This window comes from Lycorma delicatula, chromosome 7 (genome assembly GCF_047948215.1).
Source record: "Lycorma delicatula isolate Av1 chromosome 7, ASM4794821v1, whole genome shotgun sequence".
Taxonomy (NCBI): Eukaryota; Metazoa; Arthropoda; class Insecta; order Hemiptera; family Fulgoridae; genus Lycorma; species Lycorma delicatula.
Window position 1 is genome coordinate 128004312 of NC_134461.1, and position 288358 is coordinate 128292669.

Genomic DNA, 288358 nt, shown 5'->3' on the forward strand with positions numbered 1-288358 from the left:
TTTAATAATGGCTCATTCATAAAGTTTGTTCAACCCAAAACGGATGGTAAGCTTACACTTTTATGTTATTACAGGGTTCTTAACAAGGAGATAGTTTGCTGAAACTATACTAGACAAGGCCAAAGGATGACGATTCACATATATCATGTGAATCGTCATCCCTTCATCTGTGTCAGTAGTTTTGCAGCAATACAGATGCCATCTTCACAATTGCAACCTATACTTATTGTGGGACATTATTTAATAATGTGGTATTAATCTGAATGCCAAAACTTTTTTATGGCTAATTTTCCTGATAATACAGTACCAAATCGATCGATTATTTTTCGTTTAGATTTCATGAAACAGAAGATGTAATCATAAATATAGTGTCATTGGTCAGTGTTAGATGTTTATAATTTGTACAACCTTCAACAGTCATTTTTAAACTACATAAAAGTCACTCGGGAAACTGTCTTGATAGACTGGGCTTTCGATAGGGGCTGTAACTAGCCTACAAAAAAAAAATAAATAAAAATTAAATTATACCCGTATTACTATCGAGTAACTGCAAAAGTTTAGAGAATCTGATTTTAAGAAACAACTTTTGTTTTTGGTTGAAATGTTTCACTTGAAGTGGTGTGCATGCTTGGATGTGTTTTATCTAGATGAAGTATGAGTTCATATTCTAATTACACTAACACCAAAAACAATGTATTGAGTACATGGAGTTCTCAGAATTTATTGTGAAAGACCACTGAATTCTCAAAATGTTGGTATTTGTTGAGTGGTTTTGTAGAAGGGTGATTTCCCCCCCAAAAAAAATATTAACTGCAGAATGTTTTCAGAAATTTTTTTGACTAATTACAACAAGATTTGTATGGCTATTCCCATTTCATTAATTTGATTGACCTTATTTGCTAATTCAATTATGGAGTTGTTATATGAATGTTTCAGTGACTGTGTAATTTCCCATGGATAATGGCCTCCATAGTCCATGGTCATCTCCCCACCAATTTTTATTTTTGGGGTCATTGGAAGCTAATATTTCCAAGGATAACCTGTAAACTTTAGAAGTGCGAGAGAAAATATTGAATTAATATTGTAAATTTTAGTAATTGTCAAGAAAGAATTTGCAGAGTTTATAACAGAAATATGAAACAGCAATAATAAAACAATACTATTCTTTAATTTATTGTATAATTTACAATGACTTAATTCAAAAAATACATATAAACAAATACTTAAAAGTACGAGTATATATGATAGGTGGAGTAAAACGCATTAATAAAAATTATACACAATAAATATATTAACATAACTTAATCATAGAGAAACCTCTGGTAGTGCGGAAATCATTAAACTGAATTTACTTGCTACTCCTTTTCTTTATATGGATTTTTCTACCGGCAAAATATTTACATCGATTTTATTTTTCTGAGATAAACATAAAATTAACAAAATTAGTTGATGTTACACATATGCAGATGTAAAAAAAAATCAAAGTTTCTGACATTTATTGTGCTATACTTAATCATTTACATATAAAATTAATTAGCAAAAATTATTTATCTAAAGGCTGACACTATTCCAATCATTAAGTGCAACATTTTCACTTTTATAAATTAAAAAAAAAAATTTAACTTTTACTAAAATGTTCTAACATGATACAAAGCTACACTATTACTAATGATAAAATGTTTTATATTATTACAAAAGTTATTAAAATAAACTAATTCATGATAACTTTTTAAAAAATAGACATGTAAACTAACTAAATAAATAAATACAATAAAATTTAATTATTTCATAAATTTTAAATAATATGACTATTTATCAGGTAAATTACTCTAAAAACAATTGCTTCAGCCTCAGTTAAAAACAATTAACTGCTAAAATATGCGAGATAAAAACCAAAAGTTGTTCATTGTACTCATAGTAACAGTGAAAAATTATGTAATTTCTAAAATTTCCATACAAACAATATATGAAAAAAGTATTTGACAAAATAGTCTTTGTTTCCACTCCTTAAATTAAACTAAATTTTTGTCACTAACAGCCAAATGAGAGAGTAAAAAAAAAATCAACTCAATTTACAATTTTTAAAATTTTTACAAGTACTAAAAATTACATTAAAAAAGAAAATAACAATACAACAACCTCACAAACAGGCATAATTTAATTTAATAAAAAATTAAATTAGAACATTACATTTTCTAATTCTGTTATGAAAAAACCTTTCTTTTGAGTACTTTTATGAATCCAATAAGTAAAGTAAAAGTATAATTTTAATCTTCAGAAACAGCACTGAAAGTAATTCTTTTAATTTAAGTGAAATTATATCAATAACACAAAACAAATATTTGCATTTTTGTAATATTTACCAACTATTTTGTAATACTATTCACATTTATGCATTTCTATAATTCAAATTGAATAATATTTAATTTCAAACTAATTAATATATGCTTTAAATTGATTAACTGAAAAAGACTATAATATAAATTAAAAGTGCAAATAAATTTTATTGTGTATCTTATATTCTAAAAGATAATTCAGATTATTCTGGTCATCTAATCTTAATATTTTTCTGAAAAAAAAGATGGTATTATAAACATACAGGTACCAACCAATCATCTAGAAAAAAATTACTGATAAAAAAAAATGTTGTGTATAATCTAATTAATTATCAATTACTCCTAAACTAATGAATATAAAATAAAAAAAAAAGTTTCTATTAGTTCAATATATTTTATTCTTCCATTTTATTTAACAATTTTTTTTTATCATCGTAGAATAATTCACAGCATTATTAATCACTACCACCTGAAACAGAAAAAAAATTGTTAGTAAATTTAAACTGATGAGTTCATTGACAAATAATGTATTAATGTTTATAGGTTCTTTCATTGATGTAAACATATTTTACATCAACACCATGAGGTAGCCATGTTTACAGATATAACATATGCGGTTGTAATGGGGTAATTCCTCCTCTAAAGAGTTTTCTTGAAGACAATGCTATTGACATGGCTGTCATATCAACTTATCTTTGTAATGGGGCTGAATGTGTTAAAAGTTTTGACTAGAATATAAAATGTTACTGGAATCTCTTGTCTTATCTCAACAATTACACAGTGTGGCTGGATAAATTTTAAAGGCTTATGAAGTTAACCTGAACCGGCTTAGTTCATATGAGGGTCAGTTGAAGGTAAATTGGGATTTTATAGTTGCGACTAGCATACAATCTTGAGTGGGCTAGCATGGAGGGAGGCTGATGATGGAGATTTAGTGAGGGAATGTATGCACCAAACCTGACTTGGCATTTGAGTCGCTTCAGAACAAGAGGGTCCATCATTGTCGATTGTGCACTGTTTTACTGTTCCACACAAGTAAGGGCATCAAACCCTCTGAAATTCTGATTAGACTGCATGTGCAGTTTGAAGATATGATGTTTACATGGACCAGATTCTACAACTGAACTAGCACATTTAAGGGAGAGTATATAAGCTATAGAAAATGAGGAACACAATTGGTATTCAAGGACAAGTGTGATGGATGACAACATTCCATCAATCAGTGATCTTATTGATCGGCACCTTATGGATGACAAAATTTCTTTGGAAATGGGTATCAGTCAAGGAAGTGCATCTTCCATTATCACAAAGCACCTTGTGTACCTCGTAGTCCGAATGAGGAAGAGGGTTCCAAGACTTTTGAAAAATCAGAACAAATCTCCTGAACTGATTTTCAAAATAATTTTTTCTCCAAAAAATTCTTGGGGTGAAGAAGAAAATAATTTTTTGCAATGAATAGTCACATAGGTCCATCACTACAGTCCTGAATTGAAAAAGGTGAAGGAGTGGAGAGGGTTGCACTGTAAAGGCAAAAATGCACTATTAGCTGCAAAAGTCCTTGCAACTGTCTTTTGGGACTGGAAAGGTATATTGCTCGTAGATTTTTCTTTACTTCGCACTGTGAATGTTGTGTTGCAATGCAAGCTCTTGGAAAAAGTGAGAGCCGTGTACAGGAACAAAAGTCACTGTCAGCATATCAGTGATGTGATCAGTCTTCATGTCAACACTACTTAGGACAAACTGAATGAAATTTACTAGACTGCATAGAAAAGTAATAAATATTTTGTAATCTTATTGTACGATAATAAATGTAAAAAAGAAAGGTCTACTTTTTACTGAACTTCATATTTAGGTAATGAGTATCAAAAACTGATAATACTAGCCGATTATCTAAAATTCTGAATCTTCCTGGGCAGTAATAAATTAGTGCCAGGACCTCTTTTCTTTAAAACGTTCATACATCTCTTACAGTGATAATGACGATAAAATTACAACAGCTATTATTAGTAAAAATATTACAGGTAAACTGCTGGTTGTTAGAAAATCTGAGCAGGAAAGCATGTATATAGCATCTTTAGCTAACAAAGTTAGCGGTATATACTTTGATATAAGCTAGTAGATGGAAACTTTAAGTACAGTCTCTAAATTTGATATCTGTTACAGATATTTATCAGTTATTAATTATGTGGTCATTCTTATGAGTATCTATTTGTAAGTAAAAAAGAGAAAAAATAATTTCAAGACAAACAAATTAAAAAAAAATAAATTGTTCCTACAATAATGTTGACCCAATTAAAAATAATCATGCTTTCCTACTTATTTATGGATTTGTATATCACACATACAGAAAAGTTTTATTTCACTTATACGGTCCCTCAGCAATATCAAACTCGCCATAAAGAGCTGTTCACTATACTTATATACAGAATGTCATGTATAAAAAAATTCCTTGTATATAGTAACAAAATAAATAATTAAGTAAAACCAAATTCACAGTAAATTTGATTAAAATATATTTTAAATTAATTGAACTTCTATATGATAAGTAAATCTAAGAAAGTAGATTTAAAAGTACAAATTTAATGACATTTAATTTAAAGGCTGATAACTCTTCGGCAGGCAGTCTTCATATGCTACAAAATTTTTTCTCCAAATTCCCACGTACAAGCTTCAAAAGATTCTGTGGTGAATTAATTCATCATATTAAAAAAAAAAAATATAAATTCTCAAGTTGTAGTAATCATTTCCAAACACAAGTTAGAATAAATTAGGCACATTAATTGCAGTATTCAATGAAAATATCTTAGTTTTCCATTTGTTTTATTATTTTCTGTTCCACTCATTTTATTTTTTTGTTGATTTGCTGTATTTCAATATACCAATAAGCTATCTGTATAAGTAGCAGAAGCTCTTATTCATATTATGAGGTGTGGCTATTAAATAACGAGACTAATGCTGTAATAAAATATTTTATTTTAAATTTATACATATTTAGTTATTATCCCTTTCAATATACACCCCTCCCCTCTATCCCTACAATGCTGCATGTGAATTTTCCATTGTCTGAAACAGTGCTGGAAGTCTTCTTATGAGAGCTCTTTCAGATGGTTGCTGCTTCATCTTTCACAGCTTCAACGGTCTGAAATCTTGTTCCATTTAATGCAAATTTGACCTTGGGAAACAGAAAAAATAACATGCTGCCAGGTCAGGCAAATAAGGTGGATGGTCTAACACTGGGGGTCTTATACTTGGCTAGAAACATCTTGACAGACAATTCAGTGTGAGCCGGTGCATTGTCCTGATGAAGAACCCATGACTTGTTCTTCCACAATTCAGGGTGCTTTTTCTTACTTTTTCACGGAGTTTAGCAAGGACAAGGTAATAATGTTGATTAATATTTTGAACTTCAGGAACCCAGTGAAAGTACACAATCCCATGAATATAAAAAAAAAATCATCATTGCTTTGAATTTTGATCATTATCTTCAACATCTTCACGTCCATCTTGGGAATGCTTAAACTACTCAAACACATGATAAAAATTCATTCTATGCTACATTTGAGTATGAAAAAATTGTCTACTTTGCATGCATTCATATTTAAAGTTATTATAAATGAATTCCCAGAGCATGTTGGAATTATATCATTAATATTGTTTTTACTATTTCCTGCGTGCATTCTACTGGAATTTGTAAAAATTATAATCGAATAAAGAATTTTCAATTTGCCTGTGCACAGTGTAGATGTGGTACATTATAAAATTGATTTTTTTTTCTGTTGATTACTTTTATTTCCATGCACATTTCTAATTACAGTGGGGGTTCTATACTTTATTTTTCATCAGTAATATGTTGGTTATACTGATTTTAAATATTTCAAGACTAAAAACAAAGTCAAGACTATTTGCATTTATAAAAATGTTTTTATACAAACAAGAAAAATTATAGATAAGAAAAAAAATGTTAGAAATTAAAAAAAAACTTGATTAATATAAAAGGAGATAAATGTGATTTTATATATTTATTTGAATACTGCAAAAAAAATCAGCTTTATGAATCCATACGCATATTAAATTGTGTGGGATTGAAAATTTTAACAAAATGTTTAATGTTATCTTTGTAATACTACAATAATTTAATTATATTGTTACGTATTTAAGTTCGACAAGAATATTGAGAGATAAAGCGTGATACTATTTATTACTCCTTAAATAACTTATACAAAATAGCAATTCAAATTGAATACAAAATTAATTTAATTGCAATTAAATATTAAATATAGAAATACAATTCTGATTTATACTAAAAACTTTATAATAACAAATATAAATTAATACTGAAGTAACAGTAGGATACCAATCGAAAAATCAACAATTCACTTAATGCAAGAATAATTCACTTTTACTGTTTACAAAAGAACTATCCTATACTTTATAAATGAATAGAAATAATGTCACTTTTTCTCGTGTTCACAAATACCCTCTGAACAGCTCCTTTTTTTCAACCACTTTCCAAATGGAATACTTGTAATGCACTCTTCATTCATTTGTTACCAAACACTTACTCTAGATGCTCCCGTACACTGAACTGAATTTGAACTTGTCTTCCATTGGTCCCCGGCAGTATTTATATCTCCTGACTTGCAGTACCAGAACCCAACCTGCCCTTTTAATTGTTCAAGAGTAATAATTTCCATTAAATATATATAGTATAAACTGCTTACCAATATATATATATATATATATATATTATTTGTTTCTGTCAAACGCTTTCAGCTATTCTTTTGTTTTTTGTCATATTGGTTTTCTGAATTTTTGGTAATGCTTTTAATATAGGGGCTCCAGTGTTAGTGAAGTCAAAATTTTGTTTAGTGCAATTGTCTTTGAAAATATATTAAAATTTTTTAATCATTAGAGCAGTTTTCTTTTTTTAATTTTATTTGTAGGATATTTTACTCTAAAAGTAAAAGATCTTGATTTTAATTTTTTACCTTAACAATATGCCTATACATCTACTTATAATTTTTTTTTTTATTTCACCTACATACCAATTAAGTAAGTTTTTATCAAATACATTAAAAGAATATACTGAAATAGAAAACATAAAAGACATGTATTGGTATAAATAAGACCATAAATATAATTTACACTACTTTATCTGAATTGAAACTACAAATCAATTTGATATATTAAATAATTGATTTATTAAAATTATGCCTTAATATAATAATTTTAATTTCAATAATAACTTTTACCAACAGGAGAAAGGGCTTGGCATGGGACCACCACTTTCAGCATTTCCGGAAGACATTTTTATGAATAATTTTGAAAGTACAATTTTACTGTCAATAATTAATAAACATTAAATCATACTATATAAAAGATATGTGGATGACATTTTAACCATATTTAATCAAAAAACTAATAATGAAGAAAATATAATTAATAGTTAATGAAATCAACTAATTGGATGAAAACATTAATTTCATTATGAATCAAGAAATTAAAAATAGAATCGATTATTTCGATATAACATACTAATAAAAATTTCAATAATAATAAATTGGAATAAATATATATAGGAAACCAACCCAATAAGATATCATAATACACTGTAATTATTTTCATTCATGGAACCAGAAAATAACCACTTTAAGTCATTAATTTACAGAGCAATTAAATATCTCCAACATAATACTATAAAATTAGATAACAAATTAAATGATATTAAATAGACTGCCATATCAAATGGATAAAATGATAATTTATTATATAAATTATACTTCAAATTAAAAAAATAAATTATATACAAGGGAAAAAATAAAATTAAAGCATAACTCAGGAAATGATTATGTAAAAATGGAATATAATGTAAACTAAAGAAAATTTAATAAAATATATAAATCATTTAATTTAAAAACAGCATATACAACTAATAATAGAATCATAAATTATATTAATAATAGAGTTCCAACTGAATCCTAATAAATGGTAATAAATATAATTTGGACAGACAGGGCATATACAGTTCAAAATATGAAGATTGTGAATTATGATATATTGGTATGACCAACAGATCATTTTTAATTAGAACTAAAGAACATATTAATTGTGTAAAAAGAAATATAAAGACCGTTCACATTTTGCTTAACATAATTTGGAAAATAAACATAATTACGATCCAAATAAATTTATGGGTTACTCTAATGATTATTATAAAACTTTTAATCTAAAAAAATTCCATATATACAATAATCATAACAAATTAAATGCAATGATGATATTTTATGTAAGCAAATAATAAACAATAATAATAAAGATGGCTAAACTGATCTGACAATCTACATAGTTCATAACAATTGTGATACTATTACAATATGGATGTAAGTCAAAGTAGTTACTTTGACTTAAGACTAACTTTTACAAAATGACGATAAATTGTTATGTATATGATTTAAATACGTAAGTTTTATACTTTTATATATTTCAGTTCATAAATTATAATCCCTCCAGAAGATGGCAGAATAGCCGAAAGCGCTTGAGAAAAACGAATAATATATTAGTAAGCAGTTTATATTATATATAATAATTGTATTTACTAACGGTACCAATGTTAGAAAACCTTAATAATTTCCATTGTCCGCACCTTCTATGCTCTTTTATAAGTCATTTTCTACAAAGAATTCCTTTGTCGTTTCTTCTAGATTCTTCTTTCTGGAAGTTTGTCATCACATTATAATAAACATTAAAATGAAATGAAGATAAAGAGTATTACAAGATTAAATTAATTAATAAACATTAACATTCTTGATTGAAATCAAGAGGCACCTACTTCTCAGAGCAGCAAAATTAGAATGAACTTCAATTAATTAAACTACAGTCTAACATATCGAACTACATTTTTTAATATTATATGTTGTGTAATAACTACAGTACATAGTAAAACTTACCACCACTTCCTGAACCTTCTCCATCACTTCCAGACACAGATTTTCTTGTTTCAGGTGATGGAGACCTTAAAAGTAAATCAACAAATTACAAATCACTATTTTGTACAGTATGGAACAGTAATATCTGCTGATTTAATGAACCGTAACTATACATTACAGGTAACTTAATTTGTATTTTTGAACAGTTTTTGTTTATTAAATATTAAAAAAATTTATTTGTTTGCAGTTCCATGATTGAAGGCAAAAAAATTATATCAAAATTTCTTTACTGCACAATATAACATATATATATATATATATAAAATACATGAACATACATATATTCCAGGTGTTGGTCAAACTTAAGCGACTGATTCAGGAAATCAAAATAAAAAAAAAAGTTTATGTGGTTAAATGTTCTACTTCCTCTTTCACAATTTTCTTTTTTCAATTAAAAAATTTATATCTTAAGAATGAACTGAGACGTTTTAATGAAATTCGGTATTCATGTGTACCCAACAATATCTACAAAATAAAGAAGTTAAAACATTTTATCAACAAAATTACAAAATTGTTGTTTTAATCATTAAAGCTGTGTAAATAAAAGTTTTATCAACTTATATTAAATAAAATGTTACGCCTTTTATTGTAAACAAACTAACACCTTATTTGTTCAAATCAATTGAAAAACAGTTGAGATACGGCTGAAGTTGTTCAAGCAGATCATCACAAAAATGATGTAGTTTGACAATTTTATGACTTTATTTTTAATTCAAATAATGAAAGAATAAAATACCTCAAATGATTAATAAGATATAAATTTTAGCAGGAAATGGCAGAAAGAAGGAAAAGCAAGTGAGATATGGCATTTCATACATGACACGAGCGTTTTTATTTATTTGTTTTGATATCCTGAATCAGTCCCTTAAGTTTGGCCAACAATACCTGGTATAACCGTTATAATATATCTAAAACATCAATATGCCTTATTTTTAATTCATATAAAATTCAACAGAAAAAAGCTCCCTAAAACAATTAGTTGAGATGAAAGTAATAAAAAAACAATTATTTTATATAACACAAGAAATCACACATTTATATAAATTTTCTCACCACTGTACCAAAACCATCTACACTATATTATAAAAATGCTTTACTGCTAGAACTTCTCCTTTATCTCTGCTTTCAAATCTACGCAATGTAGCCTTATCTCTTACATTCACTGAGAAGTGATTAAAAAGTACCTAGATTAAATAATAAACAACTGCTTCAAAGAATCTTGTTCTGTGTCCTTTAAATACCAAAATTAATAATTAAATTGTTATTTCATCAAACCGTTAATTATTACTGAAGAGGGACCAAAAATAGTATTTCTTGTCAGTAAGGGATTTAAATTTATTGTTACTTATTTCGAACATTTGGATGTTATCTATAATGTATATTTATCATCTGTAATATGAATAGCTTATCAAATTTTTATTTATTATATTTATATGCTTGTTCAAAATGCATTCTCATTTATCCCTACATAACTTTTTTTACAATTTTGCTTGTCACATTCTATTTTATAAACTCCTGTTTTGTTATAAATATTGTTAATTAATTTCTATTAACTATTTTATCTAATTTTTTATAGTTTGATTTAAACGCAATTTTATACTTAAATGCTTTTTTTTTAAATTTATGTTTCATTATAACAGTTTAATAAGATATAAATTATTTTTTTCATTAATATTATAAATTTATTTATTATTTTTAAACTGATGTTTTTAAATTAATTTATTAATACCATTTATATTATAACCATTTTTAGATGGAATGTGTTTTATAAGATTGTTTATTTAACTGAATATTATATTTTATATAGTTCATTACTATTAAATCATACTATGTTACTGATCTTGGTGGTACGGACGCATTGATTTGCTATTGGTAATATTTTTTTGAATATTTATTGATCTTAAATTAATTTTTATCATTTTTATGCTGATATCTAAAATGTGGAATGTATTATTTGTTTCCGTTCTATAGTATGTTCAAGAATTATATGAATACTATTAAGTTTTTCAGAATTATAGCATGCTTTAAATTAATTTGTTTAATGTAAAAAACCATGTCGCCAACTTATCTATAATCCACAAATCTGTTTTATGGTTGTTTGTAATAATGGTAACTATTATGCATTGTAAAATAATTTTTATTTCTGCAATGTTTTAATAATAATGTTACTTCATTAACTATTGATTTATTCATATTATTCTTAATGAGCATTTTTTACATTATGATTCATGATTGAACATTTTTCATTATGATGACATCTTGTAATAGGATTTATTTCTAACCGTTTTAATTTTTCTGCTAAATCTATGTTGAAATATATTTTTAAATTTCTAAAAGTCAACAGAAATGGGAGCTGAATGAAAAATAAAATTATGAAATTAAATTGGTTTGCTAAAAAATAAATTTTCTGTAACACTGAACTTACAGTAAAAAAAAAAAAAAAAAAATACATTTAAAAGTATCAAAAACTTAACTATACATATAAATTTAAATCTTATGAATATAAAACCATTTGTAACATCTATTTTTAAGTTCTTCCAGAAGGAAAGTGTAAATGATAGTAGGATTACATCATTTTGCCTGATTTTTACAGTTAATATTTATAACATCTACCCTGGTGGTAATCTTATTCAAATAAATCGGTAGTGTACTATTATATTACGAGGTTTGAACTGAAGTGACAAAAGGAGAAAAGCATTGGAATTGCAGTTATTGAAAAGTTGCTCAAAATCGAGTGGTTGGAAATAGTTGTGGATAAGAAAATTCTTAAGACAGGAAAGATGTCAGAGAGATAAAAAGTCTGATTAACAAAATGTGAATAGAATAGATCTAGTCAAGTTATGTACTGAATAGACAGCAGAGGGAACCATGAGTACGACAAGAAAAAGAACCTTAATTAGATTCAGATAAAAGTTTCTGTTTTGGTTGAAAACAGCTAAAAATGTTTTTATTTCTATACCTGACAGGAAAACATACTTTGGAGTAAAAACTACCATATACTGACAGCATATTGTAAAATCAACATAAATTGCTATAACTACCCATCTATCCTTATTCTAATCAATAAAAATTGGAATTTTTTCAAAATAAAATTACTTACCTGCTAACAGATCTAGAGCGACTACCAGATCGACTTCTACAAACAACAAAAGAAACAGAGAAATTAAGACTTCAGTCATAATATAAAAAAAAAAAACCTATTAAATTAGTTAGTCAATACAAGTCTCATACTATACTATATTATTATTATAAGCTTACAAGAATTCAATTTAAAAAAAACTGACTGCATAACAATACAAGAAGACATAAGAACTACAAAGGTGAAATGTCCAGCTACAGACGAATTTTTATTTATAATAAAAATATCTTGACAAGGTAAAAAATCTGTTACATTTAAAACATGGTAATGTATAGTCTAATATAGTTGAATTTTTATATTGTTCTGGTTTCTAATCAATGGCTACAAAGATACTTAAAAAAAAATTTCTGATATTGATGAAGTTAGTAGTGTGGGGGGGTTTAATAAATTATCATAAACAAATTACAGAAAATACTATAAATCTCTTCATGCTCAAAGATATACTATCTTTTTTAGGTGAGCTATGTTTCAAAAGTAACGGATGATGGCTAATAAAAGTGAATGGCAACAATGAATCATACTGTGGTTGCATACTAATTTCAACTGTTTCATTACGTAGCTGTTGGCTATCTTGTCGGCAGTTTGCTTTTGTTTGCCTTACTATGACAGTTGTAACAATAAAATTGCTGACTGTGAAATCTAGAATATGATTCAATTTTGCAATATGTAAAATCATAGGACTATTAAATTCATTATGAATTGGGTGAAATTTAAAGGTTTACAGTATGAGAGATCAGGCAAAGGGGTCAAGAGTTTAATATAGGCTGTACACAAATTCAAGATGAAGAGAGGAGTGGAAAGCCTAGTGTTCAAAATTAAGACTTCATCAAACAAGTGAATGCATTATCTTGAGAAAACTGACAGCGAACTATTAATGCACTCGGAAAAGGCTTTCCATACATTTTATTTAAGTACTTAGAACTGTTACTGCAAAACTAGACAATTGCAGAGTACGTGCAAGGTGGATCTAAAATATGTTGCTGACAAAAATCAAAGGATGGCGATGGCATCTACATGTGCATTGTTGGACCACTACGAGAGAAATAATAAACGGGGGAGAAAATAAACTTTTCCCTATATCATAACTGGAGATGAAATGTGAATGTTTGTGTATATGTCGATGTAGAATCCAAACACAATCCGTGCAATGAAGATGAAAGTTCACAAAGCTAAAAAGTTGGGCAAACCCAGTCAGCTTGGAAAATCATGGCGACTGTTTTCTGGGACAAAATAGTGCCTATTGACAGATTTTAAGGAGCCAGGAACAACAAACACAGAAGAGGTGTTCTGTGAAATACTTTCAAAACTAAGGCATACAATTCAGAATCGGTGATGTAGGATGCTGTCATTGGGAAAATCATTTTCATTCATGATAATGCAAGCTCATACACTGCTGCTGACTGATACTGTCACGAAGATTCCTCAGATCAAAATCGTAAAATTAAACACATCCATGTACAAATAAATAACATGTAATTTATTCTCCTCGTTTTCTAAAAATTATCTACTGGCCCTTATTTTTTAAACACACAATAGAAATTTTTTGATAGCGTTTTGAACATCACTCCATCATGTTAATAAACCTGAAAGTAAAGGGTGATTCAAAGAAACGGGAAATTAAAAAAATTAAATAACGTTAATGAAAAATTTTTTTTAGAAAATGAATTTTATTTCATGTAATTGTACAAATGTTGCCATTTTAGGATACATACATTTTAGTTTATTTTTTAAAGATGACATCTTGCAGGTGACCTCCGTAAACACTCACGAAATCTCTTTGTTAAATTGTTCATGGTTTGACGTAACATCTCAACTGGAATTTCCGCAATCGCTTCTCGGATCTTTGCCTTCAGTTCTTCCGTTGTAGCAGGTCTACTGTGGAACACTTTGCTTTTAAGGTGACCCCACAAAACGTAATCGCAAGCTGAGACATCAGGCGATCTGGGAGGCCATCTAATGTCACCATTTCGTGAAATGACACGTTGTCCAAACAATCGGCATACAGCTGCCGTCGATATTCGTGCAGTATGTGACGTTGCTCTGTCTTGTTGAAAACAGGCTGTGTTAAGAATCGGTGGAAATCTCTTTTGTTGTTCCACAACAAAGGTTTCAAGCACGGCTACGTAACGAGCAGACGTCACTGTAATCGCAAGACCGTTGTCATCCTCAAAAAAATAAGGGCCTATAACACCGTAAGATGACATAGCACACCACACGGTCACTTTCTGGCTGTGCAACGTGACGCTGGTGTAGCTGCGTAGGATTTTCTTGTGCCCGGTATCTGAAATTTTGCTCGTTAACAAATCCACCGAGGTGGAAATGCGCTTCGTCTGACATCCACAGTTCGTGAACAAACTCTTCGTTATTATTTATCTTCTGAAGTATTACATTACAGAATTGTGCTCGCACAACTGCATCGTTCGGTTTCAGTTCTTGGACGATCTAAAACTTGTATGGATGGTATTGCAAGTCCTTCACTAACATTCTTTGAACACTTGAACTATGCGATTGTAAAGATGCTGAGAGATGACGGATTGACCGATGTGGACTTCGTGTGACAGAATCTTGTAAAGCTTGAACATTCTGTGGTGTATGGACGGTTCGCTCACGGCCTGGAGGTTTCTTTTTCATTGCCGAACCAGTTTCCTCAAAATTAGATATCCATGTTTTAATTGCATGTGCTGATGGAACACGGTCGTGCCGTCCCAGATTAAAATGACGGCAAAATTCTCTACGCGCTCCCTCCACACTGTCATTGTTTTTGTAAAACGCTTTGATAGAAAATGCACGTTGCACACCACTCCAAGGATCCATGACAACTAAATGGCAGGTTAGGTTAGAGAGGCTGGTGCCACTTATCAAGTGGTACCAATAGCCCACAGCTACCAACACAACTTTCAAAAGTTCCCGTTTCTTTGAATCACTCTGTACTTAATTTTTTAATGATAAAATACAACATTATTATAACGATGATGTAAATATAATATAATTTTAATCAAAGTGGTGGTCATTCTAAAGTGATTAGTGTTGCTGATCATAAATAATAAAAATTAAATTTAAAGAGAAATTATTGGATTTTAAGGAGATATTCAAAGGTTTGTAAAAGTGAAAAAAGTCTGATTATTATGACTGAATATATACCTGTGTATGGTGCTAATATTACATAGGAACTTTAGTACATATGTAATTTTATTTATTGTGCATCAGCTTTGGTACATTATATTTCACAGAATATTTACTTGGGTATTCTAGATACTTTCCTAAATAAACATACAAGTATTCTCGTAGTATACATTATTATCTGAACAGGAAAAAAACCTTTTCAGCAAAGTTTATAAGTAACAGTCAATGTTAATTTAATTAAAAATTTATTTAGGCTGACCTGCTTCTTGATCTAGAGGCTGAACGAGATTTTGGAGATCCACTTCTTGATCTAGACCCACTTTTAGATCTGTGTAAATGGAATTAAATACATGATTAGTTACAATTTATTCTATCTTAGGGTAATTTATAAATCATAAATATATCATACTAAGCTTAAAATTTTTATATTTAATACATGAACACTCTTTCAATATATTTATAATGCATCAATATGAGTTTTGAAAAAAAAATAGTCACAGCTCACTGATCATGCATACACTTAAAAAAAAAAAAACACTGGTGATTAAGAAAACAAACAAATTTTAGCAACAAGTAAACAGAAATAATTGAACAAATCTAAATGAATATAACTCTGAAATCAAAAGAAAAAAAACTGCAGCAATGTTTTGAGTGCTTATTTCAAATTCAGGGAAACCAACAAACATTTTCTTGAATAAAACTAAAAAATTATTGTACAATTTTTATAATAAATTATATATATTAATAGTGGACATATTCATCCATAATAATTTCAAAATTTACAAAACTAACATTTTTGACAAATTCAAATTTATAAAAACAATTTATTTAAATGCAATTATAAAATTAAATACCAACTGAAAATGCAGGATCCTGCGAAAATCAACTCTGAATTAATATGGTAAGTTTAACTTATCTATTTACTGTGTTTTGTTGGTTTAAATTTCATTTATTATATATATAGAGAAATGAGTTTTTGTAGCATAAAAAACCAAGTCTGCCTGAGATCTGAACTGAGAGCTTTATTGGTGGAATACTACCACTCTGCTAATGATATAAATAACAATGAAATTTAATTACGACCACTATTTACAGTTCAGATTACTTTCAACGTGTTGGCAAAATATTGCTACAATTGAGCAGCTAACAAATATTTCTGTATCCATCTTCATTGGGCCACACGGCAAACGGTCTAACAAAATATATTCATTTCCTTCCAGTAAACATACTCCTGACTTTCAGAATTTGACAAGGTGCTATTTCTGAGTATATTCCCTAAAATCAAGCATCATTAGTCACTTTAAATCACTTTGCAATTATATCTCTTGCTACAAGCATTTAGGTTTATGATTTTGTGTTGATTTATTCATATTTCTGTTTTCAATTTAACTTCTGAAACAATAAATAGTCATAGTAATTACAATAACTTTCGGCACATAATATGGCACAGGCAATCGCTTAAATTTATTTCTATTTATTTATTTACTCAACAGCAAATATATTACTGAAAAATAAATATTTAATACTTCAGATAAAAATAGAAGTAAACATTTTCTTGAGGTAAATCAATCACAAGTTTTTTTATAGTCGTTTAATTTATTTGTTTAATTAAACTATAATCTGATAACTTTGGTGTGCATCAACAACCTGTCTTATAGTTTAATTTTTTGTTGCTCTACATGATCCCAAAGAGAATCTATAACTGACAATTAATTCTTAATTTGATAATTCTTAGAGTTTAACAGTAATGAACTGATTAGTCATAATAAAAAAAAAAACTTTGTTATATAAAACTGTTTTTGAAAGGGTGGCTGTCCATTAAGAATGTGATTGGCTCATATTCTTACAATCAACTAGAACCATGGAGTCGGTTAATGGAACTTACCAATTACTTTAAATTAACTAACCTTCTAATTAGTTTAAAAATTAATAATTACATGTTAAAAAAAGGATTATAGATATTTCCAGTAATTTTATAATTTGACGGATTTCTTAAAAAAAAATGTTATATATCCTATAGCACAACAAATTTTTTCAAAATTAATATAATTCTCTAATCAAAAATTACTCTTAGTAAAATGTTTTCACTATCTGCATCACCAGAAACACTAATAAATATTTAATTTTTATTATTTAAAAAAGAAGAGTTAACAGGTTAAAAATGTAGACAATTACAAAAGATAAAAATGTATCTGTATCGTACAATTTAATTTTCTGTACCTAACAACCAATAGCAAGTTTAAGAAAAATTATCTAAAAAATATCACCTTGAGCCACTACGAGAACGAGAACCACTTTTAGAACGTGAACGACTTTTTGATCTACTACGAGATCTAGAACCACTCCTTGATCGTGAACCGCTACCAGACCTGGAACCACTTCTTGAACGACTACGAGAACGATCACTACCACTTGAAGTAATACGTCGTTTTCCTTTACCTTGATCTTCACTTCCGCTCTCACCACTGAAAATATAAAATAGAACATTTAAAAAAAAGATCACAATTAGCAGTTATTACATTCTTTTTGTTTAAAAACAGTGAAATATGATTTATCATAATTTTATCATAATATAAGTTCACAGGAAAATTTACAGTTTTACACTGTTATCTAACAATAAAAGTAAATCATTACCTTCAAGTTATCCCTACATGGTCACCACTGCTATAAAAGAGAACAACAAACTTTTTCAGTGAAACAAGCGGCAAGTTTAATTTCATAAAGCAAGGAGAGTTATGCCTCACCATTTAAAAATCATTTTCTAATTAAATAAAAATAAAATATTATCCTAATAAAGATAAATACTGCAATTATATTATTTACATTATTATATATTTATATTATATTTTATTTATCAACTAAAGAAAAAAAAAGATTTCCATTTTTCATGTAATTTTTTTTATCTACAGGTAATATAAGGGAAGTTTTTTTAAAAATATAATTCTGTTAAAGAGAGGGAAATATTTATCTTAATTTTATTATTATTATTATTAGTATATTATAACTAATATTAATATAACATAAAACATTAAGAAATTTTATTGGTTGCTCTGGAATCTGATTTTAAATCTGTAGTGAGATTTGAAACTATAGATGAAACACTATTTTATTGTAGAAAAAAAATGTTTTTATAATTTTATTTTAGATTAAATGATATTATAATTACTAATAATAATAAAACTTTTTAATGTAAGTTGTGATAAAAAATCAAGACTGAAAATTATCTAAGCTTTGAAAGTCAACTTTTGGTGGAAGAAATAAAAAACAGAACTCCATGGTGAATTCTGTTTATTACTTTATTTAGATGGTACTAAACATTATTAATTTTTCAAGTGGATATAATGTGGTTTAACTGGAAAAAAAAAAATTAAATATACATACTTTTATATTAATAATATACTTTACCAAAAGAATTTAAAATTTACATACCCACTAGCAATTTTCAATTTATCACTGTCACTATCTGATTCACTAGTTGAAATAGTTGCTTTAGAAACAATACGCATCTTTTGTTTAGCAGATAACCCATCATCCACAGCCTTCTGTCTCCCTTTCTTTGGTTTAGGCTCCTGAAAAAATTCCAGTACTTCTTAAAATATCATATCAGAGGTTGACAAATTATGAAATATTTATAAATATATAAAATAATATTACACAAAGGCAATTCAATAACAGGTAATTTGATAAATAATTATGAAGTTAAGTAACTGAATACAGTAAGTTACAGCAGTTTCTCTTTACTGTAACTGTGTGCTATGTAATATAAGTACTAGTCTTGAGTTTTAAAGATTTATAGGCGTGAAGGGACAACACATACTACACAAGATTAACAAAGAATAGTAAAACTTTTCTTAACATTTACCCCTATAAAAAACACTCTCTTAACTTGTTCAGTAGCAGGTATTAAATGAAGCAGAACCTTTGCTGGAGCAGGTTTTTTTTAAAAAGAAAACTAAAATTGTTCACTTACTTTTAGTTTTACGATCTCTACTCTTCTTCTGGCAAAGCTTTTTATTCCAAATTTAATAGTTTTAAAAATAAAGCAGCTTTAAAAATAATCTTTTCTCAAAATAAAACTATTTTTAAACCATATGGTCCTTCATAGTTTGTTAAATAAAACAGAGGTTTGCCATTTTAAATTAATACAGTTATTACTTCATTTTGAATTAACTATAAATATGACTGACATCTTTCTTAGCTGAAACTTAGGTCATTAAAATTTTGATCTAATAGCATTTTTTATATACATATCTGTTTTTTCTCTTTATTTTGTTTGTGAACATAATGTACCCACTGTATCAGGATTTTTCTTTTTCAGTGTTGTGGGTAAAACTAAAAAAAGGTGTAATTCCATAACGCACTGAAGGACTTCCCCCTTTGATTTTTTGCTACATCAAATCTAACCTAATGATTTCTTATTTTCAATCCTCCATAGCAGTGATTCTCAACCTTTTTAAGCTTCATGAACACAAAAAAAATATATATATATAATTAATATTTTACAACACTCCAACCCCAACTCAATAAAACCTAGTTAAAACTATTTTGCTGCGTTGATCACGATGGGTATGAACGTGCATGTATAAAGTGTACAACATGGCAATTTACAGTTTCCAACTTGATGTGCACGTGCTCCTTGTAATTTGGTTTATTTGAATAATATTCACTGTGAGAGCGTCATGTTTGACGCTCTCATGCTTACGCGCTCACAAAAGCAATTCTAGCGCTCAGCTTAATAGTAGAAGGAAGATTAAAGAAAAACATACATGGCATTTATAGACTTAGAAAAGGCATTTGATAAAGTAGACTGGAATAAAATGTTTAGCATTTTAAAAAACTTAGGATTCAAGTATAAAAATAGAAGAACAATTGCTAACGTTTACAGGAACCAAACTGCAACAGTAATAATCAAAGAACATATGAAAGAAGCTGTAATAAAAAAGGGAATCTGACAAGGATGTTCCCTATCCCCATTACGTTTTAATCTTTACATGGAACTAGCAGTTAATGATAAAGAACAATTTAGGTTCGGAGTAAGAGTACAAGGTGAAAAGATAAAGATGCTACGATTTGCTGATGATATAGTAATTCTAGCCGAGAGTAAAAAGGATTTAGAAGAAACAATGAACGGCATAGATGAAGTCCTACGCAAGAACTATCGCATGAAAATAAACAAGAACAAAACAAAAGTAATGAAATGTAGTAGAAATAACAAAGATGGACCACTGAATGTGAAAATAGGAGGACAAAAGATTATGGAGGTAGAAGAATTTTGTTATTTGGGAGGTAGAATTACTAAAGATGGACGAAGCAGGAGCGATATAAAATGCTGAATAGCACAAGCTATTCTTAACTATCAGTTAATGATGTTAAAGAATAACTTAAGATCTGACATAAAAGTGCAAGGTGAAAGATAAAGATGCTGAGATTTGCTGATAATAATAATTCTACCTAACAGTAAAAAAGATTTACAAGAAACAATGAATGGCACGGATGAAGTCCTATGCAAGAACTGAAATGTAGTAAAAATAATGTAGATGGACCACTGATTATAAAAATAGGAAGAGAAAAGATTATGGAGGTAGAAGAATTTTGTTATTTGGGAAGTAGAATTACTAAAGATGGACAAAGCAAAAGCGATATAGAATGCCAAATGGCAGAGCCAAAAGAAATATAATTTGCTTATATCAAAAATTAATTTAAATATCAGGAAACCATTTTTGAAAGAGTATGTTTGGAGCGTAGCTTTATATGGAAGTACCTGAGAAGAAAAGATCAGTAACTTTTGAAATGTGGTGCTACAGCACCACAGAATGTTAAAAATCAGATGGGTGGATAAACTGAGAAATGAAGAGGTGCTGCGGCAAATTGATGAAGCAAGAATGAAGCATTTGGAGAAATATAGTAAGAAGAAGAGACAGACTTATAAGCCACAAATTAAGGTATCCTGGAATAGTTGCTTTGATATTGGAGGGACAGGTACATGTAAAAATTGTACAGGCAGGCAACACATGAAGGAAATTTAAAGAAAAACAAACCAACATAGATGGAATCTATAGACTTCGAAAAGGCATTTGATAATGTACACTAGAATAAAAAGTTCAGCATTTTAAAAATTTAGGATTCAAGTATAAAGATAGAAGAACTATTGCTAACATTTACAGGAACCAAAATGCAACAGTAATAATCGAAGAACATAAGAAAGAAGCTGTAATATAACAGGGAGTCCAACAAGGGTGTTCCCTATCCCCGTTACTTTTTAATCTTTACATAGAACTAGCAGTGATGTTAAAGAATAACTTAGATCTGACGTACAAGTACAAGGTGAAAAGATAAAGAATGCTATGATTTGCTGATTATATAGTAATTTTAGCTGAGAGTAAAAGAGATTTGGAAGAAACAATGAATGGGATGGATGAAGTCCTATGCAAGAACAACCGCATGAAAATAAACAAAAACAAAATGAAAGTAATGAAATATAGTAGTAATAATGTAGATGGAACACTGAATATAAAAATAGGGACAGAAAAGATTATGGAGGTAGAAGAATTTTGTTATTTAGAAAGTAGAATTACTAAAGATGGACGAAGCAAGAGTGATATAAAATGCTGAATAGCACAGGCGAAACGAGCCTTCAGTCAGAAATATAATTTGTTTACATCAAAAATGAATTTAAACGTCAGGAAAACATTTTTGAAAGTATATGTTTGGAGTGTAGCTTTATATGAAACTGAAACTTGGATTGGAGTACTTGAGAAGAAAAGATCAGAAATCTTTGAAATGTGGTGCTACAGCAGCATGTTAAAAATCAGATGGGTGGATTAAGTGAGAAATGATGAGGTATTGTGGTAAATTGATGTAGAAAGAAGCATTTGGAGAAATATAGTAAGAAGAAGAGACAGACTTATAGGCCACAAATTAAGGTATCCTGGAATAGTTGCTTTGATATTGGAGGGACAGGTACATGTAAAAATTGTACAGGCAGGCAACATTTGGAATATATAAACAAACTGTTAGGGATGTAGGATGTAGGGGGTATACCAAAATGAAATGACTGGCATTACATAGGGAATCTTGGAGAGCTGCATCAAACCTGTCAAACAAAAAAAAAATGTTAGATTTTATTGTTACTGAAACTAATAGTTTTGCTAACCAATAAGTAAAGAAGCCAGAAAAAAGTTATTTAAATGGGCTGATACTAGTGCGAATGAAGTGAGAAAATTTTTTGCACTTCTTAGATTGATGGGTATAGATCATTTGCCACATACATGCATGTACTAGTCGAATGATATGTTTACGAATGCTTTCATAAAAAGAATGATGTCCAGAGACAGATTTACTGCAATTTAAACCACTGGCATTTAGTGAGTATCTGTGGTAAACATGTTAAAGCACTGATAAAAATACACCTGAAGCACCTTACTTCATAGCATTAAGAGTAGCTAAGATGCTCAAACCCATACAATCACAAAAATCCTCACACTGCCTCCTGCAATTGATATGGTTAGAGTTTTAAAAAGCATGGAAGAAGCAAAAAATTGAAAAAAATTCCACTTTCTAACAACTCGGTTTGAAATATTTACTAATACACAAAAAAAAAAAATAATACACTAAAATAAAAAAAAATATTTCAAGCAGAGTCATTATTTAATTGCAGATTAGAGAATAAAAGGTTATAAGCAGATCTCTTGTACAAAGAGAAATAACATAATTTTACTATTATTTATTTCAGATTGTGTTCAAGAAAGCAGCAAAATTTAAAAACAAATATACTCAGGATACCCTTAAACATGGTATAGAGCAAAATTAGTATGTATGGGAATGCCATTGAAGGATTACGAAGCAATTTTCTGAAGAAAATTTTGTTTCTCTGTTAAGCAAATGTGCTTTCTTCCATACGCCAAACAGTATATAAAAAAAATGTATTTAATTTTTAACTAAACAGATACACATATTATTTTTACAGTACAGATTCGATCAAGTTCATATACCAAACAATTATGCCTATTCAATTAGTAAAATACCCAGTTGGCAATGACAATAATAAATTTATTTAAATTTTTACACATCTGTTTCAATTTTTTCAATGCAGATAGTCTCAAATATGTTTTGGATGTGTAAAACCATTATATGGTAATGCATAGTACATTCTTGAGGCCCTACACACTGCTGAGAGAACATAGTGACTTTTTTAATTACAAAATGGACAAATTCATGTGATTAGTACACGTCTCTTTTCAAGTTCTTTCAGAAAATCACAAGATTTCACCAAAATTCATTTATAAACAACATTTACTGGGTAGCTGAAGTAACTGTAAATGCTAAAGAAGCTTAATCTATTTTACAATAAAGTTTTTACCATAAAAATTAAGTTTCTATAAAATGATGTCTTTGTTCAAGCTAATGTGATTTTTAGTGATAAAAAAGTGATTTTTATGAAGACTGAGAATACTGATACACTAATTAATTCTTATTGTACTTAGCAGAAATCTATCTACATCGTATTGATAGCAATTTTATAACTGGTATAACAACTGTGTATCAAATACTTCTTTGGATTATTATTATTTGTTATACAATTTTCTTGGGATTCTATACAGCTAGATGAGAAAAATGAAAATAATGAAATACTGACATTCACAATGGAGAGGTAGTGTCTCAAACTTTCATACAGAAGTTCAAAGATTCAAATACCGATCAGGCGTGGCATTTTTTGTGCACTAGAAAAATTTTTAATCTATATTCCCTCATGTAAGCTTTAAGTTTACGGTAAATTAATCATTTACAAAAACATAAATGATTTTTTGTGTCAAGAAAAGCTTACTAACGATGTTTGAGTAATCCTAAAATTTTATAAACTGTTCCTGGTTAAATTAATTCAATTCCACAGATATTTAAGTTTGTTAAATTTTTAAGTAAGATGAGTTCCTACTTAACCGATTTTTTGCCAGTGGTGCGTAAACGCACTTTTCTAAAATAATTTTTTTTATAAATTTCTAAATAATTTTCTTCACTTTTTACAATTTGGCCTTACTTTGTTAAGTTCTTTGATCACCCTCACATAAGTTATAATTGATTACATTTTTATTTTTTAAGTTTAGCTGTATTCAAACTTACTGTAATTTAACATTCCGTGTAACTGCTTCATTTTATAATATATTTGGATAGCAGAGTGGTTGTTATAAATAATATTATTATTTTAATTATATCTCTAGGTTTTGTTTTTTATTGTCAATTGATAAAAATAACTTGTTTTTAAAATCATTATAAATAACAGTCGTTAAAGATAATGGTGCGATGACGCACCTTTGGTATAATGAGTAATGACTCATGAGCTAAGCGTACATCAAAATAGGTTATGTTGGAATATTCTCACAGTCTTGTGTTGCATTGTTTTGCTTATACATCGTTGTAGTTTTGTTTAGTCCAACATTTTATTGAATTGATACAGCGTTTCCTTTTGTTATTAAAAATTGATTACGTATTCGGTATTAATTTTATAATTCACAGAAATTTACTCAAGAAATATCTCAAACAATATTACATCGTCTTTTAGTATAGTGTTTATTTACTATGTACATGCATTAGTTTTACAAGAGTCGAGTTGATTTTATTATAATTTAAGTATTTTTTAAAATGTGGAATTTTGAAAAACCGCTGACACTTGACGAACTGCAGTCCATTTTAGATGAAGATGAAGATAACAATATATCGCAAGCAACTGCTATTGATGCTACTTTACTTATATTCCACCTAAAGTTGATGAACTTACAGATGAAGAAGATTTTGATGACAATTTGCTAATCGAGACCCCTTCTACAGCAACAACTGATATAGCAGGTACGTTTGAGTTTCATGTACATTCAGAAAAAGACATTGATGCTGAAATATCAAATTGCAAGGATAAACCAAAAAAATCTAAAACTAAACCCAAAACAAACATTCCAAAATGGGAAAAAATTGAACCAATTTATAAAGAATTGCCAATTTCAGTAGAACATAGACAAATAGAAATTTTAGAAAATAAACTGGCAGGAAAATCACCCCTTGAAATATTTTTCCTTTATTTTGATAATGATTTGGTGAATATGATTTTAGAGTTCAGTATAAAATATGCACATGACAACAATCGGCATGATTTTTCTTTAAATAGTGCGTTACTAAAAAGATTTATTGCAATTTCGATATTGACTGGTTATCATACGCTACCTCAAACAGAAATGTATTGGAGTAAGGATGAAGATAAGGTTGTTGAAATAGTCAGAAATTCAATGAGCCGTAACACCTTTAGAGCAATAAAAAGGAACCTGCTCCTTTCCAATAACAAATTGCTTGACAAGAACGATGAATTTGCAAAAATTCGGCCATTTTTTGATGAAATAAACAAACGTAATTTACAATTTGGCGTTTTTTCTCATAATTTATCTATTGATGAAGAAATGGTGCCATATTTTAGTAGGCATTCAGCAAAAATGTTTATAAGGGGAAAACCAATCAGATTTGGATTCAAGCTTTGGTGTTTATGTAGTTCTGATGGGTATTTGTACCAATTATACCATACGAAGGTGCTAAAAAAGAAAAACCTGAATATGGTCTGGGGGACACAAGTAGTACTCGATCTGTTAAATGTTGTATCCCATCCAAACGAGCATAGAATTTATTTTGACATACGATTTAATTTTTTTTCGACATACGATCTATTTAAATTACTCAATGAAAAAGGATATTTCGCTACCGGCACTGTCAGAGAAAATAGGCTTCCTAATTGCCCACTAAAGAGTTCAAAAGTATTGCAGAAGATGGATAGAGGTACATTCGATTTTGCATTTGATAAAAAAACTAGTTTTGCAGTAGCTAGATGGAATGATAATGCAGTGGTGACAGTTGCCAGTAATCACAATGGAATTTACCCATTAGCAAATACAAAAAGATATAGCAGAAAAGAAAGAAAAGATATAACTATTAGTCAGCCATTAATGGTAGCACAATACACAAAATTCATGGGTGGCGTGGATTCTCATGACAATGGCATTGGAAACTATAGAATAAAAGTGCGTGGAAAAAAGTGGTGGTGGCCATTGTTTACTAATGCTTTCGATTCTGTTATAGTAAATTCGTGGAAACTATATCGGCTTGTAAACCATGATAAAATCAGTCAAATTGAATTTAGGTCGTACCTTGTATTATTGTTGATCAAAAGTGAGGAAATAAAAATACCACAGTGCATCGCTAAAATTCGGGGAGATAATGCTCCTTCTCCATCATTGGTAACCAAAGGTCGGCCTTCAAAAAATAGTTTGCCGGAAAATATTCGTTGGACAAAGTAGGGCATGTTATTTCCGAACATGCAAACAAAGCTAGAAGACGATGTAAGCTGTGCGAAAACCACACAATATTTTTGTGTATAAAATGTAAAGTCCACCTGCACTCAAAATGTTTCAAAGAATTTCATTCACCACAAAGAAAATAAATCCACAATAAACTAAAAACAATTTAATGTAGTTTATTCATAGTTGTTTTTTTCTAGCTTTACAAATAGTTTGGTTTCTTTTTACGTTTTTACAAAGTTACATTTTATATTATGCTTTTGGTAAACGAACCATTTTATTACTAAGCCATTACTGAATTTTTTGTTGATATGAAAATATTTCTAGCTTTATATACTTACAAATAGATGAAATAAAGTTATTAATAAAAAAAAAAGTAGTGTTTATTTAATTCTGGCAATTAATGGGTTAAATCTGGAGATAAAATTGAGGTAGATAATTACAGACTCAATTTAGTTTCTTCAAAATTATTTTAAAAATAGTACAAGACAGGTTGTTGAAGTTCCTACATTATAATTAAACAATTTTTTTAATGATACTTTTGTTTGTCACAGTCTGTAGATTGTATTATTACCTATTTATATAGCTCAGCTGCATACTAGCTGATTTCAATTAAGATTACAGGGCTTTTCTTGACATAAAATAAATAAGTGATGCTGTTAATTGTGGATTTTTTAAATAAGATTTTTTATAAGCTTTAAAAATCTTATAGCATTTTTAAATTAAATAAAAAAAATAATACTGACCCCGATAGATCTGCGTCCTCTTTTCTTTTTTGGTCGATCACTTCCAGAATCAGAATCACCTCCTTCTGCTTGTTTCTCTCTGCGCTTTCTGGCTCCCCCACCACCAATTCTCTTTCTTTTCTTTTCTCCAGGTTCACTAAACACATAAAAATAAAATTCCACTTTGACCATAATTTCTATACTTGTTTACTGTTATGTTTGTGAATCTGCAGATGAGATGGTTATTCCTTATTGCTTTTGTTTGCAAATCTAGTGTATTTCCATTTCCATTGAGAGTAATGGCCAACAAATGCTTGAATATGTTGTTATAATATACCATTCAGAGCCAATGTTGTTAAAGAAGAGTCATTTGCACAAATATTGTATAAAATTTTTCTTAGTTTGTACTTTAATTACAATCTACAAATTGAGCTGTTTTTTTAATCATTACTAACTGTGAAATTAAATTTAATTACTTTTTATTAATCATTGCAATATACATTATATATATTGTAACAAAAAAAATTCACGAAATATTTGTGGATTTATTCCTGATAGATGCATTTTCCACATCTTTTGTACAGAGAAAGTACATATTTTGTAATATTTACTTATATTTTAAATGTTCAAAATTTATTTTGAAAGAGATTTCACTGTTGTTAAAACAGTGAAATATCAATAATAATAGTAATTCAGAAATATATTACTGATAAAGTAAATATCTGATGGCTCATATAATATTTGTAAATTAATGATAAAATCTGTTACCTGTGTACAACAAAATAGTGTATAATCTATATAATTATAGACAAGCATAAATATAAATGATGGAGGCTTTTGAAATATGGACAAGAAGGAGATTAAATAAACAAAATGAAAAATGAAGAAATAGTACAAAATTAGAAGCTTAATATGTTGCAAGTTGGTATTTCTTTGGTGAAAAACTTAATTTTAATGATAAAATGGCCATATGCTGATCAACAACTGCATTCATGAGGAATGATTTCTGATACCAATCAGCATCTGCAATCCACTGCAAACAACCTTTTTTGCAGTAAATATATACAATTTTTTTTTATATTTAAAAAATACATTATTCAATTTTTGGGTTAATACAATAAAATAAGTATAACGGTAACATACAATCTAAAAATAAAATTGCTGTTATAAAAAAATTATTAGGTACCAAGAAAAAAACTAAAAGCTAAAATAACACTTCATTTACTTAGTAAAGTAATAATAAAATGTAATCTAAAATTAAAATAATTTTGAAAAAATTACAAAAGTACCATTCAGAAAGAAATAAAAAAAAAAAAACAAAATATTTAAAACTATTAAAATTTCATTTCGATAGTAGAAGTCAGTTCACAATAAATTCCAATACTTAGTCAATTAAACTTTTGTGAAAGTTATTAAAACCTTGAGTTAGACACAAAGCTGGGTGATCTGACTCATTAAACAAAAAATGTCACATCTTTCCATCATTTCTGCTTGGTGTACCTGTAAACATTGTTGTAGTTCTTGCTTTTGTCATTCCGCCACAGCAAGTTTTCTTTGGTTCATGTTTAAGTTGTGTCACAGTGGAGTTATACTAATTTTTTATTAAAATGACGGGAGTATCAGGAATTTTATTACGGATACATGAAAATTATGTAATGAGACATTTGAATTTTGATTAATTTTTTGTTACGGGCAACAGCTGCTTATAAGTGAAAGATGGTAAATATGATCTGCCAACTTGTTACATTTATTATTTTCCTCTCTGTAGGATAATAAGCCATCCGTATCAGAATGGTCAATTCCACCATAGTTTTGTTGTATTTAATAACTAGCTCAGATTTCAACAGCATGTCATTTTTGCAACTGGTAGTTTCAACTAAGTCTGCTGCAAATTTTGAGCTGATCATCATCAGCTGTAATGACGCCATCTGAAAATGCATATATCCATTTACAAGTTCAACAATTGATCTTTATTTAGTTTGGATTTGATGATGAGAGGGATTTTCTTTGCAATTACTTCAAAATGTACCAGTGGAGTGTCATACCTTCTACAAGTTATTGGATAAGATTCACACTATGATAATAGTTATCCATGAAAAGAAAATAAGCAACCCCTATCTAACTTTCCTTTCACTAATTTAAGGACTACTTTTTTATGATCTTCTCCATGAACATCTGGATTAAAGGATCCAGTGTGCAGTAAAACTCATAAAATAAATTTTGCTGGTTCAGTTAACATGTACAGTTCTATGTTATATTTATGTCATTTCCCTTTTATGCATTCAAGAAAAATTTATCTGCCTTTCTACAGCATCATGGATTTGTTTATTTATAAACGCTTGTCATTGTATAAATAATGTTTTTGTGCAATGCATCAGGCAATTAGTAGTTGAGTAAGTCAGTTGTCAAGAGGATTTTCTAGATTGCTGAATGATGATCGTAAAGCTTTGATTCTTTGAAATCTATATTTACAACAGAGAAAAGAATAGCACCAACACAAACTTTTTTTGTATGGAAAAGCTTTTCTTTGTATTGCAAATTTTATGAAAATATTTTAGTCTTAAAAAAAAAAAAAACTAAAATACAAAAATAAATTACTATATTATTATTATTATTACTCAATTTTAATGTTATTTATTATGTATTACTAAAATTTAATCTCTGGACTGAATTTCTAAACTTATTTAGGAGTAATTTTTATTTTTTCAAAAAGAAAAGGTTTATTTTATTTATACAAATGGTTAAATAAAAAAAAAAAAAAACAAATCCATATTTTGAGTAAAATAGTACTATAATCAAACATATTATTATTCAAATAATATATTATTCTTAACAGTACGTTAAAAATGATGCTACTGTTAACTATTCAGAATGAGGAATATCATTTTGAAAAAATGTTAAAATGATAAATAAAAATGATAAGACAACTGGCTATCAGTTGGAATAAAATAACCACAACTTCAGCCATCACAGTGTTTGAAATACACAAACATTTGGGCTATCTGTTCTAAGCTTAAAACCACTTAAAAATGACTCTCAAACATAGATTAGTTTCACTAATTATTTTTTTTTTTTAAATTTCCAATTACAAATACTTATTATAAATCACATGTCACTATAAAAAAATTCATTAAAAATTTCCAAAAATATTAGAATCCAATATAACAAATTACCTTTTCCGTTTCTTTGTTTGTTGTTGTGAAGGACTGCCACCTCCACCTCCTGCGTCACTACCAGAATCGGAGATGTACTGTTCTGGTTTTCTTCCTCTACCTTTAGATTTCTTTTCACTAGGCATATCACCGAAGACAAGGGCACCTTTAGTCTTTTCTTTATATTCTTGACGTTTCAGCAACATTTGTTCCAGTTCTATCTTACGTTTTTCTTCTAGCATTCTCTGAAATTTTTTTTTATTAAAGTTGTAAAATACACATTAAGCAAACCCTGATAATATTTTATAATTATATATCAAAAAACCTCGCTTTTTTATTTTATTAAGATAAAATATAACAGAATAAAAGATAGTTTTCTTTTTTTTGTATATATAAAAAAACTTTTTTAAATATCTTATAATGCAGCACACACTTTAAAACAAGACCTATATGATGACTATAGCACACACTATAATGAGACTATATGAGTCTATAATATAGACGCACTAGCCATGAAGTGTGGTAGATCAGAAGGTGTTGTGTTCGGTTTCTAAGGTGGAGTTCAATATATCAAGTTCTTACTTATTGCTCTAGGTTATAAGTATTTGATTTGATAACATTCATCATGGCTTTGAAAAGACATTCAGATGTAACATGAATGGGATAAAACTAGATATACCTACAGTAGCATGATTTTAATCAATTTAAAGTAAAACGTAAAAGTTAAATCCAAGTATTAATACTAAATTTCATACCTTATTACATGGAGAACAATCACCCTTTGTTCTCTAGTTCAATATATGTTCATTTATACATCCATTGTGTAATCTAAATTTGTGGCAAATACACATTCTTCTTGAGATTAATTCCTACTCGCTCTTAAAATTTTTTTTCAATAATCAAATGAGGATAATCATATCAAATGAGAATAAGTACATCTTTGATTCATACATCAATAAGTTTTCACATATTATTCCCAAAGATAAATTTTATTTTAATAATTTAGTTTTTCTTAAATCTTTAATGTTTTTATTGGGGATAAGAATTCTTATGGTTTGTGTAAAACCAATAAGTTTTCTTCGTCATTACTGCTCTAATTTAATTGTTTCTGATGGTCAGCCTTATTACCCTCCAATATCTGGAAGAAGTATTCACTGAATTTATTTCCCTAAATTGTTAATTATTTCAGTTTAATTTTTTTTTTTTTTTTAATACTTCTGTACATTTCATAATTTTGTTTTTGATTATACTTATATTCCATCAACTGTTCTTCATGCTTTATGTATGGATTCCAAAAAACATTTCCTATGAAAAATAATTTGATTAATACTATTCAATTTTTTTAATTCATTTTTACAACTAGCTTTTATTTTTCCAACAAATATGTTTTAGAAGCTCATTATGGTATAATTTTGACAATTCAAATTTTTATGAAAATTTAGGATAATCAGCTTTGTTGTGATAGATTGGGAAACGTATGGAAATTTTTACTCTACTGTCACAGTACAGATTAAGAACAAAACAAACAAACCATTATAACACAAGATTTGAAATATACGAATTTCTTATTTAATTAATTATGGTTCACACACTTTTGCCTAGTTATTTATATGAAAGTAATCTCATGATAAATCTAGTAAGTTTTGGTTACTTTGTAATTACAATTATTGTTTTCAAGTGAGTAGAGAGATGATCATTGTGATGGACGATTATTCAGTATTCACTCATTGTAGTGTGATTACTTTTAATCAAAGATATAAAATAAATCATTGGTACCGTACTCTTTTTTTTAATAAATTAATAATGGTGTATATAATTATAATTACAGTGAACTTTTTTTTTGAGGTAATGGTTAATAATAAATATTTCACATCCAGCAGTTTATTTACCAAGAAAAGGAAAATTATGTATTTACTACTTCTCAGCAGAAAGGGCACGCTAATTTATTGTTTTAAAAGATTATATAGTCTTTCTTTATGACTGTTAAAGAGATGTAAAGAGTATCATTTGTTTCATCTAAGCGATATCACTGGTTATTCATTATAAGAGGTACGAGTCACAGTTGTTTTCTCTTGGAGTAATAATGTCCAGCATTCAACCGGTCGTTGGTAAAGAGAGTGAAGACAATTACTCTCCGAACACCATTTTGGTGGACGGCATGTTGACGTGAAACATTTTCAGCGTGGTGAAAACAGCATTGAGAAACCACTTCATTCCTCACTTTTCCTAGAAAGCCTAGTACAGGGTTTGAACAAAAAAAAATGGCTAATGCAGGTTTCGAGAATGATTTGTATCTTACGTTATGTTGCCTAAAATCTTTTTGGTACCTATCAGGTAGTTATTTACTGTGTGGTTTCAGGTACTGATGGGCACATATTATTAAAAATAGTCAAATGCAGCATATTACATAAATGTAAGTAAGAATATATCTAACTGGATGGGTATAGGTCGAGATGTTCGGCAAGGATGCTGTCTCTCACCAACGCAGATAAACATTTATATTGAAGATATGATACAGAATATATTAGAAGGAAGATAGGCACAAGTGTAAGAGGGTGAAAAATAAGATTGAAGGTACTTATTTTTAGGATAATTCATGGATAGCCTTGGAGGAAGGAATGAAAATAAATACAGGAAAAACTAAAATAATGGAAGAACACAACAAAGAGGATTTCATTAAATCTTCTGTTTCTCCTTACCACTTAAGGAGAAAGTGAAAGAAGAATAGAAAAAGTAAAAAATTACAGATATTTGGGAACTGTAGTGACAGAGATCTGGAAGAAAGCAGTGGAAATAAAATGGATAGCGATGGCAAAGGAAGTCAAAGTAAAGTGAAATGGCAAAGGAAGAACAGATCTTCTTAAGACAGATTTTTATCTGTCTCTCCTAAGAGGAAATTACTATGTAATAAAAGTCTGGACTACATGTTTCGAGGGACTACACGTCCAAGGGTGTGGAATCTTGATGACTACATTGGAAGGACCACTAAAAGGTGAAAGGAAGCCAAAGATAAAATTAATAGAGGAAGTGAAGTTTGGAAACTAATGAGGATTAATGAGAAGGCTTGGGATATCAATAAATGGCTCTCCATTTATGCCACTGCTCTCTAGCAGTGGCATAAGGGACCTGCTGCCAGGCAGAATACCAGATGATGATGATGATATACTATTAGATAAATAATATTTTTATAGTTCCTGTAGGAGGTAACTGAAAAAAAAGTACAAATTCAATAGGACTAATAATATTACCTGTTCCTCCATTTGTCGTAATCGGAAAGCTTCACGTTCTTCTTCTTGTTTACGCCGCAGTTGCTTTTCTTCTTCATCAAGACGTCTAGCTCGAGCTACGTGATACTGCGCTTGTGATAATAAATCTTGACACTGTCTCGCTTCTAGTGCAGCTAAAGTCATATCATACCGCATTCCATCACCATGCTCAGCTAAATAATTGAAATACCTAAATAAAGAATAAACAATTAGAGATAAATAGAAGTTAACAAAAGATAAAGCGATCGGTTCTTAAAATTTACTGCAGATTTTAATCAAAGTTTACATTTAAACAAATTACTTTTATGATTTATAATACGATGCAGATATAATTACACCGATTTGATTATGAATTTTTATCTTACTGTTAAATATCCAGTAACTGCTGCACCCACTTTCGAACCATTCTACCATTTATAAACTTTTTCACCGTAAAAATTATTAACATTCTGATGACTATCAGCTGATTTGACATCATTCATGTTTAAAATTCATATAACTGCCATAATTCCACAAATGGCAGAATTTTCGATCTACTTGAAAATTTGAAATCACTGGATTTGTAATGGCATCTATTGAAAGTGAACAAATGAGAGAATGTGGCATATGATCAGAACTGTAATTGCAGCACTACAGCGGTGGTGAAGGAAATGGAATTTACTTTCCGGATATATCTCCTAAATAATTTACTAATAATATAATGTGTACAGTAGTTTTCATTAAGATGCATTTTTAAAATTATTCTTTAAATTTATTACAATTCTTTTATAAATTTCTTATTTCCCTACACTGCTCTGCATTTATAACACATAATAATTAATTTAGTTTTTAAAATTTAGTATATTTAATTTAGTTTTAATAAAAATAGTTTATTACTTTTGAGATAAACCGAGCTCATGTACAGCTTGAAGTACAGTTTCAAGAGTAGATTTTTCATCCTTAAGGATTTGAGTAGCAAGTCTTTGTAGAACTAAAGCAATATTATATAAAATAACTGTATCCTGTGGAGCCACTCTTCTCGCCTGTAAAACAATGAAATAAATGTTTAATTATTCAAATACATCGGTACATGAGTAATTTAATTGAATGCTTTACTAGAAATAATTAATTATTAATATTAACACTTACCTTTAGTAATATTATTTTTGATTCCTTTAATTTTCCAGCTTTAAAATAGGCTCGTGCTAAATATAATAAAACTTCTACATGGTGATATCTATAAAACTTCCTCAAGCAATTTTCATACTGAAAATAAAAATAAATCGATAATTATTTAACTACAAATTCATATAAAAAAAATTATAAAATGCATACTATGCATACTATAAAATGAAACTTCATTTAAAATCCTATAAAAACCAATATTACTGGTAAGCTTTTGCTTAAATGAGACATCAGCTCTTTATAATATAATGCACTGCCTAGAAACACTAATAAAAATATTACCAGCAGTTTTATCTATTACACACAGCCACACAAAATAAATTTATCATGTAAAGGACCCATGTTCAAAACAAACAACATAAAAAATGTAAAATGAAGATGTAAGAAGGACCTGAGAAGAAACAATAAACAAGGGGCCAGTAGAGACCTGAATAGAAAACAGAAGTAAAACCTACTACTTATTGGAGCAAAACTAACCGGTTAGCTGCTTGCAGAATACAACCCACAACCAACCTATCAACTATACATATTTTCATGTACAAATGCCTTAAAGGTTCTTGAACTTAAACTTGTGATACAGTGCTGCATAATAACTGTACTTGAGAAGAATAAAATGTACTATCACAGGCAGTACTAATCACAAATGGTAGAAATGAAAGAATTATCACAAAAAAATCTGTGTATTCTGAACGGCCTGTAAAAACTAACTACATGCAAACTTCTTTGCAGTTTATGACTCATTCATTCATTGACTGGATTTTTTAAATGACCAGAAATCCAACAGAAGATGACACAAATATTACCTACTATGTATTCTACAAATCCTGTAGGATTCTACAAATACATAATTCTGTAGGATTTGTAGAATACATAGCACAGATTTATCAGTTTATTACTCGAGTAGTCATACCTTAAAAGCTTTTCCTTATAATATTTAAGTATTCTACTTCATTTTAATTGTTATTAATTTTCATTTTTCTTAGTTAGCAAATGCATGATTATTCCTTATTATGTGTTCAACGACATTACACAAGTTAATTGTTTTTGTTCATTCACATACATTCATCACTATCTGACTTTAAATGAAATTTACCTTCCCTACAGTTTTATTAATTATATTTTATTTTGGTTAAATTTTATCTTAAGATGCCTTACTGACTGAATAGTTTGGTGTCTTACTAATAAATAAATTTTAAAGTTTGTTTGCTACTCAATAACACAAAAAATACTGAACTGATTTCAATGAATCTTTTCTCAAATTCTTTATTTTTTTTTATAGAGAATTATAAAGGCTACAAAAAACTCAATATATATTAATTTTTTAAGAAATTATGCAGTTTCAAAAAAATGTAATTTATTAAATGTGTAAATTTTTCATTCGGTGAGTACTAATGCACCGATTTTGAAGAATTTTCTTTTATTTACTTTATTTTTATAGGCTACATTGTTTGCCAATTTGAAATATTTTGTCACTGGATTTACATGGTGTTATATTTTTCCTTCAGAATCTTTTTTAAGAAAATCATTGTTTTATTATTATAATTATTAAAATAATAAATTCAAGTGTAAGTTTACAGAATTTTATGAAACAAAATGTACATTTTGTTATATAATCATTTTATTGAATGTAAGGATTAATCAATGTGGAGTGTAGAAGAATAAAGTTAGAGGATAAGATGGTAGAAGAAAAGGCCAAGATTATTATGTACAAAGTATGTTGATTATGTTTACGTGTCTGGTATGTTATATATCAACAATAACAAATTGTGCAAAGAGATGGAAGATGAAAGAAATGGATTGGAACAGGGTTCAGGTTCAGGAAAAATATTCCCAAGAGCAGTAAAAAGGAATACAGAAGGAGGAAAATAAGAAACAAATATAACAAATCACCTTTTAACAGCAGTAGGCAGTTTAAAGAGAAATTTGAGAGAACGACAGTTAAATGGATACGGATAAGTCATTCCTTTCGCTTGTGGCTGCCTAGATTACCAAATTTATTCTCTTTGATTTTTATCTTTGGAGTTACTTAAAAGAAAAAATTTAAAGAAATAACACTCTCACGTTTGAATAACTCAAACAGAACATCAAAGATGAAATATCCCTTATTAGTGGAAGAGCCATTAAAAGATAGCAATCAACTTTAAGAACATGTTTGCTCTGTACTATGTAGACAAGTCAAGTCTTTTCTTTAGCTGAACATTTTCAGGATTTATTGATATACGGTAAAATACTTTTATTATAATTTAAAAGAAGCCAGTATTACTTTAATATTTTGATAAAAATGTTTCTTAGTACTATTGGCTTCCAGTAAAAAAAAAGTATGCTTACATTTTTCCAACATCATACTACTGTATTATAAATTATAATAAAAATATTACATCAAAAACAAAAAAATAGAATTCAAAAGTTTTAATATAATAATAATAATAATGTATAAGATGGGTCAGGAAAAGTTTATTCAACTTTAAATGCAAAAGTAAAACAAGGTCTTTTAAATTTCAAATGGAATGTATCAAACCAAACATGTTCCTACCATTTTGATCAGTCACCTTTTGCAATTTCTGAGGTAAAATCATAATTCTGTCGCTATAGAACTTTTGTATTTTCTGGAAGTGATTTTCATAGGCCTCTTTTAAATCAATTTTATATTGTTCTGTGCTGTCCAACGGTGCAAGGTCAGACACCATCAAAACTTCCCAGCCAAGCTCTTTCAAATTTCAACGGGTCACCGAAGATGTGCGGGGCTATAATGGAAGAAAACACTTTTCCTACTTGTTATGTGTGATCGCTTTATTTCAACCGCTTGGCATAATCTTTCCAGTTATTGACAGTAGAGGTTAGAATCAATCATTTGACCATGGCAGCAGCTTGTAGGAAACAATCCCTTTCCGATCCCACACACAGCATCACTATTTTTGGTACCAATCTTGGCTTTTCCACAGTATGTGGAACTTCACCTCGTTTCAACCTTTCTGTACATTACTGTTATACGTGAACCATTTTTCATTGTCCGTAATGAGCTGTTTCAAAAACGGTTTGCTTTCATTCCACTTTAGTAATGATTTGCAGATGGAAATTCAGTCCGTTAAATTTTTCATTGTTAAATCATATGGCAATCAAACATCAAATTTTTTTCCACATAACTTTCTTCAAACGGTTTAAAATTGTCTTGCGTTCTTTGTTTAGTTGTTACTGATATCATTATGGCTAATGTGCCATTCTTACTCTGTTTTTCCATGATTTTATCAACTTTTTCAATCATTAGCTGACCAGAGCTATGTACATCATTGACATCAAAATTTCTAGACTGAGCCTTGTGTCTAACGAACTGGTATGATATCATGTCCATATACATCACAAATTTTTTTTTAGAAGCCTGAATAGCATTCTTCCCATTTTTTGTAATAAAAATTAAAAATATATCATATTTCTTCTTTATTTTCAAGATGCAATAACTTTTAAATAAATAAACTAATATAATTATAACTTTTCTAAAAAATACTCAGTGATATGTCGCCTTTCAGAAGAACACAAGTACTGCCAGATTTGATCAATATAACCAGAGTTATGTGATTTTAAAGTCATCAATTGGGAGAAGGGAGAATATTCTCCCCAATCCCAATATATATATATATACCTTCACACACATAAAAGATATTTACAAAAACATATATATTAAAACATTAATTATTACATACCATCTGTATTGCACTAACAAACTGTTTCTGTTCAACATATATATGAGCAATATTTAACCAAACATCACAGAAATCAGCTGTTGCTTCTCTAACTTGAGCAAATATATCTCTAGCTTCATTTACACATCCTTTATGCGCCAACACAGCTCCTACATCAAAGAAAAACTTCATAAATTTCTTAAAATATCAATATTTTCAAGAACTTTCATGTTTTTCTTGTCTTTATTTTTGTTAATCTGAAATATTTCAATAACCATTATCTATATTTTATATCTAGTATTAAAGGAAGTTTATTATATATTAATCTATTTCAGTAATTTTTTTTTGTTAAGAAAAAAATCTGGAAAAATCCAACTGAAAAATTAAACTAATCAACAATTTAATAGTTCATTGATTCTTAGGAACAATTACACTTATCTGCGCCATCACATTCTGAACCTTAGTAGTGAAATTTTGTGAGTCTGAAAAATCATTATGTAATCTTCATCAAAAATACTAAATCATAGATGATTTTATTCTCTTGAATATTATTATTAATAAAACACTATTGAAAAAATGATTCAACATAAGTACTAATATAAATAAGAAAACAGAATGCATCATTTTTCTACGACATACAAAATGAACAGCAATCCAATTCCAAAAAATAAATGGGATCACATTTACACAAAATAGTAAAATACTGCTGTCCTACAGTTGATGAATAACACGGTCAAATTATGTTCTACGCTGAAAGAAAAAATAAATAAACCATGCAATTGTGCACTCTGTAAATTTAGCAATGGCTAACACCACTACTGTATAAGCTCTATTTAACGGGACAAAATTTTAAAGTGATTACCAATTTATTGATAAATAAACTGATGACCACTAATTCTACTTTTAAAAAGGATAAATTTTAATAAGCATTCATATTTTTTTACTGTGACATCCTAAATAGTATAAAATTACAACTCACTCAAATATCACACGGCAGATCGTGTGTTGTCTATAAAGAAATACAATGTTGAAATTAAATTACTATAAATAAATTGGCAACATTTTCTTTGACATATATTCAAGTTAAGACTCGTATTAAATTTTAGATTCAGGATAAGACTGTAAACTTACCCTGATTTATCTCAAATCAGAGATAGTATCTAATTGATCGACCTCCTTGTATGAATGTCACAGGGATTAGGCCAAACAATGCTGTGGTTGCATCAGGCTGGCACCTTCTAGCTGCTCACTGCTGAGGTGATTTACTCGGTAAAGTTTATGGTAAACTTACTTGTATAAGTTTTTGAGGTATCCTACTCATCATAAGTGATAAAATTCCTTTTTTAAAAACCTTGCATCAAAAAATGTTTTCAGTCATCTGTCATTCAGATGACTGAACTTTATATTAATACATTATGTGACCTCTTCTAATATTTAATTTTACGTACTTAATTTTATTCTAACATTTTACATCATTATTTTATGATAATATTTGTTTTAAAATATTTCAAAAGTTTTTTTGTTGTTGATAAACCGTGACCTTTTGGAATAAAATTTAATTAATAGAAATTTTAATTAAGTAAACGAAGATTTAACGAATAAATTACAAAAGGCTTTTAGAACCTTAATGATCAATTTGCTTTATAGAAATTTACTTATGTTTAATTTTATTGGTTTATAATTATAATAATATGATGAAAAAATCAGCGATGCTCAAAATAGTAAATTACCTGTGACAAAATATGAGTCAACATATTATTTTGATTACTTTCCCTTCTTTCTATCTGGAACAGTATTTCAGTTCAGAGAAAGCTGAGGGGGTAAAATACATTATAAGCAGGAAACAAGTAATGGTTTTTTATCCAGAATCCATCTTCTCTTCCTTCAATACGGTGATATAATAATCAAAAACTTGATACCTTAAAGCAAATAATCAGATTTAATTTAAACCGATATCAGTCATTCAGAAAACATTTTTTTTTCTATTTCCAGTTGTTCATCTATCAATCAGAAAGCTTTTTACAATCATCAGAACAGATAGAACCAGATGAGTAATTATAAACTTAAAACATAAAAATTATTCTGCATACAAACCTATTCTAATTAAAGTCAAGTAGTTAGAAACTGTCTTCTGTTTGAATCTTAATGTTAATATACACCTGTGATAAGGACATAAGTTAGAGTAATAAACAGAAAATCTTTGAAGTCTTATCATAATGATAACTATTAATAAACAAACAACTATCGACTAACCGATTCCGTTAGTAGCCCAGATGTTCCTAGGATCATTTCTCAATACTTTATTATACATAGCTAATGCTCTATCTTGATGCACTTTTTCTCTACTTTTATCTTTCGTGGGCTGATGTAGTGTCTGAAGCCATACATTACCTAATGCTATTTGAGAATAAGCATCATTCGATGTAGCTGGATTCTGTAAAAAAACGATATGCCACAGTTTTAAAAACTATAAAGAACATACTACTACAAGAAATTAAAAATGTTAAAATTCCTTCTTTAAATTGTTATAACTGTTTTATTAAGAAAGCTTAATAATAAAATATCACAAAAGAATCATAAAGCCAAAACTGAATAAAATGTTGCATATTAAAAAATTAATTTTATCCACCTCATTTAAGTCTAAAAATAAAAACTCCACAAGAAAGATAATATTACTGTTTAAATATATTGTCTAATGTGTTGCAATAAATAACTAAATCAATAAACACATCGCATTAAAAGCAAGCTCAATGTAAATGTAAATAATTTACATAAAAAGCATTTTTCAAATCCATGGATCCAATATCGGTTATTAATATAATATCCCTGGCAACAAATTACTGTCACCATAATTATGTTAAAACTAATAGTTGTCAAGTTCAACTGAATTAAAACTGTTATAAATAAGCCAGCTATCAAGATAGGGGTGACAATTTAAATAATTTGTTATTTTCAAAATTTACTTGTTCAATTAAAAGCTTGCATTTATGTTTATATATAACTGTTCTTTTTCTCAAATATTCCAGTTTATTATTATTTGTTTCTAATACTTTTACATTTTTCTATATTTGTTATTGTATGTTTGTATAATGAGGAGATCCATCAACATCTGAAAAATTCTTTCTTTCACTACTTTGCTGCCTATTACTATAGCAGAGCTATTAGCTGTAGAAGGTAAAGCATGGTAATTGATCCAATTTGAGCATCTGAGATTTTTACTGGATCTTTATGTTTTGACACCTATAATACCCAAAAAACCGAATAAAAATTTTCTGGATCTTCATATATACATGTGTGTGCTTGGGGTGTTGGCCTCTAAATCACTTTTTATCTCCAGAACTACTTGACCGATTTTGACCAAACTTGGTCAGATTACTTCTATATATGGGGCATTGTTGCCAATAAATTTTCAACTTAAAAGGTTAAGGGGGTGAGGCTGTACAGCAAGGTCACCATCAGTATCTCGAGATTTCACCTAATTAAGGTCTTATTTTTCTTAGGCACATTTGTTAACAATTAAAAAATAATATTTCCAAAAAATCTTTTTTTGCAAAATTGCATTCCCACCCCAAAAAATTCTCTAAGTAAACTAGTGACTAAGTGGGTACAGTGTGTCATTAGTACCCCCTCTCACCACAAGTAGTGATAGTGTAGCACTGATGTCCAGCTGCTGTAGTTTCCAGCACCAGCCATGTTGTAACGTCACAGATGAGCGGTAGAATTAAATAAATGAATATTTAAAGTGTAAAAAAGTACTTAAAAGTGAATGCTAGTACTGTCACACCTGCACGAATGAAATACTGTACGTGTGCTCACTTTAGTTAGAATCAGTGAATTAAATAAACAAAAAATATTATATTTAAATAAAATGATAAATATTTTAAATTAAGCTGTGTATGAATATGTATATAAGTCATGTAGCAGAAAAAAGTTGCGTGGTGGGAAAGTCCTACAAATATGTTAGATTTTTGTTTGTTTTGTTTGCTCTTAAGTGTTTTAAATATCTCTGTAAAAATACAACCTATTAAATTTAATAAATCTATACATATATATCTTTATAATTATTACAATTAATTTTATTATGTCACTACATTAAAAAATTTATCTTGCATTGGAATTTTAATAAGATTTAAAATATTTTTATTTAAAAATGTATCCCTGCATTTTCATGTAACAAAGATGGAGGCGCCTTCCTTGGTAAAATATTCCAGAGGTAAACTAGTCCCCTGTTCAGATCTTCGGGTAGGGACTACTAAGGAAGGGGTCACCAGAAAATTAAAAAAATAACATTCTCAACTCAGAGCAAGGAATGTTATAAATCTATTAAAGGTTGGTAGGTTAGAAAATTTAAAGAAGGGAAATAGATAGATTAAATGTAGATGAATGTAGAAACTGGTGTTATAGAGGAAGAAGAGAAGTCAAAGAGGATGAAAAAGGAGATACAATACTGAGATCTGAATTTAAGAGAGCAATAAAAGATTTGAATGGCAGAATGGCTCCTGGGATAGACTGGATACCTGCAGAATTACTGTGCAGTGCAGGGGAAGAAGCAATAGATAGATTATACAAACTGGAGTGTAATATTTACAAAAAAGGGGAAGTTCCATCGGACTTCACAAAAAAAGTGTTATTATCATGGTACCAAAGAAAGCAGGAGTAGATAAATGTGAAGAATACAGAACAATTAGCTTAACTACTCATGCATCGAAAATATTAACTAGAATTCTGAACAGAAGAATTGAGAGGAAAGTGGAAGAAGTGTTAGGAGAAGACCAACCAGGTTTCAGGAAAAGTATAGGGGCAAGGAAGTAATTTTAGCGCTCAGATTAATAGTGAAGGAAATTTAAAGAAAAACAAACCAACATAGATGGAATTTATAGACTTCGAAAAGGCATTTGATAATGTACACTAGAATAAAAAGTTCAGCATTTTAAAAATTTAGGATTCAAGTATAAAGATAGAAGAACTATTGCTAACATTTACAGGAACCAAAATGCAACAGTAATAATCGAAGAACATAAGAAAGAAGCTGTAATACAACAGGGAGTCCAACAAGGGTGTTCCCTATCCCCGTTACCTTTTAATCTTTACATAGAACTAGCAGTGATGTTAAAGAATAACTTATATCTGACGTACAAGTACAAGGTGAAAAGATAAAGAATGCTATGATTTGCTGATTATATAGTAATTTTAGCTGAGAGTAAAAGAGATTTGGAAGAAACAATGAATGGGATGGATGAAGTCCTATGCAAGAACAACCGCAAGAAAATAAACAAAAACAAAATGAAAGTAATGAAATATAGTAGAAATAATGTAGATGGAACACTGAATATAAAAATAGGGACAGAAAAGATTATGGAGGTAGAAGAATTTTGTTATTTAGAAAGTAGAATTACTAAAGATGGACGAAGCAAGAGTGATATAAAATGCTGAATAGCACAGGCGAAACGAGCCTTCAGTCAGAAATATAATTTGTTTACAGCAAAAATGAATTTAAACGTCAGGAAAACATTTTTGAAAGTATATGTTTGGAGTGTAGCTTTATATGAAACTGAAACTTGGATTGGAGTACTTGAGAAGAAAAGATCAGAAATCTTTGAAATGTGGTGCTACAGCAGCATGTTAAAAATCAGATGGGTGGATTAAGTGAGAAATGATGAGGTATTGCGGTAAATTGATGTAGAAAGAAGCATTCGGAAAAATATAGTTAAAAGAAGAGACTTATACGCCATATATTAAGGCATCCTGGAATAGTCGCTTTGATATTGGATGGACAGGTAGATGGGAAAAATTGTGCAGGCAGGCAATGTTTGGAATATGTAAAACAAATTGTTATGGATGTAAGATGAAGGGGGTATACCGAAATGAAATGACTGGCATTAGATACGAAGAATCTTGGAGAGCTGCATTAAACCAGTCAAATGATTGGAGACAAAAAAAAAATAAGCACAGTAATAGATAACTTTGAAAAAGTATATTAGTAATGTCTGTATTACATATAATCCATTTTTCCATATTTCTGATCAATGTTATTAATAATTTTTTTTTTTAGTCTCTGGGAACACTATTAGGTATTGCTTCAGATAAAAAGATGAAATGTCAGTTTTGAAGTGTGTCAAAATGGCATGCTTGACTGGGATTCGAACCTGAGTCTTTTAGATGAAAGATCAAGACGCTACCACTTGTGCCACAGAGGCCAGTGATCAATGTTTTAACATGATTATAGATAAAGTATTGTGGAATGAATTTAATCAACCTACATGATGTGTATAAAATTTGTCTTCTGCAGATATTTAAATTTATGTTGGGTAATTCAAAATCACCATTCAATGGTCACAGGTTATATTTTTTTTCACAAGGGGTAAATAATGTCTTATTATTATTATTATTAATGTATAATAACAAACTTTTAATGTCGAGTTGCCTGATCATTAAAACTTTAAATTCCATAAAAAATGATGCAATTTATTTTTGAAAGACTTTCTGGTTACACCAAAACGTTTTTCAATTAAATCATATTAAGCTCTATTTGTATCTTTATGATAAAATAATTCCTTTTTATTGAAAGACAATAACCAAAATTATGAATTCTTTCTTTTTTATATTTTTAAATAAAAATATTTATTTCTAATTTTATGATACATAGTAAAAAAAAAAAAGAAGACTATTTTGTATGAATGTGTAACCAAAAATGTTCAATTAGCTAGCTTCTACTTGACTGATTATATTTTTGAAGTCAAGATGCTCAACAAAATAAAACAATAACCAAAATTTTTAATAATACTATATCATCATAATTTCAAAAAATATGTTTTCAAATCTTTGAAAATTTGGTTTTCATGCATCAGGAGAGGGACCATCACAAAATGGGACTTTTTGAAATTACATCTGAAAGCTTTTTTAATGTTAAAAATTTCACTAAAATTGGCTTTAAATAAATTAAAATGTTAATAAAAATAACTGGGGACTCCCCATCAGGGGAGGGGTATTAAGTTATTTTAATGACTTTGTTGTTTTATAAAATACGTTTTGAGCATTAAAAATTTATAATAGCGAAAACATTATTTTTCTATTTTGGGGACCTGATACTCAAGGGGAGGTGTTTGGGGAAAATTAATTTTTAATAAAATTATCCCTAAGGGGTGATAGTAAATTTAAAAATAAATTTTTAAAACTATTTAAAAAATACAAAGATAATGCAGCCATAATTATAAATAAACAAAGTTCTAATTTTCTAGGAAAGGAGTGAATTTATTATAATTTTTTAATTTATTAGAATTTTTTATAATCTTTTTTTTCCAAAAATTACTAAAGAGTATGAGCTATCAAAAAATTAATCTTTTGTATCTGGGAGCATTGGGATAAAAGATTTATTTGTAAATTATTTAATTCCTTTCTTTTTTCTTTTTCTGTTTAGGCTCTGGAACCATGTAAGGTATTACTTCAGAGGATATGTATGAATATTAATGAAGTGTGTAGTCTTGTGCAGTCTCAGGTTGACCATTTCTGAGACATGTGGTTAACTGAAACCCAACCACCAAAGAACACCGGTATCCATGATCTAGTAATAAAATCTGTAAAAAAGTAACTGCCTTTACTAGGATTTGAACTTTAGAACTCTCCCCTTTGAAATCAGCTTGTTTGTGATGACAAGTTCACCACAAGACCAAACCGGTGAATTATTTAATTTATTAAAAATGTATTTTTTTGTTTAAAAAAGTCTCCTTAAGGCACGAAAATTAAAATTTTTTAGATCTTTTTACTGATCTATATACTTTCCTGTTACAGCTATAGGTACTATAACACAGAGTTATTTTTTAGTCCTGTTACCCAATTTTAAATGTAATTTAAGAAAGGGAAATTAGGTGGAATAAAAAAATGTATTTGTTACGTACAAAAGAGATTTAATAAAAAGCTATTACTTACATAATTGTTAAAGAATATGCTCAAAATGCCCACCCCTTGCGGTTATACACGCACAGACTCTTTTCAGCATATTACCCTTTTCAAGAGTTGCATTGGAAATATTTGTGATTAAGTCTGTAATATTGACTAAGTTCATCAATAGTGAGAGGATTGTTTTTGAAGGCCTCAGACTTAATATAGCCCCAGGAGATGGGAGGTCTGGGGACCTTGGAGGCCATAAGCCCTTGCTTACTATTCGATCATCAAAGAACTCTTACAGAAAACCCATGGTTTCTCCGAGACGTGTGGCATGTAGCGCCATCTTGCTGAAACCAGCAATACCGTTCTTGAGGTTCAGGAGGGACACAAATTGGTGCACAATATTCCTGTATACTTCACCATTTACTGTCTGTTCGAAGAATATGGGTTCGACTATACAATGATGAGATATCGCACACCACACACCAATTTTTTCAGGATGCAAAGATTTGTCTTGTAAAGCATTAGGATTTTCAACCGCCCAAATTAAACAGTTTTGACTGTTCACATAACCATCGAGATGGATCTAAGCTTCATCACTAAAGAACACTGTGTTTAAAAATTAGATTCCATTATCGTTTGCGAGAGACCTAAACCAACGGCAATATTGCAATCGCTTGTTTGAATTTGGAGGCTAAAGCTCTTGGACTAATCGTATGTGATACGGATACAATTTCAATTTTTTAGCAGCTTTCTGAACACTCGAATATGACAAACCAACTTGCGTGGAAAGTTTTCGTAAACATTTCCATGGAAAATTGAGGAATCTTGTTTTCACATTCTCTAAAACGTCATCTATCAAGCGAGTTGGTCGACCACTACGTTTTCTGTCGCAAACACTACCTGTCTCTCAAAATCGGTTTGCTAGCCTAGAAATTGACATTTTTTGTGGCGGAGGAACACTTAACAAATTTAATTTGAAATGATTCTTTTACACTCGCGTATGATTTCGTAGCAAAATATTGTTCAAGAATGAAAACTCGTTATTCTATGGTAAAAGACACTCTATTCGTTAACACGACCGGAAACGGCACAAAAGTTTACAGCTCAAGGAGAATCAACTCACACTGTCGTATCTATACCGGTTGAGTAGCGCTACCAACTTCATGTCACGAAACAAAATTATCCTTTCTTAGAAAAAAATTATCACACATTAACAATTGGGTAACAGGACTAAAAAATCACCTGTAGTATATATTGCTATAGCCGGGAAAATAATATTAATCATCTGTCAACTTACTTAAACAATATTAATAAGAAAATTTCCTATCAAATTACTGAACATAGTTAAATTAACAAAATCCAATCTTTTAATTGAAGTAAAACATGCTTCATAAATTTTAAATAACTACCTTAAGAATTCTTTCAAATTTTTTCTGGCCCGGTTGCCATTCCATTTTTGCCAAATGTAAGTTTCCTAACAAAGACCATGCGTCAGGATGTTCGTTATCGATTCTTAAAGCTTCTTTGAACCAATCAGAAGCTTCGTAAATTTGACCTTTATCTCTTGCCATACAACCTAATCTTAGATAACCTGAAAAGAAGAAAACCGAATTAAAATCAATTGAAACATTTTCAAAATAACTTATATGCTAAGTACGTGTCCATTTCTGATAAAAAGTTATTGCAAACAGTTACACAAAGGGTAACTGCAATCAATATACTTGAACTTTGGCCATCTATGGGAAATGATTTATAAAACATGGGTTTGCATTTTGATACTCCATCTCTAGTTAACGTCTTTCTATTACCGAAAGAATCTTTCAGCGATTCTTACCATTAGGTTACAAGAAAATACAGCTTACTTAGAACAGGATTATATTGCATCCAGATTATAATTTACTAGTATATTATTTTTCCAAGGTTTCTTATTCCTCTTAAAAACCTATATTCTTTTGTTTTGTTTCATTACAATAACTAATTTTTTTTTCATTTCTCCCCTTTCGGCTACAATACTGGATTTAAGTATCTGAAATAATCTTAGGTAATATGTTTCAAACAAATAAATGTAGAAAGTTCCAAAAAATAAATTTCATATTTTTTTATAATTTATTTATCTATATGATTATTTACAATAAATTTTATATATATTTCTTTAGAAAAATCTCAACTATCCCAATTTTGAGATTCCTCAATGAAAACTGATTTACTGATACAATGGTTATTAACTAAATGCAAGAGGTAAGACATCTTTATATTTTGATGTAATGTGTATCTCTGATTGTATTCACTGCTTCATTATATTTACCATTCACATTTGTTCAATTTTTATTTTCTCCCTTCAACATTAGGATTTCTTGGTTTGTTTTTTTTTAATTTAGTTTATTCTTAATTTTATGAATATGTCTTACGTTCTTGTAACAAAAATCAAAGATGATTTTATGATTTAAAATGTTTAAATATTTTTTTTATTTACTTTATTTTCCTAATGTGTCCTTTGCAATCTGTTGAATTTTTTTTTCTTAAAAAAAAAAGGTTTTTTTTGAGGGTGCAAAATGGTTTTATGTTATCATCGCTTGAAACAAACATATATAACAAATAAAACTAAAAACGTAAAAATTAAAGCTAGATCAAAACTGAAGTATTAATACAATTAAAACTTAAAACTAATAATACAGATAAAATATCATTAAAAAACTTAACACTAATACCACAGTCAGAATCTTAAAAATACAAAAAATTTATTTAAAAAGAAACACAAAAATAAAAACAACAAATTATGTAAAATTTACATAAACGTAAATAAAATTTAACAAAGTCTGAGAAGGGTGTAGAGTCTCTTCTCAGGTTAGAGAAAAAAAAACTAATATAAAAACTGTAACAATTAAAAGAAAAAACTACATTAAAAACCTCTTCCTAGTACAAAATATATACACAACAGCATTAACTTTTATGTATAAAAATAATACAATGTAAAAATAGAAACTGATCTAAAACTTCATTATCATTGCCCAGGATTCGACAAATGTTTCTGGGTAATTTAAATTCAAAATGCAAGGTAAAGAATTTAAAATGCAATCCAGAAGGACGTGGTGGACAATTAAATGGCAGTTGCATCTTACACATAATGGTGTGTTTTGTGCTGACATTAGATACCCGTGAGAGACTCTAGTAAGTCCTAACTACAATCAGCAGAGGACCACTTTCTCTTGATGAATTTTTCTACAAGAAGAGTTCCATAGCAACACAATATCTTTGATGTGCCAGAGTTTATTATCCACTGTAGTAATCCAGTTGCCTTGCCACTTTGCCCGAAGGGTGAGTTTTACACAACTAACGAAATCATATGCAGTAATATGAGTGAAGAAGGAAGGTTGACTACATGCATCTAAGCAGCAGAATCTGCATATTCATTACCCGGAATTCCCATGTGGCTAGGGATCCAGCAGAAACTCACTTGTGTTGTGATTGTTTAATTCAGTAATTGTGTTATGGATATAGAGGACAATAGGATGTCTAGAATACAAATCTCCTAAAGCTTGGAGTGGACTACACAAGTTGCTACAAATAAGGATATGACTACTTTGGGTTGATGATATTCAGAGCCTTATTGATAGCATATAGTTCAGCAGTAAAGACACTTTTAATACTAGGTAGTCCAAACATAGAGGTTTGTTCATTAACAAGTGCACATCAACAGAATTGGTTCATCTCTGTATACTGCTGTATCTGGGTTGATCTTGGAGAGAATATGGTGAAACATTTGCTGAAAGATGATAGGCTAAAATTGGTGTTGCTAAGGACTTGCAGCATATCTAGAAGTATGGAACATTTTATTTTTAATTTTTTTATGTGTTTGACCCATGTAAGATGGCTACCAAAAAATAAACCTAAAAACTTAACATTGGGAGAGATGGCAATTAAGTTTCCATTGAAGAAGACTCGTGGAAGAAAAGGGGCCTGCAAGTGAGAAAAGACTATACATTTTGTTTTCTCAGGTGAAAAGGTGAAGCCGGTAATCTTGGACCAAGCTTCAAGGCAAGATATAAGTCTGTCCAACTAGTGAACAATAAACAACCCTACCATGGCCCAATGATATAAGGATGAAAGTATGACATGTAAATGAGGTGTAGTCTTGTAAAAACTCATCCCTGAGATGTTTGGTTAATTGAACCCCAACCACCAAAGTTCACTGTCTAGTATTCAAATCCATATAAAAGTAATTAACTTTTACTAGGATTTAAACCTCAGAACCTTCTACTTTGAAAATCATCTGTTAAAATTGATTTGCAACAATGGTTTGAGTTCACCACTAGATTAGCCTGGTGGGCTATTTAAATAGGATACTGATTACTTTAATGAACAATTCAATTCCATACAGATAGAAAATTTACCAAGATCTAAAAAGATCTTCATTCTTTCATATTCAAAAAGATCTAAACTCATTCTGATTTAGTCAAATTTATCAGATAATACATTTTTTTCAAATTCAACTTATGTGGGAAATAATATTGTGTAAGAATTAAGGAATTAGGAGATTCATTAATATATGAATACTGTTAGAAGCAATTTTACTATTGTTTATTTGAACTATTATATTTTTCAATTGTTCAGTTTATTTTTATTTACTATTGTATATGCAACAATGAAAAAGATTGTATTTTATTTTCAGAATGATAGGGATTTTCTCTATTTTTTTGCAGCATGTATAATGTACCTCTGATAGAGATCTGGCTGCATTCTGCGGTTAATGATTGTGAATTATTTGGTGATAATTTAAGATCTATAATAAACCACATTCTAAATTTGGTACAGTGTGAGTTTAAGTAAGTATCTGAAGTGTGTAGCAAACTATGAACATTCGTGAATAAAGTTGAATAAAGGCGTTTTTCTGCCAATTCTACAATCTGGTTATATACCACATGATTTTTATTATGATAACACTTTGCAGAGTTCATAACAGTGATGTATTCAAAAGTTACTTTGTGAGATGGAGTACACACACCACTATTGAGTAAATGTTTTATCCTAACAAATGGCTTTGCAAAGCCATTTAGCCAAAATGCTAAATTTAAATGAAAATGAAATTTATCATGGTAGAAGTTTTGCAAAACTTCTACCATGTACAATACCTTGTTATATATGTATGCCTGACTTACGATGAGGTTCAATTATGCTGTGTTTGTTGTGCCAGAGTTAGATTTTTTAAAAGCTTTACATATTCAGTATTCAGTTTAATTTTTTCATCTGTCATGACCTAAGACTGTTAGACTGTTTCCTAATTATTTTCCAAGCCCTCTGTTCTATTTCAAATCCTCTAAATAATGATACATTAGTCATCCATTACACAAAATAAATCTTTTTCTTTATCTTTTTCACAACATGGCCAACATCTATTATGAAAAAAAAAAAAAATAAGTCTAGACGAATTGATGCTACTTTAGCGAGGTAGAATAATAGTCTGTCAATACATTAGCAACAGAAAAAATAAGTATGGAATAAAAATTTACACGCTAACGCAACCAGATGGGTTCTCCAATTTCTTGTGGGTCTAAGATCTTTATGCCAAGGGAGGCTAGGAAGATATGAATAAAATTGTCCTTAAGAATAAAGTTGTCCTAATAGATTAGCAGGTGTTGGCTATTCCATCTACTTAAAACAACTTTTATAATAGTGTCCATGTCACAAAATATCTGGATATCAATACATGAACTTAATGTATAATATGAAAAGAAAGTTCCCAATTTCATAAATAAAAGGATACAAAGAAGTGAAGCTGCTCAACAGTTTGTTAATAAAGATGGATACCTTAATATCCATTGTTAATAAAGATACCTTAAAATGGAACGACAAAAATAATAACATTGCAATTTGATGGTACCTACAAGAAGTAAATGTCAAACAAAAAACAGTAAAATGCTATACATTAAAAGATGCAGTGGACAACAATAACATGATGGAGAAAGAAAATTGATCAGCTTTTAGCACACATTATCTTTGTGAGAGGAAAATACTTTGTCGGTACATAAAATTAGGTGTTCACTTTTTCCATATTATCTAGGCCATTTATAAATTAAACTGGTAGGGAATTACAAACAAACCGGTTTCCATAACACATGCATAATAGTCAACTACAAAGCTTAAATAACATCACACACAGTCAGTTACTATTTCATTCTATACCGCTCGAGTATCATGGGGTGAAATATGGAGGCAATTGTTGTAGCTCCTGCCAACTGCAAGGTACATATTGTCATTTGGTTTTTGCAAGCAGAAGGAACATCTATAGCGAAGATCTATTTTCGATGCCAGAAGTTAACAGTAGTAATGTAATGATTGATGGTTCTGAGAGAATGATGCAGGAAGTTCAGGGTAAACTAATGTACACGACAAGGAAAAAAGAAGGCAACAGTCCACGGATAATTTAACTTATAAAAAAAAACAGTCATTCATGATAAATGCCACTTTAAATTTACTGAAATAAGTGAAAATTGTTCTTAATTTTCAAGGTCCACTCTTTATAGAATTGTTACAGACAGACTTCGCATAATAAACAACATACAGATGGCCACAAAATGAAAAGAATGGAAGTGGCATTGATTTTTCTTTAGCAATACAAGAATAAAGGAAGTAAATTTCTTAAAATTCAAATCCAAGAAATTCACTTTAGGTTACGTGTTATTACATGGATTCATTTCATCAATAATTAGACAAAAGAATGGCCTAAACAGTGAATGCATACACACTTTTTGAACAAGCCTAAAAATCAAACAAAAAAATGATCAAAAAAAAATCAACTGTGTTTTTGGGACCATAAAGAAATTTTGTTAGAAGAGTTTATGAAGCTGTAGGACGAGAATGCAGGGGAAGAACAGTTTGGATTCAGAAAAACAAAAAGAACAAAGGAAAGAATAGGGCTGATCAGAATGATTGGAGAGAAATGTTTTGAAAGAGGAAGAGGATTGAGCTTGTGTTTATAGATATGGGAAAGGCATTCGACAGAGTACAGTGGGAAAAATTATTTGAGATTTTGAAAGAAAAGAGTTGATTGGAAGGATAGAGGACTGATCAGAGAATTGTATAAGAAGTAAAATGCAGCTGTGAAAATAAATGAGAATTCCAAAAATGGGTTAGAATTAGGCACAACAGTGATGCAAGGCTGCTTTTTATTACAAACGCTGTTCTTATTTGTGTAAAATTTATAGTTTTGAAGTTTTTGAATTGGTTATGATTTTTAATAAAAAATTAATCTTATTTTATTAGTTTAGTTATATTCATTAAATATGTAGCCCATAAATGTTTATCATAATCATCATTAATTTTTAAGTAAGGGTATTTTTAAAAAAAATTATTGTTCTCTTTTATATAATACATTTTTTTAATTGGCATTTAAATTCAACGATTATACTATTTTTTTTAGTTTTTTACTTACCATAAGATTTATAAAATAAAATCACTTTATTTGCCAAGAGCATGTTAAAATATGAGCTGTCTAGAGATTTGAAATAAATTTAATATTTACTCAGTTTTGATTTTTAAACTTTGTAAATAGAAAGTATTTGTAATTGTACACAGTACTCTTTCTGTTGCCGTAATATAAAATTGCAATTACTAAAAATATTTTGGTTAGCGATTGAATTTTTAACTTTTTAAAAAATCATTAAAAAAAACTAAAAAAAAGAATGATTGTCATTGAAGTGTTTGATTTGGAGCAAATTCTTCTACAATTTAGCCAACTATACATGGGTCAAATCACTTCCAGAGGCTGATTAAACTATAGCGGTGTGGTCAACCTTTCATCACTTTCGTAACTTCCAAAATAATTCCCCGACAACAAGTCATTAACTACAAAATTTTAGAAGTTTTTTTATTGATAGATTAAAAAATATTATTTCTATTTCTGAACTAACTTTTCTGATCTGGCCCCACAATCGAAGTGTTAAGATGTTATCTAGGTATAATAAATACATTACTGGAAAAATTTTATTCTCTTAAAATTTCAAAAAAAGATTATTGTTTTTTTATAATTTAAGTAATTTTATTTTATTTTCTGTTTCTTCTTTTATAATAACGTATTAGAATCTTTTATAATAATGTATTCGATTACAGAGGTTAAACTTTGACCTGGTTTGGGTGAGGGATTATTTTCTTCTTTTCCAGATAGTCATCATCCATCACTCAATATTATTTTTAATATGTCTTGCTTTAAAAACAGTGACTAAAACAGTACGTATTTGTTACGGATGAATAATAGGCATTACAATTAATCTATTTTGTTTCCTGAGAGAATTTGAACGAGATAAGCTTTACACTTATAATAAGATAGTCACTTCATAATGCAGTTCATTTTTTTCAGCTAGTGTGCTACTGTTTGGATACAAGTATTTGTTAACATAAAGTGTCCCTATATTCCAAGTTTCCAAGTCTGTTTACTTTGAATACTATTAGAAATCTTGAGGAAAAAATTTAAATAACTAAAACTAAAAAGAGGAAATATTTACAGATATGTGACAGGTGTAGTGCTTTACAGGGTACTTTAATTCTTTCCTTTAAAGGTAAATGGAAATGTTAAAGGAATTATTTGACATTTTTAGACTTATGTTAAGAGTATATGTTTTATAAGTACTTCAGGACTCTTTTCTTGGAAAAATATATATTATGAATATCATGAAATACTTAGTTGTTTTAGTTGTATTTTTCTAATTGTTTTAGGGAGTAGGTCATATATGATTTTGAAAAAGTCTATCAGATTTCCTGGCAGCTGTGAATATCCAGAACATTAATCGTGTCAGTGAAGATTACGCTCACTGTAATATTAGGAAATTAAAACCATTTTCATTTGATCTTTTCTTTCTTTTTCCTGTTTAGCCTCCGGTAACTATCGTTTAGATAATTCTTCAGAGGATGAATGAGGATGATATGTATGAGTGTAAATGAAGTGTAGTCTTGTACATTCTCAGTTCGACCATTCCTGAGATGTGTGGTTAATTGAAACCCAACCACTAAAGAACACCGGTATCCACAATCTAGTATTCAAATCCGTGTAAAAATAACTGGCTTTACTAGGACTTGAACGCTGGAACACTCGACGTCCAAATCAGCTGATTTAGGAAGACGCATTCACCACTAGACAAACCCGGTGGGTTTAATTTGATCTGGATATGATTCATTTAATCAGCATATATTCGCTTTAAAATGTATATATTTTAAGAGAAATATAAAATTGTTATGGTATTCAAAAATTACATTTGAAATATAATTTCCATATAGTCTCTTATAAGTACTAGTTCTTGAAAAAAATTTTGTATTTGAAGTATTGTATTCATATTATAGGGTTAGCCAGCATGGATTCTAGCCCAGAGGATTGATAAGTTATAACTTATCTAATGCAATTCACCAAAGTCATTATAAAAACCTATAATTAATACAGCATTCCATAAGGTATCATCATATTCCGCTTGATAAATTATTTCAAACTGGATTTAATAAGAAACTAGTAAAATATGTTTTTAGATATAACTTCAAAATAGATGTCATTTTGCCCCATTCTTAATAATTTTCCTTCATTTATTACAGTGCTTCACATGTGCCACAAAATTTCTTACTTGGACTTGCTTATTTTTCGTGCTTACTGATTATTTGTTTCGTCTCAAATACATTCATATTTTAATTTTTACTGAAGTTAAAATATAGAAGTCAATTTGAAAAGAAATCATGATGCTTGGTATCAACAGGAATTAGTTTTAACAGATTAAAATTTAATATCAATAAATGTAATGTATAAGCTGCTTTATGTATAGAAATTTGTTTTGGAACAATAAAAAGTATACATTAAGTTTAACAATTAAACTGATAGAGTTATTAATGTAACAAATTGGATAATGTATTTTGGATGATAAAATGATAAAAAGTTTAACAATATCGATGCATCTAAGATACTTATTTTATTCTAGAATTGAGGCAGTTCATGTATGAAATCACTACTCTAGGATTCTTATATTAAAAAATTAAATTCTTAGATACTTATATTACAATAAAATCAAATTTCTAAAAGAACAGACAGACTGAATTAAAAAACTGCAATAAAAATTAGAAAATGATTCTCATTTAATTTTTCTTTTAATTTTAGCCTTTTCAAATTGGTATCAAAAACAAATAATTAACATCAACTTACTAATTATTCTATTAATAATATTGTTTTACACTTACTTTTATTTCAAATCAGGATAAACCCATAAAAAAAAGAAGCTGAATGAGAGTAGAACCATTATCAAAAAGTGCAAAGGTAAGAAACCCATGTCTTTATAAAAATAAGAAAAGGAATATATAGGAAAGTGACATAAAGAGAGTGCTTTTAAAAGTATGACTAGAATTATGTAATTTTCTTAAATTTTCACATGAAGATATATTGAATATTAAAATTACACAGGTATCTCATAAAGAATTTCAGGACATGTTCCACAAGTAAAAATAAAGAAAAAGTTCATAACATAGATGAAGATTCACTTTGTTCTAAGTTGTAACTTGTGAAAAGTAACACATTCATTTTTGTTTTGAAGGGTAAAGTATAAGCCACACTGAAATTTTGGAACTTAAATTATGGGATAATATGATTGTTTCATATTCTCCTAATTCTTGTCAAGAAGTTAAGAATTATTTGAATACAAGATTTATGAACAACTGAACTGGGTGAGGGGATCAATTATTAATTGACTTCTACGGTTTCTTGACATATGAAATTGTTAGCAATTGAACAATGCATAACTAGAAAAGAAATATTTAAATCTAGTGAATATTGTTTAATCAGTGAAGGAGGGCATTTTGAACAATTACTGTAAGAGTCTATAATATGTTATTTATTTTTAAAAAAAGATTTTGTTTTTAGAAGTTTTAAATGAAATGATTCTCATTTTGGTATAAAATTGTAATGTACTATTTTTTGGACAGTTTAATTTTTTTATAAGTCAAATTTCTTAAACTTTTGTTCATGGTCAGTTGACATTACTTATAAATTTTCTACAGATTATTACAAAATTTTATTTGTTTACTGGCAATTTAAGAGAATTAATGTTATGGCGAACCATCCATAATGATGCTGATGATGGGCTTAATGTCAGAAATGACACAAAATCGCCAAGAGTGGCTTAAAAGTATCAGGAGGGGTGACCCTAAACAGAGAACAAGCCAGGGGATTGACTGAATGTACACATCAAACAAAAACATTGTTTTGTGACATCAATACTAGAGATACAATTCTCGGGCCTATTATTATATTCAATTTTTCAGATAAAAAAACCATATTATCATCACAATTAATACTTTTTTATTTAAAAAAATTACTTTTATTAAAGACCACCTACGTCCTTTATAAAATCAAACAATCATGTTCAGTCAGGCAGGAATAAGGTTTGAATATTCAATTCAAACAAATATGCATACTTACATATGGGTGTAATTACAGTGAACATTGACTGAGGAATTTTTCTATTCAGGGTAAACATATTGCAACTCACAACAGTAAAAAGGGGGTGGAAAATATCTTTACTTTTTCCCCATATACAATTAACTGTACCATTAAGACAAGTATTTTCTGTTGCTTTCAACAAGTTTTATTTGAATAAATAATTCTATAATATTGCTGAAAAATACTTAAATAATATGCAAAGAGAGCAACACAAAATGAATGACCATATATACTAATAAGATTATTTTAAATCTTGTCACAAACATTTTATCATATTACAAATTCATAAATATCAAGAAAAATATAAGTTTTTTCATGAATAAAGATCACAATCGTTTTAGGTTTATAATGTAATTTTATAAGTGTAAGAAATTTACTTATATATATTTACTCTTAAGAATGAATATTTATTTTTAACATAATCAAGAAATCCACTATGATATTATTTTCTGACAAATTATCACATTCATACAATACTTACAGTCAACATAATTAGGATGTTCTTTTAAAATATCTTTGTACAATTTTTCAGCTCGATCAAACTGACAGAGGGCTTCATTTAATCTAGCTAAATTATAAGTAGTGGTTACTGTAATTGAATTATAATACTGAGAATCGTGTTCAGCTTCTACTTTAGCCCTAGCTAGGGATTCCTCAAAATTTTCTTTCGCTTCTTCTAAATTATTTAATCTAAAAAAAAGAAACAAAAATAAAAATTGTTCATATTTAAATAGTGTTTTGCACCATTAAATCAAAGTAACTTACTAAAAGTAATGGAATTTAACGAAGTAAAGAAAATCATTGAAATTAATATTTTTAATATAAAAACTTATTAGAGGCTGTACAATATGTTCATCCTGACCCTGTAGGGAAAGACACCCCACCATGTGACAGTTGCAGTCATCGTGCCACCCCCTCCAAACCTAGCCCTTGAGTTTTACCAGAGGTCATCTTCAAAACCTCGGCAAATGGCATCTCTCAACCTTGTTCTTGCCTCAGTCATGATGCCACCGATGCCAATGCCGCATGTGATATTCCCATCAGTGTACTACTATCCCTAAAAAACAACAAAACTAAAAACAACATATCTTATGTTAGTCTCAAACAAGACTGAGTAAACAAAATAAGGAAAGGAATTGAAATCCACTACCTACCTGAAAGTAAAAGAAGCGAATTCAACATACAATTACAATAAAACAAACTAACAACAAAACTTAGCAACTACAATTCACCTAACTTCTTAGCAACATAATGTTGTTGCCACTCTGATGCGATCAAGTCTATCGGTTTCATGCCTGCAATCATCGAGATTACCTCCAGTGAAATCGTACAGTAGCCACCTGCTACTGTTAAAAGTATAAGGCGTTGAGCCCTCAACAGTATGTCCCGATAGCTTTTAAAGTCTATCTGCCCAAAAGGCGCCGCATATAACATAATTGCATCGAAGATGCTCTTTTACAGGATACTCATGTTCTTACAATTAAGACCCTTGACCACATGCTGAATACCAAAGAAGGCACATCAGGACTTCTCCGCAATGTATGGAAGGTGCTTCTTGAATTGCATTTTCTAACGGAGAAACACCCTGAGGTACTTTTGAGCTCTGGATAGCTACAATTCTCAGACATACTTTTTTAAAGATACATGTGCTCAAAAATTAGTCTGTCCAAAATTTTTCAAAAATTACCACCATATTACCATTTTTATATTTATACAAAGAAGCGTAAAGTCAGTTTCATCTGAATGTAGATTTAAACTGCATGAAGGATAATTGTGGTTTTGCAGTAAGTAGCTATCAGCTTATGTAATAATTGTTCAATTGCTTTTGCATTGGCATTGAAAATTATAGTATTCAAATACAAAAAACAAAACACGTTTCTACACTTTAGTGTTAGAGGGAAAATAATAGAATACTGCTACTGTTACTGCTTATGAAGAATTTTATGTGAATTTTCTAATACTTTATTATTTACCCCTGGACATTTATGTTCTGAAAATCTTGGAGGCGGGAGATATTCCTTGATCAGATAGGTTTACAAATAACAAATTTTACTTCATAAAACAGACCACATGCTGAAAAATATTAAAAAAAGAGGTCTCAAACAATGATCAAAAAGGCTGCTTTTAAGCTGGAAATAACTAGATTATAAATGATTCTAAAGGTATTGAAGTCTAAGTGTTATCAGCAAAGATTACTTCATACTCTTTGCAAAGTAGATGATTTTGACAAAAAGGGTGAAATTTGCGATTAATTTATTATTCATTATGAAGCAGATCCTTTATATCTTTCTAGCTGTGATATGGTCTGATGAAGTACATTTCAAACTGAATGGCCCAGTAAACAGTCACAGTTGTGGTTTATTGATGAATTAAAACTTCTCACATAATTCTGGAGAAGCAAACTTAATGTACTTTAAGTTTATGTTTGATATGGGATTATAAAAAAAAGGTAGTATTGAGGACCTTATTTCTTAAACAAAACTATCACTATGATTCATATTTTGATATATTTTTGACGACTACCAAACTTAGCTAAAAGGAACATAATAATAGATAGTTTGATCCAGTTTTAACTGGATGAGTCGCCACCAAGTACATGTAAATTGATGCCTTGTGATTTAATGTTCTGGGAACTGACAAAGACACTCCAAAATTACCTGACCACCTCATGCTGTGACTGAAAACTGAGTTGATTTTATAACTTTAAACAAAAATTTTATCAGAAAAAATGTGAAAAAAGTGATTAAATATACAGGCAGAAGGAAGACTGAAAATTTTTTTCTGATTTACAAGTAAATGTCATAACTGATTAATTGAAAAACCGTTTTTTGTTGACTAGTCTCTTATTTGACTTTTAGCTCACCTTGATGTAACATAATATATATATATATATATATATATATATATATATATATATACTGTTTCTTAGAATAACTGTCCCATCTAAATTTTTGTTTTATGGTTAGAATAATTTTTTTATTACATTGCCGCTGGATTACTTAATGTATTTACAAGTTACTACTTCTAAATCATTAATCTATAACCTTAACTGTACTCATAAAATAATCCTTTATTCCTTAGTATGGAGGTATACAAGAATTACTGTTAATTTTTTGATTTACAGTAGTTTAGATTTACATTCACAACAGTAGGTATTTAGAAGTACCTACAATTGTACAGATGAGTAATTCAGTGTACAAATTAATAAAAAAATTTTTATTACACTTTTGATTGCAATAAAATTCATATTCATGAATGTAGCACATTGAATTAAGACAGGTATATTTAAAAACAGAACTGAAACATATAGGGATCATCTGAAAAGGAACTATCGATATAATTTTCTTGATCCTCAAATGTTTTTTTTGTTGACATTAGATAAATCTCTATTTTAAATATAAACTTTTAAACAATCTGCTAACAAAGTTATGGAATGTAGAAATTTTACACCATCACAAAAACATGAAACTCTTTATACATAATTTGTATTATTATTTTCTATAAGTTTTCTTTAAAAAAATTGAAACATTCAAGATTAACACAAAGGCTTAATATGGTATAACCAAATTTTTTATATAAAGTGGTTCATACAATATTTCTTCAAAGATTGTGACAAACACTACTGTACTGTAGTCGATCCACTACTTGCAAAGCTTAAAACCAACATCTGTTAATTTATACATAAAACTCCAAGTAAATAAAATATCTATACAAAAGGAAAAATAATATATAAGGATGTTTTTACCTATAATGTAAAGCACCAACATTATTTAATATTTCTGGTGGAATTTCAGCATTAACTTTGTCTTTTAATATTTTAGTCGCAGTGCCATATGCAGCAAGTGCTGCATTTAAATCTGACTGTTCTAATATCTGAGCTAACTCTATCCAAGCTTCAACATCATCTGGGAGTTGTTCTGTTACCTATACAATCAGTAACAATGAATTTTTTCTTAATTTTATAATAAATAATATTAATATTATGTTAATGAAGAGATGATTATGCGATAAGATAAATATATAATCAATTATATAGTCACATAAAAATGTAAAAAGCAAATAATAACAGGCAGATACTGTTAGGTTATGTGTTCAAGTCTATCTGTAATCTAATACGGTACAATAGTTTATATTGATGGCAGCGCTTCCAAAATGACTGTTTTCAAATTTAATGTTAACAAATTAATTTATGTTACTGCTTGGTAAACATTGATTTATAATATAAAATTCTTCCTTTATGATTCCTGCTTTCAGATTGTGTAGATTAAAATTCAGACCACAGTCTTTCTTTGATACATTGAATGCTGCACCTGTCGAATTCTCCTCTGAAAGTGAGGATGCTAATCTGCATCAATTATATAATTTATTTCAGTAGATTTTTCACTGAGATCCAGCCAGTTCAGATCTGTTTTTTTTCTTCTATGCAATGGCTCAAAAGTTTTTCCTGCTGAGTAGTAAAGGTTGTTCTTGAATAACTTGTTCAGTAAGATTTTTGTAATTCTTTGGAGGTTAACTTTTGAATTCTTTTTCTTATTAGGTTTTTAATGATTACCAAAAAATAGATTTTAATAATAGATTTTAGTAATTCCTGGGACTTCATTTCTAAGACAGATATCAACATAATGGAGTATTTTAAATATGCTTGATTATAGCATTATTATTATTATTATTCAAAATGTGGTTTTCTGTTTTTTTTTTTTGACAAAAAAAAAATTTGTACAATCCAAAAATTAATTTTCATGTTCTAGTAAAATATAAACAATTAACATTTATAACATTAAAATTTAACAATAGTTCAATTTATTTGTGTGTTTTAGTTTTAAAAGACTAAAATATTTTCATAAAAGTTATATATCAAATTCACGAGTCCCCAAGACAAGCTCTTCCATATAAAAATGTTCTATGTTAGTGCTATCCTTTCTCTGTTGTAAATATAAAATTCAAACAATTTAAATTTTAAAATCACTGTCACCATTCCAAAATAAAATTCAACCAATACTTATGCATTTCACAAAATCACGAACAGCGTTTGCACACCGAGAAGTGCTTATGTACAAACAAATTCATGATGCTGTAGACGGACAAAATGGCATTTCTTTTTTACATTCAAATGTAGAGACAAATATGTAGAGAAAAGTATATGTTAACTGGACTGGCAGAATTTGTTTTATGTGTCCTACAGTACACTGGACCCTCTAATTCAAATGTTTGTGGACACGGTCACAATAAAGTAGTCCTTCAGTTAGTGAAAAGGGTTATTTTCTTTTTATGAATAACTACTGTAAGAGTTTGAACTATCCAACAACTTGTCTACAGAAGTTACACCACTGGAACACTTAGAACTAAATGCAAAGGAAATCACTCATCTGTTATTAAATTCAAACTAAATAGACCTTAACTCTTATCAGAGGATGGTTTACATTATGTATTTTTCAAATGCAATTATAACAGGGATGTATTGATGATCAACTCCAAATTTTCAGCAGACATAGTCAAAACTACCAATTGTAAACATGATTCATTCTTGAAACGGGAGGCGGCAGTTGTTAAATATGTAATGAAACTATAGATGAAATCGACCATTTTGTTCAGGATGGCTTATATCTCGTAGAAAGGAAAACAATAAAATGGTATATAAAGTTGGTAAGCTATATTTTTCATTTTTCATTTATAAAAAAATTATCTGCTATAACAAAAATTTTATCCAAACTCAAAAGTTTCATAATATGACTTCTGTCTATAAATAATAAAATTCCTGATTCTCCTATCACTTTAACCAGAAGATAGTAGAACTTTCATGCATGAACTAAAAATACTCGATACAGTAGAAGGGCAATAATGAAGACTATTACGACATTATCAGAGGTGTACCAAGCAGAAAAAAAGAAAGGATATGATATTCTATTATCAGGGAAGTCCAGATCAACCAGCTTTGTGACAAATTCCTTGTTTTGTTTTAATAACTCTCATAAGGTTTAAGTGGCTAGATATCACAATTTATTGTGGGCTTACATTTTACTATCAAAATTAAACTTTGTTGTTTTTTATTATTTTTTTTTTTAATCTTTTCTAAATAATTAATATTCAAAATTATTGAATATAAAGTTCTAATAATGAAAATAAAATATAAACCTGAAGACAATTATACAAATCAGAACATAATTAAAAATGATAAACTACTCTAGTATAAAGCGTACAAAATTTTTCCATTATATCAGAAATCAATAATGTAAGAATATTTATTTTTCATTGTAAAAGGCAATTCTTATAAAACATAGTAATATTATAGAAATATTTAATTGTTTTAACCTAAATCTTTGTTAATACAAATATTTACAATATGTTTTATAACAAAATAACAACAAAAAGACTATTTAATAGAACAAACTGAAACTCTCTGATAATAAAGTCAGTGCCCCTGACAGAAAATATCAGCTGCTAAAAAAAAATTTTCATTAATACAAACTCTCTTATTTATTTCAAAATGTCAGATATGCTAAAATATATAATGTGGAAGAACAGTGTGCTTCTAAAGGTTTAAAACCAGCCAAAATTCATTCTGGGGTATTAAAACAGTGTTACTGTTAACTAATTGTAATAAATTGAATGATTTACACTACGCAGAACAAGTGTCACTGATTTTTATCATAGCGAAAGACTGGTAGAACTTTTGGCTGAGACTTTACAAAAAAGCGTTCGCAGGTTATGTGAATTTTTATTTTATTATTTAGACTGGCTTATTATGTAAAGATTTACATGTATTTTTTTAACTATTTTGATTTATTATACAATCCTTTGCGAAATATTGTAAGGGAAATTTAGTTTCATCTGCAAACATAGGTAATAAGTGAGAACCAGATGGTTCTATGAGCACAGTCATAGTTGGTTCGCCATTGTTGTTGTTAGCAAAACAGTGAGGATATGTTTGAGTAGTACATACGTGTCACAAGTACGTTGTGTTACCATTAGTGAAAAATTCAATCGTGGTTAGACAGTGATCTTTCTGAGTTTTTCATATTATAATAGTTTTTTTTTGTCTTCAGTTATTTGACTGGTTTGATGCAGCTCTCCAAGATTCCCTATCTAGTGCTAGTCATTTCATTTCAGTATACCCTCTACATCCTACATCCCTAACAATTTGTTTTACATATTCCAAACGTGGCCTGCCTACACAATTTTTCCCTTCTACCTGTCCTAATATTAAAGCGACTATTCCAGGATGCCTTAGTATGTGGCCTATAAGTCTGTCTCTTCTTTTAACTATATTTTTCCAAATGCTTCTTTCTTCATCTATTTGCCGCAATACCTCTTCATTTGTCACTTTATCCACCCATCTGATTTTTAACATTCTCCTATAGCACCACATTTCAAAAGCTTCTAATCTTTTCTTCTCAGATACTCCGATCGTCCAAGGTTCACTTCCATATAAAGCGACACTCCAAACATATACTTTCAAAAATCTTTTCCTGACATTTAAATTAATTTTTGATGTAAACAAATTATATTTCTTACTGAAGGCTCGTTTAGTTTGTGCTATTCGGCATTTTATATCGCTCTTGCTTCGTCCATCTTCAGTAATTCTACCTCCCAAATAACAAAATTCTTCTACCTCCATAATCTTTTCTCCTCCTATTTTCACATTCAGTGGTCCATCTTTGTTATTTCTACTACATTTCATTACTTTTGTTTTGTTCTTGTTTATTTTCACGCGATAGTTCTTGCGTAGGACTTCATCTATGCCGTTCATTGTTTCTTCTAAATCCTTTTTACTCTCGGCTAGAATTACTATATCATCAGCAAATCGTAGCATCTTTATCTTTTCACCTTGTACTGTTACTCCGAATCTAAATTGTTCTTTAACATCATTAACTGCTAGTTCCATGTAAAGATTAAAAAGTAACGGCGATAGGGAACATCCTTGTCGGACTCCCTTTCTTATTAGGGATTCTTTCTTATGTTCTTCAATTGTTATTGTTGCTGTTTGGTTCCTGTACATGTTAGCAATTGTTCTTCTATCTGTGTATTTGAACCCTAATTTTTTTAAAATGCTGAACATTTTATTCCAGTCTACGTTATCGAAAGCCTTTTCTAGGTCTATTCAATGCCTGCCTGTCTATTCAACGCCAAGTATGTTGGTTTGTTTTTCTTTAATCTTCCTTCTACTATTAATCTGAGGCCTAAAATTGCTTCCCTTGTCCCTATACTTTTCCTGAAACCAAATTGGTCTTCTCCTAACACTTCTTCCACTCTCCTCTCAATTCTTCTGTATAAAATTCTAGTTAAGATTTTTGATGCATGACTAGTTAAACTAATTGTTCTGTATTCTTCACATTTATCTGCCCCTGCTTTCTTTGGTATCATAACTATAACACTTTTTTTGAAGTCTGATGGAAATTCCCCATTTTCATAAATATTACACACCAGTTTGTATAATCTATCAGTCGCTTCCTCACCTGCACTGCGCAGTAATTCTACAGGTATTCCGTCTATTCCAGGAGCCTTTCTGCCATTTCAATCTTTTAATGCTCTCTTAAATTCAGATCTCAGGTATTGTTTCTCCCATTTCATCCTCCTCAACTTCCTCTTCTTCCTCTATAAAACCATTTTCTAATTCATTTCCTCCGTATAACTCTTCAATATATTCCACCCATCTATCGACTTTACCTTTCGTATTATATATTGGTGTACCATCTTTGTTTAACACATTATTAGATTTTAATTTATGTACCCCAAAATTTTCCTTAACTTTCCTGTATGCTCCGTCTATTTTACCAATGTTTATTTCTCTTTCCACTTCTGAACACTTTTCTTTAATCCACTCTTCTTTCGCCAGTTTGCACTTCCTGTTTATAGCATTTCTTAATTGCCGATAGTTCCTTTTACTTTCTTCATCACTAGCATTCTTATATTTTCTACGTTCATCCATCAGCTGCAATATATCGTCTGAAACCCAAGGTTTTCTACCAGTTCTCTTTATTCCGCTTAAATTTGCTTCTGCTGATTTAAGAATTTCCTTTTTAACATTCTCCCATTCTTCTTCTACATTTTCTACCTTATCTTTTTTACTCAGACCTCTTGCGATGTCCTCCTCAAAAATCTTCTTTACCTCCTCTTCCTCAAGCTTCTCTAAATTCCACCATCTGACACCTTTTCTTCAGGTTTTTAAACCCCAATCTACATTTCATTATCACCAAATTATGGTCGCTATCAATGTCTGCTCCAGGGTAAGTTTTGCAGTCAACGAGTTGATTTCTAATTCTAAATCTTTGCTTAACCATGATATAATCTATCTGATACCTTGCAGTATCGCCTGGCTTTTTCCAAGTGTATATTCTTCTATTATGATTTTTAAATTGGGTGTTGGCAATTACTAAATTATACTTCGTGCAAAACTCTATAAGTCGGTCCCCTATTTCATTCCTTTTGCCCAGGCCGTATTCACCCACTATATTTCCTTCCTTGCCTTTTCCAATACTTGCATTCCAATCTCCAACTATTATTAAATTTTCATCTTCTTTTACGTGTTTAATTGCTTCATCAATCTCTTCGTATACACACTCTACCTCTAACTCATCATCATAATGGGCGCTTGTAGGCATATAGACGTTAACAATCGTTGTCGGTTTAGGTTTTGATTTTATCCTTATTACAATGATTCTATCGCTATGCGTCTTGAAATACTCCACTCTCCTCCCTATCTTCTTTTTCATCACGAAACCTACTCCTGCCTGCCCATTATTTGACGCTTAGTTAATTACTCTAAAATTAACTGACCAAAAGTCGCCTACCTCTTCCCACCGAACCTCACTAATTCCTACTATATCCACCTTCATCCTACCCATTTCCCTTTTTAAATTTTCTAGCCTACCAACCTTTTTCAAGCTTCTAACATTCCACGCTCCAACTCGTAGAATGTTATTTTTTAGTTTTCTGGTGACCCCTTCCTTAGTAGTCCCCACCTGGAGATCCGAATGGGGGACTATTTTACCTCCGGAATATTTTACCAAGGAAGCCGCCTCCATTATTATTGTGTGAAAATGCAGAGAGCCACATTTTCTTGGAAAAAAAAAACAGCTGTAGTTTTCCATTGCTTTCAGCTGCGCAGTACTCAGAAGACTGAGTGATGTTGATATGGCCGTTTCAGTCATTGTGACTCACACCCCTAACAACTACTGAAAGAGCTGCTGCCCTCTTTCAGGAATCATACCTTAGTCTGGCTCTCAACAGATACCTCTCCGATATGGTTGCACCTTCGGTCCAGCTACTCTGTATCCCTGAGCAGTCAAGCCCCCTCACCAACGGCAAGGTCTCATGATTCATAGAGGGGGCTATTATATTATAATAGTAGTGATGAAAAATATATTCCCATCTCCCAAAAAAACAAAAGTAAATGTGAAAATGTGGCATTAAACAGGCGATTGTTTGAAGATGACAGTTCAAGTTCTGAAGGCAAAACATTTAAAAATGTTACTACTGTTTCACTATCTTCTGATGCAGTGTCTCAATTCTTTAACTAATAGCACTGATCATAATCAAGCTACCATCTCACAAGTTGTTAGTTTGGTTCCCTACAGTGAATCTGAATCGGAAAATGGCAATGAATCTGAGCATATAACACCTATGAAGAAGAGAAATCCTAGAAAAGACAGAGAAACCCCAATAAATGGAAGAAAAATATTAGAAAAGAAAGTTGACAAAGCAGTAAAGAGAATATATGAGTATATATACTTGTAATATACTTAGTATATACAAGAATATACTCATAAGTACTTAGGTAAAATCATACCTGGAAAAAAATTAAAACATGGAAATCGTGGGTGTAAATTAATTTGTTTTGAAAAAATCAGCAAAGATGATAGGGAATGTTTAATGATGAGTTTTTACACAATTTCTGAAAATGAAAAAAAAACCATTATTCTAAAAAAAATATGACTTGGACAACATCCTTAAGAGTAAAATATAAAGAAACCCCAAAAAGAAAATTTCATTTTACTATTTTTTTAATTTGAATGAAGAAAAAATTACAGTTTGTAAGCCATTTTTTTAGAAATTCTTTTAGTTAGTCAAAAAAACCATTTATAATGTTCACTTTAACAAAGACAAAAGAAGTGGAATTCCTGAAAGTGATGAAAGGGATAAGCCAAGAGACAGAATATCTGTTACAACAAAGAATTTTGTAAGACAACACACACAGTCCTTTGCTAAAGTTGAATCTCATTACTGTAGATCCAAAGCAAAAAAAAAAAAAAAAAAAATAAAAAAAAATACCTTGCTCCACAGTTAAATGTTAACAAAGAATGAGTATAATTGTGTAAACAAAACAATCTTGAACCTGTAAAAACTTTACTATATAGATCAGTTTTTAATAATGAATATAATCTGGATTTCTTAGTTCCTACATCAGATTGCTGCGATTTATGTGAAGAATATAGAATGGCTAAGAAGGAAATCAGAGCATATGATGAACTTATTTTGAAGTGTGGAAATCACTTGTCAAAAAAAAAATTCATGTGAGAAGAGAGACAAAAGGATCGCAAGAGCAATGAAATGGTTATTCACTTTGACTTAGAAAACGTAATTGCCCTTTCTCATGCTAACGTCAATTGTTTTTTCTACAAGAGAAAGATAATGCGTACAACATGACTGGAGATTGTTCTAGAGATAAGAAAGATTTTGTGCCATTTGGCGTGAAGGTTTATGTGGATATTCAGAAAATGACATTGCAAGCATAGTTGTCAAAATATTGTCGACCATAAGCTCAGCACACTCTGAAGTTATGGACTATATTTTATGGAGCAACAGCTGTGTACCTCAAATCAGGAACTCTATTATTACTTCCCTGTATGAATTAAAGCAGGGCTTCTTAAACTTTTTTATATAGCGACCCCCTTCAAGCTTAGGAAATTTTAAACGACCCCCTCCTCCATATAATGAAATATATATTAACCGTAGATGTAGATGTAATATCGCACTATTTTACAATGTAAATAAAATAAGGATTAAAGAATACGTACCCATTCATTTCACATATATATAATTGGAAACGTTGACGGGATATCGGTCGTAATAAAACACAATAAATAGAATGACATAAAACTATATATATATTTATTCAATAGAAAAAATAAACTTTTGTAACAATTTTTTTATAAGAAAACATAAAACTATATCTATATATTCAATAGAAAAAATAAACTTTTGTAACAATTTTTTTAATAAAAACATATTATTAACATCAAACAATATTAATGTGACGGATGTGATTGTTTATTTTTACACAAATAATTAAATCTAGGCTCAATTTGAGTTAGTGCAGATCGTAATAAATTTTCAACGTTTATTAAAGTTGAACGGTATTTTGATTTTATGTAAGTTAATGTGGAAAAGGCTGATTCACATAAATATGTTGTACAAAATGGCAGTAATTTGTTCATTGCCATTTCCGATAGTAGGGGATATTCTGATTTGATTTCTATCCAAAATTCATGCACAGGCACTTGAGAAAATCTAAGTCGCAAGGTAGTATCACTTGTTAATTCGGCAAATTCTTCTTGTGCTTTTAAGTTTAAAAAATTAATTTCTTCCATTTCAATTGAAAATGGATTGCAAATCCATTGTTGTGTATCGATATCATTGGGAAAATACCTATGCATGTAAACTTCCATATCCTTCAAATGATTAACTATAATTTTTGTTATAGGAGTATCTTTTTTTGAAATATTGTTACTAATTATATACTCGTCAGTAAATGGAAACATTTCGAGCGATCCACTTTCCACTCTGTTCTTCCATATAAGAATTTTTTTAACAAAGGCCTCAAGTTTATTTTTTAACATAAACATATTAACGCAGACTCCCTGCATTGATAAATTCATATCATTGATTTTATCAAAAATATCTGCCTAATAGCATAGCTTGAGAAGCCATAAATTATCTTGAAAATAATCGGCCAAATTAGAATTTTGCTCTGTTAGAAATATAAGAACTTCATCTTTTAAAGTTAATAATCGTTTCAAACTTCGACCTTTTGATAGCCACCTAACTTCAGCATGTAACAATAAACTTGTATAATCCGAATCCATATCAATGCACAAATTTTTAAACAATCGACTATTAAGTGCTCGACTTTTAATAAAGTTAATGATTTTGACTGCATCAAAAAACACAGTGTTTAATTCTGGTGCAATTTTTTTAACAACAAGTGCCTCTCGGTGAATCATACAATGTGTAAATGTAATATGATCATTTCCAGCTTTAACAAATGCTGTAAAACCAAGATCTTGTCCGGTCATTGCTGCAGCACCGTCCGTGCACACATCAACACAATTTTTCCAATTTAATCCTTCTTTTTCAAAAAACTCATTTAATTTTTTATATATATCTTTTCCACGAGTATGACCTTCCAGAGGACGACAAAACAGTATATCTTCATGAATGCTTCCCTCATAAATATATCTTACAAAAAGTAACAACTGTGCCATTTTTGAAATGTCTGTCGACTCATCCAGTTGTATTGCAAACTTTGAGCTGTCTTTAAGCCTCATAAGAAGCTGTTGAAATTGATCATTGCTAATGTCTGAAATTCTTTTGGACACAGTGTCATTTGATAATGGAATTTTACTAATTTCAGCAGCATACTGTTTTCCATGAACAATTTCAGACATTCTTATAGCTGCAGGTAGTAAAAGTTGCTCTCCAATAGTAAAAGGCTTTTTCGTTTTTGCTATCAAATACGAAACTTCATACGATGCCAATAGATATTTATCATTCAAAGTAACATACTTCTCCAAAGTGTTCTTTTCTTTATTTGATGTTTGCAAAAGACGCTCAAAATATTCTATTGGCTTTTTTGATAACGTTGCATGTTTAGTATTCAAATGTCGTTGCAGTTTTGACGGTTTCATGCTTTCTGCAGCCAAAACTTCTTTGCAAATTAAGCACACTGGTTGTTCTTCATTGTTGTGAGAAGAGCATGTGAAGCCATACTGCAAATATGATTCGTCATATTTTCTTTTTTTTGTTTTGCTAGAAGTCGGATTTGAAGCACTGCAACTTGGTTGTGACGGCGTGGCAGACTTATTAGTTGGAATTTTAATTAGCCATTTATCCATGATGGTTAAATAATAATAAATAATTAAACAAAATGTAGTTGAACTTTAACGTAATAATTAAAAACACCAACTGAAAATTACACAGTAAATACACACATGTCACTACGAAGACAAAGCTGAGTCCAAACTGAAGTACAAACAGAAAAATAACTACACTCGAATCTTTACCAGTGCAATGACAACAAATTACGATCAGATCAACCCCGACGCATGGCGTGTTGAAAGTGTGCAGCGCACAAAGGCACCGTATCACAAAGACGCCGAAAAAGAAGCTTTCATTTAATTTTTTTTATTATTCTTTTATAAAAATAATATGCCGATTCGCCTAGCCTAGCTTGATTATGCTTCCGTATTGTATGTGTAAGCTGTAAGGCGACGCGGCGTTTGGGTACTTATAATCACTAAGTTATCTTGCAAACACTGACGCCGGCGGCCAGACATCAATGTCGAACGTTCAGTTGAAAATCGAGGAGCGCGTTGTATTTATTATTTTAAATGCTACTTCTATATTTTCATTTATAGGCCCTACATAACAGTTTTGCATTGCCACTTTTTTCAAAAAATAGTTATAATAAAACTACAATAGTATTTTGTATGATTTTTATTTGTATTTATATTTGTACGTAGTGTGTATACTAATTTTAAAATTTTATTTATAATGATTGAAAAGTATCAGATCTTTGCGACCCCCTTTCAGTAGTCTCGCGACCCCCCTGGGGGTCGCGACCCACAGTTTAAGAAGCCCTGAATTAAAGGAAGCATTGTGATCATGGAAAATTTTGGTTTTCAGATATCAACGGAAATATCCATTTTGGCTAGTCCAAAAATCTGGATTTTAGACTTTTTCTTTTCATTTAAAAAAAATGTGTACATGAAATTTAATAGGCATGGTGTCCACATCATATTTTTTCTTACGGCTTAACATCTTTGTCACATAACAGCCATATTAAAACTGTAACTATGAAGTTTTCAATGGCAGAACATTCCTAAATTCCAGAAGTTGATAACATTCATTCTAATACTGAAAAGGGCTTAAAGCTGTCTGAAGTTTGGTCGCCAGTATCTTTGCCCCGAGTGAGTTGTGGTTTAAATAGAAAATCTCCCTACACAGTAATTGAATTGCAGTCTACAGATTTTTATGATTTTCAAACTCCATCAAAATATTTGAACTACAGAGATTGTCTGCACACCCAAGTTGTCAGCTGAAAATATCAAGTGACAATCTCTTATCAATCGGCTTTAAAGTGAGTCAGAGAGCAGAAGGCTGGAAGAATGTTGATTTATTTAAGAAAATCAATGACCAGAAAGATAACAGATGAAAAAACCTCAAGTCAAACTTTAACCATTGGCGACACCGCCTAACTCCAGTTCACAAATTCGTTAACCAGTTCAGCGCTAGTTGTTAAAAAAAATTAAAAAATGCCATTAGCAAAAGTGCAAAATGGAAAATCAATGGTAAAATGGATGCCATCAATTGATGTCGGTTATTACAACCAAATTTTGTTTACATAACAACCTTCTGTAACCAACATTTTCACTAATGTTTAGACAAAAGGTTCTATCTGAGTGTAATTTTTGTTTAATACCATTATAAAAAATTGTTTATAATGGTAAAACCTTTTACTTTTTCAAAGTAAAAGGTTTATATTTTTATTATACTAATTTCCAAAATGATTACTTTAATGTATTGATAATACACTATCCCAGGGAAAGTTAGAGGATTTTAAATCGCTCTCCTGTAAAATTTTTAAAACTGCAGATGGAACCCTCTGGTTTTCATGTCGTGTAGTACCTAATTGAAGCTGGGGATTATGTTGAAAAGTAGTGTTAGTTCATTGAAAAAATAATTTTTTTACAGTAATCTGTATCTTTAATTATTGAACAACCCTTTATACTAATGAATTTAAATGTAGTCTATTTCAATATTAATCAAACATTTTATTCTATTTTTTAGTATTACAATCTCAAACATGCTTTATAAAAATTTTAATGAAGAAGATGAGAATGATTAAATCATAAGTAGAAAAAAATTCCATCCCCTGATGAAAAGTGTACCAGAAACCAGGAAAAAATGTTTTTGTAAATGGTTTTAAATGCTTTCTTATGTACAATTTTAGTTTTTGTTATAAGAGCTGTCAATAGGGATAACTGCATTCAAAGACATTAAGCCTAAATGTGAATCTAACAATTTTTTATGTTATTAGTTTGTAGATAAACACACACACTCATAAACAATTAACTGCTACGGTTTGCTTATAAAAATGATAGCAAACAAAAAATAATGTTGTGAATAACATCCTTTTATTTACAATTAATCAGTAAAGTAATTAATTAATAATTAATTACTTGAAAAAAAATGCAGCTTACATCTTGCTTATCAACAAAGATAGTTTTTAATTAATTATAAAACAAAAGAAAACTACAACTTCAAACGCTCTTATTTTCCCGTCTAGATAGCGCCAGAGCTCTAAAGGGAAACTATTGTAATTGGCCCAATTTGGGCATGAGTGGTTTTCACTGGATCTTCGACATTTTGGCACCTAAGAAATCCGAAAAATTGGGTGGAAATTTTCTGGATGTTAAAGTTCATATGTTCGCGCATGCGCGTGTGTTCGGTGTAGCCTCTAAATCACTAAATATCTAAAAAATTACTGGATCAATTTTGACCAAACTCAGTCAGATAATTTGTATATATGAGGCATTGATGTAATTAGATTTTCAACTTAAAAAATGAAGAGGGTGAGGCTGTAGAACAAGGTCACCCTCAGTATTTTGAGATTTCACCTAATTAAGATCACATTTTTCTTAGGCATATTTGTTAACAATTAAAAAATAATAATATTTACAGATTTTTTTTGCAAAATCATACCTCACCCCAAAAAATGCTGTAAACTACTGATATATTATGATGTCACAGGCGAGTGGTAGAATTAAACAATTGAATAATATTTGAAGTGTAAAAAATTAACTCAGTCCAGCTGGGTCTTGGAACTTGATTGCCTGGCTGATTCAGTACCTGGTGCGTTAAGCCTTGCAGCTAACTAGTCTGCTCACTGCATAAGCGAAATTTCTTCTATATAAGAACTGACCATCGCCGCTAGTACTGCTACAACCACATGAATTGAGTACAGCATGTACACATACTTTAGTTAGAATCAATGAATTAAATAAACAAAAAAATATTATATTTAAATAAATAAAAAGATATTTTAAACTAAGTTGTTGTGTGTAAGCCGTGCATCAGAAACAACAGCTATAAGACTTTAACCCACTTTGTATGAAGTCCTACAATTGTGTTGTCAGCTTTTTTTTAATCAGTCATATTAGTAAAAAAAGATAACATAATAAAACTTCAACCATCTTACAGTAAAAAAGATTAGAAAAGCTCTAAAAAAAAAAAACCTAAAAATCAAACACTTATATATAGGAAATTACAATCAATAATTAAAGATCTACAGATAAAAGAGAATTTGAAAATAAATCATATTATTACAAACACGTAGATTGATTTTTATATACTGAAAAGTAAATTCAATTGGTCAACAAGTATAGACTATTTGACAGACAATATATTCAAAGTCAAAAATTTATTTGTAACAACCCAACTAAATACACAGTGTATACAATAAAAAGTAATAATAATAAAAAATGTAATAAAATAAAAAGTATATACTACAATTTTCTTTAATTGTAAGGGTTGTCTGAAAAGCTTTGAGCCTCAACATGAATATCGCAGCACTCGTCAACAAAAGTTAAGGAATGTATTTTTGAGTATTTTATTATTGAGTATTTTTGTGAAAATGTAAAAAATTGAATATCTTGCCAACATTAATTATTTACATTTAAAATTCAATACGCCTACGCATATTAAAACCGTGTTGGACACTGTTTACGGGGGCTCTGTCCATCATTTGCCACCGTGAAGAGATGGGCAGCTAAATTTAAACATAATCATACCAGCTTGGTTGATGAGCATTATGGACGGCCAATAACTGCAACCACCAACGATATCATCGAAAAAGTTCATCAATTGGTACTGGACAACCGAAGAATTAAGGTTAGAGAGATAGCAGAGTCTATGGGCGCATCAAAAGAACGTGTTTGTCATATATTAACTGAAGAATTGGATATGTGTAAGCTACTCGCGCATTGGGTGCTGCATTTTCTCACTTTGGATCAAAAACGCATTCGAATGACATTTTCAAGGCCTTACTGGAGCAGTTTAAGCAAAACGAGACAGATCTTTTGCGTCGATTCATAACTGTAGATGAAACATGGATCCACCACTATACTACTGAGATGAAACAACAGTCAACACAGTGGACTGCAAAGGGTGAATCTGCTCTGAAAAAGGTGAAGACAGTTCTATCGGGCGGGAAGGTGATGGTGACTGTTTTTTGGGATAGTAACAGTATATCAATTATCATTTATCAGTTTATCAATTATCTTCAAAAATGTAAACCAATAACAGGACAGTACTCTTGACAAGTAATGATTGTCAAGCATCATTACTTGACAATCTAAAAACAGAAATTGCAAAAAAAGACCACATTTGAAGAAGAAGAAAGTGCTTTTCCATCAGGGCAATGTGCCTGATCACATTTCGACAGTCGCCATGGCTAAAATTCATGAATTGCACTTTGAATTAGTTGACCGCTCACCATATTCACCAGATCTGGCCCCAAGCGACTTTTTCTCGTTTCCTAACCTTAAAGTTTCACTTGGAGGAAAGAGATTTTCATCGGACGAGGAGGTTATCGCATATGTAAATGCCTATTTTGCAAGAAAGATGCCAGCTACTATTTGGAAGGGTTAAAGAGGTTAGAGCATCGCTGGAAAAAGTGTATTCACTTGAAAGGAGACTTCGTTGAAAAATAAAACTACATTCGACCGAAAAAATATGTCTTTCTATGTTAGGCTCAAAACGTTTCAGGCAACCTAGGTATTATATCATTTTACTAATTAACTTTTAATTATATAAATTTAAAATTAATTTACCTTTCTTAAATGACTCTTAGCAATATCACGTTTTGATTGACTAGAAGAACTAGCATAAAGTGAACCCAAGATTTTCATAGTTTCATAATTACCAGGTTGAGCTTTTAAAACCTTTTCAAAACACTGAGCTGCCTGAAAAAATAAAATAAATAACCATTACTTGAAAGATACACTAACGATTACATAAATGAACTAATAGATATAAAATATTCTAAAAAAAATACTGTTATTAAAATAAATACAAGTTTCCTTAGTGTTAAAATGGACTGTAGTTACTTGTTCACATAGTGTGATTATAAAACAATGAAAGTAATATTTTTTATTTAAGGGTTAGGTATTTCCCAATAATGAACAAAATAAATTCTATTACATTAATGAACAAGTACTGATGTAATTACAGCTGTTTCTTAAATAAGCTGTAGTTATTCATACCAACATATGATATAAACCGATTCAGAGAAATGAGAAATTTTGATATTTGTATTATTAGCCCTGGGCGAGTATCAGCACTGAATAACTTGTAGAAATCAGCTCTCAACTGTTAAGACTAAGTTTCATTTCCTCCTTTTTTATTTGTAAAAATAAAAATTTTCACTATTTAAATTCTCACTTTTTTTGTTACTCTTATTACATGAATTTGTCTAAGCTCTACTGTTAGTCAGTCTTCTTCCATCCTTCAAAGACTCAAAATGTGTTTATTATGAATATATAATTAATTAAAACAGTAATGTTATATATATGAATTTATTAATGAAATTTCCTCATATGTAAATTCGCTTGAGCCAATGCAACTTCCAGTAAACACATATAAATTTATTATAATCCAATTTCTAACATCAAAATTGGACTACAATACCTCAAGATTATGAAAGGAAAAGTTGTCAAATGAAAGATTTCCCACCTTTAAAGAATTTATCGAATTTCTTAATTCCAAACAACTAGAAAATATTAATGCATTCACTTAAAACACGCAAATGAAAACAGAAAACGAAACAAAAGAACAGCATCAGAACAATTCAACTAAATCTTTTAACAAACACTTTACCTTGAATCATAACAACCAATTTAAAGGAAATAATATCAGTTTTTATTCAAAATTTAAGTCTAAACAATGCTTATTTTGTAATTCAAACCATCATTTACAACAATATACAGAATTTAAAAATTTGTCTATCATTAACGTAGATTTTTTTAAGGCATATTATTTGTTGTTTTGTTTAAATAAAGGCCATTCATTAATGAGTGTTACTCAAAAAATTTATGTATGATTTGTACTAAAACAAATAATACTCGTTCATATGGACAAAATTATTATTCTAATTTAGATTGCAATAAGCCTGAACGTAATACTTATTGTTCATTTAATAATCAGTCAAACGAAAATAAACTTTTATCAACAGCCATATGTAACACCAATGATATACAGGTGTCCCATATAAAACGCAACCGAACCTTATATTGGAAGGTATTGAAATAATAAAAAGGCATGTGTAAATGTAATTTTTATTATTACCATCCATTACCTTACATTTAGAGTAAATGTTGGAAATGGCCGCCATCTTCTTGAATACAAGCTTAAATTCTTTTTACAGTGTTTCTTGCAACTTCTTTGAAAGTTTGTGGCTGGATATTTAATACAACTTGTTCAATATTGACTTTCAATTGTTCAAGTGTTCGTGGTTTGTTGCTGTAGGCTTTTTTTTAACCCCATAGAAAAAAATCTGCCACAGTCAAATCAGGAGATCTTGGTGACCACAAGCCTCAACCGATAACACGATTACCAAAGAATTCCTCAACGAAATCAGAAGTTGAACCTGCGTAGTGCGATGTCGCACCGTCATGTTGTAGCCAGCAGTATCTATCTTCCTCTTACAAAACTGCGATGAACTGAAATAAAATATCCTGATATCGTTCTGCATTAATGATGTACTCGAATCAGACCGATTATTTTCTTCTGCGATATCGCGCACCACACGCCCAACTTCTGCGGGTGTAATTGTTTTTCGTGATAAACGTGGGGATTTTCAACAATCCAAATTCTACTGTTTTGGCTGTTTACGTAGCCCAAATGAAACCGTGCTTCATCTGTGAAAAATAACGAATCCATAACATTAATTCCCTCACGCAGAAATCGACGGAACCGTTGACAATATTATAGCCGTTTTTCTTTGTTGAAAAGAAGTTGATGAACCATTTGAATGCGATAAGGTTGTAATTGTAATTGTTTGTTCGTCCGATGATCAGTTGATTTAGACAAATTAATTTCAGCAGACAAACGTCTGATCGATTTATTTGGTCTTTCGATTTATTTAATCGGTCTTTGATTTCAGTGACTGTATCTGTATTCAACACTGACGCAGATCTTTTGTGTTCCTTGTTATTAACAGTATCAGTCTCTCTAAATTTTGCAACTAACCGTAATACTGATGTTTTGTTAGGAGCTGGTTTATCTGGGTACTTATGACAAAACAAATCTTGCACTGCAATCACTGATTTCGTACTGAAGTATGACTCAACAATGAAAACACGTTCATCTAGCGAAAACACCATCTTGTCTCTAGCAATACACTGAACGTTATGATTGCATTGTTATTACTATCGGTAGTGTTCTACTGCATCGCCGTGATGTTCAGATGTTGGAAGAGTCCATTTCAGTAACGAGTAGGGGAGTAAGCTTGATTTTTGAAATTTCATGGACGAGTGATTGATGGGTTGCGTTTTATATGGTAATCACCTGTACAAGGTAATCACCATTCATGTAGAATCTTATTAGATTCTGGTAGCCAGGCAAATTTTGCACATATATATTTGCCTGAAAATTTGAAGTTAAACTTATTAAAAATGATCTCATTTCAGGCATACATAACTCATAATCACAACCTAAATACAGTGTTAGACTTATATTACACTCTCGATATAAGAACTTTTCATTCAAAGTGCAATGTGCTGTTTTATCTGATATATCAGACGGCCTTTCATCAACCACATTTGACATTTTTAATCTTAATCTTCCTTGAAATATATTTTCAAGCAGATCCCAAGTTCAACACAGTAAATAACACTGACATACTGATTGGAGCTAAATTCTATTTGAGTCTTGCCCGAGAAATTTATTAAAAATTCCAGCTATCCTATTATTCAGGAAACGAAATTAGGATATATACTTAGTGGTCCTAATAACATTAAGGGCAATAAAACTGTCACATCTTTTCTTGTTCATAACACACATAAAAATCTCTCTACTGTACTTGAGAATTTCTGGAAAATTGAAGAAATTAATACTGAAGCTTCAGTTAATGAAACCTCTAATGTGTATAACATTTTCAATCAGACACTACTCGAAATAATCAAGGCAAATTTGTTGCGTTGTTAACACGCCAAGATAAACAAACATTCAACTAGGTGGTTCTTTTGTTAATGCTAAAATAGATTATCTTTAGAAAGAAAACAGTTGGCATCAGTAATGCCAACCTTAAAAAGGACTTCTTTGCTTTCATTCAGGAATATTTAGAATTAGGTCACATGTCATTACTCAATCCCGATCTGTTAATTAACAAATGAAATCTGTGCTATTTACCCCACCATTCAGTATTCAAGCCTTTTAGTCTAACTAATAAAATTCAAGTTGTCTTTTACAGTTCAGCTGAAACCACTAATGATCTATCCCTTAATGATATTTTAAATATTAGTCAAATGAAGAGGTGTTGCGGCAAATCGATGAAGAAAGAAGCATTTGGAAAAATATGGTTAAAAGAAGAGACAGACTTACAGGCCACATATTATATTATTTCCAGGCATCCTGGAATAGTTGCTTTAATATTAGAGGGTCAGGTAGAAGGAAAAAATTGTGCAGGCAGGCAACGTTTGGAATATGTAAAACAAATTGTTAGGGATGTAGGATGTAGAGGGTATACTGAAATGAAACGACTAGCACTAGATAGGGAATCTTGGAGAGCTGCATCAAACCAGTCAAATGACTGAAGACAAAAAAAAATATTAGTCGGACTTGTAGTCCAAGATCTATTTTCCATATTGCTTAGATTCAGAATCCATAATTATGTCATTACATCTGACACAGCTAAAATGTGTTGTCAGGTATTAATAAGTTAAACTTAGGGATTTCAATTTACAATGAATTCTTTGGTGCGATTCTCCAGATCAAGAAATAAAACACTTCGTTAGGAACCATAACATATGGAACCACTTTATATTTAGCATTATATTTAGCTATTTTTTTTTTTTTTTGTCTTCAGTCAATTGACTGGTTTGATGCAGCTCTCCAAGATTCCCTATCTATTGCTAGTCGTTTCATTTCAGTATACTCTCTACATCCTACATCCCTAACAATTTGCTTTACATATTCCAAATGTGGCCTGCCTACACAATTTTTCCCTTCTACCTGTCCTTCCAATATTAAAGCGACTATTCCAGGATGCCTTAGTATGTGGCCTATAAGTCTGTCTCTTCTTTTAACTATATTTTTCCAAACGCTTCTTCCTTCATCTATTTGCCGCAATACCTCTTCATTTGTCACTTTATCCACCCATCTGATTTTTAACATTCTCCTATAGCACCGCATTTCAAAAGCTTCTAATCTTTTCTTCTCAGATACTCCGATTGTCCAAGTTTCACTTCCATATAAAGCGACACTCCAAACATACACTTTCAGAAATCTTTTCCTGACATTTAAATTAATTTTTGATGTAAACAAATTATATTTCTTACTGAAGGCTCGTTTAGCTACTATTTTTAGCTACTAGATGTCTAATTCAAATAGCTAATGAAAATGAGAATGATTCTCCACAAGCCTCTAAGACCATTCAAAACGATTTTTATGTTGATGATCTCAAAACAAATTTAGAAAACTTAAATGAAGTTATTCAATTGAAAATTTATATTTTTAAATTATTACAACAATATAATTTTCCACTAGATAAATGATTTTTAAGTAATAGTACCATTTCTTCTTCTAAACACAATTCTTCCATTTCTTCAAATCAAGAACAGAATTTATGTACTTTAGGAGTTCTTTGGAATAATTCTTCAGACACGTTACTTTTCCCATTATTCATTCTAATGATTCTAAAAAACACATTAAAAGAAATATTCTGTCCATTATAGCAAGTTGTGTTTGATTCTTTACAACTTACTGGTCCTATTGCTTTCTCACACAAACATTTTATACAATTTTTAAGGCAACTTAAAATTAATTGGGACGAAATATTACCCAACACATTACTAATACAATGGCTCGATTTATACAACCAGTTGCATTTGATTGAATCAATTAAAATAAATCGTTCCATCAAACTCAACCTTGATAGTAGAATTAATTCTATTCAAATACATGGATACTCCGATGTTACTATAAAAGGCTATGGCTGTTGCATTCACATACGAATTGAATATGCCAACCATACAACCTCTTCTAATTTACTTTATTTAAATCAAAATTAGCACCGTTAAAACAAATTACACTACCAAGACTTGAACTTTGTGGTTGTTTACTAATTAGTCATTTATTATTAAAGGTAGTTACTGCCTTAAACATACATTTTGATGAGATGATTTTATAATAGCACTACATTGGATTCATAGACAACCATCTAATTGGAAAGTATTTGTCATCAATAGAATTTCTGAGATTCAGAAAAATACTTCAAATGCAAATGGCATTATGTTAAATCCTCTGATAATCCAGCAGACATATTGTCTAGAAGTTGTACACCAAGTAAATTACTCAACATGTCACTAGTGGCATGGTCCTCAATAGCTTTCACAATCTTATTTCCACTGGCCAAAAGATAATAATATTATTTTTAATAACTATAATATGAATTCTGAATGTTTAATAGAAAAAGGGAAAATATAGTAACATCATTTGTGTTGTGTTCGATTCTACTACTTTTGTGTTCGACTACTACTACTGTTGTGTTCGATTACAAAAACCGATTTTCTTCACTACACATATAATTTGTACATTTAGTTTCTGTTTTCGATTTTTTCATAATGCTAAATTAATTAAAATGGAACGAATCACTGGTTCCCTAACTACAAAGGAATTAAATCATATTCTTAACTTTTTTATTCTACAATTGCAACACATGCACAATCAAACTATTTCCCATCATAGCGAACTTAAATCACAAATCAAATCATTTTAGTTTGTAATTAGACAAACGATCCTTAATTTTGAGGAATTATAGGCAGTTTTAACACAAATTGAAGTCTCAATTTTTGTCCTATCTTTGCTATTTCAACAGATCATAGAGATCCAGAACCTCTATCTCCAGGAAACTTTCTATAGGATGTTAACTCACCACTTCCTTGCCTGAACCCAATTACCAAGAAATTAAAATTAATCGCTTAGGACATTGGTAAATACTCTGAAAATTTATACAATCTATCTGGAGATGATGGTTTAAGGACTATTTACATTATTTACAGCAACGCAATAAATGCCGTTTTTCATCCTGTAATCTTTGTGTTGGAGATTTAGTGTTAGTTACCTATGAAAATTCTTTACCCGTGCATTGAAAACGTGGAATTTTCACCCAGGTTTATCCAGAATCTGACAACCTAGTAAGGATTGCTGATTTACATACAGTTAATGGTCCATTAAGAAGACCTGTGCATAAATTATGCCTATTACCAATCTCAAATGATTGATTTAAATAATATTTTTTATTGATTTAATTATTTTCATACTATTGTTCTTGTAATTTCATTTGAATTATATTCTTACAATATGACTGGTTTACATGCTCATAAATATTGCATTAATATTTATAACCTAATTTACATATCTGTATTAATTTAATTTTGATTTCACATCTTTATTATACATTATATGATTATGTATTGATTTATTTATTAGGTGCAACAAGACACCAGTAATAATTCATTGATCTTCAGGATTAGGTTTCCCTAGATTTATTTACTGTTTAAGATTAATGTAAATGTAATTTCAAAATATTATAGGTTAAAATATTCAATTGTATTACTATTTATTTAAGCCATATGCTGATTATTATTATTCAAATACTATTATGGGCTTTTTAATTAATTTATTATACATTTATATGAGTACTAATTATATCACAAATGAATGCAAATACCATTTCAACTAAACATAAATATTAACAATTTATTATATTATTGTTCATTTATTCATAATTAAACTTGTTTGTTATTCTGTTGAAATGCAACATCATGGATTGTATCATGTATGTAACTTATTGTAATTGCAAAAATCATATGATTCATCTTATTGTTTATTACAATGTTACAAAAAAAAAAATTATAGATTTTCAGTGAGCAGTTATGTTAAAACGCAGTTTCATTCCCTCCTTTTTTATTTGTAAAAATAAAATTTCACTTTTTTCTTACTCTTTATAAATTTTCACTCTTTCTTTTACTATTTATAAATTCTCACTTTTTTGTTATTCTTATTAAATGAATTTGGTTAATGCTTTATTGCTAGTCAGTCTTGTTCCATCCTTCAAAGACTCAAGATGTTTATTAAGAATGTATAATTAACTAACACAATATTATATATTTGAATTACAATTTTAAAGATTATAATAAAAATAATTTATATTAAACAAAATAAAGACTTTTATTTATTTGAACGAACTAGTGAATAAAATATTTAGAATAATTAAACCTAACTGAGGTATTGAACCAAGGTGGCATATTATTCAATATATATCATCCTTCATTTAGTAATTATGGATTCTTGGAATGGTCAACAATGTGCTTTTACCATTAAAGCTTTTTATAAAAACGACAGTGAAAAAGCTGCACTTAAAGAATTTTGCTGTCAGTTTAATTTAGGGTGGCACAATCGTGTATCATCAGCTCATGCAACACAAGGATATATAATTTTGAGGAGACATAAACGTATTTAACAATGAAAAAGAAACTTCCAGGGAGTGTGTGCACTATTCATATGCTGGACAATATTGAGACTGTTCAAGCTGCTGTTAGAAAAAGCCCATTATCGTTATGTAGTATCATTGTAGTTGCAAAGTTCAAGTGTTCAAAGAATACTGATGCAGTGCTTACTTTACCACAAGTTGTAGATTGCCCAGGAACTGAAACCAAACTACATCATGATTTGTTAATTTTTTTTTTTTCTTGTCTTCAGTCATTTGACTGGTTTGATGCAGCTCTCCAAGATTCCCTATCTAGTGCTAGTAGTTTCATTTCAGTATACCCTCTACATCCTACATCCCTAACAATTTGTTTTACATATTCCAAACGTGGCCTGCCTACACAATTTTTTCCTTCTACCTGTCCTTCCAATATTAAAGCGACTATTCCAGGATGCCTTAGTATGTGGCCTATAAGTCTGTCTCTTCTTTTAACTATATTTTTCCAAATGTTCCTTTCTTCATCTATTTGCCGCCGCAATACCTCTTCAATTGTCACTTTATCCAACCACCTGATTTTTAACATTCTCCTATAGCACCACATTTCAAAAGCTTCTAATCTTTTCTTCTCAGATATTCCGATTGTCCAAGTTTCACTTCCATATAACCAACATTTTTGTTTTTGGACACAAGAGAATCCAGACAGCTCTACCAGCCCCATTACACAGCAACATGGTAACAGAGTGATGTACTGTGTCATCATATGACATAGTAGGCCCTTTTTTTAAAAAAAACAAAGATGGCCTCATACTACAGTCACATAAGATTGATATGTTGCTATGCTGAAAACTTTTGTTGTACAAAAACCACAGCTACTTTCACAAATTACTGACAATGCTATTTTACCAACATCAACATCATTAATATTGATGGCTGCAGCAGGCTAATAGTTTGGCAACCGTATAATTTTGAGAAATGGTGACATTCCACACCTCCCAGGTCTCCTGATTTGTTGGTGTGCAATTTTTTCTTGTGGAATCATCTTAAAAGCAAAGTGTATAGTCTTTGACCTGCTATGATAGAAGAATTAAAAGCCATGATCCAAACAGGAATTGCTGAAATTCCTGTTGAAATGCTGTGTTAAACCATGGAGAATTTTACGACAAGACTGCCGGAATGTCTATGAGCCGGCTCTGTGTGGCACAAGTGGTGGCATCTCAGCCTTTCATCCGGAGGTCCCGGGTTCAAATCCTGGTCAAGCATGGCATTCTCACATGCACTACAAATCAATCATCTCATCCTCTGAAGCAATACCCTACAGTGGACCCAGAGGTTAAAATAAAAGAAAAAAAAAAGAATGTCTACACAGAGACAAGTTCACCTGCACAGTGTGATCTTCAAAAAATAAATTTTGTATACGTATTCATAAACTGCATCTTTTTTACTGTTTAAACATTATAAATGAATTTATTTAATATAATTTTGTCATAAGATTATTTAATTTTCAAAACTTCCCGTTTTCCCTGAATCGCCCTTAATTTGAGTTTTAAAAACAGTATCTTGAAGTCCTGGATTTTCACAGAACAATCTATGTAGATGCTTCCTTAGCAAACAACTATTTATTACGTTTCTCAACTTCCATAGGAAGCTTGGCATGAGAAGTATATTTTTCTTATGATGGAGTTTTTATGTAGGTTTTGATCCTGACATTGAGAATTTATTTTTGGGAGCAACTTATGATTCAGTCAGGTTACCTAAAATCATTACAATTTTGGTACTTAAAATACATACATTTTCATGAATGTAACAAATGTTAATCAGTTTATAAATTTTTTATTTATTTTGCTCTTTTCAATAGTCATATAGCACATGAATGAATAAGTGTGATGATAATTTCACATGTTACATGAAGGACAAATATTAAGTATGATTTATTACAGGAAAATTGTGAATCCAATTGTAAAAATATATTACATTATAGTTTAACATAAAATAATGCTTTATTTCTATTAAATATGTGTCATTTTTTGATCTTTGGATCAATTCAAAATCTAAGTTTGCTCATTCTTATAAGGTTGCACACTAATCCATTATTTGGTGAATATAAAACTAACATCTTTCTTTCATTGAGATTGTATGTTTTAGTTATTAATTACTTGTAATATTAAAGGTAGATTTAAAGGACGTAGTTATAATGATGTATTTCTTAAATGGGAGCCATCACAGAAGAAACATGCTTTAACATAGTAAAGAAAATTTTTAAGACCATTTTAGTAATTCTTAAGATTACGCCATTACACATATTCTATTTAATAGTAAAAATATGTATAGTGTACGTACATTTTCTGAATCTCCTCTGTAAATATACATCTGCCCAAGCCCAAAATGAGGTAAAACAAACATAGGTGGTGCAAACTGTGTAGCTTGGTAGTAGTACTGAAAAGCTTGATCATAATCTCCCTGAAAATAATAATAATGAATGTAATAGAGCTAGTTTTCTTTTAAACAGAAGGTAATTTACATATCCATAGGAAAAACTCACAATTCTATAACAAAATCACAAGTATTTAAAATGAACAATAAAATAAATTTTAAATTAATGAACATAAATTGAATCCATAAAATAATGAACTGATGCTATCAAATTAAGTTGCTTTTACATATAATTGATATTCTATGATATTGTCACTTCATAAAGAAAATTAAACTTCATTTTTACAACATAATAAATTTAAGCAGTTCAAGAAATGTGAATGCTCAAAAATTTAATCGAGTTATTTCAGAAAATAGAAATGTTTTTTCTTGCGCGCGCACACACACACACACGTGTTCCAGGATGCATTTGCTGAACTTCAGGAACTGATTGAGGACACTAAAATGAGCAAAAATTTCATATCGACATAAGTCCTATTTTGGTTTCCTTGTGGACACCATTTTGTGATTTTCAATAAAAAAATGTTTCCTTAGGAACACGTAAACCTATTTTAATTAAATCTGTCAAAACCAAAGACTGTCTTGTTCAGCAAAATAAAAAATTTTGAAAATGTCACTTTCAAAAATTTCAGAATGGTAGCCATCTTAATTTTTTAATCCTTAATATCTTTGTAATTATTTGTTTGATCAAATTTCTACTTATAACAAAATTTATTAAACATTTTATTTTGAACAAAATGACACCTCATTTGTAGAATTCCGTTGACAAACAATCGAGTTATAGCAGAAAATTAACTCAGCAGTACACTTTCGCACTGTAACACAAGGTGATAATGTTTATTATTATTAATTTAATAATAATATTGGACATTTAAACAAGTGCCCATGATCATGATGAGGTAGAGTGTGTATATGAAGAAACTGAAATAGCAATTAAACACATAAAAGAGGATGAAAATTTAATAATAGTTTGATATTGGAATGCAAACATTGGAAAAGGCAAGGAAGGAAATATTGTGGGTAAATACGGGCAGGACAAAAGGAATAAAAGAGGGGACTGACTCATTGAGTTTTGCATGAAATATAATTTAGTAATTACCAACACCCAGTTTAAAAATCATAACAGAAGAATATACACACGGAAAAAGCCAGGTGATACTGCAAGGTATCAGATAGATTATATCATGGTTAAGCAAAGATTTAGAAATCAACTCGTTGACTGCAAAACTTACCCTGGAGCAGACATTGATAGCGACCATAATTTGGTGATAATGAAATGTAAATTGGGGTTTAAAAACCGAAGAAAAGGTGTCAGATGAATCGGTGGAATTTAGAGAAGCTTGAGGAAGAGGAGGTAAAGAAAATTTTTGAGGAGGACATCGCAAGAGGTCTGAGTAAAAAAGAAAATGTAGAAGAAGAATGGGAGAATGTTAAAAAGGAAATTCTTAGATCAGCAGAAGCGAACTTAGGCGGAAGAAAGAGAACTGGTAGAAAACCTTGGGTTTCAGACGATATATTGCAGCTGATGGATGAACATAGAAAATATAAGAATGCTAGTGATGAAGAAAGTAAAAGGAACTATCGGCAATTAAGAAATGCTATAAACAGGAAGTGCAAACTGGCGAAAGAAGAGTGGATTAAAGAAAAGTGTTCAGAAGTGGAAAGAGAAATGAACATTGGTAAAATAGACGAAGCATATAGGAAAGTTAAGGAAAATTTTGGGGTACATAAATTAAAATCTAATAATGTGTTAAACAAAGATGGTACACCAATATATAATACGAAAGGTAAAGTCGATAGATGGGTGGAATATATTGAAGAGTTATACAGAGGTAATGAATTAGAAAATGGTGTTATAGAGGAAGAAGAGAAAGTTGAGGAGGATGAAATGGGAGAAACAATACTGAGATCTGAATTTAAGAGAGCATTAAAAGATTTAAATGGCAGAAAGGTTCCTGCGATAGACAGGATACCTGCAGAATTACTGTGCAGTGCAGGTGAGGAAGCAATAGATAGATTATACAAACTGGTGTGTAATATTTACAAAAAAGGGGAAGTTCCATCAGACTTCAAAAAGAGTGTTATTTTCATGATACCAAAGAAAGCAGGAGCAGATACATGTGAAGAATTCAGAACAATTAGCTTTACTAGTCATGCATCAAAAATCTTAACTAGAATTCTGAACAGAAGAATTGAGAGGAGGGTGAAAGAAATGTTAGATGAAGACCAATTTGGTTTCAGGAAAAGGATGGGAACAAGGAAAGATGGGAAAAAATCAGATGGGTGGATAAAGTGACGAATGAAGAGTAATTGCGGCAAATAGATGAAGAAAGAAGCATTTGGAAAAATTCCAAACTAGCAGATTCAAAGCTGCTACTGCTAGATTTGTGTATATAAGTAGATTAAATGAATGCAATTGAAAGATTCATAAAACATTTAAAAAAATTAACATTACTGAACTTCACAAAATTTAACCCTTCTCTTTTTCCCTTTACCCTTCCCACTAAGAAACTTTGCCCAGCTCAAAACACAGGTTGAAGAGCAAATCACCAACATCCTGGAGAACACATTGTGCCACACTATGAAAAATTTTCAGAATCAACTTACTGAATGTGTACGAAAAATGGACAGCACTTAAGCAAAGTAATTTTTAAAAAATAATGCATATTGAAGTTTTCTTTTTCCCAATTTCCTCTTTTATTTCTCTTTCCTCCTCCTTCCACCATTTCTTTCCTTATTTCCCTTGTCCCCTTCCTCTTTCTTCCTTTCCAATTTTTTTTTCTCCTTTCCCCTTTCCATTTCTTTTTTCCATTTTCCCTTTCTTCCCTTTTCAATTTTTCCCTCTTTCCCTTTTTCTGATTTTTCTCTTTCTCCTTGCGTATAAATCGGTCCAATAGTTTTTTAGTTTGTAGCAGAAACATATCAGAAAATTGAAATGGAATCGTAAAATATTTAGTACAGTATATGCTGATTTTAAGTCCAACAGATGTGCTGCTTTTCAAAAAAGCATGTTTTTACCTGTCACAGGTGTGACATCTTAGATATATAAATAGTAGGTATATTAAAACACGTCAAAATTTCAAAGCAATCAGTGAAGAACTTTCAAAGATTTAAGATTTTGAACAAATGAACATTTTCATTTTTATTTATATAGATGATCTTTAATACATTTAGTGAAGGAAATAAAAACAGGCAAAAAATTATCAGCTTACATTATGGTGTACAAGCATACTGCCAGATTAATTGTCTGCAATAACTCGATTGTTTATTAACAGATTTTTACAAATGAGGTATCATTTTGTTCAAAATAAAATGCAAAATAGGACTTATATTGATAACTTTTTTGCTCATTTTGGTGTCCTGAATCAGTTCCTTAAGTTTGACGAATATGTCCTGAAACATTCTCTATATTATTGTGATTAATCTTTTTATTACTATTCATATTACTCTTCTGTACTATTAAATGTAGTACATTTAATAGTAGAAATAGTTTTCCTGTTTCTCTGCGCAGAGTGGGGCAAAGAAACAGAAAATTTTGAATCTGATGTTGGCAGCTCTGTAGGTGTAATGTAACTCGAAGAAAGACGTTAAAACTGTAGAGCAGTAAAGACATTTAGTTGTGTTGGAGAGGTGGAATGATGTAGAGCGTGTGGTTGCCATAAGGGCATTTTACCAACATGGTGAGAGTGTGACAGCTGCACAGAGTGTTTCGCCGTCACTATTATATCCTGTCCCGCAGTCGAACTCCTTCTTCACACACAATTAAAACTTGGGTTCGTAACTTTCAACAGACTGGTTCGGCTTTGAAAAAAAAAAACTAGTAGGCATGTACTGTCTGTACGTATGCCAGAAAATATAGATGCCTTGAAAGCTGTAGTGGTAAGGAGTCCTTGCTGATTGGTGTGGAAAACTGCCTCCTCATCATTGAAGCTCGGATGTAGGAGCGTGTAAAGAATAGTCCATAACCTGAAATTTCATCCTTACAAAATTCAAATGTCTAAGAACTGAAACCTAATGATTGTGTACTGCATCTGCAATTTTGTGAAAAAATGTTGTCTAAAATCAATGAGAAAGCTAATTTTATTGAAAATCTTTGGATGTCAGATGAAGCCCATTTTCACTTAAGTGGATAAGTGAAAAACCAGAACTTCTGTTACCGGGCGCAAACAAACCCTACTCAGCTTCACCAGCACCTGTTACATAAGTCTTAACATACTGTATGGTATTGCGGGGTAATAGGCCTTTACTTTTTTGAAGATGAAGGGGGCTCTGCTGTCACTGTGATGTCTCAAGATTATGTTGACATGCTAGAGACATTTTTTGCTCCTAGGATCCATTCTCTTCCAAATTTTGACCTTCAGCAAACCTGGTTTCAAGAGGACGGAGCCCATCATACATTGCCTGTCAAATGTCACTGCCTGAGCAGTGAGACGTTTGTTCGGGGATCGCATAATTTCAAGGACTGAAAATATTGTCTGGCTGTCCCGGTCTCCAGACCTTTCAGTCTGTGACTTCTTTTTATGGGGACATCTGAAGAGTGTTGTGTACCAGATTATATAAAAGAAACTTTGCCCAGCTCAAAGATTTTCACAGACTGAAGAGTAAATTGCCAACATTCTGGAGAACACATTGCACCGCACTATGCAACATTTTCGCAATCAACTTACTAAATGTGTACAAAAAAAAAAAGGACAGCATTTAAGCATATTAATTTTTAAAAAGTAATGTATATTGAAGTTTCCGCTGTTGTAGAACATCCAACATCAAATGAAGATTAGTAACTTTACTTCATTTTTCTAATTACTTAAATTTTTCCATTTCTCTGCACCACCCTAGGTATATTTATAATATTTACTAAACTCTCTCTCTGTAACAAATTCAACAAGAGCACAATGTCTCTCCATTATAGTAACATTTTGTTAACAGGAGAATCATTTTAGATTTAAAAATAAGTTACACTTAGAAAAAATTTAAGTACATTTTTGTTTGTTCAACAACATAAAAATTCATGTTAACATCTCAATATTAAGTTTTAGTTTATTTTTAAAAACAATATCTTATTAACTAGCAATACAATATATGACTGTATATTTAATAAGCGAGTTCTAAAATTGGGATAAAAGTATAAATTATGCAAACTTCCTTGTAAAATATCTGCTATGTTATACAGTATTTATTTTACTAAATATTACCATTTTACAATAACGTAAAACAAACTTGTTAGAAAAATGTTTTAAATTTATTCTAAAAAATTAAATCGAGTTTCATTTTTTATAAGAAACTGAAATTAAGGAAAATTCATTCATAAACTTTACAGCCCACTGGGCTGGTCTAGTGGTTCAAAATCGGCTTTAAAAAGCCGATTTTGAAAGTCAAAAGTTTTGAGGTTCAAATCCTAGTAAAATTTGGTTGCTTTTATATGGATTTGAATACTAGACAGTAGAAACTGGTATACTTTAGTGGTTAAGGGTGCAATTAACCACACATCTCAGGAATGGTTGGCCTGAGTCTGTACAAGACTATACCTCATTTACATGTCATACATATCATCCTTGTCTCATTAGGTCACGGGGTGGTTGCTTATTGTTAATGAGTCGAACAGACTGCAACGTAAACATTAGGGAAAAAAATTTATAATTTTAAAAGGCTATGGTGTCTATGATATAATAGGTTATGAATCCCATTAAAAAATTGTTATCAGTTCCTGTAAAAGATCTGGGTATAGTAATTTCTTTTTACTTCAATCTGTTAAGAGTTGAAAAAAATAAATCAAATTGTAACAGACACCTCCTTTATCTTTCATCTCCTAAAAGGTTCAGAATGAGCAAAACACTTCTAAAAATTTATTTTAGACCAGTAATTTAAGTATATTCACAAATAAAAATAATATAATTCTAACTATTTCTCAAGGAAATTAGCACAACTTATATAAGATTATTTTGTAACTGCAATGTTACACTTTTTTAAAATGGCCATAAACTATATACAAGTACATCAATGTTAGTGTTATTAAAAGGGAAAAAAACAAATATTTTAGAACAGTAAAAGGAAAATGCATACCATTTTAACAAACTGTTACCAAATGGAAGTAAGAAATAAACCTCTGGCAACACATGTCTATATGATCACCATGAAAAGATTAACGTAAACTTAATTTTTCTAGATTACATTAATGTTAGCACAATTTGTACAAAGGTAAAACAAGTTAGCTTTTCCGGATTGAAACGATAAAGAATAGGTATAATCCAAAGTTTATGATAATAAAACAATTGAATAAGATAATAAAATATACCACTCTACTTTTACAAACCTGTACATGAAAAGCTCTTGCTAACTGGTAGCAGCTTTCAGCCCTCATCGCTTCATTTTCTGTATTATGAAAGGCGTGTAATGCTAGATGCTGTACTTTATGGTAATCCTAATAAGAATATAAAACACAATAAAGAAATGAATTAATAAAATTTATTCACAACACTGTTATTCAATGGAATGACAAATTTTTATGATGAATAAACAAAATACAGAATTAAATTATTGCTATACCATCAAGCACTGTACTTGGAATCTGACTAAATTAGAAATAAATAAATATTTATAGTAAGAGTATCATTATTTTAGAAAGGCAATATTGCTCATTAACAATAAATTAATTAGTTACAGAACTCTTTTAATTTTTTAAAGTCGTTTAATTCTAGGGATATGACAGAGAAATAATTTTACACTTGTACTTTCAGAGCAAGGAGGCAAAGAATAATAAAATACCAGCACCACATCTACATGTTCCAGTAAAATTTGGGCAACCTGTTCTTAAAAAAGAGTAAAAATTAACAATTATAAAATTAATTGATGATGAGAAATGCATACCACAGAAGCTAACAATACAAATGACTAACTATAAAAGCTGCTATGACATTGATGAAGCTAAATCGCACATATTAGAACTTCAAAACATTGCAAATAAAATTTGCCTCAAAATATCATTCAAAAAGACAGAAATTATGTCCCAAAAACCAATATAAACAGTAATAAAAATCAGAATATTAACCCAATTTAAATACCTTTTGAGAAATAATAACAACCTAAATGAGAAAACCTTGATCCAAATAAGAAACAAACTAGCCAAAGCTCAAAAATTAAACTGGTATACTTACAATAAAAAAATGGCTATCAATAAAAGCAAAAATAAGATACTACAATACAGTTATTAAACCAGAAACCACTTATGCAGCAGAAACACTCTTCCGCCTGAACAAACAATCAAAGACAGACAGACTCCAGAAAATTGAAAGAAGCATTGGAAGAACCTGCATAAATAAAAAGTACCAGAAAGTTAGGCAGTGGTGGCTCGTGCCCAATGAAGTCATATACAGAGTTAGAACCCATCACTGAGACCATGTGTAAGAGGAGACTAGGATTCTTTGGACAATCATGAGCCTGCAAGATTCAAGACTTCTGACACAGCTAGTATAGTACAATCTCGACTCAAAAAATACAAAGACAGGATGAAGATGGATCAGAGAAATAAGAGATGATCTGCAGGAAATTGGTCTTATACCAGAATACCACAGATAAGTTAAAGCTAAACAAGAAAATCAAGAACAAAAATATTCGCTTTACACTCACAAGAAAAACTCCCAACCCGAAGATTTTCAACATTAGAAAGTCCACAAAGATCGGAACGTATGAAAAAGTACTTGGAGGACCGCAAGGCTCAGACAGTCCCATTGAAGAGACTTGGATAATGGACTGAATAAAGTGATGCTATACGGTTATAAAAGATGATGATAATAATAATGATAAAAGCTGCTACACTGTAATTTTATTTAAAATTAAAAACATTCTTTCATTAAATTCATCCACACATTTATATTTACTTCTATGAAAAGACAACAAAATGTAAAAAAAAAAAAACCTATAACTATAAACACTATAAATTATAACAATAACATTTTTTACATTAATTTCATAAAAATTCTTCCTCTACTTCAGAAAGAAATGTTACACTACAAATCCATTATATCTACCAATTTCTACACTCAACTGAAAAAAAAGAAAGTTTCATTTGTCACTTTTCAAACCAATTACTGATTGAAAACTAGATTTTTATCTTTTTTTAAAAATCTTTTACTTCTATTCAGCTTTTTTATATTTTAAGAAGGATTAAGTCAAAACATTCTCATGCAGGAAAATTCTGATTGAACAATTTTCAATAAAAGAGCACAAAACAGCATTAATGGAATATAACTTAGAAGACAAATCACAAGTTTTATTTAAGTTTTTGGATTTATTAAGTTTAGAATCGTTTTTCTTTGAATATGGAGGAAATTTTCATCGATTTATAAGTTGAAATTACATAAACATTCGTTATTTTGGCAATTCAGTTTTTGTTCATTTTATAGAAAAAAAACCTGTAAACTGCTTAAAAAGGTGTTATATTTTTAGTTTTAACTTCACAATTTTATTTAGATTTTAGAAAACTCTGAAATATTTAAAAGACTGGCATAAATTTTATAACACTGGTGATTGCAAAAATATATCATCTAGAATGCATTCTTGAGAATTTACCTTTTTAAAGAAGAAATGATTGGCTAAATGATTAAGCACCATAGGATTAGTAGAATCAATGGTGTATGCTTTAGATAACATTTGTACTCCAGTACGAATATCTTCTGGTTGCTGTCTATTTAACTGCAATATCGCTAATCCAATCAATGCACCGACACACTGTGAATCTAAGTTTAGTGCACGCTGAAATGCCAACCTAAGAAAACAATTTTTTTCTAATAAAATAGAGCTCTAAAAAAGAATCACATGGTATTTAAAAAAAAATTATTCTATGAAATTAGAATGTTTATTTTTTTTTACTAAACTACTAAGAAAATATGCGAGTTTTGTTATGTGAGTTAAGTTTCTACATTGACACCAGTTCTAGTGTGGCAGACATTAAAAAGGTATTTTGTTTCTTTCCACTCTTGGTGGACTGTTACTAACGTGATCATAGTAACAGGTTCTAACAGCTTGTATAAATAGTCAAATTTTGATCCTTCAGAGAATAATCAAAGTTCTTTACATGACTCCAGAAAAAAACCAACTGTATGAGAACTGAACTTTATGATGGTTAGGAATCAGGCCTTTCTCAACCGATTCACTTAATATGAAACCTTTCATAGAGCAAATATTTGACCACTACGCTATAGTATATTTTTCATTGATCTCTATGAAAACAAAATGCTAAAGCATTTCGAGATAGATAGTAATTATGACGAGTTTCTTTATAAACAAAAATGATGAAATATTATTATAACAAAATGTACACCAAATCCTAGACATTAGCCAAATCCGCATACCGAACTGCCCTTCTAAAAACATTAGGTAATTTCTTCTAAAAACTTCTGTAATTTCAGACAAATTCACTTATCTAATTAGGTTATTAGGTCTCAAAATTTGGTCACAACTTACAAAGTAATTCTCTAAAACGCTGCCGTATCAGTTAAAAATAAATGTTAAGAAAATTTCACCACTGACTATCTGTCACGCTTAACATTTAAAGAATAAAATTTGGGAGAATCCTCTGGTTTGAGTTACGTTAGCTGATGTTTGTATGATTGTAATTATAATCTTTTCATATGATAATGTAAACTAAAATACAAGATTATAATAACAATATTAAACTTCAAACTATGACAAGTGATTTATGTCTTTGGGCTCCAAATGTAATAAGACTGTTGAATACACTCTATAATTTTACTAGATGAGATCTCCGGCAAATCTATCTTTTAAAATGATGACTCATTTCTCTAAACCCCTTGAAACCATGCAGTTGCTAACTGATATTATAGATATTTCAATTTATTTTTGTCTCAACTTAGTACAAACAGACTTACTACCAAGCAATAAAAATATATATCAGTCATTTGACTGGTTTGATGCAACTCTCCAAGATTCCCTATCTGGTGCTAGTCGTTTCATTTCGGTATACCCCCTACATCCTACATCCCTAACAATTTGTTTTACATATTCCAAATGTGGCCTGCCTACACAATCTTTTCCTTCTACCTGTCCTTCCAATATTAAAGCGACTATTCCAGGATGCCTTAATATGTGGCCTATAAGTCTGCCTCTTCGTTTAGCTATATTTTTCCAAATGCTTCTTTCTTCATCTATTTGCCGCAACACCTCTTCATTTGTCACTTTATCCACCCATCTGATTTTTTTAACATTCTCCTATAGCACCGCATTTCAAAAGCTTCTAATCTTTTCTTCTCAGATACTCCGATTGTCCAAGTTTCACTTCCATATAAAGCGACACTCCAAACATATACTTTCAAAAATCTTTTCCTGACATTTAAATTAATATTTGATGTAAACAAATTATATTTCTGACTGAAAGCTCATTTCGCCTGTGCTATTCGGCATTTTATATCGCTCCTGCTTTGTCCATCTTTAGTAATTCTACTTCCCAAATAATAAAATTCTTCCACCTCCGTAATCTTTTCTCCTCCTATTTTCACATTCAGTAGTCCATCTTTGTTATTTCTACTACACTTCATTACTTTTGTTTTGTTCTTGTTTATTTTCATGCGATAGTTATTGCATAGGACTTCATCCATGTCATTCATTGTTTCTTCTAAATCCTTTTTACTCTCAGCTAGAATTACTATATCATCAGCAAATCGTAGCATCTTTATCTTTTCACCTTGTACTGTTACTCTGAATCTAAATTGATTTTTAATATCATTAACTGCTAGTTCCATGTAAAAATTAAAAAGTACGGGGATAGGGAACATCCTTGTCGGACTCCCTTTCTTGTTAAGGCTTCTTTCTTATGTTCTTCAATTATTACTGTTGCTGTTTGGTTCCTGTAAATGTTAGCAATTGTTCTATCTCTGTATTTGAACCCTAATTTTTTAAAGATGCTGAACATTTTATTCCAGTCTACGTTATCGAATGCCTTTTCTAGGTCTATAAACGCCAAGTATGTTGGTTTGTTTTTCTTTAATCTTCCTTCTACTACTAATCTGAGGCCTAAAATTGCTTCCCCCGTCCCTAAACCCTTCCTAACACTTCTTCCACTCTCCTCTCTATTCTTCTGTATAGAATTCTAGTTAAGACCTTTGATGCATGATTAGTTAAACTAATTGTTCTGTATTCTTCACATTTATCTGCCCCTGCTTTCTTTGGTATCATTACTATAACACTTTTTTTGAAGTCTGACGGAAATTCCCCTTTTTCATAAATATTACACACCAGATTGTATAATCTATCAATCGCTTCCTTACCTGGACTGCGCAGTAATTCTACAGGTATTCCGTCTATTCCAGGAGCCTTTCTGCCATTTAAATCTTTTAATGCTCAGATCTCAGAATTTTTTCTCCCATTTCGTCCTCTTCCACTTCCTCTTCTTCCTCTATAACACCATTTTCTAATAAATTTCCTCCGTATAACTCTTCAATATATTCCACCCACCTATCGACTTTACCTTTCGTATTATAAATCGGTGTACCATCTTTGTTTAACACATTATTAGATTTTAATTTATGTACCCCAAAATTTTCCTTAACTTTCCTATATGCTCTGTCTATTTTACCAATGTTCATTTCTCTTTCTACTTCTGAACACTTTTCTTTAATCCACTCTTCTTTCGCTAGTTTGCACTTCTTGTTTATAGTATTTTTTAATTGCCGATAGTTCCTTTTACTTTCTTCATCACTAGCATTCTTATATTTTCTACGTTCATCCATCAGCTGCAATATATCGTCTAAAACCCAAGGTTTTCTACCAGTTCTCTTTATTCCGCTTAAATTTGCTTCTGCTGATTTAAGAATTTCCTTTTTAACATTCTCCCATTCTTCTTCTACATTTTCTACCTTATCTGTTTTACTCAGACCTCTTGCGATACCCTCCTCAAAAATCTTCTTTACCTCCTGTTCCGCAAGCTTCTCTAAATTCTGCCGATTCATCTGACACCTTTTCTTCAGGTTTTTAAACCCCAATCTACATTTCATTATCACCAAAATGTGATCGCTGTCAATGTCTGCTCCAGGGTAAGTTTTACCGTTTACAAAGTCAACGAGTGATTTCTAAATCTTTGCTTAACCATGATATAATCTACCTGATACCTTACAGTATTGCCTGGCCTTTTCCAAGTGTATATTCTTCTATTATGATTTTTAAATTGGGTGTTGGCAATTACTAAATTATACTTCGTGCTAAATAGACTTTAAATTCTACAAATTATATGCACTTTTTATTATGCACAAGTATATACATATTTTTACAGATTACATGTTTGCAAACAGAAAAAATGATAAGTTTTCTTATGTTTTATACAAGAAAAAAAGATGCTATAATCTAATGTAAATCTAGGAATTACATTTTCTTAAAAATCTTTATGTGTAACGTAAGTCTATTTAGGAGTGAAGCATGGATAAGAGAAAAAGCAAAAGACGAAGGAATTTGAAATAAAAAAAAATTAGCAAGGAATTTGAAAGAGAAAGAAAGGGAGCTTTGAAGTGCAGTGTTATAGGAGGATGTTGAAAAGTAAGCTACAGCAAAACTCAATTAGGGGGTCACAAAAAAAAATTTATTTACAAGTGACTACGCATATTTAAAATAAACAACACCTACAAAAGAAACTTTATCATAACTGTTCGTGTGCAACTTGTTTTATGGAAATAGTTTTATAGAATACAACTTTCTAAATTTTGACTGCTTTATTCTTGTACAAATCTAGAGTGTCATTATTGGTTAATATCAGCTGTCAAATCTTGTATTATATCATTAATCATCACATTCTTGCCTGACCCTACCTCAACAAATTAGCATAATTAAATTTACTTATCCAAATTAAATAATTTCCTTTAAACATGCAAGTTAATTAATATGAGTACAACGGGTTTTTCTCCAACATATAAGATTAACTTCAAGATGTTCTGTGAATTAATCATATGTCCCATAATCAAATAAATTAAAACTTATTATTACAATACAAACCGGGCTTTATCCTGGTTTCCAAGCTTCATAAAACAATGACCCATACCAAGGCGAACAGCAGCTGGACAATTTGGATTTGTACGTAATGCTTTCTTGTAGAATGCAAGTGCTCCTCTGTAATCTTTTTTGCTGAACGCAATACATGCTTTACCAAGAAGTGAAGGAATGTTTGCTGAAGTCTGATTTAATACAAAATTAAACTGTGCATCAGCTTGTTCCATTTTATCACCTTCCAACAGGCAAAAGTAAGCCTTTCCCAGCAAATGGTTCTAAAAATAGAAAAAAGGAAATTAATGTATTATGAATTGTAACTAGTCACTACACATAATGTATCAAAATTAATTCATTTGTAATTTACAACAGAGTTATAATAACTTCATTGTAATAAGTGTATAATAATACACTTATTCACATACCCTTATACACATTCTTTATTATTATTATATTCTAAAAATTGTAAAGATTTTTTAGAGTATAAAAAACTCTTTACCTATGATTATAAAACAGATAAATATCCCCAAAAAAACCAAATATCTAACTGGAACATTTTAAAAATTTTTGCTAAGTTAAGTATGTTAATAATGTTTGTCCTGAATTTATGTACTGTCATTGATGGGTTAATTGTTCCGTTCATCATTAAGATATGCTTGAATCATATTTTTGAACGCTTCTGAAGTCACAGTAATTACATGCCAATAGTTATTTAAAAAAAAAAAATTGGCCCTGTCTTCTGATGACAAATCACACTTATATCTTTACTATATAATAGTGATTTTCATTACTCCTAGCTTGATATGGAGAGGGGGTAAAAATATATTTTTTGGGTTAAACTAAGGGCTCATGAATAATATTTTTCCCATTTGGAGTTAAGTTGTCTCGTTTCTTCCACTCTTTGGTAACATAATGTTTATCCCTAGCTCGGCTGTCCTATTCGCAAAGGAAACACATGCACTTAGTATAGCCTAACTGCATGCCTAACATAATTGCAATAACTTTCAAATCACCACATATGTTCCAGCTATGTTTTTTATAGTTTATTTTTTCTAGAACGTCTTCATCACATAATAAGTCTCTTTCAAATTAATACCATAAGCAATTGGTACCGAAGGATATTTGTTACCGTTGTGTAGTAGAACCAATTTTAAACTATACTTGGACGAATCTATGAAAAGGTGTCAGTCCTCAGGCTTATGAACTTGTCCTAAGTGCAACATAAGCTCATCAATATTTGTACAATAAACTAAATTTTTTTCATCAATAAAGTTCTGAGAAAGTCCTTTTTCTTGGCTTCGAAAGCCCGAAATTTTTGAAGTAAATTTCAACCTTGTAGTCTTGATTTAACAGTTCAGCTTGACTTTTTGATAAATTTAAATCCCTAATCAAGTCATTTAATTCACCTTGTGATATAAGATGTGGCTTATTGGAAGATAATTCAAAATCAAAATAATTGTTGTCTCTTCTTCAATACTGTCTGATTCTTCATCGCTAAACATACATTAACAAGTGGCTCGGAACTGGAATAATTTCATTGTGGGGGTACAGGCCTGATTGCAGATTGCAATGAAGGATATTTTACAATATTTTTAGAAATTCCAGACACACTGTTAAACAAAAGTAACAATCTGTTACATGATCCTTTGATTCACGCCAAAGCATAGGTTCACCAAATGACAAAGACTTCTGCGTACCTTTCAGCCATCGTCTTAAGTATACAGAACAGTTATAGTGCATACAATATCAGCAGCCCACGTCTTATCAATTTTACACTGAAAGTATAAATTATATGCCTTTTTAATTAAAGGTGTAATGCTTTTTCTATTTGATTTTATGATAAACTCACCAAAATACATACCAAAAATTAAAATTTCTAACTATGTTGAAATATGAAAAAAAATCCTTTAATTAAAATTTAAAAATTTTTTCAAAAATGGTGGGTGATGAAAAGATTTTGAGTTCATATTCGTTTTCGGCATCAAAAAACAGATTAAAATAATGTATTGCACAAAAATTATGTTTATCAGTGCTATCTGTCCAAAGTGGGTAAAGCAAGACTGACACATATCATTGTGGATTATGGAGGAATCATATCATTGTGGATTATCTGTTTTTTGCATTCACATTTTTTTTCTGAACAAGAATACTTTTTACTCAACACTCAACGTCCAGCTTTAAAATTTCAATCCATATCTGTACAGTATGAAATTATAGAACTGGATCACAACACTCAAGTTAAATGTCACAATAAAATTTCAGACAAGTATCTAGATCATCATTTTTATACAATTATTTTACAGTAAATGCAAAAAGCACCTGATCAACACTTTATTGTATTTAAATCACATTGACTTCCTTACAAAATTACAAACAGCCTTACAAATTTAAACTTTGCAATGAATGAGTCAAAATCACCTGTTTCCACACGCCATCCTACATAACATTAATAAAAGTTTCATATCAAATTTTTTGGTGTATTTATTTAGGTACTACCATATTTTTTTGAGGCATCCAAAATGAGAATATTTAATTTTATTTTCCTAATGAATATGTTGCAATCTGTTCAACTAGTGAACCATAAGCAACGCCCCCCCCTCCAAGGCCAATGATAAGAGGATGATATGTATATGAGATGTACACTTGTATAGACTCAGGCTGACCATTCCTGATATGTTAGGTTAATTGAACCTCAACCATCAAAGTATACCGTATCCACTGTCTATAAAAAAGCAAACAACTTTTACTGAGATTTGAACTTCAGAACCTTTAACTTCAAAAGTCAGCTGTTAAACTACTGATATGTGATGATGAGTTAACTACTACATCAGGCTAAAATTAGAATAAGGCAAGATCATTTTTCTACAAGACAGATTTCCAGAATATATTTAAAAATTATGGTCGCTATTTCAATTGAAAGTTCATCCAGAAGTTTAATCGATTAAAAAAAATGAAGTTGTTCATGTATAATAAATCCCTAGAACAACAATAAATGAAATTGCATAAAATTTAATAACTGAACTTTGTTAGTCCTTTGTATATGACAATATACAATACATTTAAGAAGAAAATATTACGCAGCACAAACAGCAAACAACTAATTGGCATTATTATATACTCAAATCAAGACACTTTCTTCTATGTACTGAAATATAATGACTTAAGCAAACACCTTGCTTATTACGTTTTTATTTCTAACATTTTGTTTCAGTGTGTTATCAAGCAAAATAATCCAGTAAAAGGATCAAGCGAAAGTTCAGAATAAAAAATCAGCGACTTTGTCAATGACCATATCTTCCAATCGTACAAGACAACTGGTAAAATTATTGTTCTGTACATGCTGATTTTCAATCAATTTTGGTAGTAATAAAGAGCTCCTCAATCAATTTAATCATGCAATAAAAATATGTTCCTGAATATAATTTTTTAATGAAATTTATATGAAAATTCATATCAATTTCATTGAGAGACATTAGAATCATCCCTAGATATTTAAATTCATTAATTCTTGGGAAGACCTCTCATATGCATGAAGACTAACCCCATCATTTCAGCTCCTATCTGCCACATTTAAGTGGATATAGTTACATAATTAAAAATTGAATTTTCTTCAGTCATACTTAATGCTGATCAATACTCCATTTTTCTCATTCTCAATAATGATTTTGGCATTATTTTCAAATATATTTCTATTACTGCTCATCCAATCAAATTGTCTGCATAATTTAACATGTGGATGTTTCAATTTAAAGATAAACTTTTGCCAATGGTTCTACTTTTCTTGTAACATATTTCTAATGCAAAATTAAAAAAAAAGTAGAAAGCATGTCTCCTTGCTTTAGCCCATTATAATTATCCAAATCATCTATATCTCCACATGAACTCTACCCTTAAATCCGTTTATACAAACTTGAATCATCCTAACTTCCTGGAATACAAAATTGAATTAAATCTCATACAGCTTATCTCTTCTAATGGAATCATAAGGCTTTTTGAAATCTATATATAACAGATGAACCTCATGATTGCAATCATTATTTCTTTTCAAAAATCTGCCTAATAATGAAGATTTCATTAATCGTGGATCTATTTCTTTAAAATCCACATATTAGATTTTACATTGGATAAAATGTAATATAAATTATAAAATCAAAATTACCAAAGACAGTACATTTAAAGTAAGACACATACCAACTGTAATAATTTCAAGGTCATTACTTAATTATCAACAATTCAAATTAAAAATTACACATAAAATACAATCTGCATGTAGTGGTTTGTCACTTAACAATAAAATCTATTTTCCATACCACGGCATGACAAGATAGTTCCTATTGAAGTATTCAACAGAAATGTCATCATATCACAGAATAAGATGACAGCTGAACCAATTTAAATTAACTATCATACTGTATGTATGTATGTATATATATATATATATATATATACACTCACATAAATATTATACAGAAATTTTGGGCAATTCCAATTAGGCACTGATTAGGGATTTTTTACATATTACAAATATTCCAGAGAATATTCAGATATAAAGCTGTAACCTTATGTGATAACTTAAAAGTTCTCTATAATAAATGATCTGACTTACCTGATCGTACATGATGATTTTATCAGCAGTTGTATACAGATCATTTGCCTTCAAAAATAATTCTTTTTTCTTGTCTTTATTTTTCTCATAATTTGCAAGTTGAACATAGTAAGCTGCAAGCATATCCAGTGCTCGCATTTGATCTTTTTCAAAATCTCTATAATCAATGTTTGCATCGATTCTGGATGCCTCAAGTATTTTGATGAAATCATTGATCTTACCTTGTTTGTAATACTCAAGCTGTAATAAAAATTGAAAGAAATAAGCGATAGTTGAAATGTGTATTAATTTAAAAATTTTAAGAAAAGATGGTCTAAATTAAACAGATGATTACTATTGCAATTATAGATTTTAGGATCAGAAATGATAGTTTCCTAAACTTGAGAATATTTTAACAAGTAATGCACATGTGATTGTAATACAAATTTATGAGACACCTCTCCTGCAGTGAATACCACATGGTATTAAAATTTGTGAATAAGGATTACATGTGCTAAAGTAATGAAATTTACAAAGAGTTTATGATAATGTTTTACCAATTGTGATTGTCACAACAAATCTATGGTGTCAGGCAGGTACTTCTACTTCCTTCACCTATGGAGAGTTAAGAAAGTTATGAATTATTTTGTTTTTACAATAAGGCATTTAGAAAGGTCCAGTTTTTATTAAAGTGCATTTAATTTGTGATTTTTTATATAGTTTTTCCCTATAAATCTTAGGTGAATTATTTTAAAAAATTATTTCGAAGTTAAATTTAACCCTTTATTTGCTTTAATCCAATTATTTATTTGTACTGATTGCAGTTTCTTTTATTTTATTTTTTACACTGTTGAAATCTCATAATAATGAAATAAATTTTGCAACTATTGTAGTATTATAAATTGATGTAGGAATTTCAAATTAGGTGTGATATGAGTAAAATGAGGATACTTTTATTGAAAAACAAGGTCATCCTTTTCTGCTAAGCTATTTTTACATGTTTATTTTATTACGATTATAAAGTTTTTAAACAGAAATCTTTTCTAGTTTTTTTATGTCTAAGACATTTTGTGTTCAAGTATTATTTGTATTATGAATTCACTCGCTGTACTTTCTGATCGTTTCACAAAAACAATATATTTACCTACTTTTTTATACTTACTTATTTTTCATACTCATAACTAAATTTTCAAGTCCTAAAAAGTCCTAAATTTATTATCTTTTAAAATAAAAACAGATTCTACATTCTTATAAAATTAAAAAAAAACACTGATGACATGTTTGTTCAGGTTAACCTTAATTTTAAATGTTTTTATTAATTTCTAAAATAACTTATTTCTCGTAACCAAAAGTTTAAAAAAGCATGGAATTTATACTGTTGTAATTACAATAATGTATTTCAAAAATGTGGAATGCTTTTTCAAGTTTATATGAATTTTTAATTAAATATAATTTTTTAGAAAAAATACAGGTGACAGTATTGCAGATTATTCTAATCATTGAAAACTGATAAAAATTTTGTTCATGGCGATTCCAAAAATAGTGAATACTATTCAAAAGAAATAATTGTTTTACAAAAAAAATATTTGTTTCAACAGAAAATAATTTAGTTAAATATAAGCGAGTAAATACAAAAAATTCACCTGTTTCAAATAAATAAATATAATAAAAAGTAACTGCATTTTTTGCTTGAAAATCACATTGGTGAAAAATTTTATTTGATATTTATAAAGAGGATTTTTTTATTATAAATATAAAATAATATAAATTTACTACAAAATATTATCGCACATTCATGGCTTCATCAGGATATTGAGAAACTGACAAGTGAAAATTTTTATATAATTACATAAGAACATAAGTAAAACAAGACAGACCAATAATAATGACAATAGTAATAATAAGACAGTGATTACAAACAAAAATTTAAGTAATAATTGGATTTATTCACAGGTAGATAAATAATGAAAAGCAGAATTCAGTCCAATTGACAAAAGACATTAGCATGACCGCTAGTCTTAACACTTTAACCATTAGTCTTGTATTAATAACAATAGTACAGTGAAGAAGACAAGTATAAACTTCTTTCACTTCAAAAACCTTTGCTGTTTACAAATAAAACTACCCTAATAATTTATGAATGAAATTTAGTACATTATCTCTTTCACTTATAGTCTTACAGTAACTCAACGAACCATTTGTTGTTTTTGTATACTGGAATTACTCGTGACGGTCACCTTAATTGTGTCAAATGTACTAGTAATTCGCTCCTTCACTGTCCTCTTCGCAGAATCTTCTTGCGGACTGACATCTTGCAGAACCATATCATAGTTATTTCTCATCGACTGACGTCATAACAGCTTAGACTCATTTCACAGAACTCATTTCAACTGGTCTTCCCCGCAGTATTTACACTCCCATCTTCTTTACTTGCCGGACCAGACCCCAGCTGAGCATGAGTGGTCAACTGAGCCCTTTCGTTCCCATGCATTTCTAACCCGGTCTGGTAACTATTTTCATGAAACAACATTCAATTCAGATGTCACTAGTATTCGTAAATATCATGAAAAAAAGTTTTTGTCAAAATTCAGTCATCTGTATGGACAGTTCTTTTGTGACCTTTTGAGAATTCATAAAAAACAGTTAAGAAACACTTAAAACAAATAACATTAGAGCAAGCTCTTAAAGAACATATTTTCCCAAATTTAAATTTAGGTCCTGGAAAGTCTCTTTGTGTTAACTGTTTCAAAAGTATTTTTTCTAAGCAGAAAAAACTATATGAAAGTAAGATCAAGAGGAATACATTGCTCAACATCACAATATTGAACAACTGCATGCTACTTGTAGCATTTTGGGAGTATCACCACCATCAAAATTGGAAAAAATAAGCACGGATATCAAAGGCCATTAGCATTAAAATTTAAAATAAATAAGGTAACTGAAAAATTAAAAAAAGGAATCTTGAATTGTGTTTTGACTCAAAAAGTTTCTGAAAATGAAAATCCAGCTCAATCTTCTTCACATGAATATGATCTTATTTTAAAACTAAAAGAGAAATATGTTCTTGCTTCTAAAGAAAATAAGGTTAAAATTATAAGTACTTCACCAATCTTGGACCAGATCTAAAATAATATCAGTGTTCAATGTTTCTGAGGGTTTGGTTAGACTTACTAGAGAATTAGTTAATGAGTAAGGCATTCTACCGGAGTTAGGTAAAAGACATAAAACAGTAATTAGTAACAACACAATTCAAAAAGTTATGTTATTTTATGGAGATGACAATAACAGCAGGCTGTATCCTGGTAAAAAGGATTGTGTTAGCACGTGTGTTGATGGTGTCAAAGTGCATAAGCAAAAGGGCCTTGTTCTGATAAACTTAAATGAATCTTCTTTAAAAGTGAAAACCCTGAGGAAAAAATTGGAAGATCAAACAAAGTTCTGTGAACTGTATCCAAAATGGTGTATCTTTGTTGATGCATTCAGGACTCATAGAGTTTGTGTCTGTCCCTACCACCAGAACATCAAACTTCCCAAACTTAATGTTGATTATAAGGAATTAGTAGAGATATTTGTTTGTGAAAAGGATAATGTATGATGAATGTGTGCGCTAAATGTCCAGGTAAGCAGGCAGTGTTTGACACGCTCGACTTTTCCAAACAGTATGATGTATTGCCAGATAAATAATGTACAAACAGTGGGTTACAGCTGATGGGGCAGAAATGATTACTGTTCTTCAGATCAAAAATGAGGTTTTCAAAAAATTAGTGGAAAAATTGGAAAAGCTGAAAACTCACTATCAATATCTTCAGCTCAGTTTTTTAAGGAAGAAAAAATCAGAATTACGTGAAGAAGGTTTGGTATTGGCAGATTTTGCACAAAACTTTTCACTTCTTGTTCAAGATGAGATACAAAGCTTCCATTGGGTCAACAGCCAAGCCACAGTTGACCCTTTTGTGTTCTATTTCAAGGAAAATGAAATATGTTTGCAATATAAAAGTGTCTGTATTTTAAATTATCACTTGAAGCACGATACAGCATAATTTTATTGCTTTCAAAAAGTTTTTACAGACCATCAAGGAAGTACATCAAAACATTAAAAAACTCATCTATTTTACTGATGATGCTTCGAGTCAGTATAAACATAAAAAGAATTTTGCTAATTTGCGCAGTCACAAAAAAGACTTTGACCATGAAGCAGAATGGCACTTCTTTGGATCATCCCAAGCGAAAAATGCCTGTAATGGTGTGGGAGGAACAACAAAAACGAGATGTGACAAAGGCAAGCCTGCAAAGGCCATTAAACAGTCAGATACTAAATTTTGATGAAATGTATTCATTCATTTTGCAATCACAAGCTGAAAAACATTAGTTTTTTATATCAGATGAGATAGCTAACATTTCAGAAATTCTAAAAAACTGTTTTGACTGCTATGAAAAAGTTGTTGGTACTAGAAGCTACCAAAGTATGTTCCTGTGTCAGAAGGCATTGTAAGATGTTACTTTACTTCAGTCTTGAAGGATTATGAAGACCATTATGTGTCAAGAATTGTAGCACTTTTACTTAAGGAAAAAGACTTTACTAACTTCAGTGACAGGTCGTTCTCACACAATTTCAAGAGAATTATCATAAGAGATATCATAGCTGTTGGGTAACCACACTAAACAATAAACTTTCATTGCTACATAAACAGGCTATTTCATTGAAGAATAATTAAAATTTTGCTAAAATTCATTTTTTCTTCAGTAGTGTTTACAAAAATAAACCAATACAAATATAAAATGAATTCTTGAATAAAGATGTAGGCTACTCATTGAAATCTCAGTTAGGGTATGTTTTACAAGCATTTTTGAATCAAAATTGAATTAGGTAATGGGTATTGGTTAAGTTATCATTAAATTACACTCTATCATTAATAATTAAATAAAAAACTATTTTAAAAATATTGAAAATGTCAACTTCAACAACATAGGGACTAAATATAAAAAAAAAGTAAAATGCAAAGAAGATAAGAAACCCCCTTGGGGTACTTATTTGGAGAGTCAAAACGGTATCGCTTTTAACAGGTTTTCATGATTTTTGATAGGTTGTAACTTTTTTATTAGTGCAATACACAAAACCTTATTATGTGCCATAAACATCTACAAAATCACTGCAAGTTGTGTGAATTTCAGATTTTTATCACCTGCCCCATCAGTTATTTGAAGCCAAAATTTGAATTTTTAAAAAAAATTACTATTCAAAAATTCATAAAAAATTTTAAATAGTCAAATTTTACCCTTTTTTCATGTTCAACTTTATTGGTAATTTTCTCATAGAAAAAAGAGATAGGTAAATAAACCAGTGGATCAATCTTTTACCTTGAGAAAATATGTTTAAATGCTTTTTGTTTCATCTTTCCAGGGCCAATAGTTTCTTAGTTATGATTTTTTTCCGTAAACCCTTACCATCACAAAAATGGGGGTGTGCACGGTAACAAAAATGGCCGCCACAAATAAACTGCTTAAAAAAAATAGTTTTAAAATCCTGAGACATAAATGAAGCAAGTGGGTATGTTTCAATATTTTTTGAATTGGTCAAGTAACCAGCTTATGTTTTTTTGAAATACTTCAAATGAATTAACCCAAAAAGGTTTCTTTTGGGCCCTTTCTGGATTACTCCCGTTATTATATTTTCTACTAATTTCTTCTGAATTGGTAGAAATCCGTTACTCAGGACCATTATACCGGTCTTGTTACAATATAATAAAAAAATCCCTTTCTGTTAACCAAAATTCAGATATTACAATCATTAAATCATAATAATGCTAATATGCTGCAATAATGATGTTGACAGTCAAATAGAGGAATGGAAAAAACTGAAAAAGGAAGAATTTAGAACTTAAATGTAAAAATAACCAATATTTCTTAAGATCATGTCTACCAACAAAGAAATTAGCCAGAATTTAGAAAAAATAACTAATTCTATAAAAAACAGATTAGACTTTTTATGCAAACTTATGTAAGTAGGATAATAAATTAACAAAAAAAACTTCATTGTCTTTCTAAATTAAAAGCTTAATAACAAGTTTTAAGAAATCAAAAAAGTTCTAAAGGAATTAAATATTAAAAAAGAAATTTTGGACCAAAATACTTTCATAAATAAAATAAAATTCTTAAGTTGTCAGGAAAACCAAAAGGAAAGAGGATGAAAATTTTTCCAAAAAGTTAAAGATTAAGTTACTCAAAGAATCAAGAGTATTGGTAGAAAAGCAAACAAACTGCAAAGTGAAGTTGTTTTAGTTTTTTAACAAGATTCATAGATTAATAGACCCAACATAAAAATAAAAAATATTGTTCTGGAGGTTGTGGAAAAGTTTGACATGTTTACTTTTCAACAAAAACCAGAATATGACATATCACCACTACTTACTGCAAGATTAACCCAAATGTGAAGTTGAGCATTTTCTTGGCGAAGAATTCCAAGAACTTCATCTCCTTCTGGTAGTTGATCAAAGTCTAATTCGATGACCTATAAAAAAATAAAAAAGTATATATCAATTTTTACTACATTTATCTTCAGTGTTAGAGTACTTGTGTACCATTTTCAATGTGGAAGATTACATAGTTAAAAATTTTATGATTTTATGCACATAAGATCATATCAAAACAGATTTGAATAATTAAAAAAATAAAAAACTATATAAAAAAATGAACTTAATATGAAATGGACAGAATATATACAATATGTTAATACAAAGTATGCTAATAGATTAACATACAATATGTTAATATAATAAGAGGACTGCTGTTCAATCAATAGTCATACAGTGCTGCAAAGAAAAGATAATTACAAAAAAATCACAAAACATCACAACAATCTCCAAATCCAAATCAGATATATAAAATTAAAAATAACATCGTAAAAACATAAATAAAAACAGAAGATTACTTACTTCAACTTGGCTCTGAAAAAGGGAAGAACTGAGTAAATATAAAAGTAAGGTAAAAAACCATTGTATCTACTGTATTCCAGTAGTGGAGATTCTAAATTCTATTTCAGCTTCTAGAATTCAATATTTGTTGTTTAAAATCAATAGTAGCAATCATACAGAGTTTAAGACCAAGTAAATATAGAATTGAACTGAACAAGACAATGAAAATGTTGAATTAAAGATAAGTTCAATAAATCCCACAGATAACTAAAAACTAGGAAGTGACAGCTAAATGATGAATTCTTCGGATTGGATGAAATTCTTGCAGTCATTTTTGCTATTTGATACAAGATTGCATCATTTACTTATGAATAATGACATCACAAGCAGCTAAGTAAACAAATTACTATGGTGAAATGAGTTTCACCAACAGGTTAGGTTAACGATCTGGAAAACAAAGAACGTTTATTGTGAACGTTAAAGTCCACTATAAGGAATTCTTTCCAGACAAAACTGTAATATTTTTCAACAGACAAGTAATCGTGCATTATATCTGAAGAAAAAATAATTTGCTACATAACTAGTCAACAATGATTTACAAGAGTAGCCTAGGTCGCTAAAACGTCACATGCTGCAATTTTATTGATACAAACCAAATACTTATATAAATGTTTTCAATAGGTGAAAAAAGTATATTAGGCTTATAAACTTACCTCATCTGTATCTCGAAGAGGAATTTCAATAGAATTCGCCATGATCACTTCACATCGATACTGAAAATCCAACGATCATATGGCGCGATGAAGCGTCCTCAAGTAATGTTGTGGCAATACTGTTATGTGTATTCCACGGAATTTGGTTAGGTGTTTGTTAGTTGTTATTGATGATGGATTATGAGTTTAAAGTTAAAACTGCAAATGAGAGAGCCAAAGTAGAAGATTTGTTTGATTATGAAGGTTGTAAAGTTGGGCGAGGTACTTACGGCCACGTTTATAAAGCTAGAAGAAAAGATGGGTAGGTTAAACGTCAGCCGATAACAACCGGGTTTAACCTTATTGTATTTTAATTTTCAACATTTTTAGACCCAGAAATTTCATGTACAACTAAAAATGGAATTGATGTTTTGCTTCATTATTTATTATTTTATGGCATTAAGGACTGGATCGTTTCCGATTATTTTTATTATTTACTTTGTATCAAAAATGGGCTATGTATCTTGTAATTCATTGTTTACAGTTTGAAACAAAATCTTTATTATTTGTATTTGATTAAAATCTAAAGACGCTTATTGAAGATTTTTCGTAGTGCGTTTTAACCTCTTTTTAACTATTTTCACTTATTCAGATATTTTTGCATATTGAATCATTTTATAAATTAACTGTTGTTGATGTGTATTTATGCTAATATTGTATTTGTAAGTTATCAAATTATTAGATTAATAATATTTAATTTATTGAAGCTGGATTTATATAACATTTTTACATCTTAATATTAATTTGAGATATGAAGCAGTACCTAGGTTATTTAGTAAAAGGTTTTAAAATTTTCTTCAGTTTATAGGCATGGTATTATTATTCATTACTTAATGACAACAAGGGCATTTTAATTTATTATTTTTTAAAAATCTTCTTGAAGCGCTTCAAGAAGATTGTAATGGTAGTAAAGATGTAACTTACAGAGCTGAATACTTGTATTTCAGTGGGCTTGGAATGCTGACATGTGACAGTATATTTGGCTTAATAAAAGATGTAAACGCCTTATTTCCGAGATTGCGATCACTTTCTTTTTCAAGCCTTATATAAGATTATTCAAGAAAATTTCTGTATCATTTTAAGAGTCTTGTGTTACCCATAACCATCAGGTTGCGGCTCTTAACAGACAGATATTGTAGATGATTTGTTTAATTGGTTTGATTTTTTGCAACTTTAGGATATCTGTTTTAATTGGTATGGTTTTATGTAATAAATTTTAATTTGTAATTATCAGTAAAATTTTATTTTTCAGGTCAGACAATAGGGATTATGCCTTAAAACAAATTGAAGGGACAGGCTTATCAATGTCTGCATGTCGTGAAATAGCAGTGAGTTATTTAATACTGATTATTACCTTTAAGTAGTTAAGATGTTTGTTTAATATGCAGTTTCATCAATATTAATCACATCGGTAATTCTGAACAGTTACTTTGCTTAAATTTTTTATATACCAGTATACCATTGTAGATGTGCTTAGGATAAGGAAAACACAAGATCTAAATATCAGAAAGTTAGTTTGGGCAGGAGAGTGGCCCATGCATGGTCAAAGTCTGCTGCATTATCAGCACCCTAGTCTGTACTTTTTCAGAATCCAACAGCCACTTTTTATCAGTTACTTCTTCAAAATCAGTGGGTATTTGCCGAGAAAATACAAATATACGAGAGGTTATTTCTAAAGTAAAGACCGTTTCATCATTATAAAAAAATTTATTCTGATAACTTCATAAATATTTTTTATATCTCTTGAACTACATACCTTATAGTACTTCTCTATATAATTGCTACATTTATTAAGACATTTATGATAACAATACACGATACACCAGTTTCAGTATACCCTTGTTATATTCTTCTGCCACCAGTCCATTTAGCCAGTGATTAAAAGCATTTTTATGTTCATCGTCACCTGCAAATTGCTTACCATTCAAAAATTCTTTCAATTTCCTAAACAAATGGTAATCAGAAGGAGCTAAGTCTGGACTCTATGGTGAGTGATTGTAAATTTCCCATCAAAATGTTCTCAGTAAATCATGTATTGGACCCGCAACATGTGGACATGCATTATTGTGCAGCAGAACGACATTGTTGGTCAGCCACCCATGTTGTTGATTTTGAATGGCATGCCATAACTTAACGTAGAGTTTTGCAGTAGGCTTTTGCATTTATAGTCATTCCATATGGCAAGAAATTGATCAGCAGTTTGCCAAACCTATCCCAAAAGACTGAAGGTTGGTCTGGTTTGTGATTGAGGATGTCACCATTCATTTGATTGCAGTTTTCTCTCTGGCATGTAATACGAAATCTGTGTTTCATTACCAGTAACAATTGAATTAAGAAACTCATCACCTTTTTCTGTGTAGCACATAGAAAATTCCAAAGCAGATCCCATTTAGATTTTTTGTGATGTTTTTTTTAAGATGTGTGGGACCCAACGTGCACAAACCTTTTCTGAAGCCTAAATGGTCATGAACAATGAGACCAATAACAGCTCTTGAAACATCAGGAAAAAAAAGGGCCAGGTGGGAAGTTATTGAGTTATCTTTTCTGATTTCATCATCGGCAAGTTGCAACAAGTCCTCGGTGCTTATCGAGGGCCTCCCTGAACGTTCTTCATCATGCATATAAATTCTGTTATTTTTAAACCTTTCACACCATTTTCTGATGTTTCTTTAATTCATTACACCATTACTCTATACAGCAACCAACTGCCTATGAATTTTAGCTGGCTTAACGTTTAGATGGTTTAAAAAACATATGATTCCACAGTCGGTATTTCACAGTCGGTGGCAACATAAATTTTCCTATTCATTTTATAACATAATAACTTGCACATAATCAAAGATAGTACAACTTACAGACGACAATGCAGTGTATACATTACTAGAGTGGTCATGAACACAGGTTGGCAACCTTAGGGAGAGAAATTTCTCAGTGGTCTTTACATTAGAGATATCCTTCGTAATTAATCAGATTTAACTTTCGCTTGCTAGTCAAGGTTAGTGAGCATAAAATAAGTTTGTTTAGATTATATATATATATATATAATTATAAGCATAATGCTTATATTGAATCTCTCTCAGGTATATTTGGAAGACCATTTTGAATAAAATCGACAAGTAGAAATAAAAAAATAGGTTAGCGAGCAAAGGTTAAGTTTGGTTAGATTATATTTATAATTTCTCTGCAAATACCTCCAAATACCTACTGATTTTGAAGAAAAGATTGAAAAAAGTGGCTATAGGATTCCGAAAAAGAACCCTCTAGTCAATAAACTATTAGTTTTATGAATTATTTTGACCTATTGAGACTAATCTGTTCTGCAGAGACATCTAGATCTTATGTTTTCCTGATGCTAAGCATATCTACTATGGTATATGGTATATTAAAGTATGAACAAAATTGAAATTGATCAAGTAACCATCAAGTCATTAATAGACTAGAAAAATTAGATTTTGCATTTTAAAAGGGTTTGTCTGCTTTGATGAAATTGCTATTAACTTTAAGGCTGATTTACCATTTTATAAATTGATTTATTTTTTTTTTTTTGTCTTCAGTCATTTGACTGGTTTGATGCAGCTCTCAAAGATTCGCTATCTAGTGCTAGTCGTTTCATTTCAGTATACCCTCTACATCCTACATCCCTAACAATTTGTTTTACATATTCCAAACGTGGCCTGCCTACACAATTTTTCCCTTCTACCTGCCCTTCCAATATTAAAGCGACTATTCCAGGATGCCTTAGTATGTGGCCTATAAGTCTGTCTCTTCTTTTAACTATATTTTTCATTTTTTCATGGAAATATTTCCCAACATAATCTTTTAACCATGAATATTGATTAAAACAAACGGCTCTATGTATTTTCAACACCATACCCTGTTAAAGATAAATTTTTTTATGTTCTGTAATGTAGCACGTATTTGTGCTTATCTTCTAAAGTATGCAATAATGTTTTACATGCTACATTACTATTACGGAGAAATTACATTACATTACGGAGAAATCATACTATTGGGAATGAATTTTATCTCTGGCGCGAGTGGATAATCTTTATGCGATTCGTAAATGTTTAGGATATGCTAATTCGACTTTTAAAATATAATCCGTTTCTGCATCATGTTTCACATTGTTTAGACGGTTTAAAAAGAAATATTTAATTCCGTTTTCATTACACCGTCTGCAGAGAACGGCTCCATCATACATTTCCCATAAAGAGATCTAACATCGTAATATTTAATGAATATTATTGGTTTATTTTTATCAAAACTTTCCTCATAATTGGGATCGTTTGTCGTAGCATAACGATTGGGAATCATTGACACACTGCCGCGAATGCCTTTTCAAAAAACAAATATATATCTGGGTCTGTAACTAGTTCTAATTGCACCTTCGTAGCCTTCAGGGCGGCGAACCACGATAAATGTCCAGCAGATATATAATGACACAGATCTAAATTGTTTATTTCAATCCTTTTAATACGAAAACTCTCATATACACCAGCCAACAGCATGACATCCAATCTCATATAGAAATCGTGGTATTCACCTAGTTTTTAATTTTAAAGCGATTCCAAACATTTTGCGCGTGCATATTATCCGATTCGGAGATGTGCTGTTTCTTTAAATCATCATGAAATTTTAAATCATCGAAAACAGATGCCGATTTAATATATGTATGTAGATAAATACTTTTATGTTGAATTAACAATTGTAACATATCTATTTTTTTATTTTATTATCGCGATAATTTTTTTTATATATTTTTGAAACTGTGAATAAGTTGTTTTAAAGAATTTACATGCTATGTGACCGTCTAACAATTTACGATAACTTTGAAATAAACTTTGCACTAGTTCATTAAGGGTATAAGATAGAAATTAAAGTGAATCTATAAATCGATACGATATTTTATTCTTCAGTGTTATAGATATAAGCTTTTCACTATTGTTTGCTGAACAAGAAATTTCAAATTTATCTTTCAACGCATTTATTGTCAATACGATGTGATGTGAATCGTAACCGCTTAATTTATGAAATACTACTGGAATAAATGTTATGACTAGAATTTAAATTGCAATTTCTGTGCAGCACCAATAAATTTATCACTGCTATGAGAATGATGTCTTACACGATTCTCGTCACCGTCAAACTCATCACCACATATAACGCATTTAGTGGTTTTTGAAATCTTTCATCATCTGCGGTCATAGTTAAGGATATTGCGTCTAATAATTTCTTTGCAAAATACTGGTATTTTTCACATAAATCATCGGAGAAATCTTTCAATGACATCATTAATTTCTTGGGCTCTATAGAATGTTTTTTCAACAATATATCTGTTTTCATCTATATTATATAACAATATCCAGACGGTTTATTAGCGTCTTTTTTGTTGTATAACTAGTGGCGGGTTCAGGATTCGCGATATGATTTGGAATGGTAAACGATATGAAATCTGGATATATAAAAAAAAGAAAGATCCGCGTAAGGTTGAAGAATAATCTCTTTTCTGATACAATATTACCACGTTTACGGTTCTTTCCCTTACGGATTCATTCGTTTGGCATTCCAGTTCTCTGAACCTTTCCTTACTTAAAATCTTCAAAATGTATTTTGAATCTTTTCGCTTCCACTTCACTAGTTCAAGATCTAAACAATGTAAACAATAGGGACAGTATTCACATTTTCTACCGATAATTTTAATACCACCTAACAGTCTTTATAAACCGTTATTGGTTATTCATGTGTATTAGTGTATAATTACTTCGATTTAGTTCAGCATCAGTTAATAATAACAACCAAATCACAATTTTTCGATGATATTATTACTTGCATGTTTTCCATATACATGATTAGAATTAAATGATTCTTCATCGCGTTCGATATCATCACACAATACATTATATATTTTGATAAATGATTTTCAAATTTTTTATAAAACGAAACTCGAAAATGTCTTTTACTTCGAGGAAATAGATGGTGTGGAATACACCACAAGAAACATTTTTCATCAATTTTTGTATTTAATACAGCTTGTTTCGTTCTCAAGGCTTTCGGTAGTGGTAAATATGTACTGTTTCTTCCATGAAGTGGATCAAATTCTAATACAGAAAGATTCAATCTCAATATTTTATTCATTACCCAACCGCTTCCCATTGGAATAAACCTGTCAAAAGATTCGTTAATTTTCTCATAAACTCCTAAATATTGTTTTTTTTAAATTGGTTTGATTTTCGCAAACGTTAAGCGCGTAGCGAGTGCTACTATGTAAAGGGACTTCACAGAAATTTTAATGATTATCTACACATTTCTTCACCTCAACAACAATATAATATTTAATATTATTTCCTTCGTATTTTTCTGCCTGGGATTTTATAACATTAAATACCTTCGCTTTCATAGATATTAAAAATTCATAAATATTTTTATCGCTAACATTCCACGATTGTTTTAATAAAGAACTACCTAATGCTTGTTTTTCATTTGGAATCTCAATACACATCAACAAATCAGAAACAGAAATTTACTTTTTTAGTTTGTGTTTCAATTCAAAATACTGTTCGGTTGAATCATTAAAAGCGCTATCAATAGACGATATATTGTCAGCAATAAGTTGTATTTTTCCCCAATTTGAAGTCTGTAAAAATCACTTGGGGAAGCCTTGAAAATAATCTTTTAGAATCGTTTTTAACTGGTTCGAATTTCATGTTTTTTGCACTCCGATTAATAATGATTATTTTTATAAATTAATACGGTATTGCTGTTACATTCACTGTATATTAATTTACATATAGAAATCAAAGGTCAACGATGTATGGTTGATTGACAGCTGATGTCATGTTATAAGAGACGGGATTCCCCATGTAGTCATCAGCAGTCTAGTAAATGTTTATACATTAATAACAAACTAAAACGAATAAGGTAGGACTTAATAGAGCATCTCGAGCATATATTTTACTATGAATTTTTCAGTACTTCAACTGTTTCAACATGTAAATTTAATACGAACACACATTAGTAGTGTATACGGGTACGGCGTCAGTTTTGCCCTCCCCTCCCCTAGCGGAGGTCAAAACTGACGCCAATAGAATATTGCTGACCGCGATGTCAGTTGGATTTTCCCTTTTTCCCTGTGGGAATTTCATTTTTCCCTCAGCGGGATGTTTGAAATTCTGCAGGGTTGCCAACTTTGGTAATATGTGTTTGCTTTGAATATTATTTATAATAATTAATTCAAAGGTTGGTACCGCTGTTGATCAGCTATTGTGTACCGGTTGGTTTGAATTAAATAAATAAATAATATTTAAAGTGAAAAAAAACCAGGTCGGCTAGGGATCGAACCGAGTCACGGCGGGACGCAACTGACTGACGCCTTAAACCAATCGGCTGCAGTGGCTTTCATTCCGATTTGTTTTGTAATCTTAGATGATGGATAGTAGTAAGTCTGCAACAAAAAAAATAAAATATTAGTTTTAAAAAAAATAATGAACATATTATTGTTGCACTTCCACACCACCCAAGAGGTAGCAACCCACCGAGGGGGGTCTTATTCTTTAAGACTTTGGGGGTTGGCGTCCCCACGGGCCTAGCCTCTGTAGCTATTCTTTCCACTATACAGTGAGCTGCAGAACACATTACATTATACACATATAATACACCAAGAATACTACATAAATTACAACATACACACTTACACAATTACACAACAACATCCTGCCCTGATATTTCTTACATTGACTCTCGGTGGTGTTGCGACATCTTGCAGGGCGCAGCCGTGACCCAGGGTGGGAACAGATCGTGCCGGTGGGTGGGTGGCTCTACGTGGTGAGTCTTGAACGGTGTACTCTGGGCGCCGGGGCGGGCCCGGTTGTGCTTGGCTCTGGCTCCGGTGCGCGTGCGCTCTGCTGGAGTGGTCCGTTTTTCGCCGGTACTCGTGGGACCAAAATTTCTGATCCTATAATTAATCCCAAGATGGTTGGTGGTCCATCTGAAAAAACCACCAAATTAAGTCTTGCGAAGAGACCTCGATCAGCTTCGTCTGACGAGGATAAAAGTCCTACTGAAGAGAATTTCTTTGAATCAAAATATAAAAATATTAGATTCGTTGTTCTCAGAAATAGTCAGGAAGGTGGCTCCCTTCAAAAGGTTTCACCTTTCTTAATTAACAAAACCATAACAGATGCAAGTGGCTCCCCAAAGAATATCAGGAAATTACGCGACGGATCGATTCTGGTTGAAACATTCAACGATGAACAGAGTCGATCTATGTTACGTCTCCGTAATATGGGTGGTATAAATATAAGTGCAGAATGCCACAAAACGTTAAATACGAGCCGGGGTGTAATTTTTTGTCGAGACCTCTTAGATATAGATATCTCTGAAATAGTTGATGAGCTTTGCCACCAAGATGTTGTTGAAGTGAAACGTATAATGAAACGTCAGAACGGAACAGAAGAACCGACACCGTCTCATTCAATCTCCCTGTTCCACCAGAGAAGATTAAAGTGGGTTACCTCTCGGTTCGGATACGACCATTTATACCCAACCCACGGCGATGTTTCAGATGCCAAGGTTTTGGTCATACTACAACATCTTGTACAAAAACTGAGATCTGTGCTCGATGTGCTAAAGAAGGTCACAATCACACTAACTGCGAAGAAAGTGAAAAATGTGCAAACTGCAGTGGTCCACATACAGCCCGCTCCCGAGATTGCCCAACTTTTAAAGAAGAAAAGGCAATTCTCAAAATCTGTACGGAGCAAAAACTATCTTTTCCGGCTGCACGTAGAGAATATAAAAAGATAAATAATTCACGGAACCTGTTTAAACCAGACGTATCTTTTGCCACCGCTACATCTAAACAAATTCCTACAAATGCTAATAATCAGCAGTGCGGATCCTGCAATGAGCTTAAAAAACTTGTTCAGATGCTATCTGATCAAGTAGCTTCACTTACAGCCACTATCTCAGAGCTGACAAAAATGAATAAAAAGTCCTCCGTCGCAGCTAGTGAATCAAACAGTATGATACAAGTAGTACGGAAATAGGGGTACGGCGCCAGGAAGTGACGTCATTCCAAGATGGCGGCTGTCCGCCATCTTGGAAAATGGCGGCCAAGATGGCGTACAGGTCGGCCATCTTGGATTGTGACGTCGGTGGCGCCGTATCCCGCAGTCTTTCCGATGTGATTTTTTAGGTCGGCCTTCTTGGATTGTGACGTCGTAGCCCGCAGTCTTTCCAACCTGTTTTTTAGGACGTTACTCGAGGATGATCCTGGTCGTCGTAGATCGTGCACCGGGAGTCGGCGTAGTCTTTCCAACCTGTTTTTATAGGTCGGCCATCTTGGATTGTGAGGTCGACGTCGACGTAGCCCGCAGTCTTTCCAACCTGTAGATCGTGCACCGGGAGGCGGTGTCTGCTGCGTGTGTATTTGCGTGCGTGCGTCACCAGAGCGACGTGTAGAGAGATGTTTACCGTGCGGGATGCGGCGCTCGACTGACAAACCGTCCGGCCTATGCGTGACTCTCTTGAACAGGAAAACAGCCGCCTATCACCCCTCACATCCGCTCGACTCCGATTAAAACAGGAAAAAGCTGCTTATCTATGGTCGACACACACATCCGCTCAATTTTTTTCTTCCTTATACATATATTATCGGTTCACATACACACATTTGTGTGTGTAGGCAGTTGTAGAGAATTATAACCAACGATGTTAATGCTGTGACAGTTCAAGTGTGACTGATACGAACGGTCGATACATGACACACATACTTGCTTATCTGTAAATAAAAAAGTGGTTGCATTTCCACATCACCCAGGAGGTAGCAACTGCGGCGCATTAAGATTTTTTTTAACGAGTGATCTCTCCCCTAGAGGTCTACAAAACACTCGACTATATGTATCTTAAGAAACGTCTTCATGATACTTCTTTACAAGACCGGGATGTTATGAACAACAATTGCCGATAATGAGTAATGATAAACTTATACAAGAAAGCACATCTATGTGAAACAAAAAATCCCAAGATAACTCTCTAATTTATGTATGCGAAACCCGCCTTCTTGTGTAAGTTTATCACTACTCATCATCTGCGTTTGTCGTTTATAACATCACGCTCTTGTAAATAAGTAAAGAAATAATGTTTCGCATACATAAACGTAATATTGCAAGCATATGTCTATCGCACCACTTTCTTCTATTTTGAAAATACTTAAAAAATTTGTTAAACACTCTCCATACCATTTGTAACACAATTGATAGTGGATAAATCCAATATTATATCATGTTCACGGGCCTTGGAACCATTGCATACAGTAAACGTAAATAAATATCGTTTTAAAACAATAGTTAGTTACGATTTATTGTATAGGGGTTTAAAGTGTTTTTGTTTTGTGTATGTGTGTAATTTGTGTTGTTTGTGTACTTTGTTGTAGTCCTGAGAAGGACTTTTTTTAAGAAAAACTGTTTAAATTAAAAAAAAATTCGTTTCGATGAACGACGGTTTTCTTTATCCTCTTCTTCTTTTTGTTTACGTTTCGTATTCTTTAATAATATAAAATAAAAAGAAGCGATATGACATCCTCTCATATACCGATTGGTTTTAACGTAATCGATTTCTGAATTTTCATCCGTGTCGTACGCCACCAAGAGAGGTTGGGTATCATCACAACAGTTGTTAGAACAATCTACCTCATCGCGGGTCCTGTAGAAATGTCCTCCGTCCGTCGCTACATTAGAAGTTACTCTTATTTTTTCATTTGCAACATACACGTTTACAGCGAGTACGTTGTTTTTTCGATGTGACGTATTGAGATCGTGTAACACCTGCGCATTCAAATTCATATTTGATGAATGATTTAATTTGAACGCCTTTACGTTACCATTGTCACCGTAGAATCCGGAAAATAGCACTTCTTTACTGTCAATAAGTGCAATAGCTTTATCACCACATTCAAATTCGCAATAATATTTTCATCCACATCGGAAATCACCATTATTGAAAATTATCCTCACCAGGTTATCACTGTTTTTATCGAAATCGTCTTCAATTAAGTCGATAACATATGCGTAACTGTGTTTTCATTTAAAACACGTAGGCGTCAGACGTTGATCACCAACACGTACGCGCACATCTTCTTCTCTAACAGGAATCATGATGTTTACACCTCGAGTGTCTCCCAAAGAATAAACTACTTCACCCGGTTACACTGTATTTATATGCTACTCCCCACCACACTTACCACATCCTACTCTCTCTTCCAATCAGAATGTCACAGTCTCCCCACCCCACGACGCGGGAAAAAAATCATCTGATATCCGGACAAAATTTATAAAAATAGAACAATGTATTAAACACACTCTCCTCACCATTTGCAACATAATTTGATAGTAGATAAATCTATTATCACATCATGTCGCGGGCCTTGTAACCTGCATTCAATAAATGTAATTAAATATCGTTTTTTCTTGTTTTCTTTAAAAGAAAACATTTTTTTTAATAAAACAATAGTTAGTTACAGTTTTTATTGAATGGGGGTTTAAAGTGTTTTTTGTTTTGTGTATGTATGTGTATTTTTTGTGTTGATTGTGTAATGTGTTGTAGCCCTTAAAAGGACTATTTAGATCTTACTTGTTCACTGTCGTGTTTATTCAAACACCACGTGAAACATGCTTCCAATTTTTCCTTTGAACACCAGTTTCAACTTCATCTCAATGACGGCATTTAAATCTTCATCACTCATTGTATCGGTGAATCTTTTAGGTAAAAATACCTTAAACTTTTCATCCACATCACCTCGAATTGTGCAAACGATACTTTTCCCGTATCGTGTGTCCACCATATTTGCGGTTAGTATGTCGTACGGTTTGTCTGTTGTCATTTCGCTGACGCTCTTTGTATCCAGATTCTGGTGTACGGTCATCGTGTTTAACTGTTCAACAAACGTTTTCCTGTTACCGTCAGTCATGATGATGTTTCTATTACAAGTGCTGCTGTTAGAATGATTCTAGCACGGATACGAGTGGCTATTTATACTCCTGGTACATCCGCTTGTTAACGAATAAGTAGATATTATTTTCCTTATGATAACCACACAATCATGTTTTGACCTGCTTATCTATTGCATGCACATCCGTTCAAGTTTTTTAAAACAGGAAAAACAAGTGCTTATCTATTGTCCACACATCCGCTCAATTTTTTCCTTATAAACAGGAAAACAGAAATAAATTGTTATTTTTCCTTTAAAACAGGAAACGTCTATCATCAATCACATCCGCTCAAGGTGGCTTATCTATTGTCCACACATCCGCTCAATTTTTTCCTTATAAACAGGAAAACAGAAATAAATTCTTATTTTTTCCTTTAAAACAGGAAACGTCTATCACCAATCACATCCGCTCAAGTTTTAACAACTATTTTTTACTTATCAACCGCATGAAGATGTTTTGACATCCCAACCAACAATCACATCCGCTAGACACCGATTAAAACAAAAAAATTATTCTTTTCTATATAAAACAGGAAAATACAATCATCCGACCACACCCTACCAATTTTTATAAATAGTGAAGTTTAACTAGTACACTTCCACTACAGAAATGGATCTGTTAGCAGATGAAGAATTTGTACTATACGTAATTGAGAGCGAAACACTTGAAAACCTTTCTCCTAATATTGATGAAGTATATGATTATTTTGAATCAGTACGTAATACATATATGTTCCAAAGAAGATCTTTTTAGAAAAAAAAATAAAAAAAAAGTTATTGAATACGATAAAATATAACAATCCTTTTATCCAAAAAAATCGGTCCTTTTCAGGACCACCTTAAACACTCTCATTTACATATTACATGTCCACTACGATCACGTAATCTGCCAATCCACCAAATATATAATTATCTAATGCCGTCGACAATTCAAATACATCGTCTTCTTCTTCAATATTCGGATAAGACCAAACACAAACGACATAAAACTTTCGCGGTACCAATGCACTATATCGTTTTAAAAATTGATACGTTTGATCTTTCTTTATGGTGCTTTCATCCGAATAATAGTAAATTATTCTAGTATGCTTTAGAATAGTATTAAGAGTTGTTTGCCAGCTTAATGCTTGTAATGACTGAACACCAGTCACATATTCCCGTACTTTTCTTTCTTTGATAGACATAATAAACGCTAGAAGTGAACACTGTAAGGTCTGACAAGTGAATGAAAGTTACAATTTCCACACCACCCATGAGGTATGTAACAGCGCGTTGAGATTTTTTTTTAACGAGTGATATCTCCCCGTGAGGCCTATAAACACTCGACGTATAGTTTTACAAACTTACTTTTAAATCTTCAGTGAAGCCGTCTTCTTTCATTCCGTAATAAGTTAATTTCATCAAATGATGTCTTACAACGGTCATTTCGTCTTCGGTAAATCTATTTGTATATTTCAGTGGCTGATTTATTTCAGATTCGAAAGCAACCAAGTTCATCCGCTTCGGCGTCGTACAATATGGCGCAAATACGATACTCATATAAAGGTGTAAACACCTTTCTCATATCCAATAATACATAGTCTACTCCAACATGAAGATCAGACAACTTTTTCCACGGTATTTTCTTGAGAAAACAATCTTCATCGTTGAAAGTGTTAACAAATGATATGGCATCCATCATCACACCCGCAGGGCTGACACTCAAATGATTAGTTAACGATGGTACCGTGTAGATGTTTATATCCCCTCCACACCTCTCAGCAATTTTGCAAAGTAATCGATAGAGTTCGTTACCGTCGATAACTCTACAGGCAAACGGATTTTCCCATAACACTTCGTATTTATTTGCACGTACCATAGCGTACATTCTTTTCACGTTTTCAATAATCAAATCGCAGGAACACAAGTATTCTGGTAGTCCACGTCCGCAATAGTCGAATTTATTACAATCGATAGCATGTGTTTTATCATCACCATCACCACAGTGAACAGAGTGAGTGACAAGCATCATAAAACAATATTTACAAATATATGATGCAATAAACTTCAAATCGTTAACCGAATCGGTAAAAGTCTTCTCCATCACTAATACAAATCCGATAATTTTTTACAGAAAAACAATATCTCTTTGTAATCGTTCAAGTTACGATTGGTCTTTGCGATTCTTTCGTTAAGTTTTTTTATTTTTTTTGTCAAAAATATGTTCATATCACACTCACTCACCACAATCCAATCTATCATATCTGTCAGTTCATTTTCAATATCTTGAATGTGTGTTTTGAACGGTATTCCTAAAAGTACGGTATTTGGTAATGTCTCAGTTTCTGTAATTATTGAAATCGGAAATCGATCCGTTAATATATCCTTTAAATGCGTTAGATTTGTTATCGGACTAGTCGGTAAGAAAGTCACCATCCATGTGGACACTTCCATCGTTAAGGCTTGAATGATTGTCTACTATTTTGTGGTTTTATATTATACCTTACCCCCACCACAATCACTATAACGAATATAATGTCTACACATTCCGTATACGGTATCGATTTTTAAACTGTCTAAATATTCTTGTAATCCGTTGTAAAGTTCAGCGTAAGTAGCGTCGTAATTGAAAACCACTCTAACGGTATTGAAACGGTGTACGTCTGCGGTTATACTTGTTGCGTGTGGAAACGCAGCGGTTGTAAGTTTCATAAGATGACGCAACGTTCTTACGCGTCGATTCGGAAAAAATCTAATTGTCCACACCGATGCGGCTATATCAACATCCATCGCTAAACTGCGGATGGAATTGTACATCGGGAGGTCTATATAGTTGGTTACGTTTCCACACCACCCACGAGGTAGTAACCGTGGCGCGTTGAGATTTTATTTTACATGAGTGAAATCCCTCCCTAATAGGCCTTTTGTAAAACACTCGAATCTTTTTTGTTTTTTTATCTTTTTTTTTCAAATTTTTGCAAGTGATTCAGTGCAAGCATAAATAATATTCCTGGCATAAAACCAAGATGGAAGGCTATTACTATAATTGAGATCTCTAACCAAAGATGTTGATTCATCAACATCTTGCAGCAGACTGAGCTCTACAGCGGTTCTCGACGTGGAACATGTTCAAACGAAAGCGGCACGTTTTCCTTGATGCAGTCTTGACAACGAGTTGAGTGGCGATGCGCATCCATCCTTTCGTTACACTAACAACATTTTACACACAATTCGTTAAAGGAATAGTAATAACCGTTTTTTGCCAATTCCTCTTTGTTTTCAGCGTTTGTGTTCACAAACGAACGCAATCGATCGGCTTCCCTCACAAGATCCAACGGCTTTTTACACAACTTTAACCACTCCATGTAGAAACAACCGGAATGTAACGCACATTTTCCACTCACCTTGTGCGCGGTGTGGTACGGACAATTTACGATAAAGTTTAATTTCGGTTTCGGTGCGTTGTCCGGTATCTGACGAACATCGTTATGAAACCGACGAAAAAATTCCACTTTCTCCAGCCCTTTGGTGTATATCGTGGCAAACCTTGAACGTAACGCCTTCATGATATCGTCATTGTATACGACTTCGCCGTAATTTCTTTTGATTTTGTGAAAATTCCTCTCCAACCATCCGGCCATCCGTTTGTATTTAGATGACATCTCTGACTTTGGGTACGGTGATCGAAAATGAAGAATCATATAGCATCCATTACCGACAATAGCAAGTTCCTTAACTATAAACTCACCTCGTTTGCCGAGAAAGCCGTGATACTAGATAACTCCTTCCATGACGAACGCTCAACTGTGATTGAGGACGGAGATATGTAACCACCTATGATGTCTATGAAATTACAATGTTGGTGGGGGATATCCCTTCGTTCTCCTCCTCCTCCTTATCCGCCTTCTTTGTGTCCTTCTTCTTATTGGTCTTGGTCTTTTTGATCGTCTGTTCAGGTTTATCATAAGATTTTTTACGCGGATTTCTCTTTTTGTGGATCTTCGTTGGTTTCGATTTCACCTCCTTCTCAGTCGGTTTCGTAACATTAGGATGGTGTTCGGTATTATGTAAAGAATCGTTCATGAATAGAAACGATTGAACGTCGTCTGGCGAATAAGAACATCCTCCTTCCATGACGGATGGCCAACAACTACTGATTTGTATGCGCGCAGTCGGATTAAGCCTTTTTATACTTTCAAAGTAGAAGTGGTGGGGGTAACCCCCTCCACCTCTTCTTTATCCTCTTTTAGAGGACCATCATAGTCAGCATCATCATCATCATCATCATCATCATGTGCATGTAACGTTATGTTAGGTAACGCGTTTACCTTTGGTAACACTGTTGTCTTCGCTGAAGGTAATGATGACGTAACATTCACATTGGTTGTGTGTAACGTTACTACGTTAGGTAATGAGAATGTCGTACTAGCAACATGAACCGTTGGTAACACCCAAGGTAGTGATGCAGGGATGTTGCTAACAGTATCCGCAGACATGTTTTTTGAAGACGATGATTCGGTAGTGTTGTAAAAATTGGTCAACGCTTCCACAGACGATGAATTACACCATATTAACGGTACTGACGACGTTTGTGACGAAGAAAAAATAATTTTACATCTTATCTGTTTCATAATCGGACATGGTACCGGATAGATGTTAAATAATACTGACACAAGTAATCCGATCAATAAGCCTGTTTTAAATACTCCCAATGTTACCAACCACCACTTAAACGACCACCACCACCATCGTGATGCTGATCGTACATTATACCCACCTCTCTTTTTTTCGTCATCAAATGTAAACGTTTTCGTCATTACATAACCTTTTTCACTATTCCCGTAAGCGGAGTGTATGTGGCGATGCTATCATGTATAATGAGACAGTAGGCAGTTGTCTGGGAGGGTATATTGTTTTTGGTCTCGAAATCGATACGCACATCTACCGTTCCTGTTTTAAGCGATTCGTTCTGACGGGAACAGTCGATAACTATTAATGGTACACTGGCTTTGAAATCTGCCAAACTGTAAGCGGGACACTCGTCCTCCGATTTGTTGTAATAACCAGACCGAAAGCTGGCAAACATTTCATACATCATATTCACATCACCCTGTAGACTGTTGTACGGATAGTATTGCGAATTCAAATACAGACGAACGTTTACCAATTCGCACATATCGAAGAGCGTCAGTGATTTTGCAGCTTTATCTTTTCTGTCCGTCTGTAAACCGAATATCACGTATCTCGGTTTCTCCGTTTGCGCACACGTTTTTACCGTCCATGAATGTATGTTTGTTTGTGGTAGAGCCGGATATTCGTGGATTTGCCATGTACGAAAAGCTATCGCTAACGGTCTATCTCGGTCTACTACTTTCAACAAATCTAACCGCATCGTATCGGCAACATGAACATATGGAATTTTCCACGCTACCTTTGTCACATTCAACTTGGAATCGGGTGCTTCTTTGGAAGATATTAATGTGTTCACATCGTTGGAAGATCTAAGCAAAACCAATTCTTGTTTGACGTTCAATATTATGTGTTTGTAGTCTTCGGCGAAACCCATCAGCATACGCAGCGGTACGTAGAAGCAAAATCTTCCCGTGTGTTCTTCCAAATCGAGTTTATCCGACGCTATGAACTTCCACCCGAAGTTTTCCAAAATATTTTCTTCGCTTTTACGCAACAATAAGATGTTTTTTATCGTTGTTGTTATTCCCAACTTTTGTACGCGACACATCTCCGTTCCGTTTATCTGGTATCGTATCTCCTCGAAGAGAAACGGTATCGCGTTGTTTGTTAACCACGATTCAGTTGCCTTGTTATCACCTGCCTTAGTAGTTAGCTTCCCTTCGACCATCAAATAGCTTTTATGCGGTAACGTGTACACATCTTGTTGGTGTATCGGTATCCGGATTTCATCGTTGTTATTGTTAAGTCGACGAAGCGTACGGTAGATGAGTGTGATATTCGTACTGAATGATAGTGTTGTCGAAAGAAACACTTTCACCGACGTTTAACATATTCACTCCTTACATTACGGTTCACCAAAACTGTAAAACCAAGTTTTCGAAGAAACAACACGTTACGCGATGTTAACGCTTTGGTGTTTGCACGTCGACTGATCGGTGTGTGTGACGTTTCGCTACTACTACCACCGCTATTGTATATTAACCCCATCCGTTAGTTTTTCTTTGTAAATGCAGTCTCACTGTTACGGTTTCACCGCGGAAATTTATAAGTTTTCCGTCCTGATCGGTAAACTTTATAGCGATCTAGTCTAAGTTCTTTGTATTCACCGGTAGATATATTAAATTCTTTGGCGAATCGATTATTTTGAAACCAGGCGGTACGCTTAGCGTAAATTCGTGCAACACGTGTCCTTCTGATTCGTTCGTGTAGGAGCCTCGTATAAGATTGCATTCGACTCGTACGGTGTTCACGTTCTTAATGGCAACCGGTTTCGATGACTCGTGCCATATATCCGCCGCTAGATTTGTTTTTTCAAACCCCAACAACGGTGCCAGATCTTTTGACGTCAGATCGATCACAGCGTTGCATTTAAGTTCGCATTTTAACGTATTGTTATTCGGTCGCATAAGTAAATCTATTTGGTGTTTGTCTTTGAGTTCATCGCTATATCGTTTAGCGATATCGTCCAACTCGCACGATCCGGTCGGAAGCGTCAGTTTGGAACGACAATAATTGTGTTGTTGATTCTCTCTTCAACATTCGGAATCGAGTTATATGTGGTTAGGTTTATCAAGGCCAATTCCCATTCACCATTAGACAAATCCAATGGTGGAAAGATCGTAGCGTTTAATAACGACGTATTTCCACTTATACAGAACATGTTTACCTGTAGACTGACGAATCACGACTGAGAAATTCGAGACATAAATGTCCGCAGATAACCGTGTTTACAGTCTGCCTGCTTTTATAATTGAAATTTATAATAGCATCGGATGGATAATAACGCATCAATTCGTTAGGTGGACGAAGATTACCGAAACTATCAAAATAGTCCACCATCCGTCTACGTTTTCTATAACATACCCAGTGTGTACCATTACCGGTGCTGCGATCAAGATTAACTATCGCAGACTCGTTAGTCTTTGGTTTTTTGGGTAATGCGTCCAACATGAAGACTCCTCGAAAATCGGCTATATTTAGTTTTCTGGCGTACCATATCAGTTCTATATTCGATTGCGGTCGCATCGGTATTCTCTTTATTGGAGACGATGACAACGACGACGACGACGTCGTTGGCGTTTTTTTACCACCAATCCCCGATCCGGTCAAAGGGTAGGGTTTAAGGTATAATCCCTCTCCTGCAGTGCTTGCTTTTCTTTTCATCATTTCAACAAGACGTTTTATATTAGTTCTTTTTTATCGTCTTCTTCGTCTTGTTACTCTTCCACCGCCGAACTTTGCCTTTAACTTCATCGCGTTTGTAACCGCTAATGCGGTAGCCTTTTCTGCGATGCTCGAATCCTTAGCTTTAACTCTTTCCCAAGCGTTATCGGCTAATCTACGATCCGCAGCCGCTCTGTTTTCGTTGTCACTGTACGTAGCGTATGCGATATCGTGTTCTTTACAAGCCGCGTCCAACTTGTTTACACCAGGGTCACCTCTCTTTAGTCGTTTTTTTAAATTCGTTCCCGGCCCGCAGTACTGATAGCCCGGAATATGTAGCTCTACCGGCAATAAATCGAATCCTTTGTTTAAAACTTTACCTACAACCCTTTTGACACCTTTTAATGCCTTATCACCGATATAAGATCCTAACGCACCAGCAGCTCCTGTCGTTAGAGATGTTAACAGTCCTCCGCCTCGTTTAAGACTGGCTATTCGTTTAGATCTTCTCACCTTACCCTTTCGAACAGGAGAACGTTTTGACCTCCTCACTCTTGCCATGTCGGATAGACAATGAACCCATTTACAATGTTCCACCATCTTACATTGGTTCCGTGATCGGTGGTCTTATCATATTTTTAATAACATCCTCCTTCTTCTTCGGCGCATCTTTGTTTGAATCCGAGATCGGAGGGCGTATCATATTTTTGTACACATCTTCTTTCGTTGCATCGGTTTTTGAATCTGTGATCGGAGGGCGTATCATATTTTTGTACACATCTTCCTTCGTCGTATCTTTTTTTGAATCCAAGATCGGAGGGTGTATCATATTTTTATTCACATCCTTCTTCATCGTATCTGTTTTGAATCCGAGATCGGAGGGTGTATCATATTTTTATTCACGTCCTCCTTTGTTGTATCTGTGATTGGTAGACGAACCTCATTAGTCAGATCCTCCTTCTCCTTATCTTCAATGCGTCTTTCTAGATGTGTGTTCGGTTGGTCTTTTTGTAACTCCACTTTAACATTATCTGAAACTTGTTTTCCATTTTCGTTAGACTGTTGTTTGCTTGGCACACTGACTTTGTCTAAAAGTTGGATAAAAACGTCTCGATCAACATTATGATAATTCAGATTATTAGGAAGTTCATCCTCTACATACTCCATTATCAATCTGTAAAATCTGAACAGACATTCCACAACGTATTCTTTTGTAGTTAGATCTGATGACTCTACTGGTATTCTAGCGTTGGTAACAACACTTCCTTTGACATTTACTATTCCATCTTTCCTAAACAAACACCTATCATCGATATCTTTTTTTCACGAAACTCCTTTTGATCAACATACCACCTTGTGACAAGATCCTTTGCTCTTATCGCCTCACTAGAATTCATCAGGACGCTTCCTTTCATATCAATAATATTCTTTTCACCAAACAGGTTGTTATGTAAATATTTGAGGTTTATGGCATCGCTTTTTTCGATAGGTTCACCATCACACAAACGCTTATTTGAAAAGGAAATTTCGTCGTTGTTGTTGATTGATGGTATGTATCGATTTACCAAATCGCTTTGCTTTACGTAAATCTTCTTCGTAAAACCGAAAGTGGTAGCATCATCATCCTCTATCGGACATCCCACGTTGCACAACCTCCGTTTTCTAATATTTTAATTTCCATCGGTCGTTTTATCAAACGTTTCGATAACCCGCGTAGGTGGTGGTCTGTTACCGATCGCTCCTCCACGAAAACGTCCGAACTTGTCGATACTCATCTTTAGACTGATTAAAATAAAATGTTTCCTCTACCCTCCTTTATGTATCCACTTTCTTGCAATTCTTCTACAATGGACACGATTTCGTTATTATTACCAGTATGACCTGCACGCTTAGAGGCTACTAATAGACGAAGTCTATCGCAAATTTCGTTCGGATCGTCCCAGTACACGTAATCTGGTCTTTGTGTTTTCTTCGCCCTCATAAGCAGTCCTGAACCGGTTATAGGGCTTTCTTCCTCTTGACTACCTAGTCGTCTCGGGTGGGGAAACAACTCTTTAATAATATTATTGTACTTGAATGATCTACTGGATATTACGCGTCCAGTATTTTGGCTTTTATGCGCCTCAGTAGTTTCTAATATTTTTTATAATTATTCAAATTTCTAATAGTATAGCCTTTGGGTTCCTTAAAAAATATCAGTTGGAATAAGCCTTCGGATCCGTTATACGATTTCTTACCGATTACAATATTATTTCCTTTAAAAACAACATTGTGGTTTCCAATCGTCCATTGGTCGTTTATATTTTTTACACCATATACGTTGTCAATTTGTGTATTTTTATCCGTTACGATCAGATCCAAATAATATTTTGCACGTTCACCAGGTGATGATGGTTGTGTAGGTTTAACGAATCGATGTTTTGGTGTTTTAAAGAGTTTTCTCATAACTGTTGGTGTAGATATTCCACCCTCATCCTCTTTCTCTTCCTCCTTTATTTCCACTTCTTCTTTTATTTCATTTTTCTTTTGATTAAATGTTTCCTTAAGCTCCCGTAATGGTTCGACAATCGGTTTAAAATGGTTTTGTAGCACTTGATCAGTTTCCATTATTCCTTGCGTAATAGCGCGATGTTTTCTTTTAATCGAATCTCGTATTCTATCGATTTCCATTATCAACTTTGCAGATGACGTCGTCGATGAATCGACCTCATTCATGTTTGACATCGTAGTTACGAATGATCGGAAAACTGTTGATCACTATCCTAATTCGACCGATCTAAAGAACACTGGATGTTTTTTTACTCTGCGTAGGAAACGTACAACATCGATTAATGTAACATTCATTCTCACCGGACGGTGATTAGTATTGCACAATTCGCGGTAATATTGCGTCACACCCTGATCAATAGACGGTATCAACAGTTTTGTGTTTGCGTCTTTAAAGACGATAGCTCTTTTTACATTTCCAATCCACAGTGGAATATCCACAACCGTTGAGTGATCATGTTGTGGGACCTTTGTCAATTACCGTGTGGAAAGTCTGATCGGATGACGGTCACCTTCCGAATGTAAATGCAAAAGATAACTATTCAACAACCAAAATTCGTCCGGTTTCGCGCCTGCATATTCCACCATTTTTGCACCATCTTCGTTTTGGATTTCAAACAGTTCGCGTCGTTCGTTGTACCTGAATCCGAACACATCGGCGTATAACCGCAATGTAGGTAGCGCTTCGTTTAGAAACTCGCCGGAAAAGAGCGCCCTGTTGTTCACGATGTCGAACGGTAATCCTCCTCGTCTTATCGGTAATATTTCCGGTACTTGGTCGGTAAATTGTACTCCGTAAGCCGTGTCCACAAAACATTTTCTACTGTATGATAACGCTAAGCGGTACAACGTCTTGGACGATCTTATCGGAATGTTCGTTCAGTGATCACTATACAGCATCTCGCTCCTTCTAGACGACTACCGTATTCCAACATGTGCATGTAAACGTTTGTGTAGTCCATAGACGCATGACGGTTTCGAAGTTCCAATAAAGGCTTTTTGTACACGAGCGGAGAGGGTTTAAATCTTGAAATAAAGTTCCATCCATGTCGGACTGTTGTGTTGATTATGTTTTTATCGTGGATCACCAGTTCGATAGGCATCTCGTACTTGTCGCATTCTTCTAAAAATTTTAACCATATACGCTTATTGAATATCTTACCTTTGCTAGTAATCATCAACAAATCAAATAACGGATAGTCACGATTCATTCTTTTTACATGTCGCCAACAACGTCCGTCTTTATTTTCACAGTAATTCACTTTGCGACAAACGTAGTTGCCGCAAAACTTCTGACGGTCGCTAAAATATTTGGAACACAAGTTGTTTTGCGGTTTTTGTCTAAAATGTATCGCGTTAGCGTACGGTATACCGTCCTCGTAAGTGTGTATGCTTGCCATTGTTACCGGCTATCAACTGATCTCTTTTACAAAAAACATCGAAGCCTACTCTATACCGTCCACCGTTGATATCACTCTCCTTATCCATAACCAAAAATCCATGTCGTTTTCCCCATGCAACACCGCACAGACTTTTAGACCGATCGAATTTCATATCGGTATTTACATGATCTTGATATATGTGACGTAAGTTGAGGTCATCTTGTTTGAATATAAGAAGGAGATTTGCGTTGTCCCGCACAAGGTGCTTCCCGGCACTGGAATATGTCTGTCAAATAAAAGCTGTCGATGTTGTTGTGTCGTCCCATCGCAAAGTACTTGCGAATATTATGTTGCTTTTCGGAAGCTACATCGTCGAAAATCATTATCGAGTTCGGTTCCGCTTCGTCAGGCGCCATCACATGATCGTTTTCAGAGTTGGCAAAACAGCCGATCTTCGGAACACCGGTCATGACTTGTTCTAGAAACTTATATTTCGGTTGGTACAACGATTTCGAAAACACGTAAATATTTCTGAGCCTTAAACCGTCTGGAGAGAACAACAAGTTGAATAGAACATTTGTTTTTCCACAATTAGACGGTCCACAGATAATAGATCTAATTGTATTCGGTAGAAGAGAACCATGACGAGTCCTTTTTCCCTCTCGACACCCAGCCCCTGTATATTCGTCAAAGTTTTCAAGCGTAATATTACCAGTCTGTTGACGTTCCAACTTCATGTTTATGACTGATCGATTTACCGCACTAAATCCACCTTATGTATCCAACTGTTGTATTTTCCTTCAAACCCTTGCCACTTTACAAATAATTTATCGCCTTTTCTTCGTAAGACTTTCTCGACTAAATACACATTATTTGTAACGTTGGTTTTAGAGAGCTCTTCACCGTAAAATTTACCACTCACCACCTCACCATGGATATCAATCAGCGTGTAAGTAGACGGTCGGGTATTTTCGTGAACCTTATGTACGATAAATATTTCGTTCGACCAATTCGGTAAATATCCTTTGGCGAATGTCTTTTTAAATTTGCTTATACGCTCTCGATCGCCAACATTGAATTTCGGTAAAGTAGGCTTTCGATAGAGTACTGTGTTCAATCGTTGTAAAACAGCAGCTTGGTTTCGTTTGTTTACATCTTTCGGTTTCATTCCGATAGTCCGATGGTGGGTGTTAGTATATTTTACAATCAACTTCGGCAGTAATTCTAACCACTTGTAAGTACCTTGTTTGGTAAATTTTCTCCACATCATCGTTTTCAGTGTTCGATTAAATCGTTCGACTATCGATGCTTTTTTATCCGAATGTGTAGAATAGTGATTTATTTTGTACGAATGTAATAGTCGTTTAACCGACGGATTGTAAAACGTTCCCTAAATCGGTTTGAAAATGACGCATCTTGTGTTTATCCAGTGTGGGTTTGAGAGCCTTAGCAATCTCCGTACCGGTTTTGTTTTTAACCGGAATGGCGAATGCCAGTTTAGAAAAACAATTTATCATCGTCAATATATAACGATAACCTTTGTTCGATTTCGCATATGGTATCATCTCTACCAAATCACTTTGATATAAATCGTTTATTCCCTTTAACTCAACGCGTCTTGTGGGGTAATTTCGTCGCGCCTGACGATGGAGCTCTTTAGGTATTGACGCCTTGACGTTCATTGTTGCACTGACCGTATTTTGTGTGTTTGAGTAGGAATAGGAGAAAAAGGATCTTTATTTTTACCCGCCTCACCACTTTTGTATCCCGGCCTTGGCACCGGCCGTATCGATAAAATAGTCAAATCATTAATTGATTTACAATACTGTAAATCAGTTAATAATTTAATCTCAAGTATCGATTCGGGGGGTTTAGGGTGGTCCTGAAAACGACCGTTTTAAATTTATAGATGTGTTTTTTTTCTTAATAAAATTTACAAGAAGTTTTATGTGTTGGTTATCAAATTGTTCCCACATATTTACACATACACCACAATCTACGCATCTTACTTGTTGACCATCACCTTCATAAATAAAGCCTATTAAGGCTAGTTTTTTAGGCGTTGAATCGTTACAGTAGATAATTTACTATATAAGATAATTTGCCACTTTGGAACAAAAATCTTTTTATTGCCGATTCTTGTAATAGTGTAAAAAGTATTCAGTCTAAAAAACACATTCATTGTAAATACTAGTTGGAACAACAGTGATAAAAATTATTAAAACTGATCAAGGAAAAAATATTAAAATAATATTATTTTAAAGAACAAGGAAGAAATACTAAAATAATATTTAAAAAAAATAATATTAAGAACAAGGAAAATAATATTATTTTCCTTGTTATTGCGTTTTAATAACTGCATAAAATATATACGATTACAAAACTGCAGTTGCAATTAAAACTACGGAAATTGATAATGAGTTTAACATACAATATTCAAGTACTTTTAACGGAAACGCCTACAGACATAACAAGTTATGTATAGCATTTACATAATGTATAGCATTCACTGTTAATACTTCACTAAGTTAAGATGCAAAACATTTGAGAACTTTCTTCAGCAATAGACTCATTAATTGATGTGAGGATGAGGCTGTTAAGGAACACCGACAACGGAGAGGAGGTATACTACGCGTGTGAAGATATAAGAAATGCAGCGAACCGCATAAAGAGGAGGTGCAGTAGAATTATGAGGGAGATGGAGGAAGGAACTGTCAGCGTCTTCGCCATCGCCAACATCACCAACATCACCAACATCTCCACACACACCAGCGTCGCCACCACCACCTAGAAGACCTCCATCACCTACACCACCTCCACCAAGACGACCACATATTAGACCGCCTCCTCCAGCAATACTGACGTTGCCTTCGTCGTCGGTACCGTCGTCAGAAGCACAACCTTCGACATCATTTTGGAACCCGGATAATCTGCGATCCGTCGTAGGTTCACATGAAAGCTATACCGACAACTTAAACAGATTACCGGTCTGTTTATCAGAACCGGTATCAGTACAGGTTGAAGGATGTGATCATAGGTACTGCGACGCATGTGCAGGGATGTTAATTGTAAACGATGGAAGGTGTGCCCTCTATCGGTGTGAATTATCATCATACCGTGGAATTGAAAGGTATGTAATATTTTTTTTAAATTATGGATATTATGTATTTTTTTTTAAACATTAGGTTTTGATTGCGTAAGGTGGGGATTGAAGAGGAGGGAGGGGATGTAGTAATTAAAAACAGCATTTATAATCGAGTACCAAGTGAAAGATTTTTCAAAATGCCATCAGCATCATCTCTGGTTTACATGTCGTGGGTGGTGATACTAAAACAGTCGATAATATCACAACCCTCAAAAGAGGAGATGATACTTTTAAAACATATGTTTCATAATTCACAAGATCACCATATGCGTAATAGTTTGTGGGTTACAGTAGATAATTTCTTCGGATTATTCACCGAATATCTTCCGATAGATACCATTTTATATTTATTTTTACGTGGGGTAAATATATAGTACATTTGAGTGATGTGTGTTCATATGTGAACATTCGGTTATGTTTCAAACATAGCGTATGCTAGTTTACATTTGACCACACATCTTAGTAAAATGGATTATATTAATCACGAGTTTAAATTACAAAATAGATCTACTGTTAATATAACGGTACGCAACTGGTGGAAGGATGATTCCATCAGCGATGGGGTGGTGCTACTAGTAAGTACATTAAATTATAATTCTAGAAAAAGGTTGTTTTTTTTTCAAATAGAATCTTGGAAAATTTACGTTTTCTATTTAGGGTGTCACAATCACACCTGGTGCAGCTGTTTTGTTCAAAGAAGATTATTATCGATTATTAATAGAAATTCGGCATAACAATACTAGAGTATTAATCGAATTTATTTAAAATATTTTTTATCAAGAACCACCACAATGGAATTTAAAGTATTAATGCTCAGAAGTTTTATGAGGAGGTATGTAGGGTTTTTTTACTCAAGAAAATAATAACACATAATATAATACAATAATTTATTTTATATTACATACATAATTTTTTTAGTCATAATAATACATAATAGTTTTTTTTTAAGAAAGGCAATATATATCCGCATGATAAAAAAATTAACAATAGTCATGGTCGTGGGCTATTAGGGTTTCGTTTACGGTTCTTGGTCTACAATAGTCATGACCGTGGGCTATGAGCACTTCGTTTACCGTTCTTGGCCTCTTTTGAAGAGTGTTGTCGTCATTGTTGGGTGGGAGTTTACGTTTCTTTTTGTTTATACTGTAATGTCCGTATGGAACTGTGTTGATTTTATTTTCTAATATGTAACGTTTGTCTTCATACGGTGAAAGCGATTTCTTAGACTTGTTAATAGAAAATATATTGTGCAAAGTGCTTATGATTCCGTACGCGATTGTGTACGTAACGGAATCATTAAAAAAACTTTTTTTGTACAGATCGTGTCTAAGATCCTTTGCAATGGATACTCTAGGAATACCCTTTGTTACATTCTTCTCTTTCTTGTCGAATTCGAGAATGCTATACTCTTAGCACGAAGTCCGACAAATTCACGAATAGCTTTTCCATTCATTTCGTCTTTGAATTTACGAAGTCGTTTCTTATTGGTATTACTAAAACATGCGTGATCGCGAGGGTAATCTGAAGTATCGAACCGATCGATATCGAGAAGAATATCGTTGTAAACGTTATCGGACACGATATGATACATCAGACTATCCGTATCAGTCATTAGAAGATTTATATTATGACCGTACTTTTCCACCATGTAGTCATAGTGGAATTCGTACATGATCATTTTGCTAATGTCCAATACGGTAAATCCGATATATATCGGACGATTAAGGAATATCTCCGTTTGCTTCAGACTTACCCCAACGACATCCTTGTTATAGATGTACCAAGCCTTAACTCTCGGTTTTGCAATCACCTTATCCAATTTACGTTCGTTAATGACCAGTTGGAAGTCTATTCTGTTTCGTACGTTTTCTAAGGACTTGCCATACACCGCGTTGTTCATCAACTTAAACAAGTCCTTTTCAAAACTGTTTCGTGCTTGTGCACGCTTTTCAGTATTGAAGTCGATGTACGGTTTCAACCAAGGCTACTGGGAGAATTCCAGAACTCTGTGAATGTTTTTCACTTTCAGTCCTAGTCGAGTGTACAACTTTAGGTTTCTGTAATGTAAAACGTATTTTTGTTTGTCGTACAATGTAGTCAATAATTTCTTTACGGGACATCTCTTTATGTCCTTCAAATACGGGGACAGCATATCGTCGGTTGGTACTAATCGTTCTGGTGCAAGAGGGTAATCCTTGTGCCGATCGTGCAATTCTTGTAGATACTCAAGATCCACTTCTAAGATGTAGCCCTTTTCACCACGATCGCAAACGCTGTTAATATCGAGATTGTCAATCTCTTCAGTACTCAACCACCTAAAATTAGCGAGTGGCAAGGGCTCAACCATGTCTGTCTCGGAAAGGTTGTTGCAATCGTAATATTGAACCCAGGATGTGGGTTCGGATGGGTCATACTGATCTGGAATGTTGGGATTGTTCGCCTTGGCGTACCTGTTTGAAATCATGGCTACACCGCCTCGTGTTCCTTTTTCGACAAACAGATGCATATCTATGTCGGTCAACATTTCCGATTTTTGTCGGGTAAATTTTAACATGGCATTCCACGTGAAATGGGGGGGTGGAGTAAAAGTGACAGGGGTCCAAACTGTAATATTGCATAGACGTACTTCGGAAATTTTCAAAGACGTCTGCTAACAATAATACGTCGCTAAGAAGATAAAGATCGTGGTAATCGCCTAACGTATTGCAGTCAAACGATTCCCACGCGTGGACTTAATCATCATCCGTTATGTTCTCTCTTCTTAGCGTACTGTAGAATGCCGTCTGCGGTGGAAGTTGGGTTTCGAAAAACTTGTTTATATGGGTCATGTACTCGTACGGGTAAACGCCTTTACGGATTAAACAATCTCTTTTCTCGGGTAGCGGGTAACAGTTCGTGAGACGTTTAAATACGGTGTCTTTGTCCTGACAATCTTTTACAAGATTTTCTACAAGTTTTTTGAGGGACGACGAAAGAAATTGTAAAGAGTCCAAGAACCTCAATGGACCGACAGACAGTGACTGTAATCGCTCGGACCTGTTGGCGATACAGTTTTTTTTACATCGTCCTTATATTTTCCCAGAGCTTGAACTATATGATGACTATCGTAACCGCGGAGGTTATGAAAAAATATCGGAATATGCTCGGTGCGCATACAATTAAAATTGCACTCGTTATGACATTCACCGAGAAACCGTCCTGTGGTATGTGAGTGATGACGTACACGATCGTCGTTCAACTCACAATGACAAAGAAAACCCTCGGTAGCCCTTTGAAATGTTTCAGTGTCTTCGGGAGTCATCACCATCGGTTTTTCGGTCATCATAATTTTGTGCAATCTATCGGCGTGATCGACCAATTCATCCAACATCTTTTCAACGATATTTTCACCATCGGTTCTCGCTCGGTAGACTACAGGACCTTCACAAATCTCCCGTTCCTCGTCGACGATTACATAGGCGTAACCGGACGGAAGATGATGGGCTACCTTATCGGTAGAACTAGTGTTGGGTTTAGGGGTGGCAGTGTCCATCGGATGTACAAATGATTCAAAGTCTGCATACACCGTATACGGAACGCGTAGCGTGGACGAGTAGTCCCTGAACTTCATCACGCATTCCTTCTCTTTAGCGGGATCGGGTACTCTTATCCTTTGTGCACCGTGTCGCTTACACTCGATCAAATGTTGGTTTAGGTTTTGTGTAGCGACAAGTAGGTCTGATGAACTGAAACGGTCCAGACATTACGGACAATATTGACTGCTGCATCGACTCTTTGTTAGACCCGAAAGTAGACGAGATAGCCCGTTCATACCAGGTTGGTATTTATAAGGCAATAATGGAATTTATCTCTTGTTTCCCCTGCAAGCAGCAATAGGTGTATGCAGTGGGTACGATCGCGGTTTTCGGTAACACGCACCGGGTATACGCGATCGTTATCTTCCTCATAGCCGTAGACATTGATGCTTATTGTGGGGTTCAACACCTCGAAGCGATCAATGTCTTTTACCTTTACTGGATATGATATCCCGTTCATGGTAATTTCATGTTCAAAGCGTGCATACCAACTCTGACGATAGTGACGTCCTGGTTGGTCATGCTGGTGTGCTAGTACAGACCATAGGGAACATTTTTCATAATGCGGATTTTTTACATTAATTATTGCCTCTCTTTTTACAAGTTTTTTGGGTGTTTTTATAAATGAACTAGAGGCACCGTGCAGCGGACGGTAACGGATAATGTTTAAATCAATATAAATTTTTTTACTCATTACCCACCCGCTGCCGTTGTTGATGAATTTGGTTAATACCTCTATAATTTTCTCCACAGATTCTATCCACGATTCTTCAACAACGTCGGTGTTATCGTCCAAATTTATCACCGTTCTGGTTTTTCATGCAAGTACAAATTGGTGAATGTTGTTTCTACTCCGTCTTCGAGATGTGTCCGCTTCATCAATTCAACATTTGCTGCAATGTACCTGTAGAAACAGAATAAATTTAGTACATATTGACTACTTTAAAAAAAGATAAAAACAGTACATTTAACGTTTTTTAAATCACTATTTTATGTTGCCCTCAAAACGTCTGCCTTATTTCTTCAAACAGTTCAGGATTTTCTTCTGATACCGTAGAAGGGTTGAAAGGAGATACATCTCCTCAGAGTCAGACAGGTCCCATCGAAGACGGATGACGTTGTTATTTATTGCTTGGATAACTACCGGTGATACCATTTCTATCTTTTTTTGTAATATCGTAAACAAATTTAAATAACATATATCGTAACATTTATATATCTCATTTATTTGTATATATTTTTTTAAATTATATTATTTATGTCGAGGTATTTATGATATGAAATATCGAGGTATTTCATTGAATGTCATTTAATATTACCTTTGTCATATTACATAAAATAACTTACCTAGTTGCTTAAGGTGATGAAAAAACTACACTTAATAGTTTTTTAATTTTACAATAATACCGTGTTCATTGATCACAAATCGGTAAATGAATGAAACAATTTTGCAAAGAGAGGGAGGTATATATATTGTATCGTCCAATCGTGTCAGTCACACACACACACACACACATCCATGTGTATGTGTGTGTGGACCATAGATAAGCAGGTGATCATATAATATATGTATAAGGAAGAAACAAAATTGAGCGGATGTGTGTCGGCCATAGATAAGCAGGCTTTTTCCTGTTTTATTGTTTTAATCGGAAACCGATAAGCAAAAAAATTTAGCGGATGTGTGTGTCGACCATAGATAAGCAGGCTTTTTTTCCTCCTTTAATCGGAGACGAGCGGATGTGAGGGGTGATAGGCGGCTGTTTTCCTGTTCAAGAGAGTCACGCGTAGGCCGGACGGTTTGTCAGTCGAGCGCCGCATCCCGCCCGGTAAACATCTCTCTACACGTCGCTCCGGTGACGCACGCACGCACGCAAATACACACGCAGCAGACACCGCCTCCCGGTGCACGATCTACGATGAGAACCTCGGGCGGCGACGCATCCCGACCCCGACGCCGTCGCCTGAACGACCAGGATCATCCCCGAGGTACGTCTAAACTTTTTTTTTTCACACACCACCTCGTGCACGAGCCACAACGAAGACATCAAGTGACCGCTTCCCGGTGCACGATCTACGACGAGAACCTCTCTCTCTCTCTCCTTCGCTACACCCGCATCCTGAACGACCAGGATCATCCTCGAGGTACGTCTAAATTTTTTTTTCAGACACCACCCGGTGCACCAGCCACAACGAAGACCTCGAGCGGGATGGGCGACGCCTCCTGGTGCAACGACTACCACGGCTCGGACTACCTCGGCTCGGACGTTCCTCGAGGAACGTCCGCGTCGAGGCGACGACGACGATAAGGTTCTCGTCGTGGATACTGCACCGGGAGGCGGCGCCCGCCGCCTCCCGGTGCACTATCCACGATCTACGTCACTATGTCAGGATCTACGACCAGAACCTTGTCATCATCGCTACGACGACCAGGATCATCCTCGAGGAACGTCCTAAAAAAACAGGTTGGAAAGACCTGCGGGCTACGTCGCCATCGACCTCACAATTACAAGATAGCCGACCTATAAAAACAGGTTGGAAAGACTACGCCGACTCCCGGTGCACGATCTACGACGACCAGGATCATCTTCGAGTAACGTCCTAAAAAACAGGTTGGAAAGACTGCGGGCTACGACGTCACAATCCATGATGGCCGACCTAAAAAATCACATCGGAAAGACTGCGGGATACGGCGACACCGACGTCACAATCCAAGGTAACGGACAGCCGCCATCTTGGAATGACGTCACTTCCTGGCGCCGTACCTTTATTTCCGTACTACTGATACATACGAAAGTTCCTATTCCCAAAGTCGTACCGCCACGAATAGCGACTATCACAGCTGGCAGTAAGCCACGTAATAAGCTCCCCATAAAGGGAACCCACATACCTATCTCTTCTGGGATGTCAACTACAGCATCCCATTCAAATTAATCTCCTTCACCATCTCCTCATATACTGGAGGATATGGTTGAAGAACCACCCGACCCTAGGGCATCGGAGTTCTTTAAAATAAAAAATACAAAAAAGAAAAACCGAATCACGTACAACTAATTTTTATATAATTTCCGAAATTTATTTTTTTATTTATTTTTTACACTTATGAACATTATTCAGTGGAATGTTAGAGGTATTCGGTCCCGCATTGAAGATATTAGAGTACTAGCGCACACACATGATCCACTAATCATGTGTTTCCAAGAAACTCACCTTCTACAACATGACCGAAATTCACTTAGAGGATACTTCTGCGAGAGATACGACTGCCTAGTAGACAGTAGGGAGAGTGGTGGAGTAGCGATTTTCGTGAAGAATGGGTTATCAGCTACAAGAATTTAACTAACCACTGTCATTCCTGCTATTGCAGTAAAGGTTTCTATTCCCTTCAAATTGCATATCTGCAATCTGTATCTCTCACCGAACTCTGAGTTCAGTGCTTTAGATGTCTCAAATCTCCTCACATCGTTAATAGTAGGAAACTTCAATGCCCATCATATTTCCTGGGGCTCAACCTTCTGCTCCAGTCGAGGAAATATGATAAACAGATTGAGACAAGATTTTGACCTTTGCCTACTGAATAATGGATCACACACATTCATGTCCTTATCAACTGGTACTGTATCTAACCTTGATCTTTCCATATGCTCACCGAATGTGCTCCCTCATTTTAATTGGTCTGTTTGTGATGACTTTCACGGCAGTGATCATAGACCAATTATTATTAGTTTCGGTGTAGACTGCGAGAATAAAAGAAGGCCACGGAGATGGATTGCTGAAAAGGCAGATTGGAACGGATACCATAAAGCATTCCAATCTCGGTATGACGATGGAGCGAACATCCTCGACCAATATTGTTCTTTTACGTCCATGATACTTGAGAATGCCAACAGATATATCCCACAAACATCGGGTAATCCTAGACGTCCTTTCGTTCCATGGTGGAACGACGATTGCAAAAATGCTATTAGGAATCGACGGCAGGCACTACGTAAATTTAATCGTAGGCCTACAACAGAACATCTAAATTTATACCGCAGGGCTAGAGCGGTGTGCCGTCGAGTATTCTTGGACGCTAAGAGGAATTCATGGATGAAATACGTGAGCACTATCTCCCACACTACTTCCACGTCTACTGTATGGAAGAAAATTCGTTCAATTTTCGGATCACCGAAACACCCTATTCTTGGTCTTATTGATGAAGGAGAACTCCTTTCATCATCCTAGGAAGTGGCAAATAGTCTAGCAAAATGTCTAGCAAAATCTTTCCGCTCGGTGTCTCTCACCTCATCATATAATAACGATTTTCAACGGTACAAGATACAAATAGAAGTATTATCGTTAAACATTGGTGATTCGGTTGGTGAATTAAACACTCCATTCGTATTTAAAGAATTGTTACATGCACTTAAAAATTCACAGGACACTTCCCCTAGACCGGACAACATTCGCCTTTTCATGCTTTCACACCTTCCTAATTCGGCACTACAACAACTTTTGAATATTTTCCTCAAACCCTTGCCACTTTACAAATAATTTATCGCCTTTTCTTCGTAAGACTTTCTCGACTAAATACACATTATTTGTAACGTTGGTTTTAGAGAGCTCTTCACCGTAAAATTTATCATTCACCACCTCACTATGGATATCAATCAGCGTGTAAGTAGACGGTCGGGTATTTTCGTGAACCTTATGTACGACAAATATTTCGTTCGAACAATTCGGTAAATATCCTTTGGCGAATGTCTTTTTAAATTTGCTTATACGCACTCGATCGCCAACATTGAATTTCAGTAAAGTAGGCTTTCGATAGAGTACCGTGTTCAATCGTTGTAAAACAGCAGCTTGGTTTCGTTTGTTTACATATTTCGGTTTCATTCCGATAGTCCGATGGTGGGTGTTATTATATTTTACAATCAACTTCGGCAGTAATTCTAACCACTTGTAAGTACCTTGTTCGGTAAACTAATTTGAATATTTTCAACGGTTCATTCTCCGAACAAGTCTTCCCACCCGGCTGGTCAGAAGCATTTATTATACCAGTACTAAAACCTGGTAAAGACCAGACGAACCCCTCAAGCTATCGCCCTATTTCATTAACAAGCGTTTTGTGTAAAATAATGGAGAGAATGGTAAACTTACCATGGTACTTACATGGTACTTGGAGAAACATGGCTTTCTATCTCCAGAACAGTGTGGTTTTCGACAAGGACGATCTTCTATTGACCATTTACTGTCACTAGAAACAGCCATACAAAACGCTTTCCTAAATCGGCAGCACCTCGTCGCTATCTTCTTCGATATAAAAAAAGGCGTATGACACAGCCTGGCGACGTGGTATTCTTAACACTCTCAAAGAATGGGGAATCAAGGGCAATATGCTTGCTTTTATCCGGGGATTCTTAAATCACCGAACGGCTCGTGTTCGTGTGGATGATTCGCTCTCAGATAGTGTCATCTTGGAGAATGGAGTGCCCCAAGGTAGTGTATTAAGTGCCACCTTATTTTCTGTAGCCATAAACGATATTACCAAGTGTGCAGGCTCTTGTCTCATGCTCTCTATTTGCTGACGGCTTTGCTATCTACATTGCAAGCCGTTCAGCACCTACAGCAGAGAGACTACTGCAGAACACTATATCTCACCTTGAAGATTGGTCCAGGATTACTTGTTTCACATTTTCATCCGAAAAAACAAACTGTGTAATTTTTTCTCGGCTACGAAACCCTTCTATTCCGCAAATTTTTCTGAACGGAGAGACTATTACTATCTCTACTTACGTCAAGTTTTTAGGTTTATTTTTTGATAGCCGTCTTACTTGGGTCAAACATCTAAAAGAATTGAAAACAAAATGTTCCAAACTTCTAGATATGATGCGAGTCCTTACTAACACCAACTGGGGAGCCGATAGATCATGTATGATGCGTTTTTACTATTCCTTTGTTCGCTCCCGTTTAGATTGTGGTTGTATTGCTTACTCTTCAGCACGTCAAACCGTGCTTAAAATGCTGGATAGTGTACATCATGCTTTCCTTCGGCTTGCCACAGGCGCGTTTAGATCAAGTCCTGTCGCAAGCTTACTCGTAGACTGTATTGAACCGTCAATTTGGGATAGACGAGACCAGCTCTTATTATCTTATTTTGCTCGTCTCAGAGGACAGCCAAATCACCCGGTTCTTGAGTCAGTCTTTAGAATTCCTAATCTAGGAATGTATGAGGATCATCCACGTCGTATTGCACCTGTAGGTGTCCGTACCTGGCGTCTGCTGCAGCATATAAATGTTGACACACCGTCATTCTTTCCTATGTACCCTTGCTCATATCCTCCATGGAGAATAAACCTCAAATTTTAATTTTGACCTGACTACATACAATAAACAATCAACACATCATCTATTGTGTTTCAGCAGATGTTTCAGTGTGTTCTTTCCAAGATGAAACCAGACGCGGTTGTATACACTGATGGATCGAAACAAAACGATACAGTTGGGTGTGCTTTTGTTGTCAATGAGAGAACTTATATGTTTGGTCTCCCCGGTATTACGAGTGTGTTTACCGCTGAACTATACGCTATAAATAAGGCTCTAAACATCATTAACCCTAAATATAGAAAAATTCTTATTTGCAGTGACTCGTGTAGTGCTCTCCAAGCCTTAAAAAACTTTTATTCTAAACATCCTATCGTCATTGAAATTTATAACGCAATCGCTGAGTTGAAAAGTCGCAACACCGAATTAAGTTTTTGCTGGGTCCCTAGCCACGTAGGGATTCCAGGTAATGAACATGCACATTCCGCTGCCAAAGAAGCTTGTAACCAGCCTCCCTTCACCACCCGAGTTGCTACTTCTTATTTCATAAACTATGTAAAACAATTATTAAGAGCAAGGTGGCAAGGTGATTGGACAGCTACCATTGATAATAAACTCCGTCAGATTAAAGATTCTGTGTTACCATGGGACTCCTCAAACAGAACACCCCGGCGTGAGGAAGTAGTTCTCTGTTGATTGCGGATAGGACACACGAGAGTCACACACGAGTACCTGTTTACAAGAGGACAACCACCTCTATGCACACGATGCAACTGCCGCGTGACTGTGCACCACATACTCGTGGACTGTGTGTGTTATGCGGCATTACGTCGCAAATTTAAACTACCTAGTAACATCTGTGGTATCTTGCGTGATAAGGAGGTTTTAAACCGGGTGTTTCTGTTTTTACGTAGTATAGGGTTAATACAAAAAAATTAATTAGTACGTATTCTTTTGTAATTGTATGTATTGTCCTATGTATTGTTTTTGTTATCCGAGTAGCGAGTTTTTTACACTCCCTATCGGAATTTTTTTTCCCTTTTTTTCTATATATATATATATATATATATATATATTTATATTTTTTGTTTTTTTTTGTTTGTTTTTTAAATTCGTCTGTGATATTAGTTGTAAGACTTTAAACATAATAGTTTTAAGTTTTATTTCTTTTTAGTTTTAAGTTTTATTTCTTTTTAGTTTTAAGTTTTATTTATTTTTAATATGATAGTTTTTAACGTAGTTTTATGTTTCATGTTAGTGTTTTTGTTATTCGAGAATGGGCCTTTTACACCCATTCCGGATTTTGTTTCCTTTGATAGTAGTTTTAAGTTTTAATTTTATGTAACAATTTTAAGTACTTTTATTTATTTATTTTCCGGGCGATGATAACGTCCAACCGTTTTTCGCCCTAAAAAAAAAAGAGGTAGCAACTGCGGCGCGTTGAGATTTTTTTTTGAGTGAAATCTCTCCGATAGGCCTACTAAACACTCGTACAAAAAAAGGAAATGATTTTAAATATAAGCTAAACATTAAGTTGGATACTATAAAAATTACTCCGAACAAAAATAAAGAGAGACTTGTACTCTGTGTAAAAAAAATGGTCGCATTTCCACACCACCTAGGAGGTAGCAACCGCGGCGCATTAAGATTTTTTTAGTGATATCTCTCCCCAGTAGGCCTACAAAACACTCATCTACAAAAAAACATCTTCATGATATGCCTTTACAAGACCGCGATACGATAAACATCATACGCAGATGATAGATACCGATAAACCTGCACTACAGATGTATCTGAAAAAACCGTTAACTTTCATGTATGAATGCATGCGAAACAATTGCAAGTTTACCAGTATCCATCATCTACGTTTGATGTTTATCGCATCAGGGTCTTGTAAAGAAATACCATGAAGTAACATGAAAAAAAAATGTTTCGCATACATAAGTTGTGTAAAATATTTAAACACTCTCCTCACCATTTGCAACATAGTCCGATAGTAGATAAATCTATTACCAGATCGTGTCGCGGGCCTTGGAACCACTGCATTCAATAAACGTAACTAAATATCGTTTTCTTTAAAAGAAAACATTTAAAAAAAACAATAGTGAGTTACAGTTTTTATTGAATGGGGGTTAGAGTGTTTTTGTTTTGTGTTTGAGTTTAATTTTTGTATGTTGTTCGTGTAATGTGTTGTAGTCCTTAAAAGAACTTTTTTTAAAAAAAATCGGTTAAATTAAAAAATTCGTTTTGATGAATGACGGTTGTTTTCTTCTTCGTCGTCTTTTTCTTTGCGTTTCGTAGTCTTGTATAAAATATAATAAAGAGAAGCGATATGACGTCCTCTCATATATCGATTGGTTTTAACGTAATCGAATTCTGAATATTAATCCGTGTCGTACGCGACCATCAGCGGATTGGTATCATCATCACCACCACACCCGTCACATCGACCGGCAGAACAATCTACCTCATCGTGCGTCTTGAAGAAAAGTCCTCTGTCCGTCGCCACATTAGCGGCTACTCTTCGTTTTTCGTACGCAACAAAAATGTTTACAGCGAGTACGTTGTTTTTGCGATGCGACGTATTGAGATCTTTTAACACCGACGTGGACAACTTCATAACATTGTTTTTGCGATGCGACGTATTGAGATCTTTTAACACCGACGTGGACAACTTCATATTCGACGATTGATTTATTTGAACGCCTTTACGTTCCCATCATCACCGTAGAATCCGGAAAATAGTACCTCTTTACTATTTTACATCTTTTTATAAGCCCGATAGTTTTATCACCGCATTCAAATTCACAATAATAATTTTGTCCATATACGAAATCATCATTGAAAATTATCTTCACGGTTAAGTTATCACCGTTTTTGTCGAAATCGTGTTCAGATAAATCGACAATGTATGCAAAACTGTGTATGCAAAATTTAAAACACATAGGCGTCAGACGTTGGTTACCGACACGTACGCGTATATCTTTTTCACTAACCGGAATCATGATGATGATGTTTACACCTCGAACTCTTCTCAAAGAATAAACTAATTCGCTAGGTTACACTATATTTATAAGTTCATCCCCACCACAACAGCCACGCCCTTCTCTGTACCATTCGGACCGTCAAATTCTCCCCCCCGCACCCCTCAACGTGGGGAAAAAACCATGTGATATAAAATATCCTAACAACTGCATTTTGTATGATTTGAAACTACAATCTTTTTCAAAAAAGTCAACATCTATCTAAACCCGAATTTGTTAAACACTCTCCTTACCATTTGCAACATAATCCGATAGTAGATAAATCTATTACCAGATCATGTCGTGGGCCTTGGAACCGCTTCATCCAATAAACGTAACTAAATATCGTTTTCTTTCTTCTTTTTTTAAGGAAAACATTTTAAAAAAAACAATAGTTAGTTACAGTTTTTTTATTGAATGGGGGTTTAAAGTGTTTTTTGTTTTGTGTATATATGTGTAAGATTGTGTTGAATGTGTAATGTGTTGTAGTCCTGAAAAGGACTATTGTTTTTTTTCTAATACCTCTAAGCCTAATCGAATACTACATCGTACGCATTGCCGACTCGACCCTTAAATACGAGTGTTAGTTTCATGTCTAATATCGACTGGAACTCGCCCTCTTTAATAGTGAAGAGAACCGCTTCGGTAGGATTACATTAAACGGTTCCTCCTCGCCGCTGCCTCTTACAGTACACACAATACTCTTACCATATTTTGTGTCTACGGTCTTCAATGCTAATGACAGACGGTTTACCAACCGTCATCGCCGTCACAGTTTTAGTTTCGGTTAGACGAACGGTTTTTGTATTTAACCGTTCAACGAAAGTTTTTCTTGTCGATGCGTCGTCTGTCATGATGTATCAGTAGTCAGCGTTAGAATGATCCTTATGCTGTTTAGGAACCGCTATTTATACACAGTAGATGAAAAAAAAAAATTTTCTCCCTCCTCTTAACTAACCGCAAACGAACAAGTCTGAACCTGCTTATCAACATCCCGCATCCGGTATTCCAAGAAACAACGCAATAAATAATTATGTTTTTTTTTATCAACTACCACATCTGCTATTTTAAGAACAGATGCAATAAATAACCGTTTTTTTCCGTTAAACAGGAAACTATAAATAATCGCTAATGAACAAGTTTGAACCTGCTTATCAACATCCGGTCTTCCAAGAAACGTCGCAATAAATATGTTTTTTTTTAATCAACTAACACATCTGCTATTCCAAGAACTGATGCAATAAATAACCGTTTTTTCGTTAAACAGAAAACGAACAAGTTTGAACCTGCTTATCTACCACTTGCATTCAACTGACTCGATTTAAAAAAAATATTTTTTTTTTTAAAGAAACAATAATATTAACTGAATAAAATAGCTATTACACCAGATCATGGTTACAAACAAAAAAAATTGTTTATTGTGATTGAGTTGCTTTTCCACACCACCCAAGAGGTTTTTTGTTGAGTGAAATCTCTTCCTTATAGGCCTACAAAGCACTCTCAACTGTAAGATGTTACAAACTTACTTTTAAGTCTTCGGTCAATCCATCGTCTTTCTTTCTGTAACATGTTAATTTCATCGAATGTCGTCTTACAACACACATTTCGTCATCGGTAAATCTGTTTGTATATCTGGTCGGTAAATAGATTTGAAAGAAACCCAATTCGTTGGCAACGATGTCGTATAATAGACACAAATACGATACTCATGTAAAGATGTAAATTCCTTTCTCATATCCAATATTACGTAGTCTACACCAGTGCGAAGATCAGGCAACCCTTACCACGGTAGTTTCTTGAGAAAACAAACGTCATCGTTGAAAGCGTTAACAAACGATATGGCATCCATCTTCACACTCGCAGACTTTACTCTCAACTGATCGGTTGACGACGATGACGGTACCGTATACATTCTTTTGTCAACAATTTTACAAAATAATCGATAAAGACCGCTATCATCGATGACTGAACAAGCGAATTGATTCTTCCATAACAGTTCATATTTATTAGCGCGTACCATAGTGTACAACCTTTTTGCGTTTTCAATAATCATTTCACAGGAGCAAAAGTATTTCGGTAGTTTACGTCCGCTGTAACCAAATTTCTTACAGTCGACGGTATGTATTATTTAATCGTCACAGTGAACAGAATGGGTGACAAGCATCATAAAATTATATTTACAAATATGCGATGCAATAAATCTCAATTCGTTAACTGAATCGGTAAACGTTTTCATCGCTACTATATCGGCTCGCCACTATAGTGAATATAATGCCTACACAATCCGTCAACAGTATCGAATTTTGTCTAAATATTCCTGTAATCCGTTCTGAAGTTCAGCGTATGTGGCTGTGTAATTGAATTGCACTCTGACCGTATTGAAACGATCAACGTCCACACTTATACTTGTAGCGTGCGGAAACGCCGCAGATGTAAGTTTCGTTAAATGTCGCAACGATCTTACACGACGACGTGGAAAAATTCTAAACCGATGCGGAGATATCTATATCCATCGTTAAACTGCTAATGGAATTAAGTATTAGTTCCCTTTTAAACTCCCTGTACATACATTTACCATTGTCTTCGTCGGTTACATTTCCACACCACTCAGGAGGAGGAAGTAACCGCGGCGCGTTGACATTTTTTTTACATGAGTGAAATCTCTTCCCGATAGGCCTACTATAAAACACTCGAATATTGTTTTTTTTGTTTATGTAGTTTCTCTAGTTTCGACAACGCACCAAGTGTTGAGTCGAGTCAATCGTTTCGTTGCACCAACAACATTTGATGCGCATGTCGTCGAAACAGTAGTAATAACCGTTTTTAGCCAGTTCGTCTTTGTTTTTAGCGTCTGTATGTTCAAAAGTACGCAGACAGTCGGCTTCTCTCGCCAGATCCAACGACAATATCATATTAGAGTTCTTCAACTACTGCATGTAGAAACAACCGGTATGCAACGCACATTTCCACTCGCATGGAGGTTGTGGTACGGACAATTTACGATGTATTTATGTTTCGGTTTTGGTGCGTTTTCCGGTATTTCACGTACGTCGGAATGAAATCGACGCAAGAATTCTTTTTCCAGTCCTTTGGTGTATATCGTACCGAATTGTGAACAAAATGCCTTCATGATATCATTGCTGTATACCGCCTCACCGTAATCCCAACTAATTTTGTGAAAATTTCTCTCCAACCATCCGACCATCCGTTTGTACTTAGACGGTAACTCAGACTTTGGATACGGCGATCGAAAGTGAAGAAGCATATAGCATTCTTCTCCGACAACAGCGAGTTCTTTGATTATAAACACTCCGCGTTTGCCGAGAAAGCCGTGATTCTCGATAACTCCTTCCATAACTCACTTGCGTATGAGGACCGACGTAAGTTCTTTAGACGTTTATTAAGGTGTAATTACAATTGTGGTGGGGATACACACCCCCTCACCATAAACGCACCAAATATTTACTGCGTGCGATCGTATAAAGATTCGTATACGTCATCAAAGAAACAGTAAATACCGTGTTTGGCTAATTCATCCTTATTTAACACCAACGGTGTTATGCACGACCTTTCTTCTTGTTTTTCGTCGCTCCTCTCTGACGGTATCGTCTTCTTATTGTTATGTTTTTTCGTCCTTTTAATTTTAGTGTTTTCACCCGTCGACGATCGTTCGTATGGCTTATTACGCGGTTTTTTTTCTGTTCACCGCTGTTTTTTTGTCGGCTTCGATGATGTTTTCTTTTTTTCCTTATTAACTAATGAAGACTGATCTACCATATCGTTATGTACCGCCTCTTCACGGTAACTGCTGATCGTCTGATGAACGCGACACTCCTCCTCTCTCCATGACTGACTCTCAACTGTCGATCTGCGTCGTCTGTCTTAACCTTTTTTTTTATACCATTGTGGTATTGGAGGGGGTTACCCTCTCCACCTCTTCTTTTTCAACCTCTTTAAGAAATCTATCATAGTCAGCATCATCATGTGCATGTAACGTTGTTATGTAATGAGATTTTGGTAGCGTTTACCTTTGGTAACACTGTTGTCTTCGCTGAAGGTAGTGATGTCGTTACATTCACTATGGTTTTCTTCTTCTTCAATGTGGTTTTGTCGAGGTTTACCTTTAGTAATACTGCTGTCTTCGCTGAAGGTAACACTATTGCTTTTTCTGAAGGTGACGATGTAGCGATGTTGCTAACTACGTCAGAAGACAGGTTTTTCGAAGATGATGGTGATACGGTAGCGTTGTAAAAAATGGACAACACCTCCACGACTTTGAATTACACCATACTAACGGTATGTTAACCGGCGATTGTGTAGAAAAAGTCACTACACCGTATCGGTTTCATCGTTGTAAAAGATTCATGCGAAAAGTCACCCAGTAATAGTGTTACAATTATACCAACTGCAATACCTGTTTTAAATACACTCAATGTTATCAACCATTTCGTAAACCTTCGCCACGTTGTCAATATTTGCTTTTTACCTTCTTTTCCCCGTCCATCTCCACCACAACCGCCTAATTGATTGATTTTAAATACATCCCGCATTACATAAGTTTTTTCACTATTACAGTGAGCGGAGTGTATGTGACGATGCTATCATGTATAATGAGACAGTAGGCGGTTGTGTTGGTTGGTATATTGTGTTTGGTATCGAAATCGATACGTACATCTACGGTTCCTGTTTTAAGCGATTCGTTCTGACGGGAACAGTGGATAACTATTAACGGTACACTGGTCTTGAAATCTGCCAAACTGTAAGCGGGACACTCGTTTTCCGGTTTATTGTAATAACCGGACTGAAAGCTGGCGAACATTTCATACATCATATTTGCATCTCCCTGTAGATTGTCGTACGGATAGTACTGCAAATTCAAATACAGACGAACGTTTACCAAATCGCACATATCGAAGAGCGTCAATGATTTTGTAGCTTTGTCCTTACTGCCCATCTCTAAACCACGTATCTCTGTTTCTCCGTTTGCGTCCATGAATGTATGTTTGTTTGTGGTAGAGCCGGATATTCGTGGATTTGCTATGTACGAAAGGCTATCGCTAACGGTCTATCTCGTTCTACTACCTTCAACAATTGCAATCGCATCGTATCGGCAACGTGAACATACGGAATTTTCCACGCTAACTTGGTCACTTTCAGCTTGGAATCGGGCGCCTCTTTGGAAGACACTAATGCGTTCACATCGCTGGAAGATCTAAGCAAAACCAATTCTTGTTTGACGTTCAATATTATGTGTTTGTAGTCTTCGGCGAAACCCATCAGCATACGCAGCGGTACGTAGAAGCAAAATCTTCACGTGTTTTCTTCCAAATCGAACTTATCCGACGCTTTGAACTTCCACCCGAAATTTTCCAATATATTTTCTTCGCTTTTACGCAACGAAAGAATATTCTTTATCGTTGTCGTTATTCCTAACTTTTGTACGCGACATATCCGTGCCGTTTATCTCGTATCGTATCTTCTCGAAGAAAAACGGTATCGCGTTGTTTGTTAACCACGATTCCGTTGCCTTTTTATCGCCCGCTTTAGTTTTTAACGTCCCTTCGACCATGAAATAGCTTTTATGCGGTAACCTGTACTCATCTTGTTGGTGTATCGGTATCCGGATTTCATTGTTGTTGTTATAAGTCGACGAAGCATACGGTAGATGGGTATGATATTCGTACTGTGTGATCGTGTTGTCAAACGAAACACTTTCACCGATGTCCAACATATTCGCTCCTATCGCTGCCATTACGGTTCACCAAAACTGTAAAACCAATGTTTTGAAGAAACAACACGTTACGCGATGTTAACGCTTTGGTGTTTGCACGTCGACTGATCGGTTTGCGTGTCGTTTCGCTACTAGTACCACCGCTATTGTATATTAACCCCATTTATTGACTTTCCTTTTACTTCGTTTTCCTTTGTAAATGCAATCTTACCGTAATTGTTTCACCGCGGAAATTTATCGGTTTTCCGTCTAGATCGGTAAACTTTATAGCGATCTCGTCTAAGCTCTTGGTATTCACCGGTAGATAGATTATATTCTTCGGCGATTCGATTATTTTGAAACTAGGCGGTACGCTTAACGTGAATTCGGTTAATACGTGTCCCTTTGATCCGTTCGTCTAGGAGCCTCGTATAAGGTTGCATTTGACCCGTACCGTGATCACGTTGTTAATGGCGACCGAATTCGATGACTCGTGCAATATATTCGTCGTCAGATTAGTTTTCGTGAACACCAACAGCGGTGGTAAACTATCTGTTGAAGTCAGATCGATCGCAGCACTTCATTTAAGATCGCATTTTAACGTGTTGTTATTCGGACGCATAAGTAAATATTTTGCTTCTGTCTTTGAGGTCATCGCTCAAGCGTTTGGCGATATTATCCACTTCGTACGATCCGGTCGCTAGTGCCTACTTAATCGGTTTTTGAGGTTTCTTTGGAACAACGGTAAGTGTGTTGATTCCCTCTTCGACATTCGGAATCGAGTTTTATGTGGTTAGGTTTATCAACGCCAATTCCCAGTCGCCATCGGACAAATCCAGTTGTGGAAAGAATGTAGCGTGTAATAACGACGTATTTCCACTTATGCAGAACATGTTTACCTGTAGGCCGACGGATCACAACTGAGAAATTCAAGACATAAATGTCCACAGATAACCGTGTTTATACTCTGTGGCGTTATAATTGATATTTATAATCGAATCGAGTGGAAAATAACGCATCAATTCGTTAGGTGGACGCAAATTACCGAAACTATCGAAATAGTCCACCATCCGTCCATGTTTTCTATAACATACCTAATGTGTTCCATGACTGGTACTGCGGTCAAGATTAACTATCGCAGATTCGTTGGTCTTCGGTTGTGTGGGTAATGCGTCCAACATGAAGACTACTCGAAAATCGGCTATATTTAGTTTTCTCGCGTACCACATGAGTTCTATATTCGATAGCGGTTGCACTGGTATTCCTTTTATTGGAGACGACGACGATGTTTTTTTTTCCGCCCATCCCCGATCCGGTCAAAGGGTAGGGCTTACGATATAATCCCCGCCCTGCAGTGCCCGCTTTTCGTTTCATCATTTCAACAATTGGTTTTATATTATTCCTTTTTGACCGTGTTCTTCGTCTTCTTACTCTTCCGCCACCGAACTTTGCTTTTAAATTCATCGCGTTTGTAACCGCCAATGCCGTAGCCTTTTCCGCGATACTCGAATCCTTAGCTTTAACTCTTTCCCAAGCGCTATCGGCTAATTTTCGATCTGCTACCGCTCTTCTTTCGTTATCGCTGTACGTTGCGTATGCGATATCGTGTTCTTTACAAGCGGCGTCCAACTTGTTTACACCGGGATCGCCTCTCTTTAATCGTCTTTTTAAATTCGTTCCCGGTCCGCAGTACTGATATCCCGGAATATGTTACTCTTTCGGTAATAAATCAATCCCTTTGTTTACAACCGTACCCACCACCTTTTTGACACCTTTTAATGCTTTATCATTAAAAGGTCGACTGTTAGTTGCTAACAGTCCACCGCCTCGTTGAAGACTGGCTATTCGTTTAGATCTTCTCACCTTACCCTTTCGAACAGAAGAACGTTTTGACCTCCTCACTCTTGCCATGTCGGACAGACAATGAACTAGTTTACAACATTCCACCATCTTACATTGGATCCGTGTTCGGCAATCGTACCATATTTTTCACATCATCCTCTTTGTCATCTTTTCTGTTTTTGTATCGGAGACCGGGGGACGTATCATATTTTTATTCACATCTTCATTCTTCATTGTCTTATCAGCGATCGGAGGACGCACTATATTTTTTGTCACTCCTCGTCCTCTTTTGTATCTTTACTATTTAGATCTGTGTTTGCATAATCGCTTTGTTGATGTTTGTCAGCGGTTAATACACTCATAAGCGTTTGTTGATTTAAGTTTCTGTTAGCGTTGTCGTTAATGTTTAATAGAAATTTAATAGAAAGATACGCTTCGTGTAGAAACTCACCAGAAAAGAGCGCCTGCGTCCTGTTGTTCACGATGTCGAACGGTAATCCTCCTCGTCTTATCGGTAATGTGGGGTACTTCGTCGGTAAATTGTACTCCGTAAGCTGTCCACAAAACATTTTCTACCGTATGATAACGCTAAGCGGTACAACGTTTTGGGCGATCTGATCGGAATAATTCGTTCCGTGATCACTATACAACATCATGCTCCTTTTACACGACTACCGTATTCCAACATGTGCATGTAAACGTTTGTGTAGTCCATAGATGCATGACGGTTTCGAAGTTCCAATAAAGGCATGTTGTACACGAGCGGAGAGGGACTAAATCTTGAAATAAAGTTCCATTCACGTTGAATCGTTGTGTTGAACATGTTTTTATCGTAGATCACCAGTTCGATAGGCATCTTGTATTTGTCGCATTCTAATTTTAACCATATACGCTTATTGAAATTCTTGCCTTCGATAGTAATCATCAACAGAACAACCAACGGATAGTCACGATACATTGTGTTTACATGTCGCCAGCATCGTCGGTCTTTATTTTCACAGTAGTTCACTTTACGACAAACGTAGTTGCCGCAAAACTTCTGACGGTCGCTAAAATATTTGGAACACAAGTTGTTTTGCGGTTATTGTCTAAAACGTATCGCATTAGCGTACGGTATACCGTCCTCGTAGGTGTGTATGCTTGCCATTGTTACCGACTATCAACTGATCTCTTTTACAAAAACATCGAAGCCTACTCTATATCGTCCGCCGTTGATATCGCTCTCCTTATCCACAACTAAAAATCCATGACGTTTTTTCCATGCAACACCACACAGACTTTTAAACCGATCGAATTTCATATCGGTATTTACATGATCTCTTGATATATGTGACGTAAGTTGAGATCGTCTTGTTTGAATATAAGAAGGAGATTTGCGTTGTCCCTCACAAGACGCTTCCCGGCACTGGAATATGTCTGTGTCAAATAAAAGCTGTCGATGTTGTTGTGTCGTCCTATCGCAAAGTACTTGCGAATATTATGTTGCTTTTCGCAAGCTACATCGACGAAAATCATTATCGAGTTCGGTTTCCCTTCATCAGGCGCCATCGCATGATCGTTTTCAGAGTGGGCAGAATAGCCGATCTTCGGAACACCGGTCATGACTTGTTCTAGAAATTTATATTTCGGTTGGTACATCGATTTCGAAAACACGTAAATATTTCTGAATCTTAAACCGTCCGGAGAGAACAACAAGTTGAATAGAAGATTTGTTTTTCCGCAATTAGACGGTCTGCAGATAATACGTCTGATTGTATTCGGTAGAAGAGGACCATGACGAGTCCTTTTTCTCTCCGCTCCCAGCTCCTGTATATTCGTCGAAGTTTTCCATTGGTAATATTACCAACCTGTTGACGTTCCAACTTCATGTTTATGACTGACCGATTCACCTCACCAAATCCGCCTTATGTATCCAACTGTTGTGTTTTCCGTCGAACCCTTGCCACTTAACAAATAGCTTATCGCCTTTTCTTCGTAAGACTTTCTCGACTAAATACACATTATTTGTACCGTTTGTTTTAGTGAGCTTTTCAGCGTAAAATTTACCGCTCACCACCTCACCGTGAACATCGACCGGTCGCGTATTATCGTGTACCTTATGTACGATAAATATTTCGTTCGTCCAATTCGGTAAATATCCTTTGGCGAATGTCTTTTTAAATTTGCTTATACGCACTCGATATTGTATTTCGGTAAAGTAGTCTTTCGATAGAGTACGATATTTAATCGCTGTAAAACAGCGGCTTGGTTTCGCTTATTTACATCTCTCGGTTTCATTCCGATAGTGCGATGACTGGTGTTGTATTTTGCGATCAATTTTGGTAGTAATTCTAACCACTTGTAGGTTCCTTGTTCGGTAAATTTTCTCCACATCATCGTTTTCAGTGTTCGATTAAATCGTTCGATCATCGACGCTTTTTTATCAGAATGTGTGGAATAGTGATTTATATTGTACGAATGTAATAGTCGTTTAACCGACGGATTGTAAAACTCTTTACCCAAATCGGTTTGAAAATGACGCATCTTGTGTTTATCCAAAATAGGTTTGAGGGCTTTAGCGATCTCCGTACCGGTTTTAGTTTTAACCTGTACGGCGAATGCTAGTTTTTCTAAACAATTTATCATCGTCAATATGTATCGATAGCCTTTGTTTGATCTAGCGTACGCTCCCATTTCTACAAGGTCGGCTTGAAAAAGGTCAGAAACATTCTGACGAAACTATCCTACAAGACGTGTCTAAGTTCGACACGTCTTGTAGGATAGTTTCGTCGAGCCTGTCGGTGGAGCTCTTGAGCTATTGACGCTTTGACGTTCATCGCTATACACTCGACCAGATGTTTGTGTAGATTTCGTGCGGCTACACGTGGGTTTGATGAACTAAAGCGGTGCAAACAGTAAGTACAATATTTACTGCTACAGCGACTCTTTGTGAGACCCGAAAGGAGTTGAGGTAGTCCGTCTTTACCAGGTTTGGTATTAATTAGACAATAATGACATTTTTCTCTCGTCTCTCCTGTAAGCAGCAATAGGTGTATGCAGTTGTCACGTTCGTGATTTTCGGTAACGCGCACCGGATAGACACGATCGTTTTCCTCCTCATATCCGTAGACATTGACGCCACTGCAGCCGATTGGTTTAAGGCGTCAGTCAGTCGCGTCCCGCCGTGACTCGGTACGATCCCTAGCCGACCTGTTTATTTTTCACTTTAAATATTATTTCAAACCGACCGGTACACAACAGCTGATCAACAGCGGTACCAACCTTTGAATTAATTATTATAAATAATATTCAAAGCGAACACATATTACCAAATTTGGCAACCCTGCAGAATTTTTTAACATTCCGCTCAGGGAAAAGGGAAATTCCCACAGGGAAAAAAGAAAAACCAACATGGCCGATGCGACACTAGCGCTCCCCGCGGCAGCCGAGGGCAAAACTGACGCCGTACCCCTATTTGTACACTACTAACATTCATCATTGAAAGTAGCTGTTCTTTAATGTATTCGAATAAATCTGTGAAAAGAAACCCTCAGGTTCAAACGTCATTTGATTGTTTGTTATTTGTTATAATTTTAGAGGCACCTCAAATCCGTGTTACTATATTTTGCAGTAAATCCACTCTTTCAGCTTGTAAATTTAACTAGAAACATGTTCTAAAATACAGACCTCAGGTTCAAGCGTCAAAATTTTATGAGCGGTCAAAGGTCAACATGATGTTTGAACCTAAGGTTTTCATATTACTATAGATATGTCTTGGTTTTCTTCTTCGTTCTTTTTTTTAACATTGCGGTCATCTTCTGTAGAATAATCTTTATATAATCTTTGATAATATCTGTCCAGATAACTTAATAATGTTAGTTTTTGTAGCTACTGCAAGAAATTTACAAGAAGATTATGTCCAAACGGTCAGTGAATTTTGTAAATATAGAAGTGTTAATAATCCCATGTCTCTTAAGAAGCTCTACAATTTTGTAAAGCTTCTCAATTTTGTAGGAACTGTATCTCCTTTTCAAGAAGTTAAAGATGCTGGGTTGTTTTTGTGAAATCAGGCTGGTATCAGATGATTTTTTGCCCGTTTTTTTTTTTGTGGACTGTTTTTAAATGATTGTGGAGGCCGCTCATGGATGATCCTTTGTATGTTAACATTTTATTACAGTAATTACTACGGCACCTTATCTTTTTCAACCTTTTTGAAATAATTCCATACATCTGACATTTTGGACTAAAAAAATAAAGAAATGCAAATACTTACAAATTGATATTATTAACAGTATAAAAATTACAATAATGTCAGATGAATAAACACTGGTAGCGGGTGCCGTGAAATAATAAACATGGAAATCTGTTCTGAATTTCATCTAAATAATCTCAACACACATTTGTTTATGTAGACTCCAAAAAAACAAGTTGGTTACACACTCTGCAGTCTGATAAAGACTGGCTCACTGGGCACTGCATGCACTGATCAGACAGTGCCACAATGCACATAAATGTTTAATCAGCAATATCGCGTGCTCTTGTGCAGTCGCATTCCAATCAGGCAACATTGTTTCCTGACTTTTCTCTGGTATATACAACTTGCTGCGTAGTTTTTGCTTAAATTAAAATCATTATAGCAAATTAATATATAAGTGTTATCTATAAATTTAAAACCGGTTTTTTAATGATTGTTTTCCAATTGCATAATTTTTAAATTAAAAACCGGTCTTTAAAACTGGTTTTTAAAAACTGACAAACTCTAGTTCCAGAAGAGCAGCAATACTATGCAACATTCATAGTGGGCTGTTCATAAGAAAGTCAATTAGCAATACGCTTTTCCACTACTCAAATGTGGTTGCTAGGACTTTTCTGGCTTATAGATGTGTTTCCATCTTTAAAGAGCAAGGCTCTCCACTGCATATTGCCTTCTTTGACTCTGTTGTGATGAACGTAGGTCTCATCACAAGTGACTTATCAATGCAAAAATTTATTTCCATCTTATTGAAATCAAGCTTTGTGATGATGGAACTGCCACTTGACTGATGACTGATGACTTTTGTTGATCTCATCTACCATATGGTGTCGATTGTCTTTGTCAAAGTCGTGAATTAACCGAACATTGTTATCCATCACAATTGTTCTTAAACAAGTAACTCATATTTTCTACAGTTTCATACCCTCATTTAAATTTGTTGGCCCGGTTGTAGTTTTTGTTCTGTGACATCATATCCCCAAACTGTGCATGCAACCTAATAAAAATTTTAGGATTAAGACATCCTCATTGACATGAAACTTCAAAATCATATGTTATGATGGAAACTCTTGGGCTACCATGATATTATCGATCACAGAGATGTGAATGTTGAGTTGGCTGAAGTGTTCATTTTCTCTTACTTTTTCGCAGCAAGCAAAAAAACGATGAGGAGGAGAAAATCCTGATAATCCTCCTTCTGTGCAAGCCCACTCATGTTCATACATGAACTGTGAATACAGAAGTTTCATTTGTATTTGATTTACCTTCATAATTTATATTCTATTTTTCCTTATGATAAGCAAGCATTACGAAAGTGCTATTGTACAGGAAATCATGCCTGTCCATTTGCAGTTGAACAGAAAGATAGTTACAATTATTTTATTAAATAGCATTTCTGATGTTTCTGACTCGACTGAACGGCCCTTGTGTGTGGGTGTATGGGTGTGTGTGCATGTGTACATGTGGGTGTGTGCATGTGTGTAAGAAATAAAACCCTTTAATAAAATAATATGCATATGTGAAATAGAAAAAGTATTATCCATCATATTGGCAACCCAAACTAAGCCCATATATCATTCCTTTGTAATTTGTAAAAATTGTAGGCAGCCACATAACCTCTCACAGGTAAAAAAATAAAAACTTGTGTAGGCTTATAGTTTACGATAGAAACAGTTATTGTTTTTTTTTCTTTTAGTTATGTAATAATTTTTTTTTTTGTGTTTCAGTTATTGCGTGAACTAAAGCATCCTAATGTAATTAATTTAATTCGTGTTTTTCTTTCACATAATGATAGAAAAGTATGGTTATTATTTGACTACGCTGAGCATGATCTTTGGGTAAGCTGTTGTTTTAAATATTAATGTAGTTTTAGATGAATGGTCTGAAAATATAGTCATTAGTGGTTAATAAATTGTATTAAGGTTAATTTATTTTATTGTTTGTAACCAGTTTTGTAAAGGTGAACTTGGGTATGTAAATAATATATCAGTGTTAATTATTATTGTGTGAAGTATTAAAATAAAACTCTCTAATTGATAATTTTTGTTCTTAGACCATCCTCAGTCTTGATTTTTAATAAATATTAATTTAGTAACAATAATATTCAGTATAAAAAAAAATACTTAATAAAATTGTATTTATTATATTAGCTTGATAAATAAATAACAAATTGGACTGGATATAATGAATATAGCATTTTAAAAATGTTTTTTTAAAAAAACATACAGCTTAAATAATTTTTACAACAGACTAATTTTTGTTATTCTGTCTTAGCCAGAAAAAATAGTTTGCTCATGATCATAGAATGCGTTTTATGAAATTTCAGATTCTAGAAAATTTCATAAGGATGTCTATTATTACCATTCTACATTTGTGTTAATATTTTCCAATTTATATAAATTGTTTTGATGGTTCATCATTTTATGATTGTATTTAGATTTGTAAATAAGCAATACATTATTATTTAATACTTTATTATTTCATTTTTAATACATTATTATTTTTATTTTCATTCAAATTATTGAAAATTATAAATGATGGTATAGGACTTTTCAGAGCTAATTTCCAGCATCTTCATCAGTAGATTTACTGGAAGCATTGTTAAGATTGCCCATCTATAGGTGAAGATAGCAGGTACCATTACTCAGTGGTTCTCCAAGTGTTAGCAGCGTGGCACTGTCTTCTGTTAATTATTCCAGATTAAATTGGTTTCCATTCAGATTGCCATAACAGCATCATGAGAAGTTGTGGCAGTCAGCTACTATAAAGAGTCACCAAGGGATGGAAAGAAGTTGTAAGTAAGAACATGGGAAATGCAAGAACACTTCTGCAAGCACTGAAGTTTAAAAAAAAAATAAAAATAAACAAAAAGTTATAACGGGGATAAGATAGGAAAAAAAAGATGAGGTTAACAGGTATGATAATGAAGTTAACAGGTATGATATTGAAATAATTACTAAGGAAAAGATGTTGAAATTATTCTAAACATAGAAATAACAAAAAATGCAAGAAAAGATGATTTTTACTAATGATAAGATAATTGTTGTCAAGTTACAAATGAACCCGAAGGATTTGTTTTTAATTAAAGTGTACTTGCCATCTGTCAATGTGAAGTTGATAGTCGAAGAAATGTATCAGTTATAGAATAGGAAGGTAATAATTGCAGAGCAATAATGGAACATTAGAATGCTATTGCATGGGAAAAAAGTTATGGGAAAATATGGACTGGTCAAACAAAATGAGTACGTGTTTTGCAAGGAAAATAAAATAGTCTTAATTGCTTGGTTTAATAATCATAAGAAGGCTCTACAATTGGAAATCACCAGAAATACAAAAAAATAGATATCAAATTGACTGCAAGGTCATTAGTTGTAAAAGAAAGATACAGAGTGAAGAAAATTCAAGAACAGGAAGGATGAAGGTGAAAAACTACAGAAAACTGAATTGAATTTGTGTTAATCTTCTTAACAAACAAACAAAAGGAGAAATGGCTTGGAGGTGAATGCTGAGATATAGAAGATTTAGAAAGAAAGGGCAATATGATGTAATGTATAAAATAAATTAACCTGGGGTAAGTGGAGAAATTTATAGGCACTAAAGAAAGACAGCAAAGTTTCTCTTACATAACACTTTGCCTTTAATGCAAGAGGAAGAAATACAATTACAAGGTGGAAGGAGTACATGCAGGAACTATACTGGTGTAGAAGACAACCAAATGATTTTTCCATGGAAGACAAGTGGAAATGGAAGAGAATGAATTAAAATTTGGAATTATAAAATCAGAATATATTCAAAAGGCTGCAGGAATTGATGTACTGCTAATAGAAGCGATTAAAACCATTAATGAAGAAGGATTATAAGAGGTAGTTGTATATTGTATAATATTATCTGCAATAATGGATGTGGTTATGAAACTTTATTAAAACAAAATGATTCCGATCCTCTGAAATCATACTGCGATAATGTATAAAGATTGCAAGACAGTTAAACTTCACATTCAGCAAACATTCTTTTCTTAATTCTGAGTAGAAGACTTGAATGAAAAACAAAGCAATTGGTTACAAAAGAACAAAATGGATTCAGGAAAGGATTGAGAAAAAGGAATGCAGTAAGGTTTATAAACTGGAAGAGAAGAAGCTTAATCAGGCAATTTTGAATAAACATGATAACTGGCTGTGACATATCGTAAGAGGAAAAAATTGATTGAAACTGCTGAATGGATAGGTAGAAGGTGCAAAAAAGAGAGGCCGAAGGAGTAAAGATTATTGACTATCTAAAAGGAAATAGGAGCTATCAAGATTTATAAATTTTGGCTGGAAATACAGCAGAATGGTGACATGACATGGTGCAAAAGGTTTCCTCTCAGAGCAGATAAACTATATGATGACAGTGATATTATAAATAAATTTTGCAATCGGTTATAATTAGTGTAAATTACTACACATATTTAATTTCTATCTTTTATTAAAATAATAATAGTACAAAAATGTTGTAATTTGAAATATGTATGCTGTCTACAGAAAATCAACCATGTATATTTATTTTAATTAAATTAAAATTAAATAAATTTAAGTTAATTTATATTAAAGCTAAAATTTGCTGTTTTATTATCACAAATTGTTAGTACTTGCTTTATAATAAAAGCAGGAGTTGTGCATTGCATTTGAAAGTTTGCTGTGCGGTATGTTGTAGAATTATGTGGTTCATTCTCTTTGTTTAGGGTTAGGTTGGTTGCCCTGTGGGTTTATTGGATATTACTCATTAATAAACCAAGATGTCAGTTGTTGAGTTGTGGTTGAAAATGCTTCGTTTTGGTTTGTGGTTTTTTATTTATCGGAATCAATAGTTATGAGGAACGTGAAGGTTCTTTTGGTAGAGAAATGCATTTTGGTTATTGAACATGCCTTTCGTGAAGGTGACAAGTATTCTGATTTAGTGAAGGAAAAATTTTCTGAAAAGTTTCCAAATACTTCTGTTCCTCAGCGCAATGCAGTTTGAACTCTTATCAAATTATTTTGGGCTATAGGCTCTGTTGAAGACGCTGATCGAAGTGGAAGATTACTAAACTAACTGAAGCTGCTTGATATTTTAGATGCTAGGGCTGAAAGTCTGTCTAACTCAATGTATAAGTTAGCACAGCAGGAAGATATCGGACTTGCTACCTCACATAAAGCATAACTGAACTGAAACATAAAGAAAAGAACTAAAACTTAAGAAAAGAACTGAAACTTTTCCCCTATGAAGTAATGTGTGTGTTCAAGAACTAAAACCCAAAGATCATGCCAAAAGACTAAATTATTGTCAATGGTTTAAAGATTTTTTTTAACCAGAATTCCATAGATAGCTTTGAGATTACATTTTTTTTACAGATGAGGCATGGTTTCATCTGGGAGGGTATATTAATTTTCAAAATACACAACTATGGAAGACAACTAACCCCCATGAATTACATGAACAATCTTTACAGAAAGCGAAAATTGGAGTTTGGGTTGGTGCGATTAGAACATGCACTGTGGGTCCAATTTTTTTTGACAATGCAGTTAATAATAATCATTATTGTGCTGTTTTAAAAAACTTAATTAGTAATTTAATAGAAGTGGTAATCAATCTCAGTTGGTCCCAACAAGATGGTGTCACAGCGCACACAGCTAATAGGTCAGTGATGTTTTTACTGATGTCTTTGGTGAATAAATCATATTGGGGGTTAATGGCCTGCATGATCAGCTGAGTCCCCCAGATCACTTTCTCCAGGGGGAGCGAAACAAGTACTGTGTACTGCAACAGACCATACATGATTGACAAACTAAAAACTGCAGTACATTCCAGTTCAACAGCTTGTTAAACTGTTTAAAAACAAATTGAAAAGTGTATGGTGTTGTACTGATGTTGGAGGAGGTCATTTTCACACCATTTTATAAACTATATCAATTATTGTAATATCCATTTCTATAAAATAGAAAATAATAATAATAAGAAAGTTTTTTGTCATTATATTTTGATAATTCCAGTGCACAGCAACTTTTTCAATGTCCTGGGTTATTATTGTTACTGTTAACAGTGGCCGTATGACTTTGATTTGTTTCTTTGGTTGCAAACATGTCAGTATCTTAATTTAAAAAAAAGTAATATTGAATTGCGAGTAGTAATTGTCTTATAGCAAAAAAAAATATTTCAAAATAGTTCATTTAATGCATTTTGAAAGCAGGGTAGATATCATACTTTTTTTATAACTGATATATCTATTTTTTATTTTTATTTTACAGCATATTATTAAATTTCATAGAGCAGCGAAAGCAAATAAAAAGCCTGTTATGGTTCCAAAAGGAATGGTTAAATCTCTCCTTTATCAAATATTAGATGGTATTCATTACCTACATTCTAATTGGGTATTACATAGAGATTTGGTAAGTATTCATTTTTATTTGATCTGACTAGCCTAGCTTCTTTACTGTTTAATACCTATGTTAATAATTATAAAATAATGGTTAAGAATGCACAGGAAAATTACAATTAGATTGGTCCTTTAAAATATTAAAACCAGGATTGTTTTGATGGATACTTCCGTCAAAAAAAGACAGCAGAACTACTTTTGGGTAATATAGAAACATACTTTTTTGTTATGAAAAGGGCTGGGTTTCATGCTTTGGTAATCAATTATGAGTGAGGAAATAATGAAAGGAATTGTACTGAAAATTTTATGTACTTTGTTATGTATTTTTTTTTTAAAGTATCCTAAACAATTAAATTGAAAAATGAAAATTGTTATGTGGTTGAATATTCCGCCATAAATATTCCTTATTAATAAAATATGTAATAGTTCAATCATGTTTAACTCACCATCATAATTATCCATCAAGTTTAATTAAATTAGATCTACTTTTGTTCATGGTGGTTAAATAATTAACCCATACAAACTATAAAAGATTGACAATTGGGATTATTTTTCAATACTATTGGTCAACAGTGACTTTGTTAAAAATTAATTTTTTTATGTCTATTCTGAATATGAAGTTAAAACTTCTTCATCTGCCTCTGTTTTTATGACTGCCTTTCTTACTTTTATCAAATACTGTATGAACATCACATGCTTAGAATTTATTCAATTAAAGTGAATAAATAAATTTACTTATTACATTGTTATGGCATAATTTGTAACCATTATAAATTCTGAGCTAAATTTAAATTAAATTAAATTGACTTATTTAAATTGGTGAATTTATTTGTATTTTATTGTATTGTAAATTATTTGTTATATGGACAGGGGGTTTTTACATCGACAGATGATTTTTTTTTTTTAAAACGTAAAAATTAAATTAATAGCACGTGATTCATTAGTTTTCAAATTCCTTCTTAAAACAGAATTTTAAGAAATATGATATCATGCATGAAAAATGAGCAAACGCTTTCTAAACAAAAAGTGTTACGTTTGTGCGAGTACACATACTCACACAGACTTGGACAATTCGGAGAAATAGTGGTGGAGTTAGACCTGTCACACCATCGGAAAGCGTCAGTTATATGCGGGACTTCGTTGTGGTTAGATAAGTGTTGTGAGTATTTAAAACAAAAAAAACTGATCAAGAAATCATAGACTGATTTGTACAGAATACAGATATGAGAATTTGATATCAAAGACCACTCCATAAAGAAATTCATGGTTTTATCAGAATATCCATCGATTTTTTTTTTATAACATTAAAAAATATTATTATGGAAATTATAACATGTTAAAATGACAAATTTTGTTTAAAATTATAATAAAAATTAATTTTGGATTGGCCAATTCCTTACTATTATAAGTACTAATAAGATATTTTGTTAAATTTTGATGTATACAAGTAGTTACATAGTAGCAGCTCTACAAACTTAAGTAGACTAGTTATGGGACTTCTGAGTCAAATATGTTTATTGTCATTTTTATTTTTATAAGTAATGTGTATTATCCATATTTTTTGATGTGTACAGTTATTGTAATTTTTTTTTTTTTAAACTCAAGAGAAGTCCTAGTACATTTTTTCACAAATGCCAACATAGTAAGTTTATTTTATTTGTTTATTAAAAATTTATTCTTATAAAATTTTGTTTCTGTGTTTTATCTAAATATTATGTTTTACATGACGCTCACAAAATGGTGCCCGAACAGGAACGTGAATAATCGAAATGGACTATGTTGTAAGTAGATTTTGACAAAAGTGAGAGTAAAGAGGTTAGGTTAAACAAAACTGATGGCAATGAGATTTAAAATCTAAATGCATTTTTTTTGTGTTCTTCCATGTTTAAAGAAAATGAGAACTTATCAGACAGTGGAATACAGGATAGTGATATGAGTAGTAATAGTATTACAGGAAAATATAAGGTGGTAGATAGATATTAGGGATAGTAGAGATTAGGGTTTGCATTTAAAGAAAAATGACTATGATGATTTTAAAATGTTTTTAATCTCTATGCAACAAAACTTTGCTAGTTAAAAAATGTCAAAGGGGTTGAGAATAAAGTAAGTGAAGATTTTAAACATTTTAAGGAAGAGATGGAACTAGGTTTGCTTAACAAAATTGCTATTAAGGGAGAACAGTTGGATATAGTACCGGAATTCTATAATTCCGGTACTAATGAACATGAGGAACCACACCCAAAAACATTTTTATATCATTTACAAATAAATTTTGAAGAAAAAAAGTCAGAATGGGAGTACAGAATTGCAAATATGAGAAGATATTTTAAAGGTGAATTGGAACTTTGGTTTGAGGCGCATCATAAGGAATGGAAAGGGATTGAAGAATTTAAGGTCTCATTTTTAAAATGTTTTTGGTCAGAAGAAAAGCAGGAAGAATTAAGAGGAAGGATAATGGGGAGTAGAAAATTTATGGGGCATTATCAAGATATTCAGTTATGTTGTAAGGATGTATAATAAATCACAAATTTTAGATCCATCTATGTCAATAGTTACCTTTGTAAGAAGTATTGCAAGACAGTTACCAGAAAATTTAAGTGTAGTGTTATTAGCAGCACGACTGGAAAACTTAGATGCATTAGAGAGTTTAATTATGGAATGGCAGGAAGATCAGAAATTTAATGATAAGGTAAATGCAGAGATTTTAGACATGTTAGGTATCAAAGGTATGAGAGACAAGAAAGTTATGAGAGATGATGATAAGGACAATGATGGACAAGATATGTAGACCATAGTTTGCAGAATAATAATAGAAAGAAACAAAACAGTAATGGTAGGACATACAACAACAATTATCAAGGTGCAAGAAGAAACGATGAAGAACAACAAAATAAGGGAAATGGGGTGAGGCAGCATTATGTGAGGCCTGTGTAATGTCAGAAGTTTCAGGCCTATCAAAGAAAATAGAGAAAGTTTTTCTGTATTTCAGAAGGACAGTGAGGATCTGATTAATGAAGAAAATTTTATAGACATTGTTGGGTAAAATTAACAAAATAATTAAATGAGATAGCTCGTTTTTGCCAAAAGAAATTGGACTTTAATTATCACACAAATAAATTGCATATAGGCTAATATGAAATCTGCTATTAAACAAAGCCTGAAAACAAAAGAATTTAAAACACCTTTTTTTAAAATCATACACTTAAAAATTTAAATGAAATTACAAAATAAACTTAACTTAATTCTATACAGAATTTATACAAGGAATATCAGCTGAATCAATATATCAATTATAATAATAAATGATAAATACATAATTATACATTTTGAAAATAATCATTTTGAAAATCTTTTGCATTAAATACGAGTCTAAATACAGTTTAAATAACTTAGTTATTTAATGTATTTAGATACATTATTATTCAAACTACAAGTTGGAGTACAAAAGCAATAAATATTACTAGAACAAATCACAATATTAATGACAAAGAAGTCCAAAATCATAACTTCACTTCAGGAGTTATTTTCTTTAGATTAATTTAAGAAAAGTAATATGAATTCAGTTCATGAATAAATAAGAATTAATCTCTGCGATTAACAAATTACAATAAATTAAATAATAGAGTTAATTACAATATAAACAAATTGTAATAAGTAATCATATAAATAGAGTTCTCATTTAGTAAGCAAGCTTTCTTGAAAATATTTAAGTTTCTTAGCCATTCTCATGTTAATGACTTCTTTTTTCTAATTTGTAAAAATAATATATTACTTGAAAGAGCATAACAATAATTAACACTGATTACAAATATTAACAACAGCAATATTATGTTGTTGTTAGTTGTGTTATTAAATAATAACACAGCCGTTATCTAAGCCACCTTTTGTGACTTCACGTGAATGAAGAAATGGTTTTATAAGCCAATCTTGAAATTCAAATTCATAATGTACAATTAGTTGTGTATTTCACTAATTTTACTAAAAACATAACTGTTTAATATAATAAATGATGAATAATTTGAAATTGGCCTTAATCACACATAAATATTTGTAAAAAATGAACTCGTGAAATTAAAGTACACATATACATACAGTTTATCCTTGGCGTAATCTACAGTGTTGTATCAGAAAATACAGAGGTAACACTTTGTTAATAGAAGTTGAGCAATACGGAGCGTCACAAAATTGTAATAACCAGTTTGGAAGATCCTGATTCGATAAATTTGGCTGGTTTGTAGTAACTGAACCACTTTCAACAGAGTACAAGACGATATGCAGACGGAGTATTACTACAGTTCTGAGTGCACAAAGGTGACGAGAATAGCCAAGCTATACGAGAGAGAGAAACGTGAAAGCGAAACGCAGGCAACCACACATAGTGAAAGTCAGGTCCACTCTGCCAAAAGAAAAGGCGTGATGAGAAGAGGGGGAAACAAACTAGGCAATGGACAGAAGAATGTGTGTGTGTGTGTGTGTGTGTGTGTGTGTGTGTGTGTGTGTGTGTGTGTGTGTGTGTGTGTGTGTGTGTGTGTACAAAAGAATATAACAATGATTAATTTTATAAGCAAGCAGACCATTAAAAGAGTTATGTAAGACTGATAAAATAATAGCTGAATATGAACAAGTTGAAGAAATGACGTGATCACAGACAAAGAAAATTAGACTTCTAGAAACTTTGACAACATTAAAATTAGAGATAAAAAAAACAGTTAAGACTAGTTTGGTTAAATAGAAATTGCTTTTATGAAACGTTGCGACCACAGCAGACAAAAATAATAACAAAAACATTATTGGATTAAAACCTACTTTACGCATTGACGTAAACAGACATAATAACCAATCATTTGGAAACAGTCATAGAAATAGAAGCTAAGATAGCTAATAAAAATTATTTGTGCATGGTAGATACTGGATCAGAGGTATTGGTGATAAGTGAAGAAATTTATCAAGAAATTATTAATAAAAAAGGTATAATAAAATTAATGGAATTGCCAGTTTCCAATTTTACAATAGTGGGTGTAACAGGATCTAGAAGTAAGCGAGGTACAAAACAAATTTGAATAGAAATGAAAATAGCAAATGAAGTAGTAGTAGTAAATTTTTTGGTAATAAAAGGTGTAAATATAGAAATAATTTTAGGTTGTGATTTTTTGAAAATATATTATGTAAAGATAGATTTTGAAAAGGAATTAGTTAAGTTTTTGGTAGAAGGAAAAGATGTAACAAAGTACCAAAAGTATATATCTCAGATATAATAAATGTCCTAACTTAAAACATTACATACCAAAACAAATATTACTCAAAGATGATTGTATTCCTGTAGGCTTCCTATTTCCAACATTCTAGTAGAAATCTTTCTGAAATGCAAGAGCAAACAAATTCTTGCTAATAAGTATGCTCACTAGTGCAGGTACATTGATGTTTTTATCTTGTAGCAATAAGACAATATGATAGTATGGAAGTAATTTTTCTAAATGTATGTACGGGTAAGAAATAATGATAAAGGAAATTTTTTTGTAGACTGAAAACCTCAACAAGGTTGATGACTTGCTATCAGGTATATTTATTCACTAGGCTGCACAGTGATTCATATCCTGTGTGTTTAAGAATGCTGTTCACCAGCATATAATTCTTCTATCTAATTTCTTATCATCATCTGATTTTGTTGGTTTGAATTTATAAATTTGATGATTAGTTTCAGTGAAATTGTGCCAATTATTTCAAAGTATTAATTTTGATTTCAAAGTCTTTTGATTCAGTCCTTTCTTTCCTGGGAGAGGTAATTTTTGTAATGTAATTAATTAACTTTGTTAATCAAAATGAATGGTAGAAAATGTTAACATTTTTGTTGGCTGTAAAAGAAACTGAAAGCATTTGAGCATGCAATCAAAAATTATTAACCGAAGGTATGAAAAAAAATATTAAAAATGAAACAGTAAAATTTATTTGAATGAAAAAGTAGGGTAAATAAAAATTAATACTTTGACAGTGAAGTAAAAGATTATTGCATACAAATTGAGATTAAGAAAATAATGTACTTTTTGTACATATTTAAAAGTTAACTAGCTTAACAAGATAGTTCATCATCATCATCAATAATTTAATCATTGTATTCTGTTACATTAGTTGACTGGCTTCATGTTATAATATAACATAAAAGTCTCCTTAAGGTGGGGGCAATATGTATAACGCATTGTTTCTCAATAGGCTTTATATTCCTTGTCCCTGCATTTTTAATTACATTGATGTTGGTATTAACTTTTGCTTATGTAGCAAAAAGAAAAACAGTTAACAAGTTATAATAAAAAAAAAATTATTAACTGTGTATTACTAAATTGAAAAGTTATATTTAAGCTCTCATTTCTTTTTCCTTTTAATTATAAAGTAAACAAATATTTCTTTAAGCAATGGAAACTATACAAATAAAAAGCGTTTTCCGAACATTAGTATGTGTGTCCATCCGGACTGAGTGTACAACACAACCGCTCTCGGTCAGATTCTGGTGCCAAATGAATACTGGTCGCTACATCATAATGACCACTCCTTGCGGTATTATGATGTAGGACATTGTATGACTAGCTTGCCAAGCTCTAGCCCTTGCTAGGTAGCAGCACCCAACGGCAAAAGTGGAACGTAACACCTTTTTTTTTGTTTTTTGAGATTAACTAGCAGAGAAAGAGTTCATTCCCAGGCAAACTAGTTGAGAAGTCCATTGAATGTAAATTTTTGTTAACTATTTTTCAAAACTAAGTCCTTAAAAAAGTTTATTGTGAATACGGTGTTTATATATTTTTTTTTGTTGTAGAAACCAGCAAATATTTTGGTAATGGGTGAAGGTCCAGAAAGAGGGAGAGTTAAAATAGCTGATATGGGTTTTGCAAGACTGTTTAATGCACCGCTTAAACCATTAGCTGATTTAGATCCAGTTGTAGTAACATTTTGGTATCGTGCACCAGAGTTGTTACTTGGTGCTCGGCATTACACTAAAGCAATAGGTAAGAAAAGTATAAAAATTACAATTTAATTGTATGGGGTGGGCAGCAAGTTCCTTTACAGTGTAATAAATCCAGCTTATTTGGTCCATGGATGTCTACACACTGGAAAAACATTGAGAACATTACAAATAACGTCTTTGTTCATTTTGTGAAATTATCAAAATCATGGCAAATGTTACCGACATGGGGGAAGAAGGCTTCTGTAATGGGAAGTGTTCTTGATGCACCATGCAGTGGGAGGCCAAACACTCAAGCTGAGTCGTGTGCTGCTGTGGAGGCATCAATACAACAATCACCTATGATATCAACATGCAAACATTCAGCAGAGTTAGGCATTCCAAGATTAACAATGGAAGACCATGTGTGGGAGGACTTGAAAGTTCAGTGTTTTTGCCCAGCCAAAGTTAATGAGTTGAGTGACAGTTCATGACCTTGATCAACGTGTTTATGCATGTCATTTATTGCTTGAACGCTTTCCAAGAGCAAACGATAAAAAGAATGTCACATTCTTGAACTAGTGTGCAATTTATCAAAGCTCTCAACCAAAATATTTTCTTGGTGAGACAATCCTCACTTCTTTAAGAAAATCGAAAACCATCCACCTTCTGCTATGATTTGGGCTGAGATGACAGCTGAATAATTTTGGTTCAATTTTTTGGTTCCTGGTCCTTATTTTTTCAATGGTGCAGTTAACCAACACAGTCATCTGAGAATGATCGGCAAGTGGTTGTTTCCAAAATGGCAAAAGGGATTGCTGACATCAGTATGTTTCAGCAAGACGGAGCTCCAGTGCATTTAGCTTTGAATGTCCATAGATGCCTCAATGAAAGTTTTCCGAATTGCTGGATCAAACATGGGTCAGAAGAGTTACTGGTTCCATTGCTTTGGTCAGCAAGAAGGCCTGACCCCCCGTCACACCTGATAATGCACTCTGGGTTTTTTTTTGTAAAAGAAGAGATCTGAAAATGCAGATGTGTCAGCAATGAGCAGCTCCAAGACGCTGTTTGATCAGTATTTGAAATGATTATCCCTGATATGCTGTTGCAGATGTACAACTGGACATGGAGGTGCATACAGCTGTGATTTGAATTTGGTGAAGCCCACACAGATGTTTTAGATCCATAGAAGGTAAGCTGCACCTACCCTAATAATTTTATAACTAGTAAAAGGAATTCCTGCCCATCCTCTGTAGTCTAACTGTGACTTAAGCTTATTAATTATAGACAAATGGTTTAATATTTTTTACTAATGGATTATTTTGTTTTTAATGTTTAGATATTTGGGCTATTGGTTGCATATTTGCTGAATTGTTGACGTCTGAGCCTATTTTTCACTGTAGGCAGGAAGACATTAAAACTAGTAATCCATATCATCATGATCAGTTAGATAGGTAGTATTTTTTAAAATTATTATACTTGTATTTAATAATTTTCTTAAAATGTGTGTGCTCTTTTTTGGTATTCTATTTTACTCATCTTGGTAGTTTTAACTTTAACTCAGTTTTTTGTTATATTATTTGAATCATTAAAATAAACTTAAATTGTTGAATTTTTGTTGTCACATTATATCCATTTCATTTCATGAATTAGAAAATTTAATTTGTAAGTAATCATATTACACCATGAACTATGATTGGTGTTAAAATACACTAATAAAATATGATTAAGAAAAAAGTAATACAAAATATTTGTTATTTGTATAATCTAGTATGAAGGCTTTAAAAGTTAAAAAATTATATTCATTTATATTTAAAGTAGACTTACTCCAAGCAACAACTGTTTCTCAGAAAAATATTAAACCATGCAGTATATTGAAGTATGAAAGTCATTTAATATTATTTGTGCTTTTCTTAGGTTAAGTAATCATTGATTATTTGTCTTAAGGGTTTGGATATGGTACACCTGTTCTTGGCAAGGCAGTATACTATTTCAATCAACCTTGGATCAGAAGCATGATCTGGATTGATGGTTCTCTGTCTCTCCTCCATTTATTTGTTCTTCTTCCTTCGGTAAGTATCACAGGAGTGAGGCCAATTTGACCTCATCTCTGGAATTATGCTGACACTTTCTGGTAGGCAACAAAGTAGCTATGGAGATTAATAGAGTTGCAATCCATATGCGCCTGTGAAATTGCACAAGAACTCCATTTTCTATTTGGAGTTAAAAGCCAAACTAGTGATGAAGGTACCTACTGGTTAACCAAGCCAGTTTCCTCTTTTCCTGTTCCCAATCAGAATCAGTGTCAGTCATTTCATTTTATAAACATTTATATACAAATGACTAGAAACTGGAATAGATAGATAGAACTGGAATAGGCTTGGCTTTAATCAGTATGCAATTCACCTACTACTTTAGCTTTTTGTTCAGCCATCGGATAGGAAATTAAAACCTTGAACAATTCCAAGGCATGCAGAGTTGCTATCCCACTAAGTTCCAAAGAAGAAGAGATTGCTCTGTGGCTACAAATTTACAACACAAGAAAAACTTAAAGAGTAGACCTGAATAATTTTTGATAGTCTTATACTAATTAATTTCTATGTGTGTAAAAAGTTTTAGCAAACTAAGAATCAAAGTAAAGACTTGGTAGTTATAACCAGAATTGCTGATCATTGTATTCTGTTGTATGAATTGGCTGGCCTCGTGTTATAGTATGACATATTGTCTATTTGAGACAATATATATAATGAATTGCTTCTGAATAAATTTATATTCCTTATGTCTGTGTTTTTTATTACATAGGTGGTAAATGATTGAAAAATATCTTAAGTATGAGGCACCAGTATGTGCTGCTTTATCGTAGAGTAATAATGAATATATTAGTTAGTTCTTATGGTAAATAGATTGAAGAGTTCATTTTAAAGTTGTATATCTGCTGGATTTTGGTGAGCTTAGCATATTTATGTGCAACAATATATTCAGCCAAGTGAAGATGATACAAAAACATTTTAACTCTTTCCCTATATAATAAGCTCCCCGTAAAGGGATCCCACGTAACTATCTCCTCTGGGATGTTAACTGCAGCGTCCCATTCAAATAAATCTCCTCCACCATCACCTCATATACTGGAGGATATCGTTGAGGAACCACCTGACCCTAGGGCATCGAAGTTCTTTAAAATAAAAAATACAAAAAAGAAAAACCGAATCACGTACAACTAATTTTTATATAATTTTCGAAATTTAATTATTTAATTTTTTTATTATTTTTTTTTACACTTATGAACATTATTCAGTGGAATGTTAGAGGTATTCGGTCCCGCATTGAAGATATTAGATATTAGCGCACACACATGATCCACTAATCATGTGTTTCCAAGAGACTCACCTTCTACAACATGACCCAATTACACTCAGAGGATACTTCTGTGAGAGATGCGACTGCCTAGTAGACAGTAGGGAGAGTGGTGGAGTAGCGATTTTCATGAAGAATGGGGTGTCAGCTACAAGAATTCAACTAACCACTCTCATTCCTGCTATTGCAGTAAAGGTCTATTCCCTTCAAATTGCATATCTGCAATCTGTATCTCTCACCGAACACTTGAGTTCAGTGCTTTAGATGTCTCAAATCTCCTCACACAAATACCATCTCCATCGTTAATAGTAGGAGACTTCAATGCCCATCATATTTCCTGGGGCTCAACCTTCTGCTCCACTCGAGGAAATATGATAAACAGATTGAGACAAGACTTTGACTTTTGCCTACTGAATAATGGATCACACACATTTATGTCCTTATCAACTGGTACTGTATCTAACCTTGATCTCTCCATATGCTCACCGAATGTGCTCCCTCATTTTAATTGGTCTGTTTGTGATGACTTTCACGGCAGTGATCATAGACCAATTATTATTGGTTTCGGTGTAGACAGCGAGATTAAAAGAAGGCCACGGAGATGGATTGTTGAAAAGGCAGATTGGAACGGATACCACAAAGCATTCCAATCTCCGTATGACGATAGAGCGAACATCCTCGACCGATATTCTTCTTTTACGTCCATGATACTTGAGAATGCCAACATATGTATCCCACAATCATCGGGTAATCCTAGACGTCCTTTCGTTCCATGGTGGAACGATGATTGCAAATATGCTATTAGGAATCGACGGCAGGCACTACGCAATTTTAATCGTAGGCCTACAACAGAACATCTAAATTTATACCACAGGGCTAGAGCGGTGTGCCGTTGAGTATTCTTGGACGCTAAGAGGAATTCATGGATGAAATACGTGAGCACTATCTCACGCACTACTCCCACGTCTACTGTATGGCAGAAAAAAATTCGTGCAATTTTCGGTTCAAAGAAACAATCTATTCTCGGTCTTATTGATGAAGGAGAACTCCTTTCATCATCCTCGGAAGTGGCAAATAGTCTAGCAAAATCTTTCCGCTCGGTGTCTCTCACCTCATCATATAATAATGATTTTCAACGGTACAAGATACAAATAGAAGTAATATCGTTAAACATTGGTGATTCAGTTGGTGAATTAAACACTCCATTCGTATTTAAAGAATTGTTACATGCACTTAAAAATTCACAGGACACTTCCCCTGGACCGGACAACATTCGCCTTTCCATGCTTTCACACCTTCCTAATTCGGCACTACAACAACTTTTGAATATTTTCAACGGTTTATTCTCCGAACAAGTCTTCCCACCCGGCTGGTCAGAAGCATGTATTATACCAGTACTAAAACCTGGTAAAGACCAAACGAACCCCTCAAGCTACCGCCCTATTTCATTAACAAGCGTTTTGTGTAAAATAATGGAGAGAATAGTAAACCGCAGACTTACATGGTACTTGGAGAAACATGGCTTCCTATCTCCAGAACAGTGTGGTTTTCGACAAGGACGATCTTCTATTGACCATTTAGTGTCACTAGAAACAGCCATACAAAACGCTTTCCTAAATCGGCAGCACCTCGTCGCTATCTTCTTCGATATAAAAAAGGCGTATGACACAGCCTGGCGACGTGGTATTCTTAACACTCTCAAAGAATGGGGAATCAAGGGCAATATGCTTGCTTTTATCCGAGGATTCTTAAATCACCGAACAGCTCGTGTTCGTGTGGATGATTCGCTCTCAGATAGTGTCATCTTGGAGAATGGAGTGCCCCAAAGTAGTGTATTAAGTGCCACCTTATTTTCTGTAGCCATAAACGATATTACCAAGTGTGCAGGCTCCTGTCTCATGCTCTCTATTTGCTGACGACTTTGCTATCTACATTGCAAGCCGTTCAGCACCTACAGCAGAGAGACTACTGCAGAACACTATATCTCATCTTGAAGCTTGGTCCAGGATTACGGGTTTCACATTTTCATCCTTAAAAACAAAATGTGTAGTTTTTTCTCGGCTACGAAACCATTCTATTCCGCAAATATTTCTGAACGGAGAGACTATTACTATCTCTACTTACGCCAAGTTTTTAGGTTTATTTTTTGATAGCCGTCTTTCTTGGGTCAAACATTTAAAAGAATTGAAAACAAAATGTTCCAAACTTCTAGATATGATGCGAGTCCTTACTAACACCAACTGGGGAGCCGATAGATCATGTATGATAAGTTTTTACTATTCCTTTGTTCGCTCTCGTTTAGATTATGGTTGTGTCGCCTACTCTTCAGCTCGTCAAACCGTGCTTAAAATGCTGGATAGTGAACATCATGCTTTCCTTCGGCTTGCCACAGGCGCGTTTAGATCAAGTCCTGTCGCAAGCTTACTTGTAGACTGTGGTTAACCCTCACTTTGGGATAGACGAGACCAGCTCTTATTATCTTATTTTGCTCGTCTCAGAGGACAGCCAAATCACCCGGTTCTTGACTCGGTCTTTAGAAATCCTAATCTAGGAAAGTATAAGGACCATCCACGTCGTACTGCACCTCTGCACCTGTAGGTGTCCGTACCTGGCGTCTGCTGCAGCATATAAATGTTGACACACCGTCATTCTTTCCTATGTACCCTTGCTCATATCCTCCATGGGGAATAAACCTCATAAATTTTAATTTTGACCTTACGACATACAATAAACCATCAACACTACCTATTGTCTTCCAGCAAATGTTTCGGTGTGTTCTCTCCAAGATGAAACCAGACGCGGTTGTATACACTGATGGATCGAAACAAAACGATACAGTTGGGTGTGCATTTGTTGTCAATGAGAGAACTTATATGTTTGGTCTACCCGGTATTACGAGTGTGTTTACCGCTGAACTATACGCTATAAATAAGGCTCTGAACATCATTAACCCTAAATATAGAAAAATTCTTATTTGCAGTGACTCGTGCAGTGCTCTCCATGCCTTAAAAACTTTTATTCTAAACATCCTATCGTCATTGAAATTTATAACGCAATCGCTGAGTTGAAAAATCGCAACACCGAATTAAGTTTTTGCTGGGTCCCTAGCCACGTAGGGATTCCAGGTAATGAACATGCAGATTCCGCTGCCAAAGAAACATGTAACCAGCCTCCTTTCACCACCCGAGTTGCTACTTCTGATTTCATTAACTATCTAAAACAATTATTAAGAGCAAGGTGGCAAGGTGATTGGACGGCTACCATTGATAATAAACTCCGTCAGATTAAAGATTCTGTGTTACCATGGGACTCCTCATACAGAAAACCCCGGCGTGAGGAAGAAGTTCTCTGTCGATTGCGGATAGGACACACGAGGGTCACACACGAGTACCTGTTTACAAGAGGACAACCACCTCTATGCGCACGATGCAACTGCCGCGTGACTGTGCACCACATACTCGTGGACTGCGTATGTTATGCGGCATTATGTCGTAAATTTAAACTACCCAGTAACATCCGTGGTACCTTGTGTAATGATAAAGAGGTTTTAAACCGGATTTTTCTGTTTTTACGTATTATAGGGTTAATACAAAAAATTTAATTAGTATGTATTGTTTTGTAATTGTATGTATTGTCCTATGTATTGTTTTTGTTATCCGTGTAGTGAGCCTTTTACACTCCCTATCGGAATTTTTTAAAATTTTTTTTTATATATATATATATATATTCATATTTTTTTGTTTTTTTTGTTTGTTTTTTAAATTCGTCTGTGATATTAGTTGTATGATTTTTGTGATATTAGTTGTAAGACTTTAAACATAATAGTTTTATGTTTTATTTCTTTTTAGTTTTAAGTTTTATTTATTTTTAATATGATAGTTTTTAACGTAGTTTTAAGTTACATGTTAGTGTTTTTGTTATCCGAGAATGGGCCTTTTACACCCATTCCGGATTTTGTTTCCTGTGATAGTAGTTTTAATTTTAATAACAGTTTTAATTTAATAAGTTTTAATTTTATGTAACAATTTTAATTATTTAGTTATTTATTTTCCGGGCGATGATAACGTTCAACCGTTTTTCGCCCTAAAAAATAAAAAAATAAAATCTCTTGATCTTGCGCTGGATCTTATTGTTGCGGTGGAGGTTGATTGGTGTCCTGAATCCTTGTCATGGGTCACACTTGTCTGGTTGCTTTTAAACTTGCTTTTAAAGCAATGTCCTCGTATTGTGCTAACGTCTATGATAAATTTCAGCCCTTTTCACAACCTTCGATCAGAGAAATTGGATCACTGCTGCTCTTTGCTCATCTTCGCTGTAAACTGCTAGCAGAGTACATGTTTACACTATAGTAGCCAGAAGACAAATGATGCGATCAGATCAAATTTCATACATGTGACTGCAGTCATACCATTTCTCGTTTTTTTACTCGCCCTCATATAACTGATTTTGTGTTTTATTAAGTTTTGGGTTGAGAGTTTGTAAGTTAATATCAAATAGATCCAAGTACACAAACTTAAATGTAAGAAGTCTGTTATTCTGTTATTAACTTATTTGTAATAAGCCAAAGGAGATGGTGAATGCTGTCATCGCATTGATCAGTGCTTTGTCTCAGTGTTTGAATAAAAAATCCAAGTTTCATCTGTGGTAACAACATGATCAAACAATGCATCCCCTTCATTTTTGTAATGCCACAAAAATTAATGTGCTGCGGCAAGACATTTTTCCTTGTGTGTGTCTATTAACATCTTCAGCACCCATCCGGCCCACAGTTTTTTACAGCCCAAGCTTTCAGTCAAAACTTTACAAATTAAAGGTTATGAAACATCAAAGACAATTATAAGCGCCAGTTTTTTTGATTTTTTTTGACAACTTTTTCAATCAAATCATCTGGTATCACCTATGGCAGCTGCACTACATTCTTCATCATGAACCTTCATTTGCTTTTCTCATAATGAACGGCATCTTATTTGAATGACAATCTTTTTTTATATTCAATCATAATATTTGGTTCTTTAACGTCGCAAATTTGCCTGTAAGTCTCAGCTGTAGTATATTTTTTTTGCCATCAAAAATCAGATGTACTCCTTGTACTTCATGCTTGGTGAGATCGCTAAATTGTAGCACTCATTGTAAATGGATGAATATAAATAACGAACAACAAAATGAGCAAACTATTGTTGCTAACAGCTGATGTTTGAAATAAGTGAGCTAAGCAAGCACCATCATTTACATTGCATATATATGGGTGGCAAATTCAAAGTAAGCTAAGTAAATCGGTGAATGCAGTCCCAATTAATTAATATGTTATGCTACTATCTTGATCATAAGTAGATTTATTTTTGGGTGAGATCTTTTGATGTATCCTGCTCAAAACAGAAATATCCCCTTTGTAGATTGATCTTTCTTTCATCTACCCTTTCCTTATCTTCTTCCACGGCTAGGTATTATACTAATTTTGTCAGCAGTCACTGAAAAAAATCAGAAATGATTCTATAACATTTATGATGCCCTTTGGTTTATGATCAGAAAGCTACTTTCTTATTGGGTGTATCCAAGAACACTGTTCCTGCTGTTGGGTTAAACAGAAAGTCAGAGAACTTGTCTGGTGCAGCCAGTCCAGTTCCGCCTGTTACTTAATCCAAATCAAACTGTATGATGTTAGAGATTTTTTTTTCATTTATATTTATCATTCACTATTATTAAAATATTGTTTATGTATATGTATTTGATAAATTGATCATCAGTGTATTTATTGTTGCAGGATATTTAATGTAATGGGATTTCCTTTAGAAAAAGATTGGGAAGACATTAGAAAGATGCCAGAACATCCTACTTTACTTAAAGACTTTAAACGATCTAAGTAAGTATATATATATATATATATATATATATATAAAAAATTATAGATCTCTGGAAATGGAAAGTGTTATGCTAAAAATCACAAAGAATTTGACATTTTTAAAAATTATAATAAATATATGTGAAAGAATAAAGTTTTATCTTAATACTTGCAAATGTGAGATAACAAGCGGGAACGAGATTTGAAGTATCTGGTATCGGATAATACATTTTTCAATTTTTGGTGTTATTCACTCTTTTTGGTTTAAATTAATGCAATAATATTTTCTTATGACCATTTGTCTACTTGTATATAATGTAAAACTTAAGTTTCTGTATGTAAAAATATAATCGCATCTAAAAAGATTTTAATTTATCATTTACAAAGTCTGGATTTGATTATTGATAAACGTCTATTATTTATTCATCTTGTCATTTTCTTGCAGTTGCAAAAAATAAAAATAAAAACAAAAGTCAAGAAACTTTTTTTATGTTAAATTTTCATTTTTTATTTGTATGAATGTAGCAAAGAAAGTAAAAATTATATTGAATATTATATTGGGATCACAGTGAATAAAGTTTTGTTTTATTCTTCTGAATCTTTTTCATTCGTGATCAGTGATTTAGTGCGTCTTTAATTTCAATAAATTAGCTTTTCTGTATTTTTTAACTAGTATATAGTAATAACTGGTGTACAAAAAAGAATATCATGGTTTTAATTTATAGTCAGATCTCTAATATAAGATGTACAATGTTGATTGAAGCTAGAATCAAAGGGCAAAGAGCGGTCAGTTTTAATTGTATGCATGGCTGTAGATTGATTCCCTATCTTTCCGCTTGATAGCACCATTAACAAAGATGGGCATTTCTGTACAGAAAGCTTTCTATGTTTTGCAGTTTGCTGAATGTGTATCTGTACTTACAGTTCAGCATGGGCTCTGTAGAAAGTTTAATGATCCTCCAAGTTACTATAACATTTGACATTGGCATCGATTTTGACATTGGCACATTTGACATCGATTTGAAACCGCTGGATGTTTGTAAAGGGATGACTATGGGATGACCGATGGGGTGTGTGAAGAAAGTTTTGAACATTTCAGGGAGTCTTTTTGTCTATTTCTAAAAAATCTGTTAGGAAGGCCGGACATGAACTAACAATGCTGATGATGACAATGTGGAATGCTTTAAGGAAACACTTATATGCATCCATACTGTTTACAGCTCTTTAGCCTTTGAAGTCTGTCAACTATGCTGTCAACTATGCAACATTTCTATCACAAACTGACGTTTGTGATAGAAATGTTGCAGCATGAAGATGATGACTCTCTTGATCATATTGTGTTCATGATGACGTTTCATCTTATGGAAACATTAACACGTATAATGCTTGTGTGTAGAGATCAGAAAATCCCCATGATCTCTTACAATGTGAAAAAGTACTTCCCAAAATTAAATGTTTTCTATGTGATATCTGACGGCAAGTTTACAGCTTTTTTTTTCTTCTGAAGATAGAAAATGATCAACAGAATTGATTATTTTGATATCCTGCATTCATTGCTTTTTCCTCAACTATAAGATAGACCAAAGAATTTTATTTGGCGACAAGAAGGTACGTACTGGCATAATCTTGTACAAGATTAATAGTGATGTTTTCCGTGACCGCTGGATTGTTAAGATGGTCCTGATGACAGAGCTCTTGTTTGCAGCAACTTTCAAGGTCACTGATCTGACCCCAAGTGATCTTTTCCGTTGTGATTTTATTAAGGATCTTGTTTATGCACCTCCACTCCCACTGATTTACCCGATTTGAGGCACAAAAATTAAGTAGTTGTTATTTTCATTACTCCAGATATGCCAGTTAAAGTATGGGATGAACTGGGTGTATGCTGCATGATTAAAGATACTCACATTGAACATTTAAAAAAAAAAAAAATGTTTAATGTATATATTGCAATCTGTTCACTTAGCAAATAATAAACAACCCCCATCCTATGGCTCAATGAGATAAGGATATGTATGATATGTAAATGAGATGTAGTCTTGTACAGACTTGGGCCGACCATTCCTTATGTGTGATAAATTGAACCTACCACCAAATTACACCAGTATCCACTGTCTAGTCTTCAAATCTGTGTAAAAGTAACTAACTTTTACTAGGATTTGAACTTCAAAACCTTAGACTTTGAAAATCATGGTAGAGAAAAACTGTAAGATTTACTCTTTCATTTTATCTGTATTCATTACTGTAAGTTAGAGTTAAAAGATATTAAATAGCTTTAAAACCCCAGTATTCTTTTTTGTACACTGTATTTTCTAATTGTTTCTCCATAACCAGTGAGTATTTTTCCTTCTTTTTTTCAGCTATTCAAATTGTTCCTTGGTAAAGTACATGGATCGGCATAAAATTAAACCTGATAGTAAAGCATTTCATTTGGTAAGCTTGTTTTGCATTGCATACTTATTCTTAAAAATAATTGAACAATTTTTTATGCTTAAATTTTACTTATTGGTCTGTTTTATTTTTTAGTACTTTTCCTATTGTATGTTAGAAATTAATAATATTGGAAATTGTAGTACAGAGAAGTGCCAGTGAAAAATGAATTATTGAATTTGCTAGAGATGATATTTTGTCTTAAAATATATTGAATAAACAATCCATATTAAGAGTTATTAGTGTAATTAAAATGCATAATCATTCGTTTGTCTCTGTTGTATATTTTGGTTTCACAGATAATGTATTGAGTGCTTAATAATTGGTTTAAGATCACAGCATTTAACAGTTTTATGCTTCCAAGTTTCCTTAGAGCAAAGTTGTTTAATTTTTTGCCTGAAGTAACAATTTTGGTTTTTGATTAGGGTAATAATAATTTTGGCTAGTAGTAGTAATTTAGCCTTTTTTTCATAATTATGAAAATTATAATTTGTTACTGGAATGTCTTTTGATAGTTTGACTTTTTTTTGGTGATCTGCCAAAACAAAAACTTTAAAAAAATTAAGCTCTTACGTTTATCAGAACGTGTCATGTATTCACCATGTTTGGTATGTTAAAATTATCCACTTTTTTATTTTTGAACAATTAATGTAGTCCTTCCTGGCGTAACAAAAAAAAAAGTTAAATTAAATTCTCTTACATGTATCAGGATGTTTCATGTATTCACCAGTTTTAATATGTTAAAAATAATCTATTTTCCTATTTCTGAACATTTAATGTACTCCTCCCTGATATAACAAATGAGATTATATAATAATGTAATTGAGAAAGTCGTATGATAAAAGTACATAGTTTTTTTTTTTATTTCAAATTTAATACTTTTAGTGAATACGCAGAAGCATATGAGCATTAATATAGTAATGCACAGGTGTGTTGGAGTGACACCACTGATTAGTGTTAGCCTTCCCTTGCAGGAGGTTGATAGTTGATGCTCAATGCAATTGGAGTTGCATGATGTTGTTCCTGGCCACCATTTTGCTGTTTTGTTCTAATTAATTTTGTTAATTAAATTAACAATATATTCTGGCTTGGTGATACTTTGATCTAACAAGTTACATTTATACTCAGTATATCAATTGAGGACAGCTGCCTATGTGTCTAAAATTGAGTAAGCTGCAGTTGAGTATCTGAAGACCTTTGGAACATCAAACAAATTGTTAATCAGTAGTGAAAAGAATGCAGTTTGGATTTTCCTTTTATGTAAATTTTTTACTAAAAATAAATTTGGTTACTGTCAGCAACTATTTTGTTACTTTAGCACGTATAGTCTTAAAAAAATTACTCTTAAGTAAATAATCTTTTTTAAGGTTTGGATATTATAAGGTTTTATTTTTATAGCTTCAGAAACTTCTTCTAATGGATCCTAATAAACGAATTACATCAGAGCAAGCAATGCAAGATGCTTATTTTCAAGAGGACCCTCTTCCAACACAAGAGTTTGTATCCATATAGTTGTATATTATACGAGGCAGAGTTCATAAGTAAGGGAGATCAGTAACAAAAGGAGAATTGTGAAATAATGAAAAATTTATTAATGGTTTCAAATGCTTATTTGTTTATTTTTTGATGTAATCGCCATTTAATTCTAAATACTTCTAATATTGTGAAACAAGCTTCTTCGACTTGTAAACTCCATAAAATTTCACCTGGGATTGTAGCTGTTTTTGCACTGGGATTTTCAGCTCTTCACTTTCCTCAAATTGTTGAAGTGCAGGCTAGTTTTTGGGGTGTAGGGAGAAATGGTAGTCACTGAGCATGATATCAGTACTGTAAGGGGATGATTAAAATTCTACAATCAAAATTTTTGAATATTTTCTGTTGTGCATGCAGCCATGTGTGAAGGTGCATTACCATGAAGAAGAAAAATTTCTGATCTCAGCATTCTCTGTTGTTAGTTTTGAGTGACATAATGCAGTTTAGAAAGCGTTCCACCATAGACTTTTAATGTGATGGATGTTCCAGATTCCACGAAATCTATCAAAAACATACCCTTTTGGTCCCCGAATACAGTTGTCATGATTTTCCTTTGAGACTGTGCTTGTTTGAATATTTTCAGCTTAAGTGAACCAGAATGACGCCGCCGCATGGATTGCTATTTTGTCTCAGCATTGATGTATAAAATCCACATTTCATCACCAGAGACAGTATGGAAAAAATTCATCTTTCTTATGATTAAAGTGTTCGAGAAAAGCATGAAAGTCATTCTCTGATCTTTTGTAAGCACTTATCAACATTTTCGGCACCCATCATATACAGTTTACAATAACGTAGAGGTCAGTTATGATTCTCACTGTTGTCTGAAACATCTGGAAATTCTAGAGAAAAATTGCTAATCATAAAGCAATGATTTTCTCTCACTTTTGCTTCATATGTTTAATGAAATCATCAATTTAGACACTTGACCTGCCACTTTTCTATTCATCATGAACATTCAAACAGGCTTCCTTAAACTTACAATACCATTGCTTCACTTTTCCTTCACTCATTGTGTTAGACCCTTATGTTTCACAGAACTGATTGTGAATTTCATCAGCATTATGTCTTCTTGCATTTAGAAATCCAATCGCTGATTGAACTTTACAACTGATGGGATTTGTTATTATTGCTCTCATTTAAACACACTGTCTTGATAAGGCAAGCAACAGTTAACTGATGGCAGTGTGGCTGTTACATGCTCATCAGACCACTTAGAGGTACTGCGCATGCGTGAACCAATCAGTCTTGCCGATCATATATTTTATTTATTACTCATCTGCCCTTGCTTTTGAACTGCGCCTCATAGTTCATTATTATATGTAAATCAATAAGATAAAAATCAATTTGCTGTATTTTCAGTTACCAATTGTGATAAAGGTTATTTTGCAGTGTCACTTGTAGTTTTCAATTAAAATAGTTAAACATTTTTTTTTAATTTTATGAAAATAGTTTATGTGTAATTTAATAAATAAAATTATATTAAGTAAAACCTTTATTAGGTAATCTGACCTCTGGTGCCCTAAAATTCTGAATAATCAAAAAAAAAAAAATAACTTCTGTTTAAATGAAAAAGAAAAACATTTCTATTTACTGAAGTTTTTTTAAACATATAATTACTAAAATTATTTACTGATAATTAAACGGTAATTATTTAGTGATAATTTTATTTACTGATAACGGGCCCGTTATCTTGATACATAAAATTATTAATGTAAATAAAGTATTATATTTTACTGCATTTACACAATTTTCATTTCTATTAAATGAATATCTGGTTAAAGTATATTATATCAGGTTAAAATTGTGTTATGAATAATTTAAGTATTAAATGTGCAAAGAAATCAGTCATAAACAAGAAAATCATTCATTCTTTTAAAAGAAATCGGCCAAATATTTCTTTTGATGATGGATTGTAATAGCAATGATTTTTCCTGTGTTTCTTTATCATCTTTGGATCTTTTGGTATTTTTTTATCATCTTAGGCTGTATATTTCAGAGCTATCTCAGATGCTCCTTTGGTATATGAAATCATTAGTACTGGTTTATCGGTATCATATATGCCTATCGTACATTATGATTGAGAAGTTCCGGTACCCCTAGTCAAATATACATTATAGACTTAATACATATATTTTGAACATTTATATACATTTGTACTAATAATTCTTTATCCAGTGGATTTGTGGGTCCACTGATAATGGACATATCGTACATTATCGTACGATATGTCCATCGTACATTATGATTGAGAAGTTCCGGTACCCCTAGTCAAATATACATTATAGACTTAATACATATATTTTGAACATTTATATACATTTGTACTAATAATTCTTTATCCAGTGGATTTGTGGGTCCATCATTGTGCTGAATGTCCAGAGTTATGAATTTCCACTTCCTCCTTGACATGTTGCAAAACATTTCTAGAGTTATGGTTCAGAAGACTTTCTGCACACTGTTGTGGAATTTTTCAAGTGTTCTTGTTAATGCTGAGATAAATGGGTCTTTATTATTTCACATGAGTTGTTGAGTGCAATAGTGGAGGTTGTACCCGGGGAGTTCACTCCCCGAGCACAATTTACTAACTTTAGCATGGCGATTTGCCGAATTGGAGTGCACACTTATTAAGGGGGTAATAAGTAAATGCTGGTTGCGATCGACCTGGGTGTTATTCCGAGCGGCCCTCAAAAATGGAGCTGTAGTGGGAGATTAGAGGTTATACTCAGCTCCCGACGGACCAGACCTGAGGACCTCTGGGACTAGGTTTATTGTGGCTGTACTCCAATCGCTTAAATTTATTACGATATTCGTTGCGGGTGACTGAAATTTTGCAGATTGATATGCTGCCGTAGCATACTTGATGCATCTACGCACTAGGGGTGTAGTGGTAGTTTAGGGTTTAAGTGGCAGACGCGGGGTCTTCTTTCTTCCGCAAGTAGGCTTTTTGCTTAGTTCCTGAGGGCAGCGTGGTAGCGTTAGGTGTCAGCTGTCTTCTTTGGAAGGCAGAACTCATACTATCTCTCGTGGCAGCTTACTGATGTAGATGTCCCTTGGGGTATCTGCATCGGTGGCATCTCACCGTGGCCGGGCTGAACACTGTGGAATGTGATCAGTTTGAGGGCAAGAAGATGTCCTCCGTTAAAGCCATTGCGGGCTCAGAACAGAGGGGGTGGTGTAGCGACCTGACACGCTACGAGGCGGGATCTTCTCCCCTTGGGGGGGAATTGAGATGATTGCAATAGTGTTGGGGCTTTGTTGTTACTGTTACAATATTGCTGATGATATTAGTGTACCATGCCAGTCCAACAGCCTGGACATTTTTCATTTAGGAAGTTGTACGCTCAAAGAGCAAGGTACATCTTGTATTCAGACATATTTCATAATACCCTTCTCTTGAAGTTAAAGTGTTAATCATCTTTCCAAAATCCAAATAAGACTCAACGTTCTTATACTCTTAAAAAAGTATGGTCTAAATAATAATTGCAGTGCAATTCTGGGCCTTATGACATGTGGATTCCTTTCTGACTCGTGCACAAAATTATGATTCTTTTTAGCGCAACAAACTGCATTCCTGGCTCATGAACTTTGATAAATTTCTGTCATCAGGAAACAACACTCTTGTGCGGGACATTGCATTTCAGAATTGTGTTAATGAAGCATATATACATTTCTTTCTCAAAATTTGGTTGAAATGGTTTCATATCCAATTGTTTTTTTAATGTGATACTGCAGTGTTGACCACAGCATATTAAGTATGGCTGGTTGTTTGTAAAAAATTTAAGTGAAGATTGTTTAATTGAATTAGTGATGTCACATGTTTGCACTCACACCTTTTTTTTGTCCACTACATGACCCGTCTTTGATATTGCTGGAAGCAAATGCACATCTCTCAGTATATTTCTGTTGCTGTAAGACGGGTCCTCGTTAAAGCTTCACAAAATACATTCATTATTTATGGCAAACTTTTCTCCATTTGCTGTAACACAAACGAAACATGTGCCAAACATGTATCACCAACTGCTTCTTTACACTATAACTGGGATCTGCTCACATCAGCTATGGGCTTTGTAACTGAAACAAGAGAGCGAGTGCGTGGTTTGTGTAACCTTAAGAGCAGGGATACCAACCACTATAAAGAAATTATTTTTAATATGTATGTATGTACGTACCATCTAATTTGTATGTACTTGCGGTTTCCTTAATGTTAATCATTAATATATAGTTTTCCTATCGATATAGTTCTTATGACTGTTGTCATTGTGAATTTTTTTACATTGCTCATTTCTCTACTCTCACATTTCAGCAGTAATTGCTGGGTTCAGTATGTCGCTTGTTTAACAGATTGTTTGAGGGGATCTATATTTTATTAAAGTTGAAAACTTGTTAATGTATTAATTTCAACTCTTTTCGTTTTTATTGTGTCACATTTTAACTATTTCAAGATTCAGCAGTCTAGTTTATAACTATTGGTGAAATTTTTTTTAACTTATTTTTAGAACTTAATAAATTGTAACAATTTAAGAATTTTTCTACATTAATTTTATAATTTGCAAATTTGTATACAAAGACACTATTATTAGCATGCTAATATTTTACTTGTATTGTGTCTTCAAGTTACATTTACCTGTAATATGCTAGAAAAAAAAGAAATAATGTGATTACTATGAGTAAAAATTCAAATTATTCTTATGTATAAAGTGATCCCACTTAATCTGTATAAGCATAGGTCACATTGTTTGGATTAATTTAGTTTTACTGTAAATGAAATTGAAATATTAATAATAGCAGCCATTAAGTTATTAACTGTGTGGTTTTTATTTCTATTTATTATTTGTTAAAAATTTGTAATTTTAGTAATTTGTAATGTTCTATTTACTACTCTTAATACTTACTGATTTGCCAGATTAACAATTTATACAAGAAAACTAGAAAGAAAATACAGGTGATTGATATGGAATTTTTAAAAACATGCAAAAAAGGCAAGATGAGATCAAGTAATAAGTGTTGAAGTAAGAGAAGACATAGGATGTATAGCAGCACTGCAGGAGAGAATTGAACAGGGTAGACTAAGATGTTTGGCATTTAGCTCTGAATAAAATGTCATATGTAAGAGTTGAAAAAAAACTTTTAATTTAATTGGAAGAAGATCTAGAGGATGGTTAAGAAAGTTAAGTGGTATTAAGGAAGATCTTAACAAGAGAACAGAGGAGAGATTTTCAAAGAGGAATGTTGGTAAAGCAGAGTTAAGCGAACGTCCATGATTTGTAGACTAAAATAATAACTGGATAAGAAGAAAGGAAGATGATGAACAGTTTTTATAAAAATATTGCTTAATTGCTGGATTAAAATCATTACAAAATTGGTAATAGTATTTTGGTTATTCAGTTTTTATGCTTAGTTTTTATATTTAGGTTATAATTCTTGATACTTAGGCCCTGAGAGTCTAGTAAAGAAGCAGAAATAAACTCAGGGTATATCTAACTGGTGAAAATGCAGAAAAAAATTTATAAAAACATATCTCTGGAAATGTTCTGTTTTTTCTTTTTTAGTTTCCACTAGTAAAACGTTTTCCTTCTTTTCTGCTCTGATGATTTATTGGGTTATTAATTGTAGGGAAAAATTGGTGGTTTTTGTCAGTTTTTAACCTAACAATTTAAAAAAGGATCCCAGAACTATTTCCAGTAGTGTCTGAAAAAATTGATAGAAAAAAATTGGGGCCAAAAATCATCTCTTTAATTTTGTTAAATTTAATAAATTTAATTTATTAAATTCTGAGCAAATTTAACTGATAAAAAAATAAATATGTATAGAATATAGAACTATTTCATCTTAAAAGTTATATTATTTGAGAAATTTTACATTCCAAATGTTACCAATATTATCAGAAATAACAATAAATAACAGTAAACTTTGTGTGTTTGTTATATTTGAATAATTTGACAAGGTTACAGAAGAGAATAAAATACATGCATTTATGCATATTACAATCTAAAAATGCACTTTCAGTTTTCTAGTGAAGAATTAATAGACATCTTTTCTTTTTTTTTTTGATTTTGTAACAGAAGCACACAGTTTTTTTATCTAAAATGTAAGGAAACATTTTCTAATTGGAGGATTCTTCCCCCCTAAACCTTTGCTTTTGGTATCTTACCTCATTTTATCATTGGTACAGAAATTAGGGTAAAATTTTTCACGAGTCTTAAAACCTTTGTTAACATATGTTTGTTTGATTTTTTATTTATTTCCATTAGGAGAATGCATCTTGAGATTATTTCTATTTCTTAATAAGTTGCCATAATCTTGTATACAATGAAACAACTTTTTACAATTTTAATAATTAATCAAGCAAATTGCATTTGGCAGCAAACTGTATTATTTATAAAAACTTATCTCTACTTATAAAAACATATTTTGGAATATTAAAATATAGAGAAGTATGTTTACCATCTCACTTTAGTGATAAAAAATTACTATAATAAACAATAAAGTAATATGTATTTTTGCTTTCTAGAGAGTTCTTGAGTTATCTGGTACCACCTCTGTGTCATTTCTCTGCATTAATTTTTCAAAATTCAGGTTTCCTCACTAATCATTTCTTGACAGTTGCCGTTTTTCATAAAGGTAGCAGTTTTTTAGGACTATATAAAAGCTTTTTGTTTTCCATATTACAATATAATAACTAGATGGCTAGCTACAATCCTCCTGCTTTTCATAAACTTCACTATGGAATTCATGTCAAGCTTTTTAAATTTATAAAGTTTGACAAGTAAATGATAAGTTTTTGTATTTTGGAATTTTTAAAAGAGATTTAACAGAAAATTATTGTCGTAAAATTAATCAACTTAACAAATATTTAAATGAAATTAATACAAAATGCACTTAAACTAAATACAACTTTAACTAACATAAGTAGCAGAAATTGATTTAAAATTAAAATAGTATGGCGTAAATATATCTCTCTTTATTTCATTTTTCAAAACATGTTTTTTAATCATATTATAAATATATAATATAACATATAGTTTCATATGTTTGACAAAGCGACTCCTCTGCAAAAGAATTTAATATAAAGAAATGATTGTAATATATTACTATAATTGTAATTATATATATATTGTACCAGATGATTCAAAAAGGACTTCATAACTTTAAAAGCATGTAAACATTTATTTAGATAACTTACAGATTCGTTTAAGGTCACATTTCATAGAAAAATACATGAAGTTTATCACCCAACATTCATTCTGGTTTGATATGGCTTACATTTTTAATGCAACATACATTAAAACCCTACAAGAAAAATCTAGCAGGGTCAAATCAGGGAGGTGGCCGTGCAACTGGACCTTCACAACCAATCCACCATCTTGTAAATGAAGTACCAAGAAAATCTTGTACTTCTAGCCAGTACTGAAATGGTGCCTCGTCTTGCTAATAGTAATGGTGCATCCAGTAAATGATATGCCAACTAGGAGGTTCCATACTGTACTCTCTATAAAAATTATATTGAACTGCAGTTACTGACTGCAAATCTTGAAACCACAATATACAGTAAGCACATTCTGCATCAGTAAATGTATCTAGTTTTAACAACACTGGTGACAGCGTTGGTGTTCTTAATTTCGTATTAATGAATTACATGATTCAAAATTTGATGTGTTTTGCTGTGAAATGAAACCTCAGCCGAATCTGTAAGTTATCTAAATTTATTTTTATATGCTTTTAAAGTTATGAAGTTCATTTTGAAATCGTCATTATCATATTAACATTTGTGTGCTGTTTTAGTGTATTTGCAGGATGCCCTATTCCGTATCCTAAAAGGGAGTTCCTTACAGATGATGATACAGAGGATAAATCCGATACAAATAAAGCTAGACAAAATCAAGCAAATAATGTTAATTGTTCAAATAATGTAAGTAGTATGTACTATATTAAAAATAGTGTTGTATTTTTTTAGATAATGTAACTCATTAATTTTTTGATGCAAGTAATGGTAAACTGGAAGAATTGCAGCATCGATGTGCTTTTTATATGTAGTCTACAAATAAAATTATAAAAGATATGAAGCATTTGGGTGGAGTTAAGAATATAAATATAATGAAAACACAAGTCACTTATAATATATTTTAGAACAGAAGTTGACAAAGCATGGAAAATTGTCTTCCCTCTTTCTGAATTTCTTATTTAAGTAGTATCATTGTGTAGAATGCGTTGTTTCTTTTATCTTTATCATACTACGAGTGTATTTGAAGAATGTTGTCTCTTGATAGTAAACTGTTTTATCTCTATGCAAAAAAGTCTGGAATAATAGTGTTTGGGGTGTTTTTGGTAGTGTTTAATATGCAATACTACTTTTCTGTGATGTTATCTAGTTTTATTAAACTAATTATAATAAATTTACACACATCAAAGGTGTAGCAATATAATATCAAGGTGTAGCAATATACATCAAAGGTGCACTAATGTAAAAATCTTTTTTGTGTGGTTTATTATACAAGTTGCTGTATTGCTAAAAGTTAATTTGTGTTATGTTATCTTAGAAATTTATTACAGTAATTAAAGAAATTGATGAAAAACATCTAAAACTGTACAAAAGTACTTTGGAGTTGTTATTTAAAAATCTAGAAATGATTGTGTTCATTGTAACTGATTTTCTTTTTATTAGTGAATAGTTATACATCATCACTTTAGATGTGATACATGCATGACTGTAAACAGAAAATTACCTCTTAAAAAAACAAAATTTATAAATTAAAAAATGTATAAATCCAAGAAAGAGTTTTTAAAAAAAATATATATGAAGTTAATTGGTAGTTTTAACTCTATTAATTATTGGGGTTGGGGAAAAGTTTTTATTGCATTCTTCCTGTACATGGCCTTTAGAATTACATAACTCTGGTAATATTAATTAAATCTGGCAACACTGCATGTTTTTGAAAAGTGACGTATCACTGTGTATTTTAGAAATATTGATTATATTCGTTTATTTAAAAGTTATTGCATTTTGAAAATGAGTGAAACTAAAGAAGAAATACTCTAGATTTTGAAATTTTGTTACAAAATAGGTAAAAATGCATCCCAGTCTCCTAAAAAATTGTGATGATTCAACGTATTTGGTACAAAGCTGTTAAAGAATATTAAAAATATAAATTTTGATGTCAATGATGCACCTCACTCTGGTTGGCCAATGTTGAAAAATCATGAAATCATGAAGAAAGTCAATGAAATAATGAAAAATTTTGAGCAAGATTGACACTTTTGCAGTTATATCAGTAACAAACTAAACATCAATCATAGAACAGTTTAACTGCTTGAAGGAGGCTGGGCACAAAACAAACTTGATATTTGGATGCCACATAAGTTAATAATAAAAAATATAATTGTTGCTAAAATAGAATGAAATTGAATCATTTTTAATACGGCTCATTTTGACGTATGATAAACAGATCACATGTGACAATAATGTATGGAAAAGATCATGATCAAAGCTAGTTGAAGCTCTGCAAATGGTGGGTAAGCCACGATTGACAACAAGAAAAGTGATGATTCTCTCTCCCTCTCGTGTGTGCATGCACACGTGCGCGTGTGGTAGGATTGGGAAGCAGTAGTTCAGTGTTAGGTTGATTCTAATCCATACTGTTAACAAATAAAAGATTATGCCAAGCAATCAAAATAAAGTAACCGAAATTAGTCAGTAGGATAGGTGTTTTCTTCCATCATGACACCTCCAGACCTCACAACACATCTTTGGTAACCCATTGATAGTTAAGAGAGCGTGGCTGGGAATTTAGATGCATTTACTGTATAGTTCTGACCTTGCACTGTCACATTACCGTTTATTTTGGATTTTACAGAACTCTCTTAATGATATAAAGTTGGCTTCAAAAGAGGGCTGTGAAAAATCACATCACAGTTTTTTTGTCCAGAATACAGAAGTTCTACAGTGACAAAATTATGATTTTATTTCTAAAGTAGCAAAAACAGGCAGATCGAAATGGCATATAGGCTTATACTTTTGAATTATAAAAAAAATTTGTTTAATTTGTGTAGCAAATTAGGAAGAAAGTTTTTCCCCAACCTTAAATAACTAATTTCAATAATATTTTTTATTTTTTTTTTTTAGAATATGTATTTGACTGTATTCTTCACTGGTTTGTGTGCACCATAAAATTCAGAAAAATCGGTGTGAAAATAATTTGGTCATTTATAAAGTATTTTTGTTATTACTGCTAAATCTGTGAGCAAATCCTAGTAAAAAAGGGGGAAACGATGTTACTTTTACTAATTTAATTTTATAAAATAATTTTTTCAAAACTAGTGTGTAGTTATAATTTTTAAGTTACTAATAATAGATTTTTCGGTACTTACGTATTAACGCCACCGCAGCTACAGTTGCTGTTTAGGTTATGTTGACTTTGTGTACTGACAAATCGTACGTATATCAAAATAACCTAACTAAATATAACCTACACTCGCTTCGCTCGATAACTTCTTATAATTAACATTAAATATGCATAATATATACAACTTATTAATAATATAACCTTAATGTTATAGCACCGAAATCCAATTAATGTTAATCCATCGAAATCCGATTGACTACTTAGTTTTTAAATAAAGCTGTAGCTGCGGTTATCTTAATACGTAAGAGGTTAGCGAGCGAAGCGAGCGTAGTTTATATTTAGGTTATTTTGATGTATGTACGATTTGTCAGTAGACGAAGTCAACATAACCTAAACAGCAGCTGTAGCTGTGGTGGCGTTAATACGTAAGTACCGATTTTTCCTGTAAGTAGGAAGAAGTGTTACTTAAAAACCCTTTGCTGTCGAGCAGTGTATTTATAGTTTACTTTTAATTTTTATTTTATGTTTAAGCTAATTATTCAAAATCAAACCATACAGTGATCAACTTCATAAAAAATGATCAAATAAGAGAGGCTACACAAAAAGTTGTTAGTGTCTTTGTATTTTATCTAGAAGTTCTGGATTCAAATCCTAGTCATGTTTGGCATTTTCATGTTATAAAAATAGATCTGATCCTGTTAGTATATTATTTATATTGTTTATTTACTTTTGTAAATAAACAAATGGAAACGTCTAAAAGATTATATATATGTAATATGAACGATAATGAAATGGGAGCGGTTAAATTAAGTTAAGTATAGAAGAAGCAGGTAAGGTAAGGTTATTTGTTTGGTGACCTTGATATTTTTAATATTCTTCTTATAGTTTGTAAATTGTTGATAATGTTGATAATTACTTAATGAAACGATGGTATATATTAAAACTGTCACAATAATCTTCTTATTGTAACTGTACCTGTTGCATTGGAATTTACTGTAATTTATGGAATGTTCTCTTTTCTTTATCCAAGGGAGGACAAGGTGGTCAATCAGATCAAGGTAGTCATAATCATGGACATGGGCCTAATGCGAAAAGAGTTCGATTGAGCGGTCCACCGCATCAAGTTAATCCCGGTACAGCTATGCCTCAACAACAACAGCAGGATTTTCATCATGTATCCCAGCAGAGTATTATTTTTACATCGACTGCTAATACACAGTCTGCTAATTTTAATCAGAGATTTTAATATTTTTTTTTTTTATGTACCATGTAATGAAAAAGTGTGTTATACAATCATATTGGATGTTGTTTTCAATGAAAATAATTTACAATGAGAATATTTATTATTCAACCCTAACAATTTTATGATGTACAAGGAAAAATAGTGTTATTTATCTTGTTTAGTTTTTAATTAATTGGAATTTCATATCTATCATTGGTTCTAATTTTTTATATTTTTTGTTCTTTAAATAATGCATTATGTATATGATAACAGTTTGCTAGAGTTCCTTTTTTTAATAGTTGTGTTGTTGTAGTTAAGATCCATTCATGCTGCAAATTATGTTGTGCGTTTTAAAACGCATTCTATCATATTATGTGTTCAGATGAATTGCGTTTTAGAACATAAAAGTATGTTATTATAAATGATTATAAACAGGTAAACTGAAATAAATACTCATTTAAAGTTATTCACTATTTTCAGGTGCTGTTTATCAATTTCGATGTTTACTTATACAGAATTTAAAAATTTTATCCCTTATCTTTAGTTTATTGGTTAATAAGATTTAGTTTATCGGTTAATAACATTCTTATTATTATTAAAATCTCATTCTTGTAATGATATCAATTTTCATCTGAAATATATTCTTGATAACAAGACAAATAGCTCTAATAATTTTTATTCAACATGTGTAGATAACCGTGTAGAATTTTCAGTATCCTAGATGGTAAAATGTGAGCTAAATGTATTGTATAATAAATTAATTATATTTTACGGGTACGAATCTTAATGTTTGGTTGTTGACAGCAGCAGTAATGCTTGGCATTAAAATGCATCTCTGCATTTATGAGATAAATATGTGCTGTGTGTGTAGTAACCATCTTATTTTTTTTACATTTTCCCTTCTAGAAGGTTAGGAAAGTGTTAAGTATTGATAAAATTAGGTTCTATTTATGAAACCAAGAAATATCTGATTTGTAAATTTCATATTTAAATTTTTTGTTTGTAAAATTTAACTTTTTCAGTCCCATAAAAATGTTATAGAGTTAACTGTATATTTGAGGAAAATAATCGCTTTCCGCATGTGTATTTAGATTTAACTTTGAATAGTATACCTTTTTCAGAAAAAAAAACAGATTTCTTTATTAATATAATAATTTTTTATTCCATTTATGACTTTTTTTTATGCATTTCTTCATCGTAAAGTGCATTTATTTTAAGTTTATAATTATTAAAATAAAGCTTTATAAAATTTCTGCCCTTGAAGAATAATTTTGTTTTAACTTGTTGAATTTTTCAGATATCTTCCTCATTAATTGTTTTTTTTGGGTATTTTAGAATTTCACTGCCCTTGCTGATGTATGCAAACTCTACTATTACATTCAGAGTTATAAAAGTTGTTAGCAGAATGTATTTATTCAACGTATTTTTCATCATGTTGTAGTTTTTACAGTTTTAATAACAGAATTGGTGCAATATCGTGTAACTTGTTTTATAAGTGTCTTGATGAGCTGAAACATAAATGCTGCATTATAATTCATGAACTGAATAGAAAGTTAGCTATTATTAAAAGTTATCTCTACTTATAAATAGTAAATATTTGTTTAGAAATTAACATCTTCAAACTGAAGACTTTTTGAAATAAATGCGTATGCAGTTTGTTATGCTTGTAGCTAGTGAATATTAGTAATGTGAAGTGTAAGCAGAGTTGAACGAGCTGACAGATAAGAAATAATAATTGAAATAAGGCCGTACAGAAGCAAGTGACTGTTAAATATATGTGTGAACATGTACTATTTTCCTTTATTCACCTAACAAAAGTTTTTTTTTTTTTTTGCGATATGGTTTGGCCCAAATGTTGAATGCTTTCAAGGTTATAGAGGACAGATAATGGATGCAGACAGTAAATCAAAAGTCATATATTGATGATTGTAATAAGTAATATATTCATCATCAGTTGTAATAATAGACAGAATTTTATTGGTTCATATTGAAGTGGTATTAGTTAAAATATATTTTTTTTAAATAGTTAGTAAAGTGTGAATGGAAATAAGAATTTATTATTTATATTGTTAAGGATGAAGAATAGGTAATTATTGAAACAGCTGAAAACTATATACCAGCTGTGAAATAACTGCATCTAAATGTATGAAGGGGATGTTTTAATTATTCTATTATAAAAGTATGTTTCTGAAAAAAAAAAAAAAAAAACTATAAACACTAATAATCAGGATTGATTTTTTTCTAAAGTATGATTATTACCACAAAGAGGGTGCAACCAACAAATTTAAGTGCAATGTCTGATGCCTATGTAAAATTTGATTGTGGCAATAAAATTAGTGTGTGAGATATTATACCATGAAATTAATTAATGAAAAAAGTATGGGAATGGACAAAATGTTGGTGGTTATTGATTTTAAACATAATTTTTAGTTTTTAATTTTGTTTATTTTACTTTTCTATTTTAGTTTTGGAGGTAATGTTATCATATTTGCATTACAATCTTTTATTATATGTCACTGATTGAAGATTTGTTTTGGTAAGCATTATTTTCAAAAAAATCTGTTTCTACATGGCTAATGTTATATCAGATTATATGTATATAATCTGGTGCTGTTATATCAGCAGTGAGTGAATTATGAATGTTAAAAAAAGATATATCAAGATTTTTATTAATACAATATATGATGTTATATTACAAGATTTGTTTCTCGGGTAACAATTTTTATTTTTTATACATCCTGTGATGACTCGGTAGTACTGTGTATAAGGTATCAAAATTAATTTTTTATTTTTAATTTGAAAATTCCATAAAAATTCTCTGATTGAATAATCAGTAAAGATTTTACAATTTTATACACATTGCAATTGTAAATAAATTTCTGTCCATGTACATAAACTGTGAGCTTCATGTAAAACATCAAATTTAAATAAAACAAACAGAATTTTATAAGAATAAATTTTTAATAAACAAATAAAATAAACTTACTAGTTGGGATTTGCGGAACGATGTACTAGGACTATGTTGCTTATGCTTCTCTCTTGAGTTTTACAAAACAAAAAAGAAATTACAATACTCATAACATCAAAAAATATTTCTAACGGCGATGGATAATACACCTTGCTTATAAAAATAAAGAAAAATGACAATAAACATATTTGACTCATTACTAGTCTTTTTAAGTTTGTAGGACCACTATTACATAACTATTCGTATACATCAAAATTTAACAAAATATCTTAATACTTATGATAGTAAGGAATTGGCCAATCCAAATTAATTTTAATTACAATTTTGAAGATAATTTATCATTTCAACATGTTATAATTTCAATAATAATATTTTTTAATGTTATAAAAAAAATCGATGGATAAATCCATGAATATCTTTATGGAGTGGCCTTTGATATCAAATTCTCATACCTGTATTCTGTACAGATCACAGTCTATGATTTTCCTGATCAGGTTTTTTTTTTAAAAAAATACTCAAAACACTCATCTAACCATGACAAAGTCCCGCATATAATTGGCGCTTTCCGATGGTGTCACAGGTCTAACCCCACCACTGTCTCTCTGAATTGTTCAAATCTGTGTGAGTATGTGTACTCGGACAAACATAACACTCTTTGTATAGTAAACGTTTGCTCATTTTTCACGCATGATGTCATATTTCTTAAAATTCTATTTTAAGAAAGAATTTGATAACTAATGAATCACGGTGCTATTAATTTAATTTTTACGTTTTTAAAAAAAAATATCTTCCGTCGACGTATTAAGAAATCCATATAAATAATTTACAATAAAATAAAATACAAATAAATTCACCAATTTAAATAAGCCAATTTAGGTCAGAATTTATAATGGTTACAAAATATACTAATTGTCATTAAACTGTTTACGCGCATAGTTATGCGAATAATATATAAAGTTTTGTCACTTTATATATTGATATATAAAGATATGTAAATATTTATCTGGAAACTGTTTGTATTTTAGTTATGGATGTATTTAAGCTATAGAGCTTGATTAATGCTCCAAAAATAAAATAGTGTTGCATTAAAATTATTGGTACATAGGAAAATCAAATTAGTGTTTTTATATGATAAAGACCTGAAAAAAAAATAAATTGGTGACAAAAAGTATTGCATCTAAAAATAAAAAATTGTAGGTGTAAAAAAAATTATTTAAAAATGCATTTTCTTTAAATTTTGCCATAAACTAATTTTATAAAAATTGCCAATAAAATGTAAAACATTGCTACATAGTTTGAAGAAAATTTTAATTCTAAAAAAAATTAATTATAAATAAAGTCTGTAAAAAACATAAAATTTTTTAATATATATATATATATAAAAAAATATATTTTTTTTATATAAAATGTACGAAAAAGTGGCAGAAATGCTGGATTTTAAATTAAACCAAAAATCAGTATTATTAAACAGTGAATTTATAAAATTTTAAAATAATTTATTTTAAAATGACCCTTTATTTATGCAAAGTTTGCAATTCACATTATAGTTTATTTATTATTAGCAGTATAGTAATTGCTATATTAGTTACAATATAAGAACGATTATTGTTCTTGACAATAGTTCAAATATATAAAATTCATTTGAGAAACTTCTGGCACTTTTTTATATGTAGCTCATACGTAAGGTAGATACTGCATTCATTTCCAACTGATGATTCCTGAATGTCTTACGAAATAACTATTCTATTTGGTCAAAAGCACAAAGTAATGTAGGTTGTGATACTTTTGAGCCTGACTACTAGACCTTTCTTGTTTTTCTAGCGTTAGTAACTTCTGGAATATTTATATTTGAATAATTAATGTGTTTGAATTGATAAAATGTTATTTTTATAAAATTTTTTATTTGGTATTTTTAAAATAGTATTTTAAATTTACGATATAGTAATGTTTAAAACACATTTAACATATATCAAATTAATTTTATTTGTAATTATTATCGCTGCAATTATTAGATTCTACTTCATTAATTAAATAAAATAATTAAACTATAAAATTATGTTTTAATTCTAAAACATATTTACTCCAGGTATTTAATAAATAACTGGAGTTATTTACTCCAGTTTTAATGGTTAATAATGTTTATGCATTTATTTAATTTAATTATTCAATTTTAATTATATTTTACTTTAATTAGTTTTGCTTATTAGTAGTAATTAAATTTCTATATTAAAAATTAGGAATTATAGCTTAATTATAATTTTTTAATTTAATAGATTCAATAGTTTGATTACAAGTCATTATTTTCATAGAGTAATCTATTTAAAAATGAATGTTTGTCCACATTCTTCCTATACCATTCATCCAATTGCGATGAAACTTTGGTGAGTTGTTGTGTGCACACCCCTGAAGGTTTCTGAATTAGTTTGGACCTGCTAGTTGATACTGGGGTCAAGATATTTTGAAAAATTATATTTATGGCCCAATTTGGCTCATAATCAGAATATATATTAGTTACGTGAAAAAAAAGTTTTGCAAAAAATGTATAAAGGGAAGCAGGGAAATAGGGAAAAAGGGAAGATGCCAAAAAGGAAAGATGGGAAAAAGGGAAAAGGTAAAGGTTAAATTGTGAAGTTCTGTAATGTTCAGTTTTTTAATGTTTTATCAAACTTTCATTTGTGTTCATTTAATCTGTATATATATATATATACTCAAATCTAGTTATGGGCGAACCATTGCCGGGTCAGCTAGTATGTGATAAATATTTTTTAATTCAGGTTTAATATCCATATTTATGTTAGTACAGGATTATATAACAGACTTGCACTTTTATCCCAATACTTCTATATTTTTTTTCTCGCCGATCACTTGCACAGACTTGCGCAGCCTTGCGCAGCACACACACAATTGTCATCTTTTATGTGCAGCAAGCCTGTATTAGACCTATTTAACAAAAACAACTGTGATAAAACTTAACCACTCTTTACTCCACTATTGTTATGTTCATAGATTGTTTTACCGACATTAATTTGTGCTTTTTTTTTATATTTTATATTTTACATTTCGTATCTTATTCAGTGGTATACTGTTATTATTTGGTTTTTTTTTAAATCTAAAGTTGCTCATGTAATTCTCTTTTCTTCTGAATCTTTTTTAATTAAGCGCTTTAAAAATTATAGATTTTGTTCACAAGACTGTCTTTTTTAGTTATCTTTTTTATCATTGTTTTTTAATTAGATGTTTTTTTTTTTATTCAAATGTATCATTGGTTTTTTTTAATTAGGCTTCTTTTTTTTGGCAACTCATTAGTTTTAATAAAATTATATCAGAAAAATAATCAGTAAAGTGAATGAAAAGTCAGTTACTAGTGTTAGGTGCTACTAAATAGTTTTAGGAATTTGGTCAAAATGAAGGTTAATAAAAAGATACTAAAACTACATACTAGTAACTAGTTCGATTAAGAATCATCCAGAAAAACTTAATGCTATAGTAGTAACTAATAAGTTTGTTTTATACCTAGTTATTACTACATTTTCGATGAATCGCTATGTGATCCCATTGATTTACTCTGACAGTCATCACATTTCTTTGTCAGCTACTTGATATTAAATAATTTTAATTTCATACTTTACTTACACTGCTCATTGTTTGATAAAGAAGTGTCGCAAAGTTGATATTTTACAATTATATGAAAATGAGCCTTTATAAGACAAAGAGCTAGGAGACAAATGGGTAGATGGGGATTTGTTTTTAAAATTATTATTATTTTATCTACCTTAGAGAAGAAAACCTATACGGGAATAAAAAAAAATTAATTGAAACTATAGGAAACTATACTTCTGGAATTATTAGGTAATGATAATGAGAATTCGCAACTCATTGTTAGCTGGAATACGTGACAGTAGACCAAGCCCTACGTATTGCTTAATCAAAAAATGTTGGGAAAAAGTAGCTTAGAAATAACAGATTCAGAACTAAGCGTGTCAAACAGGCAAATAGAAAAAGTGAACAAAAAGTATTAAAACATTTAACAGTTATTATGAAAATGAAGATTTGTTCGTGTCACAACTCCAATGAATTGTAATCTTGCAGCAAATGAAGTTAAATAAACTCATCAAAAAAGAAAAGCTGCAAACCAAAAAAAAACAAAAAATGTTTGTGACAAATCGGTTGAAACAAATGTTGAAATAAATGAATTGGATAATTTCTTAATATTTTACAACTTATAATAAATATAATAAAGCTGTAATAAATATAATATAATAAAGCTTGTGTGTGGGATATGGAAATGGAATTTTGTAACCTATGAAAAATGCCATGCCTGACTGGGATTTGAACCCAGGATTTCTGGATGAAAGGCCGAGAGGCTATCTCTTAAAATAATCATTTAAATAACTTGCCTTATCAACCTTATGTCTTATAACTTGCCTATAACCTATAACCTTATAACTTGCCTTTTGTTTTTTTTTTTACGAGCTAGAATTTTTTACTTTACGAGTAGGCTTGTCTTCTGAAAGTAACAACAGTCATTATTTAAGGAAAATAGGCAGCTATGTTCTTTTAAGTTTGATATTTTATAATGTATTTTTTGATGGTATGATATGCTTATAGCATATCAGATGTCTTCCTGGATTAATGTACTTTGTTGTTAGATATGTTGGAATTTACTTTCCATAACATGCGTATAAGATATAAAAACATACACACATATACACTTTTAAAATAAAATTACCTTCTGATATGATTGTATAATGATATATGATTGAGGATAATTATTTATTAATTTATTAAGGTCTTGAAAGTTGTGAATCACGACTTAAGAATTTTACTGGTTCACTTTTTACTGGCGATGAAGTCAGAATCATATATTTATATGTTGCATATTTTATTAGTTTTACTTTATTTGTTATTGTGATTCTCATATAATATTATTGATATTGTGAATTATATTTTAAACCGCAAGATTAAAAAACTATAATAGTCTTCCTTACCAGAAGTATATTCAGTTTTTAGCTTCATCTAGGTATTAGATTTTTATTACGCTGTATCATTTGCTGATTATAATGCATTAAAACTTTGTCTTAGTGGAGTGTGAAACCGATTACAGATAACTGAAATTTTGAATAACTCAAGGTATACTTATATTGAAAAAATAAAAATAATAAAAACAAAATATTTGTTTGTGAAAGCTACCTTTTTAATGACAATTTAAAATAAAATGAACTTGTAATTTTAATGAAAATGTAATCCATTTTAAACTGTTTACTAATGATTTGGTTATTTTCTGCCTGTGTGACTTTGTTTTCTAAAAAACCCAACAGAAAATTTGACAAGCTCAAGTATCTTAAAACCAGAGTAATAAAGTAATAGATCAGAAATGTTGCATTTACAGTCTGAAATAAACATATGATATGTTTATTATTTATACATTAAATGAAACCATTTTGGTGTTTACTAAACAAAACTTACTTTTTTAACTAGCAGATGAAATAAAAAGTTGTTAGACTTTTTTTATTTGTATTTTAATTGTCGTCCCATCATTTTCTACATTTAAGTATAATAAAATTAATGTTTCTTTAATAAAGAGAAAGTATAAGTACTAACAGATGCATTTGCTTCGAGTGAGATCTAGATTTTAATATAGATTAGACACGTAATTGTTTATCCATCATTTTATATGACTAAAATGAATTGGATTTGGTAAAAAAAAATCAGGTAAGCAGGGTTGAATAGCAAATCCTGTAGAAAATATCTGTCATACTTTTTACCAAATAAAAATCTATTTTAAGCAATTATATCTTTAGTATAAGTAAATGAGTTATGAAAATAATTGAAGTATTTTTCTGTAGTTTTCAGATTTCTTTTTTTTATCAACTACTATTTAACATTACATATATACATACATTTTGAGTATTGGATGATTTTGATGAGAAATTTTGAAAAAATAATATATATTTTAAGAAATTTGATAAAAAACAAGTAAATATTAGAGTAAATTTATTAAAAAAAGTAAATAAAATATGACATAAGAAGGCAAGGTATAAGTAAACCAAGATACTTTCTGATGGCATAATTCTCTAGATTAAAGATGCTTTTGAACACTTCAGAGAACAGTTTCTCTTACAAAATTGAGATAAAGTTTTTGATATCTTTTTTATGAAAATTAATGCCAACAGTTTTAGAATTGTTATCAAAAAGTTGGTAACACATTTGAAGTAATAACAGATGTTGTTTGATGTTACCACATTATTATAAAAATTATTATGTGGAATAACTTGTATTTACATTTTATTGATGTATTTAATTAATAAATTATTTATTATAGCGAAACGTATATGTACAATGTGTTTAAAAATTATTGACTTATGTATTATTCATTTGTGGCATTTAAGGCAACCTGCTTTTATTCTATTGCATCAGTTTTTTTAAGTTTTAAAAGAGGTAGGCACCTTGCCTTTTGCCTTTTTAGCATCCCTGGTTAGGAAACAGAACTTGTAAAGAGTAACTATTCTACTGAACCCCTAATTAAAATTAGTTTCCTAACTGGTTATTAGAAGTTTCTGCCATTTAATTTCTAAGCAGTTTGTTTTCTACAGGATAGCTCTTATATTGAGTGTGGTGTTACTTCTCTTCACATTTGAATAAAAAAGTTAAGTTAATTTTTCACTTTGAACCTGCTGTTATGGCTTTCAGTAAAATTTTAGCATTATTTCATTAATAGTATTTGCTGGTTTTAAAAAATTAATTTCTCTTCTACCTTTCTTTTCTCTTCTATCTCTATCTCAGATCTAACACAGTAATCAAGGTGATTGAATTATACAATAAGCTGCTTTTATAATTATACAATAAACACTTTTTTAATTGTGTTTTCATTGTTTTTCTTTCATTAAAATATGTAGAAAATTAATTCTTGTGTATGTGGTGTCATAGAAGTTAAAAAGGTAATTTTGTTATGTAAGTTTTGTATGTTCATACAGTTGTTCAATAGATATTTCCTTTATGCACGCTTTAATTATTTGTTAAATAAAAATAATTATGTATGGATTTAGTGTTTACATTGTTTTCTGCGTTATATGTATAAGATCTTTGTATTTTGAAGTAAATTATTATTTAGAGTTTTATAGACTCTTTTAAAATTCTTCATAAATTAGTTCATGATAAAACAAAACAAATCTTTACTTTGGTAAAATGAAAAATGAGATGTGATGATAAGTTTTGTGTTTTATTTGTTGTCGTTTGATTTGTATTGTTAAAACATAACAGTAAAAATGACTTTCTATCATAAGTCATTAATACATTTTGATACCGTGATTGTTGTTTGTGTGTTTCTAAAGAAAACCAAAAAGTGTGCGTATGTGTATGTAAGTGTATATTTATTATATTATGTGGTTTGATATTAATTATATCTCATAGTCGATTGACTGATAATTGTAAAAAATTAAAAAAAATTACCATTCAGATACCTCTAGGACAGTTTATCGTGTAACTACTAGTGAAAATATATTTAATGGAGATTTAAATATAATCTTGACACTGGAATGTGATAGTACAAATTTCAGACAGGTTTAAGTATTAAACCTACTGGACTGATCTAGTGATTAACTCAAAATCACAAATCAGCTGATTTTGAAGTTGAAGGTTCTGAGGTTCAAATCCTAGTGAAGGCAGTTACTTTTTGGATTTGAATAGTAGATTATGGGTACTGGTCGGTGTATTTTGGTGGTTGGGTTTCAGTTAATCACACATCTCAGGAATGGTCGATCTGAGACTATACAAGACTACATTCATATATATCATCCTCATTCATCCTCTGAAGTAATACCGTATGGTGGTTCCAGAGGATAAACAGAAAAAAAGAAGAAAAAAGGTTTAAGTATTAGTTAAATAACAGCTTATTAAGCTGTTACCATAAACATGATTTGATATGTTTTATTGAACTGATATTTAGTGGATTATTTCTAATAAAAGCTTTCAGCAATGATTACAGAGGTTTCGTTCAATATGAATTTCAGATATGAAATCTTATTTTGAATGTTTATGAGTAATGTCACATTACATTATTGTATAATTATTTAAAATAAAGTAATATTATAGTCCACATTAATTTAAACTAATTTTATGTTCAGCCTTAAAAATTTTTAATTTATCAATGATTAAAAAATAAAATTATACTTATCCATTTTAAATAATATCCATTTTATAATATCCATTTTAAATATTATTAGTACACTAAATCAATTAATGTACACAATTTTGGTTTATGTACTCTCTTCATGTGATTTACACAGTATAAAAGTTATATTATATCGTATTATTATTATTATTATTAATTTTGTATCTGCATTAGTATATTTTGTTGTACAATTTATATTGCTCTTTTATGTAGGTTTTTCAAAATGGATGCAACCCAAAGCTTATTAATGTATGTTTGGAGCTATTTTGTCACAACATGAAATTCAAATTATAAAAATATTTAAATCATACAACATTTATTTTCTTTACAAATGTTGAAAACCGATTTCATTTCACCTACATATCAGTTCTTTCCCATCTCATGTCATTTGCAGTCATTTTTTATAGTATTTGTTCACTAATTTTGAAATTTCTCTTTTTATGTTAGTTTTCAGTTTATTAAATGAATGGGAGTCGTTCTGTAAAACTAAATTTTGTAAATTTTCCAGAGAAGACAATCTGTGTACGATTTAGAAATCCGAATGATCATATGTTTTTGAGATCCAGTGATGACCAAAACGCTTCTTCAAAATGACTTATCATTGATTATTAGTATGACAAGAAATACAATCTTGCTGAAATCAGTGTTCTCTTTTATTTTTATCTAATGGTGCAATAAACAGTGAAGAAATAAATTTGTGAAGAATTTCATTGCTACAAATTTAGCTATTTTGTCTGTTTGGTCAGAAATCAAGCACGATAACATTTTCATCATTTTCTTTGTTGGAAGAAACAATATTACAAACATTTTGCATGTTCTGGTTCTTTCAATTTATGACCGACACTGATGCTGAAAAACTGAATTTTAATTTTTTGGAAGGCTGGAAAGTAAAAGTTAATCTTGGAATAAATTTCTAAGAGATTTTCTGCCTTTTATGCCCTGACTAATTTTCACAGAAAACAGAGACGGTTGGCCTGGGCCGTTGTCTTTGGTTATGTATTTAGCCAGACTCAAAAAGTTTATCTATCAAACATGGTATTTTTGAAGTTATGTGTGTGTTGTGTGGACTAAAGAATCAGTTGAAATGTATATTTAAGTCTTTGAAAGAATTATACGTACATTTTAATGTCCTTACAACAAATACATGTTCATCCTTGGTAATCAACATTGCTGGTACAAAAAAAAAATTGGTATCGAAATGACACTAGGCATGACAAGGATATATATTTCAAATGCATGTTTTTGGTTCAGTATTGTCACCTAACAATAGATTAAAATTTACCTATTTGTGAATTGTACACTCCCTCATTCTAAGGTTGCATCTTTTTTGAAATACTCATTATAATTATTTTAAACTATACTTATTATTAATTAGTCTGTATTATTTTTTTAACTACTATTGTTATTTTATCGTAATTAGAAATCTATTATAATGATATTTATTTTTAGTTTAGTTTATATTGTATATCGAATTTAAATTATAGTTTTCACTATGTAAAGTGAAATAATCAGCTGTCATCGTTAACCATTATCACTACAGAAATAATAAATAATTATATTTCTATTTAATTGTATTGTCTTTTGTTCTCGAGTTAGCAAGGCATCTGCTTTCATTTCCTCATTGCTTTATTTCAATTATGCAGTGTGCTTTACTAACACTGCATTGTAAGGTAAACATTTTATAACTGTCCTGAAAACCTTAATTAAGATATTGTAACAGAAGTAGATTTAGAGCTGAATCATGATAGGATTATAGATTAGTTTCTTCTACAACTGTTGTCTTATAATTTTGTGGCTTATGGCTAAATAAATTGCTTGTTCATCCTCTTGTATTTGTATCAATCTGTACCTGTCACTAGTATCAAATATAATTTTATTGCGCATTAATTTCACATTAGTGGAATTAATTTAGGATATTTTATAGTTAAACCCCCATTTACATTTCATTCATTGTTCAATGTCATCTCATATACATTTAAGCTTGCATTATCACAACAATCACTACAAATATTTATTTTTAATTTTTCTGTGGTTGTCCCAAAATTTCTTCTTTTTCTAACCGCTCTTTTCAACTCTTTCTACATGTTTACACTCTGAACTCCATTCATCATCATTAATTTTAGTAATTTACACATAAAATTTGAATGTACCAGTTTTTTCTGAAATTTACATTTTATCTTCTATCGTATCGTTTAAGTTGGATTGAGATCACTATGTTCAGATGACAATCTTAAAACTATAAGGGCTTGGCTTTGTAATATATATCATTTATTACAAATCATTTAAATTGTCGTTTGTGAATTTTAGTAAGCTTTTTAGGCCAGAATGAAATAAAATTTTGACCAAACTATAATCGCATCATTTGTTGAATTACAAATCAATATCTAATCCCTTTTTGCATTATGATAAACTTGCAAACTCAATTATTGGTGTGCTGTTTGGAGGCCAATTTAGCTCCGGTTTCTCTTAAATACCATTTATAACTTTTTTGATGTTTGTAATCACCATGATAAACACCAATTTTCTTATTTGTGAAATTCGTGTAATAAAAAATTATTAATTTAAGTAAGTTAATAAATTCGTTTTTTATAAATTTATACTGGCTGCAGGAATGAAGCGTGAATGATTAATAATCTTTATCATTTTCTGATTGGGTCAGGATACTTAACTGCATTGCGATCAGCCATACTGATTTCGAGGTATCAGATGACTACTGTGTATATAAATAGTATTGTGTTCTGTATGCATTTATTCTATCAATCTTATTTTAATTATATTAAATGTATCTAGTGATATTACATTAACTTTTTGGCTGTTTTATTCGTACCTGCTTGAAACGTGTAACTTCTTGAGGATATTTTCGTTTTCCAAAACAAAAGATACATATTTGGTAAGCGATGAGCTGAGTTTATATTCCTCATTATGAATATTTTGCTCACCTTGATACCATAGCGACTGTTTTTTTACCGTAATTATAATACTTTTAAAGACAGTAGTAACAGTGATTAAAGGGATAATTAGAACATGATATTAATCATGGATTAAGTCAATTAGAAATACAAGATTGCATGAACAGACTATGTTATGTCAAAACTGATTATACTAGCAGTGAGCAAGATATCGAATTGAATTGGATGTACATATAAATTCAGCCTTCTATAGCTTTGCCCAAGGATGCTTGTCCACTGTGCACCTATCTCACTTGGCCATGTAAGCCGTGGAAAAGGTGGCGCACGAAATGATCCAACATTTGTTTTGGCAATAATTGTTTAGGTTAATAATTATTAATTATTTCTTTTCTTTCTGAATGGGCTGTTTATGCATCACTCCAAGATGGCTGACAAAGGAAGACTGACTTGAACAGCGCATAAACACTGTGTTGTTTTTTAATGAAACGAAAAGTGTGTTGCACACACAAAAACGGTTTCGTGCACATTTTCAAACTCTGTGGTCGCCCTCATTTAAAACAAAATGTCTAGACTTTACAAAATATTTAATAGTGATCGTTCAGTATTTGAGAGTAAGCATGAATGGCCTGCCAATATTTGTTCTTTACAGAATGTCAAAGCTGTTAGAACAGTATTGCAGAGGAGCCTAGGCTAATCGACGAGAAAAGCAGCAGCACAATCTGGGATTTCTAGACGACCTGCGCAGCAAATTTTTAAAACCAATTTGCATCTGTATCCATACAGAATAATCAGTATGGTCTAAATTAATGGTTGATAACAAACATCAAAGAATAGCATTCGCTGAACGGGCTGTGAACCAATACATATTGTTTGGTACAACAATGTTTGGTATTTAGATGAACCACATTTTCACGTAGACGGGGTCGTTAATAAACAAAATGTGTTTTTTTGGGTTTCAAAAAATCCACACACGCTTCATGAAAAGGTGTATCACACTCCAAGAATTATGGTACGGGCCGTTATCTCAAGTCGTGGGGTAATAAGGCCATTTTTTTTTGAACAGACAGTGGACAGTGAATGTTACCTAAACATGCTGTGTAATAATTTTGTTCCTCAACTTCTTGCAGAAGGGTTTCAATTAGAAAACGAGTGGTTCGTGCAGGATGGAGCCAGACCACACGCAGCTAATTTTTTAGACTTCCTGCATGAAACTTTTAATGCAAGTGTCATTTCAAACCGGTTTCATGATCGTTTTGCATGTGGACAGAACTGGCCCCTCTGAATAGTTCTGATTTGAATCCATGTGATTATTTTCTTTGGGGATTCGTAAAGGAAATGATTTTCCCTAAACATCCTCATACAGTGATAGAACTGCGAGTGCTGATCATCGATACGTGCAACGAGAAAGCGAGGATTTGCGTAGTGGAGTTATTAACAGCACAGGAGTTGGTGTTTAAGAAGTCGCTAGACTTTTATCATATTGAACATGTGATAAGCAGAACATAATCTCCAGGTACATAATAAACACGTTTTATTTTACTCTTCTGTATTGCGATTCAAATAAATATGCTTTAACAAAACCAAATTGTGGATCATTTTATGCGCCACCTGGTATGTAATGACCAAAAGGTTTTAACTTTGTAAGTACCATTTCTACAGGTTACCTGTGAGAATGTAATTATGACACACCCTTACAAATTTGGAGTTATAGTCATTTTGACCTCCTCTTTTAGAAATTGTTTTTATGAAATTCAATAAATCTAGAATGGAAAATGACAATTGTAAAAAACTAAAATACGGCAAAAAAATTGTTATGGTTGTTTTACATTCTTAAAAGACTAAATGATTCATTTTACAGACAGCTGTTTGTAAACTTTATCTGCAGAATTCTGGTTGTCTTATAAATTTCTGTATCACCGTGCATTATGTGTTAATTTAAATAGTACAGAACATTACTTTGGTGTCATATTATTTGTGTTTATTTCTGTAAATATGTTTAATATATTTTCAGATAATCCCAACTTTATTCTGTGTTATCCCAGCCTAGTTAATTTCTCCCAGACTTAAGTTCATGCGATTAGTCTAAAGTATAGCTTATTGTTTATTGGAAAAATTTTATTTATTTACTGGCTATTTAACAAGTTATTTGTGGATCAAACTTAAAAAAAATTAGGTTTTGCAACAGAAATTTTTTACTGAAAAATAATTTTCAAAATAATGATTAGAGATACAGTTATCTGTTTTTTTTTCTCAAGTCAAAAACCATAAAAGTCATCAAATTTATCGCTTAATTTAAGTTCCAAGAATTTCAGTATTGTTTCATTTTACGTTGAGCAGAAATTAGGGCGAAATTTTTCACAAGCTGTAACTCAAAAATGAAGCTTTTCCTGATCTATGTTTTTATGACTTTTTTTTACCTGTAGAACAGGTCGTGAAATTATTTCCGTTTCTCGGCGTAGATATATATATAAGTATACACAGGGTGAGCAAGACCGAACCCATAACGTAATCGCTGCAGAATCGGTAGGTTATGTTGGAATGAAATTTTATGAATGATACGGATAAATTAAAGAAAAACATAATTTGTAATTCAAATGTTGCATTTATTTACCTTCTTACAAAAGATGTTCAAAATGACCCTCGCCATCGAAGCATTTTTGTGCTCGATTTGATCATATTGAGAATCGTCTGAGGCAAAACATTGCTGTCAATTGCGTTGATATCTCGATGAATGTTCACCTTCAGTTAATTTAAGTGGGGATCAGATAGATAAATTCTCTCCATTAAGTAATCTTAAAGGAAAAAATCGCAAGTAGGTAACTCTATCTGTCTACCAAAAATGTTTTCGAGATGCCAGTTGCAATAATCAAGTCTGTCTCGGTCGTTGCACAGTTGTACCGTGGTATGGTTTCGGTTTTAATTCACGAAGAATTTTACGACAAGACGTGTTATTTAACAACAGATTGTTGGGATAACTTGCGTAGCGATTTTTTTGGACCGGCAGTAATTCTCATTTCAATGTCGGCAATGGCCTGTGGAGTCCTAACGGAAGGTTGCATATTTCGGTTTGCATTTGAAACTGAACTTGTTGTACGTCATTTTTTAACTAAATGTATTTGCTATTATTCGCCGAGATAGAGGCATTCGGAAATTTTTCTACGAATATTTGACGTGATTCTTCAAACGATCCAAAACGAATATCGATCTCGACTACATCTATCCTCTCCTGGATTGAAAAAAGCATTTTACACATACAGAACTGCACTGCAACAAAACTTATACTGGACTAACACGTAACCACCTGACAAACGACAGCAACAATCAGTAGGACCATCATCCACTGGTCGCGCTAATTGTGTGTGTCTTTCATAAATAGTGTCGGGTGGCGGTTTCATTATGGGTTCGGTTTTATGTTGCTCACCCTCCTGTGTGTATGTATATATATATACGCCGAGAAACTGAAATAATTTCACGGCCTGTTCTACAGGTAAAAAAAAGTCATATAAACATAGATCAGGAAAAGCTTCATTTTGAGTTACAGCTTGTGAAAAATTTCGCCCTAATTTCTGCTCAACGTAACATGAAGCTATACTGAAATTCTTGGAACTTAAATTAAGCTGTAAATTTGATGACTTTTATGGTTTTTCTAGAGAGAGAGAGAGAGAGAGAGAGGTCGTTCGATTAGAGAAAAATGAGAACGGTGGAAGAACCATATAGTAGAACAAAATGAAACCTTCAATCTGCATCTTTGGTTGAGAAATTATAAAAAAAAAAAATCATTATAAACTCGTTTTTTTATAACAAACTTCGGCTCCGCTTAAAACGTGTATCATGGTGTGATGGTAAGAGTATTTAAATTATTTGTAAAATTAACCAAAATTCACTCGCGGAAGTTATAAAAGTATAATAAAAGGTGTATTAATCATGAACATTTTTATAAATGGATCGAACAGTTTAAATCGGGTAGAACAAGTGTCATCTATTTATCGTAGTGGATGACCGGTGAAAGTTTCGACTAATGCTTTGAAAAATCGCGGTAATGATCTTATTCCCAAGGAAAGACGGATAACATTTTGAGATATTGCTGAAATTAGTAATTGAGAGTACACTCGATCATTCATGACAAGCTAAGTTACAAAAAACGTGCTCAAGGTGGGCTCCGAAACAATACCTCGAAATCAGAGATGATCGAATTCATATTTGGAATTAAGTTCGAGGAGCGAACGGTTAGTATTAAGCTCTGGAACGGGCCTATAAAGCCCACTAGCTCTTCAAAGCCTAATAAAATTTTCGATTTTAACATACCTGTATTACAATAATATATCATTTTTCTTTCAACTTGTTTATAAAATACAGTAACAAACAATACATTTTAAAAAGAAATACGGTTTTGTTGAATTCACTTAAAATAAAAAAAAATAATATAATTTACTAATTTACTAAAAAAAAAAATATTACTTATTTAACAAAATATATTAAAATATGAAATATAAAGTACAGAATTTGATCAATAAAAAATAAATATTTTTTGAAAGAAATAATTAGTGGAATTCATTTAAGCTAAAAAAATTAATGTTACTTTACAAATTTATAGCAGTTAATTACAAAAGAATTAAAAACATAAGATGTTTTAAAAATACGTAACAAAAAACTAAGAGGTAAATTAGTTAGAAATATTTAAAAAAACTATCTATTAAAAAAAATAATGATAATATTTAATCCATTATGTTGCGTCGAATGAGGCCCACACAAGCGATTCCCAGAAGCAGAGGAAACGGCGCACACGGACTTTTGCCAGAGAAAAAGAGAAAGAAGGCACGCTCGAGCCGTCCCAGGAGACAAATTTTTGGTCGGTGAATGCTTATCATAGGTAACCCGTTTAACCTGTTTTCACGTATGTGTTTCTTAGCCAATTTTTAATTGGAAGAAGAAACATAAATAAACGCTCCGTAGTATTTGTTGTGCAGGGTTGTGAAAGCAATATCAGTAGAGCCGCTCTCTAGTAATCGGAGAAAACGATTCGCTATTTGTTATAACCTCCTTTTTTTGACCGCTTCTTTTTCTAGTTCCATATTTTGAAATGCAATTTGCAAATTTATCAGTGAAAATGCAGGTGATTTGTCTGCATAAAATGTAACATAACGATGATATGATAGAATAAGGCATTTAATAAATAAAACCTTCTAAATTCGGATGGAGTTTTGGCCGGATTATGAGGTCTATGCATCTGTCGGCGAGAAAACGAGTGGCAGTTATAACAGCATTCAAATGCATTGCGATGTCTCCTGATTCCTTTAAAACGGAAGTCGGAGTCGGGACATCTGCCACATCTTCCCCGTGAACTCCCATTCGACACTCCCATTCGGCATTTGTCAAATTTTATATATATATATATATATATATATATATATATATATATATATTCATATTTTTTTTTATGTTTTACAAATTCGTCTGTGATATTAGTTGTAAGACTTTAAACATAATAGTTTTAAGTTTTTATCTCCTTTTTAAGTTTTATTTATTTTTAATATGTTAGTTTTTAACGTAGTTTTAAGTTACGTGTTAGTGTTTTTGTTATCCGAGAATGGGCCTTTTACACCCATTCCGGATTTTGTTTCCTGTGATAGTAGTTTTAAGTTTTAATTTTATCTAACAGCGGCGATGATAACGTTCAACCGTTTTTCGCCCTAAAAAAACAAAAAAAAAAAAAAAACAAAAAGAAAATGCATTGCGATGTCTCCTGATTCCTTTAAAACGGAAGTCGGAGTTGGCAATATTCTCTGTGTGAAATTCTTACAAGCTGTACAAAGCCACAAAAAATTTGTTCGAATTCAGTTTAATTTTTTATTCAACTTATTTCTTTATTAACTTGCAAAGAAAATAATATGAAATATAATATACAATAACAAACAATATACATATTTAAATGAATGACGGGGTTGAAAATTAAAAAAAAAAAAAAAATTTTACAAATTTACTTATCAAATTTATTACTTCTTTAACAAAATACATTAAAATATGAAATATGAGTACAAAATTCTATCAATACAAAGAATAAATATTTTTTGAAATGAACACAGTTTAGATGAATTTTTTAAACAAAAAAAAATTGTTACTTTACAAATTTATTTAAGGAATAACAAATTATTTTCGTTTCACCAGCAAAACATACATGATCTTGTCTGCTAGTGAAAGAAATCATCTAACTATAATAATAAATCTAGTAGATAGAATAAAAAGAGACAGGTTGAAAATGCTATCCACAGTTCAAGAGTACAACAAACTTATAGCAGTTAATTGCCAAAGATAATTAAAAACATTAGATTTTTTCATAAATAAATAACAAAAAACCAAGAGCTAAATTAGTTAGAAATATTTAACAAAAAATAAACTATATTAAAAAAAAATATTTAATCCATTATGTTGCGTCCTATGTTGCGTTGAATGTGGCCCACACGAGCAACCCCCAGATGTAGAGGAGACGGCGCACACGGACTTTCTTCCAGAGAAAGGGAGAAACAAAGCACCTTCGAGTCATCTCAGGAAGAAACGACCCCTCCGATCGACTGCAGACGGAGAGAAGGACCTAACACCCGCAGGACTCCAAAGGATTAAGACCCACCCACCAGCCGAGCCATCCGACTCGATTGCTGGGCGGCTCTTAAGCCTTGAAGTTCCGAGTGGGTCCAATCAAATCTCGGAATAGCTACCGGAAGGATCGTTTCCTAGCAAAGCTAAGTGTGAGAGAAGGAAAAGGGAAAGAGAAGTAAAAGTGGGAGAAGAAAAAATAGGAACAGTAAGAAAAAAAAGAGGGAACAGGAAAAAAAACGTAAATGGGAGAAAAAGGTAGTGAAAAAGGAAAAGGACTATAATTGGGGAGGGGACGAAAAACCAGTAAGCGGTTCGTTTGTGCCTGATCACAAATCCCGGAGTAAGCGGGAAAGTACAATTAATGTTACTTTACAAATTTATTTAACGAACAACAAATTATTTTCCTTACACCAGCAAAAGTTACAAGACCTTGTCAGCTGTTGAAAGAATACATTTAACTATAATAACAAATCTAGTAGATACAATAAAAAGAAAAACTTTGAAAATCCTATCTTTAGTTCACGAGTACAACAAAATTATAAAATTAAGAAAATATAGTGAACAAAAAAACAAAGGAAAATAAGAAAAAAATGGGGAAGAAGGTTGAGAAAATGGAAAAGGGTGTAAACACCTGAGCGGCTCGTTTATGCCTGTTCCTATGATCCGGAATAAGCGCTGGTGGCCGTCCTCTCCAACTGGGAGTGGTTCGGATGAGTCAGTTTTCTCTGAGCTGGTTTTCTCCGTTGATCCCGGCGTAAGCTCTGGCGGTCGTTTTCTCGGTGCTGGTTTTTCTTCACTTGCAAAACCGTCGGAAAAATAAATGTTCAATTATCGGGTTGTGAAAATAGTTTAACCGTGTTTTTTATTTCGTATTAAACGTAGGTTTAAATTATAAGAAAGGAAATGTAGTAAGTTAGAAAAAATGTTACAATTAAAATATTTTTGCTATTCAATTTGTATCAGACTAACTAAAATATAAATATGTAGAATCATCGTTTGTAAAAGAAAATAACCGAAAAACCCATTCAGTAATTTTGGAAAAGTTTAAAAACAAATCGTGTAGCATTAGCCATTACCGAGGCGCTCGGAAGTAATTTTTAAATGGCAACGGTTCAAATTACACTATTTATGACAAAAAGGTAAAAATTCGTTCTTCTGAGCGTAAAATAATACATACAATATAATTTAAAAATAGGTTGGGGGAGAAAATTAAATAAAATAATAAACTATAGATTCACTTTAATTGCACCTTTTTAGGAAAACCCGTTGTCGGTGAATGCTCAACGTAGGTACCCCATTTAACCTCTTTTCACCTATGGTGCTTCTTAGCCAATTTTTAATTGGAAGAAGAAACATAAATGAACGCTCGATAGTACTTGTTGTGCAGGGTTGTGAAAGCAATCAGTAGAGCCGCTCTCTAGTAATCGGAGAAAACGATTCGCTATTTGTTATAACCTCCTTTTTTTTAACCCCTTCTTTTTCTAGTTCCATATTTTGAAATGCAATTTGCAAATTTATCAGTGAAAATGCAGGTGATTTGTCTGCATAAAATGTAACATAACGATGATATGATAGAATAAGGCATTTAATAAATAAAACCTTCTAAATTCGGATGGAGTTTTGGCCGGATTATGAGGTCTATGCATCTGTCGGTGAGAAAACGAGTGGCAGTTATACCAGCATTCAAATGCATTGCGATCCCCGACGGGGAGTCTTATTCTTTAAGACTTTGGGGGTTGGCGTCCCCACGGGCCTAGCCTCTGCAGCTTTTCTTCCCACTATACAATGAGCTGCAGAACACTTTACATTATACACATATACTACACCAAGAACACTACATAAATTACAACATACACACTTACACAATTACACAACAACAACCTACACTGATATTTCTTACATTTATACTCGGTGGTGTTGCGACATCTTACGAAACGCAACCGTAACCCAAGGTGGGAACAAATCGTGCCGATGGGTGAATGGCTCTACATAGTGAGTCTCGAACGATGTCCTCTGGGCACCAGAGCGAACCCAGTTGTATTTAGCTCTAGCTCCAGTACGCGTGCGCTCTGCTGGAGTGGTCCATTTTTCGCCGGTACTCGTGGGACCAAAATTTCAGTTCAAATAATAAAAACAATGATGGTTGGTGGTCCATCTGAAAAAACCACCAAATCCAGTCTTGTGAAGAGACCTTGGTCAGCTTTGTGTGACGAGGATAAAAGTCATACTGAAGAGAACCATTACTTATTAGAATCGAATTCTAAAAATATTAGATTCGTTGTTCTCAGAAATAGTCAGGAAGGTGGCTCCCTTCAAAAGGTTTCACCTTTCTTAATAAACAAAACCATAACAGGTGCAAGTGGCTCCCCGAAGAATATCAGGAAATTACGTGACGGATCAATTCTGATCGAAACATTCAACGATGAACAGAGTCGATCTATGTTACGTCTCCTTATATGGGTGGTATAAATATAAGTGCAGAAAGCCACAAAACGTTAAATACGAGCCGGGGTGTAATTTTTTGTCGAGACCTCTTAGATATAGATATCTCTGAAATAGTTGATGACCTTTGCCACCAAGATGTTGTTGAAGTGAAACGTATAATGAAACGTCAGAACGGAACAGAAGAACCGACACCGTCTCATTCAATCTCCCTGTTCCACCAGAGAAGATTAAAGTGGGTTACCTCTCGGTTCGGGTACGACCATTCATACCCAACCCACGGCGATGTTTCAGATGCCAAGGTTTTGGTCACACTACAACATCTTCCACGAAAACAGATCTGTGCTCGATGTGGTAAAGAAGGTCACAACGACACTAACTGCGAAGAAAGTGAAAAATGTGCAAACTGCAGTGGTCCACATACAGCCCGCTCCCGAGATTGCCCAACTTTTAAAGAAGAAAAGGCAATTCTCAAAATCTGTACGGAGCAAAAACTATTTTTCCAGGCTGCACGTAGAGAATATAAAAAGATAAACAATTCACGGAACCTGGTTAAACCAGATGTGACTTTTGCCACCGCTACATCTAAACAAATTCCTACAAATGTTAATAATCAGCAGTGCGGATCCGGCAATGAGCTTAAAAAACTTGTTCAGATGCTTTCTGATCAAGTAGCTTCACTTACAGCCACTATCTCAGAGCTGACAAAAATGAATAAAAAGTCCTCCGTCGCAGTTAGTGAATCTAACAGTGTGATACATACGAAAGTTCCTGTTCCCAAAGTCGTACCGGCACGAGTAGCGACTATCACAGCTGGCAGTAAGCCACCTAATAAGCTCCCCGTAAAGGGAACCCACATAACTATCTTCTCTGGGATGTCAACTGCAGCATCCCATTTAAATAAATCTCCTTCACCATCACCTCATATACTTGAGGATATGGTTGAAGAACCACCCGACCCTAGGGTATCAGAGTTCCTTAAAATAAAAAATACAAAAAATAAAAACCGAATCACGTACAGCTAATTTTTATATAATTTCTGAAATTTAATTGTTTAATTTTTTTATTTATTTTTTTTTACACTTATTAACATTATTCAGTGGAATGTTCGAGGTATTCGGTCCCGCATTGAAGATATTAGAGTACTGGCGGACGCACATGATCCACTAATCATGTGCGTGCACCACCTAATTCGTTCACACCTTCCTAATTCGGCACTGCAACAACTTTTAAATATTTTCATCGGTTTATTCTCCGAACAAATCTTCCCACCCGGCTGGTCAGAAGCATTTATTATACCAGTACTAAAACCTGGTAAAGACCACACCAACCCCTCAAGCTACCGCCCTATTTCATTAACAAGCGTTTTGTGTAAAATAATGGAGAGAATGGTAAACCGCAGGCTTACATGGTACTTGGAGAAACATGGCTTTCTATCGCCAGAACAGTGTGGTTTCCGACAAGGACGATCTTCCATTGATCCTCTAGTGTCACTAGAAACAGCCATACAAAACGCTTTCCTCAATCTCCAGCATCTCGTCGCTATCTTCTTCGATATAAAAAAGGCGTATGACACAGCCTGGCGACGTGGTATTTTTAACACCCTCAAAGAATGGGGAATCAAGGGCAATATGCTTGCTTTTATCCGGGGATTCTTAAATCACCTTGGAGAATGGAGTGCCTCAAGGTAGTGTATAGTGCCACCTTTTTTTCTGTAGCCATAAACAGTATTAATAAATGTGTGCAGGCTCCTGTCTCATGTTCTCTATTTGCTGACGATTTTGCTATTTACATTGCAAGCCGTTCAACACCCACAGCAGAGAGACTACTGCAAAACACTATATCTCACCTTGAAGCTTGGTCCAGGATTACTTGTTTCACATTTTCAGCCGAAAAAACAAATTGTGTAGTTTTTTCTCGGCTACGAAACCCTTCTATTCCGCAAGTTTTTCTGAACGGAGAGATTATTACTATCTCTACTTACGTCAAGTTTTTAGGTTTATTTTTGATAGCCGTCTTACTTGGGTCAAACATTTAAAAGAATTGAAAACAAAATGTTCCAAACTTCTAGATATGATGCGAGTCCTTACTAACACCAACTGGGGAGCCGATAGGTCATGTATGATACGTTTCTACTATTCCTTTGTTCGCTCCCGTTTAGATTATGGTTGTGACGCCTAATCTTCAGCTAGTCAAACCGTGCTTGAAATGCTGGATAGTGTACATCATGCTTTCCTTCGGCTTGCCACAGGCGCGTTTAGATCAAGTCCTGTCGCAAGCTTACTTGTAGACTGTGGTGAACCATCACTTTGGGATAGACGAGACCAGCTTTTATTATGTTATTTTGCTCGTCTCAGAGGACAGCCAAATCACCCGGCTCTTGACTCAGTCTTTAGAAACCCTAATCTAGGAAAGTATGAGGACCATCCGCGTCGTACTGCACCTGTAGGTGTCCGTATCCGGCATCTGCTGCAGCATATAAATGTTGACACACCGTCATTCTTTCCTACGTATCCTTGCTCATATCCTCCGTGGAGAATAAACCTTATAAATTTTACTTTTGACCTTACCACATACAATAAACAATCAGCACTACCTATTGTCTTCCAGCAAATGTTTCAGTGTGTTCTCTCCAAGATGAAACCAGACGCGGTTGTATACACTGATGGATCGAAACAAAACGATACAGTTGGGTGTGCATTTGTTGTCAATGAAAGAACTTATATGTTTGGTCTACCCGGTATTACGAGTGTGTTTACCGCTGAACTATATGCTATAAATAAGGCTCTAAAGATCATTAACCCTAAATATAGAAACATTCTTATTTGCAGTGACTCGCGTAGTGCTCTCCAAGCCTTAAAAACCTTTTATTCTAAACATCCTAACGTCACTGAAATTTATAACGCAATCGCTGAGTTGAATAATCGCAACCGAGAAGTAAGTTTTTGCTGGGTCCCTAGCCACGTAGGGATTCCAGGTAATGAACATGCAGATTCCGCTGCCAAAGAAGCATGTAACCAGCCTCCTTTCACCACCCGAGTTACTACTTCTGATTTTATTAACTATGTAAAACAATCACTAAGAGCAAGGTGGCAAGGTGACTGGACGGCTACCGTTGATAATAAACTCCGTAAGATTAAAGATTCTGTGTTACCATGGGACTCCTCATACATAAAACCCCGGCGTGAGGAAGTAGTTCTCTGTCGATTGCGGATAGGACACACGAGGGTCACACACGAGTATCTGTTGAGAAGAGGACAAGCACCTCTATGCGCACGATGCAACAGCCGCCTGACTGTGCGCCACATACTCGTGGGCTGCATATGTTATGCGGCATTGCGTCGTAAATTTAAACTACCCAGAAACTCACGTGGTATCTTGTGTAATGATAAAGAGGTTTTAAACCGGATGTTTCTGTTTTTGCGTAGTATAGGTTTAATACAAAAAATTTAACATAACATAAAAATTTAATTACTTTAGTCCTATGTATTGTTTTTGTTATCCGAGTAGCGAGCCTTTTACACTCCCATTAGGAATTTGTCAAATTTTATATATATATATTCATATTATTTTTATGTTTTACAAATTCGTCTGGGATATTAGTTGTAAGACTTTAAACATAATAGTTTTAAGATTTATCTCCTTTTTTAGTTTTAAGTTTTATTTATTTTTAATATGTTAGTTTTTAACGTAGTTTTAAGTTACGTGTTAGTGTTTTTGTTATCCGAGAATGGGCCTTTTACACTCATTCCGGATTTTGTTTCCTGTGATAGTAGTTTTAAGTTTTAATTTTATCTAACAGCTTTGATTACTATTATTTATTTAAAAAAAATAAATAAATAAAATAAAAATCCGGGCGATGATAACGTTCAACCGTTTTTCGCCCTAAAAAAAGAAAAAAAAAAAAAAAGAAAATGCATTGCGATGTCTCCTGATTCCTTTAAAACGGAAGTCGCAGTCGGGACGTCTGCCACATCTTCCCCGTGAACTCGGGTTTGACTATGTTAAAAGTGTCTTCAATTGAATTGCAATATATACGAGGTTCCCATATAGCTGAATATTGAGGGATAAATGCTACTGACAATAAATGAAGATCTGCACGCCACTGCGTGCATTTGATAAGCATTGCTGCATTTCCTTCGTAAAAAAATATTAACGAGTGATCCTTAAAAACACAAATGCTCTTGTGTTTAACTGGCCACCTAGTCTCATACGGAATATATGCTTGATAATTTCAAAGCTAATTTCGAATTTCTGGGATATTGTTTTTGTCTCAAGATGCCCGCACATCAACTTTTCCAGGCACGGTGGAACATCTGTCGTAGTCTAACCTTATAAACATATTCGGATCTGGGTTTGGCAATATTCTCTGTGTGAAATTCTTACAAGCTGTACAAAGCCACAAAAAATTTGTTCGAATTCTAATCTACATGTATTAGGAATAAGTTTAATTTTTTATTCAACTTATTTCTTTATTAACTTGCAAAGAAAATAATATGAAATATAATATACAATATACATATTTAAATGAATGACGGGGTTGAAAATTAAAAAAAAAAAAAATATTTTACAAATTTACTTAACAAATTTATTACTTCTTTAACAAAATACATTAAAATATGAAATATGAGTACAAAATTCTATCAATACAAAGAAAAAATATTTTTTGAAATAAACACAGTTTAGATGAATTTTTTAAACAAAAAAAAATTAATGTTACTTTACAAATTTATTTAAGGAATAACAAATTATTTTCGTTTCACCAGCAAAACATACATGATCTTGTCTGCTAGTGAAAGAAATCATCTAACTATAATAATAAATCTAGTAGATAGAATAAAAAGAGACAGGTTGAAAATGCTATCCACAGTTCAAGAGTACAACAAAATTATAGCAGTTAATTGCCAAAGATAATTAAAAACATTAGATTTTTTAAAAATAAATAACAAAAAACCAAGAGCTAAATTAGTTAGAAATATTTAACAAAAAATAAACTATATTAAAAAAAAATATTTAATCCATTATGTTGCGTGTCCTATGTTGCGTTGAATGTGGCCCACACGAGCAACCCCCAGATGTAGAGGAGACGGCGCACACGGACTTTATTCCAGAGAAAGGGAGAAACAAAGCACCTTCGAGTCATCTCAGGAAGAAACGACCCCTCCGATCGACTGCAGACGGAGAGAAGGACCTAACACCCGCAGAACTCCAAAGGCTTAAGACCCACCCACCAGCCGAGCCATCCGACTCGATTGCTGGGCGGCTCAAGCCTTGAAGTTCCGAGTGGGTCCAATCAAATCTCGGAAGAGCTACCGGAAGGATCGTTTCCTAGCAAAGCTAAGTGTGAGAGAAGGAAAAGGGAAAGAGAAGTAAAAGTGGGAGAAGAAAAAATAGGAACAGAAAGAAAAAAAGAGGGAACAGGAAAAAAAACGTAAATGGGAGAAAAAGGTAGAGAAAAAGGAAAAGGACTATAATTGGGGAGGGGACGAAAAACCAGTAAGCGGATCGTTTGTGCCTGATCACAAATCCCGGAGTAAGCGGGAAAGTACAATTAATGTTACTTTACAAATTTATTTAACGAACAACAAATTATTTTCCTTACACCAGCAAAAGTTACAAGACCTTGTCAGCTGCTGAAAGAATACATTTTACTATAATAACAAATCTAGTAGATACAATAAAAAGAAAAACTTTGAAAATCCTATCTTTAGTTCACGAGTACAACAAATATATAAAATTAAGAAAATATAGTGAACAAAAAAAAGAAGGAAAATAATAAAAAAAATGGGGAAGAAGGTTGCGAAAATGGAAAAGGGTGTAAACACCTGAGCGGCTCGTTTATGCCTGTTCCTATGATCCGGAATAAGCGCTGGTGGCCGTCCTCTCCAACTGGGAGCGGTTCGGATGAGTCAGTTTTCTCTGAGCTGGTTTTCTCCGTTGATCCCGGCGTAAGCTCTGGTGGTCGTTTTCTCGGTTTTACAGTAGTTGGTGTTGGTCGGTTTTCTCGGTGCCGGTTTTTCTTCACTTACAAAACCGTCGGAAAAATAAATGTTCAATTATCGGGTTGTGAAAATAGTTTAACCGTGTTTTTTATTTCGTATTAAACGTAGGTTTAAATTATAAGAAAGGAAATGTAGTAAGTTAGAAAAAATGTTACAATTAAAATATTTTTGCTATTCAATTTGTATCAGACTAACTAAAATATAAATATGTAGAATCATCGTTTGTAAAAGAAAATAACCGAAAAACCCATTAAATAATTTTGGAAAAGTTTAAAAACAAATCGTGTAGCATTAGCCATTACCGAGGTGCTTGGAAATAATTTTTAAATGGCAACGGTTCAAATTACACTATTTATGACAAAAAAGGTAAAAATTCGTTCTTACGAGCGTAAAATAATACATACAATATAATTTAAAAATAGGTTGGGGGAGAAAATTAAATAAAATAATAAATTATAGATTCACTTTAATTGCACCTTTTTAGCAAAACCCGTTGTCGGTGAATGCTCAACATAGGTACCTCATTTAACCTCTTTTCACCTATGGTGCTTCTTAGCCAATTTTTAATTGGAAGAAGAAACATAAATGAACGCTCGGTAGTACTTGTTGTGCAGGGTTGTGAAAGCAATATCAGTAGAGCCGCTCTCTAGTAATCGGAGAAAACGATTCGCTATTTGTTATAACCTCCTTTTTTTTGACCGCTTCTTTTTCTAGTTCCATATTTTGAAATGCAATTTGCAAATTTATCAGTGAAAATGCAGGTGATTTGTCTGCATAAAATGTAACATAACGGATGGAGTTTTGGCCGGATTATGAGGTCTATGCATCTGTCGGTGAGAAAACGAGTGGCAGTTATACCAGCATTCAAATGCATTGCGATCCCCGACGGGGAGTCTTATTCTTTAAGACTTTGGGGGTTGGCGTCCCCACGGGCCTAGCCTCTGCAACTTTTCTTCCCACTATACAATGAGCTGCAGAACACTTTACATTATACACATATACTACACCAAGAACCCTACATAAATTACAACATACATACTTACACAATTACACAACAACAACCTACACTGATATTTCTTACATTTATACTCGGTGGTGTTGCGACATCTTACGAAACGCAACTGTATCCCAAGGTGGGAACAAATCGTGCCGATGGGTGAATGGCTCTACGTAGTGAGTCTCGAACGATGTCCTCTTGGCACCAGGGCGAACCCAGTTGTATTTAGCTCTAGCTCCAGTACGCGTGCGTCTGCTGGAGTGTTCCATTTTTCGCCTGTACTCGTGGGACCAAAATTTCAGTTCCAATAATAAAAACAATGATGGTTGGTGGTCCATCTGAAAAAACCACCAAATCCAGTCTTGTGAAGAGACCTTGGTCAGCTTTGTCTGACGAGGATAAAAGTCATACTGAAGAGAACCATTACTTATTAGAATCGAATTCTAAAAATATTAGATTCGTTGTTCTCAGAAATAGTCAGGAAGGTGGCTCCCTTCAAAAGGTTTCACCTTTCTCAATAAACAAAACCATAACAGGTGCAAGTGGCTCCCCGAAGAATATCAGGAAATTACGTGACGGATCATTTCTGATCGAAACATTCAACGATGAACAGAGTCGATCTATGTTACGTCTCCGTAATATGGGTGGTATAAATATAAGTGCAGAAAGCCACAAAACGTTAAATACGAGCCGGGGTGTAATTTTTTGTCGAGACCTCTTAGATATAGATATCTCTGAAATAGTTGATGACCTTTGCCACCAAGATGTTGTTGAAGTGAAACGTATAATGAAAGTCAGAACGGAACAGAAGAACCGACACCGTCTCATTCAATCTCCCTGTTCCACCAGAGAAGATTAAAGTGGGTTACCTCTCGGTTCGGGTACGACCATTCATACCCAACCCACGGCGATGTTTCAGATGCCAAGGTTTTGGTCACACTACAACATCTTGCACGAAAACTGAGATCTGTGCTCGATGTGGTAAAGAAGGTCACAACGACACTAACTGCGAAGAAAGTGAAAAATGTGCAAACTGCAGTGGTCCACATACAGCCCGCTCCCGAGATTGCCCAACTTTTAAAGAAGAAAAGGCAATTCTCAAAATCTGTACGGAGCAAAAACTATTTTTCCAGGCTGCACGTAAAGAATATAAAAAGATAAACAATTCACGGAACCTGGTTAAACCAGATGTGACTTTTGCCACCGCTACATCTAAACAAATTCCTACAAATGTTAATAATCAGCAGTGCGGATCCGGCAATGAGCTTAAAAAACTTGTTCAGATGCTTTCTGATCAAGTAGCTTCACTTACAGCCACTATCTCAGAGCTGACAAAAATGAATAAAAAGTCCTCCGTCGCAGTTAGTGAATCTAACAGTGTGATACATACGAAAGTTCCTGTTCCCAAAGTCGTACCGGCACGAGTAGCGACTATCACAGCTGGCAGTAAGCCACCTAATAAGCTCCCCGTAAAGGGAACCCACATAACTATCTCCTCTGGGATGTCAACTGCAGCATCCCATTTAAATAAATCTCCTCCACCATCACCTCATATACTTGAGGATATGGTTGAAGAACCACCCGACCCTAGGGTATCAGAGTTCCTTAAAATAAAAAATACAAAAAATAAAAACCGAATCACGTACAGCTAATTTTTATATAATTTCTGAAATTTAATTGTTTAATTTTTTTATTTATTTTTTTTTTTTTTACACTTATTAACATTATTCAGTGGAATGTTCGAGGTATTCGGTCCCGCATTGAAGATATTAGAGTACTGGCGGACGCACATGATCCACTAATCATGTGCGTGCACCACCTAATTCGTTCACACCTTCCTAATTCGGCACTGCAACAACTTTTGAATATTTTCATCGGTTTATTCTCCGAACAAATCTTCCCACCCGGCTGGTCAGAAGCATTTATTATACCAGTACTAAAACCTGGTAAAGACCAAACCAACCCCTCAAGCTACCGCCCTATTTCATTAACAAGCGTTTTGTGTAAAATAATGGAGAGAATGGTAAACCGCAGGCTTACATGGTACTTGGAGAAACATGGCTTTCTATCGCCAGAACAGTGTGGTTTCCGACAAGGACGATCTTCCATTGATCCTCTAGTGTCACTAGAAACAGCCATACAAAACGCTTTCCTCAATCGCCAGCATCTCGTCGCTATCTTCTTCGATATAAAAAAGGCGTATGACACAGCCTGGCGACGTGGTATTTTTAACACCCTCAAAGAATGGGGAATCAAGGGCAATATGCTTGCTTTTATCCGGGGATTCTTAAATCACCGAACGGCTCGTGTCATCTTGGAGAATGGAGTGCCTCAAGGTAGTGTATAGTGCCACCTTTTTTTCTGTAGCCATAAACAGTATTAATAAATGTGTGCAGGCTCCTGTCTCATGTTCTCTATTTGCTGACGATTTTGCTATTTACATTGCAAGCCGTTCAACACCCACAGCAGAGAGACTACTGCAAAACACTATATCTCACCTTGAAGCTTGGTCCAGGATTACTGGTTTCACATTTTCAGCCGAAAAAACAAATTGTGTAGTTTTTTCTCGGCTACGAAACCCTTCTATTCCGCAAGTTTTTCTGAACGGAGAGATTATTACTATCTCTACTTACGTCAAGTTTTTAGGTTTATTTTTGATAGCCGTCTTACTTGGGTCAAACATTTAAAAGAATTGAAAACAAAATGTTCCAAACTTCTAGATATGATGCGAGTCCTTACTAACACCAACTGGGGAGCCGATAGGTCATGTATGATACGTTTCTACTATTCCTTTGTTCGCTCCCGTTTAGATTATGGTTGTGACGCCTAATCTTCAGCTAGTCAAACCGTGCTTGAAATGCTGGATAGTGTACATCATGCTTTCCTTCGGCTTGCCACAGGCGCGTTTAGATCAAGTCCTGTCGCAAGCTTACTTGTAGACTGTGGTGAACCATCACTTTGGGATAGACGAGACCAGCTTTTATTATGTTATTTTGCTCGTCTCAGAGGACAGCCAAATCACCCGGCTCTTGACTCAGTCTTTAGAAACCCTAATCTAGGAAAGTATGAGGACCATCCGCGTCGTACTGCACCTGTAGGTGTCCGTATCCGGCATCTGCTGCAGCATATAAATGTTGACACACCGTCATTCTTTCCTACGTATCCTTGCTCATATCCTCCGTGGAGAATAAACCTTATAAATTTTACTTTTGACCTTACCACATACAATAAACAATCAGCACTACCTATTGTCTTCCAGCAAATGTTTCAGTGTGTTCTCTCCAAGATGAAACCAGACGCGGTTGTATACACTGATGGATCGAAACAAAACGATACAGTTGGGTGTGCATTTGTTGTCAATGAAAGAACTTATATGTTTGGTCTACCCGGTATTACGAGTGTGTTTACCGCTGAACTATATGCTATAAATAAGGCTCTAAAGATCATTAACCCTAAATATAGAAACATTCTTATTTGCAGTGACTCGCGTAGTGCTCTCCAAGCCTTAAAAACCTTTTATTCTAAACATCCTAACGTCACTGAAATTTATAACGCAATCGCTGAGTTGAATAATCGCAACCGAGAAGTAAGTTTTTGCTGGGTCCCTAGCCACGTAGGGATTCCAGGTAATGAACATGCAGATTCCGCTGCCAAAGAAGCATGTAACCAGCCTCCTTTCACCACCCGAGTTACTACTTCTGATTTTATTAACTATGTAAAACAATCACTAAGAGCAAGGTGGCAAGGTGACTGGACGGCTACCGTTGATAATAAACTCCGTCAGATTAAAGATTCTGTGTTACCATGGGACTCCTCATACATAAAACCCCGGCGTGAGGAAGTAGTTCTCTGTCGATTGCGGATAGGACACACGAGGGTCACACACGAGTATCTGTTGAGAAGAGGACAAGCACCTCTATGCGCACGATGCAACAGCCGCCTGACTGTGCGCCACATACTCGTGGGCTGCATATGTTATGCGGCATTGCGTCGTAAATTTAAACTACCCAGAAACTCACGTGGTATCTTGTGTAATGATAAAGAGGTTTTAAACCGGATGTTTCTGTTTTTGCGTAGTATAGGTTTAATACAAAAAATTTAACATAACATAAAAATTTAATTACTTTAGTCCTATGTATTGTTTTTGTTATCCGAGTAGCGAGCCTTTTACACTCCCATTAGGAATTTGTCAAATTTTATATATATATATTCATATTATTTTTATGTTTTACAAATTCGTCTGGGATATTAGTTGTAAGACTTTAAACATAATAGTTTTAAGATTTATCTCCTTTTTTAGTTTTAAGTTTTATTTATTTTTAATATGTTAGTTTTTAACGTAGTTTTAAGTTACGTGTTAGTGTTTTTGTTATCCGAGAATGGGCCTTTTACACTCATTCCGGATTTTGTTTCCTGTGATAGTAGTTTTAAGTTTTAATTTTATCTAACAGCTTTGATTACTATTATTTATTTAAAAAAAATAAATAAATAAAATAAAAATCCGGGCGATGATAACGTTCAACCGTTTTTCGCCCTAAAAAAAGAAAAAAAAAAAAAAAGAAAATGCATTGCGATGTCTCCTGATTCCTTTAAAACGGAAGTCGGAGTCGGGACGTCTGCCACATCTTCCCCGTGAACTCGGGTTTGACTATGTTAAAAGTGTCTTCAATTGAATTGCAATATATACGAGGTTCCCATATAGCTGAATATTGAGGGATAAATGCTACTGACAATAAATGAAGATCTGCACGCCACTGCGTGCATTTGATAAGCATTGCTGCATTTCCTTCGTAAAAAAATATTAACGAGTGATCCTTAAAAACACAAATGCTCTTGTGTTTAACTGGCCACCTAGTCTCATACGGAATATATGCTTGATAATTTCAAAGCTAATTTCGAATTTCTGGGATATTGTTTTTGTCTCAAGATGCCCGCACATCAACTTTTCCAGGCACGGTGGAACATCTGTCGTAGTCTAACCTTATAAACATATTCGGATCTGGGTTTGGCAATATTCTCTGTGTGAAATTCTTACAAGCTGTACAAAGCCACAAAAAATTTGTTCGAATTCTAATCTACATGTATTAGGAATAAGTTTAATTTTTTATTCAACTTATTTCTTTATTAACTTGCAAAGAAAATAATATGAAATATAATATACAATATACATATTTAAATGAATGACGGGGTTGAAAATTAAAAAAAAAAAAAATATTTTACAAATTTACTTAACAAATTTATTACTTCTTTAACAAAATACATTAAAATATGAAATATGAGTACAAAATTCTATCAATACAAAGAAAAAATATTTTTTGAAATAAACACAGTTTAGATGAATTTTTTAAACAAAAAAAAATTAATGTTACTTTACAAATTTATTTAAGGAATAACAAATTATTTTCGTTTCACCAGCAAAACATACATGATCTTGTCTGCTAGTGAAAGAAATCATCTAACTATAATAATAAATCTAGTAGATAGAATAAAAAGAGACAGGTTGAAAATGCTATCCACAGTTCAAGAGTACAACAAAATTATAGCAGTTAATTGCCAAAGATAATTAAAAACATTAGATTTTTTAAAAATAAATAACAAAAAACCAAGAGCTAAATTAGTTAGAAATATTTAACAAAAAATAAACTATATTAAAAAAAAATATTTAATCCATTATGTTGCGTGTCCTATGTTGCGTTGAATGTGGCCCACACGAGCAACCCCCAGATGTAGAGGAGACGGCGCACACGGACTTTATTCCAGAGAAAGGGAGAAACAAAGCACCTTCGAGTCATCTCAGGAAGAAACGACCCCTCCGATCGACTGCAGACGGAGAGAAGGACCTAACACCCGCAGGACTCCAAAGGCTTAAGACCCACCCACCAGCCGAGCCATCCGACTCGATTGCTGGGCGGCTCAAGCCTTGAAGTTCCGAGTGGGTCCAATCAAATCTCGGAAGAGCTACCGGAAGGATCGTTTCCTAGCAAAGCTAAGTGTGAGAGAAGGAAAAGGGAAAGAGAAGTAAAAGTGGGAGAAGAAAAAATAGGAACAGAAAGAAAAAAAGAGGGAACAGGAAAAAAAACGTAAATGGGAGAAAAAGGTAGAGAAAAGGGAAAAGGACTATAATTGGGGAGGGGACGAAAAACCAGTAAGCGGATCGTTTGTGCCTGATCACAAATCCCGGAGTAAGCGGGAAAGTACAATTAATGTTACTTTACAAATTTATTTAACGAACAACAAATTATTTTCCTTACACCAGCAAAAGTTACAAGACCTTGTCAGCTGCTGAAAGAATACATTTTACTATAATAACAAATCTAGTAGATACAATAAAAAGAAAAACTTTGAAAATCCTATCTTTAGTTCACGAGTACAACAAATATATAAATTAAGAAAATATAGTGAACAAAAAAAAGAAGGAAAATAATAAAAAAAATGGGGAAGAAGGTTGCGAAAATGGAAAAGGGTGTAAACACCTGAGCGGCTCGTTTATGCCTGTTCCTATGATCCGGAATAAGCGCTGGTGGCCGTCCTCTCCAACTGGGAGCGGTTCGGATGAGTCAGTTTTCTCTGAGCTGGTTTTCTCCGTTGATCCCGGCGTAAGCTCTGGTGGTCGTTTTCTCGGTTTTACAGTAGTTGGTGTTGGTCGGTTTTCTCGGTGCCGGTTTTTCTTCACTTACAAAACCGTCGGAAAAATAAATGTTCAATTATCGGGTTGTGAAAATAGTTTAACCGTGTTTTTTATTTCGTATTAAACGTAGGTTTAAATTATAAGAAAGGAAATGTAGTAAGTTAGAAAAAATGTTACAATTAAAATATTTTTGCTATTCAATTTGTATCAGACTAACTAAAATATAAATATGTAGAATCATCGTTTGTAAAAGAAAATAACCGAAAAACCCATTAAATAATTTTGGAAAAGTTTAAAAACAAATCGTGTAGCATTAGCCATTACCGAGGTGCTTGGAAATAATTTTTAAATGGCAACGGTTCAAATTACACTATTTATGACAAAAAAGGTAAAAATTCGTTCTTACGAGCGTAAAATAATACATACAATATAATTTAAAAATAGGTTGGGGGAGAAAATTAAATAAAATAATAAATTATAGATTCACTTTAATTGCACCTTTTTAGCAAAACCCGTTGTCGGTGAATGCTCAACATAGGTACCTCATTTAACCTCTTTTCACCTATGGTGCTTCTTAGCCAATTTTTAATTGGAAGAAGAAACATAAATGAACGCTCGGTAGTACTTGTTGTGCAGGGTTGTGAAAGCAATATCAGTAGAGCCGCTCTCTAGTAATCGGAGAAAACGATTCGCTATTTGTTATAACCTCCTTTTTTTTGACCGCTTCTTTTTCTAGTTCCATATTTTGAAATGCAATTTGCAAATTTATCAGTGAAAATGCAGGTGATTTGTCTGCATAAAATGTAACATAACGGATGGAGTTTTGGCCGGATTATGAGGTCTATGCATCTGTCGGTGAGAAAACGAGTGGCAGTTATACCAGCATTCAAATGCATTGCGATCCCCGACGGGGAGTCTTATTCTTTAAGACTTTGGGGGTTGGCGTCCCCACGGGCCTAGCCTCTGCAACTTTTCTTCCCACTATACAATGAGCTGCAGAACACTTTACATTATACACATATACTACACCAAGAACCCTACATAAATTACAACATACATACTTACACAATTACACAACAACAACCTACACTGATATTTCTTACATTTATACTCGGTGGTGTTGCGACATCTTACGAAACGCAACTGTATCCCAAGGTGGGAACAAATCGTGCCGATGGGTGAATGGCTCTACGTAGTGAGTCTCGAACGATGTCCTCTTGGCACCAGGGCGAACCCAGTTGTATTTAGCTCTAGCTCCAGTACGCGTGCGTCTGCTGGAGTGTTCCATTTTTCGCCTGTACTCGTGGGACCAAAATTTCAGTTCCAATAATAAAAACAATGATGGTTGGTGGTCCATCTGAAAAAACCACCAAATCCAGTCTTGTGAAGAGACCTTGGTCAGCTTTGTCTGACGAGGATAAAAGTCATACTGAAGAGAACCATTACTTATTAGAATCGAATTCTAAAAATATTAGATTCGTTGTTCTCAGAAATAGTCAGGAAGGTGGCTCCCTTCAAAAGGTTTCACCTTTCTCAATAAACAAAACCATAACAGGTGCAAGTGGCTCCCCGAAGAATATCAGGAAATTACGTGACGGATCATTTCTGATCGAAACATTCAACGATGAACAGAGTCGATCTATGTTACGTCTCCGTAATATGGGTGGTATAAATATAAGTGCAGAAAGCCACAAAACGTTAAATACGAGCCGGGGTGTAATTTTTTGTCGAGACCTCTTAGATATAGATATCTCTGAAATAGTTGATGACCTTTGCCACCAAGATGTTGTTGAAGTGAAACGTATAATGAAAGTCAGAACGGAACAGAAGAACCGACACCGTCTCATTCAATCTCCCTGTTCCACCAGAGAAGATTAAAGTGGGTTACCTCTCGGTTCGGGTACGACCATTCATACCCAACCCACGGCGATGTTTCAGATGCCAAGGTTTTGGTCACACTACAACATCTTGCACGAAAACTGAGATCTGTGCTCGATGTGGTAAAGAAGGTCACAACGACACTAACTGCGAAGAAAGTGAAAAATGTGCAAACTGCAGTGGTCCACATACAGCCCGCTCCCGAGATTGCCCAACTTTTAAAGAAGAAAAGGCAATTCTCAAAATCTGTACGGAGCAAAAACTATTTTTCCAGGCTGCACGTAAAGAATATAAAAAGATAAACAATTCACGGAACCTGGTTAAACCAGATGTGACTTTTGCCACCGCTACATCTAAACAAATTCCTACAAATGTTAATAATCAGCAGTGCGGATCCGGCAATGAGCTTAAAAAACTTGTTCAGATGCTTTCTGATCAAGTAGCTTCACTTACAGCCACTATCTCAGAGCTGACAAAAATGAATAAAAAGTCCTCCGTCGCAGTTAGTGAATCTAACAGTGTGATACATACGAAAGTTCCTGTTCCCAAAGTCGTACCGGCACCAGTAGCGACTATCACAGCTGGCAGTAAGCCACCTAATAAGCTCCCCGTAAAGGGAACCCACATAACTATCTCCTCTGGGATGTCAACTGCAGCATCCCATTTAAATAAATCTCCTCCACCATCACCTCATATACTTGAGGATATGGTTGAAGAACCACCCGACCCTAGGGTATCAGAGTTCCTTAAAATAAAAAATACAAAAAATAAAAACCGAATCACGTACAGCTAATTTTTATATAATTTCTGAAATTTAATTGTTTAATTTTTTTATTTGTTTTTTTTTTTTAAACTTATTAACATTATTCAGTGGAATGTTCGAGGTATTCGGTCCCGCATTGAAGATATTAGAGTACTGGCGGACGCACATGATCCACTAATCATGTGCGTGCACCACCTAATTCGTTCACACCTTCCTAATTCGGCACTGCAACAACTTTTGAATATTTTCATCGGTTTATTCTCCGAACAAATCTTCCCACCCGGCTGGTCAGAAGCATTTATTATACCAGTACTAAAACCTGGTAAAGACCAAACCAACCCCTCAAGCTACCGCCCTATTTCATTAACAAGCGTTTTGTGTAAAATAATGGAGAGAATGGTAAACCGCAGGCTTACATGGTACTTGGAGAAACATGGCTTTCTATCGCCAGAACAGTGTGGTTTCCGACAAGGACGATCTTCCATTGATCCTCTAGTGTCACTAGAAACAGCCATACAAAACGCTTTCCTCAATCGCCAGCATCTCGTCGCTATCTTCTTCGATATAAAAAAGGCGTATGACACAGCCTGGCGACGTGGTATTTTTAACACCCTCAAAGAATGGGGAATCAAGGGCAATATGCTTGCTTTTATCCGGGGATTCTTAAATCACCGAACGGCTCGTGTCATCTTGGAGAATGGAGTGCCTCAAGGTAGTGTATAGTGCCACCTTTTTTTCTGTAGCCATAAACAGTATTAATAAATGTGTGCAGGCTCCTGTCTCATGTTCTCTATTTGTTGACGATTTTGCTATTTACATTGCAAGCCGTTCAACACCCACAGCAGAGAGACTACTGCAAAACACTATATCTCACCTTGAAGCTTGGTCCAGGATTACTGGTTTCACATTTTCAGCCGAAAAAACAAATTGTGTAGTTTTTTCTCGGCTACGAAACCCTTCTATTCCGCAAGTTTTTCTGAACGGAGAGATTATTACTATCTCTACTTACGTCAAGTTTTTAGGTTTATTTTTGATAGCCGTCTTACTTGGGTCAAACATTTAAAAGAATTGAAAACAAAATGTTCCAAACTTCTAGATATGATGCGAGTCCTTACTAACACCAACTGGGGAGCCGATAGGTCATGTATGATACGTTTCTACTATTCCTTTGTTCGCTCCCGTTTAGATTATGGTTGTGACGCCTAATCTTCAGCTAGTCAAACCGTGCTTGAAATGCTGGATAGTGTACATCATGCTTTCCTTCGGCTTGCCACAGGCGCGTTTAGATCAAGTCCTGTCGCAAGCTTACTTGTAGACTGTGGTGAACCATCACTTTGGGATAGACGAGACCAGCTTTTATTATGTTATTTTGCTCGTCTCAGAGGACAGCCAAATCACCCGGCTCTTGACTCAGTCTTTAGAAACCCTAATCTAGGAAAGTATGAGGACCATCCGCGTCGTACTGCACCTGTAGGTGTCCGTATCCGGCATCTGCTGCAGCATATAAATGTTGACACACCGTCATTCTTTCCTACGTATCCTTGCTCATATCCTCCGTGGAGAATAAACCTTATAAATTTTACTTTTGACCTTACCACATACAATAAACAATCAGCACTACCTATTGTCTTCCAGCAAATGTTTCAGTGTGTTCTCTCCAAGATGAAACCAGACGCGGTTGTATACACTGATGGATCGAAACAAAACGATACAGTTGGGTGTGCATTTGTTGTCAATGAAAGAACTTATATGTTTGGTCTACCCGGTATTACGAGTGTGTTTACCGCTGAACTATATGCTATAAATAAGGCTCTAAAGATCATTAACCCTAAATATAGAAACATTCTTATTTGCAGTGACTCGCGTAGTGCTCTCCAAGCCTTAAAAACCTTTTATTCTAAACATCCTAACGTCACTGAAATTTATAACGCAATCGCTGAGTTGAATAATCGCAACCGAGAAGTAAGTTTTTGCTGGGTCCCTAGCCACGTAGGGATTCCAGGTAATGAACATGCAGATTCCGCTGCCAAAGAAGCATGTAACCAGCCTCCTTTCACCACCCGAGTTACTACTTCTGATTTTATTAACTATGTAAAACAATCACTAAGAGCAAGGTGGCAAGGTGACTGGACGGCTACCGTTGATAATAAACTCCGTCAGATTAAAGATTCTGTGTTACCATGGGACTCCTCATACATAAAACCCCGGCGTGAGGAAGTAGTTCTCTGTCGATTGCGGATAGGACACACGAGGGTCACACACGAGTATCTGTTGAGAAGAGGACAAGCACCTCTATGCGCACGATGCAACAGCCGCCTGACTGTGCGCCACATACTCGTGGGCTGCATATGTTATGCGGCATTGCGTCGTAAATTTAAACTACCCAGAAACTCACGTGGTATCTTGTGTAATGATAAAGAGGTTTTAAACCGGATGTTTCTGTTTTTGCGTAGTATAGGTTTAATACAAAAAATTTAACATAACATAAAAATTTAATTACTTTAGTCCTATGTATTGTTTTTGTTATCCGAGTAGCGAGCCTTTTACACTCCCATTAGGAATTTGTCAAATTTTATATATATATATTCATATTATTTTTATGTTTTACAAATTCGTCTGGGATATTAGTTGTAAGACTTTAAACATAATAGTTTTAAGATTTATCTCCTTTTTTAGTTTTAAGTTTTATTTATTTTTAATATGTTAGTTTTTAACGTAGTTTTAAGTTACGTGTTAGTGTTTTTGTTATCCGAGAATGGGCCTTTTACACTCATTCCGGATTTTGTTTCCTGTGATAGTAGTTTTAAGTTTTAATTTTATCTAACAGCTTTGATTACTATTATTTATTTAAAAAAAATAAATAAATAAAATAAAAATCCGGGCGATGATAACGTTCAACCGTTTTTCGCCCTAAAAAAAGAAAAAAAAAAAAAAAGAAAATGCATTGCGATGTCTCCTGATTCCTTTAAAACGGAAGTCGGAGTCGGGACGTCTGCCACATCTTCCCCGTGAACTCGGGTTTGACTATGTTAAAAGTGTCTTCAATTGAATTGCAATATATACGAGGTTCCCATATAGCTGAATATTGAGGGATAAATGCTACTGACAATAAATGAAGATCTGCACGCCACTGCGTGCATTTGATAAGCATTGCTGCATTTCCTTCGTAAAAAAATATTAACGAGTGATCCTTAAAAACACAAATGCTCTTGTGTTTAACTGGCCACCTAGTCTCATACGGAATATATGCTTGATAATTTCAAAGCTAATTTCGAATTTCTGGGATATTGTTTTTGTCTCAAGATGCCCGCACATCAACTTTTCCAGGCACGGTGGAACATCTGTCGTAGTCTAACCTTATAAACATATTCGGATCTGGGTTTGGCAATATTCTCTGTGTGAAATTCTTACAAGCTGTACAAAGCCACAAAAAATTTGTTCGAATTCTAATCTACATGTATTAGGAATAAGTTTAATTTTTTATTCAACTTATTTCTTTATTAACTTGCAAAGAAAATAATATGAAATATAATATACAATATACATATTTAAATGAATGACGGGGTTGAAAATTAAAAAAAAAAAAAAATATTTTACAAATTTACTTAACAAATTTATTACTTCTTTAACAAAATACATTAAAATATGAAATATGAGTACAAAATTCTATCAATACAAAGAAAAAATATTTTTTGAAATAAACACAGTTTAGATGAATTTTTTAAACAAAAAAAAATTAATGTTACTTTACAAATTTATTTAAGGAATAACAAATTATTTTCGTTTCACCAGCAAAACATACATGATCTTGTCTGCTAGTGAAAGAAATCATCTAACTATAATAATAAATCTAGTAGATAGAATAAAAAGAGACAGGTTGAAAATGCTATCCACAGTTCAAGAGTACAACAAAATTATAGCAGTTAATTGCCAAAGATAATTAAAAACATTAGATTTTTTAAAAATAAATAACAAAAAACCAAGAGCTAAATTAGTTAGAAATATTTAACAAAAAATAAACTATATTAAAAAAAAATATTTAATCCATTATGTTGCGTGTCCTATGTTGCGTTGAATGTGGCCCACACGAGCAACCCCCAGATGTAGAGGAGACGGCGCACACGGACTTTATTCCAGAGAAAGGGAGAAACAAAGCACCTTCGAGTCATCTCAGGAAGAAACGACCCCTCCGATCGACTGCAGACGGAGAGAAGGACCTAACACCCGCAGAACTCCAAAGGCTTAAGACCCACCCACCAGCCGAGCCATCCGACTCGATTGCTGGGCGGCTCAAGCCTTGAAGTTCCGAGTGGGTCCAATCAAATCTCGGAAGAGCTACCGGAAGGATCGTTTCCTAGCAAAGCTAAGTGTGAGAGAAGGAAAAGGGAAAGAGAAGTAAAAGTGGGAGAAGAAAAAATAGGAACAGAAAGAAAAAAAGAGGGAACAGGAAAAAAAACGTAAATGGGAGAAAAAGGTAGAGAAAAAGGAAAAGGACTATAATTGGGGAGGGGACGAAAAACCAGTAAGCGGATCGTTTGTGTCTGATCAAAAATCCCGGAGTAAGCGGGAAAGTACAATTAATGTTACTTTACAAATTTATTTAACGAACAACAAATTATTTTCCTTACACCAGCAAAAGTTACAAGACCTTGTCAGCTGCTGAAAGAATACATTTTACTATAATAACAAATCTAGTAGATACAATAAAAAGAAAAACTTTGAAAATCCTATCTTTAGTTCACGAGTACAACAAATATATAAAATTAAGAAAATATAGTGAACAAAAAAAAGAAGGAAAATAATAAAAAAAATGGGGAAGAAGGTTGCGAAAATGGAAAAGGGTGTAAACACCTGAGCGGCTCGTTTATGCCTGTTCCTATGATCCGGAATAAGCGCTGGTGGCCGTCCTCTCCAACTGGGAGCGGTTCGGATGAGTCAGTTTTCTCTGAGCTGGTTTTCTCCGTTGATCCCGGCGTAAGCTCTGGTGGTCGTTTTCTCGGTTTTACAGTAGTTGGTGTTGGTCGGTTTTCTCGGTGCCGGTTTTTCTTCACTTACAAAACCGTCGGAAAAATAAATGTTCAATTATCGGGTTGTGAAAATAGTTTAACCGTGTTTTTTATTTCGTATTAAACGTAGGTTTAAATTATAAGAAAGGAAATGTAGTAAGTTAGAAAAAATGTTACAATTAAAATATTTTTGCTATTCAATTTGTATCAGACTAACTAAAATATAAATATGTAGAATCATCGTTTGTAAAAGAAAATAACCGAAAAACCCATTAAATAATTTTGGAAAAGTTTAAAAACAAATCGTGTAGCATTAGCCATTACCGAGGTGCTTGGAAATAATTTTTAAATGGCAACGGTTCAAATTACACTATTTATGACAAAAAAAGGTAAAAATTCGTTCTTACGAGCGTAAAATAATACATACAATATAATTTAAAAATAGGTTGGGGGAGAAAATTAAATAAAATAATAAATTATAGATTCACTTTAATTGCACCTTTTTAGCAAAACCCGTTGTCGGTGAATGCTCAACATAGGTACCTCATTTAACCTCTTTTCACCTATGGTGCTTCTTAGCCAATTTTTAATTGGAAGAAGAAACATAAATGAACGCTCGGTAGTACTTGTTGTGCAGGGTTGTGAAAGCAATATCAGTAGAGCCGCTCTCTAGTAATCGGAGAAAACGATTCGCTATTTGTTATAACCTCCTTTTTTTTGACCGCTTCTTTTTCTAGTTCCATATTTTGAAATGCAATTTGCAAATTTATCAGTGAAAATGCAGGTGATTTGTCTGCATAAAATGTAACATAACGGATGGAGTTTTGGCCGGATTATGAGGTCTATGCATCTGTCGGTGAGAAAACGAGTGGCAGTTATACCAGCATTCAAATGCATTGCGATCCCCGACGGGGAGTCTTATTCTTTAAGACTTTGGGGGTTGGCGTCCCCACGGGCCTAGCCTCTGCAACTTTTCTTCCCACTATACAATGAGCTGCAGAACACTTTACATTATACACATATACTACACCAAGAACCCTACATAAATTACAACATACATACTTACACAATTACACAACAACAACCTACACTGATATTTCTTACATTTATACTCGGTGGTGTTGCGACATCTTACGAAACGCAACTGTATCCCAAGGTGGGAACAAATCGTGCCGATGGGTGAATGGCTCTACGTAGTGAGTCTCGAACGATGTCCTCTTGGCACCAGGGCGAACCCAGTTGTATTTAGCTCTAGCTCCAGTACGCGTGCGTCTGCTGGAGTGTTCCATTTTTCGCCTGTACTCGTGGGACCAAAATTTCAGTTCCAATAATAAAAACAATGATGGTTGGTGGTCCATCTGAAAAAACCACCAAATCCAGTCTTGTGAAGAGACCTTGGTCAGCTTTGTCTGACGAGGATAAAAGTCATACTGAAGAGAACCATTACTTATTAGAATCGAATTCTAAAAATATTAGATTCGTTGTTCTCAGAAATAGTCAGGAAGGTGGCTCCCTTCAAAAGGTTTCACCTTTCTCAATAAACAAAACCATAACAGGTGCAAGTGGCTCCCCGAAGAATATCAGGAAATTACGTGACGGATCATTTCTGATCGAAACATTCAACGATGAACAGAGTCGATCTATGTTACGTCTCCGTAATATGGGTGGTATAAATATAAGTGCAGAAAGCCACAAAACGTTAAATACGAGCCGGGGTGTAATTTTTTGTCGAGACCTCTTAGATATAGATATCTCTGAAATAGTTGATGACCTTTGCCACCAAGATGTTGTTGAAGTGAAACGTATAATGAAAGTCAGAACGGAACAGAAGAACCGACACCGTCTCATTCAATCTCCCTGTTCCACCAGAGAAGATTAAAGTGGGTTACCTCTCGGTTCGGGTACGACCATTCATACCCAACCCACGGCGATGTTTCAGATGCCAAGGTTTTGGTCACACTACAACATCTTGCACGAAAACTGAGATCTGTGCTCGATGTGGTAAAGAAGGTCACAACGACACTAACTGCGAAGAAAGTGAAAAATGTGCAAACTGCAGTGGTCCACATACAGCCCGCTCCCGAGATTGCCCAACTTTTAAAGAAGAAAAGGCAATTCTCAAAATCTGTACGGAGCAAAAACTATTTTTCCAGGCTGCACGTAAAGAATATAAAAAGATAAACAATTCACGGAACCTGGTTAAACCAGATGTGACTTTTGCCACCGCTACATCTAAACAAATTCCTACAAATGTTAATAATCAGCAGTGCGGATCCGGCAATGAGCTTAAAAAACTTGTTCAGATGCTTTCTGATCAAGTAGCTTCACTTACAGCCACTATCTCAGAGCTGACAAAAATGAATAAAAAGTCCTCCGTCGCAGTTAGTGAATCTAACAGTGTGATACATACGAAAGTTCCTGTTCCCAAAGTCGTACCGGCACGAGTAGCGACTATCACAGCTGGCAGTAAGCCACCTAATAAGCTCCCCGTAAAGGGAACCCACATAACTATCTCCTCTGGGATGTCAACTGCAGCATCCCATTTAAATAAATCTCCTCCACCATCACCTCATATACTTGAGGATATGGTTGAAGAACCACCCGACCCTAGGGTATCAGAGTTCCTTAAAATAAAAAATACAAAAAATAAAAACCGAATCACGTACAGCTAATTTTTATATAATTTCTGAAATTTAATTGTTTAATTTTTTTATTTATTTTTTTTTTTACACTTATTAACATTATTCAGTGGAATGTTCGAGGTATTCGGTCCCGCATTGAAGATATTAGAGTACTGGCGGACGCACATGATCCACTAATCATGTGCGTGCGCCACCTAATTCGTTCACACCTTCCTAATTCGGCACTGCAACAACTTTTGAATATTTTCATCGGTTTATTCTCCGAACAAATCTTCCCACCCGGCTGGTCAGAAGCATTTATTATACCAGTACTAAAACCTGGTAAAGACCAAACCAACCCCTCAAGCTACCGCCCTATTTCATTAACAAGCGTTTTGTGTAAAATAATGGAGAGAATGGTAAACCGCAGGCTTACATGGTACTTGGAGAAACATGGCTTTCTATCGCCAGAACAGTGTGGTTTCCGACAAGGACGATCTTCCATTGATCCTCTAGTGTCACTAGAAACAGCCATACAAAACGCTTTCCTCAATCGCCAGCATCTCGTCGCTATCTTCTTCGATATAAAAAAGGCGTATGACACAGCCTGGCGACGTGGTATTTTTAACACCCTCAAAGAATGGGGAATCAAGGGCAATATGCTTGCTTTTATCCGGGGATTCTTAAATCACCGAACGGCTCGTGTCATCTTGGAGAATGGAGTGCCTCAAGGTAGTGTATAGTGCCACCTTTTTTTCTGTAGCCATAAACAGTATTAATAAATGTGTGCAGGCTCCTGTCTCATGTTCTCTATTTGTTGACGATTTTGCTATTTACATTGCAAGCCGTTCAACACCCACAGCAGAGAGACTACTGCAAAACACTATATCTCACCTTGAAGCTTGGTCCAGGATTACTGGTTTCACATTTTCAGCCGAAAAAACAAATTGTGTAGTTTTTTCTCGGCTACGAAACCCTTCTATTCCGCAAGTTTTTCTGAACGGAGAGATTATTACTATCTCTACTTACGTCAAGTTTTTAGGTTTATTTTTGATAGCCGTCTTACTTGGGTCAAACATTTAAAAGAATTGAAAACAAAATGTTCCAAACTTCTAGATATGATGCGAGTCCTTACTAACACCAACTGGGGAGCCGATAGGTCATGTATGATACGTTTCTACTATTCCTTTGTTCGCTCCCGTTTAGATTATGGTTGTGACGCCTAATCTTCAGCTAGTCAAACCGTGCTTGAAATGCTGGATAGTGTACATCATGCTTTCCTTCGGCTTGCCACAGGCGCGTTTAGATCAAGTCCTGTCGCAAGCTTACTTGTAGACTGTGGTGAACCATCACTTTGGGATAGACGAGACCAGCTTTTATTATGTTATTTTGCTCGTCTCAGAGGACAGCCAAATCACCCGGCTCTTGACTCAGTCTTTAGAAACCCTAATCTAGGAAAGTATGAGGACCATCCGCGTCGTACTGCACCTGTAGGTGTCCGTATCCGGCATCTGCTGCAGCATATAAATGTTGACACACCGTCATTCTTTCCTACGTATCCTTGCTCATATCCTCCGTGGAGAATAAACCTTATAAATTTTACTTTTGACCTTACCACATACAATAAACAATCAGCACTACCTATTGTCTTCCAGCAAATGTTTCAGTGTGTTCTCTCCAAGATGAAACCAGACGCGGTTGTATACACTGATGGATCGAAACAAAACGATACAGTTGGGTGTGCATTTGTTGTCAATGAAAGAACTTATATGTTTGGTCTACCCGGTATTACGAGTGTGTTTACCGCTGAACTATATGCTATAAATAAGGCTCTAAAGATCATTAACCCTAAATATAGAAACATTCTTATTTGCAGTGACTCGCGTAGTGCTCTCCAAGCCTTAAAAACCTTTTATTCTAAACATCCTAACGTCACTGAAATTTATAACGCAATCGCTGAGTTGAATAATCGCAACCGAGAAGTAAGTTTTTGCTGGGTCCCTAGCCACGTAGGGATTCCAGGTAATGAACATGCAGATTCCGCTGCCAAAGAAGCATGTAACCAGCCTCCTTTCACCACCCGAGTTACTACTTCTGATTTTATTAACTATGTAAAACAATCACTAAGAGCAAGGTGGCAAGGTGACTGGACGGCTACCGTTGATAATAAACTCCGTCAGATGAAAGATTCTGTGTTACCATGGGACTCCTCATACATAAAACCCCGGCGTGAGGAAGTAGTTCTCTGTCGATTGCGGATAGGACACACGAGGGTCACACACGAGTATCTGTTGAGAAGAGGACAAGCACCTCTATGCGCACGATGCAACAGCCGCCTGACTGTGCGCCACATACTCGTGGGCTGCATATGTTATGCGGCATTGCGTCGTAAATTTAAACTACCCAGAAACTCACGTGGTATCTTGTGTAATGATAAAGAGGTTTTAAACCGGATGTTTCTGTTTTTGCGTAGTATAGGTTTAATACAAAAAATTTAACATAACATAAAAATTTAATTACTTTAGTCCTATGTATTGTTTTTGTTATCCGAGTAGCGAGCCTTTTACACTCCCATTAGGAATTTGTCAAATTTTATATATATATATTCATATTATTTTTATGTTTTACAAATTCGTCTGGGATATTAGTTGTAAGACTTTAAACATAATAGTTTTAAGATTTATCTCCTTTTTTAGTTTTAAGTTTTATTTATTTTTAATATGTTAGTTTTTAACGTAGTTTTAAGTTACGTGTTAGTGTTTTTGTTATCCGAGAATGGGCCTTTTACACTCATTCCGGATTTTGTTTCCTGTGATAGTAGTTTTAAGTTTTAATTTTATCTAACAGCTTTGATTACTATTATTTATTTAAAAAAAATAAATAAATAAAATAAAAATCCGGGCGATGATAACGTTCAACCGTTTTTCGCCCTAAAAAAAGAAAAAAAAAAAAAAAGAAAATGCATTGCGATGTCTCCTGATTCCTTTAAAACGGAAGTCGGAGTCGGGACGTCTGCCACATCTTCCCCGTGAACTCGGGTTTGACTATGTTAAAAGTGTCTTCAATTGAATTGCAATATATACGAGGTTCCCATATAGCTGAATATTGAGGGATAAATGCTACTGACAATAAATGAAGATCTGCACGCCACTGCGTGCATTTGATAAGCATTGCTGCATTTCCTTCGTAAAAAAATATTAACGAGTGATCCTTAAAAACACAAATGCTCTTGTGTTTAACTGGCCACCTAGTCTCATACGGAATATATGCTTGATAATTTCAAAGCTAATTTCGAATTTCTGGGATATTGTTTTTGTCTCAAGATGCCCGCACATCAACTTTTCCAGGCACGGTGGAACATCTGTCGTAGTCTAACCTTATAAACATATTCGGATCTGGGTTTGGCAATATTCTCTGTGTGAAATTCTTACAAGCTGTACAAAGCCACAAAAAATTTGTTCGAATTCTAATCTACATGTATTAGGAATAAGTTTAATTTTTTATTCAACTTATTTCTTTATTAACTTGCAAAGAAAATAATATGAAATATAATATACAATATACATATTTAAATGAATGACGGGGTTGAAAATTAAAAAAAAAAAAAATATTTTACAAATTTACTTAACAAATTTATTACTTCTTTAACAAAATACATTAAAATATGAAATATGAGTACAAAATTCTATCAATACAAAGAAAAAATATTTTTTGAAATAAACACAGTTTAGATGAATTTTTTAAACAAAAAAAAATTAATGTTACTTTACAAATTTATTTAAGGAATAACAAATTATTTTCGTTTCACCAGCAAAACATACATGATCTTGTCTGCTAGTGAAAGAAATCATCTAACTATAATAATAAATCTAGTAGATAGAATAAAAAGAGACAGGTTGAAAATGCTATCCACAGTTCAAGAGTACAACAAAATTATAGCAGTTAATTGCCAAAGATAATTAAAAACATTAGATTTTTTAAAAATAAATAACAAAAAACCAAGAGCTAAATTAGTTAGAAATATTTAACAAAAAATAAACTATATTAAAAAAAAATATTTAATCCATTATGTTGCGTGTCCTATGTTGCGTTGAATGTGGCCCACACGAGCAACCCCCAGATGTAGAGGAGACGGCGCACACGGACTTTATTCCAGAGAAAGGGAGAAACAAAGCACCTTCGAGTCATCTCAGGAAGAAACGACCCCTCCGATCGACTGCAGACGGAGAGAAGGACCTAACACCCGCAGGACTCCAAAGGCTTAAGACCCACCCACCAGCCGAGCCATCCGACTCGATTGCTGGGCGGCTCAAGCCTTGAAGTTCCGAGTGGGTCCAATCAAATCTCGGAAGAGCTACCGGAAGGATCGTTTCCTAGCAAAGCTAAGTGTGAGAGAAGGAAAAGGGAAAGAGAAGTAAAAGTGGGAGAAGAAAAAATAGGAACAGAAAGAAAAAAAGAGGGAACAGGAAAAAAAACGTAAATGGGAGAAAAAGGTAGAGAAAAAGGAAAAGGACTATAATTGGGGAGGGGACGAAAAACCAGTAAGCGGATCGTTTGTGCCTGATCACAAATCCCGGAGTAAGCGGGAAAGTACAATTAATGTTACTTTACAAATTTATTTAACGAACAACAAATTATTTTCCTTACACCAGCAAAAGTTACAAGACCTTGTCAGCTGCTGAAAGAATACATTTTACTATAATAACAAATCTAGTAGATACAATAAAAAGAAAAACTTTGAAAATCCTATCTTTAGTTCACGAGTACAACAAATATATAAAATTAAGAAAATATAGTGAACAAAAAAAAGAAGGAAAATAATAAAAAAAATGGGGAAGAAGGTTGCGAAAATGGAAAAGGGTGTAAACACCTGAGCGGCTCGTTTATGCCTGTTCCTATGATCCGGAATAAGCGCTGGTGGCCGTCCTCTCCAACTGGGAGCGGTTCGGATGAGTCAGTTTTCTCTGAGCTGGTTTTCTCCGTTGATCCCGGCGTAAGCTCTGGTGGTCGTTTTCTCGGTTTTACAGTAGTTGGTGTTGGTCGGTTTTCTCGGTGCCGGTTTTTCTTCACTTACAAAACCGTCGGAAAAATAAATGTTCAATTATCGGGTTGTGAAAATAGTTTAACCGTGTTTTTTATTTCGTATTAAACGTAGGTTTAAATTATAAGAAAGGAAATGTAGTAAGTTAGAAAAAATGTTACAATTAAAATATTTTTGCTATTCAATTTGTATCAGACTAACTAAAATATAAATATGTAGAATCATCGTTTGTAAAAGAAAATAACCGAAAAACCCATTAAATAATTTTGGAAAAGTTTAAAAACAAATCGTGTAGCATTAGCCATTACCGAGGTGCTTGGAAATAATTTTTAAATGGCAACGGTTCAAATTACACTATTTATGACAAAAAAGGTAAAAATTCGTTCTTACGAGCGTAAAATAATACATACAATATAATTTAAAAATAGGTTGGGGGAGAAAATTAAATAAAATAATAAATTATAGATTCACTTTAATTGCACCTTTTTAGCAAAACCCGTTGTCGGTGAATGCTCAACATAGGTACCTCATTTAACCTCTTTTCACCTATGGTGCTTCTTAGCCAATTTTTAATTGGAAGAAGAAACATAAATGAACGCTCGGTAGTACTTGTTGTGCAGGGTTGTGAAAGCAATATCAGTAGAGCCGCTCTCTAGTAATCGGAGAAAACGATTCGCTATTTGTTATAACCTCCTTTTTTTTGACCGCTTCTTTTTCTAGTTCCATATTTTGAAATGCAATTTGCAAATTTATCAGTGAAAATGCAGGTGATTTGTCTGCATAAAATGTAACATAACGGATGGAGTTTTGGCCGGATTATGAGGTCTATGCATCTGTCGGTGAGAAAACGAGTGGCAGTTATACCAGCATTCAAATGCATTGCGATCCCCGACGGGGAGTCTTATTCTTTAAGACTTTGGGGGTTGGCGTCCCCACGGGCCTAGCCTCTGCAACTTTTCTTCCCACTATACAATGAGCTGCAGAACACTTTACATTATACACATATACTACACCAAGAACCCTACATAAATTACAACATACATACTTACACAATTACACAACAACAACCTACACTGATATTTCTTACATTTATACTCGGTGGTGTTGCGACATCTTACGAAACGCAACTGTATCCCAAGGTGGGAACAAATCGTGCCGATGGGTGAATGGCTCTACGTAGTGAGTCTCGAACGATGTCCTCTTGGCACCAGGGCGAACCCAGTTGTATTTAGCTCTAGCTCCAGTACGCGTGCGTCTGCTGGAGTGTTCCATTTTTCGCCTGTACTCGTGGGACCAAAATTTCAGTTCCAATAATAAAAACAATGATGGTTGGTGGTCCATCTGAAAAAACCACCAAATCCAGTCTTGTGAAGAGACCTTGGTCAGCTTTGTCTGACGAGGATAAAAGTCATACTGAAGAGAACCATTACTTATTACAATCGAATTCTAAAAATATTAGATTCGTTGTTCTCAGAAATAGTCAGGAAGGTGGCTCCCTTCAAAAGGTTTCACCTTTCTCAATAAACAAAACCATAACAGGTGCAAGTGGCTCCCCGAAGAATATCAGGAAATTACGTGACGGATCATTTCTGATCGAAACATTCAACGATGAACAGAGTCGATCTATGTTACGTCTCCGTAATATGGGTGGTATAAATATAAGTGCAGAAAGCCACAAAACGTTAAATACGAGCCGGGGTGTAATTTTTTGTCGAGACCTCTTAGATATAGATATCTCTGAAATAGTTGATGACCTTTGCCACCAAGATGTTGTTGAAGTGAAACGTATAATGAAAGTCAGAACGGAACAGAAGAACCGACACCGTCTCATTCAATCTCCCTGTTCCACCAGAGAAGATTAAAGTGGGTTACCTCTCGGTTCGGGTACGACCATTCATACCCAACCCACGGCGATGTTTCAGATGCCAAGGTTTTGGTCACACTACAACATCTTGCACGAAAACTGAGATCTGTGCTCGATGTGGTAAAGAAGGTCACAACGACACTAACTGCGAAGAAAGTGAAAAATGTGCAAACTGCAGTGGTCCACATACAGCCCGCTCCCGAGATTGCCCAACTTTTAAAGAAGAAAAGGCAATTCTCAAAATCTGTACGGAGCAAAAACTATTTTTCCAGGCTGCACGTAAAGAATATAAAAAGATAAACAATTCACGGAACCTGGTTAAACCAGATGTGACTTTTGCCACCGCTACATCTAAACAAATTCCTACAAATGTTAATAATCAGCAGTGCGGATCCGGCAATGAGCTTAAAAAACTTGTTCAGATGCTTTCTGATCAAGTAGCTTCACTTACAGCCACTATCTAAGAGCTGACAAAAATGAATAAAAAGTCCTCCGTCGCAGTTAGTGAATCTAACAGTGTGATACATACGAAAGTTCCTGTTCCCAAAGTCGTACCGGCACGAGTAGCGACTATCACAGCTGGCAGTAAGCCACCTAATAAGCTCCCCGTAAAGGGAACCCACATAACTATCTCCTCTGGGATGTCAACTGCAGCATCCCATTTAAATAAATCTCCTCCACCATCACCTCATATACTTGAGGATATGGTTGAAGAACCACCCGACCCTAGGGTATCAGAGTTCCTTAAAATAAAAAATACAAAAAATAAAAACCGAATCACGTACAGCTAATTTTTATATAATTTCTGAAATTTAATTGTTTAATTTTTTTATTTATTTTTTTTTTTACACTTATTAACATTATTCAGTGGAATGTTCGAGGTATTCGGTCCCGCATTGAAGATATTAGAGTACTGGCGGACGCACATGATCCACTAATCATGTGCGTGCGCCACCTAATTCGTTCACACCTTCCTAATTCGGCACTGCAACAACTTTTGAATATTTTCATCGGTTTATTCTCCGAACAAATCTTCCCACCCGGCTGGTCAGAAGCATTTATTATACCAGTACTAAAACCTGGTAAAGACCAAACCAACCCCTCAAGCTACCGCCCTATTTCATTAACAAGCGTTTTGTGTAAAATAATGGAGAGAATGGTAAACCGCAGGCTTACATGGTACTTGGAGAAACATGGCTTTCTATCGCCAGAACAGTGTGGTTTCCGACAAGGACGATCTTCCATTGATCCTCTAGTGTCACTAGAAACAGCCATACAAAACGCTTTCCTCAATCGCCAGCATCTCGTCGCTATCTTCTTCGATATAAAAAAGGCGTATGACACAGCCTGGCGACGTGGTATTTTTAACACCCTCAAAGAATGGGGAATCAAGGGCAATATGCTTGCTTTTATCCGGGGATTCTTAAATCACCGAACGGCTCGTGTCATCTTGGAGAATGGAGTGCCTCAAGGTAGTGTATAGTGCCACCTTTTTTTCTGTAGCCATAAACAGTATTAATAAATGTGTGCAGGCTCCTGTCTCATGTTCTCTATTTGTTGACGATTTTGCTATTTACATTGCAAGCCGTTCAACACCCACAGCAGAGAGACTACTGCAAAACACTATATCTCACCTTGAAGCTTGGTCCAGGATTACTGGTTTCACATTTTCAGCCGAAAAAACAAATTGTGTAGTTTTTTCTCGGCTACGAAACCCTTCTATTCCGCAAGTTTTTCTGAACGGAGAGATTATTACTATCTCTACTTACGTCAAGTTTTTAGGTTTATTTTTGATAGCCGTCTTACTTGGGTCAAACATTTAAAAGAATTGAAAACAAAATGTTCCAAACTTCTAGATATGATGCGAGTCCTTACTAACACCAACTGGGGAGCCGATAGGTCATGTATGATACGTTTCTACTATTCCTTTGTTCGCTCCCGTTTAGATTATGGTTGTGACGCCTAATCTTCAGCTAGTCAAACCGTGCTTGAAATGCTGGATAGTGTACATCATGCTTTCCTTCGGCTTGCCACAGGCGCGTTTAGATCAAGTCCTGTCGCAAGCTTACTTGTAGACTGTGGTGAACCATCACTTTGGGATAGACGAGACCAGCTTTTATTATGTTATTTTGCTCGTCTCAGAGGACAGCCAAATCACCCGGCTCTTGACTCAGTCTTTAGAAACCCTAATCTAGGAAAGTATGAGGACCATCCGCGTCGTACTGCACCTGTAGGTGTCCGTATCCGGCATCTGCTGCAGCATATAAATGTTGACACACCGTCATTCTTTCCTACGTATCCTTGCTCATATCCTCCGTGGAGAATAAACCTTATAAATTTTACTTTTGACCTTACCACATACAATAAACAATCAGCACTACCTATTGTCTTCCAGCAAATGTTTCAGTGTGTTCTCTCCAAGATGAAACCAGACGCGGTTGTATACACTGATGGATCGAAACAAAACGATACAGTTGGGTGTGCATTTGTTGTCAATGAAAGAACTTATATGTTTGGTCTACCCGGTATTACGAGTGTGTTTACCGCTGAACTATATGCTATAAATAAGGCTCTAAAGATCATTAACCCTAAATATAGAAACATTCTTATTTGCAGTGACTCGCGTAGTGCTCTCCAAGCCTTAAAAACCTTTTATTCTAAACATCCTAACGTCACTGAAATTTATAACGCAATCGCTGAGTTGAATAATCGCAACCGAGAAGTAAGTTTTTGCTGGGTCCCTAGCCACGTAGGGATTCCAGGTAATGAACATGCAGATTCCGCTGCCAAAGAAGCATGTAACCAGCCTCCTTTCACCACCCGAGTTACTACTTCTGATTTTATTAACTATGTAAAACAATCACTAAGAGCAAGGTGGCAAGGTGACTGGACGGCTACCGTTGATAATAAACTCCGTCAGATTAAAGATTCTGTGTTACCATGGGACTCCTCATACATAAAACCCCGGCGTGAGGAAGTAGTTCTCTGTCGATTGCGGATAGGACACACGAGGGTCACACACGAGTATCTGTTGAGAAGAGGACAAGCACCTCTATGCGCACGATGCAACAGCCGCCTGACTGTGCGCCACATACTCGTGGGCTGCATATGTTATGCGGCATTGCGTCGTAAATTTAAACTACCCAGAAACTCACGTGGTATCTTGTGTAATGATAAAGAGGTTTTAAACCGGATGTTTCTGTTTTTGCGTAGTATAGGTTTAATACAAAAAATTTAACATAACATAAAAATTTAATTACTTTAGTCCTATGTATTGTTTTTGTTATCCGAGTAGCGAGCCTTTTACACTCCCATTAGGAATTTGTCAAATTTTATATATATATATATATTCATATTATTTTTATGTTTTACAAATTCGTCTGGGATATTAGTTGTAAGACTTTAAACATAATAGTTTTAAGATTTATCTCCTTTTTTAGTTTTAAGTTTTATTTATTTTTAATATGTTAGTTTTTAACGTAGTTTTAAGTTACGTGTTAGTGTTTTTGTTATCCGAGAATGGGCCTTTTACACTCATTCCGGATTTTGTTTCCTGTGATAGTAGTTTTAAGTTTTAATTTTATCTAACAGCTTTGATTACTATTATTTATTTAAAAAAAATAAATAAATAAAATAAAAATCCGGGCGATGATAACGTTCAACCGTTTTTCGCCCTAAAAAAAGAAAAAAAAAAAAAAAGAAAATGCATTGCGATGTCTCCTGATTCCTTTAAAACGGAAGTCGGAGTCGGGACGTCTGCCACATCTTCCCCGTGAACTCGGGTTTGACTATGTTAAAAGTGTCTTCAATTGAATTGCAATATATACGAGGTTCCCATATAGCTGAATATTGAGGGATAAATGCTACTGACAATAAATGAAGATCTGCACGCCACTGCGTGCATTTGATAAGCATTGCTGCATTTCCTTCGTAAAAAAATATTAACGAGTGATCCTTAAAAACACAAATGCTCTTGTGTTTAACTGGCCACCTATTCTCATACGGAATATATGCTTGATAATTTCAAAGCTAATTTCGAATTTCTGGGATATTGTTTTTGTCTCAAGATGCCCGCACATCAACTTTTCCAGGCACGGTGGAACATCTGTCGTAGTCTAACCTTATAAACATATTCGGATCTGGGTTTGGCAATATTCTCTGTGTGAAATTCTTACAAGCTGTACAAAGCCACAAAAAATTTGTTCGAATTCTAATCTACATGTATTAGGAATAAGTTTAATTTTTTATTCAACTTATTTCTTTATTAACTTGCAAAGAAAATAATATGAAATATAATATACAATATACATATTTAAATGAATGACGGGGTTGAAAATTAAAAAAAAAAAAAAATATTTTACAAATTTACTTAACAAATTTATTACTTCTTTAACAAAATACATTAAAATATGAAATATGAGTACAAAATTCTATCAATACAAAGAAAAAATATTTTTTGAAATAAACACAGTTTAGATGAATTTTTTAAACAAAAAAAAATTAATGTTACTTTACAAATTTATTTAAGGAATAACAAATTATTTTCGTTTCACCAGCAAAACATACATGATCTTGTCTGCTAGTGAAAGAAATCATCTAACTATAATAATAAATCTAGTAGATAGAATAAAAAGAGACAGGTTGAAAATGCTATCCACAGTTCAAGAGTACAACAAAATTATAGCAGTTAATTGCCAAAGATAATTAAAAACATTAGATTTTTTAAAAATAAATAACAAAAAACCAAGAGCTAAATTAGTTAGAAATATTTAACAAAAAATAAACTATATTAAAAAAAAATATTTAATCCATTATGTTGCGTGTCCTATGTTGCGTTGAATGTGGCCCACACGAGCAACCCCCAGATGTAGAGGAGACGGCGCACACGGACTTTATTCCAGAGAAAGGGAGAAACAAAGCACCTTCGAGTCATCTCAGGAAGAAACGACCCCTCCGATCGACTGCAGACGGAGAGAAGGACCTAACACCCGCAGGACTCCAAAGGCTTAAGACCCACCCACCAGCCGAGCCATCCGACTCGATTGCTGGGCGGCTCAAGCCTTGAAGTTCCGAGTGGGTCCAATCAAATCTCGGAAGAGCTACCGGAAGGATCGTTTCCTAGCAAAGCTAAGTGTGAGAGAAGGAAAAGGGAAAGAGAAGTAAAAGTGGGAGAAGAAAAAATAGGAACAGAAAGAAAAAAAGAGGGAACAGGAAAAAAAACGTAAATGGGAGAAAAAGGTAGAGAAAAAGGAAAAGGACTATAATTGGGGAGGGGACGAAAAACCAGTAAGCGGATCGTTTGTGCCTGATCACAAATCCCGGAGTAAGCGGGAAAGTACAATTAATGTTACTTTACAAATTTATTTAACGAACAACAAATTATTTTCCTTACACCAGCAAAAGTTACAAGACCTTGTCAGCTGCTGAAAGAATACATTTTACTATAATAACAAATCTAGTAGATACAATAAAAAGAAAAACTTTGAAAATCCTATCTTTAGTTCACGAGTACAACAAATATATAAAATTAAGAAAATATAGTGAACAAAAAAAAGAAGGAAAATAATAAAAAAAATGGGGAAGAAGGTTGCGAAAATGGAAAAGGGTGTAAACACCTGAGCGGCTCGTTTATGCCTGTTCCTATGATCCGGAATAAGCGCTGGTGGCCGTCCTCTCCAACTGGGAGCGGTTCGGATGAGTCAGTTTTCTCTGAGCTGGTTTTCTCCGTTGATCCCGGCGTAAGCTCTGGTGGTCGTTTTCTCGGTTTTACAGTAGTTGGTGTTGGTCGGTTTTCTCGGTGCCGGTTTTTCTTCACTTACCAAACCGTCGGAAAAATAAATGTTCAATTATCGGGTTGTGAAAATAGTTTAACCGTGTTTTTTATTTCGTATTAAACGTAGGTTTAAATTATAAGAAAGGAAATGTAGTAAGTTAGAAAAAATGTTACAATTAAAATATTTTTGCTATTCAATTTGTATCAGACTAACTAAAATATAAATATGTAGAATCATCGTTTGTAAAAGAAAATAACCGAAAAACCCATTAAATAATTTTGGAAAAGTTTAAAAACAAATCGTGTAGCATTAGCCATTACCGAGGTGCTTGGAAATAATTTTTAAATGGCAACGGTTCAAATTACACTATTTATGACAAAAAAGGTAAAAATTCGTTCTTACGAGCGTAAAATAATACATACAATATAATTTAAAAATAGGTTGGGGGAGAAAATTAAATAAAATAATAAATTATAGATTCACTTTAATTGCACCTTTTTAGCAAAACCCGTTGTCGGTGAATGCTCAACATAGGTACCTCATTTAACCTCTTTTCACCTATGGTGCTTCTTAGCCAATTTTTAATTGGAAGAAGAAACATAAATGAACGCTCGGTAGTACTTGTTGTGCAGGGTTGTGAAAGCAATATCAGTAGAGCCGCTCTCTAGTAATCGGAGAAAACGATTCGCTATTTGTTATAACCTCCTTTTTTTTGACCGCTTCTTTTTCTAGTTCCATATTTTGAAATGCAATTTGCAAATTTATCAGTGAAAATGCAGGTGATTTGTCTGCATAAAATGTAACATAACGGATGGAGTTTTGGCCGGATTATGAGGTCTATGCATCTGTCGGTGAGAAAACGAGTGGCAGTTATACCAGCATTCAAATGCATTGCGATCCCCGACGGGGAGTCTTATTCTTTAAGACTTTGGGGGTTGGCGTCCCCACGGGCCTAGCCTCTGCAACTTTTCTTCCCACTATACAATGAGCTGCAGAACACTTTACATTATACACATATACTACACCAAGAACCCTACATAAATTACAACATACATACTTACACAATTACACAACAACAACCTACACTGATATTTCTTACATTTATACTCGGTGGTGTTGCGACATCTTACGAAACGCAACTGTATCCCAAGGTGGGAACAAATCGTGCCGATGGGTGAATGGCTCTACGTAGTGAGTCTCGAACGATGTCCTCTTGGCACCAGGGCGAACCCAGTTGTATTTAGCTCTAGCTCCAGTACGCGTGCGTCTGCTGGAGTGTTCCATTTTTCGCCTGTACTCGTGGGACCAAAATTTCAGTTCCAATAATAAAAACAATGATGGTTGGTGGTCCATCTGAAAAAACCACCAAATCCAGTCTTGTGAAGAGACCTTGGTCAGCTTTGTCTGACGAGGATAAAAGTCATACTGAAGAGAACCATTACTTATTAGAATCGAATTCTAAAAATATTAGATTCGTTGTTCTCAGAAATAGTCAGGAAGGTGGCTCCCTTCAAAAGGTTTCACCTTTCTCAATAAACAAAACCATAACAGGTGCAAGTGGCTCCCCGAAGAATATCAGGAAATTACGTGACGGATCATTTCTGATCGAAACATTCAACGATGAACAGAGTCGATCTATGTTACGTCTCCGTAATATGGGCGGTATAAATATAAGTGCAGAAAGCCACAAAACGTTAAATACGAGCCGGGGTGTAATTTTTTGTCGAGACCTCTTAGATATAGATATCTCTGAAATAGTTGATGACCTTTGCCACCAAGATGTTGTTGAAGTGAAACGTATAATGAAAGTCAGAACGGAACAGAAGAACCGACACCGTCTCATTCAATCTCCCTGTTCCACCAGAGAAGATTAAAGTGGGTTACCTCTCGGTTCGGGTACGACCATTCATACCCAACCCACGGCGATGTTTCAGATGCCAAGGTTTTGGTCACACTACAACATCTTGCACGAAAACTGAGATCTGTGCTCGATGTGGTAAAGAAGGTCACAACGACACTAACTGCGAAGAAAGTGAAAAATGTGCAAACTGCAGTGGTCCACATACAGCCCGCTCCCGAGATTGCCCAACTTTTAAAGAAGAAAAGGCAATTCTCAAAATCTGTACGGAGCAAAAACTATTTTTCCAGGCTGCACGTAAAGAATATAAAAAGATAAACAATTCACGGAACCTGGTTAAACCAGATGTGACTTTTGCCACCGCTACATCTAAACAAATTCCTACAAATGTTAATAATCAGCAGTGCGGATCCGGCAATGAGCTTAAAAAACTTGTTCAGATGCTTTCTGATCAAGTAGCTTCACTTACAGCCACTATCTCAGAGCTGACAAAAATGAATAAAAAGTCCTCCGTCGCATTTAGTGAATCTAACAGTGTGATACATACGAAAGTTCCTGTTCCCAAAGTCGTACCGGCACGAGTAGCGACTATCACAGCTGGCAGTAAGCCACCTAATAAGCTCCCCGTAAAGGGAACCCACATAACTATCTCCTCTGGGATGTCAACTGCAGCATCCCATTTAAATAAATCTCCTCCACCATCACCTCATATACTTGAGGATATGGTTGAAGAACCACCCGACCCTAGGGTATCAGAGTTCCTTAAAATAAAAAATACAAAAAATAAAAACCGAATCACGTACAGCTAATTTTTATATAATTTCTGAAATTTAATTGTTTAATTTTTTTATTTATTTTTTTTTTTTACACTTATTAACATTATTCAGTGGAATGTTCGAGGTATTCGGTCCCGCATTGAAGATATTAGAGTACTGGCGGACGCACATGATCCACTAATCATGTGCGTGCACCACCTAATTCGTTCACACCTTCCTAATTCGGCACTGCAACAACTTTTGAATATTTTCATCGGTTTATTCTCCGAACAAATCTTCCCACCCGGCTGGTCAGAAGCATTTATTATACCAGTACTAAAACCTGGTAAAGACCAAACCAACCCCTCAAGCTACCGCCCTATTTCATTAACAAGCGTTTTGTGTAAAATAATGGAGAGAATGGTAAACCGCAGGCTTACATGGTACTTGGAGAAACATGGCTTTCTATCGCCAGAACAGTGTGGTTTCCGACAAGGACGATCTTCCATTGATCCTCTAGTGTCACTAGAAACAGCCATACAAAACGCTTTCCTCAATCGCCAGCATCTCGTCGCTATCTTCTTCGATATAAAAAAGGCGTATGACACAGCCTGGCGACGTGGTATTTTTAACACCCTCAAAGAATGGGGAATCAAGGGCAATATGCTTGCTTTTATCCGGGGATTCTTAAATCACCGAACGGCTCGTGTCATCTTGGAGAATGGAGTGCCTCAAGGTAGTGTATAGTGCCACCTTTTTTTCTGTAGCCATAAACAGTATTAATAAATGTGTGCAGGCTCCTGTCTCATGTTCTCTATTTGCTGACGATTTTGCTATTTACATTGCAAGCCGTTCAACACCCACAGCAGAGAGACTACTGCAAAACACTATATCTCACCTTGAAGCTTGGTCCAGGATTACTGGTTTCACATTTTCAGCCGAAAAAACAAATTGTGTAGTTTTTTCTCGGCTACGAAACCCTTCTATTCCGCAAGTTTTTCTGAACGGAGAGATTATTACTATCTCTACTTACGTCAAGTTTTTAGGTTTATTTTTGATAGCCGTCTTACTTGGGTCAAACATTTAAAAGAATTGAAAACAAAATGTTCCAAACTTCTAGATATGATGCGAGTCCTTACTAACACCAACTGGGGAGCCGATAGGTCATGTATGATACGTTTCTACTATTCCTTTGTTCGCTCCCGTTTAGATTATGGTTGTGACGCCTAATCTTCAGCTAGTCAAACCGTGCTTGAAATGCTGGATAGTGTACATCATGCTTTCCTTCGGCTTGCCACAGGCGCGTTTAGATCAAGTCCTGTCGCAAGCTTACTTGTAGACTGTGGTGAACCATCACTTTGGGATAGACGAGACCAGCTTTTATTATGTTATTTTGCTCGTCTCAGAGGACAGCCAAATCACCCGGCTCTTGACTCAGTCTTTAGAAACCCTAATCTAGGAAAGTATGAGGACCATCCGCGTCGTACTGCACCTGTAGGTGTCCGTATCCGGCATCTGCTGCAGCATATAAATGTTGACACACCGTCATTCTTTCCTACGTATCCTTGCTCATATCCTCCGTGGAGAATAAACCTTATAAATTTTACTTTTGACCTTACCACATACAATAAACAATCAGCACTACCTATTGTCTTCCAGCAAATGTTTCAGTGTGTTCTCTCCAAGATGAAACCAGACGCGGTTGTATACACTGATGGATCGAAACAAAACGATACAGTTGGGTGTGCATTTGTTGTCAATGAAAGAACTTATATGTTTGGTCTACCCGGTATTACGAGTGTGTTTACCGCTGAACTATATGCTATAAATAAGGCTCTAAAGATCATTAACCCTAAATATAGAAACATTCTTATTTGCAGTGACTCGCGTAGTGCTCTCCAAGCCTTAAAAACCTTTTATTCTAAACATCCTAACGTCACTGAAATTTATAACGCAATCGCTGAGTTGAATAATCGCAACCGAGAAGTAAGTTTTTGCTGGGTCCCTAGCCACGTAGGGATTCCAGGTAATGAACATGCAGATTCCGCTGCCAAAGAAGCATGTAACCAGCCTCCTTTCACCACCCGAGTTACTACTTCTGATTTTATTAACTATGTAAAACAATCACTAAGAGCAAGGTGGCAAGGTGACTGGACGGCTACCGTTGATAATAAACTCCGTCAGATTAAAGATTCTGTGTTACCATGGGACTCCTCATACATAAAACCCCGGCGTGAGGAAGTAGTTCTCTGTCGATTGCGGATAGGACACACGAGGGTCACACACGAGTATCTGTTGAGAAGAGGACAAGCACCTCTATGCGCACGATGCAACAGCCGCCTGACTGTGCGCCACATACTCGTGGGCTGCATATGTTATGCGGCATTGCGTCGTAAATTTAAACTACCCAGAAACTCACGTGGTATCTTGTGTAATGATAAAGAGGTTTTAAACCGGATGTTTCTGTTTTTGCGTAGTATAGGTTTAATACAAAAAATTTAACATAACATAAAAATTTAATTACTTTAGTCCTATGTATTGTTTTTGTTATCCGAGTAGCGAGCCTTTTACACTCCCATTAGGAATTTGTCAAATTTTATATATATATATTCATATTATTTTTATGTTTTACAAATTCGTCTGGGATATTAGTTGTAAGACTTTAAACATAATAGTTTTAAGATTTATCTCCTTTTTTAGTTTTAAGTTTTATTTATTTTTAATATGTTAGTTTTTAACGTAGTTTTAAGTTACGTGTTAGTGTTTTTGTTATCCGAGAATGGGCCTTTTACACTCATTCCGGATTTTGTTTCCTGTGATAGTAGTTTTAAGTTTTAATTTTATCTAACAGCTTTGATTACTATTATTTATTTAAAAAAAATAAATAAATAAAATAAAAATCCGGGCGATGATAACGTTCAACCGTTTTTCGCCCTAAAAAAAGAAAAAAAAAAAAGAAAGAAAATGCATTGCGATGTCTCCTGATTCCTTTAAAACGGAAGTCGGAGTCGGGACGTCTGCCACATCTTCCCCGTGAACTCGGGTTTGACTATGTTAAAAGTGTCTTCAATTGAATTGCAATATATACGAGGTTCCCATATAGCTGAATATTGAGGGATAAATGCTACTGACAATAAATGAAGATCTGCACGCCACTGCGTGCATTTGATAAGCATTGCTGCATTTCCTTCGTAAAAAAATATTAACGAGTGATCCTTAAAAACACAAATGCTCTTGTGTTTAACTGGCCACCTAGTCTCATACGGAATATATGCTTGATAATTTCAAAGCTAATTTCGAATTTCTGGGATATTGTTTTTGTCTCAAGATGCCCGCACATCAACTTTTCCAGGCACGGTGGAACATCTGTCGTAGTCTAACCTTATAAACATATTCGGATCTGGGTTTGGCAATATTCTCTGTGTGAAATTCTTACAAGCTGTACAAAGCCACAAAAAATTTGTTCGAATTCTAATCTACATGTATTAGGAATAAGTTTAATTTTTTATTCAACTTATTTCTTTATTAACTTGCAAAGAAAATAATATGAAATATAATATACAATATACATATTTAAATGAATGACGGGGTTGAAAATTAAAAAAAAAAAAAAATATTTTACAAATTTACTTAACAAATTTATTACTTCTTTAACAAAATACATTAAAATATGAAATATGAGTACAAAATTCTATCAATACAAAGAAAAAATATTTTTTGAAATAAACACAGTTTAGATGAATTTTTTAAACAAAAAAAAATTAATGTTACTTTACAAATTTATTTAAGGAATAACAAATTATTTTCGTTTCACCAGCAAAACATACATGATCTTGTCTGCTAGTGAAAGAAATCATCTAACTATAATAATAAATCTAGTAGATAGAATAAAAAGAGACAGGTTGAAAATGCTATCCACAGTTCAAGAGTACAACAAAATTATAGCAGTTAATTGCCAAAGATAATTAAAAACATTAGATTTTTTAAAAATAAATAACAAAAAACCAAGAGCTAAATTAGTTAGAAATATTTAACAAAAAATAAACTATATTAAAAAAAAATATTTAATCCATTATGTTGCGTGTCCTATGTTGCGTTGAATGTGGCCCACACGAGCAACCCCCAGATGTAGAGGAGACGGCGCACACGGACTTTATTCCAGAGAAAGGGAGAAACAAAGCACCTTCGAGTCATCTCAGGAAGAAACGACCCCTCCGATCGACTGCAGACGGAGAGAAGGACCTAACACCCGCAGGACTCCAAAGGCTTAAGACCCACCCACCAGCCGAGCCATCCGACTCGATTGCTGGGCGGCTCAAGCCTTGAAGTTCCGAGTGGGTCCAATCAAATCTCGGAAGAGCTACCGGAAGGATCGTTTCCTAGCAAAGCTAAGTGTGAGAGAAGGAAAAGGGAAAGAGAAGTAAAAGTGGGAGAAGAAAAAATAGGAACAGAAAGAAAAAAAGAGGGAACAGGAAAAAAAACGTAAATGGGAGAAAAAGGTAGAGAAAAAGGAAAAGGACTATAATTGGGGAGGGGACGAAAAACCAGTAAGCGGATCGTTTGTGCCTGATCACAAATCCCGGAGTAAGCGGGAAAGTACAATTAATGTTACTTTACAAATTTATTTAACGAACAACAAATTATTTTCCTTACACCAGCAAAAGTTACAAGACCTTGTCAGCTGCTGAAAGAATACATTTAACTATAATAACAAATCTAGTAGATACAATAAAAAGAAAAACTTTGAAAATCCTATCTTTAGTTCACGAGTACAACAAATATATAAAATTAAGAAAATATAGTGAACAAAAAAAAGAAGGAAAATAATAAAAAAAATGGGGAAGAAGGTTGCGAAAATGGAAAAGGGTGTAAACACCTGAGCGGCTCGTTTATGCCTGTTCCTATGATCCGGAATAAGCGCTGGTGGCCGTCCTCTCCAACTGGGAGCGGTTCGGATGAGTCAGTTTTCTCTGAGCTGGTTTTCTCCGTTGATCCCGGCGTAAGCTCTGGTGGTCGTTTTCTCGGTTTTACAGTAGTTGGTGTTGGTCGGTTTTCTCGGTGCCGGTTTTTCTTCACTTACAAAACCGTCGGAAAAATAAATGTTCAATTATCGGGTTGTGAAAATAGTTTAACCGTGTTTTTTATTTCGTATTAAACGTAGGTTTAAATTATAAGAAAGGAAATGTAGTAAGTTAGAAAAAATGTTACAATTAAAATATTTTTGCTATTCAATTTGTATCAGACTAACTAAAATATAAATATGTAGAATCATCGTTTGTAAAAGAAAATAACCGAAAAACCCATTAAATAATTTTGGAAAAGTTTAAAAACAAATCGTGTAGCATTAGCCATTACCGAGGTGCTTGGAAATAATTTTTAAATGGCAACGGTTCAAATTACACTATTTATGACAAAAAAGGTAAAAATTCGTTCTTACGAGCGTAAAATAATACATACAATATAATTTAAAAATAGGTTGGGGGAGAAAATTAAATAAAATAATAAATTATAGATTCACTTTAATTGCACCTTTTTAGCAAAACCCGTTGTCGGTGAATGCTCAACATAGGTACCTCATTTAACCTCTTTTCACCTATGGTGCTTCTTAGCCAATTTTTAATTGGAAGAAGAAACATAAATGAACGCTCGGTAGTACTTGTTGTGCAGGGTTGTGAAAGCAATATCAGTAGAGCCGCTCTCTAGTAATCGGAGAAAACGATTCGCTATTTGTTATAACCTCCTTTTTTTTGACCGCTTCTTTTTCTAGTTCCATATTTTGAAATGCAATTTGCAAATTTATCAGTGAAAATGCAGGTGATTTGTCTGCATAAAATGTAACATAACGGATGGAGTTTTGGCCGGATTATGAGGTCTATGCATCTGTCGGTGAGAAAACGAGTGGCAGTTATACCAGCATTCAAATGCATTGCGATCCCCGACGGGGAGTCTTATTCTTTAAGACTTTGGGGGTTGGCGTCCCCACGGGCCTAGCCTCTGCAACTTTTCTTCCCACTATACAATGAGCTGCAGAACACTTTACATTATACACATATACTACACCAAGAACCCTACATAAATTACAACATACATACTTACACAATTACACAACAACAACCTACACTGATATTTCTTACATTTATACTCGGTGGTGTTGCGACATCTTACGAAACGCAACTGTATCCCAAGGTGGGAACAAATCGTGCCGATGGGTGAATGGCTCTACGTAGTGAGTCTCGAACGATGTCCTCTTGGCACCAGGGCGAACCCAGTTGTATTTAGCTCTAGCTCCAGTACGCGTGCGTCTGCTGGAGTGTTCCATTTTTCGCCTGTACTCGTGGGACCAAAATTTCAGTTCCAATAATAAAAACAATGATGGTTGGTGGTCCATCTGAAAAAACCACCAAATCCAGTCTTGTGAAGAGACCTTGGTCAGCTTTGTCTGACGAGGATAAAAGTCATACTGAAGAGAACCATTACTTATTAGAATCGAATTCTAAAAATATTAGATTCGTTGTTCTCAGAAATAGTCAGGAAGGTGGCTCCCTTCAAAAGGTTTCACCTTTCTCAATAAACAAAACCATAACAGGTGCAAGTGGCTCCCCGAAGAATATCAGGAAATTACGTGACGGATCATTTCTGATCGAAACATTCAACGATGAACAGAGTCGATCTATGTTACGTCTCCGTAATATGGGTGGTATAAATATAAGTGCAGAAAGCCACAAAACGTTAAATACGAGCCGGGGTGTAATTTTTTGTCGAGACCTCTTAGATATAGATATCTCTGAAATAGTTGATGACCTTTGCCACCAAGATGTTGTTGAAGTGAAACGTATAATGAAAGTCAGAACGGAACAGAAGAACCGACACCGTCTCATTCAATCTCCCTGTTCCACCAGAGAAGATTAAAGTGGGTTACCTCTCGGTTCGGGTACGACCATTCATACCCAACCCACGGCGATGTTTCAGATGCCAAGGTTTTGGTCACACTACAACATCTTGCACGAAAACTGAGATCTGTGCTCGATGTGGTAAAGAAGGTCACAACGACACTAACTGCGAAGAAAGTGAAAAATGTGCAAACTGCAGTGGTCCACATACAGCCCGCTCCCGAGATTGCCCAACTTTTAAAGAAGAAAAGGCAATTCTCAAAATCTGTACGGAGCAAAAACTATTTTTCCAGGCTGCACGTAAAGAATATAAAAAGATAAACAATTCACGGAACCTGGTTAAACCAGATGTGACTTTTGCCACCGCTACATCTAAACAAATTCCTACAAATGTTAATAATCAGCAGTGCGGATCCGGCAATGAGCTTAAAAAACTTGTTCAGATGCTTTCTGATCAAGTAGCTTCACTTACAGCCACTATCTCAGAGCTGACAAAAATGAATAAAAAGTCCTCCGTCGCATTTAGTGAATCTAACAGTGTGATACATACGAAAGTTCCTGTTCCCAAAGTCGTACCGGCACGAGTAGCGACTATCACAGCTGGCAGTAAGCCACCTAATAAGCTCCCCGTAAAGGGAACCCACATAACTATCTCCTCTGGGATGTCAACTGCAGCATCCCATTTAAATAAATCTCCTCCACCATCACCTCATATACTTGAGGATATGGTTGAAGAACCACCCGACCCTAGGGTATCAGAGTTCCTTAAAATAAAAAATACAAAAAATAAAAACCGAATCACGTACAGCTAATTTTTATATAATTTCTGAAATTTAATTGTTTAATTTTTTTATTTATTTTTTTTTTTTACACTTATTAACATTATTCAGTGGAATGTTCGAGGTATTCGGTCCCGCATTGAAGATATTAGAGTACTGGCGGACGCACATGATCCACTAATCATGTGCGTGCACCACCTAATTCGTTCACACCTTCCTAATTCGGCACTGCAACAACTTTTGAATATTTTCATCGGTTTATTCTCCGAACAAATCTTCCCACCCGGCTGGTCAGAAGCATTTATTATACCAGTACTAAAACCTGGTAAAGACCAAACCAACCCCTCAAGCTACCGCCCTATTTCATTAACAAGCGTTTTGTGTAAAATAATGGAGAGAATGGTAAACCGCAGGCTTACATGGTACTTGGAGAAACATGGCTTTCTATCGCCAGAACAGTGTGGTTTCCGACAAGGACGATCTTCCATTGATCCTCTAGTGTCACTAGAAACAGCCATACAAAACGCTTTCCTCAATCGCCAGCATCTCGTCGCTATCTTCTTCGATATAAAAAAGGCGTATGACACAGCCTGGCGACGTGGTATTTTTAACACCCTCAAAGAATGGGGAATCAAGGGCAATATGCTTGCTTTTATCCGGGGATTCTTAAATCACCGAACGGCTCGTGTCATCTTGGAGAATGGAGTGCCTCAAGGTAGTGTATAGTGCCACCTTTTTTTCTGTAGCCATAAACAGTATTAATAAATGTGTGCAGGCTCCTGTCTCATGTTCTCTATTTGCTGACGATTTTGCTATTTACATTGCAAGCCGTTCAACACCCACAGCAGAGAGACTACTGCAAAACACTATATCTCACCTTGAAGCTTGGTCCAGGATTACTGGTTTCACATTTTCAGCCGAAAAAACAAATTGTGTAGTTTTTTCTCGGCTACGAAACCCTTCTATTCCGCAAGTTTTTCTGAACGGAGAGATTATTACTATCTCTACTTACGTCAAGTTTTTAGGTTTATTTTTGATAGCCGTCTTACTTGGGTCAAACATTTAAAAGAATTGAAAACAAAATGTTCCAAACTTCTAGATATGATGCGAGTCCTTACTAACACCAACTGGGGAGCCGATAGGTCATGTATGATACGTTTCTACTATTCCTTTGTTCGCTCCCGTTTAGATTATGGTTGTGACGCCTAATCTTCAGCTAGTCAAACCGTGCTTGAAATGCTGGATAGTGTACATCATGCTTTCCTTCGGCTTGCCACAGGCGCGTTTAGATCAAGTCCTGTCGCAAGCTTACTTGTAGACTGTGGTGAACCATCACTTTGGGATAGACGAGACCAGCTTTTATTATGTTATTTTGCTCGTCTCAGAGGACAGCCAAATCACCCGGCTCTTGACTCAGTCTTTAGAAACCCTAATCTAGGAAAGTATGAGGACCATCCGCGTCGTACTGCACCTGTAGGTGTCCGTATCCGGCATCTGCTGCAGCATATAAATGTTGACACACCGTCATTCTTTCCTACGTATCCTTGCTCATATCCTCCGTGGAGAATAAACCTTATAAATTTTACTTTTGACCTTACCACATACAATAAACAATCAGCACTACCTATTGTCTTCCAGCAAATGTTTCAGTGTGTTCTCTCCAAGATGAAACCAGACGCGGTTGTATACACTGATGGATCGAAACAAAACGATACAGTTGGGTGTGCATTTGTTGTCAATGAAAGAACTTATATGTTTGGTCTACCCGGTATTACGAGTGTGTTTACCGCTGAACTATATGCTATAAATAAGGCTCTAAAGATCATTAACCCTAAATATAGAAACATTCTTATTTGCAGTGACTCGCGTAGTGCTCTCCAAGCCTTAAAAACCTTTTATTCTAAACATCCTAACGTCACTGAAATTTATAACGCAATCGCTGAGTTGAATAATCGCAACCGAGAAGTAAGTTTTTGCTGGGTCCCTAGCCACGTAGGGATTCCAGGTAATGAACATGCAGATTCCGCTGCCAAAGAAGCATGTAACCAGCCTCCTTTCACCACCCGAGTTACTACTTCTGATTTTATTAACTATGTAAAACAATCACTAAGAGCAAGGTGGCAAGGTGACTGGACGGCTACCGTTGATAATAAACTCCGTAAGATTAAAGATTCTGTGTTACCATGGGACTCCTCATACATAAAACCCCGGCGTGAGGAAGTAGTTCTCTGTCGATTGCGGATAGGACACACGAGGGTCACACACGAGTATCTGTTGAGAAGAGGACAAGCACCTCTATGCGCACGATGCAACAGCCGCCTGACTGTGCGCCACATACTCGTGGGCTGCATATGTTATGCGGCATTGCGTCGTAAATTTAAACTACCCAGAAACTCACGTGGTATCTTGTGTAATGATAAAGAGGTTTTAAACCGGATGTTTCTGTTTTTGCGTAGTATAGGTTTAATACAAAAAATTTAACATAACATAAAAATTTAATTACTTTAGTCCTATGTATTGTTTTTGTTATCCGAGTAGCGAGCCTTTTACACTCCCATTAGGAATTTGTCAAATTTTATATATATATATATTCATATTATTTTTATGTTTTACAAATTCGTCTGGGATATTAGTTGTAAGACTTTAAACATAATAGTTTTAAGATTTATCTCCTTTTTTAGTTTTAAGTTTTATTTATTTTTAATATGTTAGTTTTTAACGTAGTTTTAAGTTACGTGTTAGTGTTTTTGTTATCCGAGAATGGGCCTTTTACACTCATTCCGGATTTTGTTTCCTGTGATAGTAGTTTTAAGTTTTAATTTTATCTAACAGCTTTGATTACTATTATTTATTTAAAAAAAATAAATAAATAAAATAAAAATCCGGGCGATGATAACGTTCAACCGTTTTTCGCCCTAAAAAAAGAAAAAAAAAAAAAAGAAAATGCATTGCGATGTCTCCTGATTCCTTTAAAACGGAAGTCGGAGTCGGGACGTCTGCCACATCTTCCCCGTGAACTCGGGTTTGACTATGTTAAAAGTGTCTTCAATTGAATTGCAATATATACGAGGTTCCCATATAGCTGAATATTGAGGGATAAATGCTACTGACAATAAATGAAGATCTGCACGCCACTGCGTGCATTTGATAAGCATTGCTGCATTTCCTTCGTAAAAAAATATTAACGAGTGATCCTTAAAAACACAAATGCTCTTGTGTTTAACTGGCCACCTAGTCTCATACGGAATATATGCTTGATAATTTCAAAGCTAATTTCGAATTTCTGGGATATTGTTTTTGTCTCAAGATGCCCGCACATCAACTTTTCCAGGCACGGTGGAACATCTGTCGTAGTCTAACCTTATAAACATATTCGGATCTGGGTTTGGCAATATTCTCTGTGTGAAATTCTTACAAGCTGTACAAAGCCACAAAAAATTTGTTCGAATTCTAATCTACATGTATTAGGAATAAGTTTAATTTTTTATTCAACTTATTTCTTTATTAACTTGCAAAGAAAATAATATGAAATATAATATACAATATACATATTTAAATGAATGACGGGGTTGAAAATTAAAAAAAAAAAAAATATTTTACAAATTTACTTAACAAATTTATTACTTCTTTAACAAAATACATTAAAATATGAAATATGAGTACAAAATTCTATCAATACAAAGAAAAAATATTTTTTGAAATAAACACAGTTTAGATGAATTTTTTAAACAAAAAAAAATTAATGTTACTTTACAAATTTATTTAAGGAATAACAAATTATTTTCGTTTCACCAGCAAAACATACATGATCTTGTCTGCTAGTGAAAGAAATCATCTAACTATAATAATAAATCTAGTAGATAGAATAAAAAGAGACAGGTTGAAAATGCTATCCACAGTTCAAGAGTACAACAAAATTATAGCAGTTAATTGCCAAAGATAATTAAAAACATTAGATTTTTTAAAAATAAATAACAAAAAACCAAGAGCTAAATTAGTTAGAAATATTTAACAAAAAATAAACTATATTAAAAAAAAATATTTAATCCATTATGTTGCGTGTCCTATGTTGCGTTGAATGTGGCCCACACGAGCAACCCCCAGATGTAGAGGAGACGGCGCACACGGACTTTATTCCAGAGAAAGGGAGAAACAAAGCACCTTCGAGTCATCTCAGGAAGAAACGACCCCTCCGATCGACTGCAGACGGAGAGAAGGACCTAACACCCGCAGGACTCCAAAGGCTTAAGACCCACCCACCAGCCGAGCCATCCGACTCGATTGCTGGGCGGCTCAAGCCTTGAAGTTCCGAGTGGGTCCAATCAAATCTCGGAAGAGCTACCGGAAGGATCGTTTCCTAGCAAAGCTAAGTGTGAGAGAAGGAAAAGGGAAAGAGAAGTAAAAGTGGGAGAAGAAAAAATAGGAACAGAAAGAAAAAAAGAGGGAACAGGAAAAAAAACGTAAATGGGAGAAAAAGGTAGAGAAAAAGGAAAAGGACTATAATTGGGGAGGGGACGAAAAACCAGTAAGCGGATCGTTTGTGCCTGATCACAAATCCCGGAGTAAGCGGGAAAGTACAATTAATGTTACTTTACAAATTTATTTAACGAACAACAAATTATTTTCCTTACACCAGCAAAAGTTACAAGACCTTGTCAGCTGCTGAAAGAATACATTTAACTATAATAACAAATCTAGTAGATACAATAAAAAGAAAAACTTTGAAAATCCTATCTTTAGTTCACGAGTACAACAAATATATAAAATTAAGAAAATATAGTGAACAAAAAAAAGAAGGAAAATAATAAAAAAAATGGGGAAGAAGGTTGCGAAAATGGAAAAGGGTGTAAACACCTGAGCGGCTCGTTTATGCCTGTTCCTATGATCCGGAATAAGCGCTGGTGGCCGTCCTCTCCAACTGGGAGCGGTTCGGATGAGTATGTTTTCTCTGAGCTGGTTTTCTCCGTTGATCCCGGCGTAAGCTCTGGTGGTCGTTTTCTCGGTTTTACAGTAGTTGGTGTTGGTCGGTTTTCTCGGTGCCGGTTTTTCTTCACTTACAAAACCGTCGGAAAAATAAAAGTTCAATTATCGGGTTGTGAAAATAGTTTAACCGTGTTTTTTATTTCGTATTAAACGTAGGTTTAAATTATAAGAAAGGAAATGTAGTAAGTTAGAAAAAATGTTACAATTAAAATATTTTTGCTATTCAATTTGTATCAGACTAACTAAAATATAAATATGTAGAATCATCGTTTGTAAAAGAAAATAACCGAAAAACCCATTAAATAATTTTGGAAAAGTTTAAAAACAAATCGTGTAGCATTAGCCATTACCGAGGTGCTTGGAAATAATTTTTAAATGGCAACGGTTCAAATTACACTATTTATGACAAAAAAGGTAAAAATTCGTTCTTACGAGCGTAAAATAATACATACAATATAATTTAAAAATAGGTTGGGGGAGAAAATTAAATAAAATAATAAATTATAGATTCACTTTAATTGCACCTTTTTAGCAAAACCCGTTGTCGGTGAATGCTCAACATAGGTACCTCATTTAACCTCTTTTCACCTATGGTGCTTCTTAGCCAATTTTTAATTGGAAGAAGAAACATAAATGAACGCTCGGTAGTACTTGTTGTGCAGGGTTGTGAAAGCAATATCAGTAGAGCCGCTCTCTAGTAATCGGAGAAAACGATTCGCTATTTGTTATAACCTCCTTTTTTTTGACCGCTTCTTTTTCTAGTTCCATATTTTGAAATGCAATTTGCAAATTTATCAGTGAAAATGCAGGTGATTTGTCTGCATAAAATGTAACATAACGATGATATGATAGAATAAGGCATTTAATAAATAAAACCTTCTAAATTCGGATGGAGTTTTGGCCGGATTATGAGGTCTATGCATCTGTCGGTGAGAAAACGAGTGGCAGTTATACCAGCATTCAAATGCATTGCGATGTCTCCTGATTCCTTTAAAACGGAAGTCGGAGTCGGGACATCTGCCACATCTTCCCCGTGAACTCCCATTCGACATTCCCATTCGGAATTTGTCAAATTTTATATATATATATTCATGTTTTACAAATTCGTCTGTGATATTAGTTGTAAGACTTTAAACATAATAGTTTTATCCGAGAATGGGCCTTTTACACCCATTCCGGATTTTGTTTCCTGTGATAGTAGTTTTAAGTTTTAATTTTATCTAACAGCTTTGATTACTTTTATTTATTTAAAAAAAATAAATAAATAAAATAAAAATCCGGGCGATGATAACGTTCAACCGTTTTTCGCCCTAAAAAAAGAAAAAAAAAAAAAGAAGAAAATGCATTGCGATGTCTCCTGATTCCTTTAAAACGGAAGTCGGAGTCGGGACGTCTGCCACATCTTCCCCGTGAACTCGGGTTTGACTATGTTAAAAGTGTCTTCAATTGAATTGCAATATATACGAGGTTCCCATATAGCTGAATATTGAGGGATAAATGCTACTGACAATAAATGAAGATCTGCACGCCACTGCGTGAATTTGATAAGCATTGCTGCATTTCCTTCGTAAAAAAATATTAACGAGTGATCCTTAAAAACACAAATGCTCTTGTGTTTAACTGGCCACCTAGTCTCATACGGAATATATGCTTGATAATTTCAAAGCTAATTTCGAATTTCTGGGATATTGTTTTTGTCTCAAGATGCCCGCACATCAACTTTTCCAGGCACGGTGGAACATCTGTCGTAGTCTAACCTTATAAACATATTCGGATCTGGGTTTGGCAATATTCTCTGTGTGAAATTCTTACAAGCTGTACAAAGCCACAAAAAATTTGTTCGAATTCTAATCTACATGTATTAGGAATAAGTTTAATTTTTTATTCAACTTATTTCTTTATTAACTTGCAAAGAAAATAATATGAAATATAATATACAATATACATATTTAAATGAATGACGGGGTTGAAAATTAAAAAAAAAAAAATATTTTACAAATTTACTTAACAAATTTATTACTTCTTTAACAAAATACATTAAAATATGAAATATGAGTACAAAATTCTATCAATACAAAGAATAAATATTTTTTGAAATAAACACAGTTTAGATGAATTTTTTAAACAAAAAAAAATTAATGTTACTTTACAAATTTATTTAAGGAATAACAAATTATTTTCGTTTCACCAGCAAAACATACATGATCTTGTCTGCTAGTGAAAGAAATCATCTAACTATAATAATAAATCTAGTAGATAGAATAAAAAGAGACAGGTTGAAAATGCTATCCACAGTTCAAGAGTACAACAAAATTATAGCAGTTAATTGCCAAAGATAATTAAAAACATTAGATTTTTTAAAAATAAATAACAAAAAACCAAGAGCTAAATTAGTTAGAAATATTTAACAAAAAATAAACTATATTAAAAAAAAATATTTAATCCATTATGTTGCGTGTCCTATGTTGCGTTGAATGTGGCCCACACGAGCAACCCCCAGATGTAGAGGAGACGGCGCACACGGACTTTATTCCAGAGAAAGGGAGAAACAAAGCACCTTCGAGTCATCTCAGGAAGAAACGACCCCTCCGATCGACTGCAGACGGAGAGAAGGACCTAACACCCGCAGGACTCCAAAGGCTTAAGACCCACCCACCAGCCGAGCCATCCGACTCGATTGCTGGGCGGCTCAAGCCTTGAAGTTCCGAGTGGGTCCAATCAAATCTCGGAAGAGCTACCGGAAGGATCGTTTCCTAGCAAAGCTAAGTGTGAGAGAAGGAAAAGGGAAAGAGAAGTAAAAGTGGGAGAAGAAAAAATAGGAACAGAAAGAAAAAAAGAGGGAACAGGAAAAAAAACGTAAATGGGAGAAAAAGGTAATGAAAAAGGAAAAGGACTATAATTGGGGAGGGGACGAAAAACCAGTAAGCGGTTCGTTTGTGCCTGATCACAAATCCCGGAGTAAGCGGGAAAGTACAATTAATGTTACTTTACAAATTTATTTAACGAACAACAAATTATTTTCCTTACACCAGCAAAAGTTACAAGACCTTGTCAGCTGCTGAAAGAATACATTTAACTATAATAACAAATCTAGTAGATACAATAAAAAGAAAAACTTTGAAAATCCTATCTTTAGTTCACGAGTACAACAAATATATAAAATTAAGAAAATATAGTGAACAAAAAAAAGAAGGAAAATAATAAAAAAAATGGGGAAGAAGGTTGCGAAAATGGAAAAGGGTGTAAACACCTGAGCGGCTCGTTTATGCCTGTTCCTATGATCCGGAATAAGCGCTGGTGGCCGTCCTCTCCAACTGGGAGCGGTTCGGATGAGTCAGTTTTCTCTGAGCTGGTTTTCTCCGTTGATCCCGGCGTAAGCTCTGGTGGTCGTTTTCTCGGTTTTACAGTAGTTGGTGTTGGTCGGTTTTCTCGGTGCCGGTTTTTCTTCACTTACAAAACCGTCGGAAAAATAAAAGTTCAATTATCGGGTTGTGAAAATAGTTTAACCGTGTTTTTTATTTCGTATTAAACGTAGGTTTAAATTATAAGAAAGGAAATGTAGTAAGTTAGAAAAAATGTTACAATTAAAATATTTTTGCTATTCAATTTGTATCAGACTAACTAAAATATAAATATGTAGAATCATCGTTTGTAAAAGAAAATAACCGAAAAACCCATTAAATAATTTTGGAAAAGTTTAAAAACAAATCGTGTAGCATTAGCCATTACCGAGGTGCTTGGAAATAATTTTTAAATGGCAACGGTTCAAATTACACTATTTATGACAAAAAAGGTAAAAATTCGTTCTTACGAGCGTAAAATAATACATACAATATAATTTAAAAATAGGTTGGGGGAGAAAATTAAATAAAATAATAAATTATAGATTCACTTTAATTGCACCTTTTTAGCAAAACCCGTTGTCGGTGAATGCTCAACATAGGTACCTCATTTAACCTCTTTTCACCTATGGTGCTTCTTAGCCAATTTTTAATTGGAAGAAGAAACATAAATGAATGCTCGGTAGTACTTGTTGTGCAGGGTTGTGAAAGCAATATCAGTAGAGCCGCTCTCTAGTAATCGGAGAAAACGATTCGCTATTTGTTATAACCTCCTTTTTTTTGACCGCTTCTTTTTCTAGTTCCATATTTTGAAATGCAATTTGCAAATTTATCAGTGAAAATGCAGGTGATTTGTCTGCATAAAATGTAACATAACGATGATATGATAGAATAAGGCATTTAATAAATAAAACCTTCTAAATTCGGATGGAGTTTTGGCCGGATTATGAGGTCTATGCATCTGTCGGTGAGAAAACGAGTGGCAGTTATACCAGCATTCAAATGCATTGCGATGTCTCCTGATTCCTTTAAAACGGAAGTCGGAGTCGGGACATCTGCCACATCTTCCCCGTGAACTCCCATTCGACATTCCCATTCGGAATTTGTCAAATTTTATATATATATATTCATGTTTTACAAATTCGTCTGTGATATTAGTTGTAAGACTTTAAACATAATAGTTTTATCCGAGAATGGGCCTTTTACACCCATTCCGGATTTTGTTTCCTGTGATAGTAGTTTTAAGTTTTAATTTTATCTAACAGCTTTGATTACTTTTATTTATTTAAAAAAAATAAATAAATAAAATAAAAATCCGGGCGATGATAACGTTCAACCGTTTTTCGCCCTAAAAAAAGAAAAAAAAAAAAGAAGAAAATGCATTGCGATGTCTCCTGATTCCTTTAAAACGGAAGTCGGAGTCGGGACGTCTGCCACATCTTCCCCGTGAACTCGGGTTTGACTATGTTAAAAGTGTCTTCAATTGAATTGCAATATATACGAGGTTCCCATATAGCTGAATATTGAGGGATAAATGCTACTGACAATAAATGAAGATCTGCACGCCACTGCGTGAATTTGATAAGCATTGCTGCATTTCCTTCGTATAAAAATATTAACGAGTGATCCTTAAAAACACAAATGCTCTTGTGTTTAACTGGCCACCTAGTCTCATACGGAATATATGCTTGATAATTTCAAAGCTAATTTCGAATTTCTGGGATATTGTTTTTGTCTCAAGATGCCCGCACATCAACTTTTCCAGGCACGGTGGAACATCTGTCGTAGTCTAACCTTATAAACATATTCGGATCTGGGTTTGGCAATATTCTCTGTGTGAAATTCTTACAAGCTGTACAAAGCCACAAAAAATTTGTTCGAATTCTAATCTACATGTATTAGGAATAAGTTTAATTTTTTATTCAACTTATTTCTTTATTAACTTGCAAAGAAAATAATATGAAATATAATATACAATATACATATTTAAATGAATGACGGGGTTGAAAATTAAAAAAAAAAAAATATTTTACAAATTTACTTAACAAATTTATTACTTCTTTAACAAAATACATTAAAATATGAAATATGAGTACAAAATTCTATCAATACAAAGAATAAATATTTTTTGAAATAAACACAGTTTAGATGAATTTTTTAAACAAAAAAAATTAATGTTACTTTACAAATTTATTTAAGGAATAACAAATTATTTTCGTTTCACCAGCAAAACATACATGATCTTGTCTGCTAGTGAAAGAAATCATCTAACTATAATAATAAATCTAGTAGATAGAATAAAAAGAGACAGGTTGAAAATGCTATCCACAGTTCAAGAGTACAACAAAATTATAGCAGTTAATTGCCAAAGATAATTAAAAACATTAGATTTTTTAAAAATAAATAACAAAAAACCAAGAGCTAAATTAGTTAGAAATATTTAACAAAAAATAAACTATATTAAAAAAAAATATTTAATCCATTATGTTGCGTGTCCTATGTTGCGTTGAATGTGGCCCACACGAGCAACCCCCAGATGTAGAGGAGACGGCGCACACGGACTTTATTCCAGAGAAAGGGAGAAACAAAGCACCTTCGAGTCATCTCAGGAAGAAACGACCCCTCCGATCGACTGCAGACGGAGAGAAGGACCTAACACCCGCAGGACTCCAAAGGCTTAAGACCCACCCACCAGCCGAGCCATCCGACTCGATTGCTGGGCGGCTCAAGCCTTGAAGTTCCGAGTGGGTCCAATCAAATCTCGGAAGAGCTACCGGAAGGATCGTTTCCTAGCAAAGCTAAGTGTGAGAGAAGGAAAAGGGAAAGAGAAGTAAAAGTGGGAGAAGAAAAAATAGGAACAGAAAGAAAAAAAGAGGGAACAGGAAAAAAAACGTAAATGGGAGAAAAAGGTAATGAAAAAGGAAAAGGACTATAATTGGGGAGGGGACGAAAAACCAGTAAGCGGTTCGTTTGTGCCTGATCACAAATCCCAGAGTAAGCGGGAAAGTACAATTAATGTTACTTTACAAATTTATTTAACGAACAACAAATTATTTTCCTTACACCAGCAAAAGTTACAAGACCTTGTCAGCTGCTGAAAGAATACATTTAACTATAATAACAAATCTAGTAGATACAATAAAAAGAAAAACTTTGAAAATCCTATCTTTAGTTCACGAGTACAACAAATATATAAAATTAAGAAAATATAGTGAACAAAAAAAAGAAGGAAAATAATAAAAAAAATGGGGAAGAAGGTTGCGAAAATGGAAAAGGGTGTAAACACCTGAGCGGCTCGTTTATGCCTGTTCCTATGATCCGGAATAAGCGCTGGTGGCCGTCCTCTCCAACTGGGAGCGGTTCGGATGAGTCAGTTTTCTCTGAGCTGGTTTTCTCCGTTGATCCCGGCGTAAGCTCTGGTGGTCGTTTTCTCGGTTTTACAGTAGTTGGTGTTGGTCGGTTTTCTCGGTGCCGGTTTTTCTTCACTTACAAAACCGTCGGAAAAATAAAAGTTCAATTATCGGGTTGTGAAAATAGTTTAACCGTGTTTTTTATTTCGTATTAAACGTAGGTTTAAATTATAAGAAAGGAAATGTAGTAAGTTAGAAAAAATGTTACAATTAAAATATTTTTGCTATTCAATTTGTATCAGACTAACTAAAATATAAATATGTAGAATCATCGTTTGTAAAAGAAAATAACCGAAAAACCCATTAAATAATTTTGGAAAAGTTTAAAAACAAATCGTGTAGCATTAGCCATTACCGAGGTGCTTGGAAATAATTTTTAAATGGCAACGGTTCAAATTACACTATTTATGACAAAAAAAGGTAAAAATTCGTTCTTACGAGCGTAAAATAATACATACAATATAATTTAAAAATAGGTTGGGGGAGAAAATTAAATAAAATAATAAATTATAGATTCACTTTAATTGCACCTTTTTAGCAAAACCCGTTGTCGGTGAATGCTCAACATAGGTACCTCATTTAACCTCTTTTCACCTATGGTGCTTCTTAGCCAATTTTTAATTGGAAGAAGAAACATAAATGAACGCTCGGTAGTACTTGTTGTGCAGGGTTGTGAAAGCAATATCAGTAGAGCCGCTCTCTAGTAATCGGAGAAAACGATTCGCTATTTGTTATAACCTCCTTTTTTTTGACCGCTTCTTTTTCTAGTTCCATATTTTGAAATGCAATTTGCAAATTTATCAGTGAAAATGCAGGTGATTTGTCTGCATAAAATGTAACATAACGATGATATGATAGAATAAGGCATTTAATAAATAAAACCTTCTAAATTCGGATGGAGTTTTGGCCGGATTATGAGGTCTATGCATCTGTCGGTGAGAAAACGAGTGGCAGTTATACCAGCATTCAAATGCATTGCGATGTCTCCTGATTCCTTTAAAACGGAAGTCGGAGTCGGGACATCTGCCACATCTTCCCCGTGAACTCCCATTCGACATTCCCATTCGGAATTTGTCAAATTTTATATATATATATTCATGTTTTACAAATTCGTCTGTGATATTAGTTGTAAGACTTTAAACATAATAGTTTTATCCGAGAATGGGCCTTTTACACCCATTCCGGATTTTGTTTCCTGTGATAGTAGTTTTAAGTTTTAATTTTATCTAACAGCTTTGATTACTTTTATTTATTTAAAAAAAATAAATAAATAAAATAAAAATCCGGGCGATGATAACGTTCAACCGTTTTTCGCCCTAAAAAAAGAAAAAAAAAAAAAGAAGAAAATGCATTGCGATGTCTCCTGATTCCTTTAAAACGGAAGTCGGAGTCGGAACGTCTGCCACATCTTCCCCGTGAACTCGGGTTTGACTATGTTAAAAGTGTCTTCAATTGAATTGCAATATATACGAGGTTCCCATATAGCTGAATATTGAGGGATAAATGCTACTGACAATAAATGAAGATCTGCACGCCACTGCGTGCAATTGATAAGCATTGCTGCATTTCCTTCGTAAAAAAATATTAACGAGTGATCCTTAAAAACACAAATGCTCTTGTGTTTAACTGGCCACCTAGTCTCATACGGAATATATGCTTGATAATTTCAAAGCTAATTTCGAATTTCTGGGATATTGTTTTTGTCTCAAGATGCCCGCAAATCAACTTTTCCAGGCACGGTGGAACATCTGTCGTAGTCTAACCTTATAAACATATTCGGATCTGGGTTTGGCAATATTCTCTGTGTGAAATTCTTACAAGCTGTACAAAGCCACAAAAAATTTGTTCGAATTCTAATCTACATGTATTAGGAATAAGTTTAATTTTTTATTCAACTTATTTCTTTATTAACTTGCAAAGAAAATAATATGAAATATAATATACAATATACATATTTAAATGAATGACGGGGTTGAAAATTAAAAAAAAAAAAATATTTTACAAATTTACTTAACAAATTTATTACTTCTTTAACAAAATACATTAAAATATGAAATATGAGTACAAAATTCTATCAATACAAAGAATAAATATTTTTTGAAATAAACACAGTTTAGATGAATTTTTTAAACAAAAAAAAATTAATGTTACTTTACAAATTTATTTAAGGAATAACAAATTATTTTCGTTTCACCAGCAAAACATACATGATCTTGTCTGCTAGTGAAAGAAATCATCTAACTATAATAATAAATCTAGTAGATAGAATAAAAAGAGACAGGTTGAAAATGCTATCCACAGTTCAAGAGTACAACAAAATTATAGCAGTTAATTGCCAAAGATAATTAAAAACATTAGATTTTTTAAAAATAAATAACAAAAAACCAAGAGCTAAATTAGTTAGAAATATTTAACAAAAAATAAACTATATTAAAAAAAAATATTTAATCCATTATGTTGCGTGTCCTATGTTGCGTTGAATGTGGCCCACACGAGCAACCCCCAGATGTAGAGGAGACGGCGCACACGGACTTTATTCCAGAGAAAGGGAGAAACAAAGCACCTTCGAGTCATCTCAGGAAGAAACGACCCCTCCGATCGACTGCAGACGGAGAGAAGGACCTAACACCCGCAGGACTCCAAAGGCTTAAGACCCACCCACCAGCCGAGCCATCCGACTCGATTGCTGGGCGGCTCAAGCCTTGAAGTTCCGAGTGGGTCCAATCAAATCTCGGAAGAGCTACCGGAAGGATCGTTTCCTAGCAAAGCTAAGTGTGAGAGAAGGAAAAGGGAAAGAGAAGTAAAAGTGGGAGAAGAAAAAATAGGAACAGAAAGAAAAAAAGAGGGAACAGGAAAAAAAACGTAAATGGGAGAAAAAGGTAATGAAAAAGGAAAAGGACTATAATTGGGGAGGGGACGAAAAACCAGTAAGCGGTTCGTTTGTGCCTGATCACAAATCCCAGAGTAAGCGGGAAAGTACAATTAATGTTACTTTACAAATTTATTTAACGAACAACAAATTATTTTCCTTACACCAGCAAAAGTTACAAGACCTTGTCAGCTGCTGAAAGAATACATTTAACTATAATAACAAATCTAGTAGATACAATAAAAAGAAAAACTTTGAAAATCCTATCTTTAGTTCACGAGTACAACAAATATATAAAATTAAGAAAATATAGTGAACAAAAAAAAGAAGGAAAATAATAAAAAAAATGGGGAAGAAGGTTGCGAAAATGGAAAAGGGTGTAAACACCTGAGCGGCTCGTTTATGCCTGTTCCTATGATCCGGAATAAGCGCTGGTGGCCGTCCTCTCCAACTGGGAGCGGTTCGGATGAGTCAGTTTTCTCTGAGCTGGTTTTCTCCGTTGATCCCGGCGTAAGCTCTGGTGGTCGTTTTCTCGGTTTTACAGTAGTTGGTGTTGGTCGGTTTTCTCGGTGCCGGTTTTTCTTCACTTACAAAACCGTCGGAAAAATAAAAGTTCAATTATCGGGTTGTGAAAATAGTTTAACCGTGTTTTTTATTTCGGATTAAACGTAGGTTTAAATTATAAGAAAGGAAATGTAGTAAGTTAGAAAAAATGTTACAATTAAAATATTTTTGCTATTCAATTTGTATCAGACTAACTAAAATATAAATATGTAGAATCATCGTTTGTAAAAGAAAATAACCGAAAAACCCATTAAATAATTTTGGAAAAGTTTAAAAACAAATCGTGTAGCATTAGCCATTACCGAGGTGCTTGGAAATAATTTTTAAATGGCAACGGTTCAAATTACACTATTTATGACAAAAAAGGTAAAAATTCGTTCTTACGAGCGTAAAATAATACATACAATATAATTTAAAAATAGGTTGGGGGAGAAAATTAAATAAAATAATAAATTATAGATTCACTTTAATTGCACCTTTTTAGCAAAACCCGTTGTCGGTGAATGCTCAACATAGGTACCTCATTTAACCTCTTTTCACCTATGGTGCTTCTTAGCCAATTTTTAATTGGAAGAAGAAACATAAATGAACGCTCGGTAGTACTTGTTGTGCAGGGTTGTGAAAGCAATATCAGTAGAGCCGCTCTCTAGTAATCGGAGAAAACGATTCGCTATTTGTTATAACCTCCTTTTTTTTGACCGCTTCTTTTTCTAGTTCCATATTTTGAAATGCAATTTGCAAATTTATCAGTGAAAATGCAGGTGATTTGTCTGCATAAAATGTAACATAACGATGATATGATAGAATAAGGCATTTAATAAATAAAACCTTCTAAATTCGGATGGAGTTTTGGCCGGATTATGAGGTCTATGCATCTGTCGGTGAGAAAACGAGTGGCAGTTATACCAGCATTCAAATGCATTGCGATGTCTCCTGATTCCTTTAAAACGGAAGTCGGAGTCGGGACATCTGCCACATCTTCCCCGTGAACTCCCATTCGACATTCCCATTCGGAATTTGTCAAATTTTATATATATATATTCATGTTTTACAAATTCGTCTGTGATATTAGTTGTAAGACTTTAAACATAATAGTTTTATCCGAGAATGGGCCTTTTACACCCATTCCGGATTTTGTTTCCTGTGATAGTAGTTTTAAGTTTTAATTTTATCTAACAGCTTTGATTACTTTTATTTATTTAAAAAAAATAAATAAATAAAATAAAAATCCGGGCGATGATA

The 288358-nt window shown here is 33.1% G+C and overlaps 2 protein-coding genes across 2 annotated transcripts; one reads left to right on the forward strand and one right to left on the reverse strand.

Annotated features, from left to right (window-relative positions):
* Positions 1-1149: 1149 nt before the first annotated feature.
* Ctr9 (RNA polymerase-associated protein Ctr9) lies at positions 1150-112986 on the reverse strand. The gene is made up of 24 exons (XM_075372126.1): positions 112853-112986; positions 111638-111736; positions 105250-105489; positions 100653-100921; positions 96225-96420; positions 93970-94077; positions 87567-87686; positions 77353-77484; positions 61989-62167; positions 58725-58933; positions 48192-48373; positions 41149-41329; positions 38917-39065; positions 35183-35299; positions 34931-35076; positions 34037-34244; positions 30810-31033; positions 27658-27793; positions 19014-19153; positions 17852-18049; positions 15844-15912; positions 12423-12458; positions 9284-9348; positions 1150-2805 (listed from the first exon to the last, which is right to left on the reverse strand). Exons 1-24 carry the CDS (start codon positions 112892-112894, stop codon positions 2792-2794), a joined length of 3459 nt encoding a protein of 1152 aa, XP_075228241.1. The 5' UTR covers positions 112895-112986; the 3' UTR covers positions 1150-2791.
* A 34-nt stretch (positions 112987-113020) lies between these two features.
* Positions 113021-206296, forward strand: Cdk8 (cyclin-dependent kinase 8). The gene is made up of 11 exons (XM_075372127.1): positions 113021-113153; positions 114144-114219; positions 165695-165805; positions 170231-170371; positions 177164-177353; positions 178629-178743; positions 186405-186503; positions 188843-188915; positions 190311-190408; positions 198231-198357; positions 201819-206296. The coding sequence occupies exons 1-11, from the start codon at positions 113023-113025 to the stop codon at positions 202032-202034; spliced, it is 1377 nt and encodes a 458-aa protein (XP_075228242.1). The 5' UTR covers positions 113021-113022; the 3' UTR covers positions 202035-206296.
* The last annotated feature ends 82062 nt before the right edge of the window (positions 206297-288358 follow it).

Coding starts and splice junctions, on each gene's coding strand:
- Cdk8 (XM_075372127.1), top strand. CDS start 113,023: ATGATGGATTATGAGTTTAAAGTTAAAACTGCAAATGAGAGAGCCAAA. Junction 113,154..114,143: donor AAAGCTAGAAGAAAAGATGG/GTAGGTTAAACG, acceptor TTTATTTTTCAG/GTCAGACAATAGGGATTATG. Junction 198,358..201,818: donor ATGTTAATTGTTCAAATAAT/GTAAGTAGTATG, acceptor TCTTTATCCAAG/GGAGGACAAGGTGGTCAATC.
- Ctr9 (XM_075372126.1), bottom strand. CDS start 112,894: ATGGCGAATTCTATTGAAATTCCTCTTCGAGATACAGATGAG. Junction 111,737..112,852: donor CTCTTCGAGATACAGATGAG/GTAAGTTTATAA, acceptor ATTTTTTTATAG/GTCATCGAATTAGACTTTGA. Junction 19,154..27,657: donor GAGGACGCAGATCTATCGGG/GTCAGTATTATT, acceptor GAATTTTTTCAG/GAGCCTAAACCAAAGAAAGG.